The sequence below is a fragment of the Pectinophora gossypiella genome, chromosome 20 (genome assembly GCF_024362695.1).
Source record: "Pectinophora gossypiella chromosome 20, ilPecGoss1.1, whole genome shotgun sequence".
NCBI lineage: Eukaryota > Metazoa > Arthropoda > Insecta > Lepidoptera > Gelechiidae > Pectinophora > Pectinophora gossypiella.
Window position 1 is genome coordinate 2676244 of NC_065423.1, and position 206829 is coordinate 2883072.

Sequence of the window (206829 nt, forward strand, 5' to 3'; positions counted from 1 at the left end):
GTATTAAACAATATTGTGTGTACATAGTAATTTGATATTGTAGTAGGGTTGTTGTAGCATTTACTTGGCACCGACTTCAGAATTATAAATTAATTAACTAATTGAAAATACGTACTAATTACTTTGTGCGAAGTAAATTTATTTATTGCTTTTTAGTTTTGCGTTTGAAGTCGGTTTTTTTTTTGTTAAAAATTTTATTTTATTTTACGATTTTAAGTGATGGTTAGACCGAGCAAGGATGCAGACAGACAGATTTTCTGATTTATATTCATATATAATAATATAATATATTATTAGTAGTGATCACAATTATTATTGATGAACATGTTTACACACACACACTCACACACGCGCTAACGCACACGAGCACACGCGCACGTACACACGCACACACACAGATACACGCACACACACAGACACACGCACACACACACACACACACACACACACACACACACACGCGCGCGCGCGCGCGCGCGCGCACACACACGCACACACACACACACACACATGTGTATGTGTACATACACACATGTGGTTGTCAGTGGAAGCTGCTATCATACACACTCACGCATACATATAGATACAGTAGATTTCGCGTGGTTCGCTCGCTGCTAAAGCAGTTCGCGTGTCCTGTTTATTCGAAACTGTCCCTCTTCGTATGGCGGCCATCTTGTTTTTCCGCCATTTTGTTTTTTTTCACCGGCGACAGAATTTGACCAAGATTTAAATGGGTGTCGTGGAAACAAACAAAATCCAGGTGCAATAGGTTTGCCAGACCGTAGGATGTCTCCCTGATTGGGAGCAGTTTTCAAAGATGACGTTCCGATCACACCCCTATACATCATTTTTACCCCCAAGACATTTTCTGGAAAAACAAAATTTTGTATGGCGGCCATCTTGTTTTTTCGCCATTTTGTATTTTTTTCACAGGCCATTAAATTCGACCAAGATTTAAATAGGTTTCGTGAAAGAAAAATTGGTTCAGGTGTGATAGTTTCGCCAGGCCGTAGGGTGTCACCCTGATGCGGAGCAGTTTTCGAAAATCGGGAAGTATTTCCATACTTAACATGACGATCCGATCACAACCCCGATATATATTTTATATCCCGAGACATTTTCTGAAAAAACAAAATTGTGTATGGCGGCCATCTTGTTTTTCCGCCATTTTGTTTTTTTTTACGCGCTATGGAATTTGACCAAGATTTAAATAAGTGCTCTGAAAGAAATATTGGTTCACGTGCGATAGTTTTGCCAGGCCGTAGAGTATCTCTCTGATGCGGAGCAGTTTTTGGTGACCAGAAAGTATTTCCGTACTCTACATGACGTTTTGAGTAAGCGCCCCATACATTATTTTTACCCAAACGGGCTTCTTCCAAAATCGACAAAATTTTGTATGGCGGCCATCTTTTTTTTCCGCCATTTTGTTTTTTTGCACCGGCGATTGAATTTGATCAAGATTTAAATACGTTTCGTGAAAGAAAAATTGCTCCAGGTTGTATAGTTTTGCCAGGCCATAGGGTATCTCCCTGATGCTGACCAGTTTTCGAAGGTCGGGAAGTTTTCCCGAAGCCTAAAGATCGATCCGATCAATATGACTTTACAAACGCACTAGTCACTCCTACGATTTTTGAAAATTCCCCTCGATTTCTCTGGTCTTCCATCATCAGATCCTGACTTCCTTGACATGGGACCCCCTTGGGTATATCTCCTTTCAAACAAAAAAAGAATTATCAAAATCGGTTCATATACGACGAAGATATGCCCGAACAAACATAAAAAAAAAAAAAAAAAAAAAAAAAAAAAAAATATACGGTCGAATTGAGAACCTCCTCCTTTTTTGAAGTCGGTAAAAAAGTGTTGTAATGAAAATAAACGCACGTTGCCGTATAAATGTAAGGATTAGGATAATTAATAATTATAACATAAATATAAAATTGTTGTTGGAATTGATGAAAGTTGAATTAACAATACTAATTAAATTATTAAGAGTTTGTTGGTTTGTGTGTTTAAAACTATGAGATAATAAAATACTAGGGTATAAATACTAGCTTAAGTAGGTATGCGAAAAAAAAAGTTATTATAAAGTTAGTATGTATTTCTCAAGAAAATAGACATACATACTTGTTAATAAGTACATAAATGTTTACCAACAAGCAAGTACCCTTTGTATTCACTTCCTAAGGCAGAGATACAATAGTTGTCTAATGGAGTTTGGATTTTAAAAGGGCATTCGGTCTTACGACTTTAAACAAATAGTAATCTTTTTTGCGAAATACCTATAATTCAAGACTGAATTACTAAATAATGCTCATATCTTGGTAAAATCCTTAATTATTTATATCCTAGTATTGGACGATTCCGACAACCAAAAACCTGATTTTGGTTTGATAGTTCTCAAACTAAATCTAATAAATTGTCGAATTTGTTTTCGAATTCATGTTTGGAACATAAATGATTATCACGTGCTAAATGAAGGAAAACATCGTGACGAAACCCACATTCCCGAGATCATTTCTCGAATTTCTCGAAATGCATTTTCGGAGGTATGTTACCTAATCTGTATTGGGCTGGTTTTCCCTTCGCGGGTTGGAAGGTCAGACAGGCAGTCGCTTCTGTAAAAAACCGGACCTGTCAAATCTTCAGATTAGGTAAGCGGACCCTGTGAGAAACGGGATGATGCTGAGTTCTAAAACTAGCTCTTGCTCTTATCAGGAAAGGACTTTTGGACCTGTCAAACTAGAAAAAATCGAGCGACGTAATCGTGCGCCATTTTGTTGATATACTTATAAAAAAAGCTAAGCGCGTGGTTTATGCAAAAGTCGGTAGCCTAGCACGACACTCGCATATCACAATGCGATAAATGTGCTAAGTGTTGGCCCATTTATCGTTCCGAACTATACGCGGATGTTATGCTACGGCTACAGATGAAAGTGACGGAATACATTATTGTATCATTCCTCTTAAGTGTACTGTATGTACTTTTGAAAAGTGTAATAAAATAATAGAACTTATATTTTGCAATTATTGTTTTTTATTTATAACTATATCGCCCTTTTCCTATTTATTCCCTGGGCATGGTGGCTCAATAGTAGCCCTGACATCAGGGTTGATAACGAGCCGTGATCCAGTGGTTGAGCGTTGGGCTCACGATCCAGAGGATTCGGGTTCGATTCCTGGTGACGACATATCATCAGGACAGATCACCCGGTTGTGCGAAAGTAACGATGATCCGTGCTTCGGAACTTTCGGAAGGCACAAAAATAATCTTGACACCAGGGTTGAGGAGGTTGACCATCCACCTCACAATCCACACGAGAGAAGACCAGGGTAGAGGTTGATCATTGGTCTCACGACCCTCACGAGAAGAGGAGAAAGTAACTTAATTATATTAGAATAAACAGAATAACAAGATCAGTCGAGTAAGGGAACGATGTAGAACTCGGAGAACATCTGGCGCTGGTCTTCCTTCTCCAACTTAAGTTGCAGGAGAAGCAGTCCATTGGAGCTACATCTTAGCACCACCTGGAAATAATTATATGCTGGGTGTTAGTGACATCGTAACGAAAACTTTGAGGGATCATTCAGACCATGATTCTGAGTTGATATCGAGTGGAATTTTCCGTCAAAAAATAATTTCAAAAACTAAAAAAAAGCATAAATTTTATGACGGAAATTTCCATTTGATATTAACTCAGAATCATGGTCTGAATCATCCCCCTCAGTATTCGTTACTAACACGCTGTTTGTGACATCGTAATTTTACAACCCCTCAACTTTTTTACCGACTTCAAAAAAGGAGGAGGTTCTCAATTCGACCGTATATATATTTTTTTTTTATAAAGGTAATTTACACATACTTGTAAGTAACTTGTAGCTTGTGAACGTGTAGACTTGTAAGTTTTGATAAACACGGGCGAAGGTTTTCATTTATATATTGTATAGTCGTGGGCGTATGTTATGTTTACAAACCTTGGTAGATATAGCGAGCGCCTTCATGATGAGTCGTATGTGATGCAGCTGATACTTGAGCGTGACTGGCTCCTCACAGCTGAAGCTCTGAACCATGTCTGATGACTTCGGCATATCAATACACGACCGGTCCTGACAAATGCACGAATAATTGGGCATAACTAACATAACAGAGCATCACGCCTGAATCCCTGAAGGGCAGGCAGAAGTGTACTCCAAAATAAATACAGGGTGTTAGTGACATCGTAACGAAAACTTCGAGGGATGATTCAGGCTGTGATTCTGAGTTGATATCAATTGGAATTTTCCGTCGCTAAATTCAGTATAACTGAGAGGGATGATTCAGACCATGATTCTGCGTTAATATCAAGTGGAATTTCCCATCGCAAAAGCATATAATTTAAAATAATTAGAAACAAAAAAATATAATTTTACGACGGAAAATCCAATTGATATTAACTCAGAATCATAGTCAGAATCATCCCCCTCAGTATTCGTTACGGTGTCACTAACACCCTACAGCTAATAACGAGCGAGACATAGTCATCTCCCTATCGGATTACGGTCATTTGAGACTAAAGTAAGACCCAGAGGGGGTGAGGTGGCGCCCGATACGAAGTGGTGCGGGGCGGAGACTAAACCTGCTAACTAACCTGCATCCCATAAGTGACGATGCTGATATTAGGATGTTCAGGTGACAAGTTGAGTTCTATGACGTCACAGGAGCGCTCTATGTCCGCCAGCAGCCCCATGAACGCCGGTGCCTTGAGCACTAACTTGGCCACGTCCGCCGCCTCCTCGTCGCGAAGCTCCAGCACCGAGTCAGCTATTTGCGTCGATATCTCACAGTCTGTCATCACGTTGTGCACTGACTGTGGTTGCAAACTGGAAATTGGAATAATTTATTACATTAAAAAAAATGGTTGGATATTTACATAATTTACATTCCGTATACATTGGCTTCCGCTGATACTACAGACATGTCCAGCAGACCTATGACAGAGGTGCGGGTGCGGGTGCAAGTGGAACTGCGGGTGCGGGTACAGGTGGAACTGCGGGTGCAAGTGGAACTGCGGGTGCGGGTACAGGTGGAACTGCGGGTGCGGGTGCAAGTGAAAGTGCGGGTGCGGGTACAGGTGGAACTGCGGGTGCTGGTGCAGGTAGAACTGCGGGTGCGGGTGCAAGTGGAACTGCGGGTGCGGGTACAGGTGGAACTGCGGGTGCAAGTGGAACTGCGGGTGCGGGTACAGGTGGAACTGCGGGTGCGGGTGCAAGTGAAAGTGCGGGTGCGGGTACAGGTGGAACTGCGGGTGCTGGTGCAGGTAGAACTGCGGGTGCGGGTGCAAGTGGAACTGCGGGTGCGGGTACAGGTGGAACTGCGGGTGCGGGTGCAAGTGGAAGTGCGGGTGCGGGTACAGGTGAAACTGCGGGTGCGGCAGTGACGGCCCTAGCAAAATATTTAGGTGGTGCGAGACCTCATAGTGACGCCCCTCAAAATACAGTTTTTTTTTCGATTAGTTTACGGCCACCGAAATCTAATTAAATCTCGGCGACGGCGATACTGCTCACCACCTATCACGTTGGTCTAACAGAAAGATATGTGAGATAAGGGGACTTTGGATGTACCTCTGACCAATTGGTATATAGTCGTGAGCTCTGTTATATCTGCAAGACCCACCAGCACCAAAACTAAGATTTTAATAATGTGGTTTTGTTGGTTTTATGTGGAGCTGTGGTTAGAAACTTCAGGGAACAAACTTACACTAAAAGCAAGGGTGATCCTTCACACCTGTAGTACATCTTCAGGCTTGACTCCTCCCCTGATCCAAATATGTTGAGACACTCAGCCAACACAGCTATACTGACCTGAATGAAATAAAAATAATGAAAGAAGGATATTCTGAAATCAAATGGTAAATTATTCATTCTTATAAGTTTTCGCGGTTATTATCATAATTAAAATACATAATGGTGCTAATTCCTGTAAATACTATCTAATTTTATTTTAAGTTATATCTGTCATTTTCTTATCCGCCGAAAAGGAAAGGGACGGATAATCGACAAGCATAAAATTTATGGAACACACGTCAATTTTAAGCACAAATCTAAACCAACCGTCTAAAAATTTTACATCAGTCAATAACGCGACACAGTTAAGTAGACACACGTCAAACGGATTGCATACCAGCGACGTACATTTTTGATTCGCCCGGGTTATTCATTCATTTACTCATTCTTCCTAAAATTAAGAGCTGTGAATCATCCGTCCCTTTCCTTTTCGACGGATATATACATGACGGATATAACTTAAAATAAAATTAGGCGGTGTCTGCAGGAATCGGGGCCTATAATGGGTTCTTACCGCGTTTAACGGGTTCTTAAGTAGGGATATGAGACTCCCGATATTTCGACACCGCTTAAACGCGGCAAGTAGCCTTTATTATGTGTTTTAAATGGTAAATTACTGATGTAAGTACATAGTTATATGAGCCTTGGGCGGCTCAACTCTAACCCTGACACTAAGGTGGATGGGGTTGGTCATTCACCTTACAACCCACACGTAGAAGAAGAAGAATGGTAAATTATAGATGATAAACCTTTGGGTTGGATTTTAGTCCTGGAACCTATCAAGGGTGATTAAAAATTTCTGTAATCAATTTTAACTAGAATAAGAACTTTCCAAATAGATACTTGACGAATGAAATTAATAGACCTTCTTACTGCTTATGGTGCTCGGATCAATTGCAAATTGCTACAAAAAAAGAGCAAAACGGGTCTCCAGTGACCACAAAATCCGCAAAATATAAATATATGACTTTGGGATTTATGCCCAGTTAATAGCAAAAGGCTCACTCTTTATTTCATGGGACTTGAACATAGCTGGTGGATGTATATACCTTGCTATACACCCGGGGGTACAGGCGTAATGCTATGGTGTGTTTTTTAAATTATTATTATTATATTATTATAAGCCTTCATTTCAGACATCTTTTTTTTTTGTTTTGTTTTCGCCTCTGTGCCTTCTGCAGGCAAAGGCCTCCCTCAGCTCCTTCCATTTTTCTCTATCCTTCGCTGTTGTTGTCCATCCTCCCCCTGCTTTGTTCTTTATTTCGTCTACCCACCTTCTGAGTGGTCTACCTCTTTTTCTTTTCCTGTTACTGTTGAACCAAAATAGCATTGTTTTGGTTTGGACCATTTATTTAGATAGTTTATAATAATAAATCTCACTTTAAACATGACATCCACGTCGCTCCTGACATTGTACTCTGTGAAGTTGTCAGCAGGGACGTATGCGGACGCCTGCACACACTTTCCTTCCTCCACTGTCAACTTCAACCCTTCGGGCAGTGCGCAAAATACAGCAGACTGGAAAACATGACAATTCATAAACAAAAATTAATAATCTATGTTTTAAAACATTAACGATTCTCGAAAAATATTTGATTTATTGATTAATAAAATAGGTATAGTAATTATCGCCTGTCGTTTTAATTAATTGTCGCCCGATTCTTGCACACCAAATTTTTTAAGTTATACACGTCATTTTCCTATTCGTCAAAAAAGAAAGGAACGGATGCTTGATAACTGTTAATTTTAAAATGATAGAATATACCTGGGCGAATAAAACAGGCATCTCGCTCATATCCATTTGATGTGTGCTGTCGAATATAAAATTTTGGAAGATTTTTAAATTACTGCCTAAAATTGACATGTGTTCCATAAATATGCCTGTCGATTACCCGTCCCTTTCCTTTTCGGCGGATAAGAAAATGACAGGTATAACTTAAAATAAAATTAGAAGGTATCTACAGGATGCCTCATAGGCACAATACACAAATACTTTAATAACATTTTAGATCAGCATCAGGTCACTATGACCTGATTTAGAATTTTATTTGCAAATAAAAAATAATCTAATAACATAAACTTATCATGTCAAAGAAAAAATATAGAATAGAAGGAATGTAAAATGTAATAAATTTGATTAAATTTAAAAAAATATAACATTCCATCGAATAACATACCTCCTGAAACTGTATAGCCTTCAGCAAGCTGCAGAGTGTCTTGCCGGAGTCCATGGAAGCGGTGAAGTAGTACTGTGAGGTCCCTTCATCCATCCTGCTCAAACATGGATCGCACTAACATCAAATACTGGTCCTGAGTCACCTCGTGGTCTGCTGTACGGTTGAGTATCTGAGCTAGTCTTCCTGGAAGGAATATTAAAAAATAAGCTGTCTAGTAACTTGAGTAAAATGCAAGTAAGAAAAGAATAATACGTATTTAGTTTATCTTATCTATTTTTTTTTATTCTTATTTTTTAACGAGGCTTTGAACTCCCTGTGTGATCATGCCAGCCTCATAGGTGCTCTCGTGTACCTATCCCTTAGGAAAGGGATTGGTCAACCAGATAGTATAAACTAAAAGCCTTACTTGATAGTGGCTCTGCCAACCAGCAATTGACTTCTCCGTTGCCAAGAGAAATCACACCCTGAGAGCGAAAAACTATTATCTAGTCTACAAGATCCCATTGCTGGTCAAAGGCGTTCCTGTGCATACTCCGGCCAGTCCCTCCGGCCAGCGTCCAAGCAGTCATACCATCTCTTTTGAGGTCTACCACATAGCCTATACCCATCTTAAGGCACCCAACGCATGAATATCCTAATGCTCAGAGTGCATGGGACAAACATGTACTCACCACCTATTATAGATTAAAAAGGCCACATTGAAGCAATTCATCTAAAAAACAGTAAACAAAGTCAAAATATTGCTGGGTTTTTTTTTTATTTATTCATTTTCTTATTTGAATAGCAGTAATGCTTTTTATTATTATTATTAACTCAGGTAGGCTGTTTTCACTGATAAGTGCCTATATTTGACTATTCAGTTGTTGTGTTGTGTTTTTAGATGAGTGTGATCTTTTTAGACCCTCTGTACTTCCAGCAAGCAAAAAGGTCATCTCGCCTATTTATTTTTAACATAAAATATCTGCCTTTACATAAATAATTGGGGCTTTAATAGGCAAAATAATAAAGCAAACAAGAGGACTCACCGGCCAACACATGCTTACAGCACACTTGACTCTTTCTCTCAATAACTTGATGTCTGAACGCCTTACATGGACAGAAGTTGATCTGAGGAAATATTCTGTAGCAACGATCGTTATCTCCCTTTACTTCAATAAGGGCTCTCGATTTGTTTGAAGTAATATAAGAAACCAAAACAGGCGACTTCTCCAATATATCTAGAGCTCTTTGTAAAACCGCACCAAAGGCAGAATGAAGAACTAACAATTGCTCATCTGTAACTAATAAAAGATAATTATTTTGTGAAATATCATGAAAAACATTGTTAGAGCTATATGCGGTTATTATCATGATTAAAACACATAATTCCGGGTTCTTACCGTATTAAATCAGGGATATGAGACTCCCGGGACTCTCATGAGGACTGAATATGATTTGACGCGGTAAAAACCCAGTAGTATTGTTCGCTTTAAGCGATAAGGCCGCCATTTGCCATGTACTTAGTTAAGAGACTTTTTGTAATTATTTCTTTTTATTTTGGTGCAATAAAGTGTATTTGTATTGTATTGTATTGTATTATGTCTTTTAATTATGAAAAACAACTTGTAAACATAACCAAACTCACGTGTATTATTTCCGGACTGGCGTACAACTGTTTCCACTTCATTTAACACGTGATCAGCAACTAAAGGTATTTTGGATGGAATTGTATTATTCATTACGTAAAAATGTACCTATTGAACAAGATACATATTTTTCATTGAAAGAAAACAAAGTTACCGCTAAAAACTTCGAGCACAGCTGTAATTTTAACATATAAGATTTCTTTTAAGGTTTAGTTAGACTAAAGTCATAAGACATGCTGCCTAGTCTTCAGTAGATCCATAGGATAAATAAAATGTAACGGTAGAAGTGTAACGTGTTGTATTAACTTTACAACAAGGCAGGGCGTTTTCGTACTATCCGAATCCGTGGATGGTCAGTAGCAGAAAATTACTTTGATATCGGCTTATCAGCTGTACTTAGAGTTAATATGAACGACCACCTCGGATCCGATATTTAATTTTCACGGACTCGGATCGAAATCGAATCAGATAAACGCCCGCTTTAATATCTACCATTACTTTTTTTTATATCACTAAATGTTCTGAGACTATAATTATTTCGGAAAACTTGGTTCTAGAACTCCTACGGAAGATCTGGGAAGATGTAGTTATTTCGTTATACGCAGTTTATTAGAGTTTTCAACGTTCTTTCTGTTTATCATCAAATATATTGTTTGTGTAAAATGAAATGTATCTGTCATTTTCCGAGTTTTCCAATTCGCAGCTTTTGCTGTGGAAAATCTTTATTAAAATGAAATTGAGCCTAGTTATAAAAATGGATTACATTTAAATTACGAAAACGAGTACAGGGGACCCTATATTTTATATCTTCACTATTATCTAAAGGTTAGCAAGTGAAAACTTTGGGATTTTAAAAAAATATATTTTCATTAAATTTTCACAATACGTACGTAATGTTTTCGGGGTGCTGTTACAGGTCTTGTTGGAACCATGCCGGAACATTTGGAGCTGCAGCACCTTGTGGACTTGTCCGCCGGAAGCGGGGACGAAACTATACCGAATCTACTTGAAAATAAACGGCCGCTTATCAAGAGATGCCCTTACCTCGGCCTTATACTCGCCACCCTGTCATCACTGTTCTTCTCACTGTGCTCTGTAATCGTTAAAAGTCTCGTCAACATTGATCCAATGCAGCTGGCTATGTTCAGATTCATAGGTGTATTGCTACCGACAATACCTATAGTTATTTACACTGAACAACCTATATTCCCTCAAGGAAAACGCGTCCTTCTGGCTCTGCGCTCCGTCGTGGGCACTGTGGGCTTAATGTTAAGTTTCTATGCCTTCCGAAACATGCCATTAGCTGATGCTTCAGTTATAGTATTTTCTGTCCCAGTGTTTGTAGCATTATTTGCTAGAGTATTTCTAAAAGAACCATGTGGAATCTGGAACACAATCTCAATAATATTAACGTTAATAGGCGTAGTGTTGATCACTCATCCACCATTCCTCTTTGGTGATGATCCCTCTGCGGAACACAATGAGAATTACAGTAAACTCCGAGGTGCCGTCGCTGCATTTGTATCAACAATATTTGGGGCAAATGCCTATGTATTATTACGTGTCTTGAAAGGCTTACATTTCTCAGTTATTATGACAAACTTTGGTGCAATTGCTATATTACAAACCTTGTTTTATTCCCTCATTTTTGGGGTACTGTGTATGCCAAATTGTGGCACAGAGAGGTTCTTAGTTGTATGCTTGGCACTCTTCAGCTATTTAGGTCAAATATTATTGACTATGTCTTTGCAAATGGAGCAGGCAGGTCCGGTGGCAATAGCACGTTCGGCAGACATAGTGTTTGCTTTTCTATGGCAAGTAATGTTCTTCAATGAAATACCAAGTAAGTTCTCGGTGTTAGGGGCCATCTTGGTGTTAAGTTCGGTAATGTTGGTAGGACTGCGCAAATGGGCGCTAGCTCTTCCAGCAGACTCACAGTTACGTAGTAAACTGGGTGTCTTAGCACAATAAGATTTAAAAACTAAAGTTTACTTAGGAATCCTCACCTCTTCACGCGTGCATTGAGATAGAACCTGCTACGTATAAAGAATTTTACACTTATTGTTTAAGAAGGACCCTTACCTTTTTGGTAAAGATTGTATTTTCAGCCAAAGGCTAAAGTTTTAAGTGTTTTACTAGCCTAATTTAATGCTACACATCATAGTTACCATTATTACTGTGTAAGTAAAGTATTACCTTGCTTTTAAGTATAAGTAAGAATGAGGTCACAATAATTAATTATAAAGTTTGTACTTAAGTAACCTTTCACCCTAAAAAGACTGTTTATGTAAGTCCACTTCAACTTGAGTTGTGTATGTTGGCCTATTCAATTTACATTCACTGTCCTAAGTTAATGGGCCCTGGGTATACTTTGATAACATTGTTTTGTACTCAAACATCAATATGAGAGATTAGTCTCTTAGATTTAGTAGATTAAAGGCGAATTGACTTGAAAATCTTATTTCAAGTGTACTGTCTTGAAAATGCATTCGGTATAGTGAACTTTAAAACTGAATGTTAGTGCTCAAAATTAAGTGGTGCCGCCATCGTTCCGAAATCGTACCGATTGTTCCACATATTGTCAGTATATAGGTATTATATGTAGGGCCTTGCTTTTGTCCACTACAACCATCCGATGATGGCAGCTATAGTTACTTTATTCTTAACCTTAATACGTCCTTTTATTGCTCTAAAGCTAACGTGTGATTGCTGTAGGTATTTAGATTTTTCTTGCACAGATCTCAATATAAATGTGTAGCAATTTTGACTAAGATAATTATGTTAATATGACATTTAAGTATTGTATGTGTTACTTCAAAAGGTGCTCCCACAAGTTACATAACATAACAAAGTTATATTATGAATGGAAATATAATATAAACAGCCTGTATGTCCCGTTGCTGGACCAGGCCTCCCCTCAATAAACTGGAGATATGAATGAATAGATGGTGAATTAATTAAAATGTTACGTAACCAATATGTTATATCATGGGAGCATCAGAAAACTAAAGACAACTCTAGTTGGTGTAAATTAATTGTTATTAATTTATTTAATTACTGTGTCTACATATCACATCTATGTGTTTCCTATTTGACCTTGTATGTACTACTTTATTGATTGTTGTGGAAAATTTTTAGGCTTTTTTTCATTTGTTGTATGTATTATCGTTTAACAAGTTTGTAGAGACACCTCAAATATTTATATTCATTTATCTAACTTATAAAATATTTTTATCACATTCTCTATAAATAGTAAAATGAGAAAATGATTGTAGCCAAATAGAAAAATTGTTGACATAGTGAGAAAATAATGTTTAATTTGATATTTTGTTGATTCTACTAACTTTAATAAAATGTAAGTAGTTCTGTAACCAAGCAGTATACTATATTATCTAGTCAGATCACTGTTATTTTTATTGTTTACAATTTATTATGTTTACTTGCTAAGCTTAGCAATTCTCTTATGTAAATACTCAAAATATTTTTTATTAACGGATTGTGATATTTTTACTTCTAGTCTTAGAATAAAATACCTATGTACACTGCTTAAAATACTAATAAAATAAATTATGTTATTCCATCTTTCTTTCATTTATTAATTTGACTGACTTGAAAATGACCTATAAATAATTCCTCATTCGGATAACGATATCGGGCAAAAATTTTAATATTAATTTTATTAATGGTTGTTTACTTTGGGTCAAATTTTTCGACCACTGTGCGGCACTGAAAATTAAACATGTTACGATTAAAATTATGATAGATGGCGCTACTAATTATATTTTTTTGTTTTTGTTTTCCCCGAAGGGTAAGGCAAAGGGGACTATGCCCATACAGCCATGTCTGACGTATTTTTTTTCTTGATGATTAATGAAATGATGAAAGGTGATGATGATGAAACCTAAGCCCCCACCCTCGGAGTAGACTCCTACTCCGAACCCCAAACGAATTAACTCAAAAGTCCGCATAAACTTTTGAGTTATGAAGCGGCTTCCCGGCACGAAGCGAAAATAGGCAGATACACTTTGTTCATTGAATACTCCAATATAATAACACTCGCGAATGTCTTCCGACTAACTTAATGCGATCATTAACCACAAAACACCACTTCGTATTAATTATTTAGATTACCCAATGAAGAAAGCAACTGTCCCGTTCCCGTTTCCCGCCGAAAAGCCCTACTAATTATATTTATCATTCATTCTATTCGTCGAAATATTTTTTATCTGGATTGAATTCATTCATTCATTGAAATGTCAAGCACGTCAAGCAGTTGTTTGACGGATTGACGTGCTTGCTTTTGTGAATGCTGTAAATTTTTTGCATTTCAAAGCAACATTGAAGGATATAATCATTTCTAATAATTAATATCCAAAAATAACATAATGGCAGATCGTCTGACTCAACTTCAAGACACCATAAACCAGGTTTCACGTCGATTTTTGTTAAGCAAAATGTTGACATTTCTTGAATCAGAATTTACAGTTTTACTTATTTTTTTAGCAAGCTGAGCATTTTTGCAACAGCATCGGTATACTGCAACAGTTTTCTACGCCTAGTAAATTCCCTGGATTCGACCGGAGTGGGTCGCAAACGCCGCAACAACAGCAAAACCAAGAGGACTATGCTATGCTGTTTGCCACTCTCATCTCTCGTTGTGCAAAGGATATTGATACTCTTATTGAGTCCTTGCCAAGTGAGGAGAGCTCTACGGAACTTCAAGTTCAAAGCTTGAGGCGTTTAGAAGCTGAAAATAAGGAGGCTGCTGAGAAATTAGAAGAGGTAAGATGTTAAAATTATTATTGAGGTGTGTCTGTTTGATTATTTTTTATTTAATACCTATAGGCTCCGAGTTCTGAACTTTTCATAAGCAGCATGCTATTTCGTGCTTTTTGTTGTGCTAATCTTGAAATTGATTGTACAAATAGGTAGAAGACACAGAAAACAAATATTCACAAATCTTTCAGCAAGTTTATATAATATCCTGGTATTTTTAAAGATTACTTTCTTGTCTATCAGGTGGTACGTCAAGGAGAGATCCTTCTAGAAAAGATCCAAGGTGCCCTCAGCGACATTGCCCAGTGCCAACTTGATATGCAGAACCCAGCACTGATACTCAACAAGGATGTGAAACCACAGTTATAGGACTCGCGGAGATACGGTGCTTATCGCCGTAGATGATGATAGACTGTGATGTGATTTGTAATATTATATTTATATGATGTGTAAATGGGATCAATATTTCTGTGTTTTAACGGTGGCATGTGGAGATTTTTCATTAGTTGTTCTATATGCAAATTAAGGATACTTACTTTAAGATAGGTTTACACTCAAATAATGATAAGTTATCACTATTGTTTGTCCTGAGTTCTCATATAGAATAGTTAAGTATAGATAGACATTCATCACTCTAGGTTCTATTCGATATATCCTTCATCAAGCTTTCCTCAGATTGGGCTGAATGGTTGTGTTCCATTGCCTTGTGATTTAGAGAAAATAAAAATATGAATACTCAATCTTTTTACATTCACACAATTAATAAGGGATACAAGAGATATAGAATCTCCTTGGTCATCCTAAACTGAACTACCAAACCTTGCTTTGTGATTTAATTTCTTGTTCTAAATTTTCTTTCTGTGAAATTATAATACTTGTATTTACCTATTAGACTTATTTTTAAGATGTAATAAATAAATAACAATCTAATAAGTAAGCATTTTTTTTTATTAGGTACATAAACCATGCCCCAATTCGGACAGGAACTACATTATTAGGTATGTTGCATCCACGGTTAAAATTGATTTATTAGATTTCTTACACAAACAGTATGGTTCTTTACTTACTTACTTACTAAAAAGGTTGTAGGGTTCCATTTGTTGGGTTGACAAATCTATATGTATTATATTTCGTCCGCAAATGGAATTCCACAGTCTGCTTACCCTAGTGGCAAATAGGCGTAAGTTTATGCATGTATGTATATACATTTCATATATATAAAAAATTTCGAGCCAGCAATAGTCAGAGTTGAAGATGGCGTGTGTTCAGATGGAACTTCAACTAGGTAGATACCATACAGAAAGTAATTTACGTAAAATCCCGCTAGATGTCGCTAACAGCAAATTCTTTATCAATGTTGAGCTCTACGAATAAATAATAGTTGAGCTCTAGAAAATATAGAAATTAATAACAGCGCGAAAAAATTTAAAAGCCAACTACTTCGTGTTTTGCCCTACATAAAGAGTTTGTACCTATCTACCTATTTTTTTATAATAAGATATTAAGAAAGAGATAGCGACAAAATTAATGATTTCTGAAACTACCTAGTAAGGTAGAAAATGTTGAATAAGATACGAAATGGGTCTTATCTCCTAAACCATAAATAATTGCTGAACATCCATAAGGGTCTTACTATTGTAGCCAATGAGCCCCTCTGTATCGTATGTGTTGTTTATGTAGTATGTACTTTTATAGGTACTGTGATGATGGTTCTGGCTGGCAGGCGTGTGGACATAATATAAAAGAACGTGCCTACAAGCCAGAACGATGTGTCTTGAAGAGGTCACTTTACAGTAAAATACCAGTCTATAATATCGAACCTCTAAGTAATGTGTGTATGGCGCCGAATCCCCTATTGTATGCGAACACTCGAATACTAAAGTACGTACTACAATGTTAGGGGCCGGTACCCATAGGTGGAACGAATTATGTTACAATACGCCTTTAGAGTTTACTACCTACCGTCGCCAGTTTTATTCACTTAACTTCCCTTTCCCAGGCTACATAGTAGGTAACTAAAAACCATGGAGAAGAAAGAGATTGGAAGGGCCAAGTGAGTGCGAAACCGCGCCACACAAGTATGAGCAAATAATTCATAAGTACGGTCACGAGTACTAATATGTGTACACTTTGAAACCATGTCACATTAACTTTTTTGACAAATTAAACCGTAAGTCTCATTGAATGTCAAATATGATAGTGCGACAGGGTTGTCGTGAACCATACATAATCATGTAAGGTCACGAATTATCTAAATTCTGAATCACATTCCAAAACTGAAATCTGTCATAGTTATAATTATGAAAACCTAAGGGGCAAAATACCCACAAATGGGCAACATGCCCATAGCTGTCTAAATAAGGGTTCTAAAGTGGGTACATGATATTGCTCATGACTACTTCAACTTTGCACTCCACTCGTCCGCAACGACCACGCACAGTGCTCCGTGGTGATATAAGTATTAAAAGGTCGTCTTGTACAAATAAATACAAATACAAATGTACTTTACTGCACGCAACTTACAAAACAAGTTTTACACACATGGACGAAAGATACAAATAGATAAAGTCATAATTTCTTTTAGGCAACCTGGGCAATAAATCAAATATCGATTATCATGCAAGGACAACCCGCAGTGGAGCAGCGTGGTGGAGTATGCTCCATACCCTCTCCGGTTGATTGAGGGGAGGCCTGTGCCCAGCAGTGGGACGTATATAGGCTATTTATGTTATGTTATGTATGTATGTAAGGAGATCCCTTCTTATCACAGGAAAAGTAAAAACCGTATTATGAACGGCTATTTATAAAATAAAAAAATACTTTTGTGTTTAGTATCTTACGAAAAGCAATGATAAACTTGTAGCCTAAGTATTACATAAAACATACATTGCTAGTAAAGTGACTAAGTATGGAATTTGAGAAGTAGGTAGTAGAGCTATCGTAGTTATCAGTTTGCAGGGGCAGTAGTAAAAGAGAGTGGGATTGAACCGGCGACAGTGGTTCTCGTACAAAATGCGTGTTAGGGCCATTCCAACTTCTTTCTTTATCTTTTCAGTCTGTATCCAGTGTACCTCACAATGTCATCCGATCACTGGGCTGGTAGTCTGTCTCGATGTCGCATACCATCCCTTGGCCACCATTCAGTAACAGCCTTAGTCTATCTGTTGTTTTCCCGTCTTGCCAAGTGTCCTACGCATCTTCACTTAAGCCTAGCTTTTTTGTATTCCGTGCTAAAAACACACACATGCATACACGGTCACACCTAGCGTCATTAGTCATATTTAGGGTCGGCAGGGATTACCGACTTGCACTTACTAAGTATGCTTCTGATTTTTATCTTCCGAACAGCCTCCGTGGTATAGTAGTTAAAGCGTAGGCTCACGATCTGAAGGTCCGGGTTCGATTCCCGATAGGGACATTGTCGAAATCACTTTGTGATACTGTCCTTTGTTTGGATTTTGCAGGCTTCACTAACCTGATTGTACGTAAAAGTAAGATGATTCCGTGCTACGGAGAGCAAGCTGTTGGTCCCGGCTATTAGCGCCGTAGCCAAACGAAGCGAAGCGTGTTGGCGTAAGTAGTTGTAATATGGATAGGATGAATCATAGTACTCATGTATAATCGATTTTCATTCATTGTCTCTACAATACATATTTGATCCATCAACGCACTTCACCTTAAATTACCTATAGCATAGGAAACGCACAGATTCCTACCTAAGTGAGTACTTAATAAAGTTCTTTAACGCAAGTAGGTAGGTTACCTTCCTATTAAAGCTTCGTTGACCTACATACAATGTCGCCGTCGCCACAGCCGCCGGTTCTCCTTGAGGAAAGAGCTTTCGGAGTTTCCACTTGCAGTTCCTAGTTCCTGGCACACCCATCAGAGTATCATCACAACCGGCTCGCGAAGTTACATTCACGCCTCTCGCCGCCGCCGCACTTGCCAGTTGATAACCAACCTCTTTAGTGAGTGCACGCCAGTCGCCGCTTGTATCCGAACGCTACCGCGAACATTTTTAAAAACACCGAACGCCTTTCCCGCGTTTATAATACAAACTTTTTTTAATTCAAAGTAAATTCGCAGTGAACTATTTCGTTCAGAAATATGAAGTGACTGAAAACTTTTTAGTGAATACTTTTTTGGGATTTGGTTTGAGGAGTGGATGTGAAAACTGGAAAGGGCCCGGAACGGGTCGACTCTCCCTTCGCACTTCCGAGTCAGGTGTGTATTGATATTTAGGTGGTTGGAAAAGTTGTAAACATGCTTAAGTCAATAGTATCAAAGTGGGTCATATTATTTTAATACTTTCGTGTTGAAATATTTATGTGCTAAGTAAAAGTCGGACTACAAATAAAAATGTAGAGACTTTTTAATGCATATTTCAGTACCTAATTTACTTTGACTTTCTAAAATATTTCATCAAAATTCTATGTTGGTTAGGTTGCCCCCACTATCCTATAAAGAGGATGATGTTTTTTATTATTCATAAAATATAACTTACAGTTAAGTCCACTTTGTCTAGTTTAAAAACTCATAACATTTTTCTTATATCTTTAGAGCCTGTAGAGTTATCTAACTATAATAAAACTTATGTAAAAAAGTATCCGATGTACACGAAGTACTTTCATAGTTACTATCAGACACTTAGGTACCTGCTTACGTATAGACCAGTTATCAGACAAGTTATCAGCAAGTTGCGAAATAAGTAGGTATTTTTCTTTACATTTAAAAATAAAACAGTAGACAGTTAAATAGATGGGTATTCTTTCTTTACAAATGATTATAAGTTTGTATCCATGTATGCAAAATTGTTCAACAAAATATTATTAAAAAAAAAACACAGTTATTGTGAAACCAATGTGCACGTTCTGTCTCGCGTGATTGTATATAAAAATACCTTTTAGAGTTGCATCGCATCATAGGTGGTTTTCGCAATAAAATTGTCATTATCGTAAAAATCGAAAATTGTTCAAGATATTACGTGCTCATAGAAGCAGCATACCTAACTGTTTGCGGTGGGGATAATTGCAAACCAATTGGAATTTAACTTTCATTACCATGCGTACCCTATAGCATACGTATTAATCCTAATAGAAATCCCTTTTACGGGGAATTTTATATGAAACATTTAGTAATTTGCAGTAAGTAATATTACGATTTTGTACCGGGTTGAGATCCCTCAGCGCTTCCTATATGTCCCGGAGGCAAACTTACTATAAGTTACATTAATAAAAAAATAGTAAAATACTCATACTATGACTATCGTTTTATGAAGAGAATTGTAATAGGTTCTCATTAAATTATTCATCCATTATAGACGGCGATACGGCTCGGTGAGGTGTGGGTACTTAGTTCATCTTGTGATGGATGTACCTGTGACTACCCCAATTGGAATGTAGTCGTGAGCTTATGTTATGTTGTTGTTATGTGTCTCAATAAATTAAATAGAAAATATTAATATAAAAAAACGTGGTAATAGGTACTTTTATGTACTAGCCTATACCTAGCAAAGTCGGAAAAATGTAAAAAATTCAATTCCTAGGGCTTCAGTCTTAACTGAGATTTTATACCTAATTACTTACCTACCTATTTGTTAGATATTTCGAATAGATAGGTAAATAGGAACCTACAGGTACCACCTATAGGTACAGGTCACGAGCATTAATATGTATACACTTTGGTACCATGTCACATTAACTTTTTTGACAAATTGGACTGTAAGTCTCACTAAATGTCAAATATGTTAGTGCGACAGAGTCCTAAAGTGAGTACATTATATTGCTTGACTGTACCACCTTGTTACTTACTAACTTCCATATCACATTAAATTAATTGCATTTACCTGTTTCTATTTACGGAAACAAATTAACATTGAAGAAGTCAACAAGTTTTATGAGCTAATAACATATTAAGGATTTATATAGAAATGTAAAATTGATGCGGAAAACCTTTTTAAAGGTCAGCCAGGGTTATCCGTATTGTGGATAAGACGGGCATTCCATTAGATATTCACATATGAATGGAAATGTACAAGAACTAGGTATCTATACCTCCCCTACACAGCACACCACGGCTGCTCCATACAACAATTTCATTATGTTACCGTGTAAAAGCGAGTAAGACACAGCGCACTCTCCACTTATTCCTTGGTAACTTACGGCTATAGAATAAGGAATAAGTAATACTTGCTAAAGTGAGACCCAGAGGGGGTGAGGTCGGGGCCCGATACGAATTGGTGCGGGGCGGGAGTATTACCGTTCTTATGTAGTATTCAGTTCTTCGAAATATCAAATATAATAGTGATAGCGGTAAATGCGCTCGGTCTGCGATTGTTGAAGTTAAGCAACTTTCGCTAAGGCCGGTCATAGGATGGGTGACCACAAAAAAAAGTTTTCATCTCGAGCTCCTCCGTGCTTCGGAAGGCACGTTAAGCCGTTGGTCCCGGCAGCATTAGCAGTCGTTAATAACCATCAATCCAAACTGGGCCCGCGTGGTGGTTTAAGGCCCGATCTCCCTATCCATCCATAGGGAAGGCCCGTGCCCTAGCAGTGGGGACGTTAATGGGCTGATGATGATGAACAGTGATTGTGCCAATGTCATCTACTTTATGTGATAGAACCATGCATAAATAGATCAGCACGCGACGGTTCGAATCCCGGAGAGGACAGAATCACAAAAACACTTTGTGATCCCGAATTTGGTTAGGACAGGCTGATCATTCGATTGTTCGAAAGTAAGATGATACGTGTTTTGGAGGGCACGTTAAGCAGGCCCGGTTACCTAAGTAGGTCTGTAGTTAATATAAAGGGCCTAATGTTAACCCTGACACTAGGTATGATGCGGTCGGTCATTGATCTTACAACCCACACGAGAGAATAAGGTAGAGCCAAGTTTTTATTTTTATTTTTGACGCGTCTTACGTATTGTAGGTCAAAAATCTAAGTCAAAGAAAAATTTACAGAATGTATTGTCGTTTTATGTAAACCCACGTCTGATATTTACTAATTGGACGGTCAATGCCACAACTGGCCACAAGTACCTAATAGGCTAGTTTCCAACTAGTCAAATCAGTTACTTTTTACTAAACGTCAAAACACAAAATTACTATGGAATTTGAATGAAAAAGCACACTGTGACGTCGTAGAAAAACGTGATAAAATATCGGACTTATTGTTACGTTTTCTTTGATTAAAATTCATAAATAAGTTAAATATAGAAAAGAAAATGTTTTTCATTAGATTTGTCTTCATTTAGTAATCAGAATTTCATAATTTATCTTAACCTAATACACGACCCAATTATCAATCTGTCACCAATTTTGATATGAAATCCTGAGATGGAATCATGAACACAGGTGATTAGCCCATTACCCCATCAAAGAAAAAGGTCGTGATTTTATGTAGATAGATAGATAGATAAAATATTTATTAGTCTTTGTTAATCTTTGTAAATCTATATTAGTCGTATTAGTCTTTGTTAGTATGTGTCTCAGTACCTAATTATTCTTAACTATTGCACACAAAGCCACAAAAACATATTTCCCGGGGCTATGGATCAAGCTTACTAAATCAAACTTAATGAACATTAAGGCAAAAGGAACTCATGATATTCCTTAGGGTAAGCAGAGACTATGGAACTGTACTTGCTAGGTTACCTAGACTTCCATAGCACTAAAATTGATTTCCAATTTTAGCCAATTCAGTGGAGAGTCAACCAATACATGGACTTTGGTGTTTGGTTTAGCACCAGCGGAGCCGGTTTGCGGCGGGGTCATCACTTTCACGAAGCATCCGCGTCGGCTTTTTCTAACATTCGTTCATACGTAATAGATACGAGCTTGTTTACCATCGGTATACATATCGCCTTTCTCATAACCGCTTTTTTACGCTCAGATTTCTTTATAAGCGATTCGGTGGATGCATCCGCTTGAATCCCCAAGCATCTTGTTTGTACTGGACAGAGTAAAATACCTTTAGGTACGTACTCATTATGCATAGCAAATTGATTGTTATAATAAGGTAGGTAGGTACCTGTATCTCGTCATAGACTCAGCTGAATCGAATTTTCCAGAAAAAATATGTTTACAATTTATAAGATACAAAATTAAATGTAGGTAGGTACTAAACAATACAATATAACCTATCTATATGTCTGTGAAGTGATGTAGATTTCTTATTCTAATCCTATTATCGCCTGGGATGTAGGTCTAAAAAGCAGATTAAATGTAGAGTAAATGAATAAATAAAACTATTACCGAATGTGACGTATTTAAAAAACTGCGCAGAATTTTAAATAACTATCCACTTAGGTGCTGTTTAATAAGTAAAAAAAATATAACAAAATTTATTATTAAAAATAAAATATTTTTAGGATATCTTTTATAAGTCCACCACCAACCCGCAGTGGAGCAGCGTGGTGGAGTATGCTCCATACCCCCTCCGGTTGATTGAGGGGAGGCCTGTGCCCAGCAGTGGGACGTATATAGGCAGTTTATGATCTTTTATAAGTAACACAAAAATGTAAAAAAATAAGTACTCTTCAATAACAATTATATTCTGACTTTAATACTTAGGTACTTACTTACTTATATAAATTATAATACCTACTTTTCTTTTTAATGCTTAATATATTATTAGCTAAAAATAGGTAAGTAACATTTCCCACCAAAATCAGCTGATACCTTAGCCGCCATAGTTCACATTTTTTACATCTGTTACAAAGGCACGTGGCCAAGAACATTCTGCCTCGCCGTCGGCCTCCGGAATATGATAATAAACTGGACGTACACTCTACAAACCTCGAATTTCCAGTTATTTGACGTTAAAATTATACATTTGAATGAAAAATTAGTTGGTTCACCTCCAAAATCCGCCGTTAAGAAGATACTCTCAAAATATTGAAGTCGCCGAGTATACTAACACCATTTATAAAAAAAAATCTAAGTTTTATTTCAGGATTTATCTACTCTACCCACTCAACAATACTCATAATGCCTATGAATTCCTACATGTAGGTACGGACTTGCAATTATTCGAGATACTTACACAGTTAATTACCTATTACATTTGTACTACTTTACGTGTAGGTAGCTAGTTAATTTTAGAATCAGACCGCATTTAAACAACATTTATCTGTAACAACAACACAAGAATCATAATTTATTCAAATTGAAACGAGTCCAACGATTCCACAGATACAGATATAGATAGGTAGGTAGTTCTTAAAAATATCCCTAGACGGAATAAAGAAAAAACTGCATTTAAGGAATGCCCATTATGATTATTAAAGCAAAAGGAATTAATATTAATGATATGGTATTGATTGCAATAAGAAATAAAAATCACGCCCCTAAAGGATGGAATTATAAAAGTGCCAATGATCAGAATTAAAAGCTGTATTTTGCGCGCCCATTTTGCGCGTCATTTTTGTTTTATTTTCATAACGCCATCTTGTGGCTCACCTTGACATTTAACGCATCCGACTTGCCGGGAATCTTCTTTAATTTTACTTATTCGTTTAATTTAAAACACTGCCCATATGTCTGTTTATTTATGCCTCTGGGGAATGTGAATATTTCATTTTCCCTAAATGTTAAATCTTCCATAGATACACCAATACCTACTACGCCATTGGCTATAAATGTTTCGAACTTTAAGAAAAAATATTAGGTCAAACTATTTAAGAGTTTTTAATGTTCCAGGAACGTAAACTCTTTTTTTAAAAAGCGGCCAGCATTTTCTAACCTTTTTTACAAGGAGTTTTGTAACAATGAGTTCATTACAGCATTCGTATTCAAATGTTGTAGAGTATTACATTACGCGCTAAATGCATTAATCAGTGTACCGATTTTCTGCAGTGTAGTAATCGCAATGCGTTTTGGCACTGCACTAACAATGAGATCACATGTGTCAACAGTTCATTGTTTGAATTTTGTGCCAGCATGCACAAAGTTCAAGTCGTAGACAGTATTGCCTCACAAAATTACTAATAATAAAATGCTACGATGTACTAAATCCTAGTTTTGTTCCACACTTTCAATCTTTACTAAAAAATTGGGGGGCTATTCTAAAACTCTACATTCATATTATTATTTCATACTCGTATTTACCGATTGTTGTCTTGTTTCTGATCTTGATAAAGTCGTTCAAAATACTGAGTCTACTAGTAAAATTGAACTGTGACATTGAAAAAAAGTAACACTTGTATGTAGAGTTAATGAGTCGTAAATTGTAATGTGGGTGGCCCTAGACCTAGAGAAGTGGAAAACGCCAAAATCGTAACACCTACGCAGTAGGTATGCGCTATGCTACATACCATACATTTTGCAATTGAAAAACAGAGCAGATATTTGAAAAACTTTTGAAAAACTTTACCATTATAGGTACTTAAGTTTACTTTTACCGCTGTTGTAAGCGTGTACTGGAGTGCAGACCGGGTATAGGGAAACGGCAGTGTGGGCCGACCCCTGGCACATGGCGGGACGACTTGCAGAAGATGGCTAGAAGCAATTTTTTTTTTTAATTTATATCATTAAAGTATTACATTGTTAGGTAAACCACTGATAAATGGAAACGTAAAGCTGAGCATAGGGTTTTGTGGCGCGTCTTGGGAGAGACCTATGTTCAGCAGTAAATGGGCTGATGATGATGAAGTTTACTTACCTACTTGCCATTCGTAAGCCCTAGTTGCTAACCCGGCCACCTCGGTTGTAAACCCAGTTGGCTTAAGCCGCATCATAGAGGTGTAAGAATGTTGTAAGGATAATAGTAGACAAGTGTACAAAAAAGGACTTACTGTAAGTATGTGCGTCTGTCTGCCTGTAAGATGGACTTTTGATTGATGATTTATTTGCGACAAGACGTGTTTTTTCAAGTGACGTCACATGTTGAGCTTTTCATATAAACTCGGGCTTATTTCCCGCCGGGGTAAGCAGAGACTATGAAATTCCATTTGCTTCGAATCCTGACAAACCAATTAATACTAATTGCAGTTCAATTATGCGTAAATATAATAATAGTTTTGTGTCACTCACAAAGACTAACTAATAGGAACCTACATTGTGTTGTGGTATGTATTATGCCTTATGAGATAGACGTCAAAGTAGAATACGCAGAAATAAATATCTTTATCTTGATTAAAACATAATAAGTAAACCATGTCAAAATATAGAAAATCCATGTATTTTACTTATCCAGTACAACAGGTGATATTACAATTAATTCTAACAATACGTACAATCAAGAATCGTAAATATCTTTCAAAGCGTGCAGTGGAACGAATGTTAAAGTACCTATCTAAGTATAATTATGAGATTGCTAAAGGTTTAAACTTTTACCCGATAGCGAGAAAAATTGTGTGTGTCAAAGGTGGATGCCGTGTTTGAATTGTCTAGGTCAAAATATTTTTAAATACCGATCAATTGTTTTTAATTGTTGTACACTTTGACCTCAATTTCACCTGATTGTGAGGAGACAATGACAATACGAAAGATAGAATATGATTATTACAACGTAATTAATTATGTTTCGGTAAAGTAGGTATGGCTGAAAAGAAAATGAAAACAAAAATACATTTGAAACTTTCCTGAATTCTTACTGTTTTAATTCGAATAGCGAAGGATTACTTTTTGTAAATAAGTGGAACAATTTCAGCGAGTTTTCGTACAAGTTATAGAATAAGCCCCATTTCGTGTTCGAAATCATTTTGCTGTGTTTAGGTGTTGCCAGTATTTTGAAGACCTTCATATTACGGCTTCAAAGAATATCAAGAGTTCTTTGCTCTAGTCTGTTGGTTTTTTTCTGATTCGCGTTTATGATGAATATACATTGAAGAATAAAGACTTGATTATAAATACTTATATGTAAAAATACTTAAATACTTCACTATTTTTAGGTTTCCAAATCTCAAACGAAAAACGGAATCCTTATAGGATCACTTTGTTGTCCATCCGTCCGTCTGTCTGTCAAGATCCGTTTTCTTTCGAACGCGTAGAATTATGAAGTTGAAATTAACATCTTTCACAATTTGTTTGCGGTACCTTGAAGCTGTAAAAAATACGAATGACGGAGCGTCTTTCTCGGAGTCGGGTCGAATAAGAATCGGATGTAGTGCTCAGTGATGTGCCGTCCCAGGCAGTGGTGCTAATTACACATCATCTAATTTTATTTCAAGTCATACCTGCCATTTTCTTATCCGCCGAAAAGGAAACGGACGGGTAATCGACAGGCATAAAATTTATGGAACACACGTTAATTTTAGACGGAAATTTAAAAAAGCCCTTCCATAATTTTATATTGGCCAATAACCCAACAGAGTTAACTTGACAGCTCACGTCAAATGGGCTGCATATAAGCGAGATGCCTATTTTATTCATCCGGATTATTCATTCATTTTAAAATAAAACTAAGTATAAAAAATTAGGGTGTGTCTGCAGGAATCGGCGTGACTGGCTGCGTATCCTTTTCAATTTGTTCTTTTTTGTACTCTGATTTTATCTGCCTAAAGATTAGGTAATAAAACTATTTTTAAATAAATTTCGCGCCTTTTTACACCGGGAACGGCATATGACTAGTAGTGACAAAGCCCTTAGCATTCAGATCGAAGTATTGAGACTGCGCTTGACAAACAAACCGGTAACTCAACATATCCCTTACCTACTTGAATTTTATCATAAACTTACAACTAACACTTTCATACAGCCACTCAACTGTGCCAAAAGAAAACGAAGTGGACAAAACACACGCTAATCAAATAAGCTGTCACCTTGTAAGTATAAGAATATTTTATTTAGAGCCACTTTAGAGGCCTATTGCGCCATTTGCACAAACATTTACTGGGGAAAATCTCTATAAGTAGCCATTGCTTCATAACATGCGGACATCGTTCTAACACATATTGATTTAGAAATATGATTCAATTTAGCTCTGTGGTCTAGTACTCGCGAAATGGAGGTCCGGGTTCGATTCCCGATGGGGAGATTGTCGAAATAACTTTCTGAGACTGTCCTTTGTTTGGTATGCAGGCATGAATCGTGGAATGTGCGACCCCCCAGCTGAGTTTGTGTTATGTTACGATATGAAAACTAAATAGTCTTCGTTTTGAAAGGAAAAGCCCTTTTACTAGTTATAAAATACTTTATTACTTAATACTTTATATAATTCACTTCATTCATTTTGTAATTCATTCACTCTCGTCAAAGCAATATTAGGTATATCCTCTTTGTAATCATTATCTACTTATTTTGCCATTTCATATAAGGGCAAAAGAGCTAATTATTAAAAAAAGTAATATTATATTAAATAGTCTGAAGTATGTACTTATTAATATTTTTTAGAAGTACCTATTTATTTACCAAATTCGTTTTAAAATGAAAGTTATTGCAACACGACTCTCACTAAAATGCTAATAAAAATAAAAGCTTTTTATAATAAGTACATAATATATATACCTTAATATGGTCAAAAAGTACAAGTAGTTATACGTACCATAATCTTTTACCAATAAGTAGGTACTTAAGTACTTACAACTAATTCCCACAGATACAATATAGGTAGGTACTTACTTCAGTATAAAAAAAATATAAACGACAGATAATAAAAGTAAAGCTCAAATGTGGGACATACTCGTAAACACCTTGTACAGAATAAAAAAGTAAAAAACAGTTTTATTTTCACTTTCGTTCGATAGCGGCAACAGTAGTAAGTCGGTAAGTACAGTCGTCGACACAGATGATTCATGCGATATAAAGATATTTAGCGATAAATCTTATGCTACCTATGTGATTTGCTATGTTTGTCTTTTATGAGCCTTAGGGTTTTTTTATTTGTGACGGAAAATTCGTCGCTTATTATCAGTCGCGTAACGCGAAAGCAGATAAATGTATAGAAAAGCACTCGATCGATGATAATGGAAAAATTAGAAGAATGATCTCCTTGATGCCTTTTGTACCACGGAGGTCTGTGTTGCTCTATGCTTTTGTATTTTTGACATATTTGACATTATTTTACCATTTATGATTGCTTAATACGCTTCAACATATCTGATGGCAAGGAAGTAGACCAGCTCCCTGCCAACACCGGCTCACGTAGTAGCTACGGACTTGCCATTCTTATCATATATCAATGATGTGTAGGCAACATTAATAGTATTTATTGCAAAATTCGTTCTATGTTATTATTACTTATTTTAAGTTATTTTGGAGGAGCTCGGTGGCGCAGCGGTAAACGCGCTCGGTCTGCGATTGTTGAAGTTAATCAACTTTCGCAAAGGCCGGTCATAGGATGGGTGACCACAAAAAAAAAAGTTTTCATCTCGAGCTCCTCCGTGCTTCGGAAGGCACGTTAAGCCGTTGGTCCCGGCTGCATTAGCAGTCGTTAATAACCATCAATCCGCACTGGGCCCGCGTGATGGTTTAAGGCTCGATCTCCCTATCCATCCATAGGGAAATCCCGTGCCCCAGCAGTGGGGTCGTTAATGGGCTGATGATGATGAAGTTATTTTGAGAAATACTTAGCTGTTTTTTGCAAATGGAATTCGATAATCTCTGCATACTCCAGTTGGAAATAGGAGTGTTTTTTGTAGATGCGTAAGTATTACTTTTATTAGTACTTTAAAAAATGACTGTTGAATCCAAAACCCATAAACAGTTAATAGAATAGTTAATAGGTTAGTTATTATATTCACCTATTATAGAGACCTTAGTTATTAATTTAATATTAAGGTGTATTTTTTATTTTTTTTTAATAACTATGAAGTGTAAACTTGGAATAAATAAATTTCAGTTTGTGTTTGATAGTTCGCTCTCAAGTCTTATAAGTATTTTTATCGACTGCACTTCTGCCACCGCTAGTACACAACACGTGGTTCACCCGCCACAACTGCCACAAGAGAGCACCGAGTATAATTCATAACAAGCTAGTGCGACCAACTTTTGTGCCAGCTTGTACTAACGTTGTTTTTTCTTAAAACTTTGAGGTCAGCGTTCCTTATAAAAAAAATACATTTTGAAATGTGAATTGTTATTTTTGAGCCAGGAGAATAAAATAGGGGATTCTCTCCTGTTTCTTCTTATTTTTTTTAATTTTAAGGTAAACGTTCGGTTTTCAAAAATACTTCTTTTTTCGAAATGGGTATTGGTATTTTTGAGCCAGTAAAATAGGGGATTCTCTCATCCTCGGATAAAACAAATTCATGCAGATACCCAATACTTACACAGAAAGATACTTACCTACTTATCTTCATGTCGGTGTGTCGTAAACACCGACGGCGAGATTCTATCCTTACTAACATGGTAGACAAATTTGTCAGGGCGATAGGCTGATCCCCTTGTCATCAAAAAGGTCACATCCATTTTAGGACTTCAATCAAATAAGGCTGAAAGTTGGCTCTGATTACTTGTTGCTCTGCCAACCCCGTTATTACGTTTCGGGCGTGAATTTATTTGTCAACGATACCTAATACTTACTTACTTACTTACTTAAATATTTATACTACGTGGCAACTTTTAAATCTGTGCTTTTTTAAAATAAATTATGTTATTTATTAAAGCTTTATTTATCGCTGTAAGTTACTAAAATAAAATAAATCTACTCAAGGAATAGTGAAAGTAAAGTTAACGGATAGAAGATAATTGTGATTTTGCTCTAATTACGTGTTTAGTTTTAAGTGTCATTATTAAAATATTATAAGTAAGTAAGTAAGTAATGACTTTGTTTCTGCATTTAATATTATTATATTCTAATATTGAAAATATCATTCTTACTAACTGTTATAAGAAACACGTTTAACCGAAGTAAAGCGTTTTATAATTGAGTTACCTAATAACTCATTCATTACTTTAATATAAGTACATACCCAAGTAGCATTGGCGAGTCTAAAAAGGGGATATTAGATATCTAATAGAATGCGATTTGATTGTCTACCTCTAGAGTAAAATATCCCTCAAGTTATCTTCAAGAACGCTTATAGATAGCCTCTAGCCAAGTGGGCACAACCTTGTAGCTATTCATAAGAAGGAGTTAAGAACGCACGAATAGATAGAGTTAAGAGTTGAAAATTTTCAAAGTCTAAAGGCGTACTTCTAGAGTCTTTCTAAACTGTTTATAGACCACAATGTGCACTAGTAGATAGTCTATAGATAATGTTAAGAGCTAAACAGAAATCTTTGCATGTGAAGTTTTAAGACCAAATTTTCTTAACATTAACAGCTTTAAGATAATTTTTATTTGAAATAGACAACGATTCATAATGGCGCAGATCTCACAAGAGTAAAAGTTAATATTACAACATGGCGTTACAAATTTCTAAATTCCTATTTATTTACCGCTTATACGGGCTGATACTGTCACCTAGACATGAAAAACCTAATGCGGATGAAAGTTTCTCGTGGAATTTGTGTAAAACTCTCTGAAAATAAGAGCGCCCGCTTTAAATGTAATATTTAATTAATAATTTACCAAATAAAAAAATATTTTGTAAAAATAATATTTTTTAAATTAGATTCAAATGCTTTAACCATTTATTTCATTCATAATATAGTATTTTAAAACGTGTAGAATGATTTATTAGACATAATTTATTCATAAAAACACGAATAAATAGTTCGTTATAATAATGTAAAAACGTATCAAGCAATAAAAATGGCGTCTAGTTAAAATTGTCTAGAAAATCGATTCCTTTAGAACAAACATTCTAAAGAATTGTCTGTAGTATGGCTCTAGATAATGACAAGACTATTTGTACTTGTTACATACTAAACTTACTAGTCGAAGAAAAAACAGGTTTATGAGTGATTTAAGATTGCCTATAAACTGTCATTTTTGTATACTGTTTTATCTCTTCGGAGTATTTCTAGACATTCATCAGAGAACTGTATTTTTTACGTTGTGAACAATTATGGATAGAATTGTGCAGAAGCAATCTATTGCATTAATTGACGAGGGAAAGAAAAATATTTTTATTTGTAAACAATGCGAAATATAATCTTAAGTCATTTAGATCTTTCGTTAAATTCAGTCTAGTATGGTTTAAAGAAGGCGATAAAATGTATGAGTGGTATTACATCTATCCAAAAATACTCAGACGATAACCTCTTGTATATAAACATAGTTATGTACTTTGTTTTTAACTCCCGTGGAGACACTTCGTGCGTATGCGTAACCCTGTGATATTAGCGTCAAAACGATATTGAATTCTCTTTTATAAATAAACCTACCATTTGTAACATTTTTCAAATTTTTGTGTTCATCATTATCCACCTTAGGATTTTGTATCATAAGTGGCTGCAAATAGTTTCTCGATTTGTAGTTCTGCCTACCCCTTCAGGGAATACGGGCGTGAGTTTATGTATGTATGTATTTTAATATATTTTTTTATTTAAATATAAATAAATTTAATGATAGACGTTCTGTACGTTTTTCTACCTCTTAGGTGAATTTTATTATTGGACTTTCTTGCAATATTAGAGATTCCTAGAGTTTTAGTTTTTTTCAAATCTAGCATATTTCTTTTTTTTACTGGTATATAATGACGATGACACAGGTCCGTTATTTTCTCCTGATATTATTCATTTTCCAAAATAGAACTCGCTATTGCAAAATAGAATTCACTTTTATCCGTGCGGCGACGGAGAAAGAATACGATTGTCGCCGCCCCCCTCTTCCCGTGGATGTCGTAAGAGTTGACTAAGGGTAATTCCAAACATAACACCTCTTTTAGCTGGTGGTAGACCTCGCCACCTGGTTAGCTACCACCCTCCCGCCGGAGCCAGGCGCCAAGCCACTTGCTGCGTTCCGTCTGTGCGCGGGAGTACCAGTGCCTTTGGGGGATGTAAGGGTATCAGTTGTGTTGCTTAGAACCGATTTGGTTCCTTAAGCGACGTCAGGCCGGGAAGCTCCCTCTGGAGGGTAGTGGGATTCGAGGCACGGTCTTGCCGGTGGCCGACCGCAGGTAGTTGGGGGCCCTGTGGTATTCCGTCAATCAGCACACGACCCTAAAATGATTTGTGACCGCAGTGCAGTAATAATAAGGTCGCTTTTTCTAAACTTCATTTTTGTGCATTTCTTTTGTCTATGGTGGTGGTTTGGTGGTTTGTCCATGGCAATCCGTCAATCAGCATACGACCCTACAACTACCAATAACAATCACAGTGAAGTAATAATAAAGTCGATTTTTGTTTGAATAAAAGTTATGATTGACAAATAAGTTTTAAATTTAAATTGGTGGATAGATTAATACCCCTCTTACAGGTATAAGTGGCAAATCGCTTCACCAGCCCCCTCCATCTCAAAGGCACCACCACAAAGATCACCTTTATACTCGGCGCTGCGTCAATTTGTACACATCCATGAATAATATAAAATGTTATGTCATTACGATCTAAGAAATTAACACATCCAAGGTCCTCTAAGACCTCTAAGTCGGTCCAAAGCATTTAATCTCTCGCCTCTTGAACTATATCTTGAGTATGAGGCAATATATCGGCTGAACGCTCACGCCAGGACCAGCTGGGAACCCCAAAAAATGAGATCGTGATCTTTAATTTTTTACTGTCTCCGTTGCATAAAGCCAATCGATCTAGTAAAATTGCACTCAGTTATGCTATTGTTAGGCAAATAAACACTGGAAACACTGTTTCACTAGCAAATTTTTAGAATAACTATAACATATCTATAAAAGTAGTTTATTTAGACTTTAGTGTCTCTCTAAAACAAAGATAAGAGTACCACTAGCTAAAATTGAATATTTGTAGAAAGTTATATCTTAAAATATACCATCTTATCTATAAAATATCTAGAAAATCGGTTCCTCTAGGCTTTATTCATTACTTATAGATAATATTGTCTTAAGATAATCGTCATACCTAGAAATGTACTTAAAATAAGTGCTCTATAGAGCAAATTATCTAAAAATAATCAAATATTAGTGAAGATACTCTATAAGAATACTAATACTTTATAGAAGCCATCTGTAGAAAGCCCTTGTCTAGAAATAAACCACGAATAGACTATCAATAGATAATTTTGTTTTAAGCCTCCAGACCGATGCTACTTGGGTATATTCAGTGAAAGGTGTAACAAATTAACTGTTATTTAAAACAAATTAATGTTAATAATAATTATTTGGAGATTAAGTATTACAATTATTAGTGTAAATAAAATATTCTTACTCTAATCGCCGAATAAGCATAATGTAAATGTCGTCACATTGATTGGGGGTGACGACTGTGGATTATGGATTTTTATTAGGTACACACTCTACTGTTTTCCCTGTTCGGATAAGTAGTTAAGGCCATTTGTAGCAAATCTACAAAAAGTCACGTCGAAAATATTTACCTAAGTACCTGTTTACTACTACGATATCTTGTTTCCTTCTTTTAGTTACGTTTTTATGGATTTATTTTTATGTTTTTTTTTGTTTTATTTCTGGATTTATTTTTATTGACGAATTTTAGTTAGTTTTAATTAACTTACCTACTAATTATATTATAATTATTGATATTGAATCCCCGGTGAAATCCCGGTTTTCCCCGGTGGGATATAGGCGTGAGTTTATGTAGCTATGTAAGTATGTATTGATATTGAAAGTTATTTGTCAACGGAAAATAAAAAGGAATTTGTTTGTTTGTATTTCCTCTTCTTCGTCTTCGTATCAACAGTGGCTGCAAGTTGTCTTTGATTACTTGTGGCTCTGCCCACCCCATTAGGGATTACGGGCGTGAGTTTATGTATGTATGTATGTATGTATTTCCTCTAAGAGGAAGCAGTTGACTGACATTATTAACTTGTTTACGAACTAGAATAGAATTGCGTACTTTTTAATCAATGTTTATGTTCAAAGAATTGTCTGTTTTAATCCAACAAACGGTTGTTGTTGTTTATTTTTAAACTACGGACGCTTATATCCGCAACGGAAACAACATAAACAGCCTATATCTCCCCTCAATCAACCGGAGGCGTATGGAGCATACTCCACCACGCTACTCCACTGCTAGTCGGAGGAAGTTTTTAGCTAGAAGCCGCGACCAACGGATTCCGAAGCACGAAATCATCAGATGTTCAGCCTGTAATGTCCTAAAGTTCTTAACCAAACTATGGAATATAAAGTGCTTTTAGTTATTATGTCCCCACCAGCCTATTGCCCACCAGGGTAAGCAGAGACTGGCATTCCATTGGCTTCGATCCTGACAAACTTCTCTTGCTTCCTCCACTCAATCGTTTCATACACGCACGCCGGTTCAGAGTAGATCTTACTGAACCTTTTCTAAGGACATCTCCAATTTGGTCAATGTACGTCCTTCATAATGGTTTATTGTAGGCGTGAGTTTTTTATTTTTTTTTATTTTTTATTTTATTTGGGAAATTTACAGCGTTTTAATAGTATTAATAAAACTTAAGTATATAAATTGGAAGGCCATTACAAACTTCCACATACAATTATAAATGTAAAGAGTTTTAGCAGAGAACGGAAGATGCCCGTATATCGATGCATTAGTATACATAAATTATGTGTTTATGTGTGTGTGTGTGTGTTTGTGCGTGCGTGCAATGCAATGTGCGAGTTATGTATGTATGTATGTCTCCACCTGGTTTCGAACCCGGGACCTTCGGATCGTGAGCCCAATGCTCAACCACTACTAACTAGCTAACATTTCCTTACTTTGTCACGTTCAAAACCTACAGTTACTTACTCCACATGCAATTTGTAAGTACAGCTACAATTTATCATATTAATTACAACATTAATTGTTAAGTCTAAATAAACAAGTTTAGTAACAAGGTTAGTAAGTTGTCAGACATACAGACAGAACTCACGCCTGGAAATCCTACTAGGGCAGGCAGGGCCACATACCAATATTAGCAGGAAACTTGGGACAAATTTTCGGGACGTATAGGTATATAGGTTGTTTATGTTTATGACAAAGAATTTAATTTATTTATTTAACAGTTTGTCGTACACAGCAGGGTCTGTACAACAACCGCGCGGCAAATAATAAAAAAAAACCCTAGATGTTCTTTCCCAAAGTCTAATCTATCACTCTACCAAATTTCATCAAAATCGCTCAAGTAGTTTTGGCGTGACAGAAACGGACAGAGTTACCTAACACATAATAATAGGGATAAGAATAGTTTGTCACAAATTACTAGGTATCGTAATTCAAACAAAAAAGAAACTAAATAAGTAAATAAATAAACATAGGATATACTGATTGATGAGAGAAGAGTTGAACAACAGATAGAGTTGAAGCTGCGCGTGAGTTGATTGCGACCGTGAAATTCAGAGCAGAGATCTAGATCTGTCATGTAAACTTGCGCGTCCGATATGGGTCCGTTACCATTATGGCGGTAACATGACGGTATGTTGTCTGGTAACGTGTTAAATGTGCTTTTGTGACCTTTGCGTCGTGTTAAAGACTATTTGACTTTTGGTCGAGATTTTTTATAGGGATGGATTATGTTTCTAATCTCTTAAAGAAATGTTTTTTTTTTATTTATAATATAAACTAACGACAACAACGACAATGCACAGGTTGTACCTATTGTAAGTGCCAGCAGTGCTTTAAAATTGTTAATCTTCTAGCATTATTAAACATGAAACATGAAACAGTAGGACTAGGGCCCTGTGCTGGGAGATTTTCTGGCCACGTCTTTACCTCAGCATTACAGATTCCGATGTGGTAGTAGTTTTACAGCTACTTACATAATATGTAATTTAATTTTTTGAAGTTCAAAAAGCGCTAACTTTGTAAGCCAATTTTGAAAAATAAAAATTTTTGAATTTTGAATACTTATCATATAATTCGATTCCCGAAAAACCGGCCTGTAAAATCTTCAGGTTAGGTAAGCGGACCCTGTGACAACTGGATAACGCTGGAGTTGACGAAGAGTTTTCAAAATATGATGTTCAGATCTACAACTGAACAAGTCACGTGAATAAAAGAAAATATTGAATGCCTGTCTACCAGTAAGTGCACGTCGAGTGTAACCTCGCATTCGCTAATTTCTTCATACTCTTACGATTTTTCGCGTCAACATAAGAATTACACGTCTTGCTTCAACATACAAGTAAGTATAATCTGTACTTACTATACAGAATGTTAGTGACATCGTAACGAATACAAAGGGGCATGATTCAGACCATGAGTCCTGAGTTCATATCCTGTGGAATTTACTGTCGTAAACGTATGGAACTGAAAATAATTAAAAAAAACCACTAAAATTTTTATTAGCGTTAAAATCAATCACCTACACAGGTGCAGGCTGAAAACCAGGGTCGAGATATTTCATCTCGGCATATGCTGAGCTTGTTACCTTTTGTGATGGAAAACTTTATTTTATAATTGTGTTATGTAAACGTGTGTATCACAATAAAAATTATTTTAATTTATTTATTAAAATGGCGGGAGCAATTGCTTAATGTTGAAATTGCATATTGTTAGATTGTTGGCAACATCCAACAAATTATATTTTTTTACTTTTTAATGCATAAAATGGCAATACTCTTTCTCTCTTCTACTACGAGTGACTGCAAGAAACGTATAATTGTGTGTGTCTAATTAATTAATAATATGACGTAGTCAACTCAAAGTCGCTGTATTATTTGCTATCCTCCGGCCAAGTAGTTAATTCCATCTGCGGCAGATCTACAATAAGTCACGTCAAAAAAAGAAAATTTCGTCAATTTTCTGACAGGAAATTCCACTTGATATCAACTCAGAATCATCATAAAGGGAAAAACCACGTAAGCGCTTTTTTAAAAAACCACGCAATAGACAGTAAGTTTCAATCTAGTTTGAAAAAGTAAGTAGGTAATTAAAAGAAATCTAAGTTTTATTTATTTATTTAAAAAACGAACACAACAGTTATTATTAATTAAATTATTAAAGAAAATGATGTGATGTGTGCGTAATTTGATATTTCAAAATGACACTTACGTCATTTTCACTATAAGGCGACCATATTAAGTAGGTATGTATTTCACACAATACAAGTGCGTCACATATTCGTCGTAGAGATGGCAAATCACGACATATCTATTATTGAATGTGATGTGATTAGCATTATGTCGGTTATTACTCGGGTAAACGCGATGTTTGATTACGTGATACCTTCACGAGTTTAGAGGAAAACTCAACGATCATATTTAACTAATACACTACACACACACACAGTACACACACACACACACTATATACTTTTCTTTTATTTTTTTTTGGGTTATGAGGAATTAACATCTTATCGTCTTTAATTTTAATTCAGTCGAATTGGACTGCACTGTAATGGCTGAATATCATCATCATTAATAATTTATTTAAGAGCCACGCTCTTGTCGGTGTAACATTCTCCATGCTACTTTTTTAGGGAAAAATAGGGCAGTGGTTTCCCTCTTGTCTTCTGCCCCGCGCAGTATGTACTCTGTCTGACGCGATTGGGATGGCGCCCAGAGTAGTTTATTTCATTTCTTTTTTTTTGACAAAGGACAGTCTCACAAAATGATTTCGACAATGTAACCAACGGGAATCCGACCCGGACCTGATGACAACTCCTAAGTCGCGTTAAAAAATACGGTCTTCGCTATGTGACTAACTAAATATGATTTGATACAGCCCAAGCAATCTACGGACAGTCTTGTTATTAATTTATTCATAGTTGTTCACTATTTGCGCCGTGGCCTTTTAAGGCATTCGCAAAATGGCTACCGAGTGGTTTTACGTCACAAACCGACGAAAATATTTATAAGAATCTCATGTTGGGAAAGCCGTGGTAGCTCAGTTAGCAGAACGCTTACCTCTCACTTTAAGGTCGCAGGTTCACAGGCACAGGCCTAATCCAATGATTGTAGAATTTGTTTTCAAATTCATCTTTGGATCATAAATGATTATCACGTGCTCAGCGGTGAAGGAAAGCATCATGAGGAAACCCACATTCCTGAGAAATGTATTTTCGGAGGTATGTAAGCTAACCTGTATTGGGCTGGTTTTCCCTTCGCGGGTTGGAAGGTTAGACAGGCAGTCGCTTCTGAAAAAAAAACTGTCCAATCTACAGGTTAGGTAAGCGTACCGTGTGAAAAACGGGATGATGCTAGGGAGATGATGATGTTGGGAATTCAAAAAGACAAAAATCCAGGGATAAATTAATGAAACCCCCCTGAATTTCATAATTTATATTTGACCTAGGAAACTACTCTTCCATTTGTTTCAATTCTGAGACAGTTCTCTTCCTTCCTTCTTTCATTCATCAATCGTTTCATACACGCACGCCGGTTTATAGTACATCGCAGTTAAGGACATCTCCAATTTGGTCGATGTACCTGCTTCTTTTTTTTATGATGTGACTTATTGTAGATTTGCCGCAGATGGCTTTAACTATTTGCCTGGAAAAATGGGGAGCGCTGAAGGCTCTCACCCAGTACAACGTTTAAGACAACAGGCCCGAGGGTGCCCAGTTGGGCGCGAACTATATTTGAAAGAATTAATCGACCCTAGTGGGTCGATAGCGATAAGCGCTGTAAGGGAAATAGTCGACCACACCGGCGGGGTCGGTATCGGGGTCCTGAAGTATTTGGTGTCGTGAGCTGATTGGCTGCCTCTATGGCTAGAGTAATCGGGTCGTCGGGATCGTATATTACGTCCTTCGCTACCTGCTTCATCAGTCGAAACAAAATATTGTGAAACAACATAAGTAAACATAGTATGATTTGAATCGTGACGAAATCGATTTGAGTTAAATTAAAAACATGAAGATGATACAAACAAGGTGTGCCTGATGACATAATGATGTCTAATGATGATCCCACTGCCAATCAGATGTAAACCTTATTAAATCATAACTATAGAGTAATGAATTCTATGGCAGACTCTCGAGTTGTGATTGAGATTATGTTTTTAATTTTTCCTTTAAGTTTTTGTATGAGGATATAACGTTGCGAAATGCCTTTTTGAAAAATCACATTTAATCTACTTCTATCATGTGGGTTGTGAGGTGGAGTATCAACCCCTGACATGGCTCATGTAACGACTACTCACTTACATCAATCAGTAAGTAGTAACCGGGACCAACGGCTTAACGTGCCTTCTGAAGGACGGATCATCTTACTTTCGGACGATCTATGGATCAGCCAGTAATGTCCTAACCAAACTAGGGACCACAAAGTGATTTTTGTGATACGTCTCCATCGGGAATCGAACCACGCGGGACCTCCGGATCCTGACCCCAGCGCTCAACCACTGGACCACGGAGGTCGTTAAAATGATTGATAATTTTTGTTTATACTATCGTGCATAGATACATACATACATACATAAACTCACGCCCGTAATCCCAAATGGGGTGGGCAGAGCCACAAGTAATCAAAGACAACTTGCAGCCACTGTTGATACGAAGTCCTAAGATGGATATGATGAACCTTATGGTGATAAGGGATCAGCCTATCGCCCATAACATTAGTCCATCATGTTAGAGGACGCAATCCCTCTGTCGGTTTTTACGACATGCCTGGGAAGACAAGCAGCTGAACGTGTTCTATGTTTTTTATTTGCTCCCAGAACAGCATAGAAGCAAAAGATATTCTAAGATGATAGTACTTAGTTAGATATCTGGTGAATTTAATGAGTGATTTATTCGATAAAAGCTTTAATAACCTATGAGTTACGCTTCATAATCGCTCGATTTAGGTGCCAAGGCGAACTGGTGATCCATTTTTATAGACCGCTTTGGTATTGCTGTATGGACAACACAACGGGTTTTTAGCTATAAAAGCAATGTCAAATTCATTATTGATAAGGAATTTTGATAAGTACAATGTAGGTACCTGCCTAAATGGGCCGTGTGGTTCAAGATAAATCCATATTCAATAAATTAATACAATTCGAATCCTAAACATATTAAATTGTAGTTAAATATTACAAAAAGTCAAATAACCTAACTTAAAATTACTTAACCTAGAACCCACTCTGTGTCAAACTCGGCCTAAAAGTGCCCATGACACTAGCAGCGTTACCGCGCTGGATTGCCACGGACAACCTCTGAGCCAAGTAAGACCCGGAGCGGGAAAGATAAATTATAAAATTCAAAAAAATAAAAAAATATAAAATTAATAAATATTTTGAATTTGAATTTGAATTTGAAAATTATGAGTACTAAATAAAGACGATATAAAATTGACGAAGTACAATGTTATGTGACGCCCTGCAGGCTTAGCATACTACGTAAAGCGCAAGATAAACTAAGGTCGGACGGGTAGTCGACAGAATTAAAAAACCCTCCCAAAATTTTATATTGGCCAATAGGCCAAAACGTCTCTACAACAACAACTTAATTCTATCGAGTAATAACCCGACAAGTAAGTTGACAGCACACGTCATACAGGTTACATATCAGCGAGATGCCTATTTTATTCGCCCGGATTATTCATTCATTTTAAAATTAACAATTGTCAATCATCCGTCCCTTTCCTTTTCAGGGCATAAGAAAATGACGGGTATAACTTAAAATAAAATAAGGAGGCTGGAATCGGGGCCATTAAGTGCAAGAAAGAACTAGTTTTAGTCTTGTCAAAGTTGGTGTTTGCTCGAATAGGCACCTTCATGAAATAGTAGATATAACTACCTACTATTCTTGTGTTTGGGAGTGACTGGTTTTTAAAACGGTCTTATAGTACGGTCACGAGCATTAATATGTATGCACTTTGGTACCATGTCACATTAACTTTTTTGACAAATTGAACTATAAGTCTCACTAAATGTCAAATATGTTAGTGCGGCAGAGTCCTAAAGTGGGTACATTATATCGCTCATGACTGTACAAGCGTCTAGCGAAGTCATAAGAAATGAGAAAGAAGAGATGTCCTTCTTATGGAAATGTACGGTCACAAGTACTAATATTTAAACACTTTGATACCATGTCACATTAACTTTTTGACAAATTAAACCATAAGTCTCATTAAATGTCAAATATGATAGTACGACAGGGTTCTAAAGTGGGTACATGATATTGCTCATGACTGTATATCCTATTTTATCTCATGTCGCGCTTTGCTGAGGTTCGCGTCCAACTAGGAACCCCTGAGTCTGTTGTTTTAATATTTTGTACAGAGTGAGAGCCCTCAGCGCTTCCCATTTGGCCAGCCAAGTAGTTAATGCCATCTCATCATCAGCCCATCAACGTCCCCACTGCTGGGGCACGGGCCTTCCCTATGGATGGATAGGGAGATCGGGCCTTAAACCATCACGCGGGCCCAGTGCGGATTGATGGTTATTAACGACTACTGATGCAGCCGGGACCAACGGCTTAACGTGCCTTCCGAAGCACGGAGGAGCTCGAGATGAAAACATTTTTTTTTTGTGGTCACCCATCCATTGACCGGCCTTTGCGAAAGTTGCTTTACTTCAACAATCGCAGACCGAGGGCGTGTTTTTCTAATTTTCCATACATTAATCGCAATTTTTTTTTTCAGGTATGTTTGCTCTCCATCACATATAATGAATGAAATGTTATCGTCTGGTATGTACCTGGTTTATCATTACAAATATTCGGACATGACTGTCCTTTGAAGCATAGAACCGAGTAAGGCTACCTTACCAAACTCGCCACGCTTTTTCGAGACGATTGTAAAATGTTATTTTCTTCTTATCTTATCTAGCCTAAAGTGTCCCACTGCTGGGCAAAGGCCTCCCTTCGTTTCTTCCAGGCCTCACTATTAAAATAAAATAAAATTAAAGAAAGAAAAGAAAGAAACGTTTATTATAAAGGGACACCACAGTAACAAATATAAAACAAATAACAAATATATACTTAATATAAAACACGGAGTAACACATAACTTACAATCAAAACACATAATAAAAACAACTTACACGAGAAATACAAATAATTGAGTGTATGGACTGGTCAACGATGGTGATGGTGTCCTTTATAAAAGGGCCTCACTCAGCATAAGCCGCGGCGCGAGCCACGACGCTGGTATTCTGTGGACCCTGAAATTAATGAATGGAATGTTATTTTATAGAAATATAATCAATAATTGTACTGAACTGCTCGTTCTGTTTAATAATGGCCCCGATTCATGCAGACACCTCCTAATTTTATTTTAAGTTATACCTGTCATTTTCTTATCCGCCGAAAATGAAAGGGTCGGATGATTGACAACAGTTAATTTTAAAATGAATGGATAACCCGGACGAATAAATTAGACAGCTCGCTGGTATGCAACCCGTTTAACGCGTGATGTCAACTTAATTCTGTCGGGTTATGGGCCAATTTATAAATTTGGGTGGGTTTTTACAATTCCTGCTTAAAATTGACGTGTGTTCCATAGATTTTATGCCTGTCGATTACCCGTCCTTTTTCTTTTGGGCGGTTAAGAAAATGACAGGTATAACCTAAAATAAAATTAGATGGTGTCTACAGGAATTAGCACCAGTATGTATGTAAAATTCACAACAAGATAACTTTCACTGTACAAAGCATTGGTTTATACAAAGTAAATGGACACCAATAATGTCAGCTATTCAAATTAGGTAGGTACTATGCAACGTATTGCATGCTGGTGCAACGAAACGCATCAACTGCATACAAATAGGCTATTAATTACTAAGTTTTAATTAGTTATAAGTACATACGATGCTTGTTGGCGACTGGCGCTTGTTGGTCGAAAACGATAAACAAAATTATTAATTAATTATCTTGTAATGAATCGAGAGATTGACTCATTCCAGTCATTTATTATTATTTATTTATTAAGGTAAATTAGTGAAAAACATCACCCTTACAGGAGACTATCCTAAGTCGGCGATACTATCTTACTGAATAAAATAATGCAAACTGCAAAAAACATCACAAACAATAAAAATATAACAAACCAATAACCCAATATTAATCTAAAAAATAAATAAATAACAATTAAAACATCAAATATAAAAATATATAATATATAATAAAAATCATTATCTTTTATCTTTAACATTTACACCTTACTTAAATAAAATACGTGGTGTTCCCTATAAAGCGACGATATCCATGGCAGATTATCTCTTTAGGTCTATTATCTTATTTATGAAGTTTAATAAGGAAAAAAATATTTCTAAATATAAATAAGCAAAAATAATTATAAAAATATTACAATTTGTCAAATAATCAGAAACATACGTAACTTCGTGTCTTTAAGAATATCATAAGTTCATTATTTTATTATTAATATTATTTTATTACAAAATAAATTTAAATAAATCTAAATTACAATTAAAACTACACTGAAAATTACTATAAATAAAATTTAATATGGTAGGTACTACATAATAAATAAAAATAATAAATCAAATTATGAATATTCCTATAAATTCTAAAACCAACATTGGCGTACAATTTGATAAATAAGTAGATACGGAAGCAAAAACTATTTAGCTACACATGACATCGTTAACGATTAAATTCGATTCGATCGATCCAAAAATCGTTGCCAAGGGCGTGTCTGTTTCCCATGAAGGCACAGATTAAATATAATAGTGCACAATGAAAAGCACAATCGAGAAGTTTTCCGAGTCACCGCGCTTCCGGCCAGCCCTTTACAAATGTTAAATCGATTTGTTTGATTGTGACGTTCACTTTGGTTTGTCATTTTGCATAGGTACTTCTTCACAAAATCCATATTGGCCTGTTGACTTGGGTGGTTACATTATTGGCCCAACAACTTGCCTATGTATCTATGTAGGTTTACAACTCTGACACGAGAGCTGATGAGATTGGTAATCCACTTTACAACCCACACGACAGAAGAAGCAGATGGCGCTTGTTAATAAGACCATGTAGAATAAGAAATAAAGTTCAAATAGTGGAATAAGAAATTAAAATACGCGTTTCTGAGATTCAAGGACCAGTTTTTTAATTTCTTAACACTAGGTATGCGGACCCTGTGTTATGTCCAAGGATTCAGAAGAGGCAGTAAGCTCTGCCTACCCCAATAGGGTATGTGCGCGAGTCCTCATCTCCCTAGGATTGTCCCGTTTTTCACAGGGTCCGCTTACCTAACCAGGTTGCCAGGTTCGGTTTTTTACAGAAGCGACTGCCTGTCTGACCTGCCAACCCGCGAAGGGAAAACCAGCCTAATACAGGTTAGGTCACATACCTTCGAAAATGCATTTCTCGGGATTGTGGGTTTCCTCACGATGTTTTCTTTCACCGCTGAGCACGTGACAATAATTTATGATCCAAACGTGAATTCGAAAACAAATTCGACAATCACTGGTTTTATCATTGGATTCGAACCTGCGACCTCAAAGTGAGAGGCAAGCGTTCTGCAACTGAGTATGTGCGCGAGTATTTATGTAAGTATATTGACTATCACGCGAGATGTTTACATCTCCCTCTGATAATCTCTCATCTCTGTGTGGTTTACCACACAGGGCCTCGCAAATTGGACATCATTAAAGATACCAATACAAATTGAATACACGCTTAATATAAGACCTATTGTGGTATTTCTAATACTTAGCGTCAATTGCAAGTATTTTGCTATCAAATATAACTTAGGTGCGATCGACCAATCATGATCGTCGTAGGTGACGACATCGGAGTTCGCGATTGGTCAACCGCACATTTGATGTCTTCGAAATGTCAAGTCAAATTACCTTTCCACATTCGCAGGCCAGTAATGGAGACATAGGTAAAGACTTTATTTGTAAAATGGTTTGGGTAACGAGTTGCTGATGCGTTCATAATATATCAATATGACCAACATGTATACATAACACGTACTTACTACAAGTTGCCAAAATTAGAAATAGAGTTGTCACAATCTTATTCATGATTCTAACCTAAGGCTTAAGTTACTAGAGTTTTCAACCACAAGTTGCCAAAATTAGAAATATTAATAAACTACACAACCCACTAGACTAACTGAGACTTGACTGTAGACTTGGCTTACTTAAGTTACAATTCTATTTTAACCGACTTCAAAAAAAGAAGGATGTTCTCAATTCGTCGGTATCTATTTTTATGTATGTTCTCCGATTACTCGAAGACAACTGGACGGATTTGGAAAATTATTATTTTTTATTTAGAAACAATTTTCAGAAAAGAATATTTTTTTAAGTTTTTTGACACTTAAACTAATTTCAATATTTACAGCAATCAATTACTTATTTTTGGAGTTGGCGCCAGCTCAACTATTAATTACTCCGGAACTGACTCCAAAAATAATTTATTTACTTATTGAAATTAGTTTTAGTGTTAAAATATTGCATAAATAAAAAATAAATTTTCTTTTCTGAAAATTGTTGCAGATATTAAATTTAGGTAACATTTGTGTTTTGTTGTATCATATTATGTAAATACTTATAAAAATTATTTTCCACTTTTTAGTTTCTGTGTGTTTTTCTAATGCGCTTTATTGTGTTTGTTTTGTAGTTAAAGATTTTTTAGGTGGTATTTTGTATTTAAAAAGCGTAAATTTTCGACGTAACGTATTTTTGATTTGCTGCATATTATTATATCTGAACACGTCGACACACCGGCGGGGTATCGGGGTCCTGAAGTGTCTCAGCTATACATACATAAACTCACGCCCGTTATCCCTAATGGGGTGGGCAGAGCCACAAGTAATCAAAGACAACTTGCAGCCACTGTTGATACGATGTCTTAAGCTGGATATGATGAACCTTATGGTGATAAGGGATCAGCCTATCGCCCATAACATTAGTCCATCATGTCTCAGCTATACATTGTCGAATTAGTAAGAAACGAAAAACGAATGAAATACATTCAGCCAATCTTGAAAAATCACTTGAAATAATGTTCAACAACATTATGTTTTTATAAGCGAACTAGCGACCCGCCCCGGCTTCGCTCGGGTGCAATGCTGAGGAAAAAATAAAATTATTTACGACATCAAATTAAAAACCTCAAAAATAACAGTATTTCTCCACTATTTAATGGATGTTATTATACATATAAACCTTCCTCTTGAATCACTCTATCTATAAAAAAAAAACCGCATCAAAATCCGTTGTGTAGTTTTATAGATTTAAGCGTACATAGGGATATAGGGACAGAAAAAGCGACTTTGTTTTATACTATGTAAGTAGTGATTTTAGTCTCGGATTCTACGTCTAAATAACAGCTTAGCTACTCAACAGTATTAGTTAATCAGTCATCACAACACTGTCTTGTATCACCACCACCCAATTGCTCAAAACATGGGCGTCACCCATCAGTCTTCAATCCTCATGTACTGGTAAATCCATGTTGCTGTCTCTAGTCTGAGGTGTGCAGAGAAAGTGGGTTGAGGTGTCGTTGAAGTGCTGGGGCGTTGTCTGGTGTTGCATTAATAACTGGCTGGATTGACAACTAGATTTTAGGAGCAGGCTCTGTGGTCCATGGTGGTGGTAGGCACTGTGGTCCTGGTACAGTCATGAGCAATATAATGTACCCACTTTAGGACTCTGTCGCACTAACATATTTGACATTTAGTGAGACTTACAGTTCAATTTGTCAAAAAAGTTAATGTGACGTGGTACCAAAGTGTACACATATTAATGCTCGTGACCGTACACCGGCAAGCGAAGCTTTTGTGAAGCAAACAAACGGGGAGCGCCGCGCCGGTTCCAGGCTTGCACCAATGAGTTATTAATTTATGTTCATTAACGGCCTCCGTGGTCCAGTGGTTGAGCGTTGGGCTCACGATCCGGGGAACCCGGGTTCAAATCCCGGTGGGGACATATCACAAAAAATACTTTGTGATCCCTAGTTTGGTTAGTACATTACAGGCTGATCACCTGTTTGTCCGAAAGTAAGACGATCCGTGCTTCCTAAGGCACGTTAAGCCGTTGGTCCCGGTTACTACTTACTGATGTAAGTACGTAGTCGTTACATGAGTCATGTCAGGGGTCTTTAGCGGCTCAATAGTAGCCCTCACAAGGGTTGATAAAGTTGGTAATCCACCTGACAAACCACACGATAGAACATGATTTACGTTAAGAGCAGTTTTCAATTAACACAGTCGGCTCGACCATTTCACACGGTGATACTTCTCACCACCACACCGCTGAGCACCTGATAAATGATTATCACGTGCTCAGTGGTGAAGGAAAACATCGTGAGGAAACTTACATACTAGAGAAATGCATTTTCGGAGATATGTGACCTAACCTGTATTGGGCTGTTTTCCCTTCGCGGGTTAGAAGATCAGACAGGCAGTCGCTTCTGTAAAAAACCGGACCTGTCAAATCTTCAGGTTAGGTAAGCGGACCCTGGGAAAAACGGGATAATTCTAGGGAGATGATGATCACGTTGGTGTAACAGAAAGCTCGGTGAAGTGTGGGTACTTAGTTCATCTCGATGTATTGGTGATGCCTTATGTATGTTAACTTTCATTTGAATTCATGATACAAGCACGATTTTTGCGTTATCTAAATAGTTAATAACATTTGCGTGTAGATAACACCTGAAATTATGAACGTACAAAAACTGCTTGGTGAGAATCAAGACGTCAAAGTAGACTAACCAGACTACAGACAGACCTAAGCGGTCGGGCAGCGATTAAACAATTATTTGTTTTTTATAGACACAGACTAGAAAGTGAAATAGACTGGTAGGCATTAAAAAAAAAAGAATATCCGTTTCTTGCCTTTTCTACGGGGTACATCCATCGCAAGATGAACTCCTATTCCTATCCGCTTCTATTCTTCTTTTTCTATTCTTCTTCTTTTCTTTCTTGAGTCCTATTCTTCTCTCGTGTGGGTTGAGAGGTGGATTACCAAACTCATCAACTCTTTGTCAGGGCCGCCAAAGGCCCATAACGTGACTCATGTAACGACTACTCTCGTTCCCTCTACTACTCTACCCGCCTCCCTCTAACTCTACCTCTGTTACCTCTGTTCCACTCTTAGTCCCCTAAGAACGAGACATAGAGGGATGAGGGATAAGAATACGAGTCCATCATTACGTCGTGTTATTTTCAGTATCTATCATCGTGTGGGCTGTGAGGTGGAGTACCAACCTCATCCACCCTGGTGTCAGGGTTATTATTGAACCATCATTCCGCACTGACCGCGTGATGGTTTAAGGCCCGATCTCCCTATCCATCCATAGGGAAGGCCCGTGCCCCAGCAGTGGGGACGTTAATGGGCTGGTGATGATGAGGGACTTTCCAGGCTACGTTCATCAAAAAGAATATAGATGGCGCTGTACAGCTTAAACGTGACAATTACGAAACCACGTGATATCAATCATCTATATAATCCAAACATGAATTCTCACTACCATAACAACTTCAGAATTAGGTTACAAAGCCAACTCAAAAATTAACTTAGATCAACATTTGTCTCGTTCCGCCTCGTTACTCGCCACGCATGGAAGAGCAGGACAGCATATAATAATAGAGCATTTTCTTTACGTAAGCCTCATAAATCATACGATGACGTAACAGGAGAAAGCGAGACAAAAAACTGACGAGAGATTGAACAGGTGGGAATTGATGGGATCTCCATAAAATAGGTAGAGAGTTATGTTGACTATGCGAATGTGAGATTCAAGTTGAAAGGTGTCACACTAGACAATGGCTTTGTTTACTTAGGTACATAACTGCATGTATTGATGTATATTATGTTAGCTTGCATGCATAAATCTTGCTAGGGCAAATAGCCAGAGAATGTCAGAAAGTTGCAGTCAATTTTAATAGGCATGTCTTAATACCTATCCAATCCACGTTCATCATTGGCTACAGCATCTGTATGTATAGTAGATGAATGTTGCAGCACTTTTAAGTCTACGGGTTCCCTCATCGCCGTCGATGACTATAGAGCCATACAACGTGTTATATAGAGTGTGAGAACTGCAAGGTAGGACCCCCATTTTATTTTTTTGACGTGTTTTTTTGTAGATTTGCCGCAGATGGCATTAACTACTTGGCCGGACAAATGGGGAGCGCTGAAGGCTCTCACCCGGTACAACGTTTAAGACAACAGACCTGGGTGCCCAGTTGGGCTCGGCTCAGGGCGCCGTCTGAGAGGAAAAAATATTTGAAAGAATTTATCGACCCTAGGGGGTCGATAGCGATAAGCGCTGAATGAGGGAAATCGTCGACCACGCCGGCGGGGTCGGTATCGGGGTCCTGAATTGTTTGGTGTCGCGAGCTGATTGGCTGCCTCTATGGCTAGAGTAATCGGGTCCTCGGAATCGTATATTACGTCCTTTGAGGACCCCCATACCACCCCGGCGTGGTCAAAGATTTCCCTCATTCAGCGCCTACCGCTATCGTCCCACTAAGGTCGATTAATTATTTCAAAAATAATCCTCTCAGATGTCGCCCTGAGGTGAGGTTCGCGGCTAACTGGGCACTGTTAGGGTTGGGGTGTAAGATTCCTAATGGCTGTGAGGGCTGGTTATCTGAGGCTAAGGCTGAGATGAAAACGTCCAGAGAATGCAAAACTCACTGAATTTAATTAAAATTCGTACAAAAAATATGTTTACATTACAGTAGTTAAATGGAGAGCAAGAACGGAAGTGAAGAGACAAAATGTTGACACAGTAATGAAAATATGATATTGCTGCATGAGCAATAAGGCCGCCTGTTGTGCTTTTCTGTATATGTTGTCCTCTGTATTTTGTGTCTGTTATTGTGCTCAATAAAGTATTTTATCTATCTACGAATTTAATGTTGGGGTTGCCAATAGGCACTCTCAGGCCTGTTGTGTTAATTTTTGTACAGGGTGAGAGCCCTCAGCGCTCTCCATTTGTCCGGCCAAGCAGTTAATGCCATTTGTGGCAAATCTACAATAAGTCACGTCAAAAAAAGGATGCAAGTCAAACAAACAAGTTCTAAACTGATGATCTATGTTATTATCTTTGGGCTATCTCAGAATGGTTCTAGTAATCTTGGGATGTTCAGTGAAATCTAAATTTAGGACCTGTATGATTGAGAAACCATTAGGATTCATGATTAGGTCGGTCCTCAAATAATTTTGCGCCTAATTACCCCTGCTTCCAATACAACACTTGTAAAATCAAAGTTCTGCCTCATCCAATCAAGATAATTACTGGTTTATTTCTAGACATGTTGAACACAGTTTTCTGTGCACTCAGGCGCATCCATTGCAATTTGGAGACTTGCGTGTTTAAACGTAACTTAGTGCCATGCAAACATTAAAAAAAAAGGTAAAAGAAACTTATATGCGTTTTTAGGTCTATTGTTTCTTAGATAAGTATATAATTAAGATGATGGAATATTCTTTAGAAGTCTTCCGGAATACTTTCATTATCGTAATATTAACGATCGCATCAGCAAAATCCTTGATGGCTGAGTTCAGGGAAGGCGTGGCTGACATCGTAGTATCACGGCTTCAAACCACTGAATTCGATTTTATTAGTTTGAATTCATGTTTGGATCATAGTTAATTGATATCAGGATTTGTTCCCAGTAATGGCAATGTAGAATAGAATACAAATTGTTTATTATAAAAGAACGCCACACACAAAAAGAAAACAATAACATCATTTAAAATTTTCACAAGACAACTACAAAGAAGCAAAACGGATGTTCGTCGAAATGATCATAAGGTGGTGGTGGACGTCTTGAGATAAAACCTCGTCCTCCGCCTCTGAATAGTACTGACAGTTACTGCTGCCCTCTGTCAGGTTCCAGGTTCAGTCCCTGTGACTTGCCCCTTCAGTCCTGCATTGCCGTACCGATGGCTCCCATCATCGCCTCTACACATCTATAACACTATCCTTCCTATTACGCGCTTCATCATCCCCCTTTTCCCAGTAGTCTTACCGAGTAGTCTTACCAGTTGAACTACTGGGAATTTCCTTCCCAACAGACTTACTGAATAGGGGATTTCATCTACGAGATTTCAAAAAAAAAAAACATCACGTTACACTTTCTATAGCTTTGAAGAATTTTTAACTTTAAAATTTACCGCTTAGTACTTAAGTACCATTATTGTATTATTATATTTTCCATATGACATGTAATATAACTATTACGAAATAAATGAATATGAATATGAATATGAACATGATACTAACTACTAAGCGGATGCTCGATAATTTGACAAATTTTCGCAAAACCATCCAAGCGAGTCCGTCTCCAGTTTGGCGACGTGCGTGCGCGCAGGTAACATTGTTACTACTTTACACGGTAGCAACGCGACTTTTTTTTGGGAACTCCGTAATAGACAGGTACTTTTTAGCTGTACAGTAATGGTTGATTGGATAATGATTGTTCACAAATACATTTATGTATGAGCTATCAATACACGTCTCATAATCTGGACACTTTTTATCAATCGGAGAGGAGGATATTATGTATTGTATACCACACACCGGACACAACACATTCATACACAATACCTCACACCAAAGTTCATGATTTAAATTAGTGGAAATTCATAAATAAGTTAATTTGATTTTTTTCTTTTGCCCATTTGTGGGTCAAGCTAAGATCATAAGACCATGCTGCCTAGTCTTCAGTATAAATAAGTTAAATAGAAAAAAAGAAAACTTTTTTGTCAGTTTTCGATCTGTCTTTATTTAGTCATCAGAATTTCAATTTATCTTTGACCTAGGAAACTACCCAATTACGTTGAATAAATTCTGATTTCCGTATGGACGCCTAGGCCTTTTTCTACTCTCTTCAGGCTATCTTGTTTTCATGTATAGTATTCCAGTAATTTTAATACTTTTTTACTGTCTCGATAAACAAAAACTTGATACTATGTAACATTATGTGCACATCAACAGAGTAATTTAACTCTCGTTATAACGCATGCAAAGTTACGTAAAAGGGTTCGAAAGTAAAATTTGATTACAGGTTTAACATGCTATTTTGATGGTTTACTATCGTATATTTACCTATATTAAGGAAATATAAAAAGATGGTATACTCAATACTCAATTGTTTATTGCATTCCATGTAGTACAATTCCATGAAGATATTACCAGTGACATAAATGTGGGATATAGAAATAACACGGGATATTTTAAATATCTTTACCCCTTACATTTTACCAAAATCCTCTAACCCGACCGACATCGTACCATAGACTCGCCTTTCTTACTTTTTAAAACTGCCTTACGTCCATCTTTTATACCATAAACAATCAAATTCCCATTCATTATCCTTCCATAGTATTCTCACTTTTCTACATAAATTTACGTAAAGATAATGCTATAGGTACGGTCACGAGTAATATGTATATACTTTGAAACCATGTCACGTTAACTTTTTTGACAAATTTAACCATAAGCCTTATTAAATGTCAAATATGATAGTGCGACAGGGTTCTAAAGCGGGTACATGATTTTACTCATGATTGTACTTACTTTTAAATAAGTAATTCATGTCTTTACTTAGCCCTAGTGTTACGTGAACAATGATGTTCCGTTCGCGGAAATGTTACCGTTTTGGGAACGTTCCTCGCAGTAAAAACGCGCAAAATTTACGTGAAAAGAGCTTTATTACCTAACCTTTAGCACATATCACCTATAATGAAGTATTTCTTTCAGCCTGCGGATTAGTTACAGGGGACCCATTTTATGGTTTTTTGTGTAGTATTGGACGCAGCGCCATCTCGGATTGTTCAATATAAGGTCCGGGACTATCGACTCGCTATCTTTGTACATGAAAGAACAATATAAGAAAAAAAAAGCAGCCAGTATCCTATTAAAGAGTTTTTACATCAGGAACATTCTCACTTTGGTTACATTCCTGGGACGGCGCTTCACTGTACGGTCACGATCATTAATATGTATACACTTTGGTACCATGTCACATTAACTTTTTTGACAAATTGAACTGTAAGTCTCACTAAATGTCAAATATGTTAGTGCGACGGAGTCCTAAAGTGGGTACATTATATTGCTCATGACTGTACGTGAACATTCAAAATTCGAACTAAAAATTAACAATAGGCTAATAACCTCCTGTAACTGACGAAATCATATTTACATCAGACCTTAAAATGTTAAAAACAAAAGCCATACACTGCGTAGAAACTACGTAGATGATATTCACATCTGATCAAATATTGATATTTTCATTTTACAGCGTAGATGTAGGTACATAGTATAATTTTCTTCAGTCTTCAGTACCGTGAGCGACTCATAAGTAGTGTGAAATAATGTTATTTTAAAAATAATTCGAGTTATTTCTTATTAATAATTTTATTTCAATTTCACTAAATCTTTGATTTGAGAGAGGATTACAGTTGAAGTGTGTTTTTTTATGGTGCTGTCAAATTGAGGGTATTCTTCAATATGGGATTAAGGTGCAGTTCTAAATCGAGGTAGGTAGGTTATATATGTTTTTTCCGTTAAAAATATGATCTGAAGCAACATTATCTTCTGTTTCGTTCGACTGTATGTATCCGAAAGGTTATGTCCTTATTCTGTAATAGTTTCATTATACCTGCTTGTATCTTAGGCATACCTGAATCCACACACATTACACTTGCTGGCGTTTCGGGCTAGTTTTTTTTAAAGAACATCTAGGGCCCTGTGCCGAGGTTTTTCTTGCAGCTTCTTTTCCCCGGCTATACAGGTTGTGAGAAGCTGCAGTAGTTTTAGGCGGATGAGACGTTCATTATGTAAAAATTGACGATTCAAAGTATGTTACCTACTGAATAAAGATATTTTTGAATAATGGCCTGTAAGCCGCTAGATTTTTTTAATAAGTAAAACAATACCTAATAATACCTAGTTAAGGTTCTTTTATAACTATTTTCTTTTATTTGGTGCAATAAAGTATATTTGTATTCGTATAACTAAATAGAACACATCGGACACTCCAAGTATATCGATTTTGTGTTCGAATTCATGTTTGGATCATAAATGATTATCACGTGCGCAGCCGTGAATGAAAACATCGTAAAGGAACCCATATTCCCGAGAATAGCCTTTTTGAAGGTATGTGACCTAACCTGTATTGGGCTGGTTTTCCCTTCGCGGGTTGGAAGGTCAGACAGGCAGACACTTCTGTAGAAAACCGGACCTGTCAAATCTTCAAGTTAGGTTGGCGGAAAATATCCGAAAACTGTCAAGTAGTTTATTGGGATATAGGTCGTGTAATTGTGTTAATAAAGTTAGTTATAGAATGAAATATGGCTCACCGGAATAAGGAGGCGAGTTAATGGTCGCAACAAAATGTTTACACCGTCTGACCGCATTCCGGGCAAATGTCCGTTCAGTCCCTTTTACCGAGTACATTTTCATTGCTATCTATCCAGCCGTGGTAGCCCAGTCGGAAGAACTCTTGGCTCTCACTATAAGGTCGCAGGTTCAAATCTACGTTTTTGTTGAAGAAAATCAAATCAGGAAGCCTAAGCTCTAAGTTTTTAAAGATTCCCCACAATACCTACAGTATCCGTTTTTTTAATAGACTACAATCCACCACAGCGCTTCAGCGCTCCTCATTTTTGTGCGGCTAAGTAGTTGATGCCATTTGCGGCAAATTAACAATCATCATCATCATCAATTTAAGAGCCACGCTCTTGTCGGTGTAGCATTTTCCATTCCAGTCTATCGAAGGCCAATTCCTTGACTTCCCTATAAGACACGACGTTAACCTTTTCTTTAATCAGTTCCATGTATGCTCTTCTTGGTCTTACCCTTCCTCTCTTTCCTTCTAGCTTTCCTTCTATGATGTTTTTAATAAATTCGTCGCGTCTTATTAGGTGTCCAATCATCTTGCCTCTTCTGTCCTCAATAATTCTCAGTAATTAAATTAACAATAAGTCACATACAGGGTGTTAGTGACATCGTAACGAAAACTTTGAGGGGTGGTTCAGGCCATGATTCTGAGTTGATATCAAGTAGAAATTTCCGTCGCAAAAGTATGGATTGGAAAATAATTAAAAAGAAAAGAAAAATTTTCATGAATTTTTTGACACGAAATTCCACTTGATATCAACTCAGAATCATGGTCTGAACCATCCCCCTCAGTATTCGTTACGGTGTCACTAACACCCATACCTACTTATATGGCTACCGTATGTACTTGTACGGGGTGTAAGTGTCATCGTAACGAATACTGAGAGGGATGATTCGTCTGAATATTCTGAGTTAATATCAAGTGGAATTTTCCATCGCAAAAGTATAGAATTGAAAATAATTTAAAAAAACTAAAATAAAATCATGAATTTTGCGACGGAAAATTCCACTTGATTTTAACTCAGAATCATGGTCTGAATCAACCCCCTCAGTATTCGTTACGATGTCACTAACACCCAGTATAAAAATAAATAAAAAGTACAACATCCATACCACAGCAGCCACTGACATTGTCCCATAGGGTATCAAGCTCGTATAATTAGAGTGTCTAATGAGCGGTAATTACAATTGTTATCGTATATCGGGGTGTTATCGCGAGACGTCGCCGTATTGTCTCCAGCTCCCACGGAGAAAGCCGGCGTTCGAGGAACATCAGGTAAGGCGTGTTCAGAATGGGCAGGTTTGCAGAAATTAAGATCACACAAACATTACGAGCAATAAACATTGTGAGCAATATCATGTACTCACTATTAGAACCCTGTCGCAATAACATACTTGACATTTAGTGAGACTTACATTTCTTTTCACTACATAGTATAACACAAGTCGCTTTTTCTGTCCCTATATCCCTATGTACATTCATGAGCAATATCATGTACCCACTTTAGAACCCTGTCGCACTGTCATATTTGACATTTAATGAGGCTTATGGTTTAATTTGTCAGAAAAGCTAATGTGACATGGTTGCAAAGTGTATTAGTACTCGTGACTGTACGCTTATATACATATTTAAAAAAAACTACGCAACGAATTTTGTTGCGGTTTTTTTTTTAATTGATAGAGTGATTCAAAAGGAAGGTTTATATGTATAATAACATTCATTAAATAGTGGAGAAATACTGTTATTTTTGAGGTTTCTAATGTGATGTCGTAAATAATTTCATTTTTTCCTCAGCAGCGAACGAAGCCGGGGCGGGTTGCTAGTTATCAATAAAGTTAATGTGACATAAAACCAATGATGGTATTAAAAGTATTATACATAAATTTAGGTCGGTTTTCCCTACTAGGGTGGCTAGACACATAAGTAATCAAGACCGAAGAATAGGCTAGTTTCCAACTAACTAATAATTTTAATAAAATAAAAATATAATAATAATAATATTTAATAATAATAAAATAATTATTTTGAATTTTTATTTTGAACTAGTCAAACAGTTACTTTTTACTAAACGTCAAAACACGAAATTACTATTGAATTTGAATGAAAAAGCACACTGTGACTGACGTCATAAAAAAACGTAATAAAATGTCAGACTTATTATTACGTTTTACTTGGTTAAAATTCATAAATAAGTTAAATAGAAAAAAGTAAATGTTGACGTTGTTGTAAGTGAATGTTGTTGTTGTAATGTTGTTGTTGTTGTTGTTGTTGGGAGTCCCATATCCTCATTTAAACGCGGTAAGAACCCGTTATTATGTGTTTTAATTAAAGTAAATGTTTTTCGTTAGTTTTAAATCTCTCTTTATACTAAATTCATAATTTAATTAATTAAGTTTTTATTTTTTTTAATTTCATAATTTATCTTGAACCTAGTCTTTCTCTCTATTTAAGAGCTGAGCTCTTGTCGGTGGAGTAATCGCCAACCTAGTACACGACCTAATTAATACTTATGAGGTAAATACTTTCATAAATATCTTCAGCACTTTCCTCTTTCGCTATTAGTGTGAGAGTGATAATAATATGATAAATGAAATGTCACTATATCTCTCTAATAATTAGAATAGAAAACATTATAAGTAGACATAAAATATGCTATAGAATAATTTCTTGCCTTGCGAGTGTAGAAAAGTGAAGTCATGTTCGTTAATGAAAGAGATGATAAGGCGATATTAACATACCCTAATAAAGTAATTGTTATTGATCTATAACTACATAGAGACACTGTAAAGAGTTTATTATATTACCTTTTGTTGCTGGGGTATCGTTGAACATGTGTTGTTAGTTACTTCGATATCTACTTCTCACTTTATGAGAATAATACGAAATTGAAACTTTGCGCAAGAGTGATCAAATAAATCAATATTCTTTATTGCACATATATATATGAATGGGCCGGATACGTTTGTCGGATGCATCCGGAGCGGTGGGCACGAGTCGTTACTCACTGGATACCTCAGGGCGGGCATAGAAGTCGAGGAAGACCGCGTAAAAGATGGTGTGACTACCTAAATGCTTATCGGAAGGATTAGGCGGAGATCGCGCAAAGTCGAGAGGAGTGGAAAAATCAAGGGGAGGCCTCTGCCCAGCAGGGGGCGTCGTACGGCTGATGATGAAGATATACACGAAACATTATAAACCATACATAGGAAAGATTAGACCCCGACACCAGGGTTGGTAATTCACCTCACAACTCAGACGATAGAAGACGAAGAGAAGAAATTACATTTTACACGTTTTAATTCTTAATGTTCCGAATTAAAACAATTTCATAGTTAAGTTCGCCTTTGCACGTTTAAATATTTAAGTATGTGTAATTTCTTTGCGTGCAATAAATAAAAAATGAATATTTTTTTTAAGTCTATAAATAATAAGTAAGTCGGGGCGGAAGGCAAGAGGGAAACCACTGCCCTATTTTTTCCTAAAAAAGTAGCATGGATAATGCTGCACCGACAAGACCATGGCTCTTAAATTGATGACGATGATGAACAAATGCAGCACTTGTCATCAGGTTATGTCGTAAAATCCAACAGAGGGATTGTGTCCTTTCTAACATGATGGAGAATTGTTACGGGCTATTGTTACAAAAAAGGTTCATTATATCCATCTTAGGACTTAGTACCAAGAGTGGTTGCAAGTTGTCTTTGATTATTTGTGGCTCTGCTCTGTATGTAACGAATACAACTGCTGTGAACTCGGCCTTACGAAGCATCTCATGTGTTAGAAATGGCGACCAGTTTCCGCTATACAAAGCCATCGTTTCACAGACCACGTTGCCCTACTCAGGTTTATGCTCAAAACCTCTTTCACCTGCTCATATGCGGTATGCCCTTTTACGGTAATAGAAATACTTACTTAGCTAAACGATATTTCTTTAGGAAATTCTCGTGTTGAGAATCGGGAAGGTTCCCTCAATCAGCGATCAACGCTATCGACCCTCTAGTGTCGATTAATTTTTTAAATATTTTTCCTCTCAGACGACGCCCTTAGCCGAGGTTCGCGCCCAACTGGGCACCCTCAGGCCTGTTGTCTTAAACGTTGTACCGGGTGAGAGCCTTCAGCGCTCCCCATTTGTCCGGCCAAGTAGTCAATGCCATCTGCGGCAAACGCATTTTCGTAGGTATGTGACCTAACCTGTACTGGGCTGGTTCTCTCTTCGCGAAAGGTCAGACAGGCAGTCGCTTCTGTAAAAACCGGACCTGCCAAATCTTCAGGTTAGGTAAGCGGACCCATGATTATGAATGATTTAACCTATGAATAAAATAAAAAAAAAAAACACAAAATATAAAAATACATGGGTGCCGCAGTCCACCGAAAAAACGCCAGGTTTCAGCGATTATTTACCTACAGGGCAACACTGGTTTTTAACCTCCGTCCTTTATCGGAGAAACACAAGTACCATGGCAAAGATTAAAAAAAAAAGTTTAGTAATAATATTACTTTGAGAATGCATGTAAGTCTACTATATGTATACACTTTGGTACCATGTCACATCAACTTTTTTGACAAATTGAACTGTAAGTCTCACTAAAAGTCAAATATGTTAGTGCGACAGAGTCCTAAAGTGGGTACATTATATTGCTAATGACTGTACCTACCTAATGTGTCCTACTTTTTGTTCCAGGTAATTGTTCGATCATGATTGCGACAACGGGATGTGTGTGTTTGAATTTGAACAGCTCCACAAACACAAACAGTGAGTGTTGTCATCTTGTGGGCTGCACAGTGGGTTAACACTCATTTTGTCAGTCAATCGTGTGCTATCTGCGTAAAAGCTAGGTAATAAATGGCCCCGATTCCTACAGACACCTCCTAATTTTACTTTAAGTTAAACCTGCCATTTTCTTACCCGCCGAAAACGAAAGGGACGGATGATTAACAGCTCTTAATTTTAGCAAGAATGAGTAAATAAATGAATAACCCGGGCGAATCAAAAAGGTATCTCGTTGGTATGCAAACCCGTTGGTATGCAAACGTGTGATATCAACATAATTCTTTCGGGTTATTGGCCAATGTAAAATTTTTAGACGGTTGTTTTAGATTTGTGCTTAAAATTGACGTATGTTCCATATATTTCGATGTCGATTACCCGTCCCTTTCCTTTTCGGTGGTTAAGAAAATGACAAATATAACTTTAAATAAAATTAGATGGTGTTTACAGGAATTAGCACCAAATCTTTTTACATTAACTTTTGCGCCCTTTTTAACGTATGAATTCAAAAATTTTAGGTAAATATCTTCAGTCAAATGGCCAAGGTTGTGTTGCTTACATATTCGCAATTTAGCATTCTATTCCAACAAACATATACAGCGGAAGTCATTGACCTGTGCGTTACGTCACAAGGCAGTGGTTGCCTAGTCATGTATTTGTTTTATTTATTTATGATTATATAAAGCGGCTATGTGCGATTTTAATTAGTGAAACAAGGTTTTATACGATTGTCTAGAAAGGCAAAGGAATTTATTTCGATACAGCCATGTTAATAAGTAGGTAGGTACCTACCTGCTTACATTTGTAACTTCTTTTATACATTTTATTGGAGACTGCTTTTATCTCTGTAGTATTACGTAATTGTAATTCTTTTTCTTTCTTTTAATAATACGTATTCTCAAATTGAAAGGCAATAAAATGTTTCTTTTTAAGTTTTAATTAAAATAGAATATTTTTTTAAAAAATCGGATACATTTACGTACCTTATTAATTTTAGAAATTATTATACTCGGATATATACGTGATTTTATGATTATTATTTGAATAATTACAAATAATATTTTCTATGTAGAAAACAGACGTTTAGTACTCAAGGTACCTATAGTTTTTACACTTAGTCTTTATGAACTTTGATGGAAAGGGAAACCCCGAGTAAAACTCTTGATAACATTCTAACTTGTAGCTTCAAGCAATCAACTCTAACTACTTAGAAATAGTTGAAATATTTCTAGTTCAAATACAAACTATGTAGCAGTGTACCTATGTAAAGTAGTTCGGTCCAACTAATGACAGATTTAGCTAAAGATAATTAAGCTCCTTACGTTGTGCATTATTTTGAATGCCCTTTGGGGGTTAAAATGGCCACATCAAAGCAACTCATCTAAGAAAGCAATATTGCTATTTGATATTTATTTGTTTGCATTGCGCACTTACGTTTATATGCGCAAATGTCAAATTGCAATATCGCTTTCTTAGATGAGTGGCTTCGATGTGGCCATTTTAACCCCCCTGTCCTTTGTTAAAGTTATGTAAGGTTAGTCAGTTGATTTTTAATAAAAGTACCTAATATACAAGATGTTAGTGACTCCGTAACGAATACTGAGGGGATGATTCAGGCCATGAGTCTGAGTTGATAATAAGTGGAATTTGTTCTCGGAAAATTCATGATCTTTTTGTATTTTTTTTAATTATTTTCATTTCATTCCATACTTTTGCGAGGGAAAATTTTGGTTTGAATCACCCATCAAAGTTTTCGTTACAATGTCACTAACACCCTGTATAAGTATACATACATAAAAACAAGCCCCTAATCCATAAAGGATAACCCTTACTGTATACTTAAACACTATGACAGAACATATAAAGACGATTTTTCTTTTTGTTAATTTGAAAAAATGACGCGTGTAATTCGTCTGATGACGTCAGTAGATTTTTTAAATACTTACAAAATTCGATAATATTTGTTCTGAGATAGTGACGGTAATTTCATGTGGATTTGTATGTGTTTTGAGCTTAATGGGGTGGGGTAAGCCGCATAATCAATGCGCTCCTGATTACGTCAGCTAACGATAACTAAAAAGGTATAAGAAAACCTATGTATGATAGCGGGCTCAACAAAGTTTCGATTTACAACCGGTCGTTTAACCTCAGAAATACGTGCGTTAGCATGTTTTATCACTTTATAGTCTACAGCGTTCAAAATATCTTCCACGGCCTAGCACCAGATTTTCTATTCGACCCACAGAGCATAGAACCCATTTATCCTCGGTCTCTACTAGAGGCGCAAGTCGTAATAATTATAAGTACGTCAACGCAGCTGGCTTTCGCGATTTATTCTGGCAGGTATATCTCATAGGTGTCAAGCGCACTGAAGGATATGACTGAAGGATAACTTGGGATATCAACCCTGTTGTAAACATACAGTCAGATAGATAGTACTCATATTCGTATGTTCCGTAAGCCGTATCGAGTTATCGGGGATAGGCAGTGCCATGTATAAGATTGGATTACGAGATATAGTCGACTGCCAGTCACGATTGAGTTACCACCTTCAACTGATTGTAACTTTTAAGTGGTTGCTTTTACAAACTTTTACAAAATAGGATAGATTTACAATCGTTTGTGACTACTAAAGCCAGTCGCATGGTAGTCAGACATTTAAATTCTGACTTGGTGTTTCAATGGGAATACACATGAAAAATGAATCTCCAGCATCTAATGACTTTTTAATATTGAAAATTGAATAAATAACGTTATTATTTTTATCATCATTTCCCTAGCATGATCCCGTTTTTCACAGAGTCCGCTTACCTAACCTGAAGATTTGACAGGTCCGGGTTTTTACAGAAGCGCCTGTCTGACCTTCCAACCCGCGAAGGGAATACCAGCCTAATACATTAATAATATATGTTCTTATTATACTATATATAGCTGCAAACCCACTGACTGACTGACTGACTGACTGACTCACTCACTCACTCACTGACATAATTGTTCTCCCAGAAGGAGCGTCGGGGGGTAAAAATGATGTATGGGGGATGTGATCAAGATATTCCGATGAGTATGGGAAAACTTCCAGATCTTGGAAAACTGCTCCGCATCAGGGAGACACCCTACCGTCTGGCAAAACTATCGCACCTGGAACGATTCTTTTTTCACGAAACCTATTAAAATCTTGGTCAAATTCTATCGTGGGTGAAAAAAAATCAAAATGGCGGATAAACAAGATGGCCGCCATACAAATTTTTGTTTTTCAAGAAAATGTCTTGGGGGTAAAAACTGTGTACGGAGGTGTAATCGGAACGTCTTGTTGAGTATGGAAATACTGCTAGATCTTCGAAAACTGCTCCGCATCAGGGAGACACCCTACGGCCTGGCAAAACTATAGCACCTAGAACTTTTTGGTTTTCACAAGACATATTTAAACCTTGGTCAAATTCAATTGGCAGTGAAAAAAAATCAAAATGGCGGAAAAACAAGATGGCCGCCATACAAAATTTTCGTTTTTCTCGAAAATGCCTCGGGGTGAATGTGATGTAAGAGTGATGAGATCAAAATGTCATATTGAGTATGGAAATACTTCCCGACCTTCAAAAACTGCTCCTCATCAGGGCGGCACCCTACAGCCTGGGAAAACTATCGCACCTGGAACGATTCTTTTTTCACCAAACCTAATAAAATCTTGGTCAAATTTTATCGCCGGTAAAAAAAAATCAAGATGGCCGAAAAACAAGATGGCCGCCATACAAATTTTTGTTTTTACAGAAAATGTCTCGGATGTAAAAACGATGTATAGGGGTGTTATGGGAACGTCTTGTTGAGTATGGAAATACTGCTAGATCTTCGAAAACTGCTCCGCATCAGGGGTCACCCTACGGCCTGGCAAAACCATAGCACCTAGAACTTTTTTGATTTCACGAGACCAATTCAAGTCTTGGTCAAATTCTATCGCGGTAAAAAAATGGCGGGAAAACAAGACACGCGAGCAGCTTGCTGCGAGCGAACCACGCGACATCTAGACTAAATGGCCGAAAAACAAGATGGCCGCCATACAAATTTTTGTTTTTCCAGAAAATGTCTCAGGGGTAAAAATGATGTATAGGAATGTGATCGGAACGTCATGTCGAGTATGAAAATACGTCTGGGTTTTCGATAGCTGCTCCGCATCAAGGAGACACCCTACAGCCTGGCGAAACTATCGCACCTGGAAATTTTTGGTTTTCATAAAACCTATTTAAATCTTGGTCAAATTTTATTGCCGGTGAAAAAAAATAAAATGGCGGAAAATCAAGATGGCCGCCATACAAAATTTTCGTTTTTCCAGAAAATGTCTCAGAGGTAAAAATGATGTATTGGGGTGTGATCGGAACGTCATCTTGGAAAACTGCTCCGCATCAGGGGTCACCCTACGGCCTGGCAAAACTATCGCACCTGGAACTTTTTTATTTTCACGAAACCTATTTAAATCTTGGTCAAATTTTATCGCGGGTGAAAAAAAACAAAATGGCCGAAAAACAAGATGGCCGCCATACAAATTTTTGTTTTTCCAGAAAATGTCTCAGAGCTAAAATTGATGTATAGGGGTGTGATGGGAACGTCATCTTGGAAAACTGCTCCGCATCAGGGAGACACCCTACGGCCTGGCAAAACTATAGCACCTAGAACGTTTTTGATTTCACGAGACCTATTTAAGTCTTGGTCAAATTCTATACAAAGCTTCGAACTAATACAGGACACGCGAGCAGCTTGCTGCGAGCGAACCACGCGAAATCTAGTTTTAATAATATAATTAAAACTGTATATAATTACAGTTAAAAGGAAAAAGAGGAAGAGGAAGACCAAGAAGAGCTTACTTGTAACAGATTAAAGAAAAGGTTAACGTCGTGTCTTGTAGGGAAGTCAAGGAATTGGCCTTTGATAGACTGGGATGGAAAATGCTGCAACGACAAAAGCGTGGCTCTTAAATTGATGATGATCATAATTACAGTTAAACTATACCTAATATAGGCGTCACCAACATAAGTTAATACCGAATAGGCGACGCTATGCAGTGGTTCCGTGCTCTGTGGTCCGACTAGACATGGCGTGTCAGTCGGCTATAAGCTGATTATTATGAGCTCTATGAGTAACGCTCAAGTTCGTATCGAGGCGCTAACCGTCACCTTACAGATTACAAGTTTTCCAATTAATTTTCAAAGTTGTTTTGTTTTCGCATGTCTAAATGAGAAACATTGGGGATTCTTGATTAGGTACTTTGCCATTACACATGCACTTAAGTACCTATTATACTATTCGTGATTTGTGTCCGATTAAAATGGTAATAGGGGCGACCATTTTTATTCGCTTTGATGGATTCGTTCAGTCTGATACAAAATGAAATTCACACCAATTTGCCACCGAGGATAGGTAAGTATCTACTACTGCTTAATACGGGTATAGGCGCCTATCAACGTTTAATAGGCAGAACGTGGTGATTCCATTGCCTTCCATGGCTGAACTTTCGTCTTCACACGCGAGGAAATTACACCCAACATCCAACTATTGAACGTTTCCTTTTGTTTCATAATGCGGTGTAGGACCTGCGCTGCAGTGATAGCTATAATATTTTTTGAATTAGCTTTCTGCCCGCGACTCTGTGCACGGTTATCGCGGCATGTCATTCCACACTTAAATAATATAAAAAATCCTTTCTTATTTTTTCCAACCACAGCCCACCACTAACCTAACCTAACTACTGCCCTATTTGTCTCTAAAAAAGTAGCATGGAGAATGCTACGCCGACAAGAGCGTGGCTCTTAAATTGGATAGTTTCGTAGGTCAAATATAAATTATGAAATTCTGATTAAGTACTAAATAAAGGCAGATCTAAAAGTGACAAAAACGTTTTATATTCTATTTAACTTATTTATGAATTTTAATAAAGAAAAATGAAATAATAAGTTCGACTTTTGTCACGTTTTTCTATGACGTCACAGGTTGCTTTTTCATACCATACCATAGTAATTTCGTGCTTTGACGTTTAGTAAAGAGTAACAGATTTGACTAGTTGGAAACTAGCCTATTAGTGATGATCTTTTCCAAGGTTTGTACGAAATTTCATCATAATTGGTTTAAGTATTATCAGCGTTTTGTCTTCTTTCTAACTTTACACCTCTTTCTTTCATTCACTTTATATAAGTACTTAAATTACATGATATGGCGGGTAGATAAGAGGATAAGGCCCTGCGCAGACGACAGACTATCCGTGACGCACTTTTTAGTCTGTGAAAATATAACCTATGCAATTATATGCAGTAACGCGCCGGACTTTTTGCGCGTCGTGTGCGTTACTGCATATAATTGCATAGGTTATATTTTCACAGACTAAAAAGTGCGTCACGGATAGTCTGTCGTCTGCGCAGGGCCTTAACACACACACACACACGTGACGCGCGTGACACGCGTCTCCATCCTCTGTATCATAAAATCTGTCTAAGTATATCTACATAGAGACACATTTTTACGAAAATTGAGCTCAGGGTATAGCCACACCCCGGTCACTACACACAAAAAATTCTTACCGTGTGGGTCCTTACCGCGTAAGTGCTGTAATAATAAGTTTGACATTTTATCACGTTTTTATATGACGTCACAGCGTGCTTTTTCATAAAAATTCCATTGTAATTCCGATGTTTTGAGGTTTAGTAAAAAGTAACTTTTCTACATCTATCGTGTGGGTTGTGAGGTGGATTACCAACCTCATCAACACTGGTGTCTATGTTATTGAGCCGCCAAAGGCCCCTGACATGGCTCGTGTAACGACTACTTACTTACATGAGTAAGTAGTAACCGGGACCACGCGCACTTCTTTTCTCCTTTCCGACTTACTAAAATAAGACCCCAAAGGGGGTGAGGTAAAAGAAACTCAGCGCCCGATATGAATTGGTGCGGGGCAGACAGTGTCCGTTCTATACGTAGTATTATTGGCTTTGGCTTAGCTATTACTAGAACTTTAGCACAAATTTGCCGCGTTGCAGTTTGCAGTGTGTTCCACTTATAAGTTAGTCGGCACTAGATTCAAGGTACATACTTACTAGGCAGGTAGACACTAGACACAGGCCATAGGCAGTGGGTACACTGGGTACACTGTGCTTCCCATTGTACACTCTGACCCACAGACGTGGTAATAAACTTTCTACTAGGGTTATGAATATTGGCTTACTTTGTACTTGCTTCTTGGTAAGTTAAAGGTATAGCTATGGCTCTGTTCAAGAGTTTAATAATGATTAATGATACATAATTATATACATTATTGACTATGGATTTATAAGAAAGTGATATGTCTTGTTCTTTTTTTGTATCTATTATAACAATAGTTTACTAAAGGCAAACTTCGTTTTCATCTCTAACCTGACCAGCACTCCTTAACATACATAATCGCCTATTTCCAGCTTGATTGCTTGTGGCTCTGCCCACCCCGTTAGGGAGATACGAGCGTGATTTTATGTATGTAGTAATTTATAATTAAAAGTTAGTAAGTATGCGAAAATATATCATACGATCGTCATATCGACACCACATCCCAAAAAATACGTACCTATATATACTTAACAAAAATACGCGTCATTCTTTTTTAAAATAAATTTTAAACCCCCGTAAATGTCAAGATGTCAAGTGGCAACCTTTATTTCTGAACCTGTCGGTCAGCCATTACGGCGAGCCAATCAGCGCTCCTCCCCCGCGCATGCGTCGTGTGATCAAACACGCCGGTGCCATAACTCAGGTGAATCTCGCCCTTTCACTTTCCTTGGGCGCAAGCGCATTGTTTTGGACGGTACGATAGACAGATACATCACATAAGCTCACAAGTATATCCCAATTGGGGCAGTCAGAGGTACGATCAAAGAGTAAAAGTGCAGTCACTGAGCCCAGCGAATTATTTGAAAACAGTGGGGAAATTTTGAACCATTAGTTGACATAATTATAAAATTTATGTTTTTTAGGTGATTTTGTTCTACTACAGAAAAGACATGTAACCAGAAGGTCTTTTGTGCAACCAGTCAATTTATTACTTTGTAAGAAACTCTATTTAGTCATAGCCGTCATAGGCTATTGCTATATACTGAATTCAGCTTGAAATCTTTCATCCCCTTAGGGGTTGAATTGGTTACTTGACAACCAAGACAAATGAGATACATTTTACGTAACACACACACACACACACACACACACACACACACACACACACACACACACACACACACACACACACACACACACACACACACACACGTGTAGTTGTTAGTGGAAGCTACTGTCACTTCGCGTCGTAGGGCTCTAACACACACACACACCTATAGCTGTAATTTTAAAGAGTCTATTTCTATAACAATGCCTTGCCATGTACTATGAAAATAGGGCGGAAGAGAGCCTGGTGATCCGTAACACAGGCATTCCGTCTAGTATGAACACCAGTCTCTCTCACAAGAAACATGAAACATGTTCACTGTGAGTAGTACTATGTTAAGTTTTACTGTAATTATGAGTGAGAAATAAACTTATTTTTATTACTAAAAAAATAAAAAAATATTGTATTTTGATTATCTTAGACTAGTTTGTATTTGTAGATTAGAATGTTATAATTTATCTTCGACCCAGTCAAATAACCAATTAAAAGAAGCCTTGTGTAGTTTTTCATCTTTCAGGCTACGGTTGACTGTTGACTGTTGAGTCAGTTTTTCCTTTAGGTTTTTTCTAGATAAATCGTATCGTACGGTACAACGGAACCGTACGTAGTCTGAGAATCTTTCCCGTCAGTCGTTTTTGCCGGCGGCGTTCGTGGAAATGAAAGCAGTTGCAGAATGCACCGTGCACCAGCCCTACTTCCGTTCTATGAGGAACTTATTCCAGTTTCTTTTGAAAGATGTATGGTCTTTTCTCTTAGACGGGACGTGTGCTATGTACTGGGAAGCTAAGAGAAATAAGGCCCAAGTGAAGTTGAAGATTTACCGCCATTTAAAATAATAATCAAATGAAATACATTTTATTGCACACAAACAAAACTTAAAAACATTTATAATACATTTAAAAGCGGTAAATAAAGTGAAGGTTGGTAGTAGGGCTGGCAGAAGAAGACCCAAAAGGACATATATTGACCAAATTGGAGACGTCCTTAGAAAAGGTTTAGTACGATCTACTCTGAACCGGTGTGCGTGTATAAAACGATTGATGAATGTGGAGGAAGCAAGAGAAGTGTGTTAGGATCGTAGCAAATGGTATTCTATAGTCTCTGCTTAAATAGGAGTGAGTTTATATATGTGTATGTATGTATAAAAAAATTTGCAAATTTAAGCGATAAGACCGCCATTTGCCATATACTCGTACCTAGTTAAGTCTCTTTTGTAGCTATTTTCTTCTATTTTAGTGCAATAAAGTATATTTGTATTTATAGGTAATTGATAATTTTACATTGACAAAAACTTTTTAAAAAGTCAGCTGTAAAGTTGCAGTTTTGGATGCGGTTGCTTTAACTACAACGAAACTGCGAACCGACCTTTCCTTCACGCACATAAAATGAATCATATCCATTGACACACATCGAAATTTCTTCGGCAGGTTATTAATTTTTACACCTCCCCTTCATTCATCTGATAGCGGTGGAGTTGTGAATGAAAGTCAATTTAAAAGTACGATTTATTCGATTAATTCACGCCGCAATATTTTGGGGTATAAAGAAATTATGAACTTCTGAAATTATGTACTTACTTACCCTGGATGTTAGTGTTTAGAAAGTAATTGTATTTAGCTTCGGAAACTCTCTTCTTCTTACAATACCTGCCTTTTGTTACTAACTAAATATGGACTAGTTTCCGAAATAAATATTTTGAATTTGAATACAATAAAAAAACGCTTTATTGCACATATAAACACAACACTAAAAACAATTATTTCTTCTTCTATCGTTTGGGTTGTGAGATGGATTACCAACCTCATCAAACCTGGTGTCAGGGTTATTATTGAGCCGCCAAAGGCCCCTGACATGGCTCATGTAACGATTACTCATTTAGATAGATAGATAGATAGAATCTTTATTATTATTTTTTTGTTTTCATCAGTAAGTATTAACCGGAACCGGCTTAACATGCCTTCCGAAGCACGATTCATCTTACTTTGTAATCTTACTGATGACCTAACCAAACTGGGGATCACAATTCTTTTGTGATATGTCCCCACCGGGATTCGAACCCAGGACCTCCGAACCAAACCCACTTGTGCTATTTATGGAAAGCGCAGAGTTGGATGTACTTAGTAGGTATACACATTCACCTCAGCTGTGTTTATGTCCCATTAATAGTGGGCAAGCCTATTTCCGTTAACTTTTTTTTTTTTGACTTATTGTAGGTTTGCCGCAGATGGCATTAACTACTTGGCCGGACAAATGGGGAGCGCTGAAGACTCTCACCCGGTACAACGTTTAAGACAACAGGCCTGAGGGTGCCCAGTTGGGCGCGAACCTCGGCTCAGGGCGTCGTCTGAGAGGAAAAAATTTGAAAGAATTAAACGACCCTAGTGGGTCGATAGCGATAAGCGCTGAATGAGGGAAATCGTCGACCACGCCGGCGGGGTCGGTATCGGGGGGCACAAATACTGGAAACCACGTTATATCAATTATCTATGACGCAAACATAAATTCAAACTCATAAAGTCGAATTTAGTGGTTTATAGACAGACTGGAACCAGATAGGTATGCTGTTAGTAAAAAGGCGCAAAGCTCATGTAAAAATAACTTTATTATACCTAACTTTTACGAATTTTATTTCGGTGGAAAAAAATAATTGTAAAGTGATTAAAATTGTGTTTTGAACTGTACATGTAAATGACAGACGTGATGTCAAGCAGTCGCCGCTCGGGGAGTCGCTGTCCACGCTACAATTCACTTTTACGCAGATAACACCAGATTACGAAGATCAGCCAGTGATCCTTAGTATTAGTTTTACAAAGGGAAAATTCCCACTTTGGGAACATTCTCGGTAACGGCTTAACACTGGTGAGAACCCGTGAACTACAGGGCCCTGTTTAATAAAACTTCATCATCATCATCATCAGCCCATTAACGTCCCCACTGCTGGGGCACGAGCCTTCCCTATGGATGGATAGGGAGATCGGGCCTTAAACCACCACGCGGGCCCAGTGCGGATTGGTGGTTATTAACTACTGCTAATGCAGCCGGGACCAACGGCTTAACGTGCCTTCCGAAGCACGGCTCGAGATGTAAACTTTTTTTTTGTGGTCACCCATCATATGACCGGCCTTTGCCAAAGTTGCTTAACTTCAACAATCGCAGACCGGGCGCGTTTACCGCTGCGCCACCGAGCTCCTCACTGCGGTTAGTAAAAAGGCGCAAAGCTCATGTAAAAATAACTTTATTATACCTAACTTTTACGCAGAGAACACCAGATTACAAAGAATAATAATTTGAGAAAAAAGATCAGCCAGCGATCCTTACTATTATAGTTTTTACAAAGGGAACATTCTCACTTTGGAAACATTCCCGGTAACGGTACAACACTGGTGAGAACCCGTCAAACTGCTGATGTAAGTCACACGTTCTACGAACTGGACCGTCACGGTGACACGTATTCATTAATTTTTAATCATAATCATAATTTCATAATCAATCATTTATAATTATTTTATTTGCCCCAGTCTCTCTCACCAACCACTGTAGGTATCATAATCTTGTTTTATTGTTAATTACCAATTATCGTTAATTACCAAGAGTAATAAACATATTATTATTATTTTTTTATTTCCATTGACCGAATGAATCGCATATAACGGCATCGATTTAACTTTTAAATGAAAGGGTAGTGTTGAATGAAATAATTTTTAATTAAAGCGATGACTTTCATGACTGTAAATCGAAATGAAATTGTTATACTTTGAGAAAGTTGCCAACAACTATAATAGTAGAAGCGTTATAGTTGAAGTTGTTATGAGCCGTGGTAGCTCAGTTGATAGAACGCTTGCCTCTCACTTTGAGGTCGCAGGTTCGAATCCAGCACAAGCCTTTGATTGTTGAATCTGTTTTTCGAATTCACGTTTGGTTTGAAAAACATCGTGAGGAAACCCACATTCCCGAGAAATGAATTTTCGGAGGTATGTGATGTAACCTTTTATTGGGCTGGTTTTCCCTTCGCGGGTTGGAAGGTCAGACAGGCAGTCGCTTCTATAAAAAACCGATGTTATAGTTAAAGTTGTTGGTTCAATGTTCTTGGTGTACGACACTTCCAGCAAATCGGAGGTCCCTAATAGTAATCATCACTAATTTAGAAGCCACGCTTTTGTCGATGAAGCATTCTTCATGCTACTTTTTAGGGAAAAATAGGACAGAGGTTTCCCTCTTGCCTTCCGCGCGCAGTACTCTGTCTGACGCGAGTGAGATGGCGCCCAGAGTAGCCCAATAGACAACCCAATCAATAATTCTTTATTGTATAATATGTAACATACAGCACAGTTGCAAATGGATAAAATGATCACAATAGGCGAGCTTATTTCTAAACAGCAGTTCACAGCAAGTCCCGAGGTCGAATCCCTTTAGGAGCACATAAACGAAAATCACCTTGTGATTAGGACATTACCCATCACCTGATTGTCCGAAAGTAAGAAGGCACGTTAAGCAGTTGCTCCCGATTACTACTTATTTATGCAAGGTAATCGTTACATTGGCCATACCAGCTCAATAATAACCCTGACCAGAGGACTGCGGACTGCGGTTGGTAATCCACATCATAACCCACTAGACAGAAGAAGAAGAAGACAAACGTTTGTGTGGGTACACAAAAGAAGAAGATTTCTAAACTACAAGAAATGTATATTACTAACGCTCTCTTTCTAATCGGCATTTCTGTAATGGTGGTATCGGCACATTTTCTAAGACCGTACTGTGAACCTAATGAAATATGGGACGAAATACTCGGAAGTAATCATCTGTTATTAGAACCAGTATTAGGTACAATATCTATATATATAAAAGGAGAAACTGACTGACTGACATATCAACGCACAGCCTAAACGGCTAAACGTAGGCACTTGAAATTTGGAAGGGACGTAGCCAGAGTTGGGCGTAATCGATTACTTTTGTAATCAGATTAGTAATCTGATTTAATGTAATCATAATTACATCAATCGTGATTACTTTGTATCTTTGACTACTATCAATCTTAACTACATGTAATCTTTAATCATGATTACAGTAGTTATTAATCAATGATTACGTGATTTAATAAATATTAAAATATTTTGATAAATATTATTTATTTGCCAATTAAGTAATAATTTTATTAAAATTCTTACCTATAGCGTGACAGTCAAAAATGGCAAAAGATTTTTTTATACAGCCACAGTGCAAGGATACATATAAGTAGTTAGATATAAACATAATTTTTATCATTAATAATTATTATTATTATTAATAGCCCTCAATGTCCCACTGCAGGGCAAAGGCCTCTCTTCCCTTCTTCCACTCCTCCCTGTTCCCAGCTTGTTCGCGCCACCGTTTCGAGAAGCGGTCTAACTCGTCGCGCCATCTTTTCCGTGGCCTTCCCCGACGTCTGACAGCACTTGCAGGAACCCACTCTGTAGCTTTTTTGGCCCAGAGGTCATCGGTCATTCGGGCAACATGTCCAGCCCAGTCCCATTTCAAGCAGGCAGCCTTTCTCGCTACGTCTGCTATTTTTGTTTTGGAACGCAGCGTGGTGTTTCGGATCCGATCGATCAATTTAACACCAAGGATGCTGCGTTCCATACCTCTCTGGCAAACCTTGAGTTTGGACTTTTGGATGTCAGTCAAAGACCAAGTCTGAGCGCTGTAGGTGAGAATGGGAAGAATGCACATGTCCATGACCTTGCGCTTCAAGGATAGCGGAAGATCACCCTTCATCATATCCTTCATGGACCAGTAGCTCTTCCAGGCATTTTCAATTCGTCTTTCGACTTCTTTCTCCTGTCTGGTCTGGAAAGAGACTACTTGGCCCAGATAGACATATTCCTGGACATATGCAATACTTTCACCATCTACTTCCATCCTGTGCTCTGTGGTATTGGTCATTAGCTTGGTCTTCGACATGTTCATCCTCAGTCCAACCCCAAGGCTTGCTGTACTAAGGTCTTGTAGCATCCGTTGCAACTCGAGAGCTGACGTGGAAAATAAAACGATATCGTCGGCGAAACGAAGATTGGTTAGCTTCGACTCGCCGACTGTAATACCGCAGTCCTCCCAGACAGGCACTAACTGCTGAAACATTTCTTCCAAAGTGCTATTAAACAACTTAGGAGAAAGAGGATCGCCCTGCTTCACGCCCCTACTTATATTAAATACTGAACCTGATGTTTGGAGTTTTATGGCTGCTGTGCTACTATTGTAAATATTGTGAATAAGGTGTATGTAAGTTGGGTCGATACCTTGCCTTCGCAAGGCCTCAAACATGGACCGGTGATTCACACTGTCGAATGCCTTTGAATAATCCACGAAAGCAAGGTAATAATTAAATTAAAATATTTTTTATTTTTTATTTTTGCGTCTTTCTTTAATTATAATAATCAATGCTAAAGTATGGTCGTGTTTTTGTTCAATTAACATGATTAAGAAAATATGTAAAATTATGTAATCAATTAATCTAAATTACAATTTAGATTTATTAATCTGTAATCAATGTCAAGATTAAACTCTTGATTTAATTTCTTATTTTGTAATTATGATTACAGATTATTTCGTTTGTAATCTGTAATCATGATTGCAGATTACAAAAAGTAGTCGTAATCAACAATCAATAATCTAATTACTTTTTGCCCAACACTGGACGTAGCTTAGGTACCGTAGAGGTGCACTAAGAAAGGAATTCCCGAAATTCCCACGGGAACGGGAATTAGCGGGAAAATCCGTCCACGCGAACGAAGTCGCGGGCAAAAGCTAGTTAGATATAAGAACGATTCAATGTTGGGATGTCCTTAAAAAAGGTTAAGTGTGGTTTATGAACCGACGTGCATGAGAAACAACGATTGAACATTCTTGATGCTTAATCCTGGGCATTTTAAATATGTTCTTGTATGGATGTATACAGGGTGTTAGTGACATCGTAACAAAACTTTGAGAGATGATTTATAAGTACCTTAATTCTGAGTTGATACCAAGTGGAAGTATGGAACTGAAAATAATAAAAAAAAACACTAAAATTTAGATGAATTTTCCGACAGGAAATTCCACTTCATAACAACTCAGAATCATGGCCTGAATCATCCCCCTCAGTATTCGTTACGATGTCACTTACACCCATACCTACTTGTATGGCTACCAGTACATACTTGTGCGGTGTGTAACTATGTAAGTAACATCGTAACGAATACTAAGAGGGATGATTCAGCTCATTCTGAGTTTAACATCAAAATTTCGCTTGATATCAACTCAGAATCGAATCATCCTTCTGAATATTTGTTACGATGTCACTACCACCCTGTATGTGTGAATAAGTTCCCAAGAGGATCTTATTCAAGTGAACAGCAAATCAATCATACACAATTACATAACCCCAAAGGTTAATTTGGCTGATGGCTTCGATGCGATTGTTTTGTCCACACTCGATCCGACGTGAAAGTTGCCAATTACGTTGCATAATGTGCTTTACGAGGAAGGCGAGGCAATTTTGGGAAATGCACTGCCAATTTTGTTTTGTTTTCGGATTGAATGCACTTAGGTGTCATTGTTGTCTATTGTATAGCAATGCGGATGTTATTTAAAGAATTGGGTTTGTTATGAAGCGTGTTGAGCAAATCGTTCAAACAAAATAATAAAAATATGACATCACTCGAACAGCCACCATTCCCTAAACACATGTAAGGAGCTACATACACAAAACACACATATGTGTATGTACGGTCATGAGTACTAATATGATACACTTTGAAACCATGTCACATTAACTTTTTTGACAAATAAAACCCTAAGTCTCATTAAATGTCAAATATGATCGTGCGACAGGGTTCTAAAGTGGGTACATGATATTGCTCATGACTGTATGTGTATGCTAACGCCCGCAATCACAAAGCAATCACAGAAAATTTGCAACCACTATCGATACGAATTCCCAAGATAGATATGACGAACTCTATGTTGACAAGGGATCAGCCTATCGCCCATAACAGCAGTCCATCGTGTTAGAGGACACAATCCCTCTGTCGGATTTTACGACATGTCCAGGAAGACAAGCAGCAGCTTTTATTCACTCCCAAAACAGCAGAGTAGCTCTCTCAGCTAAAAACCAGAGGGGCTATTAGGGTCCCACTGCTGGGCACACGCCTCCCCTCAATCAACCGGAGAGGGCTATGGAGCATACTCCACCACGCAGCTCCACTGCTGGTTGGTGGAGGTGTTTTACAGCTATGGGACCGACAGCTTAACCTGCCCTCCGAAGCACGAATCATCTTACTTTTTCGGACAATCAGGTGATTTAAGTCTACAATGTCTTTACCAAACAAAGGACAGTCTCACAAAGTGATTCCGACGTCCCCATCGGGAATCGAACCCGAACCTCCAGGTTGTGAGGCTAACGCTCTAATTACTAAACCACAGAGGCTGTTTAAATAAAAACCTTTCTTCCATATTGGTTGACTTCATGTATCTGTCAAATCCAAACTCTATTTGTCCATCAAACAAAGTAGACATTTTAATCTCGACATCAGACATCGATAAGTCGATCTTTTTTTTTTATTTGAGTTATATAAGTAAATCGATTCGATAGATCTTAACGCCTGTTGTAGATACATGAACCTTCTAATTCAATTTAGTGCTATAATTATTTACTTATCTAATGAGTTTATGTAATTCTACCTATGCTTGTTTGTTTGCATTCTTGATAACGGCCCCGATTCCTGCAGACATCTCCTAATTTTATTTTAAGTTACACCTGTCATTTTCTTATCCGCCAAAAGGAAAGGGACGGATGATTGACAACTGTTAATTTTAAAATGAATGAATCGCCCCGGCTAATAAAATTCTAGGCCATGTACTTAGTTAAGAGTCTTTTGTAATTATTAGTTATCCCCGATACCGACCCCGCCGGCGTGGTCGACGATTTCCCTCATTCAGCGCTTATCGCTATCGACCCACTAGGGTCGTTTAATTCTTTCAAATTTTTTCCTCTCAGACGACGCCCTGAGCCGAGGTTCGCGCCCAACTGGGCACCCTCAGGCCTGTTGTCTTAAACGTTGTACCGGTTGAGAGCCTTCAGCGCTCCCCATTTGTCCGGCCAAGTAGTTAATGCCATCTGCGGCAAATCTACAATAAGTCAGGTCAAAAAAAAAATTGTAATTATTCCTTTTTATTTTGGTGCAATAAAGTGAATTTGTATTGTATTGTACTAGGCATCTCCCTCGTTTGCAATCCGTTTGACGTGTGCAGTCAACTTAATTCTGTCGTGTTATTGGCCAATATAATATATAATTTTGGAACCGGTTGCCGTATAACCATAAAGTTGAAGTCGAAGTTGAAAATTTTGGAAGGTTTTTCAAATTTCTGCCTAAAATTGACGTTTTTTTCATAAATTTTATGCCTGTTGATTACATGTTCCTTTCTTTGTCAGGGGATGACAGGCATAACTTAAAATAAAATTAGATAGTATGTACTGGAGTCAGCACCATTAGACAACTAAGGCAACATAATCTCGACACAAAATAATATGAAACAGAATATAAAATTCGACCGACTCCCACGCAGTACATGTAACACGCGGAACGCACTAATTATAATAATTTGATATGTAGAACGAAATATTAGAGATATCTCATTCAATTACTGAACTAGTATTATGAGAAGCTACTTTCGCGCGTGCGTCCAGTTGTTAGGCTGCGACTGAATGGTGTTTATAGCGGTTTTAACCGACTTGAAAAAAAAGGAGGTTATTAAGATACTGAATAATCCTACTTAGTAGTTACATAAAGTCGCGCTCGTAGTTTAAGCCTAGGTACATAATGTGGCGTTCAATTGGGTAATTTCCTAGGTGAAAGATAAATTATGAAATTCTGATTACTAAACTTTTTCTATGACGTCAAAGGTTGCATTTTCATACAAATTCCATAGTAATTTCGTGTTTTGACGTTTAGTAAAAGTAACTGATTTCACTAGTTGGAAACTGACCTATTGTCTAAATTCCTTGGCAATTTTAGAATGGATCTTTCAGAACGATTTTTATGATAAATCGCTACACTAAGTCTTAGAATTAATTTTTATTTGTCATTTAGAATATTGCTTTTCTTTCTAGAAAAGAAAAATTAAAAATGGAATTGGTATTGAATCATCTACTTTTTGTTTTATAATATGTTGCTTAGCCATTTTACTGCCCCGCCGTCCGCTGCCGCCGCGCCGCAGCCGTTTTCAACACATTAATTTCAATTCGGTCCATTTCCCGCTCCGCTCATACACAAACACCGCGGCCTTTCCCCAACAATGATGTTGATGAGAAAGAATAAGTGATTGTCGTTTGGACATAATCTTTGCAAGCTTATCTCTGTTTTGTATCAAACCGTCTTGTTTTGTTCCATTCTTCATTCTGAATGAGACATCTTGAGAACCCATATCGCTTCTTTATTGTTTAAGGCGCTTTACACACTGAGACTTTTTGCAGCTATACCTACTGTCGCGATTTAGTTGAAAAGACGCTTAACATAATCATAATCATAATTTATTGCAAGTCACAGTTTCACATCGATGGTAGGTATAAGATATAGTAGGTACATTGTGACACCCTGATAGGGCACAGCAACTTAAGCATAACATTTATTAAGTATTTACATTTTATTATATTGTCATTATCATCTCCTAGCATTATCCCGTTTTTCACAGGGTCCGCTTACCTAACCTGAAGATTTGACAGGTCCGGTTTTTTACGGAAGCGACTGCCTGTCTGACCTTCCAACCCGCGAAGGGAGAACCAGCCCAATACAGGTTAGGTCACATAGCTCCGAAAAATTGCATACATTACACATATGAACAGATTTTATTATACAGTACTATTATACAGTACCTACCTACACATATTTACAAGAACCAAAAATAAAGTCATAATAATTATTATAGCAATCCATCATGTTGGAATGGACACAACCTACCACTCAATACCTACCGCCCAATCCAGTTACTCCCCTATAGATCCGGGGCTGTCAGCCAGGGTGGTCCCGTCATGGCTGATTTCGGTGTCTCCCCTAAAACGACGCCCGGTGCGATCGCTAGGGCCGCCTAGGTCGCCTAAGGCCGTCACTGCATTAGGTAATCAAAAATAAAAACACACACGCGTTGATTAGAAATCACTATAATAGGAAACAGTACGACTATCAATGCGCAGTTACCATGTTTCCGCATACTGACTGCATTAATATGCAATTTCCGATGACTTTCCGTGCCAATAACCGATCATTTAATGCTTACTGCTTCCTTTAACGATTTGTTAGGTAAAAAAGAGTCTGTGAAAAATCGATAATTATCATTGGTTGGAAGAGAACTCTTTTAAATTTTAGCCACTATCACGTTGGTCTGGGTCGCTGGTTGGAAAGTCTGTCGTTTCTGTAAAAAATCGGACCTGTCAAATCTTCAGGTTAGGTAAGCGGAATGTCGAAATCACTTTATGAGACTGTCCTATGTTTGGTAAGGACTTTACAGGCTTGAATCACCTGATTGTCACGTTAAGCCGTGGGTCTCGGTTATTAGCTGTAAAAATACCTCCACCCACCCGCAGTGGAGCAGCCCCCTCCGGTTGATTGAGGGGAGGCCTGTGCCCAGCAGTGGGACGTATACAGGCTATTTAAGTTATGTTATGTTATGTAGTAAGTATTCAACAAAACTGTAGTCTTCAGCCGCTAACAAAAACCGAACCAGGAACTCATAGCCTTTCAATTTATGAAACCATTATGTATAGAAATATAGAAATGCCCACAAAGCAGTCGTATTTCAATTGGGTCGTGTCGTCACGACGACATCCGATTGATGTGCATCTCAGGCCACAATACTCGTAAATATGACGCGATGTACTTCCAATGATTTGTATGACGTTGTGAGAGCTTACACTAGGAAATGGAATTCGTTTGTTGAATGATAAATGGTATTTCTATGTCGAAACGGGTTTTCCTACCTCTTTGCTCTTATACTGACTTGAGGATCATGAGGAGGGCTGCCAGTGCGTTGCATTTAGAATACTTAGCTTTATTATTATTGTTTTTATGATTTTGGTTTGTTTTTTTTTGTTTTGGATATTTTTTTTTCTTGTCTATGTACTTATTGATTTCCGTGTGGTTTCTGTCCTGTGTTAAATGTAATGTACTGTCTGTCTGTGTCTGTGGTGTCCCGAAGTAATAAATGTTTCTTTCTTTCTTTGTTTCTTTCTTTGTTTCTTTCTTTCTTTCTATCATCGGCTTGCTTCTCAAACGGGGAGCGCCGGTGCGAACCACGGTACCAGACTTACACCAATGAGTTATTAATTTATCACAAGTGCAGTTTTCAATGACACTTCGACCATTATAGACGGTGATACGGCTCACCACCTATCACGTTGTTATAACAGAAAACTCGGTGAGGTGTGGGTACTTAGTTCATCTTGCGCTGGATGTACCTCTGACTACCCCAATTGGGATATAGTCGTAAGCGTATGTTTATATACCAACAACTTCTGATGATAGTACAATGAAGTGGTAACGGTTTCTACGGCCCAGTGGTTGAGCGTTAGGCTCACGATTCGGAGGTCCCAGGTTCGAATCCCGGTGAGGAAATGAAACTAAAATTACTTTGTGATCCGTAGTTTGTAACATTACAGGCTGATCACCTGATTATCCGAAAAGTAAGATGATCCGTGCTTCGGAAGGCAGGTTAAGCCGTTGGTCCCGGTTACTACTTACTGATGTAAGTAAGTAGTCGGTACATGAGCCATATCAGGGGCGTCTGGCAGCTCAATAATAACCCTGACAACACAGCTAATGAGGTTGGTAATTCACTTCACAACCCACACGATAGAAGAAGAGCATAAAGAGTTCATTACCTACTTTGTTAATACATTCTTTTGTACGCTCGGTGGAGTTAAAAAGTCCATTAAAAGGTTCGTCATGTTTTACGTACCTTACCTAAAAAATGTATGGCTTTTGGCAAAAGTTTATAACCCGGCGATTTCAAATGTATTCATTCTAATCCGTTCCACTTCGGATTCTTTCGAAATTCTGCGTCTTTCCATTCATATTTGTTTTCGCTGTGTAACAAAATCGGCAATAAAAAGTTGGAATCGAAAGAAAATGAATTGTATTGCTTAAAAATTTGATATTGTATTTTCGATGAATGATATAACTACTTTTGAAATGATATTCAAAATAAGCAGAGCATAGAAGTATGATTTGGTTTATTGTAATATCGGGCTCTGTCAAGAAGTCGAAAGTTCAATCTGTTATTAGGTAAATAACTAGTACATGAAAGAAAGAAAGAATGTTTATTCAGTTCAACAAACAAGTAACAAATATAAATAAGGCCTAGACACCTAAACTAGTTAGTATAACAGTATTTCAGGAGCCAGTGTCTTCCCAAATTGACATACTTCATTATTATTTGAGGTACAATAATATACTTTTTACTTAATAACTCATTATTTCATTGCGCTGTCCACCCTGCAATTGTTATTTATATCCGATTAATTATATCCGATAGGACAACCAACCTTCCCATTAATCCAGCGGGTTATTGCCCAAAGGTTATCTGAGATAAATTTCTACCTTTTGTACGTTTTCCTGTGCTGCGCGATAAATAATAGGCTAGTTTCCAACTAGTCAAATCAGTTACTTTTCACTAAACGTCAAAACGCGAAGTTACTATGGAATTTGTATGGCAGAGCACCGTGCACTGGGTATTATATATTATATTTTTTATCCAAACTTGCATTCAGACTTTTCAAGCTTATTATGAATCGAAGATGCTAGTTGTCCGACGTCTTGTCACTCTGCCCACCGCAATTTGGATTACAGACGTGAATTTTTATATGTTAAATAATCTATATTTTTAGACTCACAGAAATATCCAAATCCAGTTTGATAGGTTTGTTTGTGTGGTTTCGTATAGAGCGTTGACGTATAAATAAATATATTACTGTGTATGTATAGAGATTCGAATCGATTTATTTTTATTACGTACATTGATCAGGTCTGTCAAGCACTTTCTCTGTTGATCGATGCTCTGTGTTTCAACTCTTCAACTGTGGCTACTGGTGATGTAACATAATGTGCTTATAAGTACTTATAGACAAACATAACTTATATCGGAATAAGTATTAGAGCGATTTTTGGACGCTTATCGTCACTACATAGTATAAAACTAAGTCGCTTTTTCTGACCCTGTATCCCTATGTACGCTTAAATCTTTGAAATTACGCAACGGATTTTGATGCGGTTTTCTTTAATATATAGAGTGATTCAAGAGGAAGGTTTATATGTATAATAACATCCATTAAATAGTAGAAAAATACTGTTATTTTTGAGGTTTTTAATGTGATGTCGTAAATAATTTCATTTTTTCCTCAGCATTGCACCCGAGCGAAGCCGGGGCGGGTCGCTATATTCATATAGAATAGAAAACTAAGAAAATAAGAATGATAATCTCCTTTGTTTTTTAAGTCGATTAAAAAGAATGGGAACGATATAATGAAAATGATTTCTTCAGACATTCAAAGGCCTTCGAAAACATAAATCTTTCATAGTTAAAATTGGCATAAACTGAAAAAAGCCCGAACATTTCCTGGATAACCTGTAACAGTGTTTTTTTGCAAAAAATTTCCCAACACCATATCAAGAATAATATGCAGTTTTACGTCATGATTTGCATTTTTACATGTTTTTACTTGTAAGATTATAACGTCATCATCACTAATTTAAGAGTCACGCTTTTGTCGGTGTAGCATTCGCCATGCTACTTTTTAGAGAAAAATAGGGTACCTATTTAGTGGTTTCCCTCTTGCGTTCCGCCGCCAAGATTAGAACGTAATTAAACATTATTTATATTTGCTGGATTCTGAATTTATTTGCATTTTTTTATAGTAGACAATTACTAAGATAATAGTAACATTGCAATAAAGAATCATGAATTGTGAATATATGATTATTTCCTTCCATGCTTTGCATTATAATCGGGACATAATTATGGAAGGAACTAGAGGAGGTCTTTGTCATGAGACAGACAACCTTACTGTTAAGGGCTGCTGATTAAAACAAAAGGTTTCAGTAGGGCCAGATGGATATAATATATTTAGGTACTTACTAGATATAAGAATAATCTTGTATAACTTACTTTGTTAGTTTAAAGACTATTTTTATAGAGGGTTTTTTTATTTATGATAATCTTATTTAAGTATTGTTTTTATTTTGTTTCAGGTAACCTACCTGTCTACATACACTACTACCTACAAGTTGGCAACTTGGTTATATTTTAATGTTTTCGGAAAACATCGACGGCTGTTTTTCTGGAAGTCAATGTACGGTCACGAGCATTAATATGTATACACTTTGATACCATGTCACATTAACTTTTTTGACAAATTGAACTGTAAGTCTCACTAAATGTCAAATATGTTAGTGCGACAGAGTCCTAAAGTGGGTACATTATATTGCTCATGACTGTAACTAAGGACAACTTATATTAATCAAGTCATCGGTTCCGATTCCAAGGGGGTTGGCACATTGTGTGGATTGCGCACTTACTTTTATATGCGCAAATGTCAAATTGCAATATTGTTTTTTTAAATGAATTTCATCGATGTGACATTTGATGACCCGCATTTACCCTCTAATTACACACCACCACCACACCATCTGATTCTAGTTTGAGTCGTCTTCTTCTATCGTGTGGGTTGTGAGGTGGATTACCAACCCCATCAATCCTGAGTTTCAGTTATACCTGTCATTTTTTTATCCCCCGAAAATGAAAGGGACGGGTAAACGACAGGCATAAAATTTATGACAGTCACACGTTTCACGTCAATTTTAGGCAGAAATTTAAAAAATCCTCCCTACATTTTATATTGGCCAATAACCCGACAGAAAGTTGACAGCACACGTCATACAGGCTGCATATCAGCTTACTTATATGGCTCTAGTCTACTACATAGATTCGATTAAGTATAACATAATTTGAAATATCATTTTCAATGTCGTATAAAGTAGGAAAGAGGTTATTTGGCGCCTAAAACTAAAGAAAAATAAATAAATTAAAATGTCATAAAAGGTATGCAAACTGCAAAGAATTACTGGGACTGGAAGCTAGCGTTCTGCCTTAATTTTGATGGATTGTTATTATTATATTTTTACATAAAGTGCGAAGGATTAAGAAAAACATTTTTCTAGTTTATTATGTTCTTAATATAAATCTTCCTCTAGATATATTTAATAAATATGCACATGTTAACTATATTTTAATAATACGAGGAGTGTATTCCTCATTTGCAAAAATGATTTATTTACTGGCTGTTCTGTAATAAAAATCTATTTATGAACGCCGTTTAAAAGTAAAGGCAAATTATTTAAAAGCATGTTAAAGGCTATGGATTAGGCTTTTCGGCGGGAAACGGGAACGGGACTGTTGCTTTCTTCATTGAGTAATCTAAATAATTAATACGAAGTGGTGTTTTGTGGTTAATGATCGCATTAAGTTAGTCGGAAGACATTCGCGAGTGTTATTATATTGGAGTATTCAATAAACAAAGTGTATCTGCCTATTTTCGCTTCGTGCCGGGAAGCCGCTTCATAACTCAAAAGTTTATGCGGACTTTTGAGTTAATTCGTTTGGGGTTCGGAGTAGGAGTCTACTCCGAGGGTGGGGGCTTAGGTTTCATCATCATCACCTTTCATCATTTCATTAATCATCAAGAAAAAAAATACGTCAGACATGGCTGTATGGGCATAGTTCCCTTTGCCTTACCCTTCGGGGAAAACCAAAACAAAAAAAAAAAAAAGGCTATGGATTACATTTTTTAAGATGTACGGCCAGTGATATTTATTAAACTGAAGGAATTTTTGAAAGAAGATCTCTCTGTGGAGTTTTTTTTATATAATAAACGAGGAATGTATGAATGAATGTGAGATTATGTGGGTAACGTTACAGCCAATCTAAACATACCAGGGCTTAGACCAAGAGGACGACCAAAAACAAGATGGGCGGATGTGGTCAAAAAGGACCTGTGTATGTGCAATGTCTCCGAGAACGATACGTCCGATAGAGCGAAGTGGAAGAGAAGTACGAAGAAGGCAGACCCCACCATCAGATGGGAATAATATATGCCAAGGAGAGAGAGAGAGAGAATAAACGAGGTATGTAAATCCTCTTTATGAGAACCTAAGTTGCTCAACTATTTACATAAAAAATGTTGGATATTTTATAGTTGCTAAGACATATTGGTTTAAGATTTATAAAGTATTTTTTATTTTCTACATAAAATAGCCTAACTATTAAAATCTATTAAACCTATTAAAACTGATATTAGTGTCTAATATTTTATTTTAACTTACTCTACCATGACCAATATTGATATACTGCGTTAATTGAGATACGTAATTATAATTTTATAAATAGTATTTTTTTAGTCAAAATAAAAAAATAAGAATTCCTAATATTAGGTATGCCTACTGGTGTAGCTATATAAGTGCTAAAACTACACCACTCTAAACATTAAACTATTTTGCAACCAGAAAACATATTGACACGAGTATCACAAATGGTACAATTTAACTTTTGACCTAGTATTACCTATTACGATTTGCTATTACTGAGATCACGACGCGAATCATTAAAGTACATTATTGTACATTAGACCACAGATTAAAATATACACATATATCATCACTACACAATAGCTGTGACGAAATAATACATTTTTCGATTTTCCATTGCAATCGGTGTGGTAATCGCTATGTCAATGTCGCCTATCATCACGTTTAATCGATTATTTGATATCGATTCGCGTAATTTGTAACGTATGCGGTTTATGAACGCACGTTTTGAAACTTTAAAAAATGTTCTGATAGCCAGATATAGTTTGTGACTTTGTGACCAAATTATTAATAATACATAGTATAAAACTTAGAAAATCGTAAATCAAAAGTCGTTGGGTTTGTTGTGAGAACGAATAAATTCATTTAAGTACATGCGATTTTATCTGTTTCGATCGCAATTTCTTCAAGACGACTAGTAGATAACGGATAATATAAGTATTATCTTTGATTAAGGGTAAAACTTACCCCGCGAAGAGTCGAGTAGCTACTTTAAAATTATAAAACACAATTAAACACATAACTACTTACATAAGGGTAAAATTAATATTCTTTTTTGAAGTGATAAAAGAAAAAGAAAGTAAGGTAAAAGAATAAAAGTCGTCAATTTTAAAATTATTGCTCATCTCTTTAATAAAATAATTATTCAGAAGATAACCCAATGACTTTGTCCCGGAAAAACGTTTGCATTGTCTAATTTTTCAATTTTACGCCCTTTTACTAGTTTCAAAAGTCAAAACAATGCACGCAAATGGTTTAATTGTACCTATTTTTAATTCGAAAGAAAGTGTGAGACTTCGTTTCTAAAAGCTGAATAAAATTATCTAATGTCTCTATCGTAAACATGTCAAACTGTGGGAACCGGCAATTTACACCAAACAAAGCCAACAAAATTTTTTATGAACGTGTCTAGGAACACAGCATCAAACACAGTGATTTTTTAACAGAATATTCTAGAATCCAAAAAACGATTTTAGTCAAATGAGAACTTTTTACGAAATGGTAAAACGAAAAATGTATTTATTTATTAAAATAATTATTACTTACTTAGAAAAAAAGAATTAATATGAGAAATTTAAACGAAATAATTTGTCTAAATATGCCAAGTTTAAACTTCCAACTTATTATTTAGTATTATGATTTTTTAAATTATAATTTTAAAATTCCTAAATAAATAAAAAAATATGGGATTATATTTTGATCATTTTAAGGTGGCATCTATTTCCAGATTTAGCATATTATAATTTACCTAGTCATCTACATAATTTTTGAACACAAACTTGATTTATTTAAAAGCACAAAATGAATGCATAAAAGCGCGCGTAAATAAACTTTCCCGCACAGTTGGAACACACCTCAGTGTTGCCCACATAACAAATTAATTAGAGCGAAATTGTTCAAAACATTTTTCATACGAATTAAAAGAGAAATGAGTAGAAACTCTGTCGTATTTAAGTAAAAAAATGAAAGTGTAGTCTAGTCCACTTTTAGTTTGAAGTAAATGCGGACCGGTTCCATTTCTGGTTGAAATACGAAAAAAATGTTATATAAATCTGATATAATGCTCCGCTTAATATACATTAGAGCCATTACTTATTAATCACTTAATCGAATCTTATCAACAGATCCGAAAACATGTAGTATGTTTTTTTTTTAATTATTTTGAATTCTGATCACATCACAATTGGGTAGTGTCCTATGTCAAAGATAAATTACAATATTCTGATTAGTAAATAAAGATGGATGTAAAACTGACGCAAAATATATTTTTTTTCTATTCAACTTATTTAAGAATTTGAATCAAGAAAAACTTAATAATAAGTCCGACATTTTATCACGTTGTTGTATGACGTCACAGTGTGTTTTTTTATATTATTAATTCCATAGTAATTTTGTGTTTCCACGTTTAATGAAAGTACAACAGATACAATTTATGTTTTAGATGTTAATTAGTGTCGATAATAAAATTTGTAGGAACTGCAAACAAATACATTACATAAAAACTTCTTATTACCGACAAAATAATGTACTTGATATTGAATTTTAATGTTTTTCAGTCTCCTATTAGGCGAAAGCTTTCTATGGTCTATTTGTTGGTCGAACTATTTTTTTTTTATATGATTTATTGTATGTTAGTCTCAGATTGCTGCACAAATGGGGGCCGCTAAGAGCCCTCGCCCGATACAAAACTTAAGCCAACAGGCCTGAGGGTGCCCAAACGGGCCCGAACCTCGGCTCAGGGCGGAGAGGATCATATATTTTGAGAGAAGTCCTTAGTGGGCCGATAGCAATACGCGCTGAAAGAGGGAAAAAGTCGACAACAACGATGGGATCGGTTTCGGGGCACTGAAGTGTTTGTTGTCGCGCGCTGATTGGCTGCCTCTATGCAACGGTTAGAGCAAATTTTGGCCCAAATATCTTAAGCCTGAAGTTACTTGCACGAAGTTATTTATTTTTAATTTTATTTGTTCTTTGGAAAGACGGAAGGCCGCGTCGGCTTCGCCCTCTTGGCAAGTAGAACAACGTATTATGTATGTTTCATTTATCCGGTTGTTGAAGAACCTGCGTCTAATCGTGGAGAGTTGTAGTCTACTGACTGAGCCCAGATAACAAATTACTTACATTTTCATTTAGAGTAACATTCTAATTACAACGTTGGCAACATTGCGTGGCACTCAGGCGTCTAGGCAGCATAAATTGACGCCAATTAGTCAAATAATTGAATGTTGGCACCACTGCTAGCTTGCATGACTCTGGACTAAATACATAATTTCTCATGCTTTCAAGAAAATCTAAGCAAATCATAGCGTGATGCAATAGTGTAGGTACGAGCAGGTAAGTATATATAATTAGGTACATCTATTTACGTATTCAGTGGGATTTGCTTATAATTTGTACTCGTTAATTAGAAGATCTTCTTATGAAAGTAGGTATTTAAGTCGTGCACAGCTTCTATGTACATATACGTATTTATCATCACATTAGCTGTTTGATGACAGCACGTAGTTCTTTTCGGTGTAATACGTAGTTTCCAACATGCTTTTCGAAAGACATTTCGGAGAATAATTTTCTTGTTTCATACTTTTAGAGCGCGATTTTTCCGTATTCCGATTTTAATTTTGAATTTACTTATATTTTCTATAATCAGGAGATGTCCGAATCCTGATGTGTGGACTGTAGTAGATAGTAAGAGGTCGAGGGTTCTACTTCCAAGTGAAAACACCAGCTTGTCCCTTGTCACTATTTATTTATATGTTTACAATTGCTACACTTTCGCGGGAAGCGTCGGCCATTCAAGTCGGTATAATATTGCCATATGAAAATATTCTTAATTATATAATCTGTTTAACAACAACAACAACAGCCTCCGTGGTCTAGTGGTTAGAGCGTTAGGCTCACTATCTGGAGGTCCGGGTTCGATTCCCGATGGGGACATTGTCGAAATCACTTTGTGAGACTGTCCTTTGTTTGGTAAGGACTTTTCAGGCTTGAATGTATGTTATATAATCTGTTGTTCGAGCCTTACATCCCAACAAGGGATAAAAGGATTAGAAGAAAAAGAGATATATAATATTTTCATACTTGTGTTGCCAGCAACAGAGGTTCTACTCATCCCGAAGTTCCATTCCTAGTCCAAAGATGACGCGGTATTGACCTTCATTTCTATAAGGTACTCATATAACAATGCATTGTGAATCATTTCTGGTTAGTGCATATTGTCCCGAGACACTACAGATAATATGAGCCCATTGTTTATACAACAGAATATAAATTCTGTCACATCTTGTGAGCAGACCGTCCGTCTGGTCTGCACTTCTGTTAGTTTAAAATTTGTAGATGAAAAGAAAAGTGTTTAGGTTTTTTTGTGCTAAATAGTGCAAAGTGAATTGTTAAGTGTAAAGTGTAAGTGTAAAGTGAGATTGATGGTTGTCTGTTGGAAGGTGCTTGCGGAGAAAAAGTAAGGGTTATCAGATTTATAATGACGTTATATTTTAGATGCATAACAATTAAAGCCATTTTGACAAATAATCAACATCAAACCAAATATTCCGTCATCATCATCAATTTAAGAGCCACGCTCTTGTTGGTGTAGCATTTTCCAATCCAGTCTATCAAAGGCCAATTCCTTGACTTCCCTATAAGACACGACGTTAACCTTTTCTTTAATCTGTTCCATGTAAGCTCTTCTTGGTCTTCCCCTTCCTCTCTTTCCTTCTAGCTTTCCTTCTATGATGTTTTTAATGAATTCGTCGTGTCTTATTAGGTGTCGAATCATCTTGCCTCTTCTGTCCTCAATAATTCTCAGTATTTGTCTCTTTTCCCTTACTCTTACTAGCACTTCCTCATTTGTAACCCTTTCTGTCCAACTTATTCTTTCCATCCTCCTCCAACACCTTTCAACACATTTCAAAGGCCTCGAGTCTCTCTCTGTCCTTCTGTGTCAGTGTTCAAGTTTCACATCCATAGAGGGCTATACTCCATACGAAGGTTTTGACACATCTTTTTCTGATTGTTTTGGCAATCTTAGCCTTGAATATGCACCCTTTGTTATGGATTTGATATGGATGGAAATATTCCGTATTGCACACAATTGATACATACACATATACGATATATAAAACTTACTAAACTTATATAATTACTCATAATATATCATCTGCCAACAAACTGCTGTGCACTGCCAATAAACTGCCGTGCAGTTTGGCGGACGGTACCGATGTACACACCTAAATCATTTAATATTTTTGAAATATTTTTTTTTTTTTTTCATGAGCTGAGTAAGTTAAGTATGCATGAGTATTAGAAGCTTATATATTTAATGTGTTGTGGGTCGAATCCAGCACGGGCCTAAACCTTTGATTTACGAAATCGTATTTCGAATTCATGTTTGGATCATAAATGATTATCACGTGCTCAGCGGTAAATGAAAACATCGTGAGGAAACCCACATTCCCGAGAAATGCGTTTCGGTGGTATGTGACCTACCCTGTATTGGGTTGGTTATCCCTTCGCGGGTTGGAAGGTCATACAGACAGTTGCTTGAAAAACCGGACCTGTCAAATCTTTAGGTTAGGTAAGCGGACCCTGTAAAACCGGGATAACGCTAGGTAGATGACAGATTTAAAGTTTTTCATGCAATTCTAATTTTAAAATATTCGCCCTATCAATCCGTCAATTCAACAAATCTAAAACCATACCACCGCCAGAGTGATTTCCCGGCAAATTGTTAGAGATACCCACCATCCAACAAACGATGTAATGACAGTTGTTACAGCTACAGCTGTTACCGACACGCTAAACAATATTCCGGCCACGCGAGGGCAATTTGTTGGCAACACCAGACCAATAACAATGACCTTGGTACTATTATGCAGGGTGTTAGTGGCATCGTAACGAATACTGAGAGGGATGGTTCAGGCCAAATTCTGAGTTGATATCAAGTGGAATTTTCAGTCGGAAAATTATGAAAAATTTGTGTTTTATTTATTATTTTTAAATAATTAAAAATACAATTTTCAGTTCCATACTTTTGCGACGGAAAATACCACTTGATATCAACTCAGAATCATGGTCTGAATCATCCCTCAAAGTTTTCGTTACGATGTCACTAACACCCTGTATTGTCATATTATATATATATTATATTATAATACACAGCCAGTCCTAAGTTCGATTCCCTTTAAGGACACTTTAAAAAAAAACACTTTGTGAAACTGTCCCTAGTTCGGCTAGGACATTATTGAAATTACCTGATTATCTAAAAAATAAGACGATTATGAATTTAAGTACGAATATACGGTCGTGTGACGACTTCAATAAAAGCATACAATAATATCACATAAGCTAAATCAGAAATCAGAATCATTTATTCAACGTAATTATCATGGATAAACTTGTTGAAGGTCAATGTAACATTTTTGAATTTACGTCATTTCGCAAGGTGTTATGGCTGAGGAGAAGAAATGACAAGAAACTGCAACAGCAACACATCTTTTAAAAACCAATGAGGATATACATTACAAGTTATTTAATAACTAGAGGAACACATTCAATACCAGACATTTTTATCATTTAGGTAGTCATTAATCTTATAATAAGCTTTTTTACATAAAGTAAGCTTCACATGAGCTTTAAATTTATTTTCTGACAAATGACAATGGGCACTTTTGTATGAAACTTGGTCCAAGAACCTCCACTGATGAGACTTATATGTAATGAAAGCTTATGCTTTCCCTATGATTCTGGCAAAGTTCTATCAGATTCTGTCCCGGGGTTCTTTTTTTACGGCCATGTTTGTCCTGGCTAAAAATGTGATAAAATACAGTGGGAGCTAAAATCGACTCAAGATTTGTTGCTGGATAACTAAGTCTACATAAATAATTATGTATCATATTGTATATCATTTTAAAGAGGATCTTTTCCAAAATCCGAAACATTAAAAAAAAAAACAAAAAAAAACTTTTTGTAATTGAATTATAGTCAATTTATATCTGCAGCGCCATTGTTTCTCGGTAGCTAAGTTCAAGTCTCATGCCTTTTACCCCTTCCAAAAGTATCTTACCGATTTTTTTTATATTGCTTCCGGAAATGGTCTGAGTGATAATAACAAGAAAAATAAATAAACACCTCTCCGATAGAGACCGGCTAAGTTATTGCCTATTGCAAGAAATCGTCATCATTAGCAAGTCATTACGGTATTGCATATTATAAGCTTATCAGCAACTTGGAACTTGGTCCAAGAACCTCCACTGGTGAGACTTGCATGTAATGATAGCTTATACTTGTCCTATGATTCTGGCAAAGTTCTATCAAACTCTGTCCTAGGGTTTTTTTACGGCCATGTTTGTCCTGAGTGTACAGTAGTGGACTGCAAAATCACCTCAGGATTTGTTGTCGAAAAACTATTTAACTAAGTCTATATACATAATTATTATCATAATGTATATCAATTTTAAAGGGGAAGGTTATCAGAATCAGAAACACAAATAAAAAAAATGCATTAAGTATGTAAACGACTTTTAGCCAACTCACGTCCGTAGCACCATTTTTCTCAGCAACCACGTACGAGTTTCGCGCCTTCCAACCTTTCCAAAGGAGCCCAATCATTTTTTCCTTCTTCTGATATTGCATTCTTAACCTGACAAGTGACAACAAAAAAAAATAAGAAGAAATAAAATAGATACCATTGCGATAGAGGCCGCGTAAGCTATGGACCTATTGCAAGATAACGTACTCAAAGGCTAGTCATTATAATCCAACAGACGTAACATGATTAGAATGCGGCGGGACGGAAATGTAGTACATCGCCTTATGCGAAAGAGACGAAATATGTGTCTCTTTAAACACTAACAGTATACAGCTTAGTACGAGAGAAACAAGAAATAAGTCATTCTAATCAAGATGCAATACAATGACTCTATTGTATACAAAAGAAACACATTTATTAAACAAGTTCAGGCAATAACTGGTGCAAAAGGCGGCTTTATTGCCAAGGTAGCAATTACTACCAGGCAACCTTACGTTTACGATACGTTTGTTGTACCATTCGGCATTGTTTATAAGACAAGATATAAGCCTGGATTAATAAAACAAGATTGTGGTGAAAGAAAACATACTACATTTGCGTCCTCCCGCATTCTAATCATGTTACGTCTGTTGGATTATAATGACTAGCCTTTGAGTACGTTATCTTGCAATAGGTCCATAGCTTACGCGGCCTCTATCGGAATGGTATCTATTTTATTTCTTGTTGTTGTCACTTGTCAGGTTAAGAATGCAATATCAGAAGAAGGAAAAAATGATTGGGCTTCTTTGGAAAGGTTGGAAGGCGCGAAACTCGTACGTAGCTGCTGAGAAAAATGGTGCTACGGACGTGAGTTGGCTAGCAATATAAAAAAAATCGGTAAGATACTTTTGGAAGGGGTAAAAGGCATGAAACTTGAACTTAGCTACCGAGAAACAATGGCGCTGCAGATGCAAATTGACTATAATTCGCTTACATAAAGACTTTTTTTGTTTTTTTTTATGTTTCGGATTTTGGAAAAGATCCTCTTTAAAATGATATACAATATGATACATAATTATTTATGTAGACTTAGTTATCCAGCAACAAATCTTGAGCCGATTTTAGCTCCCACTGTATTTTATCACATTTTTAGCCAGGACAAACATGGACAAACATACGTAAAAAAAGAACCCCGGGACAGAATCTGATAGAACTTTGCCAGAATCATAGAGAAAGCATAAGCTTTCATTACATATAAGTCTTATCAGTGGAGGTTCTTGGACCAGATTCGCCCATTCTCCTTTAAAATATTATCTGGTATTTTATTGTAAAAACGTATACATAACCCCAAAAAAGATGAATTTAATTTACTTAATCTAGAATTTTGAATAGCAATTTTATGTTTATTTCTTGTATTGTAAGTATGCCTTTCACAGTTTCTCGGAAGGAGAGATAAGTTTTTACGTACATACATAATGTTTTCATATATATATTGACTTGCGACCGTCAGTATATTTATTTCTTTAAACAGCTCCCTTAAAGAGTCCCGACAACGCAGCTTATAAATAGCGCGAACTCACGAGTATATCCCAATTGGGGTCAGAGGTACATCCATCGCAAGATGAACTAAGTATCCACACCTCACCGAGCTCTTTGTTAGACCAAAACGTGATAGGTGGTGAGCCGTATCGCCATATATAATGGTCGAGCCAACTTTGTTTTTTTTCCAAATTTGATCGATGTTGGATCATTTTAGACTGCCTTATAAGTAACTACGAAATATTAGGTAAGTACCTAAGTTGTTTATGTTTTAAAGGTTACTTAGGTATGTGGTTAGTGTTAGTATCAAGAAAATTTATAGAAACTTCAATACCACCAAGTATGAAGTAAGTATTATGCTAGATACCTAATGATAGGTGGGGTGCAATTTTCAGTGGCCAATCTTACTTCGTATCGGCAGCTGATTGCGTTTGTAATCACTCTTACTAGAGATGTGGTATTTTTATGACTAGTAAGTAATATTTACTAATATTTTGTGTCGTTATTACTAGTTTATTATTCGATTACTGAAGTATAAACCTGCCCTTAACGTGTTTTGAGATATGTGAGGACTGACGGGCACAAAGTTTTTTTCTTTGTCTCCTTAAAAATTATTAAATTAAACTTATAAAGTAGTATAACAGTGTACTGAAATATTAGGTATCTATATGGCATTAGATATAAATAAAAAGATTTATAAACTATTTTGTTACTTATTTTAGTTTATTTTTGGTGTACTCGGCATTAAGAATAAGCTCTGTGAAAAATACCATTTGTAACGGTTATTGACTATCTACTGAACTAGCTTTGTCGTAGAGAATCAGTGCACGACTCTATGACAGAGCTCGAGTAAGACCCATCTCATTACTGCGGCGCCTAAAGAAAGTGAACTATAGCAAAAAGTAATCGAAACTTTCGGTTTCACCTTATTGTGCTCAATAGTACGCTACCATACAGAAAAACTAATCTTTATCATCACGAGAATAGGCAAAAGAAATCGGACTATTGTGCCAGTGCGTGCCGCTAGTTAATTCTTTTTTAATCTTTTTAATTTCTTCGCTCCATTCAAATATATTTTATCTTTTGTTTATTTTTAGCGGCAATTTAGAATTTATTTCTTGCGTGTTTGAAAATGGAATGTTAAGAAAAGGTACTTTATTATACGCATTAGTAGCATCACCACCTTGACCAACTTGTAATAGGTAATTTTGTAGTGAGTTCCCATCGGACACAATAAAGACCTTTTTTGCGGGCTATTGTTAGGAATGTAAACATCAACATTTTGTTTTTTGCGCTAAGATCGCCATTGTTGGTAGAAATTGCCGATATTGAAAGGATGTTGATTACTTGATTAGTTGGATTTGTACCTTTGTTTTACAATCATCCGTTTATTTTTTACAATTTGCCCCTTGTGATTATACCGATAGGTACCTACATTATCTGCAGCTGTGTTGTTGTAAAGTTTTTTGAAACATTCATGTTGTATCAGAAGAGTATAGTTTTTAACAAAGCCAAGTAAGTAGTGCACTTGCATATAAAATATAAATAGTTGGCTTTTAGAAAGCGTTTAGATAAACATACCTAAGTATATAACTTATACAAATAGGTACCTACCTAAGTAGTAGGTACCCATTTGTTTCCTACTTTTGTGATAATGAATCATACCACCATAATTATCATTGAAGACCAAGATTCACTTAAGATCACTTGCAAGAGCATCGCTAGCCGCGGAAGCCAGAAAAAAAAGAACTTAAGCAACTTATCATTTCGCATTCTAAAAGACAACCACTACCACTTTTATTAACCCACCATGCGGGGTTGGCTGGCCGAGTTCTCTTTTAGAGATAAGTCCACCTTTTGCACCTATTTTTGTTCTCTTGTCGTTAATTTAATTAATGTGTAAGTACAATAAAAAGTTCAATAACCATATTTTGTTCCTGATTTTGAATTCACTACTGGGCCGACCAAATGGGGAATACCAAGGCTTTTGCTTGGTAACAAAACCTATAGATCTTCAAACAAATAGCTACCACCATCGCCTCCTAATACCCGACCAAACTACCAATACGTTTGGACATCAAAATGCGATTTTCTCCATTCACAAGGAAACGCACTAACAATAATCATAATAATATTATTATTCAAACACTTCCCGCCACCCGGGTGCGCCCGCGCAGTTCACACGTTACTTGACGCTTGTAAATCTTTTACCGGTTATGGAAGTTATGGTACATTTATGCTTTATACAAAATATGACATAGAGACAACTGACTTCTGTTATCTCTATAGGGACCTCACCAACCCTGGTGTCAGGGTTGATATTGAGCAGCCAAAAGCGCTGACATGGCCTATGTCGGATTGTCACAAGATTTTGATGAGATGATGTCCCTTTTAGAGATAAGGTTTAAATTTATTATTTTGTTTACTCCTCTATACAGTGTACCTGCCTACTTATTTCTAAAATAAATGATTTTCTGTCTTCTTCTTTCTTTCAATGCAAAGACTACCTCAGTATAAGTAAATAGTAGCCAAGACCGACTGCTTAACGTGCCTTCCGACGATCGGGTGATCAGCCTGCAAACATAAACATTCCCGAAATTTCAGAAGTAGCCCCAATAAGAAGTAGCCCTAATGAGAAGTAGCCCTAGTGAGAAGAAGCCCAAATGAGAAGTAGCCCTAATCAGAAGTAGCCAAAATGAGAAGTAGTCCATTTGCGAGTCGGTTGCCATAATGAGAATTAGCCCTAATGCGCCTAACCAAACTGTTACCGGGATTCGCACCCAGGACCTCCGGGCGTGAGCTCAACTCTCAACCACAGGACTACGGAGGCCGTTGACGAGTTTGGGACGAGTTGACCACGCATCGACTCGCCTCTTCGACCTGCCCGGGACGACCTTTGTTCTTTAATCATGTTGTCTTCTTATCGATGACATTCAGATCTATTATGATGACGACAGTCAGATTAAAGTAGTTGTACCGTCCCGCACCTTATTTTACTGTCACTGGTTGCCTGGAAGAAATTGCTGCAGAGCAATTAAGCCGCCTATTATATTGTGTTCACTTTTGTCTAAGTTTAAATTGTTGAGTGTGCAATTAAGAATAAGCACCTTCTTTAATTCGAGTTCAACGTAGAAACAAAAGACTCTCACAGAAAAAAGAGACAACCTCAGTCACTGGCTGTACGGTCAGTTAAGTACAGTCGCGTGCAAAAAGCCGGTAATCTGCCATCAACACCTGTGGGACGGCTATTACGGACCACACGTCTGCGCGACTGTACTTCCTGGTGGCATCTTGTATGTAGATAATGTAGATAGAAGGTAGTTTGTGATAAATGGTTCTTCGAGGATGTTTCTTCCGGGTTAGTCTGATAGAAAGTCATACATAATAGGTACATACATAAATCCACGCCAGAGAGCTTATGAGGTTAAGCACAGCCACAGTTTTTGATATATCATCCTAAGACGGTTATGATGATTTTTTAATATGATGGAAAGTCCATCCATTATTAATTACTTTATTATGACTATTTACAATAGTGTCTGTGATTGTAATAAAGGATAAAGATACATCCATCGCAAGATGATCTACGCCACCCACCCAAATGTCCCAGGTTCGATATCTGGTCACGACCATTTTGGAAACGACCTTCTTTCTAGCCTTCTTTTTCCGGGCGATGTAGAGGCATCGCCATCCCCCCCCCCCCCCCCCAAATCGACACCGCGATTAATTCCGTCGCTAATTGGGAGGGAATATGGAGCATACTCCATCACCACCACGTTACTATATTGCGAGTTGGTGGAGGTGTTTAGTCACACCCCGGACTTCTATACAAAAAACTCATTCTTACCAACGTAACGCGTAAGTGTGAACGAGACAGACCAACCGCGCACTCATCCATTAATTCTTATCGGCTTACGACCATTTAACACATTCACTGTTTACAAAATAAATAAAAATCATAGCTGGAAACCAGAACTTTTTAAGATGAATTTTTATTAAGTACCTATGCATGCTTGTAAATATGGATAAATGTATATTTTTATTATTATTATTTCAATAAAAAAAACACATTTTTCAAATCCGGAGGAATGTGTTAAGACTAAAGTAAGACCCAGAGGGGGTGAGGTCGGCGACCGGTACGATTAGGTGCGGGGCGGAGAGTTACCGTTCTATACGTATTTATTCTATGGATTAGTAGACACCCCATGTGCTAGAGTTCTCAAGCCACCCGGCAGAATTCGACTTGGCTTCTATTATTGACTAACCATGCATTTATTTAATTATTTATTTATTTTATTTAAGGAAAACATACAGCTTAAAATAACACATGTATCAATATAACACACTTAAGGTAGTACAGCAGCCAATTTAGTTTTCACCAAGAATTAATGCATGCACTTGCGTATACAAAAAGAAGTAAAAATAAAACACATATAGGATGATTTAAAGAGAATACGAATCTAGACACATAATGTAGAATCTAGATGCATGGCACATAAGCTTAATTAATTACACAAACTTTCGCAAGAAATTATTATGTTACTATTATATTCATAATTTTTACAATATTAAATACAATGTTAATAAAACATAATAACATAGTCAAATTAAATACCTACACTACAATACGTCAAAATACACTCACACACACATATATATATATATATATATATATATATATATATATATATATATATATATATATATATAAACCATATCAGGCGTCAAAAAGCCCTCCGGAAAGCGAACCCCGCCCGAACGTTCCCATTATGCTTGCAGCGTTGCCCCTCTGGACCGCAAGTGAAATACGCTGCGCGAGGAAAAAGCCAGCTCGAGGGTCTCCGCCTCCAACCCTTATACGGCGACCAACATCACGCACCAAAGCTTTGGCCTCAACGCCCCAAGGTCCCGCTGTCTCCAACGCAAATGGCACGAACTCATACGCTGACTCCAAATTGGCACAAATTGTTACTATTAGAAAAGCACAGTTTCTCACTAACCAATAAACTTGTCAAATAAATCAATTTGAGACATGAGAAATCACCTACGAATTTGAACTCTACGCCCGTTTCAATAAAACACATGTAAGTCGGAATTATCGACAATATACAAAGTTACAAGTGACAGAAGTCACAATTTGGTGCGAATTTTAACCTTATTGCCAAGGCGTAAGATTATTGAACATGTGTAGATGTTTATGAGGACTTTCCCAACATGATACTCGTATAAAGTAAAAGTAGTAGAACTCGTAGTCAAGAGCCTCCTGTGACACCGTAGCGTAACTAAAAATTATATGATTAATTATTGTTATTAAACCATTAGGTGCCCATAAAATGTACAGTGTTATGTGCGTCATGCGATTATGTAATGTTATGCGACATAAGTTGCTGATAAAATCCTTGGGTTAAAATGGCCACACCAAAGCAATTCCCGAACCAGCAACCTCACATTGAGAGTCAAACTAACTAACTGGTCTACCACGGCTATCTGCTTTGACATAACCAATTTTGCATTTTTTGTTGTGACACGTGGTTGTGACTGGCGGCCATGTTTATTGGGCGCTAATAAGCCGCGCGGGCGCACACTCAGGTGAATCAGCGTGCTTTCTACCATACACTGTTTGTAAACAATTTGCTACTCTTCTTACTAAACGTTGTTATTAAAAGTTGATGAACACTTGTGACTTGTTTAGATGTTTCATTCGCGATAAATGTCGGAAAGAATAACTAAGATCGTTGCAAACTGCCTAGTCAAGTCACCTGGGAAATGTTTTTTATTTGCATCGGATTGCATTCACTATTTGGCTGAACAAATGGGGAGCGCTAAGAGCATCTGGTAAACGAATTTTATCTGGTCTGAAGGTGTCCACATATTAGGAGGTTGCGAATATCTTAACAATTTAGCTGAGCGTGAGTAATTATTAATTATTATCACTCCTTTGAAATATGTACGTGTGTATGAGATTTTCTTTCTTTAATTGAGTCGTGTACTAGATTCAAGATAAATAATAAAATTCTGATTAGGTACTAAATAAAGACATCATTTTATTTTTTCTATTTAACTTATTTATGAATTTCAGTCAAGAAAAACGTAATAATAAGTCCGACATTTTATCACGTTTTTCTATGACGTAACAGTGTGCTTTTCATATAAATTCCATAATAATTTCGTCTTTTGACGTTTAGTAAAAAGTAACTGATTTGACTAGTTAGAAACTAGCCTATTATTTTTTATTAAAGTATTTTTAATTATCTTTGTAAATTAATACCAATATTGGACAATACCTGAAAAGGAATATACTTACTTAACACGTACGTGTATTTAAAAATACATTAGAGTTAAATTTTATGTTAAAATTATGCACATCATTTTATAACTTGACTGTATAAATTAAAAGTGAAAACGTGCGTACTGCAGTGTGAAGTAATTTGAAGTTACTTATTTATAATATTGTAACTTAATAGCCATATTTACTTTTTGTATAAAAGCAGCTGGCTATAGGTAAACTTGCATCTCCATCCTAATCCTCATCTCACCCCCATCCTATCTATATCCCATCCCATCAACATTCCATCAACATCCCATCCCGATCCAATCCTCATCTCACCCACGTCCCTATCGATATAAAACAACAGGTTACTGCACTTAGTATTAATGAGCGAAGGGTGTGTACTGTGAGGATGATTGATATTTATATCGAACGACTCTTTCAGGGTGAGTTTAGCAAAGAAAAAAACACACTGACAAAGTTGAGACGCTTTTACACCGTCGGCGAAAAAGAGATTTAGGTATCGACTATTTTCTCGCTCAAGAAACGAATAAAGATGACCTATCAAAGAAACTCACTGAGCTAAGAGAAACATGAACTAGCGGTATCATAGAGAGACAACACAGATGTGTCCTGTCCCTGTCGCAATGACATATTTGACATTTAGTGAGACGTACAGTTCAATTTGTCAAAAACAGTTAATGTGACACTGTACCAAAGTATACATATCAATGCACGTGACCATTGATGTAAAATGTTCCTATAGTATGTAAACTAACCACAGAAACTAACCAATACACCTCACAGTTCACACATTCATACATACATAACAACAAAAGCTGCATAAGTAACAAGTACTTACCCATACACGCACAATTGCTTATTGTAGTCGGGTTCTCAGCCAGATATCTCCAAACGAGAAAGTCTCCTTTCTACTGAATATCCCACATGAAGACGCGAAGATTATGAACACAATAACAGTGAAGATAATCAGGTTACGAACCTAGTATTGATGTAACGTATTTTTTTGACGTGACTTATTGTAGATTTGGCGCAAATGGCATTGACTACTTGGCTGGATGAATGGGCAGCGCTGCTCTCAATTTATTGGGGTTACAATTTAAGACAACAGGCCTGAGGGTACCCAGTTGGGCGCGAACCTCTGCTCAGGGTGCCGTCTGAGAGGATTATAATACACTTCTCATCAAAAAAATCGAAACACTTCCGTTTTCATTGTTTCTGTCCGAATTTAACACAAAAACGAATTCATACGATGAAAAAAAATAGATAAATGTATAGCTGGCAGTTTGGCCATTACAGTAATAAGCGAAAATTCTAAATTCAAAATTAGAATTTCATTTGTTTATCTTATAAACGTAATGAATCACTGTTTTGAGACAAATGTGTGTTTAGGGTTGGAGTACATTTAGCGTTTAAAAACTAAAAATTGGCGCCTATCCTTAAACTTTTTGTTTTTTATTTCAATACTGTGACTTTGGGACGTCTGAAAAAAGGTTTTTTTTCTAAAACGTATGGATACTTCGCCCACAGAAGCCGCCCAAGTTGTGGCATTGCTGGATTCTGGCCTTAGTCAGCGTGTTGTGGCTGCAAGACTGCATCTAAGCCTGTCATCTGTTCATAGAGTCTATAAACGTTATCGGGAGACTGGTTTGTTCACGCGCCGTTCAGGATCTGGCAGGAATCGGGTCACTTCTGAGCGAGATGATCGATTTATTGTAACAACTTCTTTAAGAAATCGACGCCTTAACGCTTTTCAACTGCAGCAGCGGCTTCGTGTTGTACGAAGGGTGGCTGTAAGTGACTCTACAATTAGAAGAAGGTTGAAGGATCGTGGACTGGTACCGCATAACCCAGCAAATGGGCCGAAATTAACTGCAGACCATCGAAGAGCGCGCCTTAACTTTGCACGTGAGCACCTAAATTGGTCATACCTACAGTGGAGCAAAGTTCTCTTTTCTGATGAGTGTAAAATTATGCTGTATGGTAACGACGGAAGGAACAAGGTCTACAGAAGAGACGGAGAACGCTATGCACAATGCTGCATTGAAGAAAAGGTCAGCTATGGTGGCGGTTCGTGGACGGTTTGGGGAGGAATCAGCGCCGACGGTAAGACAGAGCTTGCTTTCGTGTCTGGGCCACGTCTGCCTGCACTAAACTGTCATCGGTACGTCGAAGAGTGTCTCGAGCCTCATGTGATGCCCTATGCACATTTTATTGGCAACGGCTTCATATTCATGCACGACAATGCTAGGGCTCACACCGCGGGCGTCGTACGAGATTATCTTAACGAAGTCGATATCTCTATTATGGAATGGCCAGCAAGAAGCCCGGACATGAATCCCATTGAACATCTGTGGGATGAATTAAAGAGACGAATTCGAGCAAGAGATCCTGCCCCAGAAACACTTAGCCAGCTGCAAGATGCAATCCAAGAGGAATGGGACAATATACCACAGCGTGTGATCGTGACTCTCATCCGATCGATGAAGAACCGTATGGAAGCAGTAATTAGAGCTCGGGGAGGGAATACAAGTTATTAAATAAACGTTTTTTAGCTCTTTTTTTCATTTACGTGTGTTGTTTTATCCATTTCCTTTATACTCCATACGGAATAAAAATGACTCATTTAACAAAATACGAAACCTATGAAAAATTCATTTATATTTAGAACATTAACATTAAGATTTGATAAGCTCATATTACTCACTATTAAACGACATTTAACATTTATTCCTAAATGTACACATTTTTCTGATAATCCTGACAAAACGTAAACTTATACATTGTTTTACCCGTTATTATGTGCTTTAAAACGTAAACTTGCAAGGTGTTTCGATTTTTTTGATGAGAAGTGTATATTTGAATGAATTAATCGTCTCTTGTGGGTCGATAGCGATAAACGCCGAATTGAAGGCAATCTTCGACCACGCCGCCGGCGCCTTGTTAGACAAAAACTAAAAGAACGAAATATATAAATAGACTAGACAAAAATAACATAACATAGCATCAGGGCTGTATCCCTAAAGGGGTAGCCACTCCTCGCCAGTCAGTCTTATGTGATAGGGGCAAGCCTATTGCCATTGACCGGACACAACTCCTGGAAACACCAGGGCCATGTCCCAATCGCATATCCATTGTGCCCTGAAACTTGCACGCGGGGGGATTTGATGAGCGCTTCCGCCCCGATAAATTACATAATTGATCGATTTGTCATCGACACGAAAGAAGAAGCCTCCTGGAAACTACGTATAATGTAATATCAATTTCCATAATTATGGTCATAAACACTAATAAGCAACTATAAATACTCGTCCTTTTACTAGGTCACGGGGGAAGTGCGACACTTCCGAGACAACAAGAGGTAAAAAGGCAAGTTCTTTTTAAGGCTTACAAGGCGCACCACAGGGCCGCCTTGACTTTGGCCTTGCGGTACGCAAACGGAAACAACCTCGCAAGAGCATGACCGCAGTTTATTTAAAGAAAATTGAGTAAGTTCCTATCAGGAACACTATATAGAGCACATCAAAAGCCCCTGACACGGCTCACGTGACGACTACTTACTTACATCATTAAGTAGTAACCGGGACCAACGGCTTAACGTGCCTTCCGAAGCACGGATCATCTTACTTCCGGACAATCTGGTGATCAGTGTGAACTATCAAAAATTTGCGGCAATTGCGGCACGCTAAGAAGGCCGTTTTCGCATAATAAAGTACTGCAATTCGCTCCTTCAATATAGTTAGAAATTAACACCAAACTTGATGAACACACACAATAAAGTATAGCTTTTTTGTCCATCATCAATTTAAGAGCCACGCTCATGTCGGTGCAGCATTTTCCATGCTACTTTTTTAAGGAAAAATAGGGCAGTGATTTCCCTCTTGCCTTCCGCCCCGCAGTACTCTGTCTGACGCAAGTGAGATGGCACCCAGAGTAGTCTATTACAAAGCCATACTAGGACTCCTGTCCTCCGCCTCTGAATAGTACTGACAGTTACTGCTGCCCTCTATCAGGTTTCAGGTTCCAGTCCCTGTGACTTGCCCTTTCCGTCCTGCATTGCCGTACCGATGGCTCCCATCTTCGTCTCTGCAACCGTTGAGGTCTTCACCCGTAACCCCGGGCAAGGGTTCTACGTTATACCCTGTAGGTCTGGGTCCCTATTCGAACTCTGCCACCATCTCACTCCGGCCTACTGAAGTAAGAGGCGCCCACCCCCGCGGCAAGGACGCGCCGAACAGGAATTGCCCCAGTGGAGGGCAGAGAAGATGACTCTGTCCCCACTGGGGCCGAGTCCAAAACGTAGTTATTAAATAATACGAAACTTGATGAGCGGGACAAACGTCAAAACGGCAATTATGGAGTAAGAGAGCCGCTTGTTTAAAGTTCCTTATCTCAGTATAAACAAAGGAAATTATAGTTTCCCTTTACTTAATTACTATTTTAATAAGGTAAGTTAAAGCCAAGACATTGTTAGACTATTTACGATTAAATTAAGGCTGACCAGATCCTTAAACTTTTTGGTCCACGATTGTTTGCGGAAATCAATAAAATATTCAGAGCACAAGTACTTTGAGGTTACATAGGATTTAGTTCAAAACATTGGGTTTGGTGTTTAGATTTCGTATTCGATACGAACACAATAACAAAGAAACGTTGCATCATGTGCATAAATTACACGTCTTTTGCCCATTGGGGTAGGCACAGACCACGGAATTCCATTTATTAATATTCTGACACACCACTTTCTTTTCTTCCAGACTATAAATGAAATATTTACTACAGAGTCTTTAACTAAGTACATGGCAAATGGCGGGCTTATCGTTATATGTAGCAACATCATCACGCGTGTTTCCCGGAAGGGGTAAGCAGAAGTTTATAGGGCTTAAATATGTCTTATATCAACCATACTGGGAATTTAGCATCTACTACACTGCAGATTGGTAGAATAAAAAAACTACTCTTACGAAACTCATTCACAAAGGCACTTCCTAATAGGGTAGTTTGCAGCTAGCCAAATCAGTTACTTTTTACTAGTATGAAAAAGCAACCTGTGACGTCATAGAAAAACGTGGCAATATGTCGCATTTATTATTACATTTTTCTTTATTTATTCCTATTATTCTTTAATAGGTTAAATAGGAATCACTTTTTGTCACATTTAGGCCTTTCTTTATTTAGTAATCAGAATTTCATAATTTATCTTTGACCTAGGAAACTACTTAATAAAATACCTAACAGTCTATCATCGCATGAGGGAGATGGAAAATTAGCGACATTTAATTTGTGGTCGCCATTTATAATTGTGCGAACAACATTGTATGAACCTCGCATGAACTAAGTAAACAAACGTCATCAACCATGGGAGAATCCAACAACCATCTGCTGATGACAGATAAGGCTCACCACACACTCATTAATAATAATTTCGTTTACCGTAAAAGATAAAAAGAAAACTTGTAAAGGAAATGCCTGGGAGTCGACGCGAAGACTGTCACATCATCACTAATTTAAGAGGCACACTCTTGTCGGTGTAGCATTTTTTTTTGACGTGACATATTGTACATTTGCCGCAGATGGCATTAACTACTTGGCCGGATAAATGGGGAGCGCTAAAGGCTCCCACGCGGTACAACGTTTAAAACAACAGGCCTGAGGGTGCCCAGTTGGGCGCGAACGTTGGCTCAGGGCGTCGTCTGAGAGGAAAAATATTTGAAAGGATTAATCGACCCTAGTGGGTTGATAGCGATAAGCGCTGATTAAGGGAAATCGTCGACCACGCTGGCGGGGTCGGTATCGGGGTCCTGAAGGGTTTGGTGTCGGGAACTGATTGGCTGCCTCTGTGGCTAGAGTAATCGGGTCGCCGGAATCGTATATTACGTCCGTCTGAGTAGCGTTCTCCATTCTTGTCTATCAAAAGCCAATTCCTTCACTTCCTTATAAGACACGACGTTCTCCTTCTCTTCTTCAACTCTACACCTCTTGAACTTCTCTCTTGAACTTTATCGCACCAAAATAGAAGGAAAAAAAAAGAAATAAAAAGGAGTATTTACTGTTTTTCAAATGCAGAACACAATCCCGATTTTGCGTAAAACGGGATATAAAAACTTACATTACTTATATACCTAAATGGAACACAATAGGGCTCAATAATAACCCTGGCACCAGGGTTGCTGAGGTTGGTCATCCACAGCACAACTCTATAATAATACCATATAATTTGTAAGGCATTCTTCTTTCTGTTGTCTTAAATTTTGTACAGGGTGAGAGCCCTTAGCGCTCTTCATTTATTCGGCCAGGTAGTAAATACCATTTGCAGCAAATCTACAATAAGTCACGCCAGGAAATAAGTGGTTGTACGTAATGTACTTATAGGCACTGTAAAATAACAATAAAAGTCAATAACTGAAATACCTACTAAACACAGGGTGTTAATGACATCCTAACGAAAATTAAGGGATGATTCAAACTATGATTCTGAGTTAATATCAAGTGGAATTTTCTGTCGCAAAAGCATGGAACGGAATTTTTTTAAATAAATTTTTCATGAATTTTGCGACAGGACATTCTACTTGATATCAACTCAGAATCATAGTTCAGTGGTCAGTGGTTGGTGGTTGGTGGTTGGTGGTGGTGGGTGGTGGTTCGTAGTTTAGTGGTCTGAATCATCCTCTTTAATATTCGTTACGATGTCACTAACACCCCGTATAAACTTTCAAACTCTCGTAAGTTTACATAGCCTTATCTCAATGTAACTCCATATAACTCAACAACAGAGATGAGCAAAGAGTACATTTACAATTCCAAATCTCTTAATTACACTCTAAATTAAGGAAACCAGCCAATTGGAACAACCTACTGTCTGAAGACACCAAAATCCAAAAAACACGTAAATGTACCAACTATTGCACAAGTAGCAACGGTTGATTAATTCTAAAAAGTTAAGTAACGTCTTAGCATCTTACACCTTTGTTCGAAACAATATTATCAGATAATTGAATTATCTGATAGAGATTTTAATTATTACGTTCACTTCGCCTCAAAAATTCACCCACTTCTATTCGGAAATGCACTAAATATTATGTAAATAGTTTCTCGGTGAACAATAGAGAAATAACGTTGGGTGATTGGTGTGTGTTATAGGTGAACAGTGAGTCGGGTAGCGGAGCGATTTTGTGAAAGTAACGAAATTAGAAACGGTTTTTGTCGTGACTTTGGTGATTTGGCTCAGATGGTGTTTTACTGTTTGGAGAAAATAAACTTGAGATTGATTGCTATTCATTCGGTAAAATCGAATAAATAAAACTACTTTATCTTAGGTTGCGTAGCGCAGATGGGTGCAAATATCGAATCAAAAGGGCGCAGAGGACTATGGATTGTAACGATTGTACGAAAAAAATATTAGGCGTTGTTATTACTTTGGTTTGATAGGCAGTATTTTTTAATAATTTTCAAGTACCTATGATTGTGAGTATATAGTCGCTAGCCACGTCAGAGGCCTATGGCGATTCAATAGTAACCCTGACACCAGGGTTGATGAATCGGTCATTGATCTCACAATCCACACGAGAGAAGAATGAATTTCAGCGAAGCAATTGCTTAGCAGTGAGATCTTATCCACTAGATAAAATAAGCATGTTGTAATTTATCTTCGACCTACGCAACAACTCTTTGGTAAGTTTATATTCCCGTCAAAATATACTCACCGCTTATCACTTAAACCACCTGTAATCAAGCAAATTCATTACGCATCTTCACTAGGAAGCATTTTCAAGTTTTTGTTTCTTTTGTCGCACGCTCGCGACAAATATCTATTGTTTTAACGACATTTTTTATGTCGTTCGTCATTAACGCTTTCTCTTCTCGGAGATTTTATAATTGATGGGAATCACCCCGGTACAATTCGGTGACGTTACAATGGGGTATTCATTAATTAGTGTGTTGTTTCACGATGTTTCGAGTCTTTCGTCTATGTTGATTAGGATCTGTGTATATTTTTGTTTGAGAATTGCCTTCTTGAGTTGTTAGCAGATTGTAAAAGAATAAAATTTAATGTAATGTCAGTCTGAGGACAGAGTGAGAGCAGGATGGCCGAGTGTATGAATGGTAGGCCGAATGAAACGTAACGCAAAGGTGTGTGAAAGAAAGAGCGAGGAATGAGCGAGAGAGAGGAGAGGATTGCGGAATGACAGGATAATGGCGGACGGTTTTTTGAAAAAGGGAAAACATAAAAAATTATAATACGTTTTTAAAGGTAACCAAATATAATCGTTTCCTTCATGCCCATCCCACAATTTTTGTAGTCTATCGATCAATGTTTTAGGCTCAATTATTTTTCCTGCACTTTCGTCCCTTATAGACAGAGTTACGAGTACGTAACGTTAGTCGCTATATATATTTCTCTGTGACAAATGTTGTCTAGTTTATCCCCATTAAATCTTTACACCACGCATGTATTCTTGCAGGGGAGAAGTATATAAAAAGTAATAAATATAGGTACATCCACTCCTGGCTAGCTATGATTAAGTCCCATGTAATAGGGGGCAAACCCATTGGCAATAACCACAAAGGCATAAGCGCAAATTTTAGAAACCACGTTATATTAGAATTTGAACACATAAAATCGAATTCAGTGGTTTAGAGCCCTAGCCGGGATTCGAACCAGAGACACTACGATGTAAGTCGTGCGTTCTACTAACAGGGTCATCCCTGCCCTGTTCTACCAATAGCCTTGTTTTAAGTTTACGTGGTTATTATCATAATTAAAACACATAATAACAGGGTTCTTACCGCGTTTAAATCAGAGATATGAGACCCCCGATATTTCGACACTGTTGCAAGTGCCATGATCACGGGATGACCGGATCGGGATCATGATCGGGAGTCTCATATCCCTGATTTAAACTTGGTAAGAACCCGTTATTATGTGTTTTAATTACTATATTGATCGGTCAGTCACGTAATATTACTCTCTGATTTAAATCTTTAGATAAACTTACCAATCTTTTTCTAATCCAATTATAATCCTGTAGGCGCGCGGATTATGTCGAGGCCTTCGACCAATAGCCGTCTTACGTCCATCTACGTATATAGCATTCATATCGTTTATTGGTAGAAACGCTCAATATAATTCGCGCAGCGCGCGGCGCGGTTGTCACGCAGACCCGGCTGTTGTGATTTAGGAATTTCCACTCCTTGTGTTCTTTTGCAGCCTTTGACATGCATATGTTTATGTATATGTGTGTCGAAGACTTTACCTAAATAAACTTTTTTTATTATTATTACATGCCGAGAGTTTTTATTTTAGGTCAACCGAGCGTCGCCAGGTCTATTCTCAACTTAAAACTTATCTGATACGTACATTTTGAAATGAAATGTTACTTCCACTTACTTGTTCTCACAGTAAATCAATATTCGTACGCGGAACACATTACGTCAGAGAGAAAGGAGATCGTAAACATTATCGACAGCCGTACACTGGCCATTAATTAATTTGATATGCGATAGTGACAAATGACGTGTTTAACTGTCTAACCGTCTAGTCGAAATAAAAACAAAATTAGAGAATTACTGTACAGTCATGAGCAATATAATGTACCCGCTTTAGGACTCTGTCGCACTGACATATTTGACATTTAGTGAGACTTACAGTTCAATTTGTCAAAAAAGTTAATGTGACATTGTACCAAAGTGTATACATTATTAATGCTCGTGACTGTACAGTGGTCAGTGACAGTGGTAAACTTTATTACATGGGCCTTAGCGAATGATTATGACATGAGTGATAAAAATTGGCCTTCGTGGTCCAGTGGTTGAGCGTTGGGCTCACAATCTGGAGGTCCCGAGTTCGAATCCCGGTGGGGACACATCACAAAAATCACTTCAGCTTTTTGTCTTCCCGGGAATGTCTTTAAATCCGACAGTGGGCTTGTGTTTTTTCTAACAGTAAATTTTTATGGGCGATAGGCTGATATCTTGTCACCATCATAAGGTTCATCATATTTTAAGACTCCGTATCAACATGACTGCAAGTTTTCTTTGGTTACTCGTAGCTGCCCACCCCATTAGGGATAACGGCCGTGAGTTTAAATATGTATGTAGTTTTTAAAGCCCCAAGTACAAATGCATATCCTGTCATCATCACTAATATAAGAGCCACGCTCTTGTCGGTGTAGCATTCTCCATTCTTGTCTATCAAAAGCCAATTCCTTCACTTCCTTATCAGACACGACGTTTGCCTTCTCCTTAATCTGTTCCATGTAAGCTCTTCTTGGTCTTCCCCTTCCTCTTTTTTCTTGTAGCTTCCTTTCTATGATGTATTTAATAAATTCGTCGTATCTTATTAAGTGCCCAATCATCTCCTATGCGACATCCAAAATACGAAATTACTATAAAAGAGAAAGCGAGTAAAAGTGAAAGTGAAATATATTTTTATTGCACTAAACTTAACTAGTAGTTTAACTTTAGATGTATTACGTCGACCCGCAGATTACGGGCCCAATCGATTTGTAATCGATAGAAGTCGATGTGTGAAGTAGATAAAAAATAATGGTGTTTGATCTGCCCGTGGGAGTGCGTCGATTGACGAACGGACAGTCATGAGCAATATAATATACCCACTTTAGGACTCTGTCGCACTAACATATTTGACATTTAGTGAGACTTACAGTTCAATTTGTCAAAAAAGTTAATGTGACATGGTACCAAAGTGTAATATATATATTAATGCTCGTGACCGGACACTTGGTGTGTTGGTGTGTAGTCTAGTGTATAATTTAATTTATCGCCTTTAAACATAACAGCTAAATACACATTAGAAAAAATATAAAGTTAAAAAAAAAAATGTTTTTACAGTGGAACTTCAAACACGTATTTTAAACGTGACGCGAATTATTAAGTTATATTGTTGATTTTGATCATATATTATGATGATATTATTCGATATTGATTTATTACTAAAATGTTGTTACTTCGATAAACATAATTAAGAACTACTTACAACATTATTATTAAATTATTGAGTTGTTACATGAGCCATACTAGGAGCCTTTGGCGGTTCAATAATAACCCTGTCACTTAGGGTTGATGAGGTTGGTCATCTGCGCCACAATCCGCAAGATAGGAGGATGAGCTTAAGAATGAAATTAGTAAATAATTTATTATAAAAGAACATCTCACACAATAACAATACAAAAACATCAGAACCAAAACTTACACATGTTACTAGGTTATCTCCAATATAATTTTATAGAACCTACCTTTGTGCGTGATAAGTATTGTAGATATATCTCTTACCTTATACCTATACAATTAAGTGACGGTTGACCGAGAATTAAAAACTCTCGGATCACGAGGAATGGAAATTTGTTATTCCAGCCTTACATCACAACAGGGGATAAGATAATAGGATTAGAAGAAGAAGAGACACAATTATGTGAGATAAAACGCCTTACTTATGTATATTTACATTGTTACAGAACGATGACGGTGAAGAAGGCCACCCGCTGCGGCGGGTACGCAGCAGTGGTGGCTCGACAGAAGCTGCACAGCAACCAACAGCTGGACATCCTCACCATCAAGCCGCAACACACCAACTACAACATCACCGTCGGCTTCAACGAGAAAGACCAACTTCAACTCACACACAAAGACGACAACGACAAACTCAACAACCCCAACAAACAAGAGAACATCGCCATTGATGACATCACAAATTGCGTCAACATTGAAAACTACCCGAACTGCGAAAACACTCTAGTCTTCTACGTAACCAAAAATTTGAACAAAGAAGCGATAGCGCTGAAATTCGAAAACGAACAGGATTTCAAGCGAATATACTTCACGTACAAATACTTCAAAATGAGGAACCGACTGACAAATAACAGTAACAATTACACAGACAACGTGTTTGCCAAGAAGAACTACAGTTTGAAGAGTAGGAAAAGCAGTATCGATGATTTCATCAGTATTTATGATAAGAAAGACTACTTAGATGATGGACTTTCACTAGTTCATCAGAAGACTCGTTATGACCAGCCGATGAGTTTGATTGGTATACGGAATGACATGGGTGATGGTGAGATCGATAGTATAATATACACGGATATAGACATCCCTTCGAAGCCGGATAGGAAAAGGTTGTTTCATAAAAAACCTAAAGCGCCTCCGCCTCCCGTTGTTAAGGATACGAAGGTCCTAAAAGGAGAATTCGTGAGGGTCAACGTGGAACGAGCGCCGGATATAATTCCCAAGGATAGTAAGATAAATAAAGTCCCGGATATATTGATGTTCAGAGACTCCAAACCTAAGAGGACAAGCCCAACAAGCAATCTTTGGTCGGCGAGCAATAAAGGTAAGATGCTTACTTGAAAAAATATTTAGATAGATAGATAATACGTTTATTTGGGACAACAGTACAAGTAGGTTACAAACAATCAGTAAAACACACCTACAGTTTGAAACATAACAATAACAAACCACTTAGAAGTCAGAAAGAGTAATCTAGTTAAGTACCGCTGTCCCAAAATAGGCCCTAGTTCAGCATTTGCTGCGGAAACGCGGAACGAGTCGCAGCGCTGTTATTCTGCCAGTATTTAATTTATTCCAATAACAATTTTACATTTATTGTGTCGGATTTTTTTTAAAAGCCGTCGAGCACGCTTGCATGCGTCTTTGATAAGAGTGAAGGAAGCGAAGGTGATATACGAGTACCAGGATCGTGTAAGTGGAATCCTGTGGTCTCCCAACGTGAAGAGGCGTTGTCTTATGTATGTGTAAAATCGGAAAATGCTTGGGTGGGAAATTGAATCTTGATAAGCCAAGACGACTTGGACGCTTGCCAGAGGGACTGACCGGAGTACGCATAGGACCGCAAAAATTGGAAAGAGGAAGGGGAGGCCTTTGCCCAGCAGTGGGATCTTGCAGGCTAGATTACATTAGATGTTAAACTAAGGAAGGCACAGTGGCGGATTTACCAGTAGGCTGAGTAGGCTGAAGCCTAGGGCGGCAGATTTTAGGGGGCGGCAAATTTGGCCTAAAATTTTTTTTTGTCTTACAGAAATAAAAAAGACATTATTATATAAGTAAGTACATAAAGAAACAAGTGACAAGAATTTTTATATTTTAGTATAATGGACAGTGTACTGAACATTCTTACGTCTGTACGGGCTTCAACCGAACATATTTTGCTAACATTACGCCCTGCTTTTGGTAGCGCTGTGCACTCGATTATTATTAGTGTGAAACGCAGCGGCGGCGTAGCGTAGTGGAGGCGGCAGGGGCGGCCCGCCCCGGGCGGGTTTTTAGGGGGCGGCAAAATTTCACAATTTATAATCTAAGTATATAAAATTCTTCTTCTATCGTGTGGGTTGTGAGGTGGATTACCACCCTCATCAACCAAAAAAAAAAACCCGTATATAAAAATGAAACCCGTTTTCCGTTGTCACGACATAACATAGAAACGGCTTGACCGATTTGGCAATTTTTTTTGTAGTTTTCTAATAATCTGTACAAGGTTCTTACGGAAAAAATATTAAGAAAAAATCTCAGAAGGATTGAAAAATATACATTTAATTTTTCATATTTTAAAAAACGCGCGTAACGAATATAGACATCATTAAATTTAAAACAAAAAATCTGTGGTCATTTGTAAATTGAAATATCTAAATAAAAGGGCGGCAAAATTGTCTTCCGCCCCGGACGGCCGACACCCACGCTACGCCGCTGGTGAAACGGTCACTCAACGTAAACGATACGTACTAGCCACGAGCGCAAATAAAGAAATAAACCTACTTAAACGAATCTTTGAGTTAACGATCAAATCCTACAACTACAACTGAAGGTGGAGCGCTGAAGCCGAAACCCAGCATTGGCCCTTATAACGTTTGGTCCTTCGAGCTACTATAGTGGAATGTTGTGTTAATGACTGTGATAGCGAATCGGTGCTTTTGGCCTGCCGCAAGCGGGTCTCACCAACTGCATTGAGAAAGCGCACATATCACTGTGTAACTAGCACGTTCTTCTTCCAGCGAAGCTTTAACAATTGACGCCACGATGGCAACTAACATAGATCAACTCCTTGAGAAACAGAAGGTGAACTACGATAACATCAAGCAAATCACCTCCAACTACGCCAAGGATACTGTTCAACGGAAGATTTTCAGTTATCTAGAAAAACGTCTAGAGGCTTTGGAGGCTCACTGGGCTGAGTTTAGCATGAATCACGGGAAACTTGCACCACTCGTGACGCCTGACATGGACTACGTCATTCAAGTAAACGGTAGCTTTATACGACAAAACACGACAGAAGATGTTCAAGGAAAAACTATCTATATCTCTCATGTCACCACGCCCTACAACTGATGTCCAAATGAAAGATAACTAAACGGCAAGTTCATCTAAAGACAAGAATAAACTTAAGTGCTTTTGAAAAATCGGCTTCTAAAATTAACGTCGAGACACTAATCGCCAGAAAACAACGCCTAAAATTGATATACCCGAGTTTAACGGAAACTATAACAAGTGGGTGTCTTTTTGCGATTTTTATATGCTAACGAAGTCGTAAAAAGTGCAGCTACTGAAATCTAAACTGAGAGGTGAACCAGAAAAGCTCGTACAGCATTTGAATATCAGCGCCGACAATTACGACTCGTGTTGGGACATCTTTCGTAACCGGTATGAGAATGGACGACTCTTATGGTCATCATACATAAACACGGTTCTCAGTTTACCTGACATCCAAGCTGCATCGGCAATCAACTTATGCACGACACTGTGAACGAGTGTATAAACGGCCTTAACACAGAAGTTTTGCGTCGTGCTGGTCTATCCGGGATAGAAGCGCTCATCATAAAGCATCGACTGAGATGGTGCGGTTACGTCTTGCGAATGGATGACAGCAGACTACCGAAAGCAGTTTTCTATTCCGAGCTCTCTAGCGGAAAGCGAAAACATGGTGGGCAATATCTGCGTTACAAAGACGTGCTTAAGCGCAATCTCGTGGCATGTGAGATACCAACAGTTAGTTGGGTGGATTGTGTTTGTCTTAGACCGGAATGACGCCGCGCCGTTCACAAGAGCGTCAATTTATTTGAAAAGAAGCGTTTACAAGATCTCGACGCAAAGCACCAAATGTGGAAGACTCGATCAAAACCCACACACTCAATTCGTCAGGCCAGCTTTATTGTGTGCCGTATGACCGGATCTTCAAGTCGAAGTTCGGTTTCGCCAGCCACATCAGAGCCCACCACAACATCGATCCAGGATAGATATTCAGGAGTCACCGTCGCCGGATACGGTTTGGATGACATGAATTATGATAATTAGTACTTACATGCTGCTGTTTTAGCTCAACAGTATACACTTCACTAAATCGACTGCTGTAAAAAAATCTAGAAACTGACATAACTTACTTCACAATCATATTAATAACGGGAAAAAGCCGATGTAATGAGGACGATAGAATACAAATCCGAAAGTTGCAATTTTATTAACAGAATAAAAGTACTAATTAATTTGATTGTGAACTAAACTAGCGTATTGAATTTTAGAGGTCAGTAGGGGCGGCAAAAATTGAATAGCCTACTGGCGGCAAATTTGTAAATCCGCCACTGGGAAGGCATGACTTATAGCATAGAATTAAGAATACTGTATTACTTCCAGTGCGAAGTTGAGAACTCATCATTTTATTAAATACATGCGTAATTACAATTAGCGAGTAGGTACTTTACGCTGGCAATTTGAACATTACGGCGTCTGAGTTGCAATTTAATTTGCATAATGCGACCGAAACCACAAAATTATGAACAGACGTAAAGATAATTAAGGATGTATAAAGTCGCGGAAGGTTATTAAAATTAATAAGGTCTCAAACAGAGGCCGGACTTTCTATTCGTCGAGTTATTTTGAGATGTCTTCCGTCTAGAGTAGACACTTTGTTGTGCGTTTGTATTGTATACATTATGTTACTGCAAAAGCCTGAAATTCCTACAAAATCCTAGAGAATCTAATCTTTATATAGAATGGATTACAATAAAATGTATTCCCAAATAATTTGAATAGAACAAAATTAACGCACCTAGGACGTAATGTCTCATCGAACCTTTCGTTAATCATTTTCACCATTACCTGAAACGGAATAGAAGAAAGAGGTTGGAAGGGCCAAGTGACAGTATGAGCAAATAGTTCATACTTCAACTTTGCAATTCACTCGTCGACAAACTTTACGACACACAGAGCGCTCGCCTGCAGGGCAAAAAATCAAATATTGACTATTATGGAAACTTACAAACCTTAGTATGATCGGCTCTTTATCAAAAAAAATACTTTTGTATTCAGTATCTTACGAAAAGTAATGATAAAATTGCAGCCTAGCATATAAAATATTATACATTGCCGGTAAAGTGGCTATGGAATTTGAGAAGCAGTAGAGCTATCGTAGTTACCTGCTTGCAGGAGTAGTAGTAAAAGAGAGTGGGGTCAAACCGGCTACAGTGATTCTCATACAAAATGCGCGTTAGAGCCTTTCCAACCTCCAGTGAATGGATTTTGCGATCACCGGAATCTATGCGAACGGCGTCACGGGCGGGAAGACATTTTGTAGGTATTTTTTTTCAAAAAGTATTCGGTTGGTATTCCCCATATTACAAAGGACTTAAACTTAGCTAGCGAAGAGTGGGTGTATATTATAAGGTACCTATAAAATACACCTCCGTCTACGCCTTTTGGGATATAGGCGTGATGTTATGTTAATTCATAAAATAATAAGGAACCCCAAAACCGTAAAGAAAAGCCTTAATTCATAATTCATTTATTATATGTATTCATTGTATATATGTATATTGTTGTGTGTATACGTATTTATACTATTCATTTACTTTTTATTTTATTTTTAAATAATTTATTTATTTTGCATTTATTAATTTTTTTTTTTATATATTAGATTTTCATCGCAATGACGAGAACGTGAAATGACTTTGTCAGTGTGAATGACCGGCAGTTGCGCAAGCGACCTTGACTCGGATACACTGTCAAAATCGATTAGTGCGCAAACCAAACAGAAGATGTTGCCAAGATGTTGCTGAGACTATTTTTGGCCACTTTTTTAACGGCTTCCGTGGCCCAGTGGTTGAGCGTAGGACTCACGATCCGGAGGCCCCGAGTTCGAATCCCGGTGGGGTCATACCACAAAAATCACTTTGTGATCCATAGTTTCGTTAGGACATTACAGGCTGATCACCTGATTGTCCGAAAGTAAGATGATCCGAGCTTCGGAAGGCACATTATGCCGTTGCCCGGTTATTATTTTCTGATGTAAGTGAATAATCGTTACATGAGCCATGTCAGGGGCCTTTGGCGGCTGAATAGCTCTGACACTAGGGTTGATGAGACTGGTATTCTACCGCACAACCCACACGATAAGAAGAAGACTGAACCCTAAAAAGACAGAATCGAATGTGACAATTGTTTTAACCTAGACATTGTATTACTATTCAGCTCACTACAACGTGGCACGCGTGACGATGTCTTTGACGACCGTCATGACATTCAGATCAGAATTCTTTTGAATTATGAATACTTACTTACCGTCGTTTCATACACGCACGCCGGTTGAGAGTAGATCGTACGAAACCTTTTCTAATGACCCCTAATCAATCAATTCAATAATAATCCCCACTTTGGTCAATGTACGTTTTTCTAGGTCTTCCTCTGCTAGCCCTACCAATAACTTAAACCTGCCGGGTCTGCATGACAACCGCGCCGCGCGCGGCTAGAATTATATCGAGCGCTTGGACCAATAAACGATACGAATGCTATCTACGTAGATGGACGTCAAATATAATTCGCGCCGCTCCCGGCGCGGTTGTCATGCAGACCCGGCAGTTCAGATAAACTTCATCATCACCAGCCCATTAACGTCCCCACTGCTGGGGCACGGGCCTTCCCTATGGATGGATAGGGAGATCGGGCCTTAAACCATCACGCGGGCCCAGTGCGGATTGATGGTTATTAACGACTGCTAATGCAGCCGGGACCAACGGCTTAACGTGCCTTCCGAAGCACGGAGGAGCTCGAGATAAACTTGTTAAATAAATTATAATCTCCTTCTAAATCCTTCTAAAAAGTTATTTCATTCGTCTAATTGGGCCGTGTACTAGGTTCAAGATAAATATAAAATTCTGATTACTAGACAAAGACACATCTAAAAGTAACGAAAAACATATTTTTTTTCTATTTAACTTATTTCTTACGATTTTTTATCAAGAAATCCATAACAATAAGTGCAACATTTTGGCAGGTTTTTCTATGATCTGATCTGATGATGTGCTTTTTCATACAAATTCTACTTCAACTTTATGGTTTATGGCAACCGGTCCTCGTATAGTAGACAACCATTACTGCCAGAGTCAAATAGAAAAGACACTTGTCCATAGAGAATGTCTGGAAAACGTATCCAAACATACAAATTCCATAGTAATTTTGTGTTTTGACGTTTAGTAATTATCCCGATACCAACCCCGCCAGCGTGGTCGACGACTTCCCTCAATCAGCGCTTATCACTATCGACCTACTAGGGTCGATTAACTCTTTCAAATATTTTTTCTCTCAGACGACGCGCGACGCCCTGAGCCGAGATTCGCGCCCAACTGGGCACCTTCAGGCCTGTTGTATTAAATGTTGTACCGAGAGCCTTCAGCGCTCCCCATTTGTCCGGCCAAGTAGTTAATGCCATCTGCGGCAAATCTACAATAAGTCACGTCAAAAAAAATGTTGGAAAATATTGTAGAGTGAGTGTTATAACAGCTATTTCTTTATCACGTTTCATTTTATTAATCAATCACGAGTTGAAAAAAAAACACTTGTTGCGATTCGCAAACAATGCGTTGCAGCGCTTCGCGGAACGAAACCGATTGGCGCTTCGACAGGGTTGTCAAATGGTCGAAAGTTTGTGAATTTTCTACAACTTTATCTCTAGACTCAGACGTATCAAAAAATGTTGGTTCCTAAATGCCAAAGCCAGAGGGGCCTTTGACGGCTCAGTAATAAGCCTGACACCAGGGTTGATGAGGTTGGTATTCCACCTCACAACCCACACCATAAGAAGAGTTACTAAATATAAATATAATATAGTATTTTCGAAATAGACTTTTTTTACAAAGTTTATGGCACAGCTGCGAAGTAAACCCAAGCAAGCCGCTCCTAAAAGGTGGATAAGGCTATACTGATTGATTTTCTACCATGCTTATAGTCACGTTATGAGCCTATCAATCAAGCTATAAGTAAGTCTATAATAACGAAGGAACATTTGCGGCAGTGTTGCCATAAATATTATGACAAATCTTAACAATACGTCGTATGCAAACTACTTCATGGCCTCGATTCCTGCAGACACCTCCTAATTTTACTTTAAGTTATACCTGTCATTTTCTTATCCGCCGAAAAGGAAAGGGACGGATGATTGACAGCTCTTAATTTTAGGAAGAATGATTAAATGAATGAATAACCCGGGCGAATCAAAAGGTATCTCGCTGGTATGCAAACCGTTTGATGTGTGCTGTCAACATAATTCTGTCGGGTTATTGTCCAAAATTTTTAGGTTGTTTTAGATGTGTGCTTAAAATTGACCCGTCCCTTTCCTTTTATACGGATGACAGATATTAACATAGAATAAAATTAGATGGTGTTTACAGGAATTAGCACCAATATGGATAATGTAATTACTAAAAACTGACAACCCTAACGGCGATCACGGCGCCTGTGCCTGCTGTGTCGACCTGGACATTGCGACACTCACGACCAGGAAGCCTCGCGAAACTTCGAGAAAATTGTGGGAAATACTCGAAATAATAATTGGCCCAGTTAAATAGGTAACAACAGTGAAATAGTTCTTATTTTACGATGTTATTCGTTGGGAATAGCGAGATCATCTTACCTGAGGTCCGACAGGACTTTATAAGAATTTAAACAAAAGCATCATAACAACATAACGTAAGCTCACGACTGTATCCCAATTGGGGTAGTCAGAGGTACATCCATCGCAAGATGAACTAACTACTCACATCTCACCGGGCTTTCTGTTAGACCAACGTGGTAGGTGGTGAACAATATCGCCGTGTATACTGCTCGAGCCAATACGGTGTTAGTGAAACACTACCAATTAAGACATCTAAAACATATTCATATTATTTATTTTTGCTTATTTCAATCAGCCTCCGTGGTCTAGTGGTTAGAGCGTTGGGCTCACGATCTGGAGGTCCGGGTTCGATTCCAGATGGGGACATTGTCGAAATCACTTTGTGAGACTGTCCTTTATTTGGTAAGGACTTTTCAGGCTTGAATCACCTGATTGTCCGAAAAAGTAAGATGATTCCGTGCTTCGGAGGGCACGTTAAGCTGTTGGCTCGGATATTAGCCGTAAAAACACCTCCACCGACCCGCAGTGGAGCAGCGTGGTGGAGTAAGCTCCATACCCCCTCCGGTTGATTGAGGGGAGGCCTGTGCCCAGCAGGGCGACGTGTATAGGCTGTTTATGTTATGTTATGTATTTCAATCAAAACTAATGCCCTCCGTGGTCTAGTGGTTGGGCGTTAGGCTCACGACCCGGGGGTCCCGGGTTTGAATCCCGGTGGGGAAATATCACAAAAATTACTTTGTGATCCCTAGTTTGGTTAGGACATTAGATCACCTGATTGTCCGAAAGTAAGATGGCACGTTAAGCCGTTGGTCCCGGTTACTCATTACTGATCTAAGTAAGTAGTCGTTACATGAGTCATGTCAGGGGCCTTTGGCGGCTCAATAGTAACCCTGACACCAGGGTTGATGAGTTGGTAATCCACCTCACAACCCACACGAGAGAAAAAGAAGAATCAAAACTAATCAGCTTTCTATTAAGATATGAAAAACTAGCAACGAAGTAGGTAATTCAACTGTAAAATATGGAAACCTCGTAAAACTTACCGTGCATGAGTTTGTCACGAAACGAAACAACGATATTACGCGTGAAGAATCCACTTTGTTATGAAACTAGACGGAAAATAACCGTGAATACGTTGAACTTGAAATGTCGCTTGGAATTCAATTTCAGATGACTGTGGAACTAATTAACGCCGATAACAAAGGCTGTAAAGATTGGTTGAAAATTTAGAAAATGTACAATGTTTTATTTTGTTTCTCCAGGAGTAAAATACTAAAGTAATCAATTTTACAATGAGGGACTTTCCATGCTAGTTTCCCCAAAAAAAAAGATGGGCCGGTGTACCTTTAACGTGATAATTACTTATTTTCTCATTGCTTGGGTACGTTCTTATTCACAAATAATATATTAATGTTATGGGTGAATATCAAAATTTCAAGTTTGGTGGTGAAATTTCATAATTTTTTTTCGTGAAAAATTGGGTTCCGACATGAAAAAGAATCCAAAAGGATCCTTTCATGTCGGAACCCATTTTTTTACGAAAAAATAATATTATTATTTTTTTGAAAAATTGGATTGAAAAATTGGGTTCCGACATGAAAGGATCCTTTTGGATTCTTTTTCATGTCGGAACCCAATTTTTCACGAAAGAATATATGAAAGTTCGCCACCAAACTTTGCACATTTTGATATTCACCCTTATAATGGCAGAGGCAGATGTAAAAACAATTCTTGCTTGATATTTAGATCAAATATTATATTGCATCACTTCAGAATAAAATGGGTGGATGACGGGTCCACATTTATACCCAAAACAAAGATAAAAGATGCGTATCGACGGGGAAGAAGCAAATACTCCTATCTTACACAGACCTAACTTTACAGGAGGAGGAAAAAACTGAATAACTTTTTTGTTAATAATTATAGCGCGACGACATGATCTTCAGTCAACTTTATACAGCGCCATCTACATGTTTTTGGTCTAATTATAATGTTAATTTATAATATATGGGGTATTAGTGACACCGTAACAAATACTAAGGAGGATTCACCTCAAGTGGATTTTTCCAAGATTAATTAAATTAGCTTTTATTGATTGATTTTTTTATTGACTTTTATTTTTTTATTTCAATCATTGCCAACTAAAAGTTCTTTTTCTCCCTATTTTCCATTCTACTTTCTTAATTTAATAGTTGCGAAATATTTCTCAACAAATCTGCATCTCAGGGAAACGAAAACAAAATCTTTATAACCTATAAATAAATACAAAGAAATAACAAGACATCTAATCTTGTCCAACAAGTGTCACGTAAATGGCCGCCCTATATACGTGCATTGCACTTTATTTTAATTGCTAAATCACTTGTAGAGTCGCGAAGACGATTATCGATTACCTGACTAAACAGATGTTAGCACGATGTTAGTTACATCGTAACGAATACCTACTGAAGGGGATGATTTTCCGTCGCAAAATTCATGTACCTACTTACTTTTTGTGTTTTTTTTTTAATTATTTACAATTCTATACTTCTGTGATTTGAAAATTATACTTGATATTAACTCAAAATCATCCCTCAAAGTTTTCGTTACGATGTCACTAACACCATGTATGAAATGATTAACTTACTGCCTTCAACAAAAGAATCGTGAATCGAAAGATTACATGCAGCCCCTTTTGATAGGAAGTTCTAAGATGTTACATTCATCAATCGTTTCATACACGCACGCCGGTTCAGTGTATACGTAGATCATATTAAACCTTTTCTAAGGACATCCCCACCGATAAACCTGGTTTTTTTAATATTTTTTTCTACTCCTCTACTTTAATCTGGCATTTAAATAACCAAAAAGTCTAATATAAGTACATACATAATTAAACTCTTTGAAAAAGTGTACGCTCTATGGCCTATAAAAGCATTGTTTACAAAGTGTAACTGTACTATAATGTCGCCAAAAAAGCATTGTTGTTGTTTTTTTTTTTTGACCTGGAAACTGGCACCTTTACTTTGTTTGGTGCCATAGATATACTATAAAAAAAAGTATACATTTGCCGCCATTTTCCCGCGCGTTGGAAAATAAATTGGACAAAATACCGATCTACATATCAACACTGCAGTAAAACCTACCAATGTACCCAATATTACCATATCACACAATACCATTCAAAATTTACATCTTCATTTTTATAAATAAAATTTTTCTTTGTATAATTTTTGTTTCATTTAAAATTACGTCGTCGTAGAAAAAGTATTGTATGCAACGTTGTATAACTAGGTCAAAAAATGCTCGTGGCGTCTCTTATTGCGATGTTCGCCAAGGCTCACATCGCAACTCACGCCACTCGCATTTTTTGACCCTTCTTATACAACTGTTGCATAAAATACTATTTTAATTCTTCTTCTTTTGGTTAGGACATTACAGGCTGATCACCTGATTGTCCGAAAGTAACGTTAAGGCACGTTAAGCCGTTGATCCCGGTTACTACTTACTGATGTAAGTAAGTATTTATTTTTTAATTACTATCGATAAACTTAATAATATCAGTGGTACAACTCTAGCCATTAGAAAAGGGCCGCGTAAATGAATAAACTATTGGTTTGTTTGACCGAACACGGATGTTTACATGACATTTCCTCGTATAAACTCTCTTTGCAATGTGAAGTTGAGGCTTTTAGTGAGAACGAGCAAGCGACTGCATGTGCAAATATAATTGTCTTTTACATATTGACGAATTATTCAAAAAACCACGTATTTAAATGCCTCTGTGCAAGATTGCACATCTTTTTATAGAATTTTACCTCTTTTATATAGTTTTTTATTCTTTTATTGTCTTTGATTTTGATAATGACTTGGCTTCTTTTGTTCTTCTTGTAAAAATATATTATATTTCTGTTTGCACGAGAACCGTTTTTATTATTGGTAGTTTGCCAATAGCCTCATAGAAAAATGTCATTTTGATAAGATTTTCTTCAACACAACAATTACATTTACCTCCGTGGTCCCGTGGTTGGGCGTTGGGCTCACGATCCGGAGGTCCTGGGTTCCATTTCCGGTGGGGAGAAAAAAATACTTTGTAGTCTCTAGTTTGGTAAGGACATTACAGGCTGATCACTTGATTGTCCGAAAGTAAGATGGACCGTCGGAAGGCACGTTAAGCCGTTGGTCCCTAAGGATTGATGAGGTTGGTAATTCACCTCACAACCCACACATTGTAGCGCGGAATGGTGCTTTACAAAAAAAGTGAAATAAAATAAAAAATATTAAAAATTAGGAAAAATAAACATAAAATCTCAATAATTCAATTTTGTTACTTTACTCAACTAACCATTTCAAAACTTGGCAAATTGTAGCTTTTAAAGTAATAGGCAATTTAAGGACAACATAAATACGTAGTAGCTTCCTTAAGTAAGAGTTAAGTGTTGGATTATCATTTTCAACCATAATGGCGGGTGTTTATTTGACTGTTCGGTTGAAGTACTTACGTATTACTAGTAGTAACGGCCACCGTGGTCCAGTGGTGGAGTGTTAGGCTCCCGAGGTCCCGGGTTCGAACCCCGGTGGGGACACATCACGAAAATCGCTTTGTGATCCCTAGTTTGGTTAGGACATTACAGGCTGATCACCTGATTGTCCAAAAAGTAAGATGATCCGTGCTTCGGAAGGGACGTTAAGCCGTTGGTCCCGGTTACTACTTACTGATGTAAGTAAGTCGTTACATGAGCCATGTCAGGGGCTTTGGCGGCTCAATAGTAACCCTGACACCAGGGTTGATGAGGTTGGTATTTCACCTCACAACCCACACGATAGAAGACTAGCAGTGATGTGTCGTTCAGGAAATGTTCCCACTTTGGGAATAATGATCTCAAGCCCTATTCTTAATTGATTACTTATGGTCAAAGAGAATTTATTTCTTATTTCCAACATATGAAATGTCATTTACATAAGAAACGAAGTACTTACATTTGTATACACATAAGTACACACTTCGCCTAATAGTTAAACTTAAACATAAGCATTTCCTTCACGCACTTCTACACACACACAGACTGGTCCGCAAAACCAAGCAGCAAGCACCACACTTTCAAAATTACTTTGTCAACAAAACTTTACAACTTTGTTTCTTGCATATAACACAAATTGCACTATACTTACATATCTGGAAGCCATCTTGTTTAGAAGTCCATAATATTCTCTACTACATCACAAAGTTGACGACACCACTTACAAATATACCACAAATATAGCAGTGACATCCTAGCATAGCCTTGCGAAATACAGTGGGCGACACAGAGTAATGAAAATGCAGAGTCGATAAAAATAAATGGTTTTATCGTCAAGAGTGTGGCAAATTGAGGAAAGAGTAAGAAGTGAACATTCTTATTTAATATATTGTTATATGCTTTTGGTTTGTATAGGTATCTAGATTACTGTAGTTTACCAAATTATTTGCTTTTTATCTTTTTTTTGAGGTTTTTTCCGGTGAAGGAAATTATCGTGAGGAAACCCACATTCCCGAGAAATGCATTTTCGGAGGTATGTGACCTAACCTGTATTGGGCTGTTTTTTCTTTGAAAGTGTTTTTTTTTGGAAGGTCAGACAGGCAGTCGCTTCTGTAAAATACCTGACCTGTCAAAATTTCAGGTTAGGTAAGCGGACCCTGTGAAAAACGGGATAATGCTAGGGAGATGATGATCTTTTTTTTAAGGTCTGTCCAGTAATAATGTTTTTATGGAAATTTGTGACATGCATACACATACACTAACTCTCGTAATCCATAGGGAAATAGGCCAAAAATAGGTACCAAGACACGCTTATTGTGGCTGTAATGTTGTCTTTCTTGTGTATGTTTTAGAATATTTGATTTGATTTGATTTGCAGACTCAGTGTGGTAATCTAAAAGATCAAATCCACCTAAGGACTTCGTATCAATATAGTGGCTGCATTTGTCTCGTGGCTCTGCCAATTACGGGTTACGGGTTCAAAAAAAGAACATTATTTTCACAAGCGATTTCTCTGTCGTATATAACTAACCTGTGCACAAACTCACAGCTCGTCACGTACGGCCTAAAAAGCGCAAGCGTTTGGCGAAATTAAGTAATCATATGTTGGCAGAAGCTCTTAAAATGTTTGACGACTTGAAAAGGTCATCTCAAAGTGGACTTGGCGCATAATATACTTGTAAATTAACCAGGATCTACTTGATTATGCATAGAGTTAGAGGCAGTTAGAACTAGATAGTTTCAAGTGAATTTTGTGGTGCTATTGTTGTTGAAAGTGAAAATGTTTCGTAATATTGTACGGACTGGGGGGTTAAAATAGCCCCATCGAAGCAATTCATCTTAGAAAGCAATATTGCTATTTGACATTTGTTTACATTGCGCACTTACTTTTATATGCGCTAATGTCAAATTGCAATATTGCTTTCTTAGATGAATTGCTTCGATTTGGCTATTTTAAGCCCGCTGGTCAACTTAACATAATATAAATAGCCTATATTCGCACTCCCGTCCCTCTGCTGGCACAGGCTTCCCCTCAATCCACCGAAAAGAGTATGAAGCATACTCCACCACGCTGCTTCAGTGCGGGTTGTTGTATTAGGTGGTTTGGACTAGTAACCTGGGATCAACGGCTTAACGTACCTTCTGAAGCAGGGAATCATTTTACTTTTTCGGACAATCAGATGATTCAGCCTGCAACGTCCTAGCCAAAAGTTAGTTTCACATTATGATTATGACAATGTCCCCGTCGAGAATCGAACCCGAACTCGATCTGGTATAAATCCGCTGCTCCACTGCGGGTTGGTGGAGATGCCTTTACGGCTAATAAGAAAGGATCAACGGCTTAACTAGATATACAAGTAGTTTTAGTCGGATGCGACGTTCGTTATGTAAAAATTGACGATTTAAAGATTTTCTTTTTAATTTGAATTTTGAAGAATAGAATCTTTGTTATAAAAACAATTATAAAAATCATTAAAACATTTATAAAACTATAATAAACATACATGCCGACAATATAACAGGCATCATCACTAATTTATACGTATTATATACTTATCGGTGTAGAATTTTCCACGCTACTTTATAAAGGAAAAATAGAGCAGTGGTTTCCCTCTTGCCTTCCGCCCCGCAGTACCCTATCTGACCCGAGTGGGATGGCACCTAGAGTAGTCTATTTCAAAGCCATACCAGGACTCCTGTCCTGCTGCCATGTCAGGTTCCAGGTTACAGTCCCTGTGACTTGCCCCTTCCGTCCTGCATTATAACAGGTATTATGCAGGTACTTAATTTATACTAAAATATTGTAATTCTCGTATTACGTGAACGTATTTTTAATCGAAGTATAACGTAATATCAGCAGCAGTATCGTATGTAAGCAATAGTAGTCGACCGTGAAGGGCAGGTCGCGGGTTCGATTCCCGCGCAGGTCGTTTTACACTGCTTCCTGTAATGCTATCATTCTGTGCCATTGAGTTTTAGTATCATATTTACATTTAAGTACAAATGAAAAAGAAACAAAAAATGCAAAATGTTTATGTTTTGCAAGGTCTCTTGCTGACGTAAACCCAATCTATTATCTTCATTTAGTCTATGGTTATTTTTTGGTACTTACAAGGCGCATAAATTCGTGATAGCCTTGTTCTTAGAACGCGTGACTTACACAGTAGTGTCACAGGTACGAATCCCTGCTACTAGCCCAAATGCCTCCATCAACCTGCACTAGGGCAGCGTGGTGGAGTATGCTCCAGATTCCCTCCATTGAGAGGAGACCTGTGCCAAGCAGTGGGACATAGGTATACAGTGTGTAAGTGACATCGTAACGAAAACTTTGAGGGGTGATTCACACCATGATAAGTTGATATCAAGTGGAATTTTCCGTCGCAAAAGTATGGAACTGAAAATAATTAAAAAGAAACACTAAAATGTGTATGAATTTTCCGACAAGCGAAATTTTCCATCGCAAAAGTATAAAATTGAAAATAATTTTAAAAAATCCAAAAAAATAATTTTGTGACGGAAAATTCCGCTTGTTATTAACTCAGAAACATGGTCTGAATCATCCCCCTTAGTATTCTTTACGATGTCACTAACACCCTGTAGAGTATATCATGTTATGTATTTCAGTGATTCTTGAAGTAATAATAATCATTACGATTACCAACAAGGGGTCGTAAGAATCAGTATTGCATTATACTATTCTATTCATCTATAAATAAGTAACAATTGCGTTTATCACGACAGGATTTATGTAATCTGTTTCTTGCAATTATTAGGTTTTTATCACTCTATTATTATTGGTTGTACGTGATTCTTCTTTAGCTGTTGTGTTGAAATTGTTTTCTTTATTATTATTTTTTACATAACATAACATAAACAGCCTATATACGTCCCAGTGCTGGGCACAGGCCTCCCCTCAATCAACCGGAGGGGGTATGGAGCGTACTCCACTACGCTGCTCCAATGCGGGTTGGTGGAGGTGTTTTTACGGCTAATAGCCGGGACCAACGGCTTAACTTGCCCTCCGAAGCACGGAATCATCTTACTTTTTCGGACAATCAGGTGATTCAAGCCTGAAAAGTCCTTACCAAACAAAGGACAGTCTCACAAAGTGATTTCGACAATGTCCCCATCAGGAATCCGGACCTCCAGATCGTGAGTCTAACGCTCTAACCACTAGACCACGGAAGTTGTCGGATTATTATTTTTTATGAGAAAATATTTGTTTACGCCATAGACAGAATTACATCGTTTTCTTCTTCTATCGTGTGGGTTGTGAGGTGGATTACCAACCGATTGAGCCGCTAAAGGCCCCTGACATGACTTATGTAACGACTAAGTACTTACATTAGTACGTAGTAACCGGGACCAACGGCTTAACGTGCCTTCCGTAGCACAGATCGTCTTACTTTCGGGCAATCAGGTGATCAGCCTGTAAAGTTCTAACGCAACTAGGGATCACAAAGTGATTTTTGTGATATGTCCCCACCGGGATTCGAACCCGGGACCTCCGGACCGTGAGCACAACGCTCAACTGGACCACGAAGGCCGTCGTCGTAATTACATTGTTGAATAATATTAGAAAAGGAAAATAAAAGAATTCATATAATTCTCTGAGAATGCTCTGAGCCGATGTTAACGCCCAACTGGGTAAGTACGTCATATGAATGATCTATGATCCAATCATTCTCATTAATATCGAAGCTTGAGACGGATTTCGAAACTATGATTTGAAAGAAGTAAGAAAACTTTCAAATGTTTTCTAACGTAAATATTTAGGTATATCAAGCAGGATAATTACCTCGTGATTATTTCGTTTGTCTCAGAGTTAGAATCCGAAATGAAGTTATCCGATAGAGAACCTTCTCTTTTATGTGACTTATTGTAGGTTTACCGCAAATGACATTAACTACTTGGCTAAATGGGGAGCGCTGAGGACTCTTCTTACCCGGTACAAAATTTAAGACAACAGACTTGAGGGTGCCCAGTTGGGCGTGAACCTCGGCACTGGGCGTCGTCTGAGAGGAAAGTTTGAAAGAATTAATCGATCCCAGTGGGTCGATAGCGATAAGCAGATAGAGAACCAAAGTTACCGACATAGCTCTGAAAGTAAACAAACTGAAGAGCCAGTGGGCTACATTTGTCATAGAAGCGGCCACCGCTGGTGCAAGCGTGTTGACTAGATTTGATGTAGATACCAAATAGTACCAAAAAGGTATTGAACTTTGATAGTCTCCAAACATAAAATATCGCACTTGGTCCAGGGGTTCTGACGCTAACGTGTGGGTCGACCCTGGCAAGATGACGGGTCGACTTGGAGAAGGTGGCTGGAAGCGGATACGTAAGGCTGAGAATAGGGCTTTCTGGCGCGCCTTGGCAGAGGCCTATGTCCAGCAGTGAACTGCAATGGGCTGATGGTGATTCCGTGTGAATCCGAAAGCCATTGAATAGATAATTACGGAGCCGCGAAGCTCTAAACTGCTGTACAACGTATGGCTCGTCTGTACGATGACAACACCTTGAATGATAATTGAATGCAATATAATCTGCACCAAAATCTCCGAACAAATTACGACAGTGCGCCTAAGACGCAAGCATGTGGTTTCTGACGCAAGCCCCGCAACTGCGTACGCGCATGTTTTCTAAATCGCGTATGCAGTTCGACGCAATAAGAGGCAGTGTACATACCAGGGTCGGTTGCCTACTTACTTGCATCTTTAAGGAGTAATTCAATAAAAAAGAAAAGAGACAAATATTGAGAGTAATTGAGGATAGAAAAGGCAACATGATTGGACACTTAATAAAGACACGACCAACTTATAAAAAACGTCATAGAATGGAAGCTGCAAGGAAAGAGACGAAGGGGAAGACCAAGAAAAGCTTACATGGAACAGATTAAAGAGAATGCGAACGTCGTGTCTTATAAGAAAGTCTATAAATTGGCTTTGATAGACAAGAATGGAGAATGGTGCACCGACAAGAGTGTGGCTTTTAAATTAGTGATGATGAAGATTTAAGCGAAGGAAAGTATTCTTAAAATTATCCATTTTCAGTAAAACCCTTATTATCTTCATAACTTAATGCGTGTTTTGGACTGGTGTACATTACGTCTGCGCTTGCAATCAGTTTTACTAGCGCCGCCGCCGTTGCGTCCGCGCATATAAACTCGTCAACTCGACGCGCCCTATGACAGCTCATTCGTGCATCGCTGTGGACACCGCGCAGCTGCGCAACACTCATTAGCTAATAATAGTCTGAAGTTTATATTTTATGAAAGTATATAGCAAACTGCTTAATAGAATAGAAGGCTATTGACCTCACAGCCCATACGAGATGAAAATATGAAGTAACAGATAATAAAACACCAGACATTTGTTGTTGAGCCCGACGGAAAATAACCAATTTTACGTGAAATCTCTCGTATACATACTTAACCTGACGCCTGTATAGTTCCTAAAACGACAAGTAATTAGCAGACAACTTGTAGCAACTTTGGATATTATGTACGGTCACAAGTACTAATATGTATACACTTTGATACCATGTCACATTAACTTTTTTGAGAAATTAAACCGTAAGTCTCGTTAAATGTCAAATATGATAGTGCGACAGGGTTCTAAAGTGGGTACATGATATTACTCATGACTGTATCTACTAACATAGATATTACGCTGGTCCCTTTTACTACTTACTAGTGTAAGTACGTAGTTGTTACATGAGTCATGTCAGGGGCCTTTGGCGGCTCAATACTCCTGGGTATCTGTCTACTCAGACTATATCCACCCACTGCTGGGTATTGGTCTCCGCTTTCGCCATCCTTTCCGGCCCCGTGGCAGTCTCATCCATTGCTTTTCGGCGTACCTCACAATGTCATCCGACCACCGGGCTGGAGGTCTGCCTCGATATCGCGATAGAAGAAAATGGATTCTATTAAGCCACACATATTATGACATTGAATCAAATCGTCACCCATAAAAGTGTTCCAAAAATCAATTTTCTTTTTAATATGACCGAAATATTTATTAGCGCCACACAAGATGTTTCTTGATATAAAATACTAACCCTACAAAAGAAAAAATCATCAAAATCGGACCTGTTCCTGGCAAGTTAGAAATGAAACCCTTCATTGACTCCACTAATATTAAAAATGACAAAGTCCCTCTGTCAGTTTCTACGACATGCTCAGAAATATAAGCAGCTGAATGCGAAATCATTCATCTACTAATCTGTCTGTGTAGTAAGTTGCTTACATAATGACTCATAGCCAATATTTTTTGTGATGTGACCTATTCACTTGCCTGACAAATGGGGGCGCTGAGGGCTCTCAACCGGTCATAGCCAATCGTTATGTCAATGCAGTTCCTTTTTTCCCTGTAAATCTATGAGTAACAATGCCATGTTTAGATGAACTTAAAAAACTTGTAGAGGAGTGATTAAGAAAACTTAATAAGACAATGTTTCGCCACTTTACTTGACTTACTCTTAGCTTACGTCACTCTATTGTCATGGGGTTTTACCGTGTACTTCAATAAATACAACCCGAAGGTCTAATACAAGGAAAATATAATCTGTTGTCTCATATCTTTCCTTTAAAAAGATATAAAAAAGAGAAAAGGTACATTATAATCTTGCTTGGAATTTTAAAGGCTATAGTAAATTTGCTAGGTAAGCGTGTCCCACATACGCATGTCAAATACAAACCTATAGTAAAAAAAGTTAAGTACATCTTGCCATGTGTTCTACACACTTCCACTGAAGAAAGGTAATCCGCCTACCGACATCCGTCATCATTGTTCGACAGCGAATAATACTTATAATATATAATATTAAACATCGATAACTTTTTATCGAAGTTGCGGTCAAATTTGACACAGTTCAAAGGCCAGACGAGTTTAAAACAGGTTGAGAAACAACACCCAATTAACTTGACACAAGATTTGCATTAGCACAAGGTCATAGCAAAAATAACAAAGCGGTCATAGCACGCTCCCCTGGGGTACGCCTCAATGGAAAGCTTTTACGAAATCAAAAGATGGTATTAAAACCTGTAATAGATTTTGGGAGCTCTTCACCTTGCTATTTCGCCGTCGATTGAACTTATATTTGCATTTTGCAATTTAAAAACCTTTTGTTTGATGCAGATGATAGTGTCCAATACTTTTCTATTATCAAAATTGGAGGTTTCAAATATTATATAGTCAACATTTTCGGTTCCAAAAAATAATTAAATGCTGGTTTAATTTATTTTTATATGAAGATGGTTGCGAAACTTGTTATCTTAGTTAGCTCATTAAAATTTTCTTCTTATGCACGTATAACTGATAGTAAAAAGTTACTTTTCTCATAGATACGTACATATTTTTAGATAATAAATATAATTATACAGATATTGCCTAATCATACTTTCACTTACATCTTTCGCAGTTTCCTTATTATAAGCACACATCTTAATGCAGACAAGAGATTGTGTCTATTACAGAAATTTTATCTTATAGAGATTAAAATCAAATAAAATATACTGTAAAGAACTTCTTTAAAGAGGATACTTAAAATATAAAAGTGATAACTCAGCCTTTAGCTAAGGTTAATCAGTTTTTGGAATACTCAATGTAAAATTAAAATCTATGATTTTAATACGTAGGTAGAACAGGTAACATTTAGCAGGTAACAGTACCTTGATATAACAACTTACGATCTGTTAGTAGCGTCTAATCTTCAAATCTCATCTGGCCTTCATTAAATCAACTTTAAAGAAGGTCCTGACATTTTCCTACATTTGCGAACATCCTTGCTTGTTCACTAGGTCATCAACATACAGACATACATCAAATGTACTCGTTAGTATGCTGTCATAGCGGAAGACAGTACGAGAGAGGAATAATAAATTACAGTATTTACCTAATAGGTGTATTACCATGTAGTGTTACGCGTGTATTTTTTTGTAATCCTTCCTTAAAAGTCAATGTCAATACCATGTTGTAAATATATAATGATACAATAAAAATTAAAATATGTTTGTTCAAATAAACAACTGCTACAATTGTGTTTAAGATTGGTTGTGATTAGGATACAGAAAACCATGATTCTCTAACCCCTAAACTAGGAAGAACCTGTATCTTAGGGATTAGTGAGTTAGGCGTTTCTTATATGTATAGAACTCAACACGTTACTAATAGTATTCACTCGTTATAGAGCAGTCTTATTCTTCTCTGGGTTGTGAGGTCAATGACCGACCTCATACATACACACATAAACTCACGCCCGTAATCCCAAATGGGGTGGGCAGAGCCACAAGTAATCAAAGACAACTTGCAGCCACTGTTGATACGAAGTCCTAAGATGGATATGATGAACCTTATGGTGATAAGGGATCAGCCTATCGCCCATAACATTAGTCCATCATGTTAGAGGACGCAACCGACCTCATCAATTATTATTCTGATTACCTTACCGGTTTCAACTGAAAACCAGCGTCATAGTCTAGGCTATGGCATTATGCTGAGTTGGAACCGTTTCGGCATACATTCATAATTGTATTATTTTATGTTAATATTTTAAAACAATAAGTAAGTCGAATAAATATTTTTTCTTTCTTTCTTTCTTTCAATCCTGGTGTCAGTGTTACTATTGAGCCGCTAAAGGCCTCCTCCATGGCTTATGTAACGAAAACATACCTACTTAAGTAAATAGTAAGCGGGACCGCCTGCTTAACCGATTATCTGAAAGTAAGGTAATCCGTGATGCTGAGGGCAGCTGCAGCATGGATCACCTTACTTTCAGACAATTGGATGATCAGCCTATGGTCTGACCAATCTGAGGTATTATTGGTGCTAATAGTCCTGGAATAAAAAAGTTAAACGGGTCGTTCTTCTTTTTTATCGACAATGATCTGTCCTTCGTTCTGCTTCTGATAAGTTATGTTTTAGAATTTTGTTTCATGTTTCCATTGTCCAAAAATATAGTTATCTTATTATACTCAAAATACAAGCAAACTACTAATCGGTTCCTCAATTAGTCCTTAAAGAAGCTTGATTGTTTTTCACAAAATTCTGTGACAGAGTGGTAAATTAAAATTCTGTCTCCGATGAAAAGGACCACTCTGTCACAATATTTTTTGGAATGTGTCTACAAAGAAAAGTATGTTACCAAGATAAAGAGAACCTCTAAATGGTCCTCTACAGACACATCTTTATATGATGTTTTAAAATATTTAATGCCGTTATAATTTTAAAGATGTTAAATCCGATAAATTGAGAAAATGTCTTTTTATTGTCGATAAAAAAGAAGAACGACCCAAACAACATTTCTGAGAGTATTACGTATTCTCACTATCAAAATTGCTGCATTTACTAAAAATAATGACGTATATTATGGATTCGTACAGTCTTTAAATTTAACTGTTGTTTTATAGCCAAATGACGTAACTGAATACATGTAACATGGAAATCTGTTATGACCTGTTTGTGTTTTGAACAAATAATTGTCCATTTATATAAATTCTTTTATTTTGACACAATTCAGTTCGTTTTAAATGTCAAAAATTGCTTTATTGGTTCAACACTCTTCATCTATTGACCTAGTTTTGTCATCTAACGATCTATACTCAAATATATTCACATAACATAATGACGTAAGTCTATATGCTATGTTGAAATTGAATATACGACACTCCTAGTTCTGCTGGAAGAAACATCTAAAAACTATACATACGAACAGCATATAGATAAACGCTAATTAAAATAAATATATTGGTCGTCAGGTGAAAATATTAGCAAACCGACGACAACGTATTAAATATATTCTATTATTACGAGTAAGGCATCTTTATTATGCAAGCTGGAAATACACTAAGATGTCTTAACAAGTCCAAACCTAAATCACTTACAAGTAACCTACACAATAACTCCATAAATAATTAAAACACATAATAACGGGTTCTTACCGCGTTTAAAATAGGGATATGAGATATGAGACTCCCGATATTTCGACACTGTTGCAAGTGCCATGATCACGGGATGACTGATGAGATTGGAGTGAAGTATGTAGATGGGTAACTCCATAAATATCTTATTAATTTGATTCTTTTATTTAAGTAATGGATATTCTTTCTTTTTTTCCAGTGTCAACTGGCTACGAGTCCGACAGAGAAGAATGGAGAACCAGCAGGTCCCAGTTTTCTACCACCGCCTTCGACAGCCTCGCGCGCCCTGCGAAAGCAGCCATGGCTTTGACCATGAGGAAACCCCCGAGATTGGAACCAGTCCAGTACTACAGATTACCTAACGACAAGCCAAAACTGACCCCTTTACCGTTCAGGCCAAACAACTTCTTATCACGACCCCCAAGACTGCCACGTCCCAATCCGGATATCAAGAGGAATCTAAATTTGAACCTAAGCACGGACCACAGAAAATTCACTTCACTGCAAAGCTTAGACATACCCAAGAAGCTGAGCGAGCCGAAAAAGGCAATCGAAGTGAAAAAGACGAATCATTCAAACCTGTCCACGAAGATCACAGGTCTTACGAATAAGTTGAGAGATTTAGGTAATCCAAGTAATACTCTTGGAAGGTTCAAAGCCCAATCACATGGTGATGTTGCGAATCTGAAGCCAGTATTGAAAGATGGGAAGAGATCAGTAGTGAGGACGTGTAGCGCTGAACCACCAAAGAAAGTTACATTCAGCGCGTTCGCTACCGTTCAAGTTGTGTAGTAAGTATTTCAAAGATTTTACTAGTTTAGGTAGCGTTTTCATGTGACTAACATAGTTTTTATTAAAGAGTCAAAATTGTATTGTAATTTCGGGTTTTATTAAGTCTTTTGTTTTTAGGAAGCCTTGACTTTGACTGATTCTTAATTTAAATGTCAGAACTATTTCAATGCCAGTCTAGCATCCTATTACGTGTTAATTTGACTTAAGTAATTACTCGAATTGACTTAAATAATATTTTAATGTTCTATTTTTAAGGCAGGTAGGCCGGGATAGTGTTAATAAAACGATCATACTTTTACTTAAAATTGCATAACGTTGCCTTATAGAAAAAAACACGTAAGCGCGTTGATGACATTTTATTCAACAAAACCACGATTTCTTTTGAAATATTGAGACCATATTTTTACTTGAATTGAAACGAGTTGATTGAGGTTTTGTTAACAAAAAACATTTTTTCTCAAAGGCGCTTACTTGCTTTTTAACTATAAAGCAACGATATATTGTATAAATCACGTTTTACTTACATAATGCACATTATTTGTATGATCCTCATGGAATTGTCTGTAAATAAAATTACAAGTCATTTAAAATGGCCAAGTACTTTTGTTCTGTTAAGTCAAAGAAAGATTAGCATAATAGTTGACTTTCAGAAGTAAGCTTTCTTCCTAATAACGCGTTTACACTTCCAATACACCATGATGGAAATATCTCAGTGGAAAAGGTCGATGATGTGGTTTTATAAGAGCAGCTTCAGTGCTAGGGCGTTGAAGTCTGTCAACTCAGAAGGCACAGAAGGCGCAAAGACGTACAATCTTGCGACGAAATTTGGCTGTGTAAAGTACATTGAAGCAATTCATCTAAAAACCAGAATTGCTATTTGACATTCGTTAACATGGCGCCCTTACAAAAATATTGTCAAAGAACAATTGAATATCGAATCGACCGATTTATAGATTCCATGTTCAAAACTTTCCATACATCGATCGTAACTTGTCCTTGCGAACGTAACATGATTAGAATGACATATCTCTCCTCTCTATCATACTAAGCTGTATACCTTTAGTGCGAAAGGGACATCTGTCGCCTCTAAGTACTAATATCTCTGTCCTGTTGTCATTCTATTATGTTTCGTTTAACAGGGCATAGTGCATTTCTGAGCAACACTGTTGAAAAATAGCTTACTTAAACTATGACTTAACTATGAATTAACGCAGACTGTATAAATCTTTTATTATTTATTTTGAAACATGCGTAAATAATTTATAAGTATGTATTATTTAAAGTATTTATTATAAAACTATATTTTGTGATTCTGACTTGACAGTTGCATTTCGTCGCCTTACAGTGAAAACCATGTAAGCGCCTCTTTTTGAAAAATTACGTTCTGATTTGATTATTTTTGAAAAATCAATTTCTTTCAATGAAGAACTTTCCAGGGTACGTTCCTCAAAATCAATATAGATGGCGCTGTACAGTTTTGTCTTAGTTTAACTGTCTAATTTAAAGGATAACAGATATACGAGTATGTATCTTTCATCTTTGTTTTTGGGTAAAAATGATGACCCTTTTTATTACACCCAGGCACAATTACTTCTTCCACCCATTATTATTCTGATCAAAATAAAGAGAATTAATATAGGTAGCAACATAATTCTATACATAATGTGATCCAAATATCAAGCTACAATTATTTTTATATAAATTCTTCTGCCTTTACATTGTATTTTGGAATAATTTTGTACCTAAGTAATGAGAAAATAGGTAATTATCACGTTAAGACGGAACAACGCCATCTATGTTGTATTTGATGATCGTCGCCTGGAAAGTACCTCATTAATTTAATTCCGGGTAAAAATTGAGACCACACATTTTTACAAAAACAAATCAAATAATTTTAAAATATCGAATTAAACAAGCTAGTATTAATCCAGGTAAATTATTAAAAATTGAATTTGAATTTTGTAAAAATTGAGACCACACATTTTTACAAAATCAAATCAAATCAATTTAAAATAACGAATTAAACAAGTTAGTTTCAATCCAGGTAAATTATTAAAATTGAATTTGAATTTTGTAAAAATTTAGACGACACATTTTTACAAATAAAATTAGCTTGTTTAATCCGATATTTCGTTAACAAAAAATCACATAAAAATGTGATTTAACAATAAGGCGCTTACATGTTTTTCACTATAGTGCGACGATTTATTTGTTTGCAAAATGTTATGATGATGAAATGCCACCAATCTTGTGTGAGATTGCTGTCGGTCAGTTTCAAGCAACATTATAGAATACTTACATAAATTTTTTTATTAATGTAAATATTTAAAAATTATTAAAAAAAGCAGTTATTGATTATGACGAGAAATTGAAGCCTGACCATTTTTTTTTTAATTTAATTGTTGTATCTATGAATTTCCAAAGCAGTACCCGCCTAAAGGCTAATGAGTGCATTAAAACTGCAAGCTAGCTGCAAAATTGCATGTGGGATGCCGGTTTTGTGTGGTTGGCATCACGGCATTGAAACTGCAAAACGACAGCAATAAAATGCGTTTGCGATGCGGTCTGTAATAGTTCTATCGTAGAAAATAATATGGATCCGAATTACGCCATTTGCTCCACCGCTTACGTATTAACATAATTTCCTCCTTCCTTTTTTTTCTCCTTTCCTTTTTCCTTTTTTTATATATTTTTTCTTTCCTTTATTACTGTAATTAGCTCTATATCGCCGCTTTATAGTAAAAACCACCTAAGCTCGTTTTTGAAAAATCACATTCGGATGTGATTTCAGTTTATACCCAACATGAAATTAATTAAATGAAATTGAGGTTTTGGTGAAGATAATTTATTAATTTATTAAAAAATATATATATTCTTATTCTTAATTTTATTTATTTATATCAAGTAACAAAGACCCATATACCTTAACCTAATAGTAATACATAATAGTAAATGTGACATCACAAAGTAATTTTTCAAAATGGCGCATATGTGGTTTTCACTTAAGAAATATGATAAAAATAATACATATTTAAAGGTTTCAAAATGCTTACTGAGATTCCTAGTCGATTACGTCTTCCAACTATTTTATGGCTATATTTTATTAATCTGCACTTGCTTATTTTGCACCGATATATTTGTGACAAAGATGGGTTTTGCTTGTTTCATCATCTCCCTAGCATTATCCCCTTTTTTCACAGGGTCCGCTTACCTAAACTGAAGATTTGACAGGACCGGTTTTTTATAGAAGCGACTGCTTGTCTGACCCACGAAGGGAAAACCTCAAAGTAGGTTTAGTTTGTTTAAGTGCAAGTATATTATTTTATTCGCATTCGCTTTATGCGTAACTATTTACGATCAACAGTTTCAAAAGAGAACTGTACGATCTATCAAATAAGTAATACAGACGTTTTAAAAAATCAAAATAACATCCCATTTTAATAAGCAGTGTAGCATTAAACCATCATCTGTCGAATATAAGTAGTGTCCTACACTTAATTTTATTATATCGTGAAATTAAATTACATTAATCGTCAAAAATAGCATCACTCGAAATTTGAATTGTAATATTCCTTTATATTCTATTATCAACACTATGTAATTTTGTTTAGAAATTATAATTGCTTGTATGATTCGCTGTAATATAAAAATGCAACTGTATTTTATTTAAGAAAAGAGTCATAATTATTGTCATAAAAATAAATTGTAAAGTAGTGAATTTGTTAATAATAAAATAATATTTTTAGGTATTTTCATAAAGTTTGTATTAACCCGTCGTGCAGTTTAGTGTTGTTGTTAATTGTTTTTAGTTTCGCTTTAAAACTTGTTTGAAAAACAATAAAATGTTTGTTTGTCATTATTTTTGTTTATTCTCACTCGTTGCTGATCAATAAAAAATATTATACAACAATAAAGCTAAGTACCTTTACCCGACGCAATGAAATGAAACCAAATTATCAAACAATAAAATACCTAAGTAATAGTTAATGAAAACAGTTATTTGGTGGATATTTATCCGCGTTTTTGCGATATCGGGAGATTGATAATTCACTATTTTGGCGATTTTTTATCTGTTTATGTAATATTCGACTGATAGGTCACTTTACACGTTGGTTATATCTATAAAGCAATGTTTATACTGATACCAAGAGAAAAATAAATCAAAAAATGTTGCATTGTCAATAGTTTCAGTTGCAGAATAAATTTGAAGAAATTAGTAAGTTTATAATATTTTTATTGTTTGCAGGTTCTATAGACCTTCAAGTACGGGAAAAAAGGCGTAGAGCTCATTTAGCTTAGTTTATCTATGACAAAAATAATAATTCCGATCACATTTTTATTTTTCTGACGTGTCTTTTTTTATATTTATTTATTGATTTTATTATTTTATTTTATTCGGGGAGCCTACAGCATTATTTACACAATCAAAATTTTAATAATAAATGAAGGCTAATTACAAGCTACCACATGTAGTAAAAAAAAACTTTACGGAAGTGAGAACACTACAAAAAAAAAACATTTATTTCTATTTAAACTTATTTTTTGAGGTGTCTTATTGTAGATTTGCCGCAGATGGCATTAACTGAGTGACAAAAATGATAATTCTGATCACCTTTTTCTTTTTTTTCTGACGTGTCTTTTTTATGTTCAAATTAAAAAATATCTTTACTCAGTTTATTTCTATTTACTTATTTTTTGACGTGTCTTATTGTAGATTTGCCGCAGATGGCTTTAACTACTTGTCTACAAATGGGGAGCGTTGAGAGCTCTCACCCGGTTTCCGATCACCGAATGCACACTTGCCCCATCTATTATCGCCGTAACGTATATAGCAAGGGTCCCAACACCCTCAATACATAAACAATCTCACGTCTGTACTCCATCCCTAATGGGATGAGCAGAGGTAGCACAAAACACATTTTCGCCAATCACAGGATAACAACGACACGAAGACAAGAATTAAGTACCTACATATAACATTTTTTTTTTTGACGTGACTTATTGTAGATTTGCCGCAGATGGCATTAACTACTTGGCCGGAAACTACATATAACATAAGATCTAAGTAGGTGAGGTGAAATGATATTAGTCGTTTAATGATTTATTCTTATAATGTAGTTAGCCGTATTGCTATAAATAACCTGAATAACCTGAGAAAAATCCAAAATTCTTTCGTAAAAAGGTCCATCCAATATGAACACAGATTAACAAGTTATCGCATAGGTACCTACTTGTGTCGGCGCCCGCGCCGGTCGCGTTATCAAGCATCGGCCAGTGTAGAACCGACCGCTGAAACAATACACCGTACCAGGTAAGACCGATTTTAATCTTTACAAAAGTAAACTTTACTTTTCAAAAAGGGATTTTCCAGGCTACGTTCCTCATAGACAATATAGATGGCGCTGGTAAGATTTTCCTTCGTTTAACCTTTTAATTTCATGGATAACAGACCACACCTTTTATCTTTGTTTTTAATCGCTCGGCTTTTATCTCTCAATAAATAAATTGTTGATTTTTGTAATTCACAGGTACCTACAAATAATATAATTTATATAATATAAGTACTCGTGACCGTATAGAATAATAAGTAAGTATATTGGTCGTAAAATTAAATAATGTTTTGTAGGTAGGTAAGTACTACTCTAGTGCAGTTATGTAGGTACCTACGTACTTCACAATCACAATTTAAATAGATCTCTGTTGTGGTTCTGATCCACCATAACATAAAATAAATTAGTTGAAGACAATGGTGTTTATGATTTTGTACTTACCTATATATGTATATAGGCAGAAAACGAGTACTTATATTACATCGATTATAGTGTGTGTAATGTAAATCCTTGCAATTTGAAATCAACATTTTGTATCCGTGGATACACGCGTATTTTACGTTCTGGTAACTCAAGGAAAACTTTTTAAACGCAGGAAGAGGATAGAAAGTTATGCAGTAGGTATCTAAATATTGAAGAGCTCGGTGGCGCAGCGGTAAACGCGCTCGGTCTGCGATTGTTGAAGTTAAGCAACTTTCGCAAAGGCCGGTCATAGGATGGATGACAACAAAAAAAAAAGTTTTCATCTCGAGCTCCTCCGTGCTTCGGAAGGCACGTTAAGCCGTTGGTCCCGGCTGCATTAGCAGTCGTTAATAACCGTCAATCCGCACTGGGCCCGCGTGATGGTTTAAGGTTCGATCTCCCTATCCATCCATAGGGAAGGCCTGTGCCCCAGCAGTGGGGACGTTAATGGGCTGATAATGATGATGATGAGATATCTAAATAAATATATAAAAGTACATTATTGTTTTAGCCGCCATGTCGCTAGTCGCCAAAGCCTTCGAGTCCAGTAAAATAGTTCCCGATGTCATCCCAGTAGCTCCTACAGCCAATATTGAGGTAAGGTACTGAAATGCAATTAATTAGGTCCCATCTATGATTTGTGACCCTCGCTGATTGTCAGTGGAACCCCAGGCACCGTGGTAAAAATCTAAAAATTAAAAAGAAAAAAACTAAACTAAAAGTTGAAACTCTGTAAAGGTGGACAGTGCGCTATTTAGCAATATAAAAGTACTTCTTATAAATATAATACAATAGAAATATCCTTTTAGTACCAAAATAAAAAAAAAGTTACAAAAGAGACTTAACTCAGTATGGCATTAACATGGCATATGGCGGCCTTATCGTTAAAGAAATTTCTTCCTCACAACCATAAGGCGAGGAAATATGTAAAAATTAAAAGATTGCGGGTACAAACCATAAGTGCAACTTACCAATAAATACATGCATAATAAGAAATAAATACATAATACACATTTATAAGGCCGGGGTTTTAAGGCCATAGGATGAGTGACCACAAAAAAAATGTTTTCATCTCGAGCTACTCCGTGCTTCGGAAGGCACGTTAAGCCGTTGGTCCCGGCTGCATGAGCAGTCGTTAATAACCACCAATCCGCACTGGGCCCGCGTGGTGGTTTAAGGCCCGATCTCCCTATCCATCCATAGGGAAGGCCCGTGCCCCAGCAGTGGGGACGTTAATGAGCTGGTGATGATGACACATTTATAAATACATAAGTAAGTACAAAAATATACGTAAGTAAAATAGTACTTAAGTAATACGTATAAGTAGCTATGTACTAAGTGTTCTGACTAAGATAACAAACACAATCAATCAAAATTGAATGTAAAAATAAACAGCTATCAACTAATTATTGTTATCACATTCACGGTGTAAGCAGGCAGCCAAGGTCGTCATATAGCGATAATTGCAATTGGCGAAAATATTATTTAATAGTCTGGAGATTACAAATTATTATATCGTCACTGGAAAGGCGTAGTACATAGTACGTAGTCGTTACATGAGTCATGTCACGGGCCTATGGCGGCTCAGTAATAACCCTGACACCAGGGTTGATGGGGTTGGTAATTCACCCTACAACCCACACGATAGAAGAAGACTGGAAAGGCAAAATTACGTAAGCGCCAAAAGGCCATTTTGAGAAAAATCAATTTGAAGTCTTTTTCGTCTTTTTATCATAACTTTTTATCCAGTTATCTAACTTAGATGACATCAACGGAATAGTGTTATTTTTTAATTTTCAATTTCTATCAATACATAATTATAACATTGATTGCTATTTTAGGATATTTTGGCGTTTACGTAATTTTACATTTCCAGTAACGATATTATGGTTAAAACACATAATAACGGGTTCTTATCGCGTTAAAAATAGGGATATGAGACTCCCATATCCTTATTTTAGAACCCGTTATTATGTGTTTGATAATAACCGCGTAAACTTAAATCAAGATATCGCCGTCCCCGGAGAATAAAATGACAAACGCATATATCGTTTTTTTAATGTTTTTTGATATTCTGTTTCTATGAGTTGAAATACACCTTGTCAATTTTTTCCACATTTTTCTAGTGATTATTTACGGAGATACTGAAGATTATTATTTTATTCTTTTTAATTTTAAATTACAGCATTAACCAGAAGATTATAATATGAACACATTAGAAAAAACTTTCAGTTTACTTTAATTTGGTTATAGCACGTGTATTATTGTTCCCTTAGATTTATCCAGTTACTCAAATAGCTAAGAGCACTTGTCATTTTATTCTGTTAAACTAGAAAGCAACTACATTCACTAATTTCCCTTAATAAAATTTACTTCACTGATTACTTTGATAATGTCTATTGGTGAAATTCGTTTATCTTCAATCATTTTTAAGACATTTTGTAACTATGTTCTTGTAACCAAATAATAATAAAATTTAATCAATATCTTCTTATCACATTGATACATTCATTCTTTAAATACTAATGAATGATAAGCAAAATAAAATAAAGAAACCTTCCACCATAACAATACGTTATCGGAGTCAAAGGTAACACGAACTTGATTTCAAGCAATGTTTAGTCGTATCAAATCATGCGTTAATCAGGATTATTAGTATTGTCTTATCCTATTATATAATAAAATGTTTGGAATAGGAAGTAAGGTAACGATATCGTTCATTTGCTCATCCTCGTCCAGGTCAATTTTGTTTGTTTTATTTTTTAGTATGGCCAGTGCACCGGTTGGCGGCCCCTCTCCGATTTGCGGCCTTTTGAAGGATGTGACGAAGAAAAACTTAAATTTTAGGCGTTTTATCACACTCTTACACACGAAATTACGATTTTGGAAAAGTAGAATAGTACTATTTACTTACTTACTACAATTGAAGGCTATTTAATTGGCAGGATAATAATATCAACCATACGGCGACAAACTTTTGTTAAATTCGTCACCCATACGAACCTTAAGCAAAATCTCGCAATGTTACAAAAAATAAGTAAATACGTGTCTTTTCCGAAGCAAATAATTAAGTCTTCTATTTTACTTCTACAGTTCCGATGTGTTTTTATAGTAGCAGTATTAGTCAACTAACGTAATTTCAAATCTATTTAGTTAAAAATATCAAAAATACATGTACGTATAAATCAGAAAGGCCGCATACTAATATATAGGTTTTACAGGTTTACGGCTGAGTGGCAGGTGACTGACGTACTGAATCGTATAAGTTTTCTTGCCTTCTGGTTCATGTGATAAGTTAAGTTAGGTTACGATTATTATTTTAATATTATTGCGCGTAAGGAACATTTCGATTAGTTTACGGTCGCTGTTATGCTTAAATGTTTTAAAAATGTTGTTTACCTAAGGAATGTATAAGATTTACATGGCCGCAATCTAGCCCTATGACATTAGTTTGCGGCCACTTAAACTATGTGATTAGATTCACACGATGTCAAAGAACATTCTGAAAGCACAGACATCTGTTGTGTTTTCTCGTGCACTGAACAAGTATTTATCTGTTACTGTTATATCGTCTGCATAGCCATAGATACTAGGCGTCAACAACAGATCTTTAATATGAAGAGGGAGAAAACAGGCATTAAAACCAAGTAGATCGGACAAACAGACATCAAGGGTTCAGTCACTGAAATCGGGGGCGTTGCACACACCAGAAGATCGCCAGTAGATGGAGGATTTGATTCGCCATTTGCCTTTTTTTCGGGAACAGGCTGCAACTTGACAACCTTTCAAGATTTTGAGACACGTACTGTCCTCACAGATAGACAACAGAGGCGCATCAGCCATGGAACGAAATAATTCAGGCACACGGTTATAGGGGACAAATGCCGGAATACCACCTGAAACATTTTCCTTGTGATGAGATTGACCAGATGTTCACTTTCACCAGATGGTAACCAAAATGTACTACCAGAAGAGTACTTTACCAAATTTCCATTCCGATTGTTAATTAATAGTTAAAACGAGCCCTGCACGTCGACCCCTTGGAAAACTTGTCAGCTTTGGAGATATGACCATCGGTCTGCGCTTAATTGGTATGCCAATTGCTTTGGTGCCTCGGTCCTGGTAACTTCCGCATTGCATGAAGAACGGGCGTCAGATGATACGATAAAATATTCCATCGTCTGACATATAGCACCCGATTACGCTAGAAAGACTCCAGAAAAAAGTGGCCCATGAGGATATGGTTACTGAGTTAATTCTCCTGTATCGGAGCTAGCTGAAGCGTCTGGCGATCTCAGCATTATTGCTGTACTAGTATAGATACAGGCTTAAATTTTCTAATGTCAGTATCCACTAGAGTTCACAGAATAGACAGATTTTGAGCTATATGGACCCTGTCCACGAGGTTTAGAAGACGTCTACAGCTGTAGTTGTGTTTCAGGATGTATACGTAGTAGGTAATTTGTGCAAGTAGGTAGCGTCAGTTGAAAATGTGGTTTGCAACTGCCTCTTGAAGAACATCAGTAGTCTGTCAATATTGGTGTGATAGTAGCCCAGATTGAGTTTTCAAATAAACTTCATGTCCATCGAATACCATACCTTAGTGCTCTCGTGTTCTCACCCTTAAAGGTGTTTGTTACGCTTACTATCTTTTGTATACGAACTGATTGCAAATGAAATAACGAAAGTTCCCAATTAGTGAAGGTCAGCTAGCTTCCACAGAAGCTACTCTGCAATGGAGCACATTCAAGTAATAGGTGAAGTACCACTTCAGAGTATAAAAATCAGCCCAGTGTTTCACTTTTTGGTGATAAGACTTGCAACAGTCGAACATTGAGCTGTCCCATGCCTTTATCAATGCAGGATTAAGCAATCAAGAAATGTTTGAATTGTGGACACTGTCCATGAGAACTACACAGTTTTGCCAAAAGCAGTTCTCATTATTATGTGTTTCATCCATTAAAGATATAAGAATACTATAAAAATATCAAAACTAATAGAAATAATTGCTTAGATTGCCATACGTTGAAATACAGGACTGTCCCCTGAGCAGCTGAGAGATGTATGCAATCATCATAAATGCAAAAGTAACTTCTCTTCAATATGAAGGAAAAGAAATGAATCAATCTGATTTTTTCAATACTACAGAACTAGTAACACATACAGGAAGTAACTGGACAAAAGACGAAAGTGGACAAAAAATACAATCGTCAAAAATTATAGAGGTTTGCACCTGTCATACTTACCAAAACGTCTTATATTTTTTAATGATTTTACAAAAAATATTCCGAATAGCATACAATAAATGTGTATAGAAAGATAAAACGCCGACGAACAGTGACAACCACTACTACTAACTAGATTTAAGGAGTTAAATCAAGCACAAGTTAATTAAACTGTATTTATCTATTATGTTCACTTTTGTTGTCACCTCCTACAGTGGCATCATCAAAGGTAAGTGATTGATAGAATGTAGGATAGTGGGCAGGTATGGCCTCTGAATTGCACATACTGATCAAATTATTACACACAGCTTAACTTATAGAATAACGTCCATAATATGTTTACTTTAACTTGATTTAAGCAGCAGTGGTTGTCACTGTTCGTCGGCGTCTCATCGTTCTAGACACATTTAATTAATTGTATGCAATATAGAATATTCTTTGTATAAATTACATTAAAAATATAAGCCATTTAGGTGAGTATGACAAGTGCAAACCTCCATAATTTTTGATGATTTTATTTTTTGTCCACTTTAGTCTTTTTGTCTAGTTACTTCCTGTATCTGTTACTAGTTCTTTAATATTGAAAAAATAAGACTGATTCATTTCTTTTACTTCATCGCATTTATGATGATTCCATACATCTGCTCAGGGGTGAAGGCAGTCCTACGTTTCAACGTATGGCACTTTGAGCAATATTTTCTATTAGTTTTTTTGATGGATAAAGCATAAAGTTTTAATTATAACATAATAAATTATACTGAATATTGCCTTCCTTTAATTATAAATTAAATATTATTGCAAAAGTAGGTGAAATGCTAGTTTATCAAAATTGTTTTCACTTTACTGTTTAAAATTTTATTAAATTAATTATTCTCTATCAAAAAAAGTTAATCTCATGAAAATAATATTTCCTAATTAATATACTTATATAACATTAACATAATTTTGTTTTATATTAAGTACTAGAACAAAGTTATATTTGACTTTGCCAACCTGAACAATAACTCAAATAACCAGAAAAAAAATACTACTGTCTATAATCGGCAAGCTTTCACTCTAATATTTCCAACGAATAAAATGATATTGATTCCTTTTTTTTATGTTGCATAATAAAATTTACGAGAATAAAATGACAAGTGACTATTAAAAAAATATTAATTATTTGTTCTTTTGCTAAAGTAAAAAAAATACATTATCTCCCAAACTATAAACTTAAAAGCAAATTAATAATAAATAAGCGTTAGTGTAAAAAATTAGCTATTTAATTCAGTCTTTGATGTTTGACATAGTTTATTTGTTACAAAGTTATGACGATATTTCAGTTTTTTATTTTTCCTGAAAAGTTGACTTTTTGCACTTATACTTTTATTCTCCGGGGACGGCGATATTATTATGGTTATCAAACATATTAGGTCACTGTGGTAAACCGGCTTGCTTCTCAATCAGGGAGTGCCGCTTCGAACCCGGAGTTGCACCGAAGAGTTATTAATTTATCTCAAGTGCAGTTTTCGCTAACACACTTGACTCGATCATTGTAGACGGCGTTACGGCTCACCACCTATCACGTTGATCTATCAGAAAGCTCGGTGAGGTGTGGGTAATTAGTTCATCTTGCGATGGATTTGACTACCCTAATAGGGTAGTTTCCAACTAGTCAAATCAGTTACTTTTTATTAAACGTCAAAAACGAAATTACTATGGAATTTTTATGACAAAAGCACACTGTGACATCATAGAAAAACGTGATAAAATGTCGGACTTATTAACACGTTTTTCTTGCTTAAAATTAATAAAACAGTTAAATAGAAAAAAGAAAATATTTTTCGATAGTTTTAGATCTGTCTTTATTAATCAGAATTTTATAATTTATCTTGAACCTGGTCTTCTCCTTCTTATCGTGTGGATTGTGAGGTGGAATACCAGCCTCATCAATCCTGGTGTCAGGGTTATTTTTGAACCGCCAAAGGCCCCTGACATGACTCATATGACGACTACATACATACATCAGTAAGTAGTAACCGGGACCAACGGCTTAACGTGCCTTCCGAAGCACGAATCATCTTACTTTCGGACAATCAGGTGATCAACCTGTAATGTCCTAACCCAATTGGGATATAGTTGTGAGAAAATGTTATGTTAACAAACCAGATGGCTTAGCCAATTGGCAAATGCTCGGAAGCATTTCTATTTCTACAATGGCAAACGTGTAACCCGTGCAAATTATCTAGGCACCTCGTTGGTATGCAACATCATTAACTTGAGGCGTTAACTTGATTTGGTACTCTTAACTAGGAGTAGTACTCAAATCCCGTCCGAGTCAGACGTTTACGATTTATATTTTTCTTCGACATCTTTGTTTACAGCTGAAATACCCAAGCGGTGTTCAAGCGTCGCAGGGCAACGAGCTGGCTCCAACCCAGGTGAAGGACCAACCCACTGTCACCTACGAAGCTGATCCTAATGCCTACTACACTCTTGTGTTCACTGGTATGTTTGTAAATGAAACGCCTGTGAAAATTATTAACGCAAACGCGTATCGGTGATACTTTGCTATTTAACATAACGCAGGTGCCATAAATAAAAACTATATTTATAATTACATATTGCAGTGTCGATTCTGGCAGAAAACCCTTTGTTGTATTTTAGTTTGACCGCTCTAAAACTAGTGCAATAACGAACACCAGAATCCGCACCAATGAGATCTTATAATAACGGTTAAATAAGTTGGTACAGCTATGTAGTTTTTTGGAAAAAATCTCAGAAAGATTATACCTATGTACAGTCTGTGCCTATATACAGTCTGTGGCTATGTAAAGTCTATGGCTATGTACAGTCTATGCATATTTACATTAATGTTCACAAGATCAAGGGATATACTTAATTCCTTGGTGACATAATTATACATAAAAATCGCCTCCTAAGGCCGCCTTTTGCACCAATTGTTATGAATAGTTGTTCATGTAATATGTTTCTTTTATGTAAGGTACAATAAAGGATAAAATGCTTATTGTACATACATACATAAATTCACGCCCATTTACCACCGGGGTAAGCAGAGACTATGGAATTCCATTTGCTTCGATCCTGACACACTTCTCGTGCTTCCTCCACATTCATCAATCGCTTCATACACGCACGCCGGTTCAGAGTAGATCATACTAAACCTATTCTAAGGACATTTCCAATTTGGTCAATGTAAGTCCTTCTAGGTCTTCCTCTACCAGCCCTACCATCAACTTTCGCTTTATATACCGCTTTCGCAATTCTATTATCCTTCATCCGCTCTACGTGTCCAAACCAACCTAACATTCCCTTCTCAATCCTTATTGTATTGTACTTATAGTAGACTTTGGAAAACGATCAACGATAGGATTACTACACACTACAGAACATACTACAGCAGCCATTAAGTATAACCTTTTGAATCTCCTTCATCCACAGACCCAGACAACTACGATGGCCCCGAGCTGGTATACCGCGAGTGGCACCACTGGTTGGTTGGCAACATCCCCGGAAACCAGGTGACCTCCGGCGAGACCCTCTCCGCGTACATCGGCAGCGGCCCTCCGCAGGGCACCGGCCTCCACAGATACGTGTACATACTATACAAACAGCCCTCCAAGCTCAGCTTTGATGAGCCCAGGCTGACCAACAAGTGAGTATATTAACTAATCAGTGATAATTAGTTTAGGACGCGTGATTGTTAGTTAAGGACACGTAATTGTTAGTTATGGACGCGTGATTGTTAGTTATCGACGCGTGATAGTTAGTTAAGGACTCGTGATTGTTAGTTAAGGACGCGTGATTGTTAGTTAAGGACACGTGATTGTTAGTTATGGACGCATGATAGTTCGTTTGGGATGCGTGATAGTTAGTTAAGGACACGTGATTGTTAGTTATGGACGCGTGATTGTTAGGTATGGACGCGTGATAGTTAGTTATAGACACGTGGCCGCTTACTATGGGTCTCGTGAGGAGGCTCGGTGTCGCTCAGCGTGCAATGGAGAGAGCTATGCTCGGTATTTCCCTGCTCGATCGAATCAGAAATGTGGAGATCCGCAGGAGAACTAAAGTCACCGACATAGCTCGGAGAATTGCAAAGCTGAAGTGGCAGTGGGCAGGACACATAGCGAGGAGAACCGATGGCCGATGGGGCGGAAAGGTTCTAGAATGGCGACCACGTGTCGGACGACGCTCAGTGGGTAGGCCCGCTACAAGGTGGACCGACGATCTGGTGAAGTTGGCGGGAAGCCGCTGGATGCGGGCAGCGCAGGACCGATCGTCGTGGAGATACTTGGGGGAGGCCTATGCCCAGTAGTGGGCGTCATACGGCTGATGATGATGAGACACGTGATAGTTATTTTGTTAAAATGAGTTTTTTTGTATGTTCATTTGTCCGGGGTATGCCTCTGTTAAAGACGTCTCTTTTTTTAGATCTATCGACGGCCGCGCAGCTTTCTCTACCAAGAAGTTTGCGGAGAAATACAACCTAGGCAACCCCGTGGCAGGCAACTTTTACCGCGCACAGTTTGACGACTACGTGCCGCTACTGTACAAGGGGCTCGGCGTTAATGTCTGAAGAACACAATTTAATTAAAAATATATTATATTAATTATTTAAAAAAAAAAATAAAAAAATATTTCACTATCCTAACCACAGAATTTAACAGTGCTATTACAAAACGATGACAAAAGTTTGTGGCTGGTTACTGGGAATATGAGTCAATGGTTACCTATTTGGAATAAAGATTTTATTATTAATAGCTTCTCTCCCTATTACATGTAACTTAATCATAGCCAGCGAGGATTGGGTGTATTATACTATCTGTCTACTCCTTCCAGAGAGGACTCAATCAGCGCTTATCGCTATCGACCCACTAGAGTCGATTAATTCTTTCAAATATTTTTCCTCTCAGACGACGCCCTGAGCCGAGGTTCGCGCCCAACTGGGCACCCTCGGGCCTGATGTCTTAAACGTTGTACCTTCCATAAACGTGAGAGCCTTTATTACCATTTGTGGCCAAGTAGTTAATGCCATCTGCGGCAAATCTATGATAAGTCACGTCAAAAAAAAAAAACCAGATAGGACACAGGCACCTAGGCGTAATTCTGTTATATTGTTTAGTAACCTGTATCAATCCTGATGGTTGCTTACAGGGATGAGTTAGTCTTTTTGAGTACAAAAAGACATACCTACATAAACTCACGCTCGTAATCCCTAATGGGATGGGCAGAAATCAGAGACAATTTGCAACCATTTTAACTTAACAGGCCTTCCTCAATCAACCGGAGGGGATATAGAGCATAGGTACTCCACCGTGCATAACGCAAAAATAAATCTTTATTAATTTGTTCTTTTTAAATAATAAAAATAGTCAATAATATTCTTTTATAATAATAATTTTTAGATTATTTATTTATTAAATAAACCAACACCTTCCTATAATAAACAATTTTTTTTTATGTATTTAATTTATTTAATTACAATTATTTGTCAGATAAAAAATATATTAAATAGTACCACAAACAGTTGTTACCAAATTAAACCATTTTTTTTCTTTTTCAAAAAATAGCTTTGACTGTGCTCGCCAAGAAGAAATTTCCAAATACAGGACCATCAAGATTGTGTTTTTCGGCGAAGTCGGCGATTTTAAAACCTTTACGTTTGAGGGTCGACCTGAAAAAGTTAAGAACACAACACCCCATATAATGTAGCATTATTGAGAGCAGGGGGTTAAAAAGGCTAAGTACATCGAAGAAATTAATTTAAAGAAGCAATATTGCTATTTGACATTTGTTTGCATTGCGCACTTACTTTTGTGTGCGCAAATGTCAAATTGCAATAATGCTTTTTTAGGTTAATTGCTTCGATGTGGCTTTTTTTAGCCTTCACGACATAGATATAGTACGATGTCTAGCGAAGGGAGATGTATCTTATGCAACACTTAAGTATCGGCGTCCGAAGGACGTAATATACGATCCCGACGACCCGATTACTCTAGCCATAGAGGCAGCCAATCAGCTCGCGACACCAAACACTTCAGGACCCCGATACCGACCCCGCCGGCGTGGTCGACGATTTCCCTCATTCAGCGCTTATCGCTATCGACCCACTAGGGTCGATTAATTCTTTCAAATATTTTTCCTCTCAGACGACGCCCTGAGCCGAGGTTCGCGCCCAACTGGGCACCCTCAGGCCTGTTGTCTTAAACGTTGTACCGGGTGAGAGCCTTCAGCGCTCCCCATTTGTCCGGCCAAGTAGTTAATGCCATCTGCGGCAAATCTACAATAAGTCACGTCAAAAAAAAAAAAAAAAAAAAAAAAAAGCAACACTTCATCACCAGCCCATTAACGTCCCCACTGCTGGGGCACGGGCCTTCCCTATGGATGGATAGGGAGATCGGGCCTTAAACCACCACGCGGGCCTAGTGCGGATTGGTGGTTATTAACGCCTGCTAATGCAGCCGGGACCAACGGCTTAACGTGCCTTCCAAAGCACGGAGGAGCTCGAGATGAAAACTTTTTTTTTTGTGGTCACCCTTCCTATGACCGGCCTTTGCGAAAGTTGTTTGTTTACCGCTGCGCCACCGAGCTCCTTTCGCAACACAGTTTAATACAAAAAAGACGAGAAGTATGGAACTGTTGAAAAAGAAAGGGACGGGTAATCGACAGGCATAAAATTTATGGAACATACGTCAATTTTGAGCAGAAATCTAAAACAATCGTCTAAAAAATTTACATCAGCCAACCCTACAGACCAATAACCCGACAGAGCAAACGGATTACATACCAACTAGTGAGATGCCTATTTTATTCGCCCGGGTTATTCATTCGTTTTAAAATTAAGTTGCTAATAATCATCCGTCCCTTTCCTTTTCGGCGGATAAGAAAATGACGGGTATAACTTAAAATAAAATTAGGAGGTGTCTGCAGGAATCGGGGCCAATTGTGTTATTTATTACAGTTCATGAAGGAGTGAAACAGACAAGTCCCATAGTTTGCCTAACGTGTAGAGTTTTTAAACATTGGGTTTGTATACCGGGTGTTAGTGACATCGTAACGAATACTGAAAGGGATGATTCAGACCATGATTCTGAGTTAATATCTAGTGGAATTTTCCGTCGCAAAATTCATGAAATTTTGAGTTTTGTTTTTAATTATTTTCAATTCCATATTGTGCTTTTAGCTGCATAGAACCCAAATTTCAATAAAAAAAACAATAATGACAAATTATCGAAAATTTTCGATGTAATGGAGACAACAGCTGCTCGAACGGGTCAACGGCCACACGCACCGCGCCGCGCGCCCCGCTCCGCACGCCCCGCTCCGCGCGCCCCGCGCCGCACGCCGGCGGCGCGGCGGCGGCGCGGCCTACAAAGTAGGCACTACGAACCGATCCTATTTCTTTCTCTGTCTATCGTAAATTATAAATTTATTTTATTCTTATTCTTAAATGGACGGATAATCAACAGGCATAAAATTTATGGAATACACGTCAATTTTAAGCAGAAATCTAAAACAACCGACAGAATTAAGTTACCAGCGAGATACCTTTTTGATTCGACCGGGTTATTCATTCATTTACTCATAGGAATCAGGGCCATTATCTACCTAAAACAGTTGAAACAGTAAATAATTGTATTCTTTGTTGTCATTAGAATAACTAACAACCAACTAACACAACCACCACAGATTAGGTAATTAGTTACCTACTATGTCAACCATCCACCAACTTAGTATGTAAGTACCTACGCAAAACCTCGCTACACAAAAATCGAAAATAAATAAATCTTTTAGATCAATACCCATTATTGTTACAAAGCAAGACCTATCGGTACTATCGCTAGTATCGATCTAAATGTACTATCACTACTTTCGATAGTTTAGATAATTTTCAAGTTCAACAATTGATAATCTACCTATCGATAGTTCGGCAACTCCGCCGCGTAGGCAATGTCGGCATGTTCAAAGAAAAAAATTGTCCGAGTGGAGTGATCTTATTTTTCTTGTTAAGTACATGTTGGTACCGTACCGAGGTACTAAGTACTAAGTTATTCGTAGTTTTAAATCTCATTGTTAAATCATCAGTAAAGAACTAATTAAACCTATCCTGTTCTGTGTACAATATTCATGTAACGGCTACGTGCTTACATAAGTACCTAGTAGACGGGAGCAACGACTTAACGTACCTTCCGAAGCACGGATCATTTTACTTTCGGACAATCAGGTGATCAGCCTGTAACGTCCCAACCAAAGGCCTTATAAACAGATTTTTGTGATATGTCCCCACCGGAATACGAACCCGGACCCTCCGCATCCCATCGCTCAACCACTGGACCACATAGGCCAAGAAGGTTCTAAGACATAATTAAAGGATCCTGGGACGCAAGACCTCCGAGTTAGGGCTTGTTTGATCTGTCTTGATGGATACTCGGACGTGAATAGCCTCACGGATCAAGGGCAACGCGCGCCAATAAAGTAGGCATTACGAACAGATACTAGGTATTTCTTTGAGTTGATAGGTATCAAGTGAAGTTTCCTGTCGCCAAATTCATAAAAATAATAAGATTTTTTTCAGTCCCATATTGTGTTTTAAGCTGCATAGAACGCACATTTAAAATAAACAAATAAAAATTACTAATTATTAAATTTTATCAATGTCATCAATAATAATAATAACGTATCTACAACTTCAGCTATGCGCAGGTGAATAGCCGGCGCACGGGTCAAGGGCAACGCTCGCCAATAAAGTAGGCATACGAACAGATACTATTTCTTTCTCTGTCACTTGCACCATAAACATACTTCTCTCTCTCTCTCTAGTCGTCGGCTCGACGCGGCCGCGGCCGGTGCGTCGTCGGCGCTCTTAGTCGGCGCCTTTGATGCTTTGCGCTAACGCCGCCGCGCGCTTCCGCTCAGTCGAATACTAAGCTTGACCCGAATCGCGTGATGTTTTTCGAGGATATTTTTTTCGTGTTTGTGAGTGTTTGTTTCATTCTGTAAATGAGTAGTGTCGACTATGATGATAGATCATAGACCATTTACTGCGCAAAAGTATGGAAGATTGTTGATGTTTATTAAAGAGCAAGGTGTTGTGTTTGTGAGTGCGTGTTATACCTACCTACCGCGGAGGAAACGCGATGTTGCATACCTACGTGACGTGACATGTTCTAGGGTACCTACCTAGGTACTTCATCCGAAGGAATAACAATTAAGGTAAGGCAAGAGTAGGGTTTTTATTGTTAATAAGTTAGGAACGTTTTAATAACTGGTAGGTAGGTACCGTGCGTGAAAAATCGTGGCAGTAGGTGTTCTACTTCAACAAACAACATTTTTAAACGTTGAACCACTACTAAGCATCTAAATACAAGAGATTGAAAACTCCTACCTAGATATCAACATCGTATCTCACACGCGTAACGTAGCCGCGCGTAAGTTTAGCGTCTGTGTGGCGCGTTGTTCGACTTACATTGCGGCACAGTAAAAATTGAAAATCTTAATTAAACATTTGCGACAAGAAAAACACCCACCATCGTTTTTAGTACAATAAAATAGGCGTTCCATTTTTTTTTTCGTTACGATGTCACTAACACCCTGTATAGTTAGCCCGTGTAGAGTTAGAAGCTTGGCTCTACATAAGATCTGACAACTTTTTGACATTGAGATTGATATGATCTCGTCTTGGCATATTTAATATGAAAATGTTTTTGTTGGGATATTATTGAAACGTAATAATAATTGAGCTTTTAAAACAATACCTAGTGTTTATCTGTGAAGCCCTGCTTTAAGGCCAGGCGCGCACGAGTTTTTCGCCGCGCGGCAGAAAAAAGCAGCGGCATAATGTCGCACTGTAATTCTGTACCAGTTTTAAATTGTATTGCGGCAGAGCCCCCGCAGCGGCGCAGTATTACAGTGCGACATTATGCCGCTGCTCTTTTTTGCCGCGCGGCGAAAAACTCGTAGTGCGCGCCTGGCCTAACTCACACCTTCCGCCGCTATCACCCAGCTTCTATAAAAGCCAAACTTACAGTTCTGTAAAGTTTTCCACGTCGTTCTGTTTGTAAACCAACAGTGTGTAGCGGAGAGGGTCACTCGTTGGTGGGGGGAGGGGTTGTAGATAGGGGGCTATGACGTCACCACTGTCTAGGTCATTGCCCTCTATGTTCCCAATCAGCCAGTGGAGGATCTGACTTGGGCGAGGCGGCTGGGGAAAAGGCACGTCTGGACCTGAAATAAAATAAATTCATCTTTTTTGGGGTTATGTATATACGGTCACGAGCATTAATATGTATACACTTTGGTACCATGTCACATTAACTTTTTTGACAAATTGAACTGTAAGTCTCACTAAATGTCAAATATGTTAGTGCGACAGAGTCCTAAAGTGGGTACATTATATTGCTCACGACTGTTCTTATGACGGTCTATTTAAGTTACTTACCTATTTATGAATTTTAATAAAGACAAATGTAATAATAATGTAATAATAAGTAATGAATAAGAAATGTAAAATAATAAAAATGAAAAATAAGAAATGTAATAATAAGTGCGACATTTTGTCACGTTTTTCTATGACGTCATAAGTTGATTTCGTGTTTTAAAGTTTAGTAAAAAGTAACTAATTTGACTAGTTGGGCCTATTCGTTTTATTCTGCTCTGACACATTACATCCGAGACCTTGATATGTCCTTTATTATTAACTGAGATCTACGTGTCTATTGCATCTTATTTTCGTGAAGTAGGTATATTGTATTTAATATAGGTATTATCACCAGCCCATTAACGTCCCCACTGCTGGGGCACGGGCCTTCCCTATGGATGGATAGGGAGATCGGGCCTTAAACCATCACGCGGGCCCAGTGCGGATTGATGGTTATTAACGACTGCTAATGCAGCCGGGACCAACGGCTTAACGTGCCTTCCGAAGCACGGAGGAGCTCGAGATGAAAACTTTTTTTTTGTGGTCACCCATCCTATGACCGGCCTTTACGAAAGTTGCTTAACTTCAACAATCGCAGACCGAGCGCGATTACCGCTGCGCCACCGAGCTCCTCTGCGCCACCGAGCTCCTAATAATATAGGTATTATCGTTCAACTGTGATTCTAAGTTCCTGTTTGTGAAGTGCTCATTTTCTACAATAACTGTTTACTGGGGGGTTAAAATGACGTGACTTATTGTAGATTTGCCGCAGATGGCATTAACTACTTGGCCGGACAAATGGGGAGCGCTGAAGGCTCTCACCCGGTACAACATTTAAGACTACAGGCCTGAGCGTGCCCAGTTGGGCGCGAACCTCGGCTCAGGGCGTCGTCTGAGAGGAAAAATATTTGAAAGAATTAATCGACCCTAGTGGGTCGATAGCGATAAGCGCTGATTGAGGGAAGTTGTCTACTACGCCGGCGGGGTCGGTATCGGGGTCCTGAAGTGTTTGGTGTCGCGAGCTGATTGGCTGCCTCTATGGCTAGAGTAATCGGGTCGTCGGGATCGTATAAAACAGGGGTGGCCAACAGGTCCGACTGTTAGACCAGTCGATCGTGGCAAGGCAAAAAATATAAATACGTAAACCAGACTGTCCCACGTAATCACCTACTGCTGGACTCATCATCTTGTATAATTTTTCAACCGTCACGGTATTTATCCTCTATTTTACGCAGCATAGTCTTTTGTTTTCGGCTCGCGATGACCAATAAGCAGGAAGCGTGTGGGACGCGGGGGAGGGACGGGAGGGTTTCAGTCAATCAGTTGACTGACAGTTGACTGACGGCAGAGACTACCGGGGTTACGACGTTTCAACGATTGTCGATGTAAATCACGATTAGACTTTCTATTAGGCACGCCTCATAATTGTAATTTTCACACTTATGTTTTTTCTCTTAATAAAATAAAAAAATCTACATGATTGTGTACTCAACTATGCTGTTTCATTTAAGATTTTAGAAGTAGGTATGTAATTGGTAGATCGCGCAGGGTCTCGTTATTGAACAAGAGATCTTGGGTCCAATCAAGTTGGCCACCCCTGGTATACATATAACGTCCTTCGGACGCAGGTTACGAATTCTTACCGGTCATAATTAGTGTGTATAAACTGTCTTCGTCCCCATCCCATGTCACTTTTGGTGGTGACAACGTGTCGGTGATTTCAAAACTGTTTCCCAATTCTACTTCTCTGTCTTCTCCGTAAATTACCTGTAATAATAACACTATCTGTAGAGCTATGCGAAATCCATAACGGACATTCCAATCGGCGTTCCCCAAAACACGATTGATGACGCTGTTAAGTTTTTTCTTCATTTACACTTCTAATTTCATAGATAACAGATATGCATCTTTTATTAGGTGGAGACTTGTAATTAGCCTTTAGTTATTGTCTGGTTATTATGTTAGAAAATGTATATGGCCGTAAATCTTCCTCAAAATAAATAAATAAATTATCTCTGTTTTTGGGTATAAATGATGACCGTTTTTAAGGTAGGTACAATTACAACTTCTACCCATTATAATTCTGATCAAAATAAAGAGAAGCAATATAGGTAGCTACATCATTCTATACATAATGTGATTATGTACCCCAGCAATGAGAAAATAGGTTTTAATAATTATTAAAAATTACCAACGCCATCTATCGTGTGGTTTGGGAACGTCGATTGGAAGGTCCTTCATTAAAAAAAACGTTAATCCCTTACTAATATTATAAATACGAATGTAACTATTTACCGGGTGAGAGCCCTCAGCGCCATTTGCCCGGCCAGAAAAAAGGGTGCGCAAATAAAAGAAGGTTTCCACTGACGCGGAGATGGGCGGAGAAGAGCGGAGATGTGCGGATTTGACCAATCACAGCGTTCGAGAGAGCGAAATACGAAGACGCTCTGTCACTCTCTCCTCACGGTGATTGGTCGATTCCTGCACATCTCCGCACAGCTCCGCGTCAATGGAAACGCAGCCTTATTCTGTTTCCATAAGCCGAAAAAAACGCAGTGGAGAAGCGTGGTGGACTATGTACCGTACCCGCTCCGCTGCCGTGTCATACGAATCTCTGCTATCTCAAAAAATGCTGTTTTGAGTAAATCGCCTTTAAAGTTTTTTTCAGTTAATCGTCTGTATAGTTCGTATTAAGTGAAATATCTGTCATCAAAATATCAGAAAATATTCTAAAATGTACTCTGAATAACAGGCACTTTTGATTTTTTTCTTTATTATAATAATTTTTATTTAAATCGAGTTTAAGAGTTGTGCATGACCACTCTTCCATAGAGATGTGGTCACGCGGTCTGTGCTATATTAAGTTAGCAGAGTTTGGCACAGCCGGTTTGTTATTATAACTTTAATCTATCTATGCTAATTATTAGTTGTAAGAGATGATCGTTACAAGCTTTCTATAAAGACTGCTTTTTGGGGTAGCCCGGGTTGAGTCGACTAAGTGAAATGGATACAAGGAAAATATTTATATTAAGTACTTAGTTTAATTTTGATATCTACAAAATTGGAAATATTAATGTACAAGTTGGGAATTCCTTTTTTTCTACCCTGACATACTTTTTTTGCTTCGTACACATTAATCAATCAGCAATCAGGAGCTCAGAATTATGTAATTTTATAATTTTAAATAAAATAATCTAAAATATAATGAATGTTTAGAAAAAATATTTGTGAAATATATAATTATGTTTAAACTTCTTCTCAATACAATGAAAAAAATGGGATTCCAACAGCATGTTTGCAATCATCAATCACAATGCCATAGCTAAAAATGTTGTAGGCATAACCTTCAGGAATCGATTAATTCCTCCTCACAATTTTCATCACTCTATAATCATCGGCACACATGCACCACCCCTTACTCAAAACATCTATTGAACCCTTACTAAATTCAACCATCCTCAAGGCCAGCACACCACACCCCCTTGGAAACACCTTCCAGTAGTTCGTCGCAATATAAAATAATGTTTTCGTGGCCAAGAGTCTGCATTGTACCTTCCGACGACTTATTTACTCTTTCTCCACACAATCTGCTAGACTGCATAACTCCCCTCTCCCGAAAACTTGTCTGCTATGCAAGCACGAATTGTACCAGACACGATGGAAGTTTGCACCGGCTCGAAACATACTCCCTACGCTTTTTGCAGCCACAAGCGTAGAAGAGTCAATCAAGACGATCATTGCTGAAAATGGATCTCCACTCTCAACAAGAATGTACAAGAATGGATCCTGTGAAATTTGTACTTCAGAGTAGGAATTTGGTTTTCTATTGCGAGGGACAACCCTCGAAGAAAGTAGAAAATAAAACTATAAAAACTGGCCTCCTCCGCCTGCTTCGCCTCAGTATCATATTTCACCCTTGACACAAACGTCTCAATGAACAGAACCAACGTTATTGAAAACAGCAATCCCCACAGCTAGCCTGGCCATGCAAATAGCCTCCTGCACATCCACAGAAAAATCTCGTCAACAGTAGGTACCTTCATTATTTAGATCGCCCTCTAAACATCTATGGGACTTATTCCACCTATGAAACCCGTAGATATTCAGAAGATGGTGTTAAAATTGAAAGTACTGCCAAAAAGCTGTTAGCTTAGGATCATATTTACATACTATGGATGTGGAAACCAACCGTAAAGGATTATTTTTCGAGAAAGACCACTGCAGGCTGAAAAGTCCATAATACAGCATCAGCATTCTGTCTCTGTATTGAACAACCCTTGCAACCACAAGAACTTGGCTTTGAATTGTGACAATTATACCTCACAAAAGAAAAATATAATTCTCTTCTTGGCTATGATGAGATCAATCAACTCGTCCTCCCTTGTGACTGCAGAATACACAAAGCTCTGGAACCAGGGTACACCCTCATGGCAACTGATACAGTTCCCGGTTGCACAGCGAATTCTCGAGAGTAAAAGAGATTGACGATCTGACAGATTATCACAAAAATCGACAACACAGACCATCAGTTCACAAAACCTGAATCCGTTTCGCGACAAACCACAAAAACCGCTTCCAAGGGGGTATAATATACATAGAACCCTTGAAGAAGCCGAACCCAGCAAAGGTTCAACAAATGTTTTACAAAAAATCGCATTCGGCGAACGAGAATCATCTAGGAACAAAAGCAATAAACAAAATAACCCTGTGCTCATGAACTATTTACGATTTTGATGCTGCAATTGATGACCAAAACTAAAAATAATATTAATAGCGATGATGTTATCGCTTGCTCAGTTATGAAAACCCAGGGTTACATCCATTGCAATTCTTTATTCAACAAGAAAATTCACAAGACCTTATCATCCTCATCACATTTGAGTATGCTTTCTCACAACAAACAGTTTTCCAGCCTGGTATTGTATCCTCCCATTGATGGTTCTTGTAAAACTCAATCCTTTGACCAACGGTTCCAGGTAGTATCACTGTTCTAAAGAAGTTTCCCATTCTTATTCAAACCAAAAAATATTTCCCCTTTATGCCTGGTTCAAAGCATTTTGGGTCCTCGACTTCTCTCTCAGATTCAGGAAGTGTTTCCTCCCTGGGCGCCGGCTTTGCAAGTACAAAGAATGTCGCGAATCCCTAGGATTGCCTTCGTCGTAGTCACGCCTATCTATTGTAACTTTTAGTTAGATGAGTTAGGCGTGACCCACATGCAAAAAAATCAAGTTAGCAGACTTTGTCAACCTCTATATCTCAAAAAGAATCAATAAATTTTAAAATGTTTTTACTGAACTATGTAAAGCATAGGATATAAACCCCTTTTGCACTGGTTATTCGTAACTCGACTATTTTAAGATAGCAGACTTGTGCGTGACACGGCAGTCCGGTTGATTACGGAAGCCTGAACCCAACAGTGTGATGTATGTAGGCTATTTAATGTAACTCTGTTACGCTTTGACGCCAAAGCTACTGGACCGATTTTGATGAATAGATAGTTTAGACGTTAAAAATGGCGATAATTTTTAACAGACTTCAAAACGGAATTAGGTTATCATATTTTATTTTTAGGGGTGAAATAAACAGGGGGGTTAAAATGGCCACATTGAAGCGATTCATCTAAGAGCAGCAAAGAGCAGTGTTGCAATTTGACATTTGCACATATAAAAGTAAGTGCGCAATGCAAACAAATGTCAAATAGCAACATTGCTTTCTTAGATGAATTGCTTCGATGTGGCCATTTTAACCCCCCAGAAGTTACTTACAGTAAGTTTATTCTGGGGTGCGGTCGGGATGACATTGGGAACCAATTGAAGTTTTTTGAAAGTCCTCGATACATTGGAGTCAGATTTTGCATTCGCTAAGAGAAGTAGAGCAACTATAAAGTAACTAAGGATAGACATTATGACAGATTCTCAGAATGTGTACTGCTATGGTTTCAAAGTCTTATAAGAAAATGCGCTCAATTTACAATCAAATATCGTTTTTATATCACCTGATGTGTATTTTTGAATCTTATTACGTATTCTATCATTAATAGGTACGATTATTGTTTGTTATTCTTGAAACATATGTTGCCCTTGTACAATTTCGGTCAATAAAATAAGTAAATAAAGTACGGTGACTTCTAAAAATATGTGGAATTTAATACACGTATGTCTAGTTAGAACCATGTCGAATTAACATGCTTGACAAATTCAAACAAAGTTTCAGTAGACAAATGAGTTCGTTAATACGATAGGGTTTTAATGTAAGTATATCTAAAATACAAAAATATTTATAGATGAGATATTTATTTTAATAATAGGTCTTGGCCTTGCTTGCGACTACCTATACCAATCGCCGTAGCAAGCTAAAAGGATACGTATACAGGGTGTTAGTGACATAGGGGGAATAATAATACTGAGGGGGATGATTCAGATCATGATACTGAATTAATATGAATTTTCCGTCACAAAATTCATGAGAATTTTTATTTTTTTAAGTTACTTACTTATTTTCAATTGTATATTTTCGTGATGGTAAATTCTACTTCATATTAACCCAGATTAATTAGCTGAATCATCCCCTTCAGCATTCGCTTACACCCCGTACAAGTACATACAAGTACATATGGGTATTAGTGACATCGTAACGAAAACTCTGAGGGATGATTCAGACCATGATTCTGAGTTGATATCAAAGGGATTTTCCTGTAGGACAATTCGTGAAAATTTTAGTGATTTTTAAACTATTTTCAGTTCCATACTTTTGCGGCGGAAAATTCTACTTGATATCAACTCAGAATCATGGTCTGAATCATCCCTCAGAGTTTTCGTTACGATGTTACTAACACCCTGTGTACATACTTAACATAGCGGTCAAACAGATAACCCAACTTTTTGCTTCACCGCAGTCGAGTAACAAAAGCGTTTTGTTCCGTGAAATCTACCGGGATTTACGATCCAAACATTAATGCGAAAAATGATTTCGAAAATCATAGGTTTAGGCCCGTGCTGGATTCGAACCTGCGACTTCCCAGTGGGAGTCAAGCGTTCTTCCAACTGGACTACCACGGCTGGGCCTGGTACGGTCACGAGCATTAATATGTATACACTTTGGTACCATGTCACATTAACTTTTTTGACAAATTGAACTGTAAGTCTCACTAAATGTCAAATATGTTAGTGCGACAGAGTCCTAAAGTGGGTACATTATATTGCTCATGACTGTACTGATGCTTATTTAAACATAAAATCAATTATTAAAAAAAAAACAATTATTACGATTTTAAAAATACTTTTATTAAATACGGTTTACATATTCTTTGTTAGGTATCATATTGTATAAATACTTAGTGATATTTTAACCAGTGTGATAGGAGAAGAAAAAGTTGCCAGCAATAGGCTCCCCAAGTTCGTAGTTGGCAACAAAGTTGTTAAGGTTGAACCCTCCGCGGCTGGGTGAACTGAAAAAAAAAACAGAATAATAATAAAATATACAGAGTGGCCCAAAGTTTCACATTATGCGATCAGCGATCATTTACGGTTTAGGAGATATGTATGACCTATTTTGTACATTTTTCAAGATTTTGTACTTTGATTCAGAAATCATTATTTTGTCGCTATTTCTTTCTAAATATTTTTTTTGTATTACAAATACTAAAAGTGACTGCAAGTTTTGTGGTCTAGAGTCCCGTGGTCTAGTGGTTGGAGCGTTGGGCTCTCGATTTGGAGGTCCAGGTTCGATGGGAAATTGTCTTCTGGTGAATACGACACTTGGCCACTTTGACGTGTGTCCCGCGCTTATGTGTCGTATTAATTCATACTTATATTAAAGGAGCTGTATTTTATTGTGATATTGGCCCCGATTCCTGCAGACACCCCCTAATTTTACTTTAAGTTATACCTGTCATTTTCTTATCCGCCGAAAAGGAAAGGGACGACTGATTGACAGCCCTTAATTTTAAGAAGAATGAGTAAATGAATGAATAACCCGGGCGAATCAAAAAGGTATCTCGCTGGTATGCAAACCGATTGACGTGTGCTGTCAACTTAATTCTGTCGGGTTATTGGCCAATGTAAAATTTTTAGACGGTTGTTTTAGATTTGTGCTTAAAATTGACGTGTGTTCCATAAATTTTATGCTTGTCGATTACCCGTCCCTTTCCTTTTCGGCGGATAAGAAAATGACAGATAGGTATAACTTAAAATAAAATTAGATGGTATTTACAGGAATTAGCACCATTGACGTACCTGAGTAGTATATATCGACGAAGCGAATTGCTGTACTTTATTGTGTCAAAACGGCCATCATAGCGGCACGCTGGTTTAGGTAAGTATCATCATCACCAGCCCATTAACGTCCCCACTGCTGGGGCACGGGCCTTCCCTATGGATGGATAGGGAGATCGGGCCTTAAACCATCACGCGGGCCCAGAGCGGATTGATGGTTATTAACGACTGCTAATGCAGCCGGGACCAACGGCTTAACGTGCCTTCCGAAGCACGGAGGAGCTCGAGATGAAAACTTTTTTTTTTTGGTCACCCATCCTATGACCGGCCTTTGCGAAAGTTACTTAACTTCAACAATCGCAGACCGAGCGCGTTAACCGCTGCGCCACCGAGCTCCTCATAAATAAGTATACTTATGCTATTTTTTGACGTGACTTATTTGTACCTAGATCACTACTCGGACTAATGAGGAGAGCTGAGGGCTCTCACCTGGTTACTGAGTATACTAAACTACTTACTTGTCCAAGTAATTCTCATTGAAGCTCAGCCGGCCGTTCTGCTGGAAGACAAGTAGGACGTAGCGGTGCAGCCCGGACGCCTTCGGGGGCGCCGGTCCGTTGTACCCGGCCAGGATCTCGCCCCTGGCCACGTCCTTCCCGGGGACGTTGCCCACCAACCAGTGCAACCAGTTGCGCTTTGTTGGGTTGGCACGGGACGGCGCGTCGGGGTCTGAGCAACGAAATCATAGTTAGGCAAACTTTTAGCTCACGATGGAGGTCCGGGTTCGAGTCCTAATGATGACATTGTCGAAATTGTGTGTGTGGACTGTATGTGTAGTAGATGGTGAGAGGTCGAGGGTCCTAATTCTAACTGCAGCAAAACACCACATTGTTCCTTGTCACTATTTAATTAAATAATTATTAAAATAAAATACACTTATACACTTTCGCGGGAGGCGTCGGTCATTCGATGCGCCCAAAATTGCCATACCAAAAAAATATTATTATTTTCTACTTGTGTTGCCAACAACAGAAATCACTTTGTAAGACTGCCTTTTTTTTGGTAAGGACAAAGCAGGCTTGAATCACGTGATTGTCCGAAATAAGATGATTCCGTGCTTCGGAAGGCATGTTAAGTTGGTCCCGGCTGTTATCCGTAAATACTTCCACCAACCCACAGTGGAGCAGCGTGGTGAAGTATACCATACCTACCTCCTCCGGTAGTAGCTGTTTATGTATGTTATGTTATCCATATTTTGGTTGGTGGCGCCACTGTCGTGTCCGAGTGAGATAGGGTCCTAAAAAGTTCAGTGGGATCAAGTATGCTAGATCACTATCTCGCTAGCATTATCCCGTTTTTCACAGTCCGCTTACCTACATACATACATACATAAACTCACGCCTATTTCCCACCGGGGTAAGCAGAGACTATAGAATTCCATTTGCTTCGATCCTGACACACTTCTCTTACCTAACCTGAAGATTTGGCCGGTTTTTACAGAAGCGACTGCCTGTCTGACATTCCAACCCGCGAAGGGAAAACCAGACCAATACAGGGTTAGGTCACAAACCTCCGAAAATGTATTTCTCGAGAATGTGGGTTTCCTCACGATGTTTCGTTTATGATCCAAATATGAATTCGAAAACAAATTCGACAATCATTGCTTTAGGTCTGTGCTGGATTCGAACCTGCGACCTCGAAGAGGCAAGCGTTCTACCAACTTGGCTACCACGGCTTCAGTTACGCTAGATAAGACAGCACACACACACACACACACACACACATACATACACAAACACACACACAGTAAGTATAACATACCAAGCATAACAATGGTATATAGCGGTCCGGTGCCAATGCTGGTCTGCCAAGACACGATGGGCGGCTGCGAGGCTTGCGACGGGGTCAACTTGTTGCCATAATTCACTTCTTTGCCCCATGGGAATCTGGCCTGGAATACAATACCAAAACCTCTTTATTGCACTTGAATCATATTAAAAATACATCATCATCATCAGCCCATTAACTGCTGGGGCACGGGCCTTCCCTATGGATGGATAGGGAGATCGGGCCTTAAACCATCACGCGGGGTGCGGATTGATGGTTATTAACGACTGCTAATGCAGCCGGGACCAACGGCTTAACGTGCCTTCCGAAGCACGGAGGAGCTCGAGATGAAAACTTTTTTTTGTGGTCACCCATCCTATGACCGGCCTTTGCGAAAGTTGCTTTACTTCAACAATCGCAGGCCGAGCGCGTTAACCGCTGCGCCACCGAGCTCCTCATTAAAAATACATACATAAACATAAACAGCCTATATACGTCCCACTGCTCGGCACAGGCCTCCCCTCAATCAACCGGAGGGGGTATGGAGCATACTCCACCACGCTGCTCCAATGCGGGTTGGTGGAGGTGTTTTACGGCTAATAGCCAGGACCAACGGCTTAAAAATACATTAGATATTATAATTAGATTGGTAGTACAACAGGCGGCCTTATTGCTAAGGTAGCAATGAATAGTATTAGGACTTTTATAATTGGTCTCGTCTTCTTCTATCGTGTGGGTTCTGAGGTGGAGTACCAACCTCATTAACCCTGGTGTCAGGGTTACTATTGAGCCAGCAAAGGCCCCGGACATGACTCATGTAACGACTACTTACTTACATCAGTAAGTAGTAACCGGGACCAACGGTTTAACGTGCGAACTACGAATCATCTTACTTAATCAGGTGATCAGTCTGTAATGTCCTAACGAAACTAGAGACCACAAAGTACTATAAGTAGTATAGTAGTAGTAGTCTATTCTACTTAAAATACATCATCAACTCTCTAGCATTATCCCGTTTTTCACTGGGTTCGCTTACCTAACCTGAAGACTTGACAGGTCCGGTTTTTTACAGAAGCGACTGCCTGTCTGACTGACCTTCCAACCCGCGAAGGGACAGACCAATACAGGTTAGGTCACATACCTCCGAAAAAACATTTCTCGGGTATGTGGCTTTCCTCACGAAGATTTCCTTCACCGCTGAGCACGTGATAATCATTTATGATCCAAACATGAATTCGAAAACAAATTCGATAATCGTTTAGGCCTATGCTGGATTCGAACCCGCGACCTCAAGTTAGAGGCAAGCGTTCTACCAACTGGGCTACCACGGTTCTACCTAACAAACATATTTATAAAATAATCTTTCGAAAAAACCAGGATTAACTATTGCTATCCTAGGTATAATATTTACAAAATGGCTTTGCTTTACAATAATATTATGAATAATTTATTGTAGAAATATTATTATTAAACTTAAACCATAACATAAAAATATTTCAACGCCCATTATTATTATAAAAAACATTAGGTAGACTAAAAGCATAACATAAAAATACCTTATCATTTATAAAAACAATCCCACCCCCTTTAGAGCAGGAGGAGGTATGGACCATACTCCACCCACGCTGCCCCACTAGCTTGTTCTTGGGTTGGTGGAGATGTTTGTACGGTTAATAACCCAGGACCAACGGCTTAACTATACAGAAACCAGGCAGAAATCCTGGGAACCACGTGATATCAATCATATATGATCCTTTTTTTGACGTGACTTATCGTAGATTTGCCGCCGATGGCATTAACTACTTGGCCGGACAAATGGGGAGTGCTGAAGGCTCTCACCCGGTACAGCGTTTAAGACAACAGGCCTGAGGGTGCCCAGTTGGGCGCGAACCTCGGCTCAGGGCGTCGTCTGAGAGGAAAAATATTTGAAAGAATTAATCGATCCTAGTGGATCGATAGCGATAAGCGTTGATTGAGGGAAATCGTCGACCATGCCGGCGGGGTCGGTATCGGGGGATATAATATCCGAAATCCGAATGTGTATTCATACTTATAAAGTTGAATTCAATGGTACGTATACCGAACCGGAATTCAAACCCGAGACACGCTCTCCTTATGAAATTGAAAAGTTTTAAATGCTTATTCTTAAAAATAAAATATGAATGAATGAATGAGTATTTTATTCGCATAACAATTACAGAAATTGTGCTCGAAATACTGAAATAGAATAGTAAATGAATTTAACATGTAAAAAAATATTAATAAAGTTTGATAAAAATTTAAAAGAATAAAAAATTAAAAAGTATTGGACCTAGGGTACTTAATAAATAAGCTTACATAAGTAGGTAGTTAGGTAGGTGATACTTAAGTTTTAAACTATTATTTTATAATTAAATTATCATTTAGATATCTACTTTTATTTGTCTTAAGAATGGTACAATATTTTTTACAGATGGTCCGCATTTGATAGGTCTACATTTTTAGTTATTTTAATAATTACATGCATACCTAATAATAGTTTAAGTAAAAATAGACACATAAAAAACAGATCACATTAATACTTACATAAAGTTGAGATCTGGGTGGCCTATAGATAACATCGGGAACAACTCCGTGCCTGACATAAGCGTCCTGTATACTTGCTATAACACTAACAATACCCATTAAAAAAACAACCATATATTTTAAATCACTCATCTTTTTAAAATAAAAGATATTCGAGTGCAAACGACTGACTTAGACGAACTAAAGAAAAAGACTGACCGTGTTTACGAACTTCCTAGCAAGACTACAAAGCTATTGCTTATAAACTTATTTCTCTTGAAACCAAAATATTGTTAACTAGGTACTTATTGTTTCTTTTCGCGCCATTTAGCTCTTAAGTATTGGTCACAGTGAGCACTTAGTTCAGCGATTAAAGAAATTTTTATGGCAAAATGTTAAGGCGACTCTACATTTTGTTGGTGAATCACGGCGATTGCGTTTTGCATGCATTGTGGCCGTGTTAGTAGTGTACAGTCATGAGCAATGTAATGTACTCACTTTAGGATTCTGTCGCACTAACGTATTTGACATTTAGTGAGACTTACAGTTCAATTTGTCAAAAAAGTTAATGTGACATGGTAACAAAGTGTATACATATTAATGCTTGTGACCGTACCAAATATGTTTTGTCTATTATTTGTTTCTTCAATAAAGAAATTTAAATTAAGAATGTTTCTTAAGTTATTTTGTAAATGATGAAGCGATGAATTTAGCCTGAAAACGCGACGAATAATGACCGGAGCAGTTGACGAATAATGACCGGAGAAGGCGACGAATATGGCACAAGAAGGCAACAAATATGGCTGGTTCACAAAACGAACACACACACGACATTTTTCTTTTTTTTAATCTATTGCCTTGTGACTTAAAACCAACAGAAACCGTCTTCACTTACGTTTCACTATTTTTTTAGGTATTTAATAGATAGATAAGTTTATAAATAGGTATAAATAGGTGTTTCTCACATAGCTCGACAATTGACGCACTGTGTAAAAAATAAATTAAAATTATGTTTTCGCACTACGAGTTTAGACCTGGCTTTATGGAAATATTTTTTACCTGGTTTGTGTCGCCTTCCGATGCGTGATAAGTACTAATTAGTTACCCACTACTGTTAGTCGACCACTAACGGGACTTTTAATAACTCCAACACACCGCATTCGTTAGGTAGCTAACTAGTAAACAGAAATACCGAGGTAGGTGTTGAAACCCGATAAAAAACGTTTTTGATACTTTAAAACTTATCGCGTTTGAAGAAAAAAAACGAATAAGTAGGTACTTAAATCACCTCGACCGTTGTAGTGGGGGAAATAGGAGCCATCGGTAAGGCAATGCAAGACGGAAGGGACAAGTCACAGGGACTGTAACCTGGAACCTGACAGAGGGCAGCAGTAACTGTAAGTACTATTCAGAGGCGGAGGACAGGAGTCCTAGTATGGCTTTAAAGTAGACTACTCTGGACGCCATCCCACTCGCGTCAGACAGAATACTGCGGCGCGGAAGGCAAGAGGGAAACCACTGCTCTATTTTTCCTAGAAAAGTAGCATGAAGAATGCTCTTGTCGATGTCAACAAGAGCGTGGCTCTTAAATAAGTGATTATGACCTAAATCAAGGCACTTTATGCCGTTGGTACCGGCTTATCAGCCGTAAAAAAACACTTCTACCAACCCGTTTCCAGCTTTCTTTCTGTATAGCTTTCTTTCTACGCCCTAACACGGGTTCTAGTCCTGGCCGTGTCTAAAAAGTTTTCGACTTAATTTTATCTTTGTGAGTTTTCCTACGCACGGCTGCATGCTACCTATAAAAACAAAAATCATTCTACCTTTTAGTTATTAAGCACTTGATTAGCGTGTCAAAACTGTCTATCAATAAACAATTCTTTTATCTAGCAAAAAACTACAATTGCAAACTACTTACAAGACAAAAGGATCGGTGGCCTCATCAATCTTATTGACGCCATGAACCAATTTCGCCTCATAAATACCGTGTCACGATATAACGGACTCTTGTAGTGCAGTGGTTGAGCGTCGGGCTCACGATCCGGAGGTCCTGGGTTCAAATCCTGCTGAAGACATAATCACAAAAATCACTTTGCGATCCCTAATTTGATAAGGACTTCACAGGCCGATTGACCGAAAGTAAGATGGTCTGTGCTTCGGAAGACACGTTAAGCCGTTGGTCCCGGTTACTACTTACTGTAGATACGTAGCCGTTACATGAGCCATATCAGGGACCCTTTGGCGGCTCAATAATAAACCCTGATACCATGGTTGCTGAGGTTAGTCATCCACCTACTCAACCGATTATCATGAAATTTTAAATAGTTAATGTCATTTGCGGGTGAAACAAAGAAAGTGATGCTGGAATAAGGATTTTGTAGGCGCTGTCATAAAAAAAAATACCTATAACTTTTGAACGGCGTATCAACACGTTCTGATATTTCGACAAATTATAATTATACATTTTGTTGGTGATGCCTACTGGAAAACCGCTATCCTGGCATTGCCAAAAAAATGCTTGTAAATTTGTAACGGCAGATCGATAAATTCTGATATTTGGTGACAAATTCTAGTCATTTTTCTGTGTAGTCAGAATCCCTATGCGTTATGGTGTCAGTGCTATGATAAGGGACACATCTGTGTACCAAATTTACCTGTTAATGTAAAGGGGCTGTGTCCTATCCAACAAGTTATGGAGTTTATGGAATGCAAAATGTGCCCGCCACCTACACGAGCTCATTGCACCATCCCCCTTTTATCTTCGGACTTCCAGACGTACGGCCGGGTTCCATCCCTATTTGGTGGACATCCCACCTACTCGCACAAAGCGCTTCGCATCATCCTTCATTATGCGCACTGCTAGGGAGTGGAATTCTTTGCCGTCTTCTGTATTTCCGAATGCATATAACCCGGGTGCTTTCAAGACCAGAGTGAACAGGCACCTTCTGGGCGAGCGAGCTTGATCTTAGGCCTCGTCAATGACTTCGGGCAACTCTGGGGCCCAGAGCAAACCCATCAAGGGTAAAAAAGGTAATGCGTATTTCATCTTTGTTACTGATCTGTCGGTACTTATTTCTGTAAAATGTTATGCAAGTAGGTAAGTGTATTATAAATATTATTGTACAAAATATAAACCAAGCAAAATGGCTATAAGTGCCTACCTACCTAGTATTTTTGTAAAAACTTATATGGAATATAAAACATCTTCGTATTTTAACGGTATAACCTTTTGAATAAACATATTAGACATGCACGTGCCATGAAACTCACGTTTTCGCTTTTTTCAGTACTCAATACCACGGAGTAGAAGAAAGAAGTTAGAAGGACGTGAGCGGGAAACGCGCGCCATACAAGTATGAGCAAATAGTTCCTACTTTGCACTCCACTCTTCTGCAAACTACGACTTTCGGAGCTCCGCGATAGTACGTATATTAAAAGGTCGTCTTTATAACCCGTAGGATGATCGGGTATTTATCAAAAAAATAGTCCAGTGGTTGAACGTTGTGCTCACGATCCGCAGGTCCCGGGTTCGAATCCCGGTGGGGACAAATCACAAAAACACTGCGATCCCTAGTTTGGTCAGGACATTGCAGGCTGATCACCTGATTGACCAGAAGTAAAATGACCTGTGCTTCGGAAGGTACGTTAGGCTGTTGGTCCCGGTTACTACTTACTGATGTAAATACGTAGTCGTTATTCGAGTCACGTCAAGGGCCTTTGGCGGCTCAATAATAATCCTGACATCAGAGTTGATGAGGTTGGTAATCCACCTCTCAACCCACACGATAAGATTATTCTAACTCATAATGGTTTAAAACCTACTAGCGACCCGCCCCGGCTTCGCTCGGGCGCAATGCTGAGGAAAAAATGAAATTATTTACGACATTACATTATAAACCTCAAAAATAACAGTATTTCTCCACTATTTGATGTATGTGGATGTTATTATACATATGTATAAACCTTCCTCTTGAATCACTCTATCTATTAAAAAAAGTACATGCACTTCTCGCCAGCTATGTTAACAAAACCCGAGTAGTAGGTATAAAATTTATAACAAACATAGTATCACGCTTGAATCCCCGAAGGGGTGGGCAGAGTATACACACTCACTCCTCGTCAGCTATGGGTTTATATGGCACACAGAAAGCCCGGTGAAGCGTGGGTACTTAGCCTTTGGCGGCTCAATAATAATCCTGACATCAGAGTTGATGAGGTTGGTCATCCTTCCAGGCTTCCTCGGGCGCAATGCTGAGGAAAAAATGAAATTATTTACGACACTACCCAATAACAGTATTTCTCCACTATTTAATGTATGTGGATATTATTATACATATAAACCTTCCTCTTGAATCACTCTATCTATTAAAAGAAACCGCATCAAAATTCGTTGCGTAGTTTTAAAGATTTAAGCGTACATAGGGACAGAAAATGCGACATAAATTAATAGTATTTGCAGAAACTGGAGCCTAAACTAGAATACCCTGTTATACTTAGATCTAAAAGGGGGTGAGGTCGACGTCGGCGCGTGATACTAATTGGTGCGGGGGGGGGGGGGGGACTTACCGCTCTAAATGTATTATTATTCTTTATTCTATAGCTAGAGGGTAAAAAAACAAATAATGAACGTGAAAATCTTTATTCGCACAGAAGACAAGTTTCCTTAAAATCTAATATCATAATGCAACGGCCTGGTAGCACTGATCGGATCAGTTAAACCAGCAACTTTTGGTTACAATTATATTGACCAATGTTTGCAACAAGCCTACAACTATACAAGCTTGTATTTCTGAGAACTCATTCAGTCTGAAAACAATATTATTTAAATGCTGTTGTTTAAAAATAAAAGGTAGAGTTATAGCCGGGAACTTCCTCGAATAGCTATAATATTTATAATTAATGTGATAAAAAAGCCTGTTTTCTTCATCAAGGTATTAAAACTGAAATTAAAACAAAAAGTTTTTACATTACAACGAACTGAGATTACTCGGCCTAAAGCGGAATTTCACTCAGCCTAAAGAAGCTTTTTTAATATATTTTAGTAGTCGTTACATGGGCCATGTCAGGGGCCTTTGGCGGCTCAATAATAACCCTGACACCAGGGTTGATGGGGTTGGTAATCCACCTCACAACCCACACGATAAGAATATAAATAAGTAGTTTTTTCTTAGTGACATGGTGATAAGAGTGAAGTGGCAGGGAAAAAGTTCAAAACAAGCCTCCTCCTATAAAGCGCAAAAAAATTCATCATCATCATCACACCTGTATTCCCGAGGGGGTAGACAGAAGTGTATAGTACATGCACTTCTCGCCAGCTATGTTAACAAAACCCGAGTAGTAGGTATAAAATTTATAACAAATATAGTATCACGCTAGAATCCCCGAAGGGGTGGGCAGAGTATACACACTCACTCCTCGTCAGCTATGGGTTTATATGACACACAGAAAGCTCGGTGAAGCGTGGGTACTTAGTTATCATGCTCCTCTAATTATCCCAATGGGTAATATACTTGTGAGCTTATGTTATAATGTGGATGTACCGACCCATTTCTAGCAGCCACTTTTCCTTGGCTATACAGCACTTTTAGGAGTATATCTATATAAAAAAATACCATTCTAAATGTAACCATATAACCTGTTCAATAAAGATAGTTTTAAGTTAAAGTCTACCTCCAAATTGTATCGATGCTAAAATACTCCAGTATCCCAGATCCGTTGTAATGTAAACTAAGCTATGTATCGTCAGTACTTAAGCTCCAAGTTGTTTGTAGAGTATGGGCACATAGTCGTCCCACTGCGCCTGGTAGAAATTGCCGGCAATAGGGTCGCCCAGGTTGTACTTCTTGGCGAATTTCGCGATGGAGAATTTACCACGGTTGTCACCCGATCTGGAAGAATAGGAAGATATATAAAGTATTATTCCTTATTGTATGCTGCTCCATCCATCCATCCATCCATTGTATCCATCTTTGGACTTCGTATCAACAGTGGCTGCAAGTTGTCTTTGATTACTTGTGGCTCTGCCCACCCCATTAGGGATTACGGGCGTGAGTTTATGTATGTGTATGTATGTATGTATGTATGCTGCTGACCCGCCAAAGACCTCTTGCAAGGCCAGGAGCGGATCCAGTTATGTCAGGGGGGAAGGGGTCCACCAGGGGCCTGTTTCATAAGACTTACAATTGTAAATTACAATCACAATTTGATGTACATTGCGGAGTGTGTGATCACAAATATTTTGCAGTTTCAAATTAGCTACGCAATGAACACCAAATTGTCGTTGTAATTTACAATTATAAGTTTTATGAAACAGGCCCCAGGTCGTCTCCATAGAGAATTAGATAAAATTGCAGTGGCCACCCATGACCCAACCTGACGCCCAGGGGATAGGAGTCATGACCTCCATAATCCGCCCATGTGCAACACTCACGTAACTCATACTCATTCTCATTTATTCATACATAAACATAAACTGCCTATATACGTCCCACTGCTGGGCACAGGCCTCCCCTCAATCAACCGGAGGGGGTATGGAGCATACTCCACCACGCTGCTCCACTGCAGGTTGGTGGTCTCATTTATTCATAAAAACACAAATGTTAACTTATAAATATCAAAGACTTATAGTTAGTACATACTTATATTAATGATGTCAACATATTATTTATATATTATAGAATTCGTTTATGTCATAAAAAGCACGTTCAACAAGCCATTCTCTTAGTTTATTCTCAAACTTGAAATCGTTTTCACAATTTTTTAAGTCGGCAGGGATTTTATTGTAAATTTTTGGTTCAATAGCATGAATGCTTTTAGTTGATGTTCCCAGCTTGCACAAGGGCCGCATTAAGTCGGTTTTACTTCTAATAGTGGCCATACACCATCCTTCCTATCGTCCAATCGGCATGACGCGATCGATTGGATCAAATCGAATTGACCGTATGTGGGCGTGGATTGGCATGTCCAATCTATTTGACGGCTAGTTTCCAACTAGTCAAATCAGTTACTTTTTACTAAACGTCAAAACATGAAATTACTATTGAATTTGTATGAAAAAGCACACTGTGACGTCATAGAAAAACGTGATGAAATGTCGCACTTATTATTACATTTTTCTTGATTAAAATTCATAAATAAGTTAAATAGAAAGAAGTAAATGATTTTCGTTAGTTTTAGATCTGCCTTTATTTAGTAATCAGAATTTTATAATTTATCTTTGACCTAGTACACGACCCAATTCATGAAGCATGACTCACGTGTTGGTCAGCCTGGCCTCGTCGAAGCTGAGCTTGTTGGGTTGCTTATAGACAAGGAACACGTAGCGATGCAGGCCGGTGCCCTCAGGGGGGCCGGAGCCGACGTACGCGGAGAGGGTCTCGCCTGTCCCCACCTGGTTGCCTTGGATGTTGCCCACTAACCAGTGGTGCCATTCGCGGAACTTCGGGTCCTTGCGGGATGGCGCGTCGGGGTCTGGAACGAGAATAACTTGACGTCAGTACATGATTGGAAATCTGATTTCCAATCAGAGATTCCCTTTGGGAGCGTAGGTTCGTATCCTACCGACTGCGCCATGTGTTATAGGATGGGCGCGGTAATCAAACACGGGATCCAGATGGTGACTGCTTTATTATATCTCTGCATTCGAGGGTGATCACATAATAATTAATTTCATTCTACCTAACATTTTAAGTATACCGCAGTACTTACGTCATAGAATAAGGAATAATGCTACGTATAGCACGGAAACTCTCCGCTCCCCACCAGCGGCTGAGCTAGGTTTACCTCACCCTCTCGGTCATACTTTCGTCTACGGCTTTAGACGTCACACATATAGATGCGCGTGTACTGTACAGTCATGAGCAATATAATGTAGGTACCCACTTTAGGACTCTGTCGTACTAACATATTGTACATTTAGTGAGACTTACAGTTCAATTTGTCAAAAAAGTTAATGTGACATGGTACCAAAGTGTATACATATTAATGCTCGTGACCGTACGATAACCTCAATGTGTAGTGTCTGTGTAACACAAGGTTTTTTGTATGAAGTGACCGAAACGTTTAAGTATAGAATAAATATATAACATAACAAACTCATGACTATATCCCAATTGGGGTAGTCAGCGGTAAATCCATCACAAGATGAACTAAGTACCCACATCTCTCAGACTTTCTGTTAGAGCAAGTCCATTTAATGTGACTAACCAACTTTTGACAAAACCACGAATCCTATGCGAATAAATGTTTTGAATTTAGATTTTTAAAATTTCAGTATTTTATCTCAGCTCGGGAGGTGTCTGAGGCAGACCCCGTGCAGAATGGCCGTGAGCAACATCGGGTTTAAAACTGTCATGGCCGAAAACTTGAAGGAAAAACCAAGTGTATCTATGATGACCAACGTAAAGGTGGAGAGCCGTATCGCCATCTTTAACGCTCGGGACTATCGTATTAGTGAAATCTGCTAAGATAAATTAACAACTCATTGGTACAGCCTCCGTGGTCTAGTAGTTAGAGCGTTAGGCTCACGATCTGGAGGTCCGGGTTCGATTCCCGATGGAGACATTGTCGAAATCACTTTGTGAGACTGTCCTTTGTTTGGTAAGGACTTTCCGAAAATTGACAAGTAGCCAATTAAATAGACATTTCACTAGTATACAACCCTTTTACGCTGGGTGTTTACTTAATTCACGCGTGTTATACCTAGTATCTGAATTTATCTATCTAGTTATGACAGTCACAAAGTAATATGCTAGTATAGGTTCAAGGCGACGTCTCTAGCCTCGGCTCAATAGTTGTGGCACCAGCGGTCACAGGAACCGTGAGATTAAATAATAATAGACCTACTCTACACTCCGGCGCATGTGACTTTGCATGGAATTCATTGGATCCTTATGTAACTTATCAGACACGTTCAATGTTAATATGACCTATGAACATAGGTTGTTAGTGACACCGCAACGAATACTGAGGGGGATGATGCAGACCATGATTCTGAGTCAATATCGAGTGGAATTTTCCGTCGCTAAATTCGTAAATTTATTTTGTTTTCTTTTAATTATTTTCAATTTTATACTTTTTTTCAAAATTCCTCTTGATATTAACTCAGAATAATGAGCTGAATCACCCCCCTCAGTATTCGGTACGATATCACTAACACTTTGTATACAGTATTTAAAAAAATATATGATAAGTTTTGTATATAAATCATTTGAAAATCCTCACAAGCTAAAATACAAGGTTGGCAGTCAAGCCTCGTTGGTATGACTGACATCAATTGCAGAGAGGATCTACACTATTGAATAATGACAGAACTCGCTTCGCATGATTGAAGTGTTTATGACATGCTGTATAAAATGGTTAAAATCACTATCACCTACAGGTTGGTAGCACTGTGAAATTATATAAACATTTAAACCTATATAAAAAACAAAATTAAAGATCATTGACACTGTGACGTCATAGAAAAACGTGACAAAATGTCGGACTTGTAGCTTTTGCCGCTGAGACGATGGAACCATTAGGCCCGGAGACAAAAAGTTTCATTAAGGACCTTTCGAAGCGTCTCGTCCAGGCACCTATTTTTGTCAAAGGATTAGTCTAGCTGTTTAAAGGGGAAATGCTGCAAGTCTTTTGGGCACTTTGCCTCGGTGTGATGCTTTGGAGTTTTTCTATTTGAAGATAACTGTATGTTGTTTTGTGTTTAATAAATTATTATTTATAGGTTAAAGATAAACTAGAGAAAATTTAAATCGAAAAATAAATAGTTTTTTTTTTATTTCAATTTTTCTTTGTGAGTTTCCCTAAGCACGGGTAAGTGCTATAAAAAAAAAACTAAAATCTTTAAGATAAGGTAGGTTAAAAACGAAAATCCGCGTCATGAAAGAAGTCCACGAATTTTAATGGAACATTAGTTCGTTGAGGGACGTTCCAGGCTACGTTACTTATAAACAATATAGATGGCGGTGTAAAAAAATCCTTCGTTTAAGTTTTTTTTTGTTTTGGTTTTCCCCGAAGGGTAAGGCAAAGGGAACTATGCCCATACAGCCATGTCTTACGTATTTTTTTTTCTTGATGATTAATGAAATGATGAAAGGTGATGAATGATGATGATGAAACCTAAGCCCCCACCCTCGGAGTAGACTCCTACTCCGAACCCCAAACGAATTAACTCAAAAGCCCGCATAAACTTTTGAGTTATGAAGCGGCTTCCCGGCACGAAGCGAAAATAGGCAGATACACTTTGTTTATTGAATACTCCAATATAATAACACTCGCGAATGTCTTCTGACTAACTTAATGCGATCATTAACCACAAAACACCACTTCGTATTAATTATTTAGATTACTCAATGAAGAAAGCAACTGTCCCGTTCCCGTTTCCCGCCGAAAAGCCCCTTCGTTTAAGCTTATAAATATAATATACATCGTGTATATATATGTCGTGTGAAAGGATTATATTTGAAGGATTTAATCGACCCTAGTGGATCGATAGCGGTAAGCGCTGAATGAGGATTTCGACCACGCCGGCGGGGTCGCTATGGGGTTTAATCTCTCATACAATTCATACAACGCGCGGTGCAGAACTCATGCGCCGGCGCACAAACTTACCAGTCATAACCAATGTGTAGAGGTCGGAGGGGCTGGCCTCCCATATCACGGTGGGGATGTCTTTGACTGCTGTGGGGGTCAGCTCGTTGCCTTCCTTCACCTCAGCGCCGCTAGGGTACCTCACCTGGAGTTGAGGAAGATAGATAAATGAGATAATCCAATTCAAAAGGCCTTACGGCGGCTGGGTCTATTAGCTTTTTTTCAATGGGTACATACTAAATATGCCTAATATTGTAAAACATTGACATTATGAATAAATGAGTAACATTAACTTTTTAAATATTTCTTTTTTTTATCACTTTGTGAGACTGTCCTTAGTTTAGTAAGGACATTGCAGGCTTAAATCACCTGATTATCCGAAAAAGTATGATTCCGTGCTTCGGGAGGCACGCTAAGCCGTTGGTACCGGGCTACTAGCCCAAACACCTCCACCAACCCGCAGTGGAGTAGCGTGGTGGAATATGCTCCATACCCCCTCCGATTGATTGAGGGGAGGCCTGTGCTCAGCAGTGGGACGTGTATAGGCTGTTATATAATACAACATAGAATGCATATAGCATCGCGCCTGTATCCTGGAAGAGGTAGGCAGAGGTGTATATTATAAACAATACACACACTCCTCGCCAGCTAAAGTTCTTATATAAGACGAACCGTTTGCCGTGCACGAAAGAAAACTTGTCTAAAACTTTGCCAATAATCGATAAAATTGTAGAATTTCTAATATCGATTAATCGATAATATCAATAGGCATATCGATATGTAAATTATTTACAGCCTTTAAAAATAATCGATTATTAATTGATATACAGTCGATTATCGGGCAACACTAACCAGTCATTTCGAGCCCCTCTGTACACGAAAACACGGAAGACACGAAAAGTTGTAGTTTGCTTTGTTTTGTAATAAGTTTGTTGTATTTGTTGAGTTATAGTCTGAACCTTAAACGTATTACTTAATAAATAAATACATAAATATATGTAAAGTTCTGGCTACTGGTGTACGATTGTACCGGGTGAGAGCCTTCAGCGCTCCCCATTTGTCCGGCCAAGTAGTTAATGCCATCTGCGGCAAATCTACAATAAGTCACGTCAAAAAAAAAGGTGTACGATAATAGTCGTCAACTTTGTTGCATCTGTATCAACTAACAAGCGACAATGATCCATAATATTTACTATAAATACACCATAATTATAATTATTAAAATCTTGTATGCTTGTAAAATTTAGTTCTATTTACGTACATAGTAGGTAATGTTCACCATAATTTACGTTGATAAATAGTAACGCGTTCACACGTAGCAATTACAGGTTTCATTATGCTTGTGCAACTGTAATTCAACTGTAATTTTGATACAATTCCAAATGATAACTATGACAGGACTAACGAGGCATGACCTATTATTGTAGTGTCATATACGCGACATATATCCATTAACAGCCAAGTACCTACCTAATCCCACTGCATTTGCCAAGTCGTGAATTATTAATCATTATACAGGGTGTTAGTGACATGAGGGGGATGATTCAGACCATGATTCTGAGTAAATATCATGTGAAATTTTCCGCCCCAAAATTCATAATATTTTTTGTGTTTATTTAAATTATTTTCAATTTTATACTTTTGCGATGGAAAATTTCACTTGATATTAACTCAGAATAATGATCGGATTCATACCCCTCAGTATTTGTTACGATGTCACTTACACCCTGTACAAGTACATACAAGTAGATAGGGTGTTAGTGACATCGTAACAAATACTGAAGAGGATGATTCTGAGCTGATATCAAGTGGATTTTCCTGACTGAATGTAAAATTTTGTGTTTTGTTTTAATTATTTTCAGTTCTATACTTTTGCGACGGAAAATTCTACTTGATAGCAACTCAGAATCATGGTCTGAACCATCCCTCAAAGTTTTCGTTACTATATCACTAACACTCGGTATATATTTTTTGATTTAGTTTGCATTTATAATGGCCCCGATTCCTGCAGACACCATCTAATTTTAAGTTATACCTGTAATTTACTTATCCGCCGAAAAGGAAATACTAGCAGAAAAGTTAAAAGATAAAGTAGGTAGGTTGTCTACGCAGACCATGCAAGGATTATTACCATAAAATTGGTTTTGATTGCGTAACAACAGCTGTATATTTACTTGGCATATTGAAATAGCATTTGCATTGATTACAAGACAATAAACCGGTTTACGACTGATGGAAAAGTTTTTCGTTGTTGAAACTTAGTTTGAGTAAAAGTGTAAATAAACTTGAAACTGGTTGGTTAGTCGTTAAAGAGTCAGAGAGAATTTGAAAATGGTACTCGGTGAGTGCCCCACAGCGATGCAATGCTATTCGGTTTTCTTTCACAGTCCACTCCATCGTGAAAAATCGTGGCAAATGACCATTTTTTGTTTTAAAATAATTGTCAAACATTCAAAAATGGAATGCAATAAAATTATTTTAAAAATCATGTTCAAAATTTAAAAATAATGTGCCAGTGACAAAACTTTGGGACCGACTACGTAAATTATGAAATTCTGATTACTACATAAAGACAGATCTAAAATTAACGAAAAACATTTCCTTTTTATATTTAACTTATTTATGCATTTTAATCAAAAATAATATAATAAGATGTTATCACGTTTTTCTGTGACGTCACAATGTGCTGTTTCATACAAATTCCATAGTAATTTCGTGTTTTGACGTTTAGTAAAAAGTAATTGATTTGACTAGTTGGAAACTACCCTATTCTGAACCTAAGTTTAACGAACGAAATGGATTTACATGAATTATGAGTACCTAGGTAGCACCTACAAGGAATACAGATTCCAATTTCAATTTCCGAAACATCGAGAGTCTACGTTTCGAAGCAATTCTTTTGGACATTTTCAAATACTTAGGTACATGATGCAACTTTTGAGTTTTTGCTAAACCGCTCTTGACCAGAACGGAACGTAGTCTGAAAAATCCCTCATTCTCAGTTAGGGTACTTAGTGGTACACCTGTCTCCTTGTGAAAGTACCTATCGGCGTTTCATCGAACTTTGTCTTAAATGATAATGATTTTATATAAAAAAATAGGTACACGATTATGATTTTAAACATAGAAAAATAATCTTAGTACTTACGGTAGCCAATGCAACCGGAGCCTTTGGGATGACATCGGGGACGACGCCGTGGGTCTCGAAGGACTTCGCCACCGTCGACATGGCTCTCGCTAGCACCCTAAAATTGACCATAGTGCTGTCTGCTATTAACAAAACGATCGCACATCTCAATATACGAAAAACGGGCGCCATCTTGGCGGTGAATTTAGAAACAAAATTTTTCTTTTTTAAGAGTACTGGCTGTTTCGAAAATTGAAAATATTAAAACTATCTGAATGGAAAGGAATGGAACGATATTTGAATTTGAACGAACGTGTGCAGTTCGTTCGGCCAACGTCTGTCGTCTGTGTCATTGCAGAGAGCGACGGGTTATATAAACCATGCATAACCTGTTCCTATAGGCGTACTGTTGAGGACTAAAGTACTAGAATATAAAGGAGGAAAAGATTTGTACACTGTTCGGTGTCAGATTAGAATTATACAGCCTTTTATAACATTAACTGTTGTCCGTTCATCCTCCTATATGATGTATGTATGAGCATTGAACTGAGGGACTTTCCAGGGTACGTTCACCAAAAACAATACAGATAAAATACAATACAGAGAAAAACAAAACAATAGATGGCGTTGTACTGCTTATTAACGTGATGGGTTAAAAACTGAAGTCCGACAAACTGTTATCCGACAAGATTTTACTTTGGCAATATGAAAATCTATTGCAGTAAGATCGATGCTTTCAAAATGTGGTGTTGGCGTAGGTTGCTACGCATACCTTGGACTGCGATGCGTACGAATGAGTCCATATTAAAGAGCTCAAGATCACGACGCGGCTCTCCTCAATATGCCGGAATCGTGCCCTAAGCTTCTTCGGACATATTATGCGGTCACCGAAGCACAGTCTGGAGAAGCAGATCATCGTTGGGCAAGTGGATGGCAAACGTGCGCGAGGAAGGGCGCCTACGAGGTGGTCTGACATCGTGAAGATGACGGTGGGCGGCAGCATACAGAGGGCGGTCCACGCAGCATATAGCCGTACCGAGTGGAAAACCATAACCTGTGGTCGCGATCCTCAGCAGTGAGGGAACGACGAAGAAGAAGAAGATATGAAAATCGGACACTTTTTATTCCGACAATACATAATTACGACATGTCTTAACTTCGATACTACTCTACCCTGGAAAGCCCCTCACTGTGTTAGTTTAGCAAGATGTATGAACTGAAATAGGACTAAAAAGAAAATGTTAAAGCATTATAGCAAACAAGACAATGGTGCCAATTCGGGCGGATACAAACTTAACGTAATCTTAGTTTGACAGCGCTTTAACTAGTGCCGTCCTTCTCTTATAATAAGCGCAAGAAAGAGATAGAGCTTGTTTTAATCCTATTAAGTTTAAATTTGTTGTTGCCCGAATCGACGCCATTACGTTAGCACAAATTAAAATTAAAACTGGTTTATTTCCGAAAAAGTAGTACCTGTCATGAAGAATTGAGTCGTGTATTAGATTCAAGATAAATTTGAAATGCTGATTACTAAATACCGAACTAAAACTAACGATAATCTTTTTCTGTTTTCTATTTAACTTAGGTATTTATGAATTTTAATCAAGAAAACGTAATAATAAGTCCAATATTTCATCACGTTTTTCTATGACGTCACAGTGTGCTTTTTCATACAAATTCCATAGCAGTTTCGTGTTTTGACATTGAGTAAAAAGTAACTCATTTGACTGAGGAGCTCGGTTGCGCAGCGGTAAACGCGCTCGGTCTGCGATTGTTGAAGTTAAGCAACTTTCGCAAAGGCCGGTCTTAGGATGGGATGGATGACCACAAAAAAAAAGTTTTCATCTCGAGCTCCTCCGTGCTTCGGAAGGCACGTTAAGCCGTTGGTCCCGGTTGCATTAGCAGTCGTTAATAACCACGAATCCGCACTGGGCCCGCGTGGTGGTTTAAGGCCCGATCTCCATAGGGGATGGATGGATAGCCATCCATAGGGAAGGCCCGTGCCCCAGCAGTGGGGACGTTAATGGGCTGGTGATGATGAACTCATTTGACTAGTAGGAAAGTAGCCTATTATGTGTGCGTCAAGCTAGCGGCCTCAAAAAAAAATGGGCACGAAAAAATAATTTGACCATACCAAAAAATAGTACTCTTATTGAAAAAAATAGTACCTGTTGTAAAAAAATTAGTACCATCACGGTTCTGGATTTATAGCCATGTTTTATTGCACTTGCTAGCTTGACGGTGAGCGAAATTTGGCGAGAGTTAACGACAAGGTCTTTCGCTTTGATTTAAACGCCAAAAAATAGTACCGAAATAGTACTCACCCCCTGCAAAATACCGAAAGTAGTACTTCAACGGTTCCAAAGTTATAAAGGCAGTTCTTTGATCCCGCTAGCTTGACGTTTTGAAAATACCTATTATCTGGGGAACGCTTGCATACTTCAGTATGTAACTAATGTCAATAAACTCGTATGAAATAGTACTCCCTACCATCATAATTTTGATCCGATTCTCTTTGTAGAAATGTTAAACAATCATCATAACCTATGCCATACATTTGTTGTTGATACAGCCACGTAGACAATTACATAACCTCACAATTTATTCGTAAGTATTGCCATTTTGGAGGTCTACCCTACCATTTCTTTGCACTTCAGTGCTGCTATTACAAAAAATTCCTATTGCATACACCCATATGCACTAATTTTAATAGAAAATGGCTGCATGAGTCTAGTTCTTATCGAAAACAATCTGTGATTTTAATACATCATAATACATTTTTAATCTGCTATTTTATTTTATAATTTATACCTTCATGTTGAATTTGTTACGGATCGAAGTGTTTGTTAATAAACAATTTGCAGTATTTGTAGAATAACTCAAAGAGTTTCAACAATGATATTACTTTCATCTAACAACCCTGGCACTTCACCAATTTTTACCCAAAAATGGGGAAAAATACTGAAATCTGACAACATTCTTGACCATGTGTAATAATTTTGTTCGCGACTGTACTCGTCTTGATAAATGTATGACATAGGTTATAATGACCTTTTGACATATTTCTACAAAGAGAATCAGGTCCAAATTATGATGGTAGGGAGTACTATTTCATACGAGTTTATTGACATTAGTTACAAACTGAAGTATGCAAGCATTCCCCAGATAATAGGTATTTTCAAAACGTCAAGCTAGCGGGATCAAAGAACTACCTTTATAACTTTGGAACCGTTGAAGTACTACTTTCGGTATTTTGCAGGGGGTGAGTACTATTTCGATACTATTTTTTGGCGTTTAAATCAAAGCGAAAGACCTTGTCGTTAACTCTCGCCAAATTTCGCTCACCGTCAAGCTAGCAAGTGCAATAAAACATGGCTATAAATCCAGAACCGTGATGGTACTAATTTTTTTACAACAGGTACTATTTTTTTCAATAAGAGTACTATTTTTTGGTATGGTCAAATTATTTTTTCGTGCCCATTTTTTTTTTGAGGCCGCTAGCTTGACGCACACCCTATTATGTAAAGTCAAAACGCTCTGTTGAAACTCAAAATTATACTCTACAGCGCTATCACTTCACTTAAATATCGCTTCAAAACATGTTATGGCTGAGAGGATGAAGTGTGAAGCGCAAGGAAATTCAAATATACACGCAAAAATCTAAATAATAATATAATCTGAATATTACCTAAACATTTCACTTTTTATATTATTATGTAATACAAATAGTTATCTGATGGGTTCAACACTGACTAAAATAAAGATAGGAATGTGAAGTAACATCGAATATAGAATTTATCTTATCTTTCTTGCTGTAACCTTAACCACATATTACATATTGAAAAGACGTATCTGCAGTATTTTGCTAAAATAATTTGTGTCTAATTGACAATAGCAAAAGGTGCAAATCAGATTCGCCAAAAATTTCAGATACGGCAGCGACAACACGCTGTAATATTGTAAGTTATTTATATATTTATAAAATTTACAAATATATTATGTATTATTTATTGATGATCTTAGGACTTATTTTAACCACCACATTGTTGCTTTTTGAAAAATCACATTCGAATGTGATTATTGTTATCAAAACCTCATAGTAGAGAAGCTAATTTCAATCCGGGTCAAAAATTCGTGGCTGACTTTGCAAACTGACGTATCTGCAATTCTTTTGCTAAAAAAAATTGTATCTTATTGACAATTGCAAATGTTTCAAATCGGATTTGCCAAAAATTTCAGATACGTCTGTTTGCGACGTCAACGACGAATTGTGGATTAAGTTCAAATTAATTGAAAGAAATCACAGAATTTGATTTTCCCAAAAGGTACTTTCGAGCTTTTCGCTATCTTTTTCTTCTTATCGTGTAGGTTATGAGGTGGAATACCACCCGCCAAAGGCCCAACACATGACACGACATGACTCGTGTATCGACTATGACATTACAGGCTGATCACCTGATTGTCCGAAAGTAAGATGATCCGTGCTTCGAAAGGCACATTAAGCTGTTAGTCCCGGTTACTACTTACTGATGTACCTAAGTAAATAGTCGTTACATGAGCCATGGCCTTTGGCGGCTCAATAATAACCCTGACACCAGGGTTGATGAGGTTGGTAATTAACCTTACAATCCCTAGTTTGGTCAGGACATTACAGGCTGATCACCTGATTTTCCGAAAGTAAGACGATCCGTGCATCGGAAAGCACGTTAAGCCGTTGGTCCTGGTTACTACTTACTGATGTACATGAGCCATGTCAGAGGCCTTTGGCGGCTCAATAATAACCCTGACACCAGAGTTGATGAGGTTGGTAATTCACCTCACAACCCACACGATAGAAGAAGAATTCTAAAAAAAATAATATTTCCCATTCAAAATCCACGATCATTGATTGTGGTATAAACCGTGTAGGTAGGTATCATGACCGCAGCACTTTTCTCGCCGTCTGTACCGACACTGCTGTATTGTGAGCTTCCTCCCGAGTGTCAGACAAGAAGCAATACCAACAAGTCAATTCTATGAAATGAGCACTGGATACTATCGAGTTTTATTAAATTAGCTACCGAGAGCCTTTGTTACTGGCTACCTGGTATAAGGAAAGGATGACTACTTTTGAATTTTCGATCATAATTTTGCACTTATTTATAGGTGGAATTCTCATTGAAAAAATTTGTAAAATTTTGTACAAATCTATAAGTTTGCTTTTTTCCCTAACATGCGTGTCACGTGATTTTGTGCGTATTTTGAAAGAACGACATGACTTAACCTCTCATCTGCCGGAACGCGGATCTCGACCAGACACAATGTAAAATCTATTGTGTCTGGTATCTCGGCAGATGAGAGGTTAAGGGTTTACATATTAGCACTAACTAACAGCCTCCGTGGTCTAGTGGTTAGAGCGTTAGGCTCACGATCTGGTGGTCCGAGATCGATTCCCGATGGGGACATTGTCGAAATCACTTTGTGAGACTGTTCTTTGTTTGGTAAGGACTTTTCAGGCTTGAATCACCTGATTGTACGAAAAAGTAAGATGATTCCGTGCTTCGGAGGGCACGTTAAGCCGTTGGTCCCGGCTATTAGTCGTGAAAACACCTCTACCAACCCGCATTGGAGCAGCGTGGTGGACTATGCTCCATATACCCCCTCCGGTTGATTGAGGGGAGGCCTATGCCCAGCAGTGGGACGTATACATATAGGCTGGTTATGTTATGTATGTATTGGCACTAATACGACATAATTATATCGTCAGAATCGACAAAATGACCGTGACAAAATTTTATCACGGTGCGCAAGTTAGCCCTACTGGAGTAGGATTTCTAGGTTGATATGCGTTAAAATGTGCTAGAAACCCTCTAGTCTATTCGTCACGAAAATGTGATTTCATGCTATCACAGCGAAAGTTTTTTATAGAACGTGTAGGGCCCTGTGCCGAGGTTTTTTTGCACCTTCTTTTTTTAAAGTGGAGATAGTTGAAGGGATGGAGTGACATAGCCGGCCTTTTGTCTCTTTCTAACCCCCCACTTCCCTAAAATTTGGGGAGTTTGTTGTGAGAAGCTGCAGTTGTTTTAGGTGGATATGACGTTCGTTATGTAAAAAATGTCGATTCAAAGTGTAACTATGAATAAAGATATTTTTGAATTTGAACTCAGTAGCGTTAAATATTTAAATGTATCTCTCGGAATAAATTACTTTCAACACTAAGTGAAGTATCCTTTCCACCTCTCAAGTAATCAGATACGCTGTACTGCGTGTTATATACCTCAAGATGACCTACTGGTCAACTTGAATTATCTATCACTTATCCATACTAATATTATATGGTAAAGTGTATGTATATGTCTTTATGTTTGTATATCTTGACGAATTGACGTGATTTTTAAAGTGGACATAGTTGGAGGGATGGAGTGACATAGGAGGCTTTTTGTCTCTTTCTACCCCCCCCCCCCCCCCCCTCCCTAAAATGGGGGGGTAGAAAGCTAAAGACTAATGTGCGGACTATTTGTGATAAAATCATGGTTAATTTTTTTCTGAAATCTGCCCCCTTCAAAGAGGGGACGAAATTTTGTATGGCAGTTTTCGCAGTTTTCAAGGTAGGCCAGAAATTGGTACACTAGAAAGGGGGAACAATGCTAGTCCGAATTTAACGCGCGCGAAGCCGCAGGCATAATACTTATAGGTTATTTGGGTATACGACTTTGTAACTCGACATCGGTCAAGGTCAAGAATTTTGCATACGGTTGATGCAACAGCAGCCTAATGGTTAGAGCGTTGGCATAGAATAAGGAATAATACTACACATGGAACGGCAACTCTCCGCTCCCCACCAGCGTCTGAGCTAGGTTTACCTCACCCCCTTCGGACATTGTTTAATCTTCAACCGTATCGGACGTCACACACACAGATGCGCGTGTACGATAACGTCAATGTGTGGTGTCTGTGTAAAACGAGGTTGTTTGTATGAAGTGTCTGGGGCGTGGCATTGAGCTAACAATGTGGAGGACTGGGTTTGATTCGATAATCATATTGGTACTGTAATTATACCGGTAATGTAACCTTACACCTACCATAACTGCTGTCATACCCTGCAATAAAGTACCTACCTACCTGTTACTGGCAATAAATTTATTTTATTCTTTATTCTTCTTATTCTTAATAAATAAACAATTCTTTATCAATAATAATTTATTAGTAGGTAGCTATTGATTTAAGGATTTATTATAGGATCAGCTCTCTTAAATTTATTCACACAAGTAAATAGAATTGAATTTTGAGAATATTTCTTCTTTGTGTTTATTTTTTTATCAGTATTTTTTTTTTTTTTATAAGGGTTATGGCCTGTTTTTATCAGTACTGATTTGCTTGGGGTTGCTAGGTGAAAATTCATTTTTTTTTCAAGTTCATAGCTTGTCTCTGAACATGTAGGTGGAATGTTTTACTCTTCGTTATTTCATTAATAATAATAGTACAATAAATAATATCCATCTGCGGCCCAGTTTTCCAGACACAATAGTTAAACAATATTTTATAAATATCTGATAAGTATTTTATTTCTAATGTAGTTTTATATAACATGAAATTTCATAAATGTTTATCTCAAAGTACCTATTATATTTTAATGTAATTTTCATAAGTTGATTTTGATTAACTATTGTAACTATGCAATACATGTATAAATAAATAAAAACAATATGATTTTGAGCCTTATGGCCACATAATAATGTATAAAATAAAAAAATGTGGTATTAAATAGATTTATAGGTTAGGAAGAAGTAAATGTTAACTGGATATGCGGAGATTGTACATTTGTAGGTACTTTGAAATGCATTTATTTAGTCTAATAAGACAGAAGATACTAACTGGTAATTGGATATTAGAGGTGAACTCAGAGCAAAAGCCAGACATGAGGATGAAACGAAAAATAGTAACATGACAGAAAAACACATTACAATGTTTAATTTGATAGTCTTAATGTGAAGGTGATTTTATAGTTAATGGTATACCTATAACCTAAAATGATAATATTCGCTATTAAAAGGTGTTTACAACACAGGTGACAAGAAATTGATAAGACTATGTTTGCTAAATTACGTAATGGAAGAAACCACTAGAATGCCAATCGAGGTAAAAAAACATTCATATCGGCGAGGAAGGGTCGTCAAAATATAACAAAAATAGTTGTTATTACTATGCATTTCGAATACAAAATTAACTGTAACGCGCATTACATACCTGAGTTATCAAGTAACAGCAAAATTGGGAGTAGTTAGGTTGATAAATCTAATAAAGCAAAACAAACAAAAATGTATTTAACGCCAGCCGGTAAGCGACCATAAACTATAAGTTTATTTTTTCAGTATTTTGACAATCAGATTTTTTTTTTACCATTCATTACTTCTTTACTTTATGGTCACATGGATACCAGTAGAGTTGCACAATCTAGTATTGTACTAATATTTATTTTTTACTATCATAATCACTGCGACAATCCACAGTTAGAAAAACAAATGGTCTAACTCTAACGACATCACTATGTGGTACCTCACAGGATGGAAAAAGAAAGAAGAGAAGACAGAGGAACATTATGGGAGGATGAACTTAAAAAGGTAGCTGGAGCAACATGGAGAAGAATGGCTGCAATGGATGAATGGAGCAAAAGTGGTGTACGCTTGGGGAGGCCTTTGCCAAAGCGCAAACTGTGACGTAAAGGAAATAAGGGAAGATGTCAGTAACCTAAAAATAATGTAGTACGTCTTCTTTCGTTCTTCTTCTTCTTCCTAACCTCTCACAAATAAAGGCTTATATTATTATAGTCATAATCACTGATATATAATGGTTATGCATCACATCAATAACCGTTATTTTTATAATGGACGTATCTCTATTTCATGTTATAAAAAAAAAGATTGTCAAATGAAATCGTAAATGCAAAGAACACGAATCTTCACCGCGTCATAAAAACATCGAATTTTATCAATAAAACATGATAATTCCTTATGGAAAACCCATTTGAAATGGCCAACAAATCATTATGCTAGGCGATATTCAGTTAACCAAGCGTCTTCTTATTATTGCTTTAGTTCTTGGCATTATTTATATTTTGAAGGAATTCGTGTTTGTTTCAATATGACTCAGCATCGTGTAGCGTACTTCTACAATGCTGATGTTGGGAACTTCCACTACGGGCCGGGGCACCCGATGAAGCCCCACAGGTTGTCGGTGACCCACAGCTTGGTGTTGAAGTATGGGCTTCATAAGAAGATGCAGATTTACAAACCCTACCGAGCGAGCGCACATGATATGTGCCGGTTCCACAGTGAAGACTACATTGAATTCCTGCAGACTGTCACTCCACAGAATATACAAAGTAAATTGTTAATGTTTATATGTACCTATATTTATTCTTTATTGTACACATAACAAGGAAAGACAAACGGTGGTGGCCTTACCAAATATTAAGGTGGTGCGCCCTTCAAAATACAGTTTTTTTCGATTAGTTTACGGTCACCAAAATATACCCAATTCGATCTTTTAAAAATGACGTTTACAGCGCTGTACAATGAGCAACTTTCCAGGATACATTCCTGACAAACAATATAGATGGCGCTGTGCAGATTTTCCTTAATTTAACCTTCTAATTTTATGGATAACAGACATATGCATCTTCCATCTTTGTTTTTGGGTATAAATCACCCTTGTTATTACACCCAGGCACAACATGTTTTCCAGCCATTATTATTATGGAAAAAGTAAAGTGAAGTCATTATAGGTAGCAACATAATTCTACAATATCTGAACCATATATCCAGCATCAATCATTTTTATTATACATGCCTCTGCCATTCTCAGATCTTAGATTATATTTTTGTATAATTATCTAGGTAGCCGAGTTATGAGAAAATAGTTAACCATCATTATATATGTGTACAGCTCCATCTATTTAGTTTTTGGGGACCGTAGCCTGGTTTTCCTCATTCAATGTACATTGCGGAGTGTGTGATTGTACACATATTTTACACCTTTAAATGTAAAGTAAATTATTTATTATATTATTAATAAAAATAAAAATACATAAACAAGTACATTCCATCCAACTACAATTTTAACAACAAACATATTATTAAAAACATATTATTTTGACGAAGCTTGTGCGGATTTTATTATGTATGAATTGAATATGCTTTCCCTTATTTTTATTTTATTTTATTTTATTTTTTTAATATGAATGTTGGTACTGACGAAGCCTGTGGTGGATTTACATTCTGTTTTTTTATTATTTATGAATAAATCAATCCTTACTTAATAATTTAAAATTGTAATCATATATATTATATATTAAATCATAAATAGTTATTAAAAACAAAATATAAAGCTATAAATAAAAAATGTCCCCCAGCTCACCACATCGAGGCAAAATCCCCAGAATAAAAACCTACCTACCTTTAAATTAGTTGCATATCAAACACCGAATTGTCTTTTGATTGTAAGCCTTATAAAACAGGCTCCTAATTATAAGTTACCACGAAGTATTTTTATTACCTATAGAAAGGTCATTTACAAGTACACTAAAACGATACTAAATATTGTACATAGGTCCGTTCGAGGTCAATTTGACTTTTTGATTATATTTAAATGCAATTTAATAAACTGAGAATTTGATAACATTTATTTATTAAAGATATCCAACATATTAACCATATAACAACGAACAAATAAAATTAATAATTTAAAAATTTCAGGTTTCTCTAAAGATCTACTGCACTATAATGTAGGTGATGATTGTCCCGTCTTCGAAGGCCTGTTCGACTTCTGCTCAATGTACACAGGAGCCTCACTAGAGGGGGCTATGAAGCTGAATAACAATGCCTGTGACATTGCCATCAATTGGTCTGGTGGTCTGCATCATGCTAAGAAGTTTGAACCGTCAGGTAATGTAGAATCTAAGGTTGTTTTTGTCATCATTAACCTGCGCTCGTCCACTGCTGGACATGGGCCTCTCCTATGGCACGCCACTGAGCTCGGTCCACAAATAATTAAAGACAATTTGCAGCCACTGTTGATACGACGTTCTAAGCCATGATGAACCTCATGGTGACAGGGGATCAAAGACACAATCAGAAAGGACAATCCCTCTGTCGGATTTCACGACATGCCCGGGCAGACAAGCTGATGAGTGTGTGCTGTTTTTTATTTGCTCCCAAAACAGCATAGAACCTACGGGAACTTTTTCGGACAATAAACTCAAGTCAAATTAGATACACGTAATTTTTTACATACATATTTTTTGTCGAACGTATCCCCCTAAAACGACTGCAGCTTCTCACTCAGGACCTGTATAGCCGGGGAGTACGAAGAGCTGAAGTAGCTGCAGGAAACAACGGACACGGCCCTCGGACACATTCTTAAAAAAAAAAACATGAAAATATCAAATCAACAAAGAAAAATAAATCGAAAATATTGTGACTCGGACGGGACTTGAACCCAGCTCTTTTCAAGCCGGGACGCGCGTGTTAACCATTACACCACCGCGTCCTCCTCATACATTAAGCCGACGCACAGCGCCATCTGTCTAGAATATTGAGTAGTAATATTTATAATATATGAAATCAGCGGGCTTAGCACCGTAAGAGTGCGACTTTTTCTCGCCTCTACATACGTCATCCGTCACTCTCTCACAGTACTGCACAGAAAGAGACAGATGATCTCTGTCGCGGCGAGAAAGAGTCGCGTGCTTACGGTGCTAAGCCCGCAGGTCTTATGATATTATAATCTTTATTCCAGGGTTCTGCTACGTAAACGACATAGTGATAGCGATACTGGAGCTGCTAAAATACCACCCTAGGGTCCTGTATATCGACATAGATGTCCATCATGGAGATGGTGTCCAAGAAGCATTCTACCTCACCGATAGAGTGATGACGGTGTCCTTCCACAAGTATGGGAACTACTTCTTTCCCGGCACTGGTGATATGTATGAAATAGGGGCGGAAAGTGGACGGTACTACTCTGTCAATGTGCCGCTGAAAGAAGGGATTGATGATCAGAGTTACGTTCAGGTTAGTACGAATCAGAATCATTTCTCTCTCTCTTTATTTAACAGCTGCGCTCTTGTCGGTGGAGTAATCGTCTCCATTTTCATTACGCGTGTAGAACGGTGGTTGCCCCAATCGCCTTCCGTTCCGCAGTACACCGACCAATTTCTCAATCGGTGATGTTCTAGCTAGAGCCCTACCAGAATCCATTTTCTCGGCCTCCAACCAGTACTGATACCGCTGCTGCCCGGCATCAGGGGTGCGCTTTTGTAGTAGAGGCGCCTACTCGCTACGTCACAAGATCGTCATAGAACCTAAGTAGCATTTTATAGGTTAGCCCGTCCCAGTGAGCTACCCACTACGTTCTGCTAATCCTATCGTTGTTCAGAATCATTTATTCAACGTAATTATCATAGATAAAGTAGTTGAAGGTCAATGTAACATTATTGAATCTACGTCATTTCGCAAGGTGTTATGGCTGAGGAGAAGAAATGACAAGAAACTGCAACAGGAACACATATTTTAAATCAATGTGGGTTTCCAAGGTATACATTACGTTTTTTTTATTTGTGATCATTGATCTGCCCAAACCACATCATGATGTGGCCAACGAATGATATTCTATTTCATGAAATGTGAGAAATGGTCGAGCACATCATGAAATGATCAATTCTACGATCTGGCACGACATACACGTTGTAAAAGCTACTTGATTACAGGTTTTTAAACCGGTGATATCAAATGTTATGGAGTTCTACCGGCCGACAGCGATAGTGTTACAATGCGGGGCGGATTCCCTCGCTGGAGACAGGCTGGGGTGCTTCTCTCTGTCTACTAGAGGCCATGGGGAGTGCGTCAAGTTTGTCAAGAATCTAAACGTGCCCACCTTGGTCGTTGGTGGGGGAGGGTAAGTTAAAATTGTTTCATAATAAATCATTTTATTACCATCTCTTCATTTCTCATCTCTCGAAGGACGTTAATATACGATCCCGACGACCCGATTACTGTAGCCATAGAGGCAGCCAATCAGCTCGTGACACCAAACACTTCAGGACCCTGATACCGACCCCGCCGGCGTGGTCGACGACTTCCCTCAATCAGCGCTTCGACCCACTAGGGTCGATTAATTCTTTCAAATATTTTTCCTCTCAGACGACGCCCTGAGCCGAGGTTCGAGCCCAACTGGGCACCCTCAGGCCTGTTGGCTTAAACGTTGTACCGGGTGAGAGCCTTCAGCGCTCCCCGTTTGTCCGGCTAAGTAGTTAATGCCGTCTGCGGCAAATCTACAATTAATAACGCAAAAAAAATCTCATCTCTGCATATATAAGCATAGAATAAGGAATAATATTACGTATAGAACGGCAACTTTTCTCCTTTGCTCCTCACCAGCGGCTGAGCTAGGTTTACCTCAACCCCCCCGGTCTTACTTTAGTCTTCAATCATATGGGCGTCAACACAACACACACAGATGCTCGTGTACGATACTCGATGTGTAGTGTCTGTGTAAAACGAGGTTTTTTTGTATGAAGTGTCCAGGGTGTGTCTTAAAGTTACACGAAACTGCTATTACTTTAAACTGCTGTTTATATTATTTTGTTAACGACCTCCGTGGTCCAGTGGTTGAGCGTTGGGCTCACGTTCCGGATGTCCCGGGTTCGATTCCCAGTGGGGACATATCACAAAAAATATTTTGTGGTCCCTAGTTTGGCTTATCACCAGATTGTCCGAAAGTAAGATGATACTCTACTTACTGATGTAAGTAAGTAGTCGTTACATGAGCCATGTCAGGGGCCTTTGGCGGCTCAATAGTAACCCTGACACCAGGGTTGATGAGGTTGGTACTTCACCTCATAACCCACACGATAGAAGATTATTTTGTTATTTTTTATGAGCAAAACATGATGTACATATTTACACTAATGTTACCATGTTAAAATACCATATTTTAAGCAAATAAAAACGATTGTGATTATTTGTTCTTGAATATATTTTCTTGCAATATTTCAGCTACACACTACGCAACGTGGCGAGGTGTTGGACGTACGAGACGTCCTTATTAGTGGACGAGAATATCTCCAACGAACTGCCCTACACTGAGTACTTGGAATTCTTCGCTCCTGATTTCCAGCTGCACCCTGAGATTAGCAGGTAGCCTTAAAAAAATAGTTTCAATGTGGGATCAACACTTGTCTCAATGAAAGTGAAGAATAATCTTGATATTAATAAGAAATAAATAAATTTAAATTCATATTTTTTTATAAAAAAAAAATAGTTAAAAACCTACATTCCCGCGAAATGCATTTTCGGAGGTATCTGGCCTAACCTGTATTGGGCTGGTTTTCCCTTCCCTGGTTGGTAGGTCAGGCAGTCGCTTCTGTAAAAAACTGGACCTGTCAAATCTTCAGGTTAGGTAAGGCTGTGAAAAAACAGGATAATGCTAGGGAATGATTAAATAAAAAAAGAGTTCTGTCCTAAAATCCACAACCACTCCAAAATTGGAGTTTTAAAGTTTTAAACCAGGCTAGATTGTTACTTCTAGCAGGAAACATGGCATTAGGCCATAAAAATGAAACTTCTAAGATGCTATTTTAAATGTTACAACACAACATAAACAGCCTATATATGTCCCACTGCTGGGCCTGTGCCTCCCCTCAATCAACCGGAGGGTACGGAGCATAATCCACCACGCTGCACCAATGCGGGTTGAATGTTATAAACATTAAGTAAATGAATATTAACCTCATTTAACATTATATTTGTGAACTACCCTCAATAGCACGAACAACGCGAACACCAAGCAGTACCTGGAAGCGATCACGAAACACGTCTACGACAACCTCAAGATGTGCCAGCACTCCCCTGCCGTGCAGATGACGCACGTACCAGGTATTTTTTTTATCTATTTTTTACCAGTACTAACATGCGCGACGCGATAAAATTTTGTCAAGGTCATTCTATCGATTCTGACATTTTTTTTTAATTTTTATTATAATCATTAATCATGAATCGATCGAGCACATCATGAAATGATCAATTCTAAGATCTGGCCACGACATATCTGACACTTTGAAACCAAGTCACATTAACATTTTTTACAAATGAAATCAATTCGTCTCCAACTGCTACTTGAGATCAATCTCAGCTGAGTTGAGCTTAAGTCATGTTTATTAATTAGTGACAGACTTAAGACGTTGCTCACGTCTCAAGTCAATCTCAGCTGAGACGCACTTAAGATGACGTTTGAGATCGATCTATTAATACGGGCCTTAGGGTGGTATTAATAAACTAATCTCAGCTTCGAGACTGCCCTCAAGATCATGTCAATGTGACAGTTCTCATATAAAAACAGAGACTTGAGCATGATCTTGAGGGCAGTCTCAGCTGAGATTCATTTATTAATACCACCCTATGTGTCATTAAATGACAAATATGATAGTGCGACAGGGCTCTAAAGTGGGTACATAAGTATGGTAATTCTCTTACCTCAATCATTAAGTGACAGTCACTGTGGTACACCAGCTTGCTTCTCAAACTTGGAACACCGGTTCGAACCCCGGAGCCGAACTTGCACCAATCATTTAATTTATCTTAAGTGCAGTTTTCACTAACACTATTGGCTCGACTATTATAGACGGCGATACGGCTCACCCATCACCTATTACGTTGGCCTAATAGAAAGCTCGATAACGCGTGGGTGGATACTTAGTTCATCTTGCGATAGATGTACCTCTGACTAACCCAATTGGGATACAGTCGTGAGTTTATGTTATGATGTAATTGCCTTAGTTTGACTCCAAAACTTTCCAGGCGACTTCTTCCCCGAGGAGTACCGCATCAAAGACGAGCCCGACCCAGACGTCAGGATCAGCCAGGAAGAAGCAGACAAAATGGTGGAGCCCAAGAACGAGTTCTACGATGACGAGAAGGACAATGACAAGGACCCGCCGCCTGAGGTGAAGGATGCATAGCATACGAACGGGGAGGCCGACCCCTTAGCCATTTGACAGGGCCTACGGAAGTATCGCAAGAAGTTCTTGTGATGTTGGCCCCCCGGCCCGTCCGAACCTTATTGATGTGAAGTGTTTGGTGAAGTGACGCGTTTGGACGTGAAGTGTTTGGTGAAGTGACGCGATTGGACGTGAAGTGTTTAGTGTAGGGACGCGATTGGACGTGAAGTGTTATAACTTATGGAGAATTGAGTGTTTTTACGTTGTGGAATGGTGGAAAAAGATCTCGTTCTCATCTTGTGCCGCGTTACCTCGCGCGAGCGAGGGAGACAGACATTCCTTAATGGCTTAAAGAGACTAAAGTGGCCCCACCAGAGAGGTGAGTTAAATCAAGCTCGTAATAATATTACGTACAGAACGGCAACTCTCCGCTCCCCACCAGCGGCTGAGCTAGGTTTACCTCACCCCCCCTCGGTCATACTTTAGTCTTTAATCGTATGGCGTCAGACGTCACACACACACACACAGATGCGCGTGTATGATAACGTCATTGTGTAGTGTCTATAAAACGAGGTGTTTTGTATAAAATGTCTGGGGTGTGTCTATGGTTAAAGAAATAATTTTAATCATGAATTAAATTATCTCAAAAACTTCTCTGACCATAAACTATTTTACATTTAAGCGACAGGATAATGTTGATAGACAAATTGTAGTGTAGTTTTAGTATATTTTACTGTGGAGGAATTAAGTGGAGTTGTTGTTGATGAAACAAAGCTGTTGATATTAACATTCGGGTTCATAAAACCTATTTTATCCAGATTTTTTGTCACTGGCAACATTGGTGGTTACGTCAACATTTGCATAATCTTTTGAATAATCATGTTCAGTGTTGTAAAATAATTCACATAGTCCTTAAAGATAAAATATTAAACTCTTTTTAAATCATGCTAGGTAATAACGGTTATCGGACTGCAAACTGTCAAATATTAGTGTCAAATCGGCAGTAGTGTCATGGCACACTTTAGCGGGCAAGATGCGATAAATCACGTGGGTACATTGTCTACGTAGATAAACATCGTGTCACGTCTGGTATATTAAGGCTGCATATTTCCGTAAACGTGCCTCGGTCGCGAAATTATACACGGGAGTTGCCGTTGGGCATAGAATAAGGAATAACACGCGTGTTTTATATTATTGGCACGTGTAGACTGAACTCTCCGTTGCCTGCCAGCGTCTGAGTTAGGTTTACCCCACCCTACCCCTCAGTTTTACAATTTATCAGTCTCTTTGGCGGAGGTGAGGTTTACACGTAGGTACAACACATGTCACCTCATTGCCGCACACTGTAAGAAAAAAAATTAACGTCTCTAACACAAATAACAACATGAACCAATCGTTCATGTTCTTATAGCAAATGTAAATTGTTACTGGCAATAAATTTATTTTATTCTTCTATTCTTATTCATGTACCGCTCACGTACCTCTTCTGTAGAAGAGCTTGGCGACTCCCGCCTAAAATTTCTCTGAGTTTTAGTTAATGGAAAACACTCATCTACCATTTCTGTGTTATTTTATGAGTGTTGCTAGTTTCACTGTTACTTTTAGGATATCTCCATCATTAGTGTACTTATAACTGCTAAATCCCTATACAATAGATTATTCACTTTAAAAAAATGCGGGCCGGTTCCGTGTTTTTTATTTAGATTTAGCGAAATTATGAAGGTGTAATATTAGGGACACTTAAATTCCTTTCCTTACTGCACATCGTGGCTGACGTATCTGTATTTTTTTGCTACAGTGATTTGTTTCTTATTGACAATTGTAAAAGGTGCAAATCAGTTTCGCCAAAAATTGGAGATACGTCAGTTCGCGACATGTTTTAAATCTGAAGACGGTCAGTTAGAAACTGAAAGATGAATGTCAGTGCCGATTCGGCCGATTTTGGCGAAACAAACTTATCAGTATGACAGTTCTAAAACTATCTACCTGTCTCTTTCTTGGACTTATCACAAGAGAAAGATGGCCTATTTTTGGATTATTCCCAGTAGATAAAATAGTGTTAAGTTAAACTAAGGATTAGATTAGATCAAAAAAGGGTTAAGATGGATAAAAAAGGGTTAAGTTAGATAAATATAAAGGGTTAGGTCAAATAAAGAAGGTATTGTACAGTACTTTTAGTATGATACTCGAGTAAACAAACAGATAATCTTATGTAGTAGAAAAGAGAAGATTTCCAAGTTGGAGTGAACAACTTGAAAAGGGGTTATAGCAATTATCGTCACCTTCCTAGTGAAAAGTGAGAAGGAAATTCGCAGTTGTAACCCAGGGGGACAGACCTAGAGGGGAATGCTGGGAATGATCCCTATTTTTAGAGCTAATTAACATAAAATTTGTTTCTGCCAAAATCTGCCATTAACATAGTCCATAGATTGTTTATTGGCCTGTGCTTTACCTGTTCTGTTTAGCTTGTAAGTGATCGGATATTTGGGTGCTTTACATAAACTTTGCTGGTTGAAAAAAAAAATGGATAGCACTTCTTTCATTGAAGTATAATAATGTTACTTTGCCTCTGTAGTAAAAAAAAAACTTGAGAAACTGGAATTTACAAGAACTGGTAGGTATCTTAAACCACCCATTATGTTGGTCTAACTGAAAGTTTGTTGAGGTGTGGATATTTAGTTAATCTTGCGACGAATGTAACTCCGACTACCCCATTGGGATATAATCGTGAACTTATGTCATGGCATTATAAAAAATATGTAAATGAGCGCCCGAATATCCGATAACTGATAATCTTGGGTATGTTCAATATAATCTAGCTCAATCTGGCAATCAACTTAACATTAGGATACCTACAGTGTAGGCTTATAATATTGATAATTTATATGACCATAATTACGATGCATTAAGCCCTCTTTGCATGTAGACTTACCAGCAAATAACATTATAACATTCTCTATTAAGTTGTCAAGTTACAAAATTAGTGCTTGGCTGGTTTTTAATTTAATATTAAATCAAGAAATCCTTTTTTGCTTTTTATTGTGTGACAAAGATGTAAATATATTTGTAAAAAGTAAATGAAATAAATCATCTATTCCAATAGGTTTTTGTTTCTTTTTAATATACCTACTCACTGTGTTATGTGTGTAGTGAAATAATAAAAAGCTTTTTTTAAGTAATAAAAATAGTTGTTTATTGCTATAATATTGCTACAATAAATACAGAGTATTACAACTAATAACTACCCAATTTTAAATCGAGGTTATTATCACTAATATATTTGTGTACGTCACTCATATCTTCTGTGAAATCAAGCGTAAACATTTGTAACTTCTCGCACAACTGAATCAATTGTTTAACTACATCTTTAGATATTTCTAGCGTACAATCCAACCACAAGTTGTTCAAATTTCTTAAACTACCTCTTTGCAACAATCTCAATAACATTCCATCAACATTAATTTTGGTTTGGTACTTTAAAACTAGTTTTTGCAGATTCTGTGTGCAATCGAGGAAGAAAGCCAGGATATTTTCTAGACTAAAATTTTCGTTGCCTATCGTCAAACATGTTAACTCTGAGAATACTTTCTGCGGCCGTTTGAAGTATCGAGGTATTACTAAACAGTGTGACTGGGTCATGAAACACAAAGACGTCAGGTTTGGACAACACTTACCTAAGGATAAAATCGCATCAAAAGTCAGTGACTGGTCAATTTCCCAAAGGGAAAAATGAGTTAAGTAGCAGCCTTTTACGGCTAAAAGCTGGGGCATTGAATCCGAGTAAGAAAAGAATGACAAATCCAATCTATTCAACCTTAAATCGCTCGACGCTAGCTGCTCCAGAATCTCGTCTTTGTTGTGCTCATATAGGTGAGTGATCGACAGTTCTCTGAGAAAGGGACAGATTTTGATTAGCTTCTTGATGCCCTCCGCCGACGCGAAGTGACAGTTGATTTTCCGGAGACTCAGCGGCCCGATGTCCATTACTGTCCCTATTAATGTGGAGCCGATGTCGCAGGATTCTATCCTCAACTCCTCTAAGTATGGAAGCTCGCCGATCAGCATGATGATCCCGGCTTGGGACACACAACGACCAACTCGATTTGCGCGTTCATTCCTTGGAGGGTCCATCGCCAATATGCGTAAATGTTTTAAATTGGCAATGGAACACAAACCTGTGTCTGAAACATTCCTAATCAAGACCGAAGCATTGAACAGGGACTTGCAGATATCGACCCTGGAGACAATGTTGAGCTCTTCAAGAAGGGGACAGCTGATACCTATTATTTGGAGTATTTCATCTGTGCATATGAATTTTAAATCGAGAACTACCAATCGGTTGAAGTTTGGGAGTGTTTCTATCCAGAATCGCTGAGGGATGCCGTTATCGAGGTCGCATTTGCGGAAGACTGACATATTTGGATGTGTTAAGACCTGAAGCTGGACACGAGGGTCGCCGCGGTACTGGCAACATGTTCTTTCTGAACAGAGGACATCGAATAACCTGGAACAGAAAGAAAAACATTAATATTTACGAATTTAGAACATATTAAGTACACCAGTGATTTTTGCACATCAAACATTAAAGTAGGTATGTGAGAAGATGAGAGTTTTCGGTGTTTTATTATGTTTGTGACCAATCCTCATGGAAATCTTTGCATAAAACAAAGGACAATGTGTTGTGGGAACACCTTTACATATTAATCTCTGAATTTATTTACAGAATAATTATTTTTAAACTAAAATGACTGTCACAGCAACAAGGCACATTTGGCTATGTACCAAAGTAAATGTACAGTAAAATGGTTTTACCAAGGCCAAATACAAATTGTAACAGTAATTTACAGGAAAATATTGTAAACATAAGGTGTGATTTATTTCCTTTGTATAATGCTACTTATGTGTCATAATTATGTTGTGAAATTACAAGAAAGATTGTGTCATTATTAAGAATAATATGCAAAGCCAGACACTTTGAAATGAATGAAAATTAAATGATGACTCTTGGATATTATTACCTTTAGGTTGGGTTAAGTTTTGTAACCATGCGGTTTATTATAATAGGCTTTCTCATTATGTTTATATTTCAGAAAAAGAGGAATATTTTGACGAGACAAAATCTATTTACCACAATTACCTTCACACTTAATATTTTATCTATACTTCTATAGAATATTGTATATTTTAGTATAATAAGAAACTGTTTAGTAAAATAAATCACTTATGATAACTCAATCTAGCTACACTTTGGAACTTCCAATGTAGTTAATATTCCTATTGGAACCAACATTATAGTGAACGTTATGTGCCCATTTTATTGATAACATTCACTGAACAAAACAATTACTTATATAAAAGATTCACTATCTTATTGTAAGATTTTTTGTACCATAATAAAACAAAAAATTTTCCCTTACCTGGCAGGCAGCATAGACATCAAGTAGCATTTTAAAGAAAACACCTCTGTCTCGCACTCGTGAAACTTATTCTCCGGATAACTCTTTTCAATAACGTAACACGCAGAATTTATTAAACCAATACAATTTTTTATGCATATTTTGAACAAGCTATTGGGTTGCTTTCGAGGCGACATTTTGATGCATCGCGAGAGAGACCGGGGTGGGAAAACTGTTTTTATAGCTGCAAAAAATGAAGTATTAACTGACGATTAATATTTAGGATAAATAATCCGAATTCGTTGTTGAATTTACGACGATAATTAATTTCACGAGAGACAGTGTTTTGTTGCCATTTCTATTGTCATTTTGACATTTTGTCAACAGAACAGGCAGAATATCATTCACCCATTCGTTCAATTTGTTCGGATACACCCGAATAATGTACTGTAAATGCCTAAACCGATTTTGTTTACTGGCAACACTGAAAAGAGCGCGAAACGAATTAGTTCAAAATTGCAAAGGCTTTTTGGCGGGAGGCGGGAACGGGACAGTTGCTTTCTTCATTGAATAATCTAAATAATTCATACGAAGTGGTGTTTTGTGGTTAATGATCGCATTAAGTTACTCGGAAGACATTCGCGAGTGTTATTATATTGGAGTATTCAATAAACAAAGTGTATCTGCCTATTTTCGCTTCGTGTCAGGAAGCCGCTTCATAACTCAAAAGTTTATGCGGACTTTTGAGTTAATTCGTTTGGGGTTCGGAGTAGGAGTCTACTCCGAGGGTGGGGGCTTAGGTTTCATCATCATCACCTTTCATCATTTCATTAATCATCAAGAAAAAAAATACGTCAGACATGGCTGTATGGGCATAGTTCCCTTTGCCTTACCCTTCGGGGAAAACCAAACCAAAAAAAAAAAAATCAAAATTGCAAATTTATTTTAAAAAAGGCGCCCGTTTTAGCTTTTAAAAAGATTACTATTTGTTTTATTTTATTATATGGCAAAAAAACATTATTGTTCCCTTATTAACAGCCAAGGTTGGTCATTGTCACCAGCACTTAATTTTACTTAGGAAATTAATTTTATATGAATGAAACAACACTTTTATTTCTGTATTTTATTCTTCGTCTTTTCGTACGAGTCCGCTTAAAACTAAGACTAGTTGATTTTTCAATTAAAAATATTAATAATCGTAGGTATTATAATATCTATCTCACTAGGTGTTTCTTTTAATATTAACTCTATAATATGCATTAGATTTCTATTAAGTATAGTAATTGGGCATTACAATATTCTCTCTAGTAATTTGCCTTTTACCTATAGAAAAGTAATAGTTTATGTCTTGTGCCAAACTAGAATATATCTTAAAGGAATAATTTATAAAATTGTACCCAGTTATGCCTGTTGTATTCATATTTTACATGATAACTTGAAATTCGGTTTTCTTCTATTTATGGGTGAAGAATTTTTATCACTATTAATATAATATTTATTATTATCTATTAGGAGAGTACAGCAATGCGATAGTTAAGAGATAATTAATGAAATGGGCTTGGGTGCAATGCAATGGGTAAGATTGTCAGGGATTTTTCCAAATGGGATTACAAATAATCCATAGAAGAAAAACACAGGAATAGAAATAGTAAAAA

The 206829-nt window shown here is 37.6% G+C and overlaps 10 protein-coding genes and 1 long non-coding RNA gene across 20 annotated transcripts; 5 read left to right on the forward strand and 6 right to left on the reverse strand.

Moving 5' to 3' along the window:
• Positions 1–2280: 2280 nt before the first annotated feature.
• Positions 2281–9163, reverse strand: LOC126375923 (cell cycle checkpoint protein RAD1). Of its 2 annotated transcripts, XM_050023020.1 has the most exons (7): positions 9023–9163; positions 7998–8180; positions 7201–7338; positions 5735–5838; positions 4626–4857; positions 3973–4104; positions 2281–3525 (listed from the first exon to the last, which is right to left on the reverse strand). In XM_050023020.1, the coding sequence occupies exons 2-7, from the start codon at positions 8088–8090 to the stop codon at positions 3415–3417; spliced, it is 810 nt and encodes a 269-aa protein (XP_049878977.1). In that variant the 5' UTR covers positions 8091–8180; positions 9023–9163; the 3' UTR covers positions 2281–3414. The 2 variants fall into 2 exon arrangements, with proteins under 2 accessions (XP_049878977.1, XP_049878978.1); XM_050023021.1 differs by lacking the exons at positions 7998–8180; positions 9023–9163 and adding an exon at positions 7586–7612.
• Positions 9164–9216: 53 nt separating this feature from the next.
• Positions 9217–10286, reverse strand: LOC126375967 (uncharacterized). Of its 2 annotated transcripts, none has more exons than XR_007567667.1 (3): positions 9777–10286; positions 9622–9681; positions 9217–9271 (listed from the first exon to the last, which is right to left on the reverse strand). It is a non-coding gene; the product is annotated as an uncharacterized LOC126375967 (long non-coding RNA). The 2 variants fall into 2 exon arrangements; XR_007567666.1 differs by having other exon boundaries at positions 9257–9277.
• A 10-nt stretch (positions 10287–10296) lies between these two features.
• On the forward strand, positions 10297–13089 carry LOC126375904 (solute carrier family 35 member G1). Its single transcript, XM_050022993.1, has 2 exons — positions 10297–10447; positions 10539–13089. Exon 2 carries the CDS (start codon positions 10553–10555, stop codon positions 11591–11593), a length of 1041 nt encoding a protein of 346 aa, XP_049878950.1. The 5' UTR covers positions 10297–10447; positions 10539–10552; the 3' UTR covers positions 11594–13089.
• Positions 13090–13891: 802 nt separating this feature from the next.
• On the forward strand, positions 13892–15331 carry LOC126375952 (mediator of RNA polymerase II transcription subunit 21). Its single transcript, XM_050023061.1, has 3 exons — positions 13892–14049; positions 14126–14404; positions 14642–15331. Exons 1-3 carry the CDS (start codon positions 14008–14010, stop codon positions 14765–14767), a joined length of 447 nt encoding a protein of 148 aa, XP_049879018.1. The 5' UTR covers positions 13892–14007; the 3' UTR covers positions 14768–15331.
• A 3006-nt stretch (positions 15332–18337) lies between these two features.
• On the forward strand, positions 18338–138937 carry LOC126375886 (uncharacterized). Of its 3 annotated transcripts, none has more exons than XM_050022969.1 (3): positions 18338–18622; positions 111427–112301; positions 135478–138937. In XM_050022969.1, exons 2-3 carry the CDS (start codon positions 111431–111433, stop codon positions 136068–136070), a joined length of 1464 nt encoding a protein of 487 aa, XP_049878926.1. In that variant the 5' UTR covers positions 18338–18622; positions 111427–111430; the 3' UTR covers positions 136071–138937. The 3 variants fall into 3 exon arrangements, with proteins under 3 accessions (XP_049878926.1, XP_049878924.1, XP_049878923.1); XM_050022967.1 differs by lacking the exon at positions 18338–18622 and adding an exon at positions 53494–53675; XM_050022966.1 differs by lacking the exon at positions 18338–18622 and adding an exon at positions 89029–89076.
• Positions 138938–141277: 2340 nt separating this feature from the next.
• Positions 141278–151850, forward strand: LOC126375946 (protein D3-like). Its single transcript, XM_050023054.1, has 5 exons — positions 141278–141381; positions 142374–142459; positions 149451–149574; positions 150529–150742; positions 151522–151850. The coding sequence occupies exons 2-5, from the start codon at positions 142379–142381 to the stop codon at positions 151664–151666; spliced, it is 564 nt and encodes a 187-aa protein (XP_049879011.1). The 5' UTR covers positions 141278–141381; positions 142374–142378; the 3' UTR covers positions 151667–151850.
• Positions 151851–152538: 688 nt separating this feature from the next.
• On the reverse strand, positions 152539–163581 carry LOC126375943 (protein D2-like). The gene is made up of 4 exons (XM_050023051.1): positions 163273–163581; positions 159151–159274; positions 157116–157314; positions 152539–152764 (listed from the first exon to the last, which is right to left on the reverse strand). The coding sequence occupies exons 1-4, from the start codon at positions 163408–163410 to the stop codon at positions 152650–152652; spliced, it is 576 nt and encodes a 191-aa protein (XP_049879008.1). The 5' UTR covers positions 163411–163581; the 3' UTR covers positions 152539–152649.
• A 1215-nt stretch (positions 163582–164796) lies between these two features.
• Positions 164797–170455, reverse strand: LOC126375942 (protein D3-like). The gene is made up of 4 exons (XM_050023049.1): positions 170113–170455; positions 167542–167671; positions 166239–166449; positions 164797–164954 (listed from the first exon to the last, which is right to left on the reverse strand). The coding sequence occupies exons 1-4, from the start codon at positions 170242–170244 to the stop codon at positions 164852–164854; spliced, it is 576 nt and encodes a 191-aa protein (XP_049879006.1). The 5' UTR covers positions 170245–170455; the 3' UTR covers positions 164797–164851.
• Positions 170456–175341: 4886 nt separating this feature from the next.
• On the reverse strand, positions 175342–192159 carry LOC126375938 (protein D2-like). 6 transcript variants are annotated; one of them, XM_050023046.1, is made up of 5 exons: positions 192032–192159; positions 183827–183923; positions 180700–180823; positions 177348–177561; positions 175342–175979 (listed from the first exon to the last, which is right to left on the reverse strand). In XM_050023046.1, the coding sequence occupies exons 2-5, from the start codon at positions 183905–183907 to the stop codon at positions 175841–175843; spliced, it is 558 nt and encodes a 185-aa protein (XP_049879003.1). In that variant the 5' UTR covers positions 183908–183923; positions 192032–192159; the 3' UTR covers positions 175342–175840. The 6 variants fall into 6 exon arrangements, with proteins under 6 accessions (XP_049879003.1, XP_049879001.1, XP_049879002.1 ...); XM_050023044.1 differs by having other exon boundaries at positions 183827–183948; positions 192032–192144; XM_050023045.1 differs by lacking the exon at positions 192032–192159 and adding an exon at positions 187494–187516.
• A 554-nt stretch (positions 192160–192713) lies between these two features.
• LOC126375895 (histone deacetylase 3) lies at positions 192714–200293 on the forward strand. Its single transcript, XM_050022982.1, has 7 exons — positions 192714–193166; positions 194539–194727; positions 195581–195855; positions 196551–196738; positions 197839–197979; positions 198608–198717; positions 199639–200293. The coding sequence occupies exons 1-7, from the start codon at positions 192926–192928 to the stop codon at positions 199797–199799; spliced, it is 1305 nt and encodes a 434-aa protein (XP_049878939.1). The 5' UTR covers positions 192714–192925; the 3' UTR covers positions 199800–200293.
• Positions 200294–202957: 2664 nt separating this feature from the next.
• Positions 202958–205548, reverse strand: LOC126375889 (uncharacterized). The gene is made up of 2 exons (XM_050022972.1): positions 205196–205548; positions 202958–204282 (listed from the first exon to the last, which is right to left on the reverse strand). Exons 1-2 carry the CDS (start codon positions 205369–205371, stop codon positions 203013–203015), a joined length of 1446 nt encoding a protein of 481 aa, XP_049878929.1. The 5' UTR covers positions 205372–205548; the 3' UTR covers positions 202958–203012.
• Between the last annotated feature and the right edge of the window lie 1281 nt (positions 205549–206829).

Bases quoted from the DNA above. Each gene is read 5' to 3' on its own strand.
- LOC126375923 (XM_050023020.1), bottom strand. From the start codon at position 8,090: ATGGATGAAGGGACCTCACAGTACTACTTCACCGCTTCCATGGACTCC. The intron at 5,839-7,200 runs GTGAGATTTATT...TATTTCATTCAG, and splicing joins ACGTGGATGTCATGTTTAAA to GTCAGTATAGCTGTGTTGGC. The intron at 4,858-5,734 runs GTAAGTTTGTTC...TCCAATTTCCAG, and splicing joins GGATCACCCTTGCTTTTAGT to TTTGCAACCACAGTCAGTGC.
- LOC126375904 (XM_050022993.1), top strand. From the start codon at position 10,553: ATGCCGGAACATTTGGAGCTGCAGCACCTTGTGGACTTGTCCGCCGGA.
- LOC126375952 (XM_050023061.1), top strand. From the start codon at position 14,008: ATGGCAGATCGTCTGACTCAACTTCAAGACACCATAAACCAG. The intron at 14,050-14,125 runs GTTTCACGTCGA...TTATTTTTTTAG, and splicing joins TTCAAGACACCATAAACCAG to CAAGCTGAGCATTTTTGCAA. The intron at 14,405-14,641 runs GTAAGATGTTAA...CTTGTCTATCAG, and splicing joins CTGCTGAGAAATTAGAAGAG to GTGGTACGTCAAGGAGAGAT.
- LOC126375886 (XM_050022966.1), top strand. From the start codon at position 89,042: ATGGTTGTCTGTTGGAAGGTGCTTGCGGAGAAAAA. The intron at 89,077-111,426 runs GTAAGGGTTATC...ACATTGTTACAG, and splicing joins AAGGTGCTTGCGGAGAAAAA to AACGATGACGGTGAAGAAGG. The intron at 112,302-135,477 runs GTAAGATGCTTA...CTTTTTTTCCAG, and splicing joins TTGGTCGGCGAGCAATAAAG to TGTCAACTGGCTACGAGTCC.
- LOC126375946 (XM_050023054.1), top strand. From the start codon at position 142,379: ATGTCGCTAGTCGCCAAAGCCTTCGAGTCCAGTAAAATAGTTCCCGAT. The intron at 142,460-149,450 runs GTAAGGTACTGA...CTTTGTTTACAG, and splicing joins CTCCTACAGCCAATATTGAG to CTGAAATACCCAAGCGGTGT. The intron at 149,575-150,528 runs GTATGTTTGTAA...CTTCATCCACAG, and splicing joins CTACACTCTTGTGTTCACTG to ACCCAGACAACTACGATGGC.
- LOC126375943 (XM_050023051.1), bottom strand. From the start codon at position 163,410: ATGTCTATCCTTAGTTACTTTATAGTTGCTCTACTTCTCTTAGCGAAT. The intron at 159,275-163,272 runs GTAAGTAACTTC...TTATTATTACAG, and splicing joins CACCCCAGAATAAACTTACT to GTAATTTACGGAGAAGACAG. The intron at 152,765-157,115 runs GTAAGTTTGGCT...TAACTTTTTCAG, and splicing joins GTGGAAAACTTTACAGAACT to GTCGACCCTCAAACGTAAAG.
- LOC126375942 (XM_050023049.1), bottom strand. From the start codon at position 170,244: ATGAGTGATTTAAAATATATGGTTGTTTTTTTAATGGGTATTGTTAGT. The intron at 166,450-167,541 runs GTATGTTATACT...TTCGTTGCTCAG, and splicing joins ATATACCATTGTTATGCTTG to ACCCCGACGCGCCGTCCCGT. The intron at 164,955-166,238 runs GTAAGTAGTTTA...TTTTTTTTTCAG, and splicing joins AATGAGAATTACTTGGACAA to TTCACCCAGCCGCGGAGGGT.
- LOC126375938 (XM_050023042.1), bottom strand. From the start codon at position 183,997: ATGGCGCCCGTTTTTCGTATATTGAGATGTGCGATCGTTTTGTTAATA. The intron at 177,562-180,699 runs GTAAGTTTGTGC...TTCTCGTTCCAG, and splicing joins CTACACATTGGTTATGACTG to ACCCCGACGCGCCATCCCGC. The intron at 175,980-177,347 runs GTGAGTCATGCT...CTATTCTTCCAG, and splicing joins GAGGCCAGGCTGACCAACAC to ATCGGGTGACAACCGTGGTA.
- LOC126375895 (XM_050022982.1), top strand. From the start codon at position 192,926: ATGACTCAGCATCGTGTAGCGTACTTCTACAATGCTGATGTTGGGAAC. The intron at 196,739-197,838 runs GTAAGTTAAAAT...GCAATATTTCAG, and splicing joins TTGGTCGTTGGTGGGGGAGG to CTACACACTACGCAACGTGG. The intron at 197,980-198,607 runs GTAGCCTTAAAA...TACCCTCAATAG, and splicing joins CTGCACCCTGAGATTAGCAG to CACGAACAACGCGAACACCA.
- LOC126375889 (XM_050022972.1), bottom strand. From the start codon at position 205,371: ATGTCGCCTCGAAAGCAACCCAATAGCTTGTTCAAAATATGCATAAAA. The intron at 204,283-205,195 runs GTAAGGGAAAAT...TTTCTGTTCCAG, and splicing joins ATGTCTATGCTGCCTGCCAG to GTTATTCGATGTCCTCTGTT.